At 43.5% G+C, this 243,793-nt stretch overlaps 2 protein-coding genes across 7 annotated transcripts; both read right to left on the bottom strand.

Moving 5' to 3' along the window:
• Positions 1-18,845: 18,845 nt before the first annotated feature.
• Positions 18,846-45,146, bottom strand: NOC4L (nucleolar complex associated 4 homolog). The gene is made up of 15 exons (XM_056533172.1): positions 44,959-45,146; positions 42,046-42,166; positions 39,921-40,027; positions 38,606-38,713; positions 38,383-38,529; positions 38,007-38,106; positions 37,175-37,209; positions 37,044-37,094; positions 36,409-36,520; positions 36,028-36,088; positions 29,151-29,261; positions 28,878-29,041; positions 21,748-21,830; positions 19,808-19,921; positions 18,846-19,047 (listed from the first exon to the last, which is right to left on the bottom strand). Exons 1-15 carry the CDS (start codon positions 45,103-45,105, stop codon positions 18,934-18,936), a joined length of 1,575 nt encoding a protein of 524 aa, XP_056389147.1. The 5' UTR covers positions 45,106-45,146; the 3' UTR covers positions 18,846-18,933.
• A 27,593-nt stretch (positions 45,147-72,739) lies between these two features.
• Positions 72,740-243,081, bottom strand: EP400 (E1A binding protein p400). Of its 6 annotated transcripts, none has more exons than XM_056533142.1 (53): positions 242,662-243,081; positions 225,268-226,628; positions 222,765-222,875; positions 192,296-192,383; positions 190,994-191,101; positions 190,500-190,888; positions 187,848-188,123; positions 186,786-186,971; positions 186,437-186,577; positions 184,842-184,920; positions 178,880-178,935; positions 177,658-177,712; positions 177,417-177,500; positions 174,367-174,572; positions 161,655-161,832; positions 160,891-161,027; positions 145,424-145,593; positions 144,346-144,520; positions 143,411-143,547; positions 134,204-134,390; positions 128,819-128,985; positions 128,196-128,356; positions 125,461-125,625; positions 125,045-125,206; positions 124,874-124,965; positions 124,042-124,331; positions 122,177-122,379; positions 121,715-121,884; positions 119,270-119,466; positions 119,073-119,184; positions 118,103-118,246; positions 117,865-118,014; positions 115,509-115,592; positions 107,423-107,554; positions 106,649-106,693; positions 105,991-106,144; positions 103,162-103,403; positions 101,866-102,039; positions 101,168-101,215; positions 92,756-92,892; positions 90,359-90,415; positions 87,842-87,920; positions 85,801-86,013; positions 85,228-85,273; positions 83,362-83,471; positions 82,153-82,351; positions 81,912-82,066; positions 81,590-81,832; positions 78,930-79,095; positions 78,372-78,493; positions 75,569-75,736; positions 73,586-73,663; positions 72,740-73,442 (listed from the first exon to the last, which is right to left on the bottom strand). In XM_056533142.1, the coding sequence occupies exons 2-53, from the start codon at positions 226,588-226,590 to the stop codon at positions 73,173-73,175; spliced, it is 9,021 nt and encodes a 3,006-aa protein (XP_056389117.1). In that variant the 5' UTR covers positions 226,591-226,628; positions 242,662-243,081; the 3' UTR covers positions 72,740-73,172. The 6 variants fall into 6 exon arrangements, with proteins under 6 accessions (XP_056389117.1, XP_056389107.1, XP_056389125.1 ...); XM_056533132.1 differs by having other exon boundaries at positions 75,569-75,739; XM_056533150.1 differs by lacking the exon at positions 90,359-90,415 and having other exon boundaries at positions 75,569-75,739.
• Positions 243,082-243,793: the final 712 nt, after the last annotated feature.

A 243,793-nucleotide genomic window follows, 5' to 3' on the forward strand; every position in this document is an offset into this window, starting at 1 on the left:
ATTAATACCACTCCGGGGTGTCTACCCAACCTGCAGGATGCGGCTGATCTGTACAGATTAGATTTATGCAGATTTCACAGTGGAAACGCTATCCTCGTATATCCTGCGGCCCAGGGAGAATCATCCGGCAGCGCAGGTTTATGTCTGTGATTCCTTTTTAATTCTTTCTGGGCTCAACATAGAATGGTTGGCCTATTATTCAGGGGAATGAGTAGAGATCTTTCTATCATGACTGAATAAGAAATCAATTGAGCCATGGAATATAAAAAAAGTTTTTTTATGGAAATGATATATATTGGAGATTTCATGTCACAAATACCAACCAAAAAATATACTGGCATTGCAAGCTATTAGTTACATAAATGGGCATAGGTGTCAGAACATGGCCCCACACCCAGAACACAATGTTTCCCAGTAGCCTTGTTAATGTAATCTTTTTATTACCTGAGCAGCCATATTACGTCTGCTGCTCATGAGCTTCGATCTCATTTTACTATAGCACCAGCTATTCCATTTTGTTAGTGGCAATAGTCTTCATCTTTTTATGAATAATGAAGTGCAGCCATTTATATTCTAGTAGGATACAGCAAATAAAGAACTTCAGAAGGGAATTCATAAAGACTGTATGCTACTTGCAAGTTTTTGCTATTTTTTTTTTACTTTTTGCCTTTGTTTACCCCTTTTAGAAAAAGTAGGCATGGCTAAGTAGAAGGGGGGGGTGTCCTCCTGCGGACTGGCAGACATGTTTTAGCTTGCAGTAGAAACTGGCATAAGTTATGTCAGAAATCTATACCAGCAACTTCGGGTGCATGGACTATGCATGAGATGCATCACAATTATTAAGGGGCTTGTGCCTGATAAAGAGTGCCTCTCTTTTCCCCAAGGCGGTAGGATCCAAGCTTCAAGGAGATCCGCCGTGTATAACACTTATCCCCTATTGGCAGGATAGGGGATAAGTGTCTGACTGCAGGGGGTCCGAATGCTGGGACTCCCCGCGATCTCCTGTACTGGGCCTTGGCTCTGCCGCGACTCTCCCGCTGCGGCCCACACGCAACCTCTATGTATCTCTATGGGAGAGGCAGTGACGCAGTGCATCCCCGCCTCTCCCATAGAGCTGTATGAGTGTGGGGGGGGTGTTGTCGACCTCATTGTGGTCAGAGCCGCAGCAATGCCTGGACCCCGTACAGGAGATCACAGGGGTCCCATCATTCGGACTCCCTCGCGATCAGACACTTATCCCTGCAGATAAGTGTTATACACCGCAGATCTCCTTTAAAACCCCATCAACTCCATTCTCAACCCCTAGTGTGAGTAGTATGTGTGTCAGGAACCAGACTGGTATGTGGAGAGGACACTGGTGGTGGATCATCTGTGTCAGTGAGGTGATGGCGTAGGCCGTACCAGGGGAACGGAATCTAAGGGGTTACTGGTTTTCACCAGAGCCCGCCGCAAAGCGGGATGGACTTGCAGTGGCAGGTAACCCCTAGGTCGTTCCACCCGATAGCGACTCAACCCCAGCTGACAGCTGAGACAGGCGCGGTACACAAGGACAAGGCAAGAGCAAGGTCGGACGTAGCAGAAGGTCTGGGCAAGCAGCAATGGTTCGTAGTCAGGGGCAACGGCAAGGGTCTGGATGCACAGGCTTGGGATACACAGAACGCTTTCTCAGGGCACTAGGGCTACAAGATCCGGCAAGGACAGGAAGGGGAAGTGGGTTTTTATATGTATTGAACTGATTGGGCCAAGCACCAATTAGTGGTGCACTGGCCCTTCAAATTTCATAGAGCCGGCCGCGGGGCCGCGCGCGCCGGGAGAGCAGTAAAGGAGGACGTGGTGGGTGAGAGACACGAGGCACGATCCTAGAGCGGGCACGTCTCGCACCTCGGATTGCGTCCCCTCCGGGAACATGGAAGCTGCGCTCGCGGTCAGCGGTGCGGACTAGAGCGCTGCATCCAAAAGCACGCCGCGAGCGCTCCGGGGAAGCAACGGGACCCGGAGCGCTCGGCGTGACAATGTGGAATGACCAGAAAATCTAATATACTTGCAGTGCAAGTTTATGGAACTTCTGGTAATTCCATATACTTTTCCCTTTGTGGAGAATAGAGTTTACAGGATTTTACACTTGGATCCAGCCACCTGGGTGAAAAGAAAGATACCCTCTAATAAATCTGGCCTTTAATGAGTTGTGTTAGTGAGATATAGAACAGCTAATAATAGTATTTCTAAGCCATAGTTACTGGAAACCACATTATAATTACAATGCTACATACAGGGTAAATCTGTGGTACATGAGCCTGAAAGAGGAGTGTCGGTATATGATGAACACAATACATGTGTAGGTAGAGTATATTAGCAGGCGCAGTGTTACTGGAATATACGCACTGTTTGCCTGCTTAGATTTGTGCAGAATATTACAGTACTACATGTTCTATATTGCTCTCTCCCTGATTCATGTACTGTACTGCTATCTACAAGTCCCATGTACTGCCCAGCACTCTAACCATACTTCATGTATTGTCCTGTCCTCCACCTGCAATACATCAGTGCTATATGTACTGTACTGTCCGTCTCTTAATATATGTACAGTACTGCTATCTACCTGTACTCCAGGTACTCTAATGCTCTCAATCCATACTACATATACTGTACTGCAGTCTGCATGGGTGTCAAACATGCAGCCCGCATGTGCGGCCCACAATGAATATTTTTGCTGCCCGAACAGAGCCGTGTTTGCCCTGCAGTGGCAGATGTTTTCAGGACACAGGGATACCCCCGTCAACTCTCAGCGCCGGGAGATAGCGCATGCTGGGACGTCCCTGACATCCCGTGCATGCGCCCATAGCAACGGAGGCGCAGAGGAGTGGAACATGGAGGTGGAAGATGCGCTCTGGCCAGCATGTTAAGTGAGCAGCGGCACGTCAGCTTTGATGCTCAGACCAAGGCTCTTCCGGTACCGGGACCTACTGCTATGGTCGAACCGGAGGAGTGGTGGTAAGAGCACTGAAGTGGGTCAGTACACAGGCATACAGCCTCCAGCCATACACTGTAAATGGATGGAGGCTGTATGTCTGTGGGGGAACATACTGCACCTAATGTGGGTGAACTGTACTGCACCTAATGTGGGGGAACTATACTGCACCTAATGTGGGGGAACTGTACTGCACCTAATGGGGGGGAACTGTACTGCCAACCTAATGTGGGGGGAACTGTACTGCCAACCTAATGTGGGGGGAACTGTACTACCAACCTAATGTGGAGGAACTGTATTGCCAACCTAATGTGGGGGAACTGTACTGCCAACCTAATGTGGGGAACTGTACTGCCAACCTAATGTGGGGAAACTGTACTACCAACCTAATGTGGGGGAACTATACTGCCAACCTAATGTGGGGAAACTATATTGCCAACCTAATGTGGGGGAACTATACTGCCCCTAATGTGGGGGAACTATACTGCCAACCTAAAGTGGGGGAACTATACTGCACCTAATGTGGGGGAACTATACTGCCAACCTAATGTGGGGAAACTGTACTGCATCTAATGTGGAGAACTGTACTGCACCTAATGGGGGGGGGGGGAACTGTACTGCCAACCTAATGTGGGGGGAACTGTACTGCCAACCTAATGTGGGGGGAACTGTACTGCCAACCTAATGTGGGGGAACTGTACTGCCAACCTAATGTGGGGAACTGTACTGCCAACCTAATGTGGGGAATCTGTACTACCAACCTAATGTGGGGGAACTATACTGCCAACCTAATGTGGGGGAACTATACTGCACCTAATGTGGGGGAACTATACTGCCAACCTAATGTGGGGGAACTATACTGCCAACCTAATGTGGGGAAACTATACTGCAACTAATGTGGGGGCCTCGTATTGACGTTCGTGCACGTCACGTCACGCTCCCAGGATTTAAGGGGCGGCGTTACTACGTCCTTTTTTGGATGCGGCCCACATAAACTTAAACTTTGTTTTTTTTGGCCCATGTTAGCCTTTGAGTTTGACATGCTGTACTGCATACCCACAATACTTGTATCCACTACTTGATTTGGGGAAAAAATAAGCCATTCATTAAATGATTCACTTTCACTCGCTTGAGGGATGTTTCTTGAATTTTTTGTATCTTACTGTATATGTGATTTGTCTATTTGCTTTTTTTTTTTTTCAATTCTATTTTTACATACGCCCCAGTTTAACATTTAAAGGGGGTTTTCAGGCTGAATTTATTGTTGAGGCTAAGTTTACACCACCATTCAGCACCATTCAGGGGAGCTCTATTAAAGGGTCTGCTCTGTGCCACAATACAAAGCCAAATGGGTCCTTTGTTCAACAGACACCAATGGGACCCAACAGATCCCATTGACTTGGAAGGGGTGTCCGTTGTTTTAGGGAAGTCTACCAAAGGAAAAAACGGACTTGCAGTATTTTTTCCTCCACTCACGTCCTGTGCTTTAAATGGACTGAGCGAGCAAAGCTTCTCTGGACAGAGCTGAACAGTGATGTAAACGTAGCCTATTCTATTTACAGTTTTGTGTAGTGGCTGTGCTGGGTTACTGCAGTTCAGCTCCTATTAGAATGAATGAATGAAAGCTAAGCTGGAGTAACCCAGCCCTGCCACTCCACAATGTATGACAGTAACAGCTGAATGGCGGGGCACTGGTATCGGCACACCACCAATTTTGTCTGAAAAAACCCTTTGATGCAAGTCACAAACTATGTAGGCTATGCTTTTCAGTCATACAAAAAAAAAAAGTAAAGACTGAATGTAGTCCCTAGTGGATGGGGTTTGGTTCAAGTGAATAAGTTCACCACAGTATGCAACTGTTTTGGCCCAGTACAAAATACTGTATCCTGCCCATCCTGTCAGGCAAAAGTTGCCTTCAGTGTCTGTCTTGGGCCCACTACTCAGTCCTCATTACTATATTGATATGCCTTTGTTGTTATTATAGAATTTTCCATGTTACTGTTTCTTTAAGTCAGAAGAAGGTGCAGAGTGAATCAGATGACCTGTCTGCCCCAATAGGAATCCTCCAAATTGCCCTGTATATAGGGGAGGAGCTGCCCCAGAGTAGTTTGGGTTTCTGCCGTGTGCAGAGCTCTCCTGAGGTACAGTGTGGAGAAGTCAAAGAGGAGTGTGAGGTGATCTGAGGAGGCCTCAAGCTAATCTGAAGTCTAAATCTGCAGCCATGCATATCCCCAGGAAAATTCCCTACACTCAGGTGAAAAGTCAAATCCTAGCAGTAAGCACAAAACTCTGGGGAAGAAAAGCAATAGTCATCAGTCAGTCAGTCTGCAGCATCAAAGTCAGCATGCACTGCCATTCATCACAAGTCAGTCATCATACAGCACAGCACAAGCAACTACAAGTCCCAGCATGGCAATAGGCTTCCAAGGTTTACTCTGCACTTCCCTTTGCACCAATTTATACTGTTAAGGAATCACCATTTATCCTGCCTCAGTAAAGACAGTTATCCATAACCTTGTATCGGAGTATTTATTACCCCATGCCTGGCCCAGGAGAAGGTGTCTCAACCACGGACAGTGTATAGGCTAATGGTGCCTTATTAATGACCCCGTAGACACCACACAACGGGATACCTTTTTGCCGGTATTGCAGCCATGTCAGGTATTGCTGTTAATCCAGCCTTAGACAAGTGTTAAAAGTGCCAGATAGGCAGTGTAGTAGTAGAGCGTTCATCTAGGAATACTTTGCTTCTTTTACTCCCTCTCTGTCACTCTGCAGTTTAGCTTTCAGTGGCTTGACGCATTTCCCCTGGAGTTTTGTTCATCGCCTGAAATATCTGTAGCAATAACCGTAAAAGAAAGTTCCCCACGGGCTTTTTCCAGAGGCTCCCATGTTGTGATCAGCTGAGATACTTGCTTACAAGCACAATATAAAATGACTTTGCATGCATGTGCCGCGCTTTCTCATAACACAGCGCCTTCTGATACACTGCGTGCCAGTGAATTTACTCCCTCAACCAATAATAATAGAGAAGCCCCGCTAGCAGCAAGTCACTCCAGATTCATTATTAAGGCCATTTTCCTCTGAAGTGGAAACCGCTCCCTGGCAAAATGTATGTGTCATTTTAAATCATGGCCAAAATTGCTTCTAAATGATGGTAATTTCACTTCTGGACTGTGGGAAATAATAGCAGCTTCAGAAATATACACAGAGAAGTTTAGACAACAGAACAGCTTATTTTTATAAAACACACAACAAAAGTTTGCTTTTCACACAAATTGCTTTCAAGTATATATCTATATATAACTCAATGTGTGTGTGTGTATGTGTGTGTATGTGTGTATGTATGTGTGTGTGTATGTGTGTGTGTATGTATGTGTGTATGTATGTGTATGTGTGTATATGTATATGTGTGTGTGTGTGTGTATATGTATGTGTGTGTATATGTATGTGTGTATGTATGTGTGTGTGTATGTGTGTGTATGTATATGTGTATGTGTGTGTGTATGTGTGTGTGAATGTATGTATGTATGTGTATGTATGTGTGTGTGTGTGTGTGTATGTATGTATGTGTGTGTATGTATGTATGTGTATATAAGTAGGGTATCATTTTAATCGTATGGACCTACAGAATAAATATCAGGTGTCATTTTTACCGAAAAATGTACTACGTAGAAACGGAAGCCCCCAAAAGTTACAAAACAGCGTTTTTTTTTTTCAATTTAGTCGCACAATGATTTTTTTCCCGTTTCACCGTAGATTTTTGGGCAAAATGACTGATGTCATTACACAGAAGAATTGGTGGCGCAAAAAATAAGCCATCATATGGATTTTTAGGTGCAAAATTGAAAGAGTTATGATTTTTTAAAGGCAAGGAGCAAAAAACGAAAATGCAAAAACGGAAAAAAACCCGCTCCTTAGGGGGTTATGGGGTTTTCAGTTTTTGCACTTTTGTTTTTCCCTCCTTTCCTTTGAAAAATCATAACCCTTTCAATTTTGCACCTAAAAATCCATATTATGGCTTATTTTTTGCATCACCAATTCTATTTTGCAGTGACATAAGTCATTTTACCCAAAAATCCACAGCAAAACGGAAAAAAAATTATTGTGCAACAAAATTTAAGAAAAAACGCCATTTTGTTAATTTTAGGGGCTTCTGTTTCTACGCAGTGCACTTTTCCGTAAAAATGACACCTTATCATTATTCTGTAGGTCCACATGGTTGAAATGATACCCTACTTATATAGGTTTGATTTTGTCGAACTACATGCAGGAAAATTTATACTTTTAAAAATGTCCTGTTCTGACCCCTATAACTTTTTTATTTTTCTGTATATGTTTATGTATGAGGGCTCATTTTTTGCACCGTGACCTGAAGTTTTTATCGGTACCATGTTTGTTTTGATCAGACTTTTTGATTGCTTTTATTCATTTTTTAATGGTATAAAAAGTGACCAAAAATATGCTATTTTGGACTTTGGAATTTTTTTTATGTATACGCCATTGACCGTGCAGTTTAATTAACGATATATTTTTATAGTTTGGACATTTACACACGTGGCAATACCACATATGTTTATATTTACATCGGTTTTTTAATGGGAAATGGGGGGGGGGTGATTCTGACTTTTATTAGGGAAGGGGTTAAATCACATTAATTAACACTTTCTTTTCGCAATGTTATAGCCCCCCATAGGGCTCCTGTCTGGATCTCAGGCACAGAGCAGTCATTCGGCAATCGGACACACAGGAGGCAGGTAGGGATCCTCCTGGTATCCTGCAAGCTTTTCAGGACACCGCTATTTAACCGCGGCGGTCCCGAACAGCCCTACTGAGCTGCCGGGATGCTTTCAGTTTCACTTCAGACATGGCGGTCAACTTTGGTCGCCGCATCTGAAGGGTTAATACTGGGGCATCACCGCATTCGGTGATGTCCAGTATTAGCCGCGGGTCCCAGCCATTGATGGCCACCAGGACCGACCCAATATGAAGCGGGGTCACCGTGTGACCCCACGTTATGTCGCGGGAGCAGGCGCAGGACGTAAATATACCTCCTGCGTCGTTAAGGACACTATGTAGATGTATTAAACAATATTTCCAAAAAGTGCAAAACTTAATATACCATGGCCCCTCAACTTACAATGGTCTCGGGTTACAATATTTTTAACTTACAATTGTCTTTTCTGGATCATCATAACGTGAAACCATACACAAGCTACGCACATCCCAGATCTGCGGAACGTGTCAATGGCAGGAAAAACTGGACCAATCAGAATAGATATTCACTGGTAAAATACCTGTATTACTGAAGCGTATGCACTGAATTCCTGTCTGGTAGCGCACCCCCCCCCCCCTACAGTACAGGGAGGTACATGTTCTGTAATACTCTTCCTGCGCCAGGGTTGGCTGCTCCTTTGAGCACCAGGAGGGTGCGACTCCATTTTACGTTTTTGGGACTTTTTCTTTTTTGCGTGTGTGTTCTGTACAGGGTCCTGAAGAAGCTCCTGTCCTCTACATAGACAGTGATTTACAGCTTCCAGCAGCTCTCTCCTATTTTTACATGTGAGGACTTGCTTCACCTACATTAGTTATCTACTTATTTTTCTTTACCCCTCACTTTTTCCAATTTTTGGATGACATTTTGGTGGCTTCAGAACCAATTACCTGGTTTCCATAGAGTTATGTTCTCAACATACAATGATTTCTTCAAACAATGGTCGTTCTGGAACCGATTAATATTGTAACTTGAGGGCTACTGTTCCTGATATTCAGTGTATGGGAGGGGATATGCAGTGGTTACAGCGTATATTATATGCAGTCTTGATGTCAGGTTAAATAGTTTGTTCACCTGATGGACCTCTAAAGAAGGAAATAATATTCCTTGTATTTTGAAATTACATTCTTATGAATTAACTAGTTTGCTCCACAGGGACCTGTATAAGATGTCATTTCTTCTACATCCTTGGCTGAGCGCCGGAGTAGTTTAGCCTCATTAATAGAATCTTTTCCTAAATGATTAATATATTTCAGCTTTGTAAAGGTGGTGAATGTGAATAGAACTTTACACAAGTGTTATTAGAAACAGTCCTGGTTTTGCATGTCAACTATAAATCAATGTCACAGCATGCGTGCAGCACTTGCAATTGGGTGGTGGACTGTGATAGGGTGGAATACGGCAACTTCATGTGGGGCTTCATGGCCATCCCATTTGCTTTACTGCGGAGGACTGTCATTTATCATTCGCATAACCTAATGCTGTCATGTAGGCACACTGTATATAAATCACTTCATTGGCAGGTCAGCGTGCATGCGGTAGCCAGACACCGTCAGGCATTTGCATACATGCAGCTATACAGCCAATGCCGGGAACAGCCTCTTCTACATAGGCAGAGTACACGTAGAGCCTTTGGACCGGATGGTCCTTCATGAAGCCAGCAAGTACAAAAACAGCATAATAAAGTCACAGTTAAAAGCCCCCATAAAAAATGTATAAACTTTCAGCTGTTTGCAAAAAAAAAAACAATCAAACAAGTAAATATGTAAATAGCTCAATTCATATAACAAGTGGTTCCTCCAATTTTAATACAAAATGCCACTTTTAATAACTACTGCAGGCTCTAAGTTATTTAACCCATTCAAGAAGACGACCTGTTTGATGTTATGATACTGCTCTCTAAACACTCATCCCTGGAAGCCATAAGCATATTCGTGACAGGGGGCGGGCCAGACAGAGAAAAAAATGTAGTCTTATATGTGTGGCCGTATATACAAAACATAATGTCTGAACAGGACCCAAAGCAGAAAAATGCAAAATACAGATAAACAGACATAACACATCACTTCCTATTCTTTTTTAACTGTGTATGCTGGCACAGAGTTCTAACAAACACATACCTCCAAAGTGTCCAAATTTAGGCAGGACAGTCCTGCTTTTAGGACCCCCGCCTGTTGTTCTGCTTTTGTGGCACCAACCTCCGACAGAGCAAAGAGCCATTGATTGGCTCTTCGCTGTGTTCATCTCTCCTGTGACTGCCGGATGAATTATCCTGCAGTCACAAGTGGCAGCTCTCCTCCTCTACACTCCTGCACACGTGTGATGTCACTGTGTGCAAGGGTCTGGATACACAGGCTAGGGAATCACACAAAACGCTTTCTCAGGGCACTAGGGCAACAAGATACGGCAAGGACAGGAAGGGGAAGAGGGTTTTTATTAGAAATGGGAGTGATTACACTGATTGGGCCAGGCACCAATTAGTGGTGCACTGGCCCTTTAAATTTCATAGAGCCGGCGAGCGCGTGCGCCGGGACGGAACTGAAGGAGGACGGGGCAGGTGAGATCATCGGGATGCGACCCGCGGGTGGACACGTCCCACCACGGGGATCGCATCCCTGCTGATGACACTAGAGCAGCGCTCCCGGTCAGCGTGTCTGACCAGGGCGCTGCACACAGAAGGACGCTGCGAGCGCTCCAAGGAGGAACAGGGATCCGGAGCGCTCGGCGTTACAAAAGTGTGGTATCGCCACGTGCGTAAATGTCTAAACTATTAAAATATAAGGTTAGTTAAACCGCATGGTGAATGGTGTACACGTAAAAAAAAAAATGAATTATTGCAAATTATTGGTCACTTCATATACCATAAAGAAATGTATAAAAAGCTATCGAAAGTCCTATCAAATAAAAATTGCACTGATAAAAAAAAACTACAGATCACGGTGCAAAAAAATGAGCCCTCATATAGCCCCATATACGGAAATATAAAAAAGTAATAGGGGTCAGAAGATGACAATTTTAAACATACAAATTTTGGTGCAGAAGATATCATCATGATGATCTGGGGGCTGGTTGATAAAAATAAAAATTAACTGAACAACTCCAATCAAAAAAGACATTATGTAGGATATATGTAGTATTGTCTTGGCGTTTTATGGTGGTGTTATATGAAATTATAATAAAAACTGTCCAAAATACGGCAAGCAGAAGGCTCTACATTGCTTGTTGCCAAGGGCCTTAATTTTCCAATCACTGGTCCAGAGAGAGAGATATCATTTCTAAACTTGAATATAAGTAATGTCTACATGTAGTACAGTAGATTTTACTGCTAAATTCTTTTCACTGTGAAGCATCATAGTGTCCTTTATCTTCTTATTTGCTCCGGGCTCCGGTGGCACCTCCTTTTCCTTGAATGGAGAGTGGAAATCTGATAACATTAAGTAAAGCAGAGTGATTTATGCTGCTGTTAGCACTAGCCTTTCCATCAGAACCTCCTTGTTAATATGCAGCATTATTAAAGCATCAATTATCTGAGGAGGCGTCAGACACTGCGAGAAGCGGCCTGCTGGCTTTGATAAGGGACCGGCTGTTTTTGTTCATTAAAGGCCTTGAATGACGCAGCTAACCAGCATCCTGCACAGAGCAGAGTCCCTACAAGGTTCACAAAAGGGGTTAATTAAGTAGGAAAATGTTACGCATGGACTGTGGGACACATTCTTTAGAATTCAATATCTTGTTTTGAGTATTCAGTAAGTTTAAAGTCTGGAAAACAAACATTTTAATCCTTGCTTGTTCATGTTACATTATATGAATATAGGATGGAGTTTTTTTTAGGAAATTCTCATTACTAAATTCATAAGGCCACTGCAGCATATATGGTCTAACAATGCTGATCGGCAGAAGTCCTGGAGGACAAACCTTCCCCGATCATGCATTAATATGTCAAATAAGCCCTGGTCCACTCCAGAACTTATTATGTATGACCTTCCCTGCCCCCCTGCTACCATAAGTCCTAGGTACACATTTACTTTCTTTAAGGGGAACTCCATTGGAAACAAGTGGAAAACAGGAGGGTGCAGCTGCCCCGAAACTAGTTGATTGGGGCAAAGTACTGATTTTAATTAGCACTACAGCTACCCAGTTTATGAAGGGGGACTGAAGACCCTGGTACATGTATATGAGTGGGTTTATCCCTAATTCATTCTGAATATCTGGGGATGTACTGCACAGTTTTTAAAATCACTGGTCACGTTCATTTTAAGAAGCAATTAAATAAAAGTTACATTTTAATAAGGGGGGGGGGGGGGGGTTCCTACAAGGGATTTTGTGCCCCGTGCTTAGTGTGATCCCTGGCCCCCACCAAGGGGTGAAAATCTTAATCCTTCCAGTACTTATCAGCTGCTGTATGCTACAAAGAAAATTGTGAAGTTCTTTCCAGTCTGACAACAGTGCTCTCTGCTGACACCTCTGTCTGGGTCAGGAACTATCCAAATTAGAACCCTATCCCCATAGAAAACCTCTCCTGCTCTGAACAGTTCCTGACATGGTCAGAGGTGTCAGCAGAGAGCACTGTGGTCAGACTGGAAAGAACTTTACAAATTTCTCTGTAGTATACAGCAGCTGATAAGTACTGGAAGGGTTACGATTTTTAAATAGAGGTAATTTACAATTTTTTTTCCACCAGAGTACCCCTTTAATGTTATGTTTAACCTGCACGTCAAAAACTCCTTTGGAACTCAAGCTCTCATCACTGTGGAAACCACCATTATTGATGCTCTGATTTATACCTGTCTTCTTTACGGTTACTTATTGGTAATAGTTCCTCCGCTGCTAAACTCTCCTCTCTCCATTCTATTATGAATGCATCAGCTCCGTAATACAGAGGCCTCTAAACTGTTCCAGTCACTGTATATTCCCCTTAAATTACAATTTAAACTCCTCACTCGCACCCACAGAGCTCTCCACAGTGCTGCACATCGCTCATCTTTGTCTACTACCCTACCTGTTCTCTATGTTCTGACAATGATCGTGGACTTTAGTCCACAAGTTTTTTGGAATGCTTTACCCCCAATCAGAATAATTCCCAACATCCACATGCAGAAATGTGCCTCAATAACACATAAGGGGAATTTATAAAGAACTGTGCCTGGCACAAATCAGCAAGAAGAACATATTTGTGCACAACCCCTCTGCCCTACTCACCAAATGGGGGGAGCTTGGGATCTGGGGGTAAACTATCACGCGAAGGGGAAGTGACCACCCCCACACCCTTTATAGCCAACCAGTGAGGCAGAAATGTATTCAGGACATCAATAGGGGCGAGACAGATTGTCATCAGGGAAAGTAAACAGAGGGTCTGTGGCAAAAAAAAAAAAAAAGTAGCTGATGTGGGTCACCATTCATTGGCAGTACCGGTGTCAAATGCCTGTAATAAGCCAGTTTCCTACTTTTATATCAGCTTAGACGCATAAATATTAAACAAACAGCATGTACGCATATTGACAGGGTCTAGTAAAGTGTCACCATATTTCTACAGGTGCAGTCATTTTTATTTCAGTGTCAAGGTCCCTGCACTAAAACATAAATTGAATCATGTTCTAAGCTTTTCCTCCAATCTTAAAATTTCAATGTTCTTGATCTTTCAATTTTATTCAGAGGACACATGAAATGTACACCATTGTAAGCTGATCTGCAGGCCTCTCTAGCGGGAGTTATTCTGCCCGTTCTCACTCTTAAGAAAAGACAGATAAAGGTTTTGGAGATTCTCTACATTTGTCCGGAAATTAAATTTACAAACAGAATAACATTTTCTAGCAAGCTATACTGTCAATGCACATTCACTTCCGCCATGTCATGTCTCAGAACCCTACATTGCTGAAGATTACATATTTTCGATTGCATTGCGCACCAGCCAGAAGAATTCTACAGAATAAAACGATTTACAGAAGATAAGAATAAGAAACGGTTTGCTTGTCTGAATATTAAAATCCTATATTAAAGCATAACATGGAACAAAGATGTGAAAAACAAAGCAGCAATGTATTTATTGAACCAACATAGCACATACAGTGCAATGCAAACAAACCTTATAATGTTCTCTGGACAAGGTTACAACAGTCTCTGGACAAAGTATGGATCCTCTTGGCTGCTGCCAGTCTGGCACTGGCTAGATACAGACGTGGAGTCTAAGAAAGGGTAATCCCAGATTGTGGTCACCAGAATAGCTACCAGTAGGGATGTCCCAATACCGATCCTAGTATCGGGGCTGATACCAGGTATCTGTATGGTATCGGGGACTCGTGTAATGTCCCCGATACAAAATCCGATACCTGGTATAGTGCTTTGCCGCCCATCCTACGGTTCGCATCACTGCTGCTGTCCCGTTCTGTTGCCTGCATTATGGTGTCTTATGGAGGAGCATGTGACATACACGTCATCCACTGCGCTCAGCGTAACGCTACAGAGGAAGCAGAGTGACGTGTATGCTCCTCCTTAAGACGCCATAATGCGGACGGCAGAACGGGGCAGCGGAGCGGCAATATTGGACAGTGAGCAACTACAAAGGGGGGCTGCTGTCTACAGGGGGGGTCCGACTGGCTACAAAGGGGGGCTGCTATCTACAGGGGGGTCCTGCTTGCTACAAAAGGGGGGCTGCTGTCTACAGGGGGGGTCCTGCTGGCTACAAAGGGGGGGCTGCTGTCTACTGGGAGGTCCTGCACGCTAAAAAGGGGGACTGCTTTCTACATGGGGGTCCTTCTGGCTACAAAGGGGGGCTTCTGTCTACAGGTGGGGGTCCTGCTGGCTACACGGGGGTCCTGTTGGCTACAAGGGAGGCCCTGCTGTCTAATATCTGCAGCTATCTATACTACCTACAAGGTGATACTACCTACTATTTAAGGCAATCTTAAAGCAGAGTCACCTGCACTAACTTGAATTTATAGGTAGATAGTGCAGGTGACCCGGTTTCTACCGCTGCTCACCATGTGAACATCAGCGCAATCACTCTGGAAACATTGGTCTCGCCGCCAATGCAAATTCCCTGTTCTGCCCAATGGAAGAGAGAGAAATCTTGGCTCATACTACAGCAGCCGCCTCCATTGTACACAACAAGGAACCCACATATCAGCATGGTAAGCAGCGCCAGAGACTGGGTCACTCTGGTGTCAGATTCCCTGAAAAATAAAAGTACTCGTACTTGGTATTGACGAGTACTAGAATTAAAGTATCGGTACTCGTACTCTGTCTTAAAAAAAATGGTATCGGGACATCCCTAGCTACCAGTAAGCAGTCGGACACAGGAGAGACACCAAGAACATGGACAATAGAACAGAACTGGAACATGGATCTTCAGAAATAGGACAGCATAAGAAGTGTCAGATGAGGACAGGAACATGGCCATGGGGCTGGCCGGCATGAACACAAGACTTTCAACATAGAACCAGACAAGGGCAGGAGGGGGGCACAAGATTTGCAGGAGGAGGGCCTGTCAGAAGCAGAGTGTTATTACAAGCTTTTCCTGTTGCCATGAAAGCACCACCTAGGAAAATTACCATTTTAGGGCGAGTCAACAGACTAAAGCACCTTACGGCCAAAGGAGAGAGAGGAAGAAACCCCAACATCCACCCTGTAGTGACGGCGATGATCAGGTGACTAGGGTTGCCACCTTTCTTGCCCAAAAAATACTGGCCATGCTAATTTGCATTATTTATTATATATGCGTGACATCAAAGGATACATATCTGCAGGGGGAATTTTGTCTTATTCTGACCCCTATAACTTTTTTATTTCTCCGTATACGGGCCTGTATGAAGGCTCATTTTTTTTGCACCCCGATCTGTAGATTTTAACAGTACCATTTTTGTTTTGATGTGACTTTTTGATCGCTTTTTTTTAATTAAATGCGGGAGTTGCAGTTAGTTACTAACTACAACTCCCAGCATGCCCTGATAGAGCCATGGCTCAGCAGTTGCCCCAAACGAAAACTACAACTCCCAGCATGTTGGACTATATAGTAGTATATAGACTAAGTCAGTGTTTTCCAACCAGGAGTGCCTCCAGCTGCTGCAGAACTACAACTCCCAGCATGTTGAACTATATAGTAGTATATACACTAAGTCAGTGTTTCCCAACGAGGGATGCCTCTAGCTGTTGCAAAACTACAACTCCCAGCATGCTGGGAGTTGTAGTTTTGCAACAGCTGCAGGTGCTCTGGTTGGGAAACACTGGTACAGGTTATGGTGCAACATTCCAGGAGTTGGAGGATTGATTGGATAAATACCAGCCATTGAATTGCCGGTATTTTTAATATAAAAATACCAGCAGGGTGGCCAAAATACCAGCTGTGCCAGTAAAATACCAGCCAGGTGGCAATCCTACAGGTGACCAATCTGCACTCTAGGAGGCACTCCTACTCTCAGCCCAACAATAGGTTCCTGCCCTGTTGGAGTGAGCTTAGACCAACAGATAAAGCAAAATATTGTATGACCCACCCGGCAATAGAATCCTTTCTTGCTCTAGCAACCCCCCCCCCCTCTGAGGAGGTGGATGGTCTCCTGAGGGATGACCTGCACTAAACTAAAGCATCCGCCAACTCCTGGACAATCTGTGGTACAACGTGGCGTTGGTGGATGGAGTGAGACATGATGTCAGGTCAGGCCAGTCCATTGCATTGCATCAATGTCTTCCTCTTGCAGAAACTGTTGACACACTCCAGCCACATGAGGTCTAGCTTTGTATTGCATTAGGAGAAACCCAGGGCCAACCGTACCAGCATATGGTCTCACAAGGGGTCTGAGGATCTCATCTCGGGACCTAATGGCAGTCAGGCTACCTCTGGCAAGCACATTGGAGGGTTGTGCAGCCCCTCAAAGAAATGCCACCCCACACCATTACTGACCCACCGCCAAACTAATCATGCTGGAGGATGTTGCAGGCAGCAGAACATTCTCCACAGCATCTCCAGACCCTGTCACGTGCTCAGTGGGAATCTGCTTTCATCAGTGAAGAGCACAGGGCGCCAGTGGCAAATTTGCCAATCTTGGTGTTCTCTGGCAAATGCCAAACGTCCTGCACGGTGTTGGGCTGTAAGCACAACCCCCACCTGTGGATGTCGGGCCCAGTGATGAAAGGAAGAGCCCTTACGGCACAAACCAGTACGATGAGGATGATTTTGTGGCAACAAAAAGTTTTGTCACCCGTGGCTCAAAATTATTTTGTCTAGACAATTACTAAAGAGCCGGACTCCTGAGAAAGGGAGTTCCGTGTGAGAGCACTTTGAAGCTACGTCCGCATTCTATGCCTTGAGCCACAAGGCCCGATGCAGAGCCTCCAGGTTGCTAGAAGCGAAGGCTGCACAACGGGCTAATTCCAAGGCTGCCAAGCAAAGGTGGTCACTGGCATTGGAGATTTGATGCGGCAGGTCAGCTAGGTCATCAGGCAAGGATCCAGAAAGTATACCCTGGCAAAGCTGGGAAGCCCAAGCCGAGAGAGCCTTGGACACCCAGGTAGAAGCAAACACCTGTAAAAGAGTAGAGCCAGCCGCCTCATAGGCAAACTTGGTGATTTCTATCCCTGTTCCTTCCCATATATCTTGTAGACCATAAATGCAAATGTGTCCAATCACTGCTTGATAATGAGTTTTCACGCAAATGCTTTGGCTAACATATGTGCATTTAAACAACCAAAGTGGACAAAAAAAAAAAAACTTTACTGCCTCTCGGATAACTGATAGTATAACAAATGTAAGAACCAATATTTCCACTATGAGCAGCTTCAATCTTTTCATCTAAAATTAGGGAGCTTCCCTGGATTCTTATTCGTGGTAAAGGAAGCAATCTGTCAGAGTACAGGGGAGTGCAATTTGTCATCTCCAGCTTTCATCTACAGTAATTGCATTTCCATTTAAAGGAGGTTGTCCAATTTTGTAGCGGTTCTCCTCCCTAATGTACAGGGAAGGCCCAAGGCCAGATTGAAAAGATCTATAAGCCCTAACAGGGGTTTTGTGAATTAGACTAACGTATAGCTTTTCCTTGTACTATGAATAACACTAGTCAGTTGCTGAAATCACAATGGGGGAGATTTATCAAAACCTGTGCAGAGGAAAACTTGACCAGTTGCCCATAGCAACCAATCAGATTGCTTCTTTCATTTTTCACAGGCCTTCATAAAAATGAAAGAAGCAAGCTGATTGGTTGCTATGGGCAACTGGGCAAGTTTTCCTCTGCACTGGTTTTGATAAATCTCCCCCAATATTATTTTAAAAAGGAAAAGATTTTATAGCCCAATGAAATTTAACCCCTTAAAATAACACCTACGGCACATTTTGCCACCCTCTTCTACCATTGGTATTCTGTTTCTACGGTCGGTGACAACAATTCCTTAATTTCTGTGATTGTTGTTGGGCAATAGTCTGTTTATCCCTTATTCCCTTTATTTTTGTTGATTTTGCCCCCACTCCAGAACTGTGCGAATCTTTAAAATGTTGTTGGTACACCTACAATATAGTTCCCCACTGACTTTTGTTTGGGAGAGGTTTGATTTATAATCTATGCCTATATATTGATACAGGGAGATGTTACTTCATTGCATGCCTTGTTTTGTCATTTTACTTGCCTTTCATAATTTCGGGCATGTGTCCTGTTGATTTTTTTTTTTTCCTCCTTTCATTCCGTTGTCTCCCTTTACCTCCCCAGCCTTTATTATTTTTGTATCCCTTCCCTTTATTATTTCTATAATGTAATACAACTTTGAATCTAAAAAAGAAAACAACACCTATCATAACATAAGGCTACTATCACTTATAATTTCCGTTCCTCATGGATCCCAATTTTGGCTTAAAACCGGCTGTGTGTGACAACAGACTAATCCTGTTTTTTCGCCCATGACAAATGTAAGCTATTTGAATATTTGGTTGCCTGTGGAAAGGGAAATAACCATAGCCCTGGAACTGAAAGCAGAAGGAAACTATGGTTGAAACAAAAGATTGAGATACTTTCTTGTCCCCTAAAGCATACATCAATAGTTGCTATGCAACAGACAAATGCCAGAAGCTGTCATATTAATCAAATAAAAAATAAAAAAAATAATCACAGTACAGCTTGTCATAAGTAAAAGAAATATATTACAGATAAAGAAAGATGTTCTGATGATGTATCAGTGAGTGGAATAGAGAAATCTTGCACAAAACAGTTTCATATTATAAAGAAAAGTGCTCTGCGGTGATATCCTGCTTCTTGCCAAGAAGACCTTGGACAGGTTCAAATTCCAAAGGTACAGAATGGAATTTCTTTTTCATCTCCTTCTCAAAAAGCTGTAACAGAAAAAAATATATATTCTTATCGTTACAGAACGACAGACATTGAAATGCAAAGCAGCTTTACTTGCTTACCCTGTAATAAACATTATGGATATAGCGGCTACATTGGAGTCCAGAGCTACTGCAGTCAGATCTACACCCAGTGCTCTCGGTACATCTCAATGTAAAACCTCAGCTGTGCACAAGGATGCTGGCTGGAACAAGACTGGCCTACCTCCTCATGATCTGCAGTAGAAGTTTAACCATTTGTATATTGCAAAGTGTGATAACTCAATGACTCTCTGCCTCGATTATATAACACTTATTTAGTATTACTATACAACCCTTTATTGGAAATCAGTATTCAACTAAAGAAATAAATGAATAGGCAGCAAAGAATGAGACCAGAGACAGATTAGGCTAAACGGCTAAGATCCTCTAGTTTAAACCATTTGGATCATGTTCTTTAAATTCTGTAAGCCTGCCAGGTGTGTATGCTAGATTATATTTACCTACATGTGCGGGGCCTGGTTACGTACCACAAAAACCTAGCCTGAGTTATGCATTGTGTGTATAATAGGTGAATCTAAATATTGTTATTCACGCCCGTCTCCCCTGTGGCTTAAACAGATTATTTCCTTCAGTCACTAGAGCCTCTTTGTATAAATACAGACATCATCAACCGATCAACTGGAATTAGTTACTAGGAAACGACAGCAAAGAGATTTCTTAATATGGTAATTCCCAGGACGTGCACATAAGCCAGTTTCCGTACCTCATTGGATGACAGCTCCAGGAGCTCAGAAATCTCACTTTCCTGTGTGGACAGGGCCCGGCTTATAACATTGGCAGCTCTCACAACATTGGGGTAGTAATGATTCTGCAAAGCCTGGTGGTAATAAAAGAAAGAAAAAGATCAAGGACTTCCAGGGCCCTGAAGAGAAATCGTGTAGTTCTGTTATATGGACACATGTTTATAATAAAGCCAGTGGCTTAATGTGAATTTGTATTTAGGTCCATAATTCCGAGCTGATGAATTTCCTAATGTATCCTAATAATTGTTACAGCTCTAAAATAGAACTTCTAGTTATCTGCATAGGCGACAAGTATGCAAGAAATAAACCTCAGGGGGCTTACTTCATTATGATTAGGTCCCTTACATAAGCCCCTACTAGTGGTGGCTACAGAAATGCCAGATTATTTTAGGTCAATGTATGGATTTGGGGCTCCAAGAAAATACTGAGAAATGAATCAGCCCAAATTTCTGAAACTAATTAACCCCTTGCAGAAGGACGCCATTTATAAACTGCGCTGTGGCACAGCAGGGTTATGAAGCGAGCTCACGAGCTGAGCTCGCATCATACCCGCACGATCCCGGGTGCTATCAGCAGCCAGGACCCGTGGCTAATGCCGGACATCGCCATTCAGGCAGATGTCCAGCATTAACTCTTTAGACACGGCGATCAAAGTTGATTGCCGCGTCTAAAGTGAAAGCTTCCAGGCAGCTCAGTCAGGCTGATCAGGACCACCGTGGTGAAACCACGGTGTCCCGATCAGCTAGGATGCGCGAGGAGGGTCCTCTTACCTGCCTCTTCTGCATCCGATTGCCGAATGACTGCTCCGTGCCTTAGATCCCCACCCAAAAAAAGTTATAAAAGTTTGAATCACCCCCCTTTTCCCATAAAAAAAAATAAATAAATAAAAACAGTAACTAAAAATAAAAACGTGGTATTGCCGCATGCATAAATAGCCAAACTATAAAAACATATATTGTTAATTAAACCCCACGGTCAATGGCGTACGAGCAAAAAACTTCCAAAGTTGCATATTTTTGTTCACTTTTTATACCATTAAAAAAATGAATAAAAAGTCTGATCAATAATATCAAAATAAAAAAGTTATAAGGGTCAGAAGATGACCATTTTAAACATATTAATTTTCGTGCATGTTATGATTTTTTTTCCCGAAGTATGACAAAATCAAAACTATATAAGTATGGTATCATTTCGATTGTATGGACCTACAGAATAAAGAGAAGGTGTCATTTTTACCAAAAAAATTTACTGCGTAGAAACGGAAGCCCCCAAATGTTACAAAATTGCTTTTTTTTTCAATTTTGTAGCACAATGATTTTTTTGTTTCGCCATCGATTTTTGGGTAAAATGACTGACGTCATTACAAAGTAGAATCGTTGGTGCAAAAAATAAGCCATCATTTGGATTTTTAGGTGCATAATTGAAAGGGTTATGATTTTTAAAAGGTAAGGAGGCAAAAACGAAAGTGCAAGAACGGAAAACGCTATTTTGATTACAGGTTAAAAGAGAACCTGTGATCAGAATACAAAAAAAAATAAAAATGTATCAAGTTTTTTATATCATTGTTCCCTTATGTGCCCTAATTCAAAGACAGTTTGTATTTTGTTGCTATGTGCCTCCATTCCCACAATAAAATACCACCTCATGAGACTCATATTCATTCCCCAAGTCTAGCATTCACACCCCTTTTTGAAAAGCTAAACTTAGGGAAAAGTGCATATAGTAATCCACATAATAAAATTCTGGAATCTCCAGAATGGAGAGGTGCAGTAACAAAATACAAACAGCATTGGAATGAGGGAGAAAAAATAAATAAAAATACTTGCATGTAGTGTGGGTCTTCAATATGAAAATTCTGTTTAAAATGTAACATGCTAGTTAGAGAGTTAATGGCTTTTACCTCTAGCTCCCAGAGAGAACTTTCCAAAGCTCGACTTTTAGCAGGATCTTGCTCTTCCATGACAAATGGATCTGATGCAAAGTCTAAAGCAATTGAAACAAGAATCCTTAATAAAATTATTTCTTCATATTGCTTATGCAAAAAAGTAATCTGCAGAATACAATTACAAAATTACAAGGGGGTAATGCTAGCATAGCAATGTCAGGCACCACAGCTAGCACAGCACACAGGTAATTGGCGTAACGGGGGTAATGTGGATCCTGATGGTCAGAACTACTGCAACTAATTACAACTAGGTTTAAAGGGGTACTCAGCCCACAGGGGATAACATATCTGATCGCGGGGGTCCCCGTGATCTCTGCTGCGGCACCCCAGACATCCGGTGCACGGAGAGAACTTTGCTCCATGCCGGAAGACTGGCGATGCGGGGCGGAGGTTCGTGATGTCACGGTCACGCCCCCTCAATGCATGTGTATGGGAGTGGGCGTTACGGTCGTCATGCCCCCTCCCATAGACATGCATTGAGGGGGCTTGGTCGTGACAAGCCTCTAGTGTTGCACCCGACGCTCTAAATGAACACCGGGTGCAGCAGGGATATCTGTAATTCTCTAATCAGCTTTCTAAAAGGGGCAACAGCACTTGTGAGCACTGCAGCCTCTATCATTTTATTTAGTTTATTTGGATTTGTCCTTGAAATCCCGATGCTTAAAAGGGGTGCTCCAGGGAACTAAACCATCCTTTCCCTCTCACCAACCTATGTATTTTTCTAAATATCATTCATTAGCTATATAGAGCAGTTTCCTTTTTTCTGCTTTCACATGCAGGGAGTGAGAAAGACGTCATAATCAGATCCTTCTCGTCTCTGTGCAAAGACCTCACTGAGACTAGCTCCCACCCTCCTGCAAGACAAACACCACGTGATTTCTGTCTAGGGTTCTGGCTTCAGTCACACCTTCCCCTCCCTGTGTGAGGATGTAGCTGGGAGAAAAACAGGCCAGTCTCCACAGCACATAATACTGCTCTTTGCCTGTTGTAGATCTAAATCACTGACTTATCCATGTGATTTTGCCAGCTCCTGTGGTCCCAGTTGTCTCCTGAATATTCTTTTTCCTTGCTTGCAGCCCAGACTACAACTCCCAGCAGTCAGTGCAGCTCTGTGTAATGGCGGCCAACCTATTGCTTTTACTATCTGAGTGCATGCGGTGTTGTTGTAAACAGACAGTCAGCAGCACACACTGTACAGGTCTTCTCTTTCAAACTATCCTCCTCCTCTGCAATAAATCATGCTATGCTCTGAATGGCAGCAGTCAGTGATTAGATCTACAGCAAGCAAAGAGCAGTGTTATGTGCTGAGGAGACTGGGCTGTTTTTCTCCCAGCAAGATCCTCACACAGGAAGGGGAGGGGTGACTGAAGCCAGAGCCCTAGACAGAAATCACGTGGCGTTTGTCTTGCATGAGGGTGGGAGCTAGTCTCAGTGAGGGCTTTGCACAGAGACAAGGAGGATCTGATTATGACCTCTTTTTCTCACTCCATGCATGTAAGTGACAGCTGAAAAAAGGAAACTGCTCTATATAGCTAATAAATGATATTTAGACAAATACACTGCTCAATAAAAAGGGAACACAATCACACTTCTGTGAAATCACTGTCCACTCATGAAGTAACACTGATTGACAATTTCACATGCTGTTGTGAAAATGGAACAGACACCAGGTGGAAATTATAGGCAATTAGCAATAAAGGAGTGGTTCTGCAGGTGGTGACCACAGACCACTTCTCAGTTCCTATGCTTCCTGGCTGATGTTTTGGTCACTTTTGAATGCTGGTGATGCTTTCACTCTAGTGGTAGCATGAGACGGTTCTACAACCCACACAAGTGGCTCAGGTAGTGCAGCTCATCCAGGATGGCACATCAATGCGAGCTGTGGCAAGAAGGTTTGCTAGATCTGTCAGCGTAGTGTCCAGAGCATGAAGGCGCTACCAGGAGACAAGCCAGTACATCAGAAGATGTGGAGGAGGCCGTAGGAGGGCAACAATTTAGCAGCAGGACCGCTACCTCCGCCTTTGTGAAAGGAGAAGCAGGTGGAGCACTGCCAGAGCCCTGCAAAATGACCTCCAGCAGGCCACAAACGTGCATGCGTCCACTCAAAAGGTCAGAAACAGACTCCATGAGGGTGGTATGAGGGCTCGACGTCCGCAGGTGGGGGTTGTACTTACAGCTCAACACCGTGCAGGATGTTTGGCATCTGCCAGAGAACACCAAGATTGGTACATTCACCATTGGCGCCCTGTGCTCTTGACAGATGAAAGCATGTTCACACTGAGCATACGTGACAGAGTCTTGAGACGCAGTGGAGAACGTTTTGCTGTCTGCAACATCCTCCAGCATGACCAGTTTGGTGGTGGGTCAGTTATGGTGTGGGGTGGCATTTCTTTGGGAGGGCCACACAACCTTCCATGTGCTTGCCAGAGGTAGCCTGACTGCCATTAGGTACCAAGATGAGATCCTCAGACGCCTTGTGAGACCATATGCTGGTGCGGTTGGCCCTGGGTTCCTCCTAATGCAAGACAATGCTAGACCTCATGTGGCTGGAGTGTGTCAGCAGTTCCTGCAAGAGGAAGGCATTGATGCCATGGACTGGCCCGCCCGTTCCCCAGACTTGAATCCGATTGAGCACATCTGGGATATCATGTCTCGCTCTATCCTCCAACGCCACGTTGCACCACAGACTGTCCAGGAGTTGGCGGATGTTTAGTCCCGGTCTGGGATGACATCCCTCAGGAGTTCGCCAACTCCTCATGAGTTTAGTTCCCTGGAGTACCACTTTAAGTATGGGAATTTCAAGGACAAATCCAAATAAACTAAATAAAGTGACAGACTGCAGTGCTCACAAAAGTGCCGTGGCCCCTTTAACCCCTTAAGGAGCAAGCCCATTTTCACCTTAAGGACCAGAGCATTTTTTGCACATCTGACCACTGTCACTTTAAGCATTAATGACTCTGGGATAATTTATCTTTTCAGTCTGATTCAGAGATTGTTTTTTCATGACATATTCTACGTTAGTGGTAAATTTCCGTCGATACTTGCATCATTTCTTGGTGAAAAATGTCAAAATTTGATGAAAAAAAATTGAAGATTTTGCATTTTTCTAACTTTGATGCTTTCTGCTTGTAAGGAAAATAGACATTCCAAATAAATTCTATATTGATTCACATATACAATATGTTTTACTTTTGGAAGACTTCAGAGGGCTTCAAAGTTCAGCAGCAATTTTCAAATTTTTCACAAAATTTTCAAAATCAGAATTTTTCAGGGACAAGTTCAGTTTTGAAGTGAATTTGAAGGGCCTACATATTAGAAATACCCCATAAATGACCCCATTATAAAAACTGCACCCCTAAAAAGTATTCAAAATGACATTCAGAAAGTTTGTTAACCCTTTAGGTGTTTCTCAGGAAAGTGAAGTAGAAAATTCAAAATCTTCATTTTTTTTTTACACTCGCATGTTCTTGTAGACCCAGTTTTTTTTAATCATTACGAGGGGTAATAGGTAATAGAAAAAGCCCCTCAAAATTTGTAAATCAATTTCTCTCAGAAGGGAAGGAGCGACAATGGGATTTTGAAGAGTGAAGTTTGCTGAAATGGTTTTTGGGGTGCATGTCACATTTAGGAAGCCCCTATAGAGCCAGAACAGAAAAAAAAAAAAAACACACACAAGGCCTACTATTTTGGAAACTACACCCCTCAATGAACGTAACAAGGGGTCCAGTGAGCCTTAACACCCCACAGGTGTTTGATGACTTTTTGTTAAAGTCGTATGTGTAAATAAAATTAAAAAATTCTCACTAAAATGCTGGTTTCCCCCCCCCCCCAATTTTACAAGGAGTAATAGGAGAAAATACCCCCCAAAATTTGTAACCCCATTTCTTCTGAGTATGGAAATACCCCATGTGTGGACGTCAATGTATATGTAGTGTAGTGTTTTTAGGGTACATTAGCACTGGCGGGGTTTACAGTGAGTTTCCCGCTAGGAGTTTGCGCGGCGGCAGAAAATTTGCCACAGCTGTTGCAAAACTACAACTCCCAGCATGCACTGACCAACCGTGCATGATGGGAGTTGTAGTTTTGCAACAGCTGGATGCACACTGGTTGGAAAAACCTTCAGTGTGGTTCTGTTACCTAACTCTGTATTTTCCAACCAGTGTGCCTCCAACTGTTGCAAAACTATAACTCCCAGCATGTACTGATCGCCAAAGGGCATGCTGGGAGATTTAGTTATGCAACAGCTGGAGGTACGCAACTACAACTCCCAGCATGCCGAGACAGGTGTTTGCTTTTTGGGCATGCTGGGATTTGCAGTTTTGCAAGATCTGAAGGGCCAGAGTTTAGAGACCACTGCACAGTGATCTCCAAACTGTAGCCCTCCATCTGTTGCAAAACTACAAATCCCAACATGCCCAAACAGCTGTCTGGGCATGCTGGGAGTTGTAGTTTTGAAACATCTGGAGGTCTACAGTTTAGAGACCACGGTAAAGTGGTCTCAAACTGTAGCTCTCCAGATGTTGCTAGGCAACTTACCAGCTTCCGTAGTCTGCACCAGGGAGCCAGCCCCAAGTCATCACCGCCCGCTGCCGCCTCCGTTGGTAAGTGACCTCCGGCGCCGGTCACCGACGGTTCCCCTGCTCTGCCCGGACAACAGTGGGTGGGCAGAGCGGGGGAAGTGAACCTTAAACCCCACCGCCCCCAGACTGTACATGCTGGGAGTTGTAGTATTGCAACAGCTGGAGGCACAATGGGTGCAAAACACTGAGTTAAGTAACAAACTGTGTTTCACAACCAGTGTGCCTACAGCTGTTGCATAACTACAACTCCCATCATGCACAGACAGCCATGGCTGCCGAGTTGTAGTTTTGCAACAGCTGGATGTTTGCCCCCCCCATATATGTGAATGTACAGGGTACATTCACACGGGCAGGGGTTGTTCCGGGGTTGTTGTGGCAAATGTTCCGCTGCAGCTCAAACTCCCAGCGGGAAACTCGCTGTAAACCCCCGCCGTGTAAATGTACCCTAAAAACACTACACAAAGTAAAAAGTAACACACTACATACACACAATCCCCTACACAGTTACTGTTTCCAAAACGGAACCTCCAGCTGTTGCAAAACAACAACTCCCAGTATTGCCGGACAGCCATCGACTGTCCAGGCATGCTAGGAGCTTTGCAACAGCTGGAGGCACCCAGCTTGGGGAACACTGCTGTAGGGTATTTTTTGGTATCGGAAGAAAGACCGGGTCCGTCCCTATGCAAATGCCTAATTTAGGCTTCAAATGCACATGGCGCCCTCTCATTTCGGAGCATTTCGTATTTCAAGGCAACAGTTTAGGGCCACATATGGGGTATTTCCGTACTCGGGAGAAATTGCCTAACACATTTGGGGAGGCTTTTACTCCTTTGACCCCTTATGAATGAAAAGGAAAAGTTGGGGTCTTCTACACCAGGATGTTAGTGTAATTTTTTTTTTCTTATTCTTTACACTAACATGCTGGTGTTGCAAAGATGTAGAAGGAGAAAAAGACCCCCACTAAAATGCTGGTGTTACCCTACATTTTTCATTTTCACAAGGTAAAATAGAAGAAATGGGGTTACAAATTTTTTTTCTCTTCCTATGGAAATACCCCATATGTGGATGTAAAGTGCTCTGCGGGCGAATTACAATGCTCAGAAGAAGGAGCTCCATTGGGCTTTTGGAGAGAGAAGGTGTCCGAAATTGAAGGCCATGTGCGTTTACAAAGCCCCCATGGTGCCAGAACAGTAGAACCCCCCACATGTGACACCATTTTGGAAACTACACCCATCAAGGGATTTAACAAGGGGTGCAGTGAGCATTTACACCCGACAGGTGTCTGACAGATTTTTGGAACAGTGGCCCGTAACAATGAAAAATGTAATTTTTCATTTGCAGAGCCCACTTTTCCAAAGATCTGTCAGACACCTGTTGGGTGTAAATGCTCACTGCACCCCTTGTTACATTCCATGAGGGGTGTAGTTTCCAAAATGGGGTCACATGTGGGGAGGGGTCCACTGTTCTGGCACCATGGGGGCTTTGTAAACGCACAAGGCCCCCGGCTTCCATTCCAAACAAATTCCCTCTCCAAAAGCCCAATGGCACTCCTTCTCTTCAGCATTGTAGTTCACCCGCATAGTACTTTACATCCACATATGAGGTATTTCCTTACTCGAGAAAAATTGGGTTACAAATTTTTGGGGGCTTTTCCTCCTTTTACCCTTTGTAAAATTTCAAAAACTGGGTCTACATGAACATGCGAGTATAAAAAAAAATTTTGGGATTATTCAACAAGAAAGGATGCAAGTATCGACAAAAATGTACCACTAAAAGTAGAATATATCACGAAAAAAATCTCTCTGAATCAGAATGAAAAGTAAAAGCATCCCAGAGTTATTAATGCTTAAAGTGACAGTGGACAGATGTGCAAAAAATGCTCTGGTCCTTAAAGGGGTACTCTGCCCCAGAAGATCTTATCCCCTCTCCAAAGGTTAGGGGATAAGATGTCAGATCGAGGGGGTCCCGCTGCTGGGGACCTCCGGGATCTCGGCTGCAGCACCCCGTTGTCATTACTGCACAAAGCAAACTCGCTCCGTGCGTAATGACGGGTGAAACAGCAGCATCGCAAAATCACGGATACGGCCCCTCGTGATGTCACAGCCCACCTCCTCAATACAAGTCTATGGGAGGGGGAGTGGTGGCCGTCATGCCCCCTCCCATAGACTTGCATTAAGGGGGTGTGGCCGTGACATCACGAGCCCTCGACACTGCACCCCATGCTCTAAATGAATGCTGGGTGCATCAGGGAGATTGGGGGGGCCCCAGCGACCCTTTGGATAGGAGATAAGATGTCTAGGGGCGGAGTACCCCTTTAAATAATAACAGATGTATGAAAAAAGTACCATGTGTCTCCTTGTCCTTCCAGCTAACAGTGTCAATAGTTTGAAACATGAATTGCAGCTGACAGATTTATTTTATTTTAATGCAGTTGTGTTAAAAAATAAATAAATAAAACTAAAAATTCAGGGTAGCCCAGGCCTAAAGTTTTTTCTATGCTCTAACCTCCTTCAGCTGAGGGTCGATGAATGAGGGGTCGACAAGCTGGATGTCTCCGGATGAGGTTACAAATAAATGGAATAATCATCATTAGGACTTGTGGGGGTGCTGTGAGAGACAGCCGTGAAAGGCGTTTGGCAAAGGCAGCAACAAGGTACACAGGTAAATGCCTGGAAGAACATACAAAAAAATGTAAATTGTTAGATGTTGCAGAGAAGAATTCCTGTGTAACTGCCAATTAGGAGAGTTCAGCCTTAAATAAGGTGTTGTAAATCTTACGTGGATGACAAGAACAAGTCGGCCAAATGAAAGAAGCGGGCTCGATATTTCACATGAAACACTGAAGGATCCAGCAGAGAGTAAAGCTTTTTATAGAAATCTGGGTATTCTCTGAAAGATCAAAAAAAGAAATAACACTTCAATGATTTGTGGCAGTGGCCACCTATGGCAAGCAGTAAAAAAAAAAAAAAAAAGACAATTGAAAGGATTTTCTGCCTGTGAAAAATGATGTACAAAAAGCTGTAACATTATCTGTAGCCGTAATGCCACTGTAATATAGCCTCACATGCAGTCATCTTCCTTATATTTGGTTCTTGTGTGCCTTCTATATACTAAACATTGGTTTATGTTACTGTCCCTGATGACCCAAACCTGATACATGACATACCTACTCCCTGGCTCTCCCTTCCCTGCCTTTCTTGGGCTAGATTGTGTTTCACATGCTGAGCAGTAGCTCTGGGTAATAGAATAGAAAAGAGAGGAATGAATACAGTGAAGAATTAACCCCTTCAGGACCAAGCCCATTTTGGCCTTAAGGACCGGAGCGTTTTTTGCACATCTGACCACTGTCACTTTAAACATTAAGAACTCTGGAATGCTTTTAGTTATCATTCTGATTCCGAGATTGTTTTTTCGTGACATATTCTACTTTAACATAGTGGTAAATTTTTGTCGATACTTGCATCCTTTCTTGGTGAAAAATCCGTAAATTTGATGAAAAATTTGAAAATTTATATTTATATAAAAATGGATATTACGAATACATTTTTTTTTGGTTCACATATACAATATGTCTACTTTATGTCTGCATCATAAAGTTGACGCGTTTTTACTTTTGGAAGACACCAGAGGGCTTCAACGGTCAGCAGCAATTTTCCGATTTTTCACAAAATTTTCAAACTCGGTATTTTTCAGGGACCAGTTCAGGTTTGAAGTGGATTTGAAGGGTCTTCATATTAGAAATACCCCATAAATGACCCCATTATAAAAACTACACCCCCCAAAGTATTCAAAATGACATTCAGTCAGCGTTTTAACCCTTTAGGTGTTTCACAGGAGTAGCAGCAAAGTGAAGGAGAAAATTCACAATCTTCATTTTTTACACTCACATGTTCTTGTAGACCCAATTTTTGAATTTTTGCAATGGGGAAAAAGGAGAAAATTTTTACTTGTATTTGAAACCCAATTTCTCTCGAGTAAGCACATACCTCATATGTCCATGTAAAGTGTTCGGCGGGCGCAGTAGAGGGCTCAGAAGGGAAGGAGTGACAAGGGGATTTTGGAGAGTACGTTTTTCTGAAACGGTTTTTGGGGGGCATGTTGCATTTAGGAAGCCCTTATGGTGCCAGAACAGCAAAAAAAAAAAAAAAAACACATGGCATACCATTTTGGAAACTAGACCCCTCGGGGAACGTAACAAGGGGTAAAGTGAGCCTTTATACCCCACAGGTGTTTCACGGCTTTTGCAAATGTAAAAAAAAATAATAATTTTTACCTAAAATGCTTGTTTTCCCAAAATTTTTTAAAAAGGGTAATAGCAGAAAATACCCCTAAAAATTTGAAGCCCAATTTCTCCCGATTCAGAAAACACCCCATATGGGGGTGAAAAGTGCTCTGCTGGCGCACTACAGGTCTCGGAAGAGAAGGAGTCACATTTGGCTTTTTGAAAGCAAATTTTGCTCTGGGGGCATGCCGCATTTAGGAAGCCCCTATGGTGCCAGGACAGCAACAAAAAAAACACATGGCATACTATTTTGGAAACTAGACCCCTCGGGGAACGTAACGAGGGGTTAAGTAAACCTTTATACCCCACAGGTGTTTCATGACTCTTGCATATGTAAAAAATTTTTACCTAAAATGCTTGTTTTCCCAAAAATTTTACAATTTTAAAAAGGGTAAAAGCAGAAAATACCCCCCAAAATTTGTAACACAATTTCTCCCGAGTATGGCGATACCCCATATGTGACCCTTAACTGTTGCCTTGAAATACGACAGGGCTCCAAAGTGAGAGCGCCATGCACATTTGAGGCCTAAATTAGGGATTGCATAGGGGTGGACATAGGGGTATTCTACGCCAATGATTCCCAAACAGGGTGCCTCCAGCTGTTGCAAAACTCCCAGCATGCCTGGACAGTCAACGGCTCTCCGACAATACTGGGAGTTGTTGTTTTGCCAAAGCTGGAGGCTCCGTTTTGGAAACAGTGGAGTACCAGACGTTTTTTCATTTTTATTGGGGAGGGGGGCTGTGTAGGGGTAAGTGTATATGTAGTGTTTTTTTTACTTTTTATTTTATTTTTTGTTAGTGTAGCGTTTTTAGGGTACAGTCGCCTGGGCGGGGGGTTCACAGTAGTTTCTCGCTGGCAGTTTGAGCTGCGACATAAAATTTGCCGCAGCTCAAACTTGCAGCCAGATACTTGCTGTAAACCTCCGCCCATGTGAGTGTACCCTGTACGTTCACATTGGGGGGGGGGACGGACATCCAGCTGTTGCAAAACTACAACTCCAGCATGCGCTGACAGACTATACATGCTGAGAGTTTTAGTTTTGCAACAGCTGTAGGCACACTGGTTATGTATCACTGAGTTTGTGACCTAACTCGGTGTTTCACAACCAGTGTGCCTCCAGCTGTTGCAAAACTACAACTCCCAGCATGTACGGTGCATGGTGTACATTGACTGCTGAGAGTTGGAGTTTGCAACAGCTGGAGGCACACCGGTTGTGAAACACTGAGTTAGGTAAAAAAAAGTTTCACAACCAGTGTGCCTTCAGCTGTTGCAAAACTACAACTCTCAGCAGTCACCGACAGCCAACTTGCATGCTGGGAGTTGTAGTTATGCAACCAGCAGATGCACCACTACAACTCCCAGCATGCACTTTAGCTGTTTGTGCAAGCTGGGAGTTGTAGTTATACAACAGCTGAAGGTACACTTTTCCATAGAAAAAATGTGCCTCCAGCTGTTGCAAAACCATAAGTCCCAGCATGCCCATAAGGGAATGCTGGGAGTTGTGGTGGTCTTCCTCCTGCTGTTGCATAACTACAGCTCCCAGCATGCCCTTTTTGCATGCTGGGAGCTGTTGCTAAGCAACAGCAGGAGGCTGTCACTCACCTCCAACGATCCACGTCGGAGAGTCAGTCCCTCGTCGTCGCCGCCGCCGCACCTGGGGCCACGATCCCAACAGGGGCGCCGGGGATCGGGGTCCCCAGCACCCGGGGTCGTCTTCCCGCACCCGCTCACGTCCTCCGGAAGAGGGGCGGAGCGGGTGCGGGAGTGACACCCGCAGCAGGTGCCCTGATTGGTCGGCCGGGAATCCGGCCGACGAATCAGGGCGATCGTGAGGTGGCACCAGTGCCACCTCACCCCTGCAGGCTCTGGCTGTTCGGGCCCGTCAGAGACGGCCCCAAACAGCCAGTAATTCCAGGTCACTGGAGACCCGATTGACCCTGAATCGCCGCAGATCGCTGGACTGAATTGTCCAGCGATCTGCGGCGATCGCCGACATGGGGGGACATAATGACCCCCCTGGGCGATATGCCGGGATGCCTGCTGAACGATTTCAGCAGGCATCCGGCTCCGGTCCCCAACCGGCTAGCGGTGGGGACCGGAATTCCCACGGGCGTATGGATACGCCCTCGGTCCTTAAGGACTCGGAATGCAGGGCGTATCCATACGCCCTATGTCCTGAAGAGGTTAAGGTCCATGCACACTACGGAATCTCCGCCAAGATAAACTTTGGGCAGAGACCCTGAGAGCGGCCACCGCTGGCTGAATAGTCCTGATGGCCCTAGGACCCTGCAGACATTGCCGGTCACCAAAGTATTCCGCCGTGTAAATTAACAGGTCGACAGCAATGGGATTCTGCTGCACTGGAATTTATTTATTTGGAAATTCTGTAGTGGGCATGACCCTTATAGCACTTTTCTCACACCTTGTTAATACTGTGACATGCAGACAGCTGTAAATAGAAGACATGTCTGTGAGCGGAAACATGGGAACATTTGTCCTTTATAAGGTCATCCCACCCATAACAAGCCCTAGCAGTATCAAAACAAAAATATGCTAAATAGTGCTGGTCAAGATCATTTAAACCTGCACTTTTTTTAGTCTAAGAAAACCCCATTATGGGTTGTCTATAGAAATACATACAATATGAAGAGGTTGTCAATCTTACTACCTTCAGACAGTACTTACTATACACTCACTGGTCACTTTATTGGGCATACCTTGCTAGTACTGTGTTGGTACCCCTTTTGCCTTCATTAGAACTTCATTCTTTGTGGCATACATTCCTCAGATTTGGTCCTACTGCAAAATTGTCTACCCCACATCCATAATGCAAATCTTCCATTGCACCATATCCCAAACGTGCTCTATTGGTTTGAGATTTGGCGAGTGTGGAGGCCATTGGAGTACTGTGAACTCATTGTCATGTTCAAGAAACCAGTTTGAGATAATGTGAGCTTTGTGACAAGGAGCATTATCCTCTGTGCCCGCAGAGCACTTTACATCCACATATGGTGTTTTTATATGGGGTGTTACCAATTTTGGGGGCTCCCTCTCCTATCACCCCTTGTAAAAATGAAAAATTTGGGGTAACAACATTTTAGTGAAAAAAAAAATATATATATTTTCACATCCAGCTTAGCGAAAATTTGTCAAACACCTATGGGGTGTTAAGGCTCGCTGTACTCCTTGATACGTTCCTTAAAAAGTAAAATGTCAGCTTTCTCCCCCCGCACTAACCAGCGGTACTGGCTGGATGTGCGGGAAACGCTGATCAGTTTGATGCTTACCGTGCCCGGATCTGCAGCGCCGTTCAGCCGTAATCTTCTATTTTCGGTAAATATGGTAATGAGGTGCTAACTGGCACCGGGCGGGCTAACCGGCACTTTGAAATCAGTGCCGCTGGCCGCAGCACCGCCCAGCATATCAATATTCCTCCCCTCTGTCTTCATTACAGAGCAGGGAGAAGAGGGAGAGGCGGAGGGAGGGGAGGAATATTGATGAGCTGGGCGGCGCTGCAGCAGTCAGCACTGACATCAGAGTGCCAGTTAGCACGGCCGGTGCCAGTTAGCACCTCATTAGCATATACCAAAAATAGAAGATTACATCCAAACGGCGGGGCGTATCCGGGCACAGTAAGCATCAAACTAATCAGCATCCCTCCCACTATCAGCCGGTACCACTGGTTAACCCCTTAACGACCACGGACGTAAATGTACGTCCTGGTTTGGCGGGACTTCCCGCACCAGGACGTACATTTATGTCCTGTGTATGACCGCGAGCATCGAAAGGGTGCTCGCGTCATACACGGCAGGTTCCGGCTGCTAGCAGCAGCCGGGGACCCGCCCGTAATGGCCGACATCCGCGATTGCGCTTCGCCGCCCCTCCATGCACCCTGAGCGCCGGTGTGAGGTGCAGACTTGAATTGGCTCCTGCGCCTCACACCGGCATTAAAGAAAAATAAGGGGGAAGTCTGTCTGTCCCTGCTTGCCTGATACAGGGCTAAATGTATAAAAAATTCACCTGCCCTGCGCCCGAAACTACGTGTCCCGCGCGTCGGGAGATGGTATTACCCCAGGGATGTGGAAATCCTAGCATTTTAGTTCTATAAAAAAAAAAAAAAAAAAAAAAAAAAATTTTCATTTTCACGTCAAACTTTAGCGAAAATTGTTACATTCCTTGAGGGGTGTAGTTTCCCAAATAGTGTGCTGTGTTTTTTTTTTTGGCTGTCCTGGCACAGGAACATTTAGTAAACATTGCTGCTATTCCTGTGAAACACCAAAAGGGTTAACAAATTTTCTAAATGTCATTTTGAATACTTTGAGGGATGCAGTTTTCATAATGGGGTTCATTATGTGGTATTTCTAACATAAAGACCCTCAAATTCACTTTGAAACTGAACTGGTCCCTGAAAAATTAAGATTTAGAAGTTTTCGTGAAAAATTGCTGCTAAACTTTGAAGCCCCCTAATGTCTTCAAAAAGTAAAAATATGTCAACTTTATGATCCAAATACAAAATAGACATATTGTATACGTGAATCAACATAATTTATTTGGCATGTCCACTTTCCTTACAAGCAGAGGGGTTAAAAGTTAGAAAAATGCTAAATTCTCTAATTTTGTATGTAATTTTGGAAATTTTCAACAAGAAATGATGCAAGCATCGAAGAAAATTTACCACTAATCTAAAGTAGAATATGTCACGTGAAAAAACAATCTCAATCAAATTCATAAGTTAAAGCATCCCTTAGTTATTAAAGGAGTTCTCTAAGCTAAAACATTTAACCCCCGCTGTTCCCGGGCTGTAAAACTATACAGAATAAACTTTCACTTACCTGCCTACGATCCCCCGTTGTTCCGATATCGCCGTCCCGTTCTCCGGTCCCGGTCTCTTCCTGCGGGTCGGTGACCTCACTCTGCGCTCAGCCTATCAATGGCCGCAGCAATGTCCCGTCGCAGCCGCTGATAGGCTGAACGCAGAGTGAAGTCACCGACCCACAGGAAGTGGAAGAGACCGGGACGGCGATATCGGAACAACGGAGGATCGTAGCCAGGTAAGTGAAAGTTTATTATGTATAGTTTTACAGCCCGGGCACAGCGGGAGAAAAAAAATTTCAGTTGGAGAACTCCTTTAATGCATAAAGTGACCTGTCGGATTTGCAAAAACGGCTGCGTTCTTAAGGTCAAAATGGGCTGCGTCCTTTAGAGGTTTAAATCTACAGTATACCACTCTCTATATTCATCTACAATTACAGGGAAATGCTTTTGCCCGATACAGACAATATGACGATAACTGATATTTGAGATAAATGTCCAATGAGGATGTATACAACTACAGAAGTATTTAGCATCATAGAAACAGAACTGTTACTTACAAGTTATGCTGATGAATCAGAACAAAAAGCCCATTTAGTGCAAGGAGGCTTATGGCTCCGCCTAAGCAAATATTAAAAAACAGAAAAGGATTTGTTAGAATTTACAAAAATATTTAACAGAACTGAGTGAATCTACAGTAAGATTTGCTGATCCCAAACCTAATGAATCAGCCGTCAATTAATTTAGTCACATGACATCCTTCTGTTTTTAAGTGTTCTGAGAGAAGTTTGGAATAACAGTCCAGTGTCTAATTGCTGACTCTGGATAACCAAACATTTGGAAATTGTAATGCCTTTTAGAAAACAAATAATACTACTGCACAGTTGCTGATATTTAGTTGTAAAGCAGCAAAGAAACCTGTGTATCTTATTTTTTCTTACCAACATCATAAGCCACTGTAAGGAAGTCTATCATCAAAGCAGGTTTACTCATGTGAGGCAATATGGACTCATGGAGGATTAGAAGAACCTTCTTGTACAGACTCACTGACAGCTGGAGGACAAGAGAACACATGAAAATAGAATGTGATATTCAATTGTAATGCTAATAATGGGGATTCAATTAAAGGGGTATTCCAGGAAAAATATAATATATAACAACTGGCTCCAGAAAGTTAAACAGATTTGTAAATTACTTCTATAAAAAAATTCTTAATACTTCCAATAATTATCAGCTGATGAAGTTGAGTTGTTCTTTTCTTTCTGGCAACAGTGCTCTCTGCTGACATCGCTGCTTGTCTCGAGAACTGCACAGCGTAGAAGAGGTTTGCTATGGGGATTTGCTTCTACTCTGGACAATTTCCGAGACACGTGTCATCAAAGAGCACTTAGACAGAAAAGAACTTAACTTCAGCAGCTCATAAGTACAGAAAGGATAAAAAAAAAAATTATAGAATTAATTCACAAATCTGTTTAACTTTCTGGAGCCAGTTGATATATAAAAAAAAATTTCCTGGATAACCCCTTTAAAGCAAATATGAATTCTAAGGAACAGAGAGAAGACACTGAAAACATACTTTGTGCTTCAGGAAGCTCATCCAGACTTTCTCAAAGGCCTTCTTATGGTCCTATAAAATAAACCATGGACTATGACTGTCAAGTAATTCAGAGATAATAATAATATAGACATAAACACTACTAGACATACCTTCAGCTTTGCTGGCTTCCAATCATCCACTTTTTCTGAAAACAAAAAAACAAACAAACAAAAAAAAAAGATATAAACACACCATTTAGTAAATGTATAAGAACAAACAAATGCACAAAAACTAAATATGCATTCCGCTAAGGAGATCTGAAGCTCCGAATACTATACAGCAATAATTCTGCACTGCAGTGTATTATATGCCTATCAGTGTTTTAAAGGAGTACTCTGGGATATAAAAACTTATCCTGTGTCCTAAGGATAGGGGATAGGTGTCAGATCGCATTGGATCCACTGGGACCCTTTGCGATCTCCTGTACGGGACCCCAACTCTCTTAAATGTAGCATGTTGACCACTGCACAAAGCAGCGGCCGACACATCCCTCCACACCGCCTCTATAGGAGAGCTGGAGATTCACAGCTGTCCCATAGCACTGCATGGAGGGGGAAGTGTCACCCACCAGTCCCTGCGGTGGTCAACACCCCTATTCAGGAGGAGAGTCGGGGTCCTGTACAGGAGATTGGGGGAGGTCCCAGCAGTCGGTCCCCTATAATCTCCTATTCTTAAGATAAGGGGATTTAATGGAAACCGGTTATCAATTTCATGATTTCCTGAACCTAAAGTCACCAGGGCAGTCCCTGGCAACTTCTCCCCATCCCACTGGTCTTGACTGATAGATCTCTCCCTGTTTAGGTATAGAAGGATATCTAGCAACCAAGGTCCACGGGACAGGCAGAAGACACTGGAGTCCACCCGGGTGACTTGTAATCGTCCACCTCTGAAACTGCAGCATAAGGTCAGAACAAAAAAGATAACTATTAGACAAATTCTCACCTTTTTGCTCTGTAAGAAAGTTTGATAAATCACTGTGAACTGGCATATTAATGGATGAAAGGAGACCAAAAACATTGTTCAGGAAAGCAGATGGTAAAGGCTGGAGGGGAAAAATAAATAAAAACACTTTACTGCTAAACACACAACAGGAGCAATAAGCATAATACAAAACATTACGTATTTCTTATATTCAGCAAATCTACTGCTTTTCCTAACAGCATGATGACTAGAGCGGTTACAGCCAGTATTCTACCATAGCCTCAGCATCTCCTCTCTTGTTCAGGGTCTTTATAGAATTTGCCCACCTCACACTTATACAGACTATACTTTGAATAACATCCAGTTTGGTATCAAGTCCAGTTTCCAACCAATTTACCTCTTTAGTTTTCTGGAATACTTGCGCAATCCTTTCAACGATCACTGACATGGTGTAATATCGGACGTCATCATATTCCAGATATTCTTGGAATCGAGTTATTAAAGGGGACAAATCCTTCTCTTGGAGTAAGCTACCTATAACAAGCTAGATGAGAAATCTATGTAAGCCCACAAATAGTATCAGGACTACATGGAATATGTTCATTTCAGTATTGGCTCACCTTCAATAAGTGATGTGGAAAGCGGTAACTGTCTTTCCAATTGGCACTTTCTAATGGAAACTTTCCTTCAAGCTGAACAAATTTCATAAGCATGCACAGGGCCAGTTCCTGCAGTGGAGGACAATTTAATAGAGTACATGTCAGCTGATCTCAACATAGACATGCCTGTTACCCTATCTTTATCACGCAGTAACTGGAAGCTTCATTTTGTGTGTATAAGATGAAAGTTAATGGTCCCATTTTTTTTAATTATAGCCAACGGCATCAGTTAGGCTCTGGTCACACTTGTATTGTGGCTTCACTTTGTAATAGAAACTACAGAGTACTGTTAGATCTATAACATGGTGGATACCACTAGCACTCTACAGACCAAAATCAGGTATAAAAGCATCTGCTGGGGTCTCAAATCTGATGGAATCTACAATAGATCCTGTAACAAGCAGAGTAGCTTTTATTAGCTTCTATATATAACATTTGCATTATATTGCACAATATAATATAACCAATGAAGTAATAGATCATAAGAAGGGACAACTTCTATATTTTTTTTTTAATGGACAAAAGCAGGCAGCAAAATGGTTATGTAAACCGTGTATTATATGGAAAAAATGTCAGGAAAAGTTTCTTGTACTGTTAATAGACATAGATACAGTGGTCCCTCAACATACGACGGTAATTGGTTTCAGGCGGACCATGGTTTGTGGAAACCATCGGCAAGAGAGGAGCGGCAAAATGACAGGCCGGATTGGCGGGGACATTTACGTATCATTCAGCAGGGCACATGGAGGACATTAAAGGAATACTCTGGTGCAGAGTACTCCTGCTCCGTCCTGCATCTTCTTCATACTTCCGTGTGAACAAAGCGTCACATGGCGCTCAGCCTATTATGGGCCGAGGCAGAACATCGTGGCGGCGGCGTCTGGCGATAGGCTGAGCGCCATGTGACGCTTCGTTACACCCAGAAGTATGAAGAGGATGGACAGGAGGACCGATCAGCTGTAGTGACGCTCCGCGGGAACCCGGGAAGGTGAGAGATGGTTTATTTTCATTTATTTTGCAGCCCAGGCAGGACAGAGCAGCAATACTCTGCACCAGAGTACTCCTTTAAATGGCTATCCAGTGGCAGCTGAAGCAGGCAGCGTTGCTGGATAGCCGCTTTTGCGATGGCCTGGACACACAGAAGCAACGTATTTTGCTGCTGCCTTCAACATACAATGGCATCTGAGAGGCCATCGTATGTTGAAATGATCGTATGTCGGGGACCACTGTATATATTGTGACCCTAACATAACAAGATCAGGATAGCCATACTGACCTGAACCTGGAAAGAAGTAGCATTCAGAAGCTCCACTAGATAGGAAACACAGCTGTTGTAACGGTGTCGGATCCACATTTTGTACTTCTCTTCTGCCCTCAGTGAATCTGTTCATATGAAAAATCACAAATTAATTTACGTGTATCACTATAAACCAAAGGATGGAAGCATGTGGAGCTTCAAGCTCAAGAGGATGGTAAGAGAGCTGAATGATCATGTACCTAACAGTGCCCCACAAATGTCATATCATATGTCATTTCTCAAACACAAGTAATGTCTGACCTAGACACACACTTATGTCAGGAGGAGATTGAATGAGCCAAGATCTAACCAGATAAAGCAGAGATTTCTCACCAGGAGATGTCAGGCTGTACTCTAAGGTGACCCCATCAGAAGGTACCCTAAATACTATGGTAGCTGTACATCTATATATCTCTATCTATCTATCTGCACACATCTCTATTGGGCTAGTGCTAAGCCTACAAAGCTATGGCATATAGGACCCAGCCATACTTCGCTTATAACCAACCTAGGGAGATGTTGGAGTGCACCCAGTAAGGCTCTAATCACAGGACAGAATTTACACACATCCATATTCATTTGTGGGGTTTTTGGCTTGTGCAGATTTTTTGCGGAATTGGTGCAGAACCCGCATGCTGAAATTCAGAAGTGTGAATGGGAGCATGGAATCCCATAGAAGTCTATTGGGCTTTAATTTGAGGTGGAATACACTTGCGGAATTCCCCATGCAAAAATTCTGCTGTGTGAATAGACTCTAAGGGTAGCAGTTATATAATTTTTTCTTAGTCCTTGAAGTGTCAAGCTGTAAACTTTTTTTCGTTTGGCATTTGCATTACAACGTTCACCTGGCCATGTATATCAGTTCTGAATGTGCCTGTCCACGGCAGGGGCCGGCTCAATAAGTTGGCGCTGGGACCACTCGGAAATGTGACATTTTCATAGATGTGACGTTTGAAATTTGAATTTCTGCCATCTGCACGGTGCAGCAGAACCCCATTGAAAACAATGGGAGACTGCTGCAAGAATTTTTGAGCTGAATTTTTCCATCGGAATCCGCTCAGAAAGTCCATATTGCCTCACATGAGTAAACCTGCTTTGATGATAGACTTCCTTACAGTGGCTTATGATGTTGGTAAGAAAAAATAAGATACACAGGTTTCTTTGCTGCTTTACAACTAAATATCAGCAACTGTGCAGTAGTATTATTTGTTTTCTAAAAGGCATTACAATTTCCAAATGTTTGGTTATCCAGAGTCAGCAATTAGACACTGGACTGTTATTCCAAACTTCTCTCAGAACACTTAAAAACAGAAGGATGTCATGTGACTAAATTAATTGACGGCTGATTCATTAGGTTTGGGATCAGCAAATCTTACTGTAGATTCACTCAGTTCTGTTAAATATTTTTGTAAATTCTAACAAATCCTTTTCTGTTTTTTAGATGTGACGTTTGAAATTTGAATTTCTGCCATCTGCACGGTGCAGCAGAACCCCATTGAAAACAATGGGAGACTGCTGCAAGAATTTTTGAGCTGAATTTTTCCATCGGAATCCGCTCAGAAATTCTGCAGTGTGAACGAGTGCCTAGAGTCAAAGGGAGTTATAGAAACCTATTCAGGGTATAGTGAACCTGCAGTCCTCTCCCAAAACAGACTGGGACAACTTTCCTACATCCAGTTGGATCCCAACCATTTCAGGCACCAAATATAAAGTTACTACAGCCATGTAAATTCAGCCTTAGGGTGCGTTCCCACAGGGCATATACGCAGCGTATTTGACACTGCGCAAAATTTATGGCAGCAGCGGGAAATACACTGCGTATTCCTTGCTCACTATACACACAGGGCTTTCCAGCGGCAGCCCTATGTGTGCAGTGAGTTTTGGAGGCGGGGCCGCGCGTCACAGACACGCCGGCACACGGCTCCGCCTCCAAAACTCACTACACACATAGGGCTGCCGCCAGAAAGCCCTGTGTGTGTATTTCCTGCTGCTGCCATAAATTTGGCGCTGCGTATACGCCCTTTGGGAACGCACCCTAAAAGTGAACATTTTTCAAACAATAAACATGGAGGTTTTAACCCAGTACTATGACTGTTCTGCTTACCTGGTAAGCACTCCTCTTCCTCCGGGAGGTCGCCAATATAAAGTTCTCCTTTCTGCAGTAGTGATTCAAAGAGTCTTGAGCAGGTCCGAATTGCAGCAAGAACATCATCTTCGTTTTCAGACTAAACAAGACATAGTACAAGCTGTTCAATAACACTGATGTGCACGATACATAGGGAAAGCTTGCTGCCCCAATATGTTCGGTAACTGTATAAAAGTTATTAGCAGAAGATCACACTTTAGAAATAGGCAGCCAGGGTGGTCTTAATGCAGGCCTCACAATATACAGATACATAAGATATTTGCCAGAGTTGGATTTTATTATAAACACGTTTATTAAAAAGTGGCATCTCGGTAGTCAATGAATGAAAAAGCCAATGGCGGGTCATAAGGTTTCCAAGGTTTTGTGGCATTTTCTTCTATTGGAGCAGGAGCTTGGTAGAAAGAAAGCACAGGGTAACCAGTCACGGTTACTTACACACAGGTTTGCATACAAGTTGCAGCCACAAAAAGGAAGGATAGTTTCACTCAAGACTATTTGCTCCTTTATTTCATTCAGAGAATATCTGCTGTTGGAAAATGGGGCACTATAGAGTTCAGGGCTCCCGATCTTACCCCCAAAATGTAGGCACTAGCTGCAAATGTAAATCCTACATGTGCTACCTGAATAAGTAAACACCATAATCCAAAATCACTATTCAAAGCTTTATTAAAGCAATATCAAAAACAGACATGAACGAACCCTGACCCTTAAAATTAGAGATGAGCGAACCTACAGTAAATTCGATTCGTCACGAACTTCTCAGCTCGGCAGTTGATGACTTATCCTGCATAAATGAGTTCAGCTTTCAGGTGCTCCCGTGGGCTGGAAGAGGTGGATACAGTCCTAGGAGACTCTTTCCTAGGAATGTACTCACCTTTTCCAGCCCACCGGAGCACCTGAAAGCCGAACTCAGTTATGCAGGATAAGTCATCAACTGCCGAGCCGAGAAGTTGGTGATGAATCGAATTTACTGTAAGTTCGCTCATCTCTAGTCATTATAAAAGGAATACATTTTTAACTCTTTGTGTAGTCTAGTTGCCCCGATTCCAATGCTTTATTGCCTTTTGATGACATGTGGATCTCACTATTCGGTTGATAGTTTACGCTGGCAGAATTTCAAACCCATGCTCTGGGGGTGTCTTTCTTTTTGACTCCTCACTGATTCAAAAGTGTCTTAACACTGGGAACCCCACTAGTCAACAAACAGGGGTCCCTGTCCTCTGGTTTAATGGCGCAGGAGTTGGGTATGTATGCAGCCCTTCCATTCAGACTGATGGAGCTGGAAGGCACTGTACATTGTCAATCCTACAGCAGTACCCTTATCTGAATGCCACTTGATCCCTGTTCTTGTAATTGGTGAGGTCCTAGTGGAATCGCGTATTCTGTGGTTCACATGGGAAAACCCTATAAATGTGCATTAAATGAGTAGTCCAGTCCTGAAAAACGTATCCCCTATCCTAAGGATAGGGGATAGGTTTCAGACAGGGGGGGTCCGACTGCTGGGACCCCCCGCGATCTCTTGTATGGGGCCCTCTGGGCCAATAGCGGCTGTCGACCACTGCACGAAAAGGCGGCCGACACACCTCCTCAATACTGCGCTATGGCAGACCAGAGATTGCCGAAGGCAGCGCTCTGGCTCTGCCATAGAGTTGTATTGAGGGGGCATGTCAGCCACCGCTTTGTGCAATGGTCGACAGGCCCCCTTCCTGCCGGTGCTCCACACGGGAGATTGCAGGGGGTGGGGGGACCCTGCGGTCGGTCACCCCCCCCCCCACTATCTGAAACTTATACCCTTTCCTGAAGATAGGGAATACGTTTTTCAGGACTGGACTACTCCTTTAAAATATACAGATTTTGTTGTGGGTGTCTCTGCATCTGATATCCTCCCCTCCGCTGGCATGTCATGTGACCACTGTAACAAGTGACGTGCCGACAGGGACTTGGTAAGGACAGTATAAGGGTTTGGTTACTTTTCTCTGAACTGGCAGATGTGGCTGTGGTTCAGCAATAACATGTCCTTGTAGATTTTGCATTGCCCATTGAACTCAAAGGGAAAACCTGCCATAAATCAGTGCCCGACCTGCAGATGATACTGTGGCCTAAGGCTACGCCGGCCGACGCCACTGTTATACCCTGCAATATCCATTAATGGCGATATCCAGTGGTGAAAACGTATCCCCTATCCTAAAGATAGGGGATAAGTTTCAGATCGCGGGGGTCCGACCGCTGGGGCCCACCGCGATCTCCTGTACGGGGCCCCGCCAGCCTGCGGGGAGGGGGTGTGTTGACCACCACACGAAGCAGCGGCTGACACACCCCCTCAATACATCTCTATGGCAGAGCCGAAGCGCTGCCTTTGGCAATCTCCGGCTCTGCCGTAGCGATGTATTGAGGGGGCGTGTCAGCTGTCGCTTTGTGCAGTGGTCAACACGCGCTATCTGGCCAGCGAGCCGGGGCCCAGCGGTCACCGCCCCCCTTCCCCCACAATCTGAAACGTATTCCCTATCCTTAGGATAGGGGATACGTTTTTCACCACTGGACTACCCCTTTAATTAAATTCAGTGTCCTTTACAGTCTAGATCAGTGATCTCCAAACTATAGATCATCAGCCGTTGGCTGTCCGGGCATGCTGGGAATTGTAGTTTTACAACAGCTGGAGGGCCACAGTTTGGGAATCACTAGTCTTGACCAGTGTTCCCCAACCAGGATGCCACCTGCTGGGTGTTGCAGTTTAGCAACAGCTGGAGGCACCCTGGTCTAGACTATACCCTTGATCTGAAGGACTGGTAGGTGTTCGGTTCCCAGGGTGCCATCTCCTGAATGTACCAAGCGCCGCTCAGGCGGTGTGCACCATCATATACGGTTCATTACCTGCAGATATTCCAGGATATCGAATACAGAGTTGGCATTTGCCCGGTTCTGCAGCACCTCCCTCAGCTTCGTGTCCAGCTCCTGCCTCACGGAGTCTCCGTCATTACCCCGAGCCCGGTTTACACGCTTTGCAATGCGCGCTGCCATGTTTGCTCACGTGTAGGAAGGAGACGGTGTTCTAGTGCGCATGCGCAGACGTAGTAGCTGGTGTGTGGGAGCGAAGCGCGCAGCTGCGTATTCCTGAGCCCTCCCCCCGCCATGACCGGTGGACGCTGGGTATAACGCACAGGGTTTCTTACATGTTTTGTGCCATTATAAAGAAGCCCTGATAATATGACATTATGACCAGGCTATACTCCCATAACATGTACACATTAATATATATACATAAGGTCAAGGTATTTACATCAGCTGTATGTAGACATAAAACTCAACTACATTTCTTCTATGACTCAAAAACTGTAGTGGCAGTCTTCCAAAGAAAACACTGCCTTGTGTGTACTCTACCCAAAAACATCTTATCCCCTATCTAAAGGATAAGATGTCTGATCACGGGGGGCCGCTGCTGGGGACCCCCTTGATCTCCGGGCCGGCAGAGGTGGCATCCGGAATATGGAAACTTGGAGCTTCTGTGTTCTTACGTCACGCCATGCCCCCTCACACCTCCTCCCATAGACATGAATGGAGGGGGTGTGGCATCTGTAGTCGCCAGTCATCCAGCAAAGAGCAAAGTTCATTCCGTGGACAGATGAGTGGGGTGCCGTGCCGGAGATCATGGGGGTCCCTAGCAGTGGGACCCCCACGATCAGAGATCTTTTTTCCTATCCTTTGGATAGGGGATAAGATGTTTTCTCGGTGGAGTACCCCTTTAACCTGTTTAGGGCGTACCTGTACTTAACAGGGGCGTACCCGGTGTTTAAAACGTTCAAAGTTGACCGCCGCGTCTGAAAGTGAGAGTAGACGCTTCCCGGCAGCTCAGTCGGGCTGATGGGGATATCGCGATAAAATCGCTAGGACGCGAGCGGAGACCCCCTTACCTTGCTCTGTCGCATCCAATCTGGGTTTGATTGCTCCAAGCCTGAGCTACAGGCTTGAGCAATCGAGCCCCTATCTCGCTGATCCGCGCAATGCGATGGCTTTGCAGGGATCAGCATAAGAGATCAGTGTGTGCAGTGTTATAGGTCCCTATGGGAGCTATAACACTGCAAAAAAAAGTGAAAAAAAAAGTTAACAAAGGTCATTTAACCCCTTCCCTAATAAAAGTTTGAATCACCTCCCTTTTCCCATAAAAAAAACTGTGTAAATAAAAATAAACATATGTGGTATCGCCGCGTGTGTAAATGTCCGAACTATAAAAATATATAGTTAATTAAACCGCACGGTCAATGGCGTACATGCAAAAAAATTCCAAAGTCCAAAATAGCGTATTTTTGGTCACATTTTATATCATGAAAATATGAATAAAAAGCAATCAAAAAGTCTGATCAATACAAAAATGGTACCGATAAAAACTTCAGAACACGGTGCAAAAAATGAGTCCTCAAACCGACCTGTATGTGGAAAAATAAAAAAGTTATAGGGGTCAGAAGATGAGAATTTTTTACATATAAATTTTCCTGCATGTAGTTATAATTTTTTTGCGAAGTACGACAATATCCAACCTATATAAGTAGGGTATCATTTTAATTGCATGGACCTACAGAATAAATATAAGGTGTTATTTTTATCGAAAAATGCACTGCATAGAAACGGAAGCCCCCCCAAAAAAATTCTTCAATTTTGTTGCACAATGAATTTTTTTTCCGTTTCGCCGTGGATTTTTGGTAAAATGACTAATGTCACTGCAAAGTAGAATTGGTGGCCAAAAAATAAGCCATAATATGGAAATTTTATGTGCAAAATTTAAAGCGTTATGATTTTTAGAAGGTGATGAAGAAAAAAGGAAAAAAAGGAAAAATCCAAAGTTTTGATAAATCTCCCCCTATATCCCTAGATAAAGTTCTACCTCTTACAAGATCTTACAAGAGTTCCAACTGCAGAGGCTGAATGATGTATTTGTTATAATGTCTAAGAAAACCACCATATTTGAGAAGACTCATTCATGGTGGAGGATCTGTCATGGTTAAAAGTCCCCAGAACTCCAGCTTCACTTACTGCAAGACACGGGGAGATTTATGAAATCATGTCCAGAGAAAAAGTTGCCCATAGCAACCAGATTTCTGCTTTCATTTTTAACAAGGCCTCTGCAAAATGAAAGAAACGATCTGATTGGTTTCCATGGTCAACTGGGCAATGTTTCCTCTGCACAGGTTTTGATAAATCTCCCCCATCATGTTCTCTATGTTGATAAATGTCATCCTATCAGCTGATTGGGTGTGAGATTATAGGGTAACTTTTCTTAGAACTTTGCATTTTGCTATTCTCCTGTTGTTCTTCCTGAAAAAGTATAACTAAATTTCCCTTTCAATTAGATCTGTCGGTGCTCACTGAGATGCTGTCCAGCCCATGCTGAGTAGGTATATACCCTATTAAAGGAGTACTCCGGCGCGCACTTTTTTCCTTTTATCCTGTCCAGGCTGCAAAATAAAAGAAAACACACTTTTTCTTACCTGCCAACGAGCCCCCGGAGCTCCGGTACACTCCGATACAGGTGTTCGGTCCCCGGGCTGTATTCTTCTTACTTCATGTTAGCTTGGCACGTCACACGGAGCTTCAGCCTATCAAGAATACAGCCCGGGGACCGAACACCTGTACTGGAGTGTACCGGAGCTACGGGGGCTCGTTGGCAGGTAAGAGAAAGTTTGTTTTCTTTTATTTTGCAGCCCGGACGGGATAAAAGGAAAAAAGTGTGCACCGGAGTACTTCTTTAATAAGTGAAGGATTAGGACCAGTTGCCAGTTTAGGCCCCTTCCACACTACAAAATTACTCAGTTTTAAAGATCCGTACGAAGTTCCGTCTGAAAATCGGCAGCTACTAAATCCTATACGACCGTTAGAAAATCTCATTATAGTCTATGGGATTTTTACATTATCCTTTTTAACCCGTTATAGCCTGTTATTAATAACGGCCATTATTTTGTGATGGAAGATAGTAATGGGAGAAATAATGCATGCACTATTTCTCCCATTACTATCTTCCGTCACAAAATAACGGCCGTTATTAATAACGGCTATAACAGGTTAAAACGGCTATTAGAAAAATCCCATAGACTATAATGGGATTTTCTAACGGCCGTATAGGATTTTGTAACTGCCATTTTACAGCTGATTTTCAGATGAAACTTCGTATGGATCTTTAGAACGGAGTCATTTTGTAGTGTGAAAGGGGTCTTCTACATTTCCAGCAGGAATTTATAAAAATGCAGAGCAAAGAAAATATATTCCAGAAGGATTTTATGGGGAATACGAGTATCTACGGCAAAAGACACGTTCTCTTTATGATATACCAAGAAAGAATGTAAGGTATCTATCACAATGTACTGTAAATGAATGTATTGTGTACCACTTCTCCAGGGAATATATTCTTTCCTATACACAACAAAAAGATTTGCAGGCTGAGATGGCCATACTCAGTACTTTCCAATTCTTTCATTTATAGTTCAGTGGTCTCTTCCCTGAGACCCCACTGCTCCTGCCATTTATCAAGTTACTTTTTCCTGGAACTTATAAAGATTATTGCCGCAACTACCACAAGGTTCTAATTCAAAGCAATGCAGTTACTGTGTCAGGCTTCTCTAGTTTACTATGAAGACAGAAACAGAACCAGACTATGCCACCTCCAGGGTCCTCTGAAGGGCATGACAGAAGCTTCATAATAAGAATGTATCCAGGAGGGCTTTGGGTTAGTTTCTTGATATGTTTGTGGGTGACAAGACGTCTTCTATCAGATAGTGTTGTACCAAGTCTCTGGAGAAATAATGGTTCACTCGTGTTGTACCTGGTATGCCATGGTTTCCTAGCGATATGTGATTATTTTGTTTTAGCAGCAGTCTAGGGATAAATCATAATATAAGAAAATATTCCCATTATTATGACAGAATAATAACCTATAACCTATGTGGCTGCATAGAGACAATCGAATACATGCATGTCCATCAAAAACAACTCAGCAGGATTTTGGAAGCGCTGCCAAGCATGCAAATTTTAATTATTAAATGCATGACATTTTTATGCACTGTGATAAATGGCATAAAATAGCAAAAGTTACCTTACCAATCTCCAGAACAGAGCCCTGGCTCTCCCTGCTGTTGGCACAGGCTATATGCATTGTCTATGGGAGCACTAGAGTATCTCCAGCTCTTCTGTACACCGCTCCATGCAGCAGGGAGAGCCAGGGCCCCGTTTTGGAGATCATAGGGGGTCCCAGTACTCAGACCCCCCCAAGATCAGACACTTATTGCCTGTTCTTTGAATAGTTAAAGGGGTATTCCAGGAAAAAACGTTGTTTTTATATATCAACTGGCTCCAGAAAGTTAAACAAATTTGTAAATTACTTCTATTAAAAAATCTTAATCCTTCCAATAATTATAAGCTGCTGAAGTTGTCTTGTTCTTTTCTGTCTGGCCATAGTGCTCTCTGCTGACATCTCTGCTTGTCTCGGGAACTGCACAGAGTAGAAGAGGTTTGCTATGGGATTTTCTTCTACTTTGGACAGTTCCCAAGACACATGTCATCAGAGAGCACTTAGACAGAAAAGAACAACTCAACTTCAGCAGCTAAAAAGTACTGAAAGGATGAAGATTTTTTAATAGAAGTAATTTACAAATCTGTTCAACTTATAAATAAATAAAAGTTTTTTCCTGGATAACCCCTTTAGTATTGTCAGGAATATTGTACGTATTGTTTTCAATGAAATGATCTGTACAAAATAGGAAGTCTCAGCTTAGTTTTAGGCCTAGTGGCCAGAATGGAAACTGCAATATTTTAAGAATTTGAATTATTTATAGTAAAATGGAAAATCAGAAAAAACATCAAAAATTCTTATAAAAATGGTTAACATAAAAACTTGATTAAACAATAGGTAATTTCCCGATGACTCATTACTTTTAACTTAAAAAAAAAGCTTAAAGGGAATTTTCTGGGTGTCCTTCTGCACCCTCCCCGGATGTGTAATCCGTGCTTTATGATATGGAACAATACATTTCAAGACTTTTGCCGCAGAGGGTATGAGCTGGTCTATTTTCTTTCTTTCTCTTGTTTTATTTATATTTTTTCTACATTGTAGATTTATATTGATAACGTGAGAATGAAGGGAACACATGGATTTATATAGTAAACAAAAAAAGTGTTAAACTAGAATACGTTTAATATTTTAGATTCTTTAACCCATTCAGCCATAACGTTTTTAATTTTCCATCTTCAGGCCATATGAATGCTTGTTTTATGTTGAACCATTGTATTTTGTAATGACATCACTCATTTTACCTCAAAAAGAAAAAGTGAAATTTAAAACAAAAAGCAATTTTGCAACCCTGGGGGAGGGGGGGGGGAGGCGTTGTTTTCAAGCAGTGCACCTTATGGTAAAAATGACATGTCATCTTTATTCTTTAGGCTTATCATTTGTCATGATACCCAATTTATACAAGTTTTGTTTTATTCTACTTGAGCTGTAGTTTTCATCACTACTATTTTAGTTTTAATAGGACTTTTCCATCACATATATATATATATATATATATATTTGTTTCGGATATATGATGTGTCCAAAATTATACAATTCTGGTATTTGGTATTTTAACTTTTTTACCATTTTCGCCATTCACTGTGCAGTTTCATTAAATCGTGTTTGTACATTTTTGCTTGTGGCGATACCAAATATGTTTGTTTCTTTTTATATACATTTTATTTTTTGAAAAATGTGAAAAAAGGGGTGATTTTCATTTTATTTATTTATTTAGTTTTAAACACTTTATTATTTATTTTATATGTGTTAAGTTCCCATTTTGGACTATTTTAAGCAATAATTCAATTGCATATGCTGTTCAATGCTGTGCAATTGCATAGCAGTGAAGAGTGCAATTGGGACTGATAGTACAGTCTAAAATACTCATAGAAAAGTCCCTGAAGGTTCCAGGGCAAATTAATCATAAACAACCTTTAACCACTTAAGGACTTAGGGCGTATGGATACGCTTTGACGTCCTGGTACTTAAGGACCCAGGGCGTATCCATACGCCCGTGGGAATTTCGGTCCCGTTTGCCCGCTGGGCGGGGACCGGACCGGGGTGACTGCTGATATCTATCAGCAGGCACCCCGCGCAAATGCCCAGGGTGGTCATCAGACCCCCCCCCGTGTCGGCGATCGGCGCAAATTGCAAGTGAATTCACACTTGCGATTTGTGCCGATTCCGGGTCATATGGGTCTATGGTGACCCGGAACATAAGGGGGATCACGGTTGTCTGAGACACCTACGATCCCCCTGAAGGGATAGGAGTGAGGTGGCAGGGGTGCCACCCCTCCTATCCCTGCTATTGGTCTGCTCTTGATCGTCAGAAGCGACGACCAATAGCAGATCGGGGGTGGGGGGGGGGGTTAACTTTCGTTTTCCCTGTCCTGCCCACCCACAATAGGCAGGGCAGAACGGGGAAACGAAGAGGACCGGGCGCCGGTCCGGAGGCAGCGGCGACGGTGATCGGCGGGCGGCGTGACGTGCATCAGAAGAGGACGGCTCCCGGGATCCTACGTTGATCTGGAGGGCTACAGTCTGAGACTGTGGTCTCTAAACTCTAGCCCTCCAGATGTTGAAAAACTACAACTCCCAGCATGCCCAGACAGCTGTTTGGGCATGCTGGAATATGTAGTTTTGCAACAGCTGGAGGGCTGCAGTTTGAGACCACTATACAGTGGTCTCTAAACTATATCCCTCCAGATGTTGCAAAACTACAACTCCTAGCATGCCCACATAGCTGCTTGCTGTCTGGGCATTCTGGGATTTGTAGTTTTGCAACATCTGGAGGTCCACAATTTGGAGATCACTGTGCAGCGGTCTATAATCTGTAGCCCTCCAGATGTTGCAAAACTGCAAATCCCAGCATGCCCAGACAGCAAAGATGCTGGGAGTTGTAGTTGGGTACCTCCAGCTGTTGCATAACTACATCTCCCAGCATGCCCTTCAGTGATTAGTACATGCTGGGAGTTGTAGTTTTGCAACAGCTGGAGGCACACTGGTTGGAAAATACTGAGTTAGGTAACAGAACCTAACTGAATGTTTTCCAAACAGTGTGCCTCCAGCTGTTGCAAAAGTACAACTCCCAGCATGCACGGTCTGTCAGTAATGCTGGGAGTTGTTGTTTTGAAACAGCTGGAGGTTTGCCCCCCCCCACGGACAGGTTTACAGTAAATCTCCTGCTTGAAGTTTGGGCTGCGGCAAATTTTTCGCGGCAGCGCAAACTCCTAGCGGGAAACTCACCGTAACACGCCAGTGCGAATGTACCCTAAAAACACTACACTACACTACACTAACACATAATAAAGAGTAAAACACTACATATACACCCCCTTACACTGTCCCCCACCCAATAAAAATTAAAAATGTCTTGTACGGCAGTGTTTCCAAAACGGAGCCCCCAGCTGTTGCAAAACAACAACTTCCAGCATTTCGGGACAGCCACTGACTGTCCAGGCATGCTGGGAGTTTAGCAACAGCTGGAGGCACCCTATTTGGGAATCACTGGTGTAGAATACCCCTATGTCCACCCCTATGCAATCCCTAATGTAGTCCTCAAATGCGCATGGCGCTCTCTCACTTCGGAGCCCTGTCGTATTTCAAGGAAACAGTTCAGGGACACACATGGGGTATTTCCGTACTCGGGAGAAATTGCACTACAAATTTTGGGGGGCTTTTGCTCCTTTTACCCCTTATGAAAAGGAAAAGTTGGGGACTACACCAGCCTGTTAGTGTAAAAAATAAATACATTTTACACTAACATGCTGGTGTTGCCCCATACTTTTTATTTTCACAATTTCTCCTGACTAAGGAAATACCCCATATGTGGGCGTAAAATGCTCTGCGGACGCACAACAAGGCTCAGGAGTGAGAGCCCACCATGTACATTTGAGGCCTAAATTGGTGATTTGCACAGGGGTGGCTGATTTTACAGCGGTTCTGACCTAATCGCAAAACAATAAATACCCAGATGTGACCCCATTTTGGAAACTACACCCCTCACGGAACATGACAAGGGGTATAGTGAGCCTTAACACCCCACAGGTGCTTGATGAATTTTCATTAAACTTGGATGGGAAAATGAAAAAAAAAATTTTTTCACTAAAATGCTGGTGTTACCCTAAATTTTTCATTTTCACAAAGGAAAATGGGATAAAAGCCCCCCAAAATTTGTAACCTCATCTCTTCTGAGTAAGAACTTACCCCATATGTGAATGTAAAAAGCTCTGCGGGTGTACTACAACGCTCAGAAGAGAAGAAGCACCATTGGGATTTTGGAGAGAAAATTTGTCCGGAATTAAAGGCCACGTGTGTTTACAAAGCCCCCATAGTGCCAGAACAATGGACCCCCGCCACATGTGACCCCATTTTGCAAACTACACCCCTCATGTAATGTAATAAGGGTACAGTGAGAATTTACGCCCCACAGGTGTCTGACAGATTTTTGGAACAGTGGTCCGTGAAAATGAAAAATTAAATTTTTCATTTGCACAGCCCACTGTTCCAAAGATCTGTCAAACGCCAATGGGGTGTAAATACTCACTGCACCCCTTCTTAAATTCTTTAAGGGGTGTAGTTTCCAAAATGGGGTCACATGTGGGGGGTCCACTGTTCTGGTACCACGGGGGGCTTTGTAAACGCACATGGTCCCTGACTACCATTCCAAACCTCTTCCTGCTCTTCTGAGCATTGTAGTTCGCCAGCAGAGCACTTGACGTCCACACATGGGGTATTTCCATACTCAGAAGAAATGGGGTTACAAATTTTGGGGGTCATTTTCTCCTATTACCCCTTGTAAAAATGTAAAATTTAGGGAAAAAACTGCATTTTAGTAAAAAAATATAATTTTTTTCATTTACATATCCAAATTTAACAAAAAGTCGTCAAACACTTGTGGGTAGTTAAGGCTCACTGTACCCCTTGTTACATTCCTTAAGGGGTGTAGTTTCCAAAATAGTATGCCATGTGGGTATTTTTTGCTGTTCTGGACAGGGGCTTCCTAAATGCGACATGCCCCCAAAAAACCATTTCAGCAAAAGTTGCTTTCAAAAAGACAAATGTGACTCCTTCTCTTCTGAGCATTGTAGTTCGCCAGCAGAGCATTTTACGTCCTAACATGGGGTATTTCCATACTTAGAAGAAATGGGGTTACAAATTTGGGGGGGCATTTTCTCCCATTACCCTTTGTAAAAATGGTAAATTTGGAGAAAGAACTGCACTTTAGTAAAAAAAAATTTTTCCATTTACACATCCGATTTTAACAAAAAGTTGTCAAACACCTGTGGGGTGTTAAGGCTAACTGGACCCCTTGTTACGTGCCTTGAGGGGTGTAGTTTCCAAAATGGTATTCCATGTGGGGTTTTCTGCTGTTCTGGCACCATAGGGGCTTTCTAAATGTGACATGCCCCCCAAAAACCATTTCAGAAAAATTCACTCTCCAAAATCCCATTGTGGCTCCTTCCCTTCTGAGCCCTCTACTGCGCCCGCCGAACACTTGGCATACACATATGAGGTATTTCCTTACTCGAGAGAAATTGGGTTACAAATTTTGGGGGCTTTTTCTCCTATTACCACTTGTAAAAATTCAAAAACTGGGTCTACAAGAACATGCGAGTGTAAAAAATGAAGATTTAGAATTTTCTCCTTCACTTTGCTGATATTCCTGTGAAACACCTAAAGGGTTAACACACTTACTGAATGTCATTTTGGATACTTTGAGGGGTGCAGTTTTTATAATTGGGTCATTTGTGGGGTATTTCAAATATGAAAGCCCTTCAAATCCACTTCAAAACTGAACTGATCCCAGAAAAATTCAGATTTTGAAAATTGTGTGAAAAATTGGAAAATTGCTGCCGAACTTTGAAGCCCTCTGATGTCTTCCAAAAGTAAAAACATGTAAACTTTATGATGCAATCATAAAGTAGACATATTGTATATGTGAATCAATGTATAATTTATTTGGAATATCCATTTTTCTTATAAGCAGAGAGTTTCAAAGTTAAAAATATGCAACATTTTCAAATTTTTCATAAAATTTGGGAATTTTTCACCAAGAAACGATATCGACAAAATTTTACCACTAACATAAAGTAGAATATGTCACGAAAAAACAATCTCGGAATCAGAATGAAAGGTAAAAGCATCCCAGAGTTATTAATGCTTGAAGTGACAGTGGTCAGATGTTCAAAAAATGGCCAGGTCCTTAAGGTATATTTGGGCTGGGTCCTTAACCCCTTAAGGACCAGGCCATTTTACACCTTAAGGACCAGAGTGTTTTTTGCAATTCTGACCACTGTCACTTTAAACATTAATAACTCTGGAATGCTTTTAGTTATCATTCTGATTCCGAGACTGTTTTTTCGTGACATATTCTACTTTAACTTAGTGGTAACATTTTATGGTAACTTCCATCCTTTCTTGGTGAAAAATCCCCAAATTTGATGAAAAAAATGAAAATTTTGCATTTTTCTAACTTTGAAGCTCTCTGCTTGTAAGGAAAATGGATATTCAAAATAATTTTTTTTTTGGTTCACATATACAATATGTCTACTTTATGTTTGCATCATAAAATTTATGAGTTTTTACTTTTGGAAGACACCAGAGGGCTTCAAAGTTCAACAGCAATTTTGAAATTTTTCACAAAATTTTCAAACTCGCTTTTTTTCAGGGACCAGTTCAGGTTTGAAGGGGATTTGAAGGGTCTTCATATTAGAAATACCCCATAAAAGACCCCATTATAAAAATTACACCCCCCCAAAGTATTCAAAATGACATTCAGTAAGTGTATTAACCCTTTAGGTGTTTCACAGGAATAGCAGCAAAGTGAAGGAGAAAATTCGCAATCTTCATTTTTTACACTCGCATGTTCTTGTAGACCCAATTTTTGAATTTTTGCAAGGGGTAAAAAGGAGAAAATTTTTACTTGTATTTGAAACCCAATTTCTCTCGAGTAAGCACATACCTCATATGTCTATGTTAATTGTTCGGCGGGCGCAGTAGAGGGCTCAGAAGGGAAGGAGCGTCAAATGGTTTTTGGGGGGCATGTCACCTTTAGGAAGCCCCTATGGTGCCAGGACAGAAAAAAAACACATGGCATACCATTTTGGAAACTAGACCCCTCGGGGAACGTAACAAGGGGTAAAGTGAACCTTAATACCCCACAGGTGATTCACGACTTTTGCATATGTAAAAAAATTTTTTTATTTTTTACCTAAAATGCTTGGTTTCCCAAAAAAATTACATTTTTAAAAAGGGTAATAGCAGAAAATACCCCCCCAAAATTTGAAGCCCAATTTCTCCCAATTCAGAAAACACCCCATATGGGGGTGAAAATTGCTCTGCTGGTGCACTACAGGTCTCAGAAGAGAAGGAGTCACATTTGGCTTTTTGAAAGCAAATTTTGCTCTGGGGGCATGCCGCATTTAGGAAGCCCCTATGGTGCCAGAACAGCAAAAAAAAAACACATGGCATACCATTTTGGAAACTATACCCCTCGGGGAACGTAACAAGGGGTAAAGTGAACCTTAATACCCTACAGGTGTTTCACGACTTTTGCATATGTAAAAATAAAATTAGTTTTTTACCTAAAATGCTTGGTTTCCCAAAATGTTTACATTTTTAAAAAGGGTAATAGCAGAAAATACCCCCCAAAATTTGAAGCCCAATTTCTCCCGATTCAGAAAACACCCCATATGGGGGTGAAAAGTGCTCTGCTGGCGCACTACAGGTCTCAGAAGAGAAGGAGTCACATTTGGCTTTTTGAAAGCAAATTTTGCTCTGGGGGCATGCCGCATTTAGGAAGCCCCTATGGTGCCAGGACAGCAAAAAAAAAAAAAAACACATGGCATACCATTTTGGAAACTAGACACCTCGGGGAACGTAACAAGGGGTAATGTGAACCTTAATACCCCACAGGTGATTCACGACTTTTGCATATGTAAAAAAAAAAATGTTTTTACCTAAAATGCTTGGTTTCCCCAAAATTTAACATTTTTAAAAAGGGTAAAAGCAGAAAATACCCCCCAAAATTTGTAACACAATTTCTCCCGAGTACGGCGATACCCCATATGTGGCCATAAACTGTTGCCTTGAAAGACGACAGGGCTCCAAAGTGAGAGCGCCATGCGCATTTGAGGCCTAAGTTAGGGACTTGCATAGGGGTGGACATAGGGGTATTCTACGCCAGTGATTCCCAAACAGGGTGCCTCCAGCTGTTGCAAAACTCCCAGCATGCCTGGACAGTCAACGGCTGTCCGGCAATACTGGGAGTAGTTGTTTTGCAACAGATGGAGGCTCCGTTTTGGAAACAGTGGCGTATCAGACATTTTTCATTTTTATTGGGGAGGGGGGCTGTGTAGGGGTATGTGTATATGTAGTGTTTTTACTTTTTATTTTATTTTTTGGTAGTGTAGTGTTTTTAGGGTACAGTCGCACTGGCGGGGGTTCACAGTAGTTTCTCGCTGGCAGTTTGAGCTGCGGCAGAAAATTTGCCGCAGCTCAAACTTGCAGCTGGATACTTACTGTAAACCTCCGCCCATGTGAGTGTACCCTGTATGTTCACATTTGGGAGGGGGGAACATCCAGCTGTTGCAAAACTACAATTCCCAGCATGTACGGTCTATCAGTGCATGCTGGGAGTTGTAGTTTTGCAACAGCTGGAGGCTCCGTTTTGGAAACAGTGGCGTACCAGACTTTTTCATTTTTATTGGGGAGGGGGGCTGTGTAGGGTTATGTGTATATGTAGTGTTTTTTACTTTTTATTTTATTTTGTGTTAGTGTAGTGTAGTGTAGTGTAGTGTACGGTCCATCAGTGCATGCTGGGAGTTGTAGTTTTGCAACAGCTGTAGGCACACTGGTTGTGAAACACCGAGTTTGGTAACAAACTCAGTGTTTTGCAACCAGTGTGCCTTCAGCTGTTGCAAAAGCTACAACCCCCAGCATGTACGGACAGCGGAAGGGCATGCTGGGTCTTGTAGTTATACAACAGCTGGAGGCATACTACTTTGGCTGGGGATGCTGGGGATTGTAGTTATGCAACAGCTGGAGACACACTGGTTTGCTACTTAACTCAGTGTGCCTTCAGCTGTCACCGACAGCCAACAGGCATGCTGGGAGTTGTAGTTATGCAACCAGCAGATGCACCACTACAACTCCCAGCATGCACTTTAGCTGATTGTGCAAGCTGGGAGTTGTAGTTATACAACAGCTGAAGGTACACTTTTCCATAGAAAAAATGTGCTTCCAGCTGTTGCAAAACTATAAGTCTATAGCCAAAAAACAAAGAGACCCACAATACTAATAATATTTCACAAAGTATGACAATCTTTATTAAACAAAATAAGACAAACAATTAAAATGGTTAAAAGGCAGAGGATAACCACACGCCCCCTGACGAAGCCCATACGCGAAACGTGCGTTGGGGTGTTGGTGCTTGGTGTTCCTGGCTTGTGGGTATATGACAGGTAGTTTCCTATTTTTGGCTTTCCATTTTGTCTGTAATACTGTATTGCTGCTCCCTATTTCATATTGATGTATGGTAGATGTTATATCTATATTGTATTATATTAGGAGTCTGCAGCTGTGTCAGTTTTATATTGTACATGCTCTCGACTGAATACCTACATCACCCATACCAGATTCACTGGCACTTGTTGTCTCCTGCCTAAGGTTATCCTCTGCCTTTTAACCATTTTAATTGTTTGTCTTATGTTGTTTAATAAAGATTTTCATACTTTGTGAAATATTATTAGTATTGTGGGTCTCTTTGTTTCTTGGCTATATATTGGTACCCCCGGGACATACATACGGCGCTTAAATGTTTGCAGTGTTGTTGTTTGGCTAAACCAAAACTATAAGTCCCAGCATGCCCATAAGGGAATGCTGGGAGTTGTGGTGGTCTGCCTCCTGCTGTTGCATAACTACAGCTCCCAGCATGCCCTTTTTGCATGCTGGGAGCTGTTGCTAAGCAACAGCAGGAGGCTGTCACTCACCTCCTGCTGCTGCTCCACGTCGCATCAGGTCAGTCCCTCGCCGCCGCCGCTCCTGGGGCCCCGATCCCAACATTAACGCCGTGGATCGGGGTCCCCAGCACCCGGGGTGCACGTCCCGCACCCGCTCACGTCCTCCGGAAGAGGGGCGGAGCGGGTTGCGGGAGTGACACCGGCAGCAGGTGCCCTGATTGGTCGGCCGGGAAACCGGCCGACGAATCAGGGCGATCGTGAGATGGCACCAGTGCCACCTCACCCCTGCTGGCTATGGCTGTTCGGGGCCGTCTCTGACGGCCCCGATCAGCCAGTAATTCCGGGTCACTGGGTCACTGGAGACCCGATTGACCCGGAATCGCCGCAGATCGATGGACTGAATTGTCCAGCGATCTGCGGCCATCGCCGACATGGGGGGGCATAATGACCCCCCTGGGCGATATGCCGCGATGCCTGCTGAACGATTTCAGCAGGCATCGGGCACCGGCTCCCCTCCGGCTAGCGGCGGGGGTCCGGGAATGGACAGGACGTACTCCTACGTCCTCGGTCCTTAAGGACTCGGAAACGGGGCATAGGAGTACGTCCATTGTCCTTAAGGGGTTAAGGAGTTAAGGGGTTGCCTCCTTGCGGGGAAAAACCCTTACTAGAAACCCTCCCTTAAAATTTGTCACTTTATTATATTTATAATTAAAATACAACCCCACACACGTTTTAAAATTATCAGCGGTTCAGTGGTGGTATATTACGGGAGAATTATATCTCCCTTTTTAATGATGGGTCACTAATATGCTCGGATATTTATATGTATTTGGTGTGCTTGTGCTTCCTGCATACCATTACTTCCAAGCTTGGACCCTATCTTTGTTTCCTGTGCCACTCTTAAACACGCTGCTTAAAACAAATAACTGGTAGCCTCCCCGACGTTTCGCTGACGAATCAGCTTTGTCAAGGGCTATGAGACTACTACCATATTAGCTGATGCCTCGGAACTGCCGCATCCGGCTGCTGAGGTCTCAAACGGACTCCCGAACCCATCAGCACTTGTCATTTTGCCTTTTAAATTCCGTGAGCAGCAATGATTACTGCATCTAAAAGGTTAAATTATGTACATCAGCGTGATTGCTGATTTCCACTATTAATGCTGATAGCAGCCGACAGTTACCAGCCATAAAGCCGAGAGGGCTTGACCGGACATGACGTAGGAGGTGTCAAACCGTCTCCTGTGCACTCCAAGCTCTGCTGCCGGATTGTGGATTTTGGTGCAGCCTTGATCTAGTCTGAGGTCCAGACTTCCCTGGGCTCTGTGTACTATTGTGCTGTGGTGACAGCCAGAGCCGAGACTGTTTAATCCCTTGAGGACTCAGCCCATTTGGGCCTTAAGGACTCAGACAATTTTATTTTTACATTTTTGTTTTTTCCTCCTCGCCTTCAAAAAATCGTAACTCTTTTATATTTTCATCCACAGACTAGTATGAGGGCTTGTTTTTTTGCGCGACCAGTTGTCCGTTGTAATGCCATCACTCACTTTACCATAAAATGTATGGCGCAACCAAAAAAATACTATTTGTGTGGGGAAATTAAAAAGAAAACCGCAATTTAGCAAATTTTGGAAGGTTTCGTTTTAACGCTGTACAATTTACGGTAAAAATGACGTGTTCTTTATTCTTTGGATCAATATGATTAAAATGATACCCATGATAACATACTTTTCTATTACTGTTGCACTTAAGAAAAATCACAAACTTTTTAACCAAATAAGTAAGTTTAAAATCCCCCTATTTTGAAGACCTATAACTTTTTCATTTTTCCGTATATGAGGCGGTATGAGGGCTCATTTTTTGCGCCGTGATCTGTACTTTTTATTGATACCATATTTGCTTATATAAAGCTTTTAATAAATTTGTAATCAATTTGTTTGGGAATAAAATATTATTTTAAAAAAGCAGCAATTTTGGATTTTTTTTTCCCGTTAACGCCGTTGTTCACCATACGGTATCATTAACATTATATTTTAATATTTTGGATATTTATGCACGCGGCGATACCAAATATGTTTCTAAAAAAAAAAAAATTGTTATACTTTTTGGGGGTGAAATAGGGAAAATGGGACAATTTCCGTTTTTATTAAGGGAGGGGTTTTTCAAATTTTTTTAAAACTTTTTTTACTTTTATTTTTACACTTTAATAGTCCCCATAGGGGACTATTTATAGCAATCATTCGATTGCTAATACTGTTAAGTGCTATGCATAGGACATAACACTGATCAGTGTTATCGGTCATCTTCTGCTCTGGTCTGCTCGATCTCAGATCAGAGCAGAAGACCCGTGGAAGGCAGTGGAGGCAGGTGAGGGGACCTCCGTTGCCGTTCTGGATGATCGGATCGCTGCGGGCGATCCGATCATCCATTTTAGTGACCGCAGCGCTGCAGATGCCGTGATCTGTATTGATACTACATCTGAGGGGTTAATGGCGAACATCCGCGCGATCGCGGATGTCAGCCATTACCGGCGGGTCCCTGGCTGCTATCAGCAGCCAGGACCTGCCGCGCATGACCCGAGCATCGCTCCAATGCCCGCAGTTATGTATAGGACGTAAATGTATGTCCTGGTGCGTTAAAGGGGTAGTCCAGTGGTGAAAAACTTATCCCCTATCCTAAGGATAGGGGATAAGTTTGAGATCGCGGGGGGTCCGACCGCTGGGGCCCCCTGCGATCTCTCTGTACGGGGCCCCGGCTCTCGGCCCAGATAGCGGGTGTCGACCCCCGCACGAGGCGGCAGCCGACACGCCGCCTCAATACATCTCAATGGCAGAGCCGGAGATTGCCGAAGGCAGCGCTTCGACTCTGCCATAGAGTTGTACTGAGGGGGCGTGTCGGCCGCTGCCTCGTGCGGAGGTCGACACGCCCCCTTCCCGCGGGCTGTCGGGGCTCCGTACAGGAGATCGCAGGGGGCCCCAGCGGTCGGACCCCCCACGATCTGCAACTTATCCCCTATCCTTAGGATAGGGGATAAGTTGCTCACCACTGAGTCACCACTGGATATCTCCTTTAAGTACCAGCTCACAAGGATGTACATTTACGTCCTGCGTCGTTAAGGGGTTGATACCTGGCTGGGTCCTTGGGCTCTTTCCTTTTACTGGGCAGTGATCTATGACAACTCCGGGACCTGAGCTGAGTGAGTCTCTGCAGTTGCCGCAGTGCCGCTGGGTGCTGCTATATCTGCGGTATCAGTGTGTGAATGCTAGATGCTGGTTGCTGCCCTTCCTGTAATCTCCTTTTTTTCCCTTAATGGCAATGGCTCCTAAGAAGAATAGGCAGCCACAATCTGCTCATGAGCCGGTGGATGCAGCTCTAGCTAAGGGTAGAGATGGTGCCAAAATGGAGAAGCGCATTCATTCTCTTAGAAGAGAGGATCTTACACAAAGACTGGAACGATTTGTATGGAACAACTCTGTAAAGGGACCACAGGAGGTCACAAAAGACTCAGCTGACTGTCAGAAATCTTGTAACCCCTATAGTAAAAAGAAAAGTATGGCACAGATGGTAAATCCAAGTGGAAGTCTGTTGAGCTAAAAACTGTGAGTCATACTAATAGAGAAGAGCCAGGGTTACCAGTAGATACTGAGAAAAAATGGCTTATATCAATGCTACAACATATAGTAATGAGCCTTCATTACACTTTCAGCAAGATATCTCTCTGTTATGCAATGATTTCCGTAAGATTACAACTTGGGTTATGGAAGCCGAGAATTGGATAAGGACAGTTGAAGATACTGTAGGGACAGCTGTTAAACAAATTGCAAAATCTACAAAAAATATTACTTTTCTAACATCTAAGTAGGATGAAATGAAGAACCGCCTAAGGCGCAATCATTTACAGTTCTTGGGTTTTCCTGAAAAAAGTGAAGGGATGAATGTTGGGGCGTTTATTGAAACCTGGCTCATAACACAATTTGGTAGAGAGGCCTTTACTAAGGTATTTGCAGTAGAACGAGCACACAGGATACCATCTAGGCCTCTACTTCCAGAGATGCTCCCCTCACCCAATAATAGCTAAGATTTTACATTACAATTTTACAGTAGGCACGTGAACATCCTGAGTTAAAATTTAGCGGATCAAGGGTATCTGTATTTGCTGATTACTCAACGATCACAGCAAAAATTCTCTGAAGTAAAGAAGAGACTTCGTATATTACATTTACCCTATGCAATGATGTATCCAGCCCAGTTAAGAATAGTGGTGGATGGCTCCACATTTTTTTTGACAATCTGAAAGATGCTGCAGACTACCTGGACTTGACTGAAAATCATAATACGGCTATGTCCTGTATGGATTAAGATGGGATTATTTATGAATTATATATATTTTTTTCCCCTTCTTTACGACAGGTTAATCTAAAACAGGAGCACAGGAGAGGAAGGGTTCTCTTATGTCAATGTTGGGTGTCAGGAGGTCTATAATGATGTCTTTTACTCTCCCGATGGGAGAGGAATGTATGGGGATTTGTCTTTTTGTTTCTTCTTTTTTGATCAGGTTTTGTTTGGGGTTTTTTTTTGGGGGGGGGGGGGGGAGGGAAGCCCTTCAATTGATTTTTTCTGTCTTTGAAAATCTGTATGTATTAGACCTAGGATGTGAGTCATATCCTTTATCTCAACTTTTTCCCTATATAGTTAGTCGGAATGTGAGGGGGTTACTTGATAATACTAAACAAAATGCTATATTCCATGAGTTACTTACATTTTAAGGCAAGACAAGATGCTCATATTATCCTTTTAACTTCTTTTACTGAACTCTGCAGCAAATAAGTACTGTATGTATTTAATATTTTTTTTTTACATATGAAGGTGTATACAAGCATGTAATCAGGGTTCAACCTAACATGCTGCAATATAACAGTCACCAATCAGATCATAGTATAGGTAATATAGGTAACTGCCGCACAGGTAACTTCCTTCTTCTTTGCTGCTCAGCAGTTGTGTTAGATAAGTATATTTTTGCTCCTCCAAATAAAATAAAAAAATTCTTTACAGTTTATTGATTTATACCTATCTATTTGTATTTATACCTATTATACCCCTTAAATTATTATTTACACCATATTCATGTCCGTTTATTATTAATATTTACTTTATATTCTTTTCTTTATATTTCCCATTTTTCCTAATATATTTCCATTTTATTTTCACTCTTATATTTATTCCCTTCCATTTTATGTAATTTCCCTTGTTTTTCCATTCATATATATGCTGATTTTCATCCTCATTTTCCCATTATATGAATTTCCTTTATCATTATTCCTTGTACTTTCATCCTTACCTTTTATCCATCTTAATATACTCACCTGGTTTATTCCCGCATCTCCGATCGCCACCAACATCTTCTTTTTTCTTCACTGTCACTTTGTTCTTCACCCGTCTTCTCCTTTAGTTTACTGCGTCACGCCACCATCTTCTTTCTCCGAACGCTTGTCCGTGCACTTGCGAGATTTCCCCTGTCAGTGAGATGATCTCCTGTCAGGCTTTGGTGGGCTTCTGGCATTCAGAAGCCACTGGACGTGTGACATAATATATGCTTTACATTTGCTACATAGCTTCTCCTTTTCAGCTGAAATTTTTATCATTTCTAATCCTATGCAGCCACCCTGTTGCTTTAGTAACAATTGTATTTCTATATAAAAAAAACTTTTTTTTTTACAAAAAATACTTTATTTAATATAATAATTAATTATTTATTTATTAATTAGTTATTAATCTAATTATATAATTAACTATTTATAAAACTATTCATTTAATTGATTTTATATATATTTACATATATCTATATATTTATTCACCTTATACATATACTCTAGACTTATTTAATTATACATATTTCTATTATTTACCTTAATCATTCTATACAGCATATATCTTTGCTTCCTAACGTCTAGCCTATTCTATATTCTACAACTACCATGTCTGAGGACAATAGAACAATTAAGGATCCTATTTCGCAGGACCATCTGCAATCTATGGTGGACGATTCTGTCTCCAGATCGGTCCACTCTGCAGTGCAATCTGCAGTTTCTGTCCTGCAGGAATCCATTACTAAGTCGGTCACTATGGCCTTATCTCGAACTAATCTTCAAGACGCTGGGACATTACATCCCTTTACCCGTTCAGACCAATTCTGGTCCCCTGAGGAATCATTTTCTAAACTTGCAAAAGGGCTTAAGGCCAAATCAAAAAAGCATCATACATCTGACTGCCGATACCAAAATGGATATTAATCCTAGTGGTTCTAATCCACCCTCAGCCCACGAGGAAGTGCAAACTATTAGGGCTCAGAAATCCGCCTTTAGGACGAAACCAGACTCCTTTAGAGACTTTTCTTCTGCTGAATCTTCTGATTCAGAGATTGAGGATGTTGATGATATACTTTATGTCTCTGAGGAAAGTGGCGACGACCATGATGACCCTGTTGAACAGGAAGACATGATTGTGGGTGAGTCAGGGGAACCATTTTTTGACCCCTCATTGATTTGCCATCCACGTTTTAGCGAATGGTTGCCAAACCAAAAAGTTGCTGACTACCTGTTTCTTTGGGTTAATAAACCTTTGGACAGATCTTCAAGAAATAAATTAAAGGCAGAGTGCCCTCGTCCTACACTCCCACATAACTCCTCTGCCACATGAGAGTCCCAGAATTGTGACACTCTTAAAGGGGTACTCCGGGGAACTAAACCCATAGCCCATCCTTTCCCTCTCACCAACCTATGTATTTGTCTAAATATCATTTATTAGCTATATGCAGCAGTTTTCTTCTTTCAGCTGTCACTTACATGCAGGAAATGAAAGAAAAATGTAATTCTCAAATCCATCCTGTCTTGGTGAAAACCCCTCACTGAGACTAGCCCCCACTCTTCAGGACAACACCACCTGATTTCTTTCTGATTTCTGTTTGGTCTAGATCCCTGGCTGTACAGCCACAGCACACCTCCCCTCCCCCTCCCCTCCCTGTGTGAGGAGCTTGTGAGCTGTGAGAAAAAAGCAGGGAAGATTCTTAGTCACAACTTAGCACATAGCTGCTGTTTTTCTGCTGTAAATCTAATCACTGACTGCTGCCATTCAGAGCACAGCATGATTTATTGCTGGGGGGAAGTATAGTCTGAAAGAAAAGACATGTACAATGTGTGTGAGCTGCAGTGTAAGCGTGTACACAGATAGTGAAAGCAGTTGGCTGGCAGCCATTACACAGAGTTGCACTGACTTCTGGGAGTTGTAGTCTGTGCTGCAAACAAGAAAAAGGTATTTAGGAGACATCAGGAGCCAAAGGAGCTGCAAAAACACATGAATAACTACAGGGGATACAGAACAGGTATTGTGGTGGCTTTGGGGCATTTTTATTAACTTCCCTGGAGTACCCCTTTAACACTTTTAATGAACTTTATAGAGTAGTCACTTGGAATGGTTTTCAGTTAACATGTATGCCTAGTCAAGAGTTAATTTGTGAAATGTATTCAATGAGTTGTGTTGTTGTTCTAATCCAGATTATGCCAAGAACCACTCAACTAGGTTAAGAGATACGACAGTCTATCATTAGTTAAAGACATGAAGGCCCTTTCATGATGTCACCATCATATGACTAGTTACATGTGTTGGAAGAGTCAGACACTGGACTGTGCAGTTTGGAGAGTCTGCTGTAGTCATACATAGGCAATAAGAATATATCTTAGATATCTACCTTAGATACAGACACATTTACCCTTTGTACACTGTAGGCTACACAAACTCCTTTACACTTTATGATACACATATGCACACACAGTTCTATACTGTATGATACACATGCCACATGGCTTGGCACTGTTTTTTACTCACACACTCTGAATGGTATGCTGCAAAACATGCGAACACATGGCTCTGCACTGTATACTTCACTTGTCTTCACACTGTATACCACATATGCATGGGGCTCTGCACTACATGCTAAACATACATATTTAGGGCTTTTCTCTGTATGCTACATGTGTACAAACTTTGCTTTTCACTGTATGGTATACAAGTGCACGCACATGGCTCTGTGCGCAATGCTGCACACACCTGCACATAGGGCTGTGCACCGTAGACACAAGCACACACATAAGCTCTGCACTGTATGCTACACATCCATTCACATGGGGCTCTGAACTGTATGCCACACACTTGTGCACGGCACTGCCCTCCATGCTACACATTCATGTGCACACAACTCTGCACAGTATGCTACACATGTGTACACACATGGCTCTGTAAAGAATGCTACACAGCCCTGCTACACACACACAGGGGGACATGTATCAAAGATTTTACCCCTGTTTTGTGTGTATTTTTTTGCGCAAAATTTTGCGCAAGCCCTTTTTTTTGCGCACGTTTTGGTAGAGCATGTCGTCCAGATGTGGCTGAATCAGGGTACCTTGGAGCTGCATATATAGTACACATGGATTTATTACCTGCGTTCTTTTTCTTTGCACCAAAAATTTTGACGCAAGTGCGTCTTTTTCCCCGCAAATATAAGCCAACTTTAACTGCACGTAGCAATCCTTTCTATTTCTGAAGGAAAGTTCTACTGAGGAACCACCAGAATGTTTTTACTTTCCTATCTCAATTCCTCATTTGGTTTGCTTTATATTGCTTTTTACTCCTTGGTTATTCCAAAGCACTTTTAAAATAATTTGCATATAGAATATTTGTTTACAGTTCACTTATTCATTAGATCACTTGTATATTGCTATTGTTATTTTATGATCCAACAATTTAATACATTTACATAGGAAATGTTTGATAGCTTATTTATCATTGAACAAGCTCCGTCACATTAAAATAGCTTTGTAATCCACTTAACACTGTAGATCATTCTCCTTTTATTTTTACAATTTACTGCTTTCCGTTATACTTTTCCCCAGCGCCCGGTAAGATGGTGGCTATCACTGATATCCAGCCATCTTACCATGTGACCACGGGGGGTTTCTTCCCCCCCCCCCCAGCCAGTCAAATCTGACTAGCTAATAGCAGCGTTTCGCTATGAGAATACTTAGCAGCGTGGTGTGTGAGTCTGGATCACGGGGATCGGGACACACACCGCTCTGCTAAGTGTCCCTTACCCGTCCCCCGGCATCACTTACCCGGCCATGCGGTGTCCCGAGCGGTCCCAGTGCGAGCGGCGTCCTCCAGGCGGTCCCGGGGGTGGTGCGTCCCCGCGGTGAGTTTGAAGCAGCAGGGCGGCATCTTCATTGGCAGCAGTAAAGCGATCTCACTGCTGCCTCTGGGAGTTTCAAAACTGCAACTCCCAGCATGCCCAGACAGCCTTTGGCTTTCTGGGCATGCTGGGAGTTGTAGTTTTGCAACATCTGGAGGGCCACAGTTTGGAGACCACTGTATAATGGTCTCCAATCTGTGCTCTTCCAGATGTTCCAAAATTACAAATCTCAGCATGCCCACTCTGTCGAGGCATGCTGGGAGTTGTAGTTCTGTAACATCTGGAAGACCACAGATTGGAGACCATTATACAGTGGTCTACAAACTGTGGACCTCCAGCTGTTGCAAAACTACAACTCCCAGCATGCCCAGACTGCCCAAGCATGCTGGGAGTTGTAGTTCGTCAACATCTGACCCTTCAGATATTGCCGAAATACAACTTCCAGCATGTATGGCCATGCTGGGAATTATAGTTTTGCAACAGCTGGAGGCACACTAGTTGGGAAACATTGTTCGTTTCCTAACTCTTTTTCCCAACCCGTGTGCCTCCAGCTGTGCCTCCAAACTATAACGCCCAGCATGCACTGACAGACCATGCATGCTGGGAATTGAAGTTGTGCAACAGCTGGAGGCACACTGGTTTGGAAACACTAAGTTAAGTAAAAAACTTTCAAGTGTTTTGCAACCAGTGTGCCTTCAGCTGTTGCATAACTACAACCCTCAGCATGCACGGACTGCCAAAGGGCATGCTGGGAGTTGTAGCAGTATGCCTCCAGCTGTTGCATAACTACAAGTTCCAGCATGTCCTTCTGCTGTCACTGCATGCTGAGATTTGAAGTTTTTGCAACTGCTGAAGGCACACTGGTTGCGAAACACTGAGTCTGTTTCCGTGTTTCGCAACCAGTGTGCCTCCAGCTGTTGCAAAACTACAACTCCCAGCATGCACGGACAGCCAAAAGGCATGCTCGGAGTTGTAGTTTTGCAACAGCTGGATGTTTCCCCCCCCCCCCCCCCCCAATGTGAATGGACAGGGTACACTCACATGGGCGGAGGTTTACTGGGAGTGCTGCAAGATTGAGATGCAGCAAACTCGCTGTGAACCCCCGCCAGTGTGACTGTACCCTAAAAACACTACACTACACTACACTTAAATAAAATAAGTAAAAAACACTATATATACACATACCGCTACACAGCCCCCCTCCCTTCCCCAATAAATATGAACAACGTCTGGTACGGCACTGTTTCCAAAATGGAGCCTCCAGCTTTTGCAAAACAACAACTCACAGTATTGCCGGACAGCCATTGACTGTCCAGGCATGTTGGGAGTTTTGCAACAGCTGGAGGCACCCTGTTTGGGAAACACTGGCATAGAATACCCCTATGTCCACCCCTATGCAAAACCCTAATTTAGGCCTCAAATGCGCATGGCACTCTCACTTTGGAGCCCTGTCGTATTTCAAGGCAACATTTTAGGGTCACATATGGGGTATCGCCGTACTCGGGAGAAATTGCCTTACAGATTTTGGGGGGCTTTTTCTCCTTTTACCCATTATGAAAAGGAACAGTTGGAGTCTACACCAGTATGTTAGTGTATAAAAATAAAATTATTTACACTGACATGCAGGTATTGCTGCATACTTTACATTTTCACAAGAGGTAAATGGGAAAAAAGATCCCCATTTTTTGGGACACAATTTAGTGTACGGAGTACGGAGATACCACATATGTGGGCGCAAAGTGCTCTGCGGGCGCACAACAAGGCCCATAAGGTAGAGTGCACCATGTACATTTGAGGTGATTTGCACAGGGGTGTCACAGATGTTAAATGAAGAATAAGGACATTGGTATAATTGATGTGTTATAATTGGGTGCAAAAAGTGGTATTATTGTGAGATTAAAACTCTACATAATGAAGAAAAAAATTCTAAAACTAATAACGAGGACACACTTACTGTTTAGGTGCAGATACGCTGCAGACAAAGCTCCTACTAAATAGAGCTGCGGTGTAAATTTATGCTCTGAGGAGAATTCTAAATTTAAATGCAATTCAAGAAAGTAGCTGCACAAGAATAATAAATTTAACGCAGCTGCGCCAAATTTAGACAACAGGCAGAGGGGTAAAAAACTTCTATTATACACTGGAAATGATACATGTCCCCCCCTGACTGCACAACTGTCTCACTTCTTGCACTTATATAATATATTTACTGTTTCTGAGCATTATGGTCCTACACAAAACAAATAAAATAAGGGATGCCGCCATGCAGCTGGAAGTTACAAACAGGCCATGACTGGTGCTGAGAAGGAAAGTTTCTCAACAGCATTCCCTTTATTCTATGCGGACCTTAGATGGGACGCTATTGGCCGCCTGACAGAGCCTCTTTGAACATATGCATTTAAACTATATGTTGTAAGAATAAAAAATACATTGTGACAAACAGAGAGGTTTATATAAAATGTACAGTTTATTACACTGGCAATGTGCTATGCATCACTCACTATGGATCTACAGCACGTACAAATGTATTTTCACTGTATATGTACATTTCGAACACAGTATGGTTCGAGGAAACCAAGCTGTTAACCATTTTACTGCCAAGGGACGTATAATTTAATGCAGACATATCCAGCAGTAAAAAGGTGGCCATGTTTTAAATTATCCACATATATATAGAGATATAAAACAAAAGAAACACATTTTAACTTTAAAAGAAAAGAAAAAGAAAAAAAACAGACAGGCATCACCAGATTACAGACACTCACATGCACATACAAATATAATGGTAGAAATGGGACATTAGGAGAACTCCCCTTCAGTCATACTCAATAGATTTCATTCAAGTCTCTTATCAGTTCTGCCTAAAGAACTGCATTTGTACTAATCTCTTTCATGTATTAAGAAATGCATCTGACTATAAAGTGGCACAGTAAACTCGGGAACTGCAAGTGCTTACAATGTGGTAAAATGAACACAAATCTATGTCAAAAGTGAATGCAACAATATGCTGTCTAAAATGATAGCATAACTACCCATTTACAACAAATGATACTACACTAAGCTAAACTATACATCCTAGTCAAAACTATCACATACAAACATCTACTTTCTACACAACACATTAAATATGTGCAAACATAAGATGCCAGGCTTAAATGTAAACCACAAACGGAATATCTGTGGGTTTAGAAACACAAGATGCTAAACATTACCTATACATTTAGCAAAATGCCTGAAGCTGCTTTTGGTACAGGAAACATACACCACTTAAGGCCTTATGGGTTTTGTTGAACAGCAGGAAGACAAAGGATGTGACATGCACAGCAACAAAGGTATGGATATGTTTCTGACAACAACAAAAAATTGCTGAACTATTAAAAATATATTGTACTGTTACACTTACTGTGAATGTTTACCTTTTATCACAGCCATAGTATTAACCGATAAAATATAAGCTGGTTAGAGATGCTATATCGGAGAGTTACAGAAGATACTGCATAAAGCTTTCCACTGGACATCATAATAAATCTGAACGTAGTAAAATGTAAAGCTCCCCCTAGTGGTGATTACATGCAGCCAAAATTTTGTTCTTTAACTCTATAGCTAAACAAGGTATTTATTCATCCCCAGTAAAGTTAAGCAGTACAGAAATTAGGACACAAAATGAAAACAATGGACATCACTGTAAAGGGAACTGTAGCAGCTTATAAAGCTGGCCATGCATGTCCGCACGTCTCTCTGGCAAAGGATGTCTGTAAAATATCTGCCGTGTTTAGAGCGCAGACTGCAAAACTGTATTATCTACCCACTACAAAACCCAAATATTGGAGCAACTGGATCGGACTGATATTTTAGGTCGTCTATGGCCTACTTTAGTTACATAAACCATTAAAGTCTATTGGCAAGATCAGATATTCCTAAAAAGTGCACAAGTTAATTTTTTAAAAAGAAAAAAAAAACACATGGAAATAGCAGTAACAAACACATAGACATAAAACTGAACTACATTGAGAATAAAAAGTGCAAAACAACAAAAAGTAACATTAGTATTTCTGCTGTAAATTGATTACAGAACTTTAGTGGGATTCCACACAATGTTTATCTTCATTCCGGAGCAGCTAATTCTCTGCACACTGTACTACAGTGTCTTTTACCAGGCAGAGATACTGGCAATGCAGCTGGATTCAGGTCCTTTTTAACTGCCTTCAGCGATGCCTCACATAGGGCCGGTCATGTACCCAAAGGTTTTTAGCATCTAGGAGCACTGAATACAGTATTTACTGTGTCTTCTTACAATACAGCACAATGCAAGCTACTGCTTAAAGCTTTACTACAATCCAACTGTCATGGATGTGGATAAGCATTCGGCAATAGCAAGGCTAAGTCTTTGTTTCATTACTTGTATCTTCCCTTTTTTACCTTTGAAAACTGAAATAAAACCTAAAAAGTCATATCTGAACACTGAGCTACCTTTAAAGTAAATACAAATTAACTGCAAACATGCTGGGTACTTCCTAAAATCCTTCCCAAATAAGAAGTTGGTTTTATGCAAAATGAACAGCTAAAATGAAAAAAAAAAAGCATTTAATTAAGTACCAAAAAAGCAAAAAAAAAGTTCCCTTACATTCCTTTTTGTCTGAGAACCATCTTGCCCACCCTGTAACATCTTCTGTGGGTAGAGCAAAGTTGGCATAGCTTTTTCTTCATTTCCCTTTTCTTCATTCACATTTTCTAAACTTCAACATATGAATGAAATATTTTTCCAGAGAAAAAAAAAACACAATACTAAAGGTGCTTAGAATGAGGGTTTCTATGATAAAAAATATTTGAAGGTGCAAAGTCCTGAAGTCTTCTCAGCTAGGTTTAGTGGGGGCTTTGATGCGGACAGTAGGTGTCCTAACTTGGAGCTTTGTTTGCGGATTTTGTGACTCTGCAGTTGCTGATGTTGGTGCTGGGCTCTGGTTAGATGCGGTCTGAAGCTGTGGTGATGCAGCGGCTACTGCCTGTTGCTGGAGGATCTTCTGCTGCACCACTTGAGCCGCTGTTGAAGCAGCTGGTAACACTTGAACTTGCTGCTGACCTGCTGCTGTTGCCTGGGTCAATGTAACAGTCTGTGACTGGACCTAAAAGAAAGATTATATTACTGCAATGAATATTGTATCATTTTTCGGAATCAGTAGGAATGCACAGACATATTCCAAATGGCATGAAGCATGACCCAAACTTTGGTGGGTAGAATGCGTTTATGATGGGAAAAAGCACTGACCTGCTGAGTGGCTGGCACTATCTGCTGAATATTAGCCACTGCTGCCTGTTGTTGGACCACCTGTGGAAGCTTTGCAACCTTGAGGAAATGAGCAGATGATGAAGCGGTGAAATGATATCTTTATGAACTTAAGAAAGGAAATACAAGGATATAATACGGCAATTCCAAAAGGATTGCCAGTAATGAAGTCTTATTTAGCTGGTTTATTGCTCTATCCAACAGATACATTCAAAGGGTTGTCTCATTCTATATATAAGCCAGAATTAACCCCCATAAGTCTGGCTTTGTCTAGACAGACATTTCCCTTGTAGCGAAAAGATGGGCTGGCATGGCCAATCTGATTCATAGTGGGAGATTTTGATGTGAAAATCCCCTCAGTGATGTCCATGTACTATATAATGGTATACAAAAGAGTTTGTCCTCATTGGGTCCCTTTAATGTAAAACTGATCTTGTTATTAAAGGGGTATTCCAGCACCCAATAACTTAAACCCTATCCACAAGCGGTGGGTCACTCCACTCAACCAGGAGTGTAAGGTGTCCCCCCCCACACACACATTTCAAAATTCATTCCCTATACTGTGTACTTGGGATATATTTTTGGCCACTGAAATACCCCTTTAAACCCTTCTAATTAAAAGTCTACATACTAGAGTTATTAAAGGGGTACTCCGGTGGAAAACTTTTTTTTTTTTTTAATGAACTAGTGCCAGAAAGTTAAACAGATTTGTAAATTACTTCTATTAAAAAAATCATAATCCTTTTGGTACTTTTTAGCAGCTGTATGCTACAGAGGAAATTCTTTACTTTTTGAATTTCTTCTTTGCGTTGTCCACAGGGCTCTCTGCTGACACCTCTGTCCGTGTCAGGAACTGTCCAGAGCAGCATAAGTTTGCTATGGGGATTTTCTCCTGCTCTGGACAGTTCCTGACAGTTCCATCAGGTGTCAGCAGAGAGCACTGTGGACAACACAAAAAATACATTCAAAAAGATTTTCATCTGTAGCAAACAGCTGCTAAAAAGTACTGAAAGGATTAATATTTTTTAATAGAAGTAATTTACAAATCTGTTTAACTTTCTGGCACCAGTTGATTTAAAAAAAAAAAAAAAAGTTTTCCACCGGAGTACCCCTTTAAATGAACATGAATCTATCCTTCTTAGCCCTTGTCTTCACAGAATTTATTTTTCAAAAATTTTCTATAGGATCTACTTTACTCTTTTCTCTTTACATCTTACTAGAATAGTTTTTTCCTTTGTCCTATTCTGTGTCTTTTTTCAGGGTTCATGGTTTACTAAGTTTAGTTTAAAATGGTTGGGGATCGCCCCACAAAACAGTGGATATATAATGATGGTTTACAATGATTTTTCTCTGCCGTGTTCTTCATATAGGTTGTATTGCTATCACATTATTACAGTAGTTTGGAGTAGCCATATTAGTCCAGTGATGCGGATGAAAAATCATAGAATGTTGAAGAATCTTGTAATAACTATTATTGGAGTAACAGTAATATGTAGAGACAAGCTTTCGGGCATCCTCCCTTTGGAAATGCTTTGGACTTGATAAAGGGAGGATTCCTGAAAGCTTGTCTACAAAATACTGAATAAAAAAGTTTTACAAGATATTGCAACATTCAATGATTTTTCATCCATATCACATTATTATAAATATTATATGAAATACTGAGGAATGTTCCCTAGGACTGCAATGCAATATACTCATTCACTTTATAATTGAGTCTTTAACATGATCAATCACAAAAATGATGGAAATTCTGTGACATGGGGATCAAAATGATTAATGGTTACTAGCAATGCTGAGTTTATTATCATGGGGAGGAGCACAACTATGTTATATAAATGGCTAAAAAGACTTCTGCAAGTATGGTTTTATGCACCCAAGTTATGAAATGAAAAAAAAAAATCATGAAATGAATGAGTAAGTTGCACTAATGTGTGTGTTTAGGTAAGCAGCAGTTACCTGTACCTGAATTTGAGCCTGCACTTGTTGGGCGCCAGGAGACTTCTGAGTCTGAGTGATAGGAGTTGTGAGGAACTGCGTTTTAATGGCAGGCTGAGAAGCATATGTCAACTTCTGCTGTTGAGACTGTTGCTGTTGTTGTTGCTGGGCCTGGACAGAGACCTGTTGACTTATCTGCTAAAAAGTACAAAAGACAAAGTTAGGGTGGGTTCACACTACGATTTGAAGATACAGGACCCGGACCCAGGAGATTCTCAAAGAATTTTGCGCCCAAAAAAAGCAATTTCACGCCAACATTTTGGAGCGAAAAGTATCGAACACATTTTCAAAGAGCTTTGTGCTGCGGTTTACACTGTTCACGTCAGTTTTGTAAAAGTGTCCACATATATTGTCTGCTTTACACGATAGTGTAGAAATCACAGAAATGGTTGTAGTTGTACTGTTCTTGGTTTTCTTTTCTAGTTTTTTGGGGGGAAAAGGTGTTATTTAAGTAATTATTTAAAAATAAATAATTATTATTGAAAAATGTTATTAAAAAAAAATATATATATATTTTTTTTTTTTTTCGCGCCAAAAAATATTTGGCGCGAAAAAAAATAAAAATAATGAATTTTCACATATTTTCAAAGCAGCAAAATAGAGCTTTGAAAATGTGAGGAGAAAAAAAAAAGGTGTGAATAATATCACTGGGACAGAAATGACAGTAGTTTTTGAGTGTCCCTGTAGAGTGGTGCTCCCATCCTCCGGCTGTGCACTGAGCTGCAGCATAGCCACGTTTACTTGACCAGTTAAGCATTCTGTTGCACAGTGGATGGCAGGGAAAGATTTAAAAAGGGACACTGCTTAAAAGGGTTGTCCCACCTTTAGAAATGTTTGTCTTTTCTCAGGATAGGGGAAAACTGTCTGACTACAGGGGTCCAACAGCAGGGACCTCCCATAATCTCGAGAACAGGGACCAGAGTCTTTTATCAAAATGTAGTGGCAGTTATTCATGTGCATCGCCGCTCGATTCATTCTCTATGGGAGCTTCCAGGGAGAGCCGAGTACAGCACTTGGCTATCTCAGGTGGCTCCTATCTATATATATATATATATATATATATATATATATATATATATATATAAAAAACTCAATGTGTGTGTGTGTGTGTATGTGTGTATGTATGTATGTGTGTATGTTCCAGCATCACGTCCAAACGGCTAAAGATATTAACATGAAACTTGGCACACATGTCACTTATATGTCAACAACAAACATAGGATAGGTGATTTAACCCTTACTCACCCCCATTTGCCAGGGGCAGGGTTTTTGTTTAAAGTCCAATACAAGTCTATGGGAAATATATGTTACTGCATAACTTCCAAACGGCTTGAGATATTTCGATAATACTTGGTCACATGTTACTTATATGTCCACTTAAAATATAGGATAGTTAATTTAACCCTTAACTACACCCATTTATGAGGGTCGGGGTTTTTGTTTAAAGTCCCATGCAAATCAATGGGAAATGTATGTTCCCATATAATTTCCGTACGGCTGGAGATATTTCAATACCTGGTACACATATTACGGGTTGGGATGGGAGGTCGAGATGGGAGGTCGGGATGGGAGGTCGAGATAGGAGGACGGGATATGACGACGGGATAGGAGGTCGAGATATTAGGACGGGAAAGGAGGACGGGATAGGAGGTTGGGATAGGAGGTGGGGATAGAAGGACAGGATAGGAGATCGGGATGGGAGGTTGGGATGGGAGGTCGCGATGGGAGGTCGGAATAGGAGGTCGAGATAGGAGGTCGGGATAGGAAATTGGGATAACAGGTCGGGATAGGAGGTCGGGATAGAAGGATGGGTAAGGAGGTCGGGATGGGATAGGAGGTCGGGATGGGAGGACGGGATGGGAGGTCGGGATAGGAGGACGGGATAGAAGGTCGGGATAGGAGGTTGGGATAGGAGGTCGAGATAGGAGGTCAAGATAGGAGGAAGGGATAGGAGGTCGGGATAGAAGGTCGGGATAGGAGGTTGGGATGGGAGGTCGGGATAGGAGGTCAAGATAGGAGGTCGGGATAGGAAATCGGGATAACAGGTCAGCATATGAGGTCAGGATAGAAGGATGGGATAGGAGGTCGGGATGGGATAGGAGGTCGGGATGGGAGGACGGGATGGGAGGTTGGGATGGGAGGACGGGATGGGAGGTTGGATGGGAGGTCGGGATAGGATGTCGAGATAGGAGGACGGGATAGAAGGTCGGGATAGGAGGACGGGATATGAGGACGGGATATGAGGACGGGATAGGAGGTCGGGATAGGAGGTCTGGATAGGAGGCCTGGATAGGAGGTCGGGATAGGAGGTCGAGATAGGAGGATGGGATAGGAGGTTGGGATAGGAGGTCGGGATAGGAGGTGAATATAGGAGGTCGGGATAGGAGGTTTGGATAGGAGAACGGGATAGGAGGTCGGGATAAGGGGTCAGGATAGGGGGTCAGGATAGGAGGTCAGGATATGGAAACAATATATGAGGATGGGATATGAAGTCAATAGCTTCCTCCTTTGTTTATTTTCCTCCCCAACAAGAATTAGGAAGGAAAAACCAGGCAACGCCGGGTACTCAGCTAATAGAAGATAAATGTTGCTCCATTCTGATGGGGTTCCCATTCTCAAAATTGTGATCACTATGCCTGAGAACGATGATAACTTCTAATGGTCAGATTCCCAGGATTAGTAAGTGATGGCATATGCTACAGATAAAAAATGGGCTTGTATTAGTTAATAGAGTGGTATCCAAATTATGTATAACAGAAAACGTTCTTACCTTCTGCTGCTGCACAGATGCCTGTCCTGGAGATGCCCCAGACTGCAAGGCTTTTTGTTGTTGCTGCTTTAGTTTTAGGAGCTGCTGTACATTTAAGGGCTGAGCAACTACAGTCTGCCCACCTAAAGGACAAATGTTGGAAGATCAGGACCTGTCAAATGTAAGCGTTAAAGCATAGCTCTAACTCTATGTGTCTACCTTGCTTAAATATGTTTTAAATATTTTATTATTTATTATTTTTCAACATATTAGGCGTTGTTGGATTACCATATTATACTATTTAATGTTAGATAAATAACATCTTCTAACAGTGGATAGACACCCGACAGGCCCCATGACAAAGCATTTATTATCATCTGTCTGAAAACGGTCCATTTAGAGCATAAACCATGGTGCTAGTGTGTTTACAGCCTTGCTCGATTTCATTCCCAGTACCCAGCTGTTATATTGGACCAATAGGAAGGACATCAAAAAGATAGTAACATTTTGAAAAATACAAATTAATTTGTACATTATTATTATGATCTGCTAAATATATGTAATAATTACATATCCTACCTGCAGCTTTCTGGGGTTGACCAATAGCAACACTGATTCCAGCTACCGTGACAGGTAGTGTGGTCACCCCTGTAGATGATACAACAGCAGACACAACTGGAGGCTTTGCTAGTGCCACTTGTGCAGTTTGTCCTGGTTGGGCCTGGATTTGACCTTGGGCCTGAAGCTGAAGAATTAAGTTAAGTTTCATTAGCCCTTTCTTAGAAATGTAAAATTTTTCATAAAGTGTAAACTGTAATACACAGTAGAAATAAAGAAAATACTTACATACTTAAAAAAAACCATACAAAATTAATGTAAAATATAAAAAACGTCCAAAAACAGAAACCCTGACACATGGCAGTTCATTCATATTAGTGCACACAACTGTTTCCACATTACCAGTGTAAGTATTGACCAACCAGCTATAAAACCAATGACAGGTGAAGTGAATAACATTGAGTGTCTTGTTACAATCACACTTGACAAGGGATGGAATATAGTAGGAAGGTACAGTCAGTCATTCAATTAAAGTGCTGGGAGCAGGAAAATTGAGCAAGCATAATGATCTGACTTTGACAAACATAGAAACATAGAATGTGTTGGCAGATAAGAACCATTAGGTCCATCTAGTCTGCCCAATATTCTGAATACTATGAATAGTCTCTGGCCCTATCTTATATGAAGGATAGCCTTATGCTTATCTCTATCTTATATGGAGGATAGCCTTATGCTTATCCCTATCTTATATGAAGGATAGCCTTATGCTTATCCCATGCATGTTTAAACTCCTTCACTGTATTTGCAGCGACCACTTCTGCAGGAAGGCTATTCCATGCATCCACTACTCTCAGTAAAGTAATACTTCCTGATATTACTTTTAAACCTTTGCCCCTCTAATTTAAAACTATGTCCTCCTGTGGTAGTTTTTCTTCTTTTAAATATTCTCTCCTCCTTTACCGTGTTGATTACCTCCTCCTTTACCGTGTTGGGACAACAAATTGTGATGGTGAACTAACCATAGGGTCATGGGCATCCAAAACTAACGATGCACAAAGGAATGAAGGCTAGTTGGTCTGGTTGAGTCTTACAGAAGAGCTACTGTACCAAAAACTGCGGAAAAAAGGTAATGCTGGATATAAAAGAAATGTGCACAGTACACAATGCATCGCAGCTTGCTGTCACAGACCAGTCAATTCCTAATGCTGACCCCTGTCTACCACCGAAAGTGCCTACAATGGGCATCTGAAAATCAGAAATGGACTACAGACAGAACAATGGAAGAAGGTGGCCTGGTCTCATGAATCACATTTCCTTTACATTATGCAGATGGCCAGAAGCATGTGCACTGGATGGCGAAGAGATGGCACCAAAATGCACTAGGGGAAGAAGTCAAGCTGGCAGACGCAGTGAGATGTGCAGTTGGGCATGTCCCTACACTGTTTGGCACTGTTAGCTTTGATTGGATAAATTCTAACAGTGCAGGGCCCCCCCCCCCCCCAACTGGTAAAACCCAGTTGGCTATATAGTCAGACATTTCACTATAAAAAAAAAGATGTTCCAGAATTGCTATTTTATGTAGAATAAAACTATCTGCAGCTAATACCTATAATACTACACAGCACAGTGTTGATCCAGAGAAAGGCATAAATTCCTATACAGTGTATGCCAATTTCCCTATTCCAAATATGATAAGTAGAATAAATCCGTGGATCAAAATACTATCTCCAGAAATCTAGTACCCATAACTTGTAATATTATTTTTTTCAAGAAACATCTAGTACTCATAACTTATATAAAGTAATATTTTATTTTTTCACAACATCATGTGCCACTGAGTTCCACAGTCTTACTACTTTAGCAGTATATAAGACAGAATCATGATTCAAGAAGTGTAACACAGGGGTCACAGGACCTCTATTCTACCAGGGCTCTATTTTATGGGTTTCCTAAGTGTCACTGAGAGTCAAGAGACAATGGCCGAGATTTATCAAATGGCCTGAAACCAGAAGAGTCTGATTTTGCCTATGCCAACCAATCACAGATCAGCTTTCATTTTACCAAAGCTCGTTAAGAGATAAAAGCTGAGCTGTGATTAATTGATATGGGCAAAATCAGACAGTTTTGCTTTCAGCTAGATTAATAATTATGGGGCACTGTTCCTGCTTATATTTTCCTCCATACTGCCTGCCTGTTTTCTGTCTTTTAATCATCTATAGACAGTTATGTACAGTGGAATAATTCTCATTGCCGCTTTTCTTTTATTTTAATGCTACCTTATTGTTTCTATGGTAAAACTATTTTATTTCTTTGTTGTTGTAAAACTATAAAATCCAATAAAAAAAATGATTTGATAAAAAAAAAAAAAAAAAGAAGTGTTGTAATCATAAAAAAAAAACTTTTGACACGTCATAGAGACATATGAAAAGCTACAACGAGCAAGGAGAAGCGCTTAGATGAGTGCTTCTCCCTTTGTCTCTCTTTTTGGTGCGGGACAGATTCAGCTATAGCCCTGCAGTGAGGAGGGAGAGAGATGGAAATAGAAGGGCACAGGTCAGCACTTTTAACGGCTCATTCTAGTCATCGGTGAGGGTCTCAGCACTCAGGCCCCACATCAGTGTTGTATAAAAGCATAGAAAAATGACCACTGGAGTTATTATTCACTGAAGGTTAAAACCTACCAGGCGAGCCACATGCAGATTAGTAACAGCTCCTGCGAGGACGGCTCCAGCTCTTGGGGCAGTGACTGCTGTCAGCTGCTGAGCCTGTTGCTGTGGTGGTGTTGGCTGTGGTTGCTGCTGCCCCTGTGTTGGTGCAGGCTGTGGAGTACCTTGAGGAGGTGGTTGCTGTTGTTGTTGAGCTACTGCCTGAGTTGCCTGTTGAGGAATCTGCATTTTCTGCTTTTGCAATTTGAGTAGTTGCTCCTTGTTTTAATAAAATAATATATAATAAATAACCAATGACGACTTACTGGAAATAAAACAATTATGTTAGCCAACCCACCTGCGATAATTTGCCTACAGCTTTTATTTGCCCTGGGGACTGTGTCTGAGCCTGGATCTGGGGCACTTGTACTTGGGCAGCTTGTTGTTGTCGAAGAAGCTGGAACTGGGCTGGAGTGATGGTTTTACTAGCAAGCTGAACCCCAGCAGTTGTAGCTGGAAAGTAAATGGACACAAAAATAAGGCAAAAAAACACAAAGACCATTTTTAAAAGCAAAAAACTAAGAAATATGGTTCAATACCTGTTGTCACTTGAGTAACAATGGACCTGGCCTGTGTCTGGACAGGAGTGATACTGCTGCACACCACAGTTCCACCAGTCACTGGGGTTACTGCTCGCACACCCTGATTTGTTGCTATAGTCACCATTTCTGCAGGTGTGGCTGAAGTGGCTACTGCTCTTTGCTGAGCATGAACAACCTGTGCTGCCCCACCAGGAGCCTAAGAGAAAATTAGTTAAAATTAAGCTTAAATGAACATAGTGACAAAAAATACCCCATATGTTTGGTATATCATAAAGTTTTAATCGGTTGGGTCTGAGTGTTCAAACCCCCGTTGATCGGAAGAGCATGTTCTCTCCCTGCTCTGTGTCACGTCACTGAGATGGTGGCATAATGTCATTTTAAGGGATTGTCTCTGTCACACAGACGCAGAGTGGGGAGAGAAGCACACAGAAGTATACTTCTTTATCCACTCATTCTAATGATAGGTCGGGGTCAGAGCAGAGAAAGGTACACTAAGGAACCTAAAACTGCTAGGCAGTAACCACATTTCACAATGTATATTTAAAGCAATGCTAACTATTATAATAACATTTTTAAGCTTTTGAAGAAAGAAAACTGTCTTAGAGCTGTTCCTTGGTTTTGTATTCTTTTTCTTTGTTTTATATACGGTAATCAAAAAGCCTTTGCATATAAAAAAAAAAAAAGTGTACTTTAGGTTAAATTCCATATCAATGTTATAAAAGAAACTTAAAGGGAAAACTTTTTTTTTTTTTTTAATCAACTGGTGACAGAAAGTTAAACAGATTTGTAAATTACTTCTATTAAAAAATCTTAATCCTTCCAGTACTTATTAGCTGCTGAGTACTACAGAGGAAATCCTTTTCTTTTTTGGAACACAGAGCTCTCTGCTGACATCACGAGCACAGTGCACTCTGCTGACATTGCTGTCCATTTTAAGAACTGTCCAGAGTAGAAGAAAACCCCATAGAAAACATATGCTGCTCTGGACAGTTCCTAAAATGGACAGTGATGTCAGCAGAGAGCACTGTGCTCGTGATTCAGCAGAAAGCACTGTGTTCCAAAAAGAAAAGAATTTCCTCTGTAGTATTCAGCAGCTAATAAGTACTAGAAGGATTACGATTTAGAAGTATTAGAAGTAATTTACAAATCTGTTTAGCAGTCTATTTTTCTCCAATGTATATTCCGGAAGTATTACTATTTACTTACAGTAAGTGTGCCTGGTATAACAGGAGATGCCAACCTTTTATTAATAGGTTGGAAGGTAGCAGAAGGGACACCTGCCACTGTATTGACAATGACATTTCCACTAACAGCAGCTGTCAATAAAGAGGAGATACACATTAGATTATCATATTTAGGCAGCAGAGGTATGATGATTGATATTCCATAACAGTGTGGTAGAACTTAAAGTGGTACTCCGCTGCTCAGCATTTGGAACAAACTATTCCGAACACTGGAGCCGGCGCCGGGAGCTTGTGACATATAGCCCCCTCATGTGATATAGCCCCGCCCCCTCATGACGTCACGCCCCGCTCCCTCAATGCAAGTCTATGGGAGGGGGCATGACAGCGGAGTATCCCTTTAAGTCCCTTTTTCTTACACCGGGGAAAGAAGCCACTCATTGTGCAGGAAATTGCTACACAGCTATATTGAAGTGAATGGAGCCACGTAGCAGTTTCTACCTAGAGGGTGGCTTGGAAACACTGTGAAGCAGCTGCTATTTTTGTAGGGGTTCGGGCAGTTGGACAACCACAATTAGTAAGTAATGCATATCCTAGTAAAATTGCCTCACTGACCATAGTGAAAACACCCTTTTAAAGGGGTTCTCCGGTGCTTAGACATCTTATCCCCTATCCAAAGGATAGGAGATAAGATACCTGATCGCGGGAGTCCCGCCACTGGGGACCCCCGTAATCTTGCACCCCGTTTGTAATCAGTACGGGAGGGGGCATGATAGCTGTCACGCCCCCTCCCATAGGCTTGCATTGAGGGGCGGAGCGTGATGTCACACAGGGGCGGAGGCATGAAGTCACAAGCCGCCGGCCCTGTGGTCGCCGGTAATCAGACACAGACGGGGTGCTGTGTGCAAGATCACGGAGGTCCCCAGCGGCGGGACTCCCGCGATCAGGCATCTTATCCCCTATCCTTTGGATAGGGGATAAGATGTCTAAGCACCGGAGAACCCCTTTAATGGAGAGTTTAACATCAATATTATATGCTACTGTAAAAATCAGGCAAAATGTCTCAGCCAGCTAGCTAAACATTGCATAGTGACCTAGAGGTTATTTATTTAATTATTGTATAGCTCATATAGGGTTGAAACGTTTAGTATGTTAAAGTGGGAACATAAGATAATAATCAATAATCCCTTGTCAAGTAGGATTGTACATACATCAGCAATACCCATGCATCATGCCCACAGTGCCTACAGCAGTGCAAAAGCATTAAAGGGTTCTCTGCTCTGGACAATCCCTACTTATCGGAAGCATTGATTTAAAATAAGCTGATCACAAATTCACCTGATTAGTTGGCATCTGTGGGGAACCTGGCTGTATGTGTTTAATTTCAATGCAGCTCCACCACAAGTAAAGTTAAGCATTACACCAGGTCCATTCAGGACACTATGTAGCTTCTGTCCAGAGATAAGGATCCAGAACAAGGGACTTCTTTCTACTAACTTTTCTATTTTATAAAATGTTCTTTTATATGGAAATGGGTATTCTAAACTGGACAACACTTGTAAAAGCTAATTTATTATAAACAGGCTTACATGATACATGTACAACATATAAATCTATTTGTCAAAATTGTATAGGTCTCCTTCTATACATATCCTTCCCACAATGATCGCTAAGCTGGGAGGGCAATGTTAGGATGGGAGAGGGGGTGGATGGTGTTAGGGTTCTGATTGAAAAATAAAATAAAAGCTTGGAGGGGACAGCGGTAAAGCTATAGGATTATCACTAAACCGGTAGGGAGACTGGTGGAGATAAGAGGAGGAGCATATGCACAGTCACAGCTTTGTAAAAAAGCAAAATGTGTTGAAAATTGTTACATAATGTGGTAGCTTACCAGCTTGTATACTTGCTCCTGTTACTGCCGTCTTAATGGTTCCAGCCTGTACAAAGACAAGTATTGAATCTGTATTTGGTAAATTCTTGACAAAAGTATCAAATCAACTGCAAAACATTTCCTCTTTCAAACAGATTTTCTACTTATGTCACAAAGTGAATGTATTTCCTAGATTTATTTTACTGATTAAAGCCAGCTACTGAAATATGTTGTGTTCTTTTTTCTAACCTACCAGTATTTAACCTAAGTGATATGGTTTACAGCAAGACCCATAAACATGGACACAATAGACTGGAATGTTTTCTAGGCATGCCTTGTGACCTGTGCAGAGGTCATACCACAAGAAAGGGGAGGCTGAATTTTGACCTCCAGCTATTATGAATGGTGGATCCAAGGTTCTCTATATGCTGGTTTCACCTCTAAATGCAATCCTGTCAAAAGGAGATCTCTACAGAACAGGAAGTTTCAGCTTAATATAAGGTCTAGAGGCCAGAATAAAAATTGCAAGATTTATTTTATAAAGTCAAACCTGAAAATAATAGGAACTAATAAGTGGCTATGGTTACAACTTACCAAAACTGCAGTGGTTGGTACATTGGTAACAGTTGGACTGGCAATTACTGCTTGTGGCTGCTGCACGACCTGTTGTTGCACCACTTGTTGCTGAGCCTGAGCCTGGACAGGCTGAACTGTTGGGGTTGATGGTTGTTGCCCATTTTGTAGAGGCTGTTGTGGAGCCTGAGGACCAGCCTGTTGTTGGGCCCTATGATGCTGTTCTACTAATGCCTGCACAAAATTTACATTATACAATGAATAATAAAAAAATAAAGAGGTGGAAGAGGTACATAAACTTCTCTCCGTAATCTGATGCGGTGCTTGCTGGTTACCGAGTGCATTCTCAGTACGGTAGGTTCTTAGATAATACATGTATGCGTATAACAGGTGCAAGACTATATTGGATTTCATCTGAGATTCTCTGGTTAAGACTAATTTTGGGGGCTGTGAATTGAACTCATGGGAGTGAGGGCGATGAAGACTATTATTTATTATTAGTGGATATTATCCAAGGGCTAAATACACAATTTAGTAGTATTGCTCTGTAAGCTAAACATAATAACAAATCCAAATATAACTGTATACAACAAAATACACTTGGTATTCACATGGATAATTTGTTTCCAACTTTCTAATAAAGAATAACCCAGAAAATATTTAAAAAAAAATTGCCAACAGCAACCAATAACAGCTCAGCCTTTATGTTACTAGAGCAATTTTAGAAATAAAAGCTAAGCTAGGGCTGCTTGTTTTGGGCAAATCATTTTTTGATCTATTGTGTTTTCACGGTACAGTACAGACACAGAAAGCCAAGAGAGAGAGAGAGAGAGAGCCAATGTGCAGTTTATTGTTCTCCTGATCTTAAAAATCTTATCACAAAGCACCTCTTATGTTTCCCCAACAATCCACAAATCATTTTGTGCTATGATATGTCCGCCTATGTCAGTAGATTTATTCTGACTGAAATAGGGGCAGCATGGAATCTCGACAGGCACCTAAACACTATGGCCTTGATTTAATAAGAGTTGAGTGCAGTTTTCTTTGTAGATTTTAATTCCCTACAATTTTGTTTCCATGGTATTTACTAAGGTTTCCCTACATTTTGCTTTTTTTACACCTGCTCTTAACTGTAGAGCTCAAATCCACATTTTATGTGTTAAACTAAAAAAGAGAAAAAGAAACACAGCTGCACATCCACAAATTTAGTAAATATGTTGTTTTTTTGTGAAAATATCATGGGACATGCCTCATTTTTTATAGCCACGCTCCCTTTCTGGCGGCCACACCCTTACGGGTTTTCTCAGTAAAATGGAGAGTTGGTCAGGTTTTTTTCAAATCTGGCACAAATTCTGACACACAACCCATCAAAACACAACCCATCAATAGTAAATCAGGGCCTATGGTTTAGAGAAAAGATTGTTTGAAATTGAGCAATGGCACCAGGGGAAGTGTCTGCGGGTGGTCTTTCTGGCTTTTCCCCTCGGGGCTCAGCTTCATTGGGAGTTTTCACCCTAAACAAGTACAGACACTGATGCTGAGCTGGCAGGGCAGAGGCTTGAAAGACCATACTCCCAGACACTTCCCCTGGTGGCTTGGCTTTATACAATTTTTTTCTGAAAAGTGGCAGCTTTTCAGAGTAAAACATATTTGGAATTTAAAAAGAAACTGACAGAATGATCACCCGCACTAATATACAGGCTTACAGTGTGACCAATGACCTTCTTTCTAATCTTTACCTAACCAAAATTCGTCCAGCCATTCACGAGTTATGCTGTGGCTGCTACACAAGCGAAAACACAGCTCTGGACTCTACTCGTCATACAGCAGCAGGAGGAGGTGAACACTGATGAAGGGGCGGGTTGGAGGGGAGGGAGAGTGCATTATTATTGTTAAAACAGCAATGATACCTCCCCCAAGTTAGTGCAGGTGATCCTCCTGTAAGGCACATAACCCTTTATTGCTGCCAATTTTTCAGGCAGCATGAATCTCAGGAAAGAGGTGTTGTCTGTTTTAAGAACTAGTTTAATGCATTCTTTAAAAGAACTGGAAGTGAAAGTACCTTTTTTTCCTTGGCTATTCGCTCAGCACGAAGAGAGGCCACTTGAATAGGTGGTAGAGGTTTATCATAGTTTATTCCACTGGAAGTAAAAGGAAAAAAGTGGACTAAATTAATTCTGGTATGACTAGAAGAATCCCAACAGATGCTACATCAATGGCGTATGTTACTGACTAACCAGGACCAACAGCAAAACTCCTATATGTACTTTCTCAGCAAAAATATGAAAATATATTTTTTAATATATTTTAGCCAAATACGTTTTTTAACTTTTTACCGCACAGATTGGGTTTTAATATAGTACAAAACCCAACCAGTAATCTGTGTGCGAAGATATGTAAAAAAAATATTAAATAAAGAAAAAATATTTTTCATTTTATAATTTAAAATAATGACTTTAACAAAAATGCGTTGCAGCACATAATAATCCTCTCCCCTATACAACAATACCAGTTATATGTACTTCCCTATCCAGCACACACTGTTTTTGTAATTCTAGTGTATCTGCCACCTTTAACTAGTACACAGGATTTGTAAATGAACATACTGTGTGCAAAAATATTATTGTAGGTGTAAAAGCAGATAGGGATGTGCTGGAGAAACAAAATAGCCTTGTGGGCTTCGAAAAGTTTAGATCACAAGATACATTTAATATCAGTATTTCTCTAGATGCAGATGATGCATAATATTGATTTAATGCCTGACGACCATTAGATTGCTATAAGAAGGATCTCACAAAAATAAAGGGAACACTAAGAAAACACATCCTAGATCTGAATGAATGAACTAATTGTATGAAATACTTTCGTCTTTACATAGTTGAATGTGCTGACAACAAAATCACAAAAAAATTATCAATGGAAATCAAATTTATCAACCCATCTGGATATGGAGTCACACTCAAAATCAAAGTGGAAAACCACATTACAGGATGATCCAACTTTATGTAATGTCCTTAAAACAAGTCAGAATGAGGCTCAGTAGTGTGTGTGGCCTCCACGTGCCCGTATGACCTCCCTACAACGCCTGGGCATGCTCCTGATGAGGTGGTGGATGGTCTCTTGAGGGATGTCCTCCCCGACCTAGACTAAAGCATCCGCCAACTCCTGGACAGTCTGTTGGTGGATGGAGTGAGACATGATGTCCCAGATGTGCTCAATCGGATTCAGGTCTGGGGAACGGGCGGGCTAGTCCATAGCATCAATGCCTTCCTCTTGCAGGAACTGCTGACACACTCCAGCCACATGAGGTCTAGCATTGTCTTGCATTAGGAGGAACCCAGGGCCAACCGCACCAGCATATGGTCTCACAAGGAGTCTGAGCATTTCATCTCGGTACCTCATGGCAGTCAGGCTACCTCTGGCAAGCACATGGAGGGCTGTGCGGCCCCCCCCAAAGAAATGCCACCCCACACCATTAGTGACCCACCGCCAAACCGGTCATGCTGGAGGATTTTGCAGGCAGCAGAACGTTCTCCATGGCGTCTCCAGACTCTGTCACATATGCTCAGTGTGAACCTGCTTTCATCTGTGAAGAGCACAGGGCACCAGTGGCAAATTTGCCAATCTTGATGTTCTCTGGCAAATGCCAAACGTCCTGCACGGTGTTGGGCTGTAAGCACAACCCCCAACTGTGGACGTCGGGCCCTCATACCACCCTCATGGAGTCTGTTTCTGACCGTTTGAGTCGACACATGCACATTTGTGGCCTGCTGGAGGTCATTTTGCAGGGCTCTGGCAGTGCTCCTCCTTACACAAAGGCAGAGGTAGCGGTCCTGCTGCTGGGTTGTTGCCCTCCTACGGCATCCTCCACATCTCCTGATGTACTGGCCTGTCTCCTGGTAGCGCCTCCATGCTCTGGACACTATGCTGACAGATTCAGCAAACCTTCATACCACAGCTCACATTGATGTGCCATCCTGGATGAGCTGCACTACCTGAGCCACTTGTGTGGGTTGTAGACTCCGTCTCATGCTACCACTAGAGTGAAAGCACCGCCACCATTCAAAAGTGACCAAAACATCAGCCTGGAAGCATAGGAACTGAGAAGTGGTCTGTGGTTACCACCTGCAGATCCACTCCTTTATTCGGGGTGTCTTGCTAATTGCCTATAATTTCCACCTGTTGTCTGTTCCATTTGCACAACAGCATGTGAAATTGATTGTCAATCAGTGTTGCTCCCTGAGTGGACAGTGTGATTTCACAGAAGTGTGATTGACTTGGAGTTACAGTGTGTTGTTTAAGTGTTCCCTTTATTTTTTTGAGCAGTGTATATAGAGAAATGCTGAAGTTACACAAAGCATGTTCTGCCAGCATCCTCCTCTTACCCATATTATAGTCTAAGGCCTATGGACATTGCAACATCACATTTTTCAAGGCAATGTGCTTAGGTGCTAGTTGTTTTACACATATTACAATGAGTACTGTCCTAGTGATGAATAATAATGGACATGTCATATGAAATAATGGTGCATTAGCATCAATCTACAAATTAGGCAGAGGATGTCTTTGAGATAGTTACCTTTCGGCAAGTACAGAGGCATGCTTTGGATTTTTCTGAAATGGGTTCATTCCCAAGCTAAAACATGTAAAATATGAAGAAATATTAAACTAAAATATATTAAATGTAAATATTAAAGGGGTACTCCAGCCCTAATACATCTTATCCCCTATCCAAAGGATAGGGGATAAGATGTATGATTGCGGGGTCCCGCACGCAATCTGTTATTCTGCACCCACCTTTGTGAGCTCTCTGCAGACAGACAGATTGCAGGGGTCCCCAGCAGCGGGACCCCCGCAATCATACATCTTATCCTCTATCCTTTGCATAGGGGATAAGATGTATTAGGGTCGGAGTACCCCTTTAAATGACTTATGCAGAGTTATCTCTGACACCTTTCAAAGCTCGTTCTTAAAAATGTATTTTTTCAGGAGCTTATGAAAAAAGATTCCTGTACTTTTTGTACCTTTTAAAGCTACTAAGCTAAGTTATAAAATTACCTGTCTTCACATGGCACCTTAAGTAGATTGAAAAACTTTTTGAAGGTTGAGTTCACTGGGAGCTTTATAAATCTTTATGCAGCAAGCTCCACCTAGTGGTGACTACAGGTGATCAAAAGTTTATTATTTAAAGTGCAACTGTCAGGCAGGATAGACTTGTTAAAGAGGCATTTTAAGTAAAAGCATTTTAAGTACTTAACTCACAGACAGTAATGGACATGCTTAGGAAGGATCTATGCTTGTCTTGGGGCTAAATGGCTGTGTTGTGAGTCCAACATAACACTGCTGATTCTTTTTGTGGAATAGCTATATCCTGTTGGAGTTCCCTCCCTCCAATTACAAGTCCCAGGATCCCTTGTTTGTAAGTGGGAGGTCACTTTTCTTCCCCCCACACATCAGCCACCCCACCCATTGCAGCACACCTGAGCTGCCTTCCAAGCGTGCTTAAGAACTACAATTTCTTGCAGCCCTGTGGAGAATAAGCTCCTTCCCACCCAGCGGTTCTCTTTCAACAACTGACTAGTGATGTAATGTCTTGGGCTGCACTGCAACTTGGGAAAAGCTGAGACAAAACTAATTTTGTATGCTGATAAAAATGAACATCGAGGCAAAGATCACATAAGAATTGTGAGATCATCCATCTAACATAGGTACAGACACTATATTACTTACTCTACAGCCCCTGGTAGCACAGTCAAATAAAAAACAAAATCCTAGAATACCCCTTTAAGCTGCACACACAGTGTATTAGGGTTTAACAAGTCTAATCCAGCCATACGTCCTTTGTCTACATAGTAGCATTCCATATGTCCATAAAAACAGGAATCATCCAAACAGGGATCCACTATGCTACGGGGCCTCTCTCTGCTTACACCACGCTGATGATTGACATACAGGCCCCACCCGCAGCAGCCCTGTGTAGTTTTTTTTCATACACTGTCAATTAACAGCATGATGTAAGCGGAGGAAGGGTGTGTACGGCCCCGGAGCATAGTGAAACGACTTATGGCCAGGATACAAAAGCTGTTTTTATGGACATAAGGAACACTACTAGTATAGCTGGATTAGACTAAACAAGTCTATCCTACCTGACAGATGCACTTTAAAGGGGTATTCCAGGAACTCTTTTTATTTGTCTATGCTACAGGGGCTGTAAAGTTAGTGTAGTTCATAATATAGTGTCGGTACCTGTGTGACGGCTTTCTCACAATTCTTCTGTGATCTTCACTCCAATATTTATTTTTAACAGCATACAAAATGACTGTTGTCTCAGATTTTTCCCAGATTGCAATGCGGCCGAGACCTGACTCACTAGTCAACTGATGACAGGGAGCCTGTCTGATTCAATGGGTGGAGCGATTGCTTGGTGGGAGAGGGATCAATATGCAACAGCTGTAGGCACCCTGATTGAAAACCACACTGATTTGAAAGGATGCAGCTCATTTATGTTTCAATGGGTGGGTTGGCTGATGTGTGGGAGGGAGGAATATTGAATTGTGGGATTTGTAGTCAAAAAAAGAAAAGTCAAACAGGAAATACCAGTTCACAAAAAGCTAGCCACAGTATTATTGTAATCTCACACCATTTAGCCCCAAGACAAGAGTAGATCCTTCCTAATCATGTCCATTACTGTCTGCCAGGTACGTACTAAAATCACCTTATGGGGGATAACCCCTTTAATGTTATGACTCGGAACACTTTAATGTTATTACATAGAACACTATATCAGTAAAACTATTAAAAGTTATTTGCCTTAGGTATAATTTACAATCACTAAGCACAGTATTTTTATTCTTAATGAGTGTAAGACACGGTCAATGATTTTCCACAGCAAACTTTATAAATAACCAGTACTATATAGATTTTGGGATCTAAGTGACTAATAAGCTGTACTTGCACTCATAAAATAAGTCCTTACAGCGGCTTGATAGGTGGGCTCCTCTTCCCTGCCGTCATTTTCATCAGCTCAAAGCGGTTTGTGTATAGCTGTGTGTGTGTCACACCTTCATCCTGGGCATAGATTTGACTAGTCCGGAGAGGGCGACTGTTCTTAGTCTGAAGATAAAAAGCTGCATTAGTGACCTAAGCCATCTTGTGGAGGCCACTGTGACTGATATAATGTTGTCTACAACCATTTTTGCAGCAAGAATAAAGAGGACATCCACAGGAAAACAATAAATCAACAGTAACAATATATAATATGTAAGCTCTTGAATTGTTTTTTGAGTCATGATTTTTTTAACTTATGTTCAGTCATTTTTTCACATTTTAACTGTTTGTTCTAAGGCTCTGCTCACACTGCCATCATGGCTTTTGTTATGATGGAAATCATAGTAGCAGTTTTCTAGGCATGCTTTGTGATGTGTGCAGAGGTTATTGTGCAGGAAGGGGAGCTGTGACCATCACCTATTATGAATAGTGGATCCTGTGTTATCTATCTACTGGTATCATCTTCATTATCCTGTCTGTGATTATAAGGAAGATACTGCTGAAAAGTTTTCTCTACAGAACAGGAAGTGTCAACTCAATATTGGGCTCAGCCGCCAGTGTAAACTGCAAGATTTCAGGATTATTTTATAATATAGACAAAATTAGAAACATCACCAGAATATACATTGATTAAAAAACTTCATTTAAACAATAGGTCATTATCTGAAGACACATTCCCTTTAAAAAACCAACAACCTTTATAGGAGCAACAGTAGCTGTCATTTGTTACTTTGGGAAGACAAAGGAGAAAGAAGCAGATACAATTACCTGAATGAAATAAAATAAAGAAAAAAAAAACGAAACAAAACAATAACAAATAAACAAACCTAAGGGTATAAAATAACATGAGGATCTATCTAGCTCCGATCTATCTATATATACCTGGCTATCATAATGATTATTTTTTATAAAAAATTCCCACACACATCCTCTGCTCAATAGTTTTAGGCATTTTTATGTAAAAAGACTATAGTACTTTTACCATGCACCCATTTTCGCCACTGCAAATACAGTCATGGCCATAAATGTTGGCACCCCTGAATTTTTCAAGAAAATTAAGTATTTCTCAGAGAAGAGGATTGCAGTAACACACGTTTTGCTATATGCATGTTTATTCCCTTTATGTGTATTGGAACTTAACCAAAAGAGGGAGGAAAAAAAGCAAATTGGACATAATATCACACCAAACTCCAAAAATGGGCAGGACAAAATTATTGGCACCCTTTCAAAATTGTGGAAAAATAAGATTGTTTCAAGCATGTCATGCTCCTTTAAACTCACCTGGGGCAAGTAACAGGTGTGGGCAATATAAAAATCACACCTGAAAGCAGATAAAAAGGAGAGAAGTTCACTTAGTCTTTGCATTGTGTCTGTGTGTGCCACACTAAGCATGGACAACAGAAAGAGGAGTAGAGAACTGCCTGAGGACTTGAGAACCAAAATTGTGGAAAAATATCAACAATCTCAAGGTTACAAGTCCATCTCCAGAGATCTAGATTTGCCTTTGTCCACAGTGCGCAATATTATCAAGAAGTTTGCAACCCATGGCACTGTGGCTAATCTCCCTGGGTGTGGACGGAAGAGAAAAATTGATGAAAGGTGTCAACGAAAGATAGTCCAGATGGTGGATAAGCAGCCCCAAACAAGTTCCGAAGATATTTAAGCTGTCCTGCAGGCTCAGGGAGCATCAGTGTCAGCTCAAACTATCCGTTGACATTTAAATGAAATGAAACGCTATGGCAGAAGACCCAGGAGGACCCCACTGCTGACACAGAGACATAAAAAAGCAAGACTACATTTTGCCAAAATGAACTTAAGTAAGCCAAAATCCTTCAGTGAAAACGTCTTGTAGACAAATGTGGCCAAGATAGAGCTTTTTGGTAAAGCACATCATTCTACTGTTTACCAAAAACAGAATGAGGCCTACAAAGAAAAGAACACAGTACCTACAGTGAAACATGGTGGAGGTTCAATGATGTTTTTGGGTTCATTTGCTGCCTCTGGCACTGGGTGCCTTGAATGTGTGCAAGGCATCATGAAATCTGGTGGTTACCCATGGATTTTGGGTCGCACTATACAGCCCAGTGTCAGAAAGCTGGGTTTGCGTCCGAGATCTTGGGTTTCCAGCAGGACAATGACCCCAAACATATATCAAAAAGCCCCCAGAAATGGATGACAACAAAGCGCTGTAGAGTTCAGAAGTGGCCAGCAATGAGTCCAGATCTAAATCCCATTGAACACCAGTGGAGAGATCTTAAAAATGCTGTTGGGAAAAGGCGCCCTTACAATAAGAGAGATCTGGAGCAATTTGCAAAAGGAAGAGGGCTCCAACATTCCGGCTGAGAGGTGTATGAAGCTTATTGAACGTTATAGGAAGCCAATGATTTCAGTTATTTATTCCAAAGGGTTTGCAACCAAATATTGAGTTAAGGGTGTCAATAATTTTGTCCAGCCCATTTTTGGAGTTAGTTTTTTTGGTTTAGTTCCAATACGCACAAAGGGAATAAACATGTGTATAGCAAAACATGTGTGACTGCAATCCTTTTCTTGGAGAAATACTTAATTTTGTTGAAAAATTTCAGTGGTGCCAACATTTACGGCCATGACTGTAACTGTGCCTTAAATGGGCACTGTCACTATAAATGATTTTTAATATTTGATTCCAAATAAATAACTTTTGTAATTGGCTTGCATTTAAAAATAAAAAAAGTTTTATGTTAGTTTTTCTGCTGTATACTTGTGGCCACCAGGGGCTCCCTTCTTGGCCAGAACACAATCCGTCTGGTCAAAATCTCAGATTTTGGTCTCCTGCTTGTAATGGCAAATGTCCAAACTCAGGAGGTGTTTCTCTGCACTGAGCTTGATTGACAGCTGCCAAGAGCCTCTCAGACAGCTACACAGACTGAAAGCTGAACAGACTGAAAGCTGAACAGTCTGAAAGATGAACAGAACCTCACTTAATGAAGCACAGACTAAAAGCTGCTGCACAGAGCTTGAGGTCTTCTATTCATCACAGCGCTGCAATGATGTGAGGGCGGAAGTGGTCCCCCAGCAGGCTTCAGTGATGTCATGCCTGCTAGGAAACGCCCACTTTCTTCTGCTGGGAAATTTCACTATGTGAGCAAGAAGAAAGGTATGATACACAGCTTTTTAAAGCTCTGAATTTTTTTCTAAGTGCCTAGAACTGTATAGGTACACTTTAACAGATGTGGGTCATGTCACTAGGGTTCTTGCCGTTGAAGCACAAAAATACACTTTAAATTTCTGGAGGTTTTCCTTTAATACATAAGGCTAAAGAATTTTTTTTCCAGTTTTCAATTCCATTTCGGGGTTATTGTCTAATCCTTCATTTACTATAGCAATCTTGTCATTAATAAGATGGTTGTTATATAATAATAGGGAAATAACATACCCAACTGCTGTAAAATATAAGGCAGCTAGAAGCAACTGAATGTTCCTATCACGCTTTCCTTTAATTGCACATCTGTTATTACAGAATTTTCAGTGAGCCGGTAATTGAGAATTAGTGGTTTACACTGCCTGTCTTACATTATTGTAATGTTTTGCATGATGTGATTGAATACCTTGAGCCTTTTTTATATTAAATTGTGTAACTGGAAAATAATATATTTATATTGTATTTCCAAAATCTGTTAAAAGATTAAAAATCATAAAGAAAATACAGTGGACATAGTGTAGTGTATCATTTATAAAACAGAAATAATGGTCTGCCACCATGTTAATCAATTAAGCCCTTAAGGACATAGGAATTTTCCGTTCTTGCACTTTCAGTTTTTCCTCTTTACTTTAAAAAAAATCATAACCCTTTCAATTTTGCACCTAAAAATCCATTAGATGGCTTATCTTTTGCACCACCAATTCTAATTTATGGCATCAGTAATTTTACCCAAAAATCTATGGCGAAACCAAAAAAAAAATCATTGTACGACAAAATGTAAGAAAAAACGCCATTTTGTAAATTTGGGGGCTTCCGTTTCTACGCAGTAAATTTTTCAGTAAAAATGACACCTTATCTTTATTCTGTAGGTCCATACGATTAAAATGATAGGTTTGATTTTGTCGTACTTCTGTAAAAAATCTTAACTACATGCACGAAAATGAATATGTTTAAAACTGTCATCTTCTGACCCCTATAACTTTTTTATTTTTCCATGTACGGGGCGTCGTGATCTGAAGTTTTTATTAGTACCATTTTTGTTTTGATCAGACTTATTGATCGCTTTTTATAAAAATTTTTATGGTATAAAAAGTAACCCAAAATCTTTTATTTTGGAATTTGCTATTTTTTTGCGTGTACGCCATTGACCGTGCGATTTAATTAATGATATATTTTTATAGTTCAGACATTTACGCACGCGGCAATACCATATATGTTTATTTTTATTTACACAGGTTTTTTTTATGGGAAAAGGGGGGTGATTCAAACTTTTATTAGGGGAGGGGTTAAATCATATTTATTGACTTTTTTTTCCCCACTTTTTTTCTGCAATCTTATGCCATAGCATAGCAGTGATCAGTGTTATCGCCGCTTTACTGCTACTGCCTGGATCTCAGGCACGGAGCAATTATTCGGCGATCGGACACGGAGGAGGCAGGCTAGAGTGCATCCTATCTGATTGGGACACCGTGGTGGTCCTGATCAGCCCGACTGAGCTGTCGGGAAGCTTTCACTTTCACTTTAGAGAGTTAATGCCGGACATCTGCCTGAATGGCTGTGCGGATATGATGCAAGCTCCTGAGCTCGCTTCATAACCCTGCCATGCCGCAGCGACGTTTATAAACAGTGTTTTGTGGCAAGGGGTTAAATGGAACCTGTTATTAGTAATAAAAATGTATATGTTATAAATAAGCCTATTTGAAGTACTTTTCAAATATACTTCTTAATAAAAAATTTGGTAACTTTATGTGTTAAATAAACCCCCTAAAAGTTTGACCACCAGGGATCATCCTTTTTGTCCTGCCTGCAGTCCTCCTTGTAGATTGTCTCCTGCAGCATCATGGAAGAGACAATAGTCAGGAAATGCAGGTGTGCCCTCAGCTCCCTTTTCCTTTGAGCTGAGCTTACCTGTAGAGTCATGATGCCTTCAGTGCATAGTGCTGAATATTGTGTTAAATATTTCAGCTCCCATTCTGCTGGACAGAGCTGGCACACTGTAGAGTTTATTACTGTGAGCTGGGGGAAGGGGGTGCTATCTTAGCCAATCACAGCTTGTCTCACACAGTACTGCTCTCAACTGTGTAGCAGAGTGAGGGAGGATGTTCTCCCAGCAGGGCTTCAGATGATGTAACGTCTACCAGAGAACGCCCCTTCCCAGTCTGTGCATCTCACTGAGACTAAGCAGAACAATATCTAGGTAGAAAATTAGCTGGCTTATCATGTTGGGGGGAGTGAGCATGAGGCAACTGTACCACGTTCAGTGAAGTTCTGTGCCATAGAAAAGAGCTTGTGCACGGAACTCTGCTGAGCATGGCACAGTTGCTGTACCGCATAGCTTGGCCTGCATCTCCCCATGCTGGAACTGAAGATTGTGCCGGCTCACAACCTTGGACACTTTAAAAAAAAAAAAAAACAACAAAAATACTAACTGTCTCTAACTGGCTACCCTATTTTTTTGACTACATTTGTCTCAAAAATTGTCACACCAGTTTCTGACCGATTTTTCAGCGATTTTTGATTTGAAGCATTTTAGAACCATAACCACATTGTGGACTGCTTTAGAAGAGTTTTTGCAGTGGTAAGAGATTTATCAAGTGCGACTTATTGCAAAAAAGTCGCAAATTTGTCGCACATGGCCTCTTTTACACAGACTCATCTCCCATCAAAAAATGCAAATGTGTGTGCAGCTCACAAACCAAAAATCCGAGGATATGATTCGTTATATGCTGAAATCCAATGGCCAGAAGTAAAATATTAAAGAAAAATTTTATAACCAATCCTTGAAGGATTTTACCCTGAAAAAGGTACACAATGATAATCAAATCAATATTATAGGAATGCTTCAGTTAATAATTAATTGTTTTTATTAAACATTTATAAAACAGTATAATAAAATAACAATAGCTATGGTCCAATTCACACTGGGCCATAGCATTTTTGTAACCTAATTCACATATACATTCAAATTCAGACTTTTGTACCAGCTACATTGAAAAGGACTGTTACATTTCTTTCCAGACCGGAACATTTAGCAATCTTTACCATATACTATATGGCTGCCAGAGTCTAAAAGTTTTATGGTGATCAATACCACTAGGGCCCAGTGGATTTTCACCTTATTATATATCTGTGCCAGGATTATATAATTTTTATTATACTGTTTTATAAATGTTTAATAAAAACAATTAATTATTAACTGAAGCATTCCTATAATATTGATTTGATTATCATTGTTTACCTTTTTCAGGGTAAAATCCTTGAAGGATTGGTTATAAAATTTCCTTTCATCTCCCATCAACCCTAAAAAAGCATCTAAACTGTCAGCATGATTTGGCTGTGTGACAAATTTATCAAGTGCCGTGTGACATTTGATGAATTTATCCAACAAACGTCAAAATCACTCCAACATAAGTAGACCAAAGTAGACCATAAATGATTAATTCCACCATTGTTCTTAAAGGGGTATTCCAGGCAAAAACTTTTTTTTATATATCAACTGGCTCCGGAAAGTTAAACAGATTTGTAAATTACTTCTATTAAAAAATCTTAATCCTTTCAATAGTTATTAGCTTCTGAAGTTGAGTTGCTGTTTTCTGTCTAACTGCTTTCTGATGACTCACGTCCCGGGAGCTGTGCAGTTCCTATGGGGATATTCTCCCATCATGCAAGGGATATTCTCCCATCATGCACAGCTCCTGTGACGTGATCATTGAGCAGTTAGACAGAAAACTTCAAAAGCTAATAACTATTGGAAGGATTAAGATTTTTTAATAGAAGTAATTTACAAATCTATAAAGCAAAGAGGTGATATTCGGCACTGCTATTTTTAGGCTCTAGCGGGGAGTCGTGTATGACGCTTGTACGGAGAAATATAATTAGAGATGTGGTGGTGCTCTGATACTTGGCAAAAAGTTCATATCTTCAAAAGGCAATGAAGGAATGGAATGAATCGGCAACTCACCAGTCTTCTCTTCTGAAAAAATTCCTTTATTTCAAAACATACTCACAGCATGAAATGCAAATAGGGAGAGGGATCGGTGCAGGGGGGGTAAAATGTAGTAGGCGACAGATTCTGTTTCACTCGTTATACGAGCTTCATCCGGATGAGAAGACTGGTGAGTTGCCGATTCATTCCATTCCTTCATTGCCTTTTAATTTACAAATCTGTTTAACTTTCCGGAGCCAGTTGATATATAAAAAAAAGTTTTTGCCTGGAATACCCCTTTAATATATGACCTAACATCATTGCTATTATTCATACATTCAAATAATACTGTAGTTGGCATTTGTACATATAGGGGGAGATTTATCCAAACCTGTGGAGAGGCAAAGTTGCCCAGTTGCCCATAGCAACCAATCAAATCGCTTCTTTCATTTTTCACAGGCCTTGTTTAGAATGAAAGAAGCTATTTTATTGGTTGCTATGGGCAACTGGGCAACTTTGCCTCTCCACAGGTTTTGATAAATCTCCCCCATAATGTATACCATAGCACTTTTACTTTAAATACTGTCTGCAGCAAAGTAGTCCCCCTGCCCCCCACACAATAGCAGCTGTAGTTACATAAACTTATTTTTAGTGTAATGATATTAGGCTCTGCCATGGTATTAAAACAAAACCAGCTGCAAGATTTTCTATCAATAATTCATATCATACTCATATAATTGAACAAAATTCATTCTCTGAAATATGTACAAAAGCCAATATTATTTCCCCCCATAAATTAAATTTATGTAGAACTTAGCGATATTACTAATTTAATCCTTGACAACGGTGGGCAAGATGTAATTGGAAAATGATTGGAATTTATCACCACTCAATGAGGAGAGGAACCTTGTGTATTTGCAAGTAATCTGCTTCCAGCACAATTATTATGCTGTGTCGAGAGGCTTGGAAAGGGTTTAAACATGTCTGACGCTCATCTGACATCCCCTGAATTACAATTACTACATGCTTCTTTTAAGAAAAAAGGCCGCACTTACTGGTTACTGGTAGAAGGGCAAGCTAGCCTGTTCTTGTACCAGCAACCAGTAAGTGTGGCCTTTTTTCTGTGTTTTTTTGAGTGATTTTTGTTCAATTTTTCTGTAATTTTTTTTTTTTTTTAAATAAAACAGGTAGGAGTAATGACATTGTAAAATGTGTATACAACTAAACTATACACAAACCTTGTATATGCTCTTTGTTTTCTTTTTAGGGTTAGCTTCAAACATGAGCTATGGAAAAAAGAAACACCGGTTACACATAATTCATACCTAAAAGTATTTAAAACAATATCAATTTCTATAAAAATAAATCCGAAACTCCATATTTCCAATCTGTATTTATGGTATATCCAGACCGGTCCAAGTAAAACAGTCTAAACCATAGCACCATGAAAATGTTCAATTAATAGTTTTCGCTCTACACAATGAGGGGAGTTGACGGACAAATGAGGGTTCCCACCTAAGCACATGCACATAACATAAGTAAGTAGGTAGGTAGGTAACTATGAATTTATTTGAAGGATTCCATCTTAAAACTTTTTTTTTTACTACAGATGAATAAATGTAATTTTTATCTAATCTTCTATTACTGGGCATACTCTGTGACCTTGGTAAAGGTTATTCCACAGGGAGAGGGAGGCTGAGCTGCGAGCATCATTTATTGCCTTCTCAGAACAGGAATTTTCAGTTTATTTTATTAACATAAAACTTGATTTAAATAGGTAATTTTTTGCTTACACATTCCCTCTAAAGGAGTCCAGCTTTTACCTGCAGGTATGTTATCTCCAACAAGTGGCACCAGACAGCAAGCTCTCTTTCTTTTTCCATATATTGAAAGGATAATTTAATCCTGTAGTACTAGAAAATTAGACGTTTCTCACCTTCCCTTCTTCTCTTGGGATGATGACATTTTCATACCGACTACGGCACTGTTTAGAGGATCGATAAATTCTGCTGCATGAGTTCACCACATCGCTGACTAGATCCCAGTTTGGGGTGTGAGCTGGTGATACCACTGTTAGATTCAGGGGTAGTTCCAAGAGATGCTTAACAGCCTAAAAAGCAAGTGGCAAAATAAAGTAACGTCAGTTTCCATGACATACATTTATCTAGTTGTTTTTATTTAAAAAAAAATTAATACATAGTATCAGTAAAGTGTCATCTTATTGTATCTAATGTTATAGGAACAGAAATCAACATGAGTTCTATGCCCAACTATTTGCAAACATGCATGTAGGTACAGAGGGCAACAATGGGATGAAGGAACCCAAATAGGAACCATTGTAGATACCACAGTGATCAGTGAGGTTTCACCCATCAGCAGCCACATTTAAATGAAAGGGTGTAAGCTGCAGTTCTAAGTGTGGCCACATATATGGACCATTGTTACTGTCTGAGGCCTACAAAAAATAGGCCATAATGTTATCCCCTGAACAAGTGTTTTTACCTAACAAAATGAAAGTAATGTGGTTCATGGTTGCACACAGATGTGTGCACTTCTATGCTATAGTATGATAGGTCTATAAATTAAAAACTTTTTAGATAAAACTACCAATTGTTCAGGTTACAGACATAGCCTAACTGGATGTTTTATTGGCTGTCCACGTTTATTTCTTTCAGCTTGGCCAAAGTATACAACCTGGTCTCCATTGCATGCCACATGGGAAGGTAATATCTTCTTAAAAAAGAAAATGGTCTTCTAAAAATGTTTTCATACTAATAAAGTATTAATACATCAGTGTGGAAGTGTTTAAAGGGGTTATCCAGGAAAAAACTTTTTTTATATATCAACTGGCTCCAGAAAGTTAAACAGATTTGTAAATTACTTCTATTAAAAAATCTTAATTCTTTAAGTACTTATGAGCTTCTGAAGTCAATGTTGTTCTTTTCTGTCTAAGTGCTCAGTTTAGAAGAGGTTTGCTATGGGGATTTGCTTCTAAACTGGGCGTTTCCCGAGACACGTATCATCAGAGAGCACTTAGACAGAAAAGAACAACCTTAACTTCAGAAGCTCGTAAGTACTGAAAGGATTAAGATTTTTTTATAGAAGTAATTTACAAATCTGTTTTACTTTCTGGAGCCAGTTGATATCTAAAATAAAGTTTTTTTTCCTGGATAACCCCTTTAAAGGAGACAACACTAAAATCTATTCTCCCGATAAGCTAGTGTTCATGCACCTGCAGCAAGGCCCAGTCTTCACTGATCAGCCACTCAGGATTGTCAGGTCCTGTTTCAGTCGCTGGTTTAACTAGGGTCGGCAGTGGTTTGGCAAACTGGGTTTGCTGTTTGAGTAGGATGTTCTTCTTTTGCTCTTTGCCTTCTCTCTTCACTTTCAGCATACCAGGGGTCGCTCTATCAAACAGGGAACGAGGAGGAACCACCGATTCTCCATGCCTCTGTTTCTTCTTTCGGCCTGCAGCTTTACATATAAGGAGCACGTAAAAAATAGTAACATTTGTAATGAATTTATATATATATATATATATATATATATATATATATATAGGCCCCCCCCCAAAAAAAATTAATTTTAAATCAACCTCCTTTCCAATTTTACAAAAAAATTAACAAATATATTTGATATTGTCGTATATATAATGTAAATAATCCAATGCAGTAAAAAAGTGAATAAAAAATAAAAGTGATCAAAAAGTCATATATGCAAATGTGGTAGCAATAAAAATTACAGATCACGCCACATAACATGAGCCTTTATAAAACCCTGTATATGGCAAAATAAGAGTGGTCAGAATAGGGCAGTTTTAAACATACTTATTTTGTTAATAAAGTTTGACAATAGTAGAAAAGCCTATAAACATCGGTATCCTTTTATTCATATTGGCCCACAGAATAAAGAGAGCTTGTCAGTTTCACCATAAAATGGGCTGCATAAAAATTAAACCCCCCAAAATTTTTAAAATTGCTATTTTTTTCCCCCACAAAATATTTTTTTGGGTTGTGCCGTGCATTTTATGGTAAAAAAAAAGCCCTCAGGTGGGTCCTAATATGGAAAAATAAGAGTAACATCTCTTAAGGCGAGAAGGAAAAAAGTAAAAACACAAAACTTAACCCCTTAACTACCAAGGACGTAAATGTACATCCTGATGTGGTGGTACTTCGCGTACATAACCACAAGCATCGGAGCGATGCTCGGGTCATGCGCGGCAGGTACCGGTTGCTGATAGCAGCCAGGGACTCGCCGATAATGGCCGACATCCACGATCGCGTGGATGTCTGCCATTAACCCCTCAATACAGATCACGGCATCTGCGGCAGTGCGGCTACATCTGCTACATCTGCGGCTGTGCCGCGGGGACCAGATCAGCTAACATGGCGGACTGAGGTCCCCTCACCGCACTTTGCTGCCTTCCCGGCTTCTTCTGCTCTGATCTGCCTTTCAGCAGACCAGAGCAGAAGATAGCTAATAACACTGATCAGTGTTATGCCCTTTGCATAGCACTGAACAGTATTAGCAATTAAGTTATTGCTATAAATAGTCCCCTATGGGGACATAAAAAGTGTGAAAAAAATTGAAAAATCCCCCTCCACCAATAAAAATTTAAAATGTCCCTTTTTCCCATTTTACCCCCAAAAAGTATTAAAAAAATTACATTTTTAAACATATTTGGTATCGCCGGGTGTGTAAATGTCCGAACTATTAAAATAAAATGTTAACGATCCCGTATGGTGCACAGGGTGAACGTAAAAAAAAAGTACAAACATGCTTCTTTTTTTCACATTTTATATAAAAAAAAAATAATTATAAAAAAATGTATAAAAGTTTTATATAAACAAATGTGATATCAATAAAAAGTACAGTGAACGGCGCAAAAGAATTAACCCTCATACCGCCGCTTATACAGAAAAATGAAAAAGTTATAGGTCGTCAAAATAGAGGGATTTTAAACATACTAATTTGGTTACAAAGTTTGCGATTTGTTTTAATAAGCGGTACAATAATAGAAAAGTATGTAATCCTGGGTATCATTTTAATCACATTGACCAACAGAATAAAGAACACATGTCTATTTTACCGTAAATTGTACGGCGTGAAAACTAAACCTTCCAAAATTTCCAAAATTGCGGTTTTCTTTTAAATTTCCCCACACAAATAGTATTTTTTTGGTTGCGCCATACATTTTATGGTAAAGTGATGTCATTACAAAGGACAACTGGTCGCGCAAAAAACAAGCCCACATACTAGTCTGTGGATGAAAATATAAAAGAGTTACAATTTTTAGAAAGCGAGGAGGAAAAAACGAAAATGCAAAAATAAAATTGCCCTGGTCCTTAAAGGGGTACTCCGCCCCTAGACATCTTATCCCCTATTCAAAGGATAGGGGATAAGATGTCAGATCACCGCGGTCCCGCTGCTGGTGACCCCCGGGAACACCGCTGCGGCACTCCGCTGTCATTACTGCACAGAGCGAGTTCGCTTTGCACGTAATGACGGGCAATACAGGGGCCAGAGCATCATTACGTCATGGCTCCGCCTCTTGTGACATCACGGCCCGCCTCCTCAATACGAGTCTATGAGAGGGGGCGTGGTGGTCATCACGCCCCTGCCATAGACTTGCATTAAGGGGGCGGGCCGTGATGTCACGAGGGGCAGAGCCGTGACATCACGCTGCTCCGTCCCCTGTATCGCCCATCATTACGCACAGAGCGAACTCGCTCTGTGCAGCAATGATAGCGCGGTGCGGCAGCGACAATCCCGGGGGTCCCCAGCAGCGGGACCACGGCGATCTGACATCTTATCCCCTATCCTTTGGAAGTCATGTCCTCCAGGTTAAATGGGCTGTGTCCTTAAAGGGTTTTTCCGATGATTAAACCTATTTTCAACTGTCTAATAAAACAACATATATTGGTAATAAATTTCCTTGAAGAGTGCATGGGACTGCATCAATGAACTAACACTTTCAGACATTTCAATTTAAATACTTGGCTATATGCTCACATAACTGTACAATAAAGTATATTAGATTATACAATTATAATTAACCAACCTGCAGGATCAGCTTTGTGTCTCTTGCGTTCCTTCCTCACATAAACCGGGGGCAGCTTAGATTCTGGGATAGGGTTGGTATCATACATTAGGCACATAACAGAGTCAATATAAATGTCATTCTCATCTTGAGGAGGAGTGGGTGGTGTCCAGATCTGATCAGGGAATAGCACATAACATTACATATTACTAACCATATCTTATGAGATATGACTTAAAGGAAAACTGTCATCAGTGTCACTGCATTAACCTATTGGTACAGGCTGGTAATGCGGGTGACACTGATGATAATCATACTTACTTGTCCTTGATCCATGGTCTCATTCTCCCGTTATCTTCCTCCATTACTGCCGGTTGGCAGCAGGCTTTGGGCACAGACAGAGCTTCTTGACATCAGTGCGGCTGCTTCTCTCCTGAGCCCTGTTTCGATCAAGCTTGGGGAAACAGCAGTGGTGATGTCAGGAAGCTCCATCTATTCTCCAAGCCTACTGCCCAAATGGAACAAACAGAGGAAGATAACTGGAGAATGGGACCATGGATTGGGGACAGGTAAGTATGTTATCACCAGTGTCACCCACACTTCCACCCTGTACCAACAAGTTAGTGCAGTGAAACTGATGACAGTTTTCCTTTAACACTTCACAGTGTATGGCACTTACTGGCATCACTTCGGTTTGACCCTCTGGATTGTCATAGATGAATTCCTGGTAGAAACAGAAAGCTTATTAATGATCTGATTGACCTTGTTTGTTGTACGTCTTCTCTTTTATCTTTTCTATTATATACAGTGGGACAGATTTACTATTGAAAAATCGTACCAAAACATGGTGTGCACTATGGTACCAGATAAAGGAGTATGGCTAGAAATGTGTGCCTCTTCTCCAACATTACACAAGAATCCTGGCACAAATTAGTTCAACTAAGGCTACTTTCACACTGCCGTTGCGCCCTGTCCAGAACAACTGTTAAGCTCTCTTTTTTTGTGTGTGCCTTTAACGGCTGTTATCTGGACAGGGCACAATGGGCAATAACAGGTCCCGATGTATCCCATTATAGTCAAAGGTGTCCGTCGGGTGGCGGTTGTTTTGTAGCGGGAGTAGCATAAGAAAAAGAAGGCACAAGCAGTATTTTTTCTCCTGCTATTCTGCCCGGCTCCCCCGATGGGCATCACACTGCCGTGTCGTAACGGCAGTGTAAAAGAAGCCTAATAGGTGTAAACTATACTATGCACAAACTTTATCAAACCCACTGAGCCACTGTAATAATCTGGTGCATTTTTACAATGTCTAGTCTGAGCCTTGTCTAAGAACTAATAACATTTTAACAAATCTGCCCTAATGTGTAGTAGTAACTTCTTAGTGAAATTATAAAGAGCAGCAAGATGCTCACAAAAACAAATATACTGTGGCAAAAAACATATGTTGTGACTCTACCTTGTTGTATGCATCTTCTCTAGTGTAGGTCAGAAGTTCTTCATCAGCTTCCTCCCAAGCCATCTGCTCTTTCCATTCCTTGTCCTCTTTTAACTTCTGCACTTCCCATTTTTTCTTTGTCACATTTAGATCCTTTCGGTAGAAAAGTGTTACATAAGACAGTAAGCATTCATTTTTTTTCACTACTGGGAGACAGCTTTGTAAAATAACTTTCATGTGATACTATTGCCTTTTGGTTAATTATTATGTTTTGTTATACAAATTCTAACAGTACTGGAAATCCTTTTTTTCAGTTCTGGAAGTAAAAAAAAGCTTGTGGGGCATTCCAATATAGGCATGCTCCCCTCCCCTGCAATGTACAATGTATTTTTACTTTTATTTTTAATTTCCCCGTCGGGAGCCCTGAATGGCCAGTACGGAAGAGCCATTCAGGGCTCCCGGTGGTTTTTTTAAACTTACAGTGTGCCTAATTACTGTATAATCACATTCCCCCAAGAAATATGCATCAAAATATTATATATTAAAGATGGACTAGAAAGGGGACATTGGGCACAGGGTAACCTGCAAGAGCTGCCCATAGGGGACAGACAGTAAGCCCCAGGAGGAGCGGCAGCGCATAGCAGTGCGCGAGCCGGAGGGGAGGAGCTCTGATCTCCTGGCTCGCACGCTGAATAAGGGAAAGAAGAGGGGTGGAGCTATACAGCCCTAGTAGCTGGGACAGGTAAATAAGAGAGGCAGCCATGCGCCGCCAGGACCCTGGACTCCCGGTGGCTGAAATACTACATATGCCGCCGGCACAAAGTACTACATATGCCGCCGGCGGCCTTTGCCCCATAGAAACAACCGGCGAGAGGGAACAGCAAGGCTGTTCAGAAGTGAGCCGGCAAAAGCTCCTGTGGAGGGAGCCGCTGCGAAATGTCAGCTGCTGTCCTCCACAGGGCGCAAATGCATAAAACAGCCCCCCAGGGGACCTGAGGGAGCCCCAATATAAACCCAATAAAGGACAGAGTCCCACAGGGAGAGGGGGCAGGGGGGTGGAAGGGGGATACATACTTACCTGTCTTCTTATACTCACCTCAAGATGATGTCAACCAGCTTTTTAGTCACCTGCATCACGTCATGCAGCAACAGACTGGACGTGCAGGGAAATAGGGGGACTCGGACTCTAGGTACAACCCCAGGCGTTGGCCGTTGGCGGGAAGGGGTTAACGGTTCATTTTTTATTATGTCCCGTGCCCCTTAGCCACATATGGGGGAACAGGTAGCACCATGCTCCTGAACCCCCCAACTGAAAAAAAAGGGAAACAAAAGGGAGTAAAAAAATCTAACTAAACAGCCCTTACTAGAAAATAATAAAAAAAAAAGGCCAGGTCTGGGGAGCACCCAGACCTGTGTCTTGCCTCCTTGCTGACACTAGCTAAAACTGATTACCTCACTTCCAGTGGGCGGGTATATCCTGCCAGGGAGGAGACGACTTTTTTTCCTAGTGTCAGCGCTTCCTAGTGGCAAGAGCATATACCCGTAAGGTGTCCCCCAATGAAGAGCGACCGAGAAAGATAGGATCTTCTGTTTTTTTCAGCCTGGGACTTCATGCGGGAGGAGGCGACAGCTAAAGAGTGCTGGGTTTCCTGCCAAATGGATTGAAAGTCCTGAATCAAGTAATCAGCTGCTGGTATTCCAGAAGAAGTGGGCAAAGGTAGAAAAGGACGAAGGTGATTACCTGTAGAATCAGAGTCACGATGATTATTGGAGAAGTCAGCCCAGGGCAATAGATCAGACCAGTAATCCTGCTGGACTGAAACAAAATGGAGAAGATACTCTCCAAGGACTTGGTTCACCCGCTCCACCTGGCCGTTGGTTTGCGGATGGTAAGCAGAAGAAAAGTCCAATTCGACTTTAAGGCAAGAGCAGAGGACCCGACAAAACTTGAAAACAAATTGAACCCCTCTATTGGACATGATGTGAAGCGGAATACAATGCAGGCAGAAAATGTGTTGGAAAAATAGATCTGCCAACTGAGGAGCAGAAGACCAGGCAGGGATACAAAATGAGCCATCTTGGAGAAACGATCAATGACCACCCAAATGACTGTGCAACTGGAGGAGGACGGCAGATCAGTAATGAAATCCATGGCAATATGGGTCCAAGGAGACTCTGGGATGGGAAGAGGCTGTAAGAGACCAGCTGGTTTGCTACAAGGTATCTTGTCACAAGCACAGGAATGGACATAGTCAGCAACATCGTGCTCCAGGTTCAGCCACCAGTAATGACGGATGATGAGCAGTGTAGCTTTCCGTATTCCTGGGTGACCGACCAATAAGGAAGAATGTCCCCCAGTTTAGCACTTTAGTCCTTAGGCGAGTTGGTACAAAAGTCTTTCCCGAAGGAACTTGCTGAAGGTTGGCTGATGCTGCCGTAACCAAACCATCTGGAGGCACAATATGGCGAGGTAAATGTTCCTGAACCACTACATCGGAAGCACGAGAGAGGGCATCAGCTCTGATGTTCTTGTGTGCTGGTCGAAAATGAATGAGAAATTAAACTGGGAAAAGAAAAGAGACCACATTGCCAGCGAGGGGTTCAGACGTTGTGCTGACTGTAAATAAAGAAGATTTTTATGGTCCGTATAGATATTGATAGGATGAGTAGTCCCCTCTAAGAAGTGACGCCATTCTTCCAGAGCGAGCTTAATGGCCAAGAGTTCCCGGTCACCGATGGTGTAATTCCTCTCTGCAGGAGAAAAAGTTTTAGAGAAGAAGCCGCATGTCACCATCTTGCCCTTAGAGGACTTTTGATTCAAAACTTCTCCGGCTCCTACAGAAGAGGCATCACCTTCGTAGTAGAATGGCTTGTCCAGGTTAGGTCTCGTCAGAACAGGTGCGGAGGCAAATGCTGACTTCAAGCGAGAAAAGGCTTCCTCCGCTGTAGTTGGCCATGACTTGGGATTGGCTCCTTTTTTATTAAGAGCCACAATCGGAGCTACCAGGGCAGAGAAATTCTGGATGAACTGCCCATAATTGGCAAAACTGAGACCAGAAGGTTGAGGCCAGGTTAGGACCGAAAACAGCTTATCAGGATCCATCCGAAGACTTTGGCTAGAGACAATATAGCCGAGGAACAGCAGAGACGACTTCTCAAAGAGACATTTCTCGAGCTTGACGTAGAGAAGGTTGCTCAGAAGGCATCTCAGGACCTGACGTACTTGAGTGCGATGGACTTCCAAGTTGGGCAAGAAGATCAAGATGTAATCCAGATACACCACAACACAAGTGTAAAGGAAATCAAGTAGAGAAAACAGACATGGTCGCACATCTACATTATGTATTTTGATCTACTTACTTCTCAGCATAAATTCAAAACTAACATTTTGATCAAAAGGTACAAGCCCACTCGCCACGTCAAGGGCACCTATTTAGAGTGGGTCCCTAACTTCCCTAGCATAAAATGGCGTAGCACTGGGCGGCGACCACCACCACCACAACACCAGTGCCCACAGGGGGTATGACCCACTGGCAGAGCGGCCCCAATGCCACTCAAACCAGTCCCTGGGCCTCAGCTCCCCACAGACACTGCATCACAGCAGCAATGGACGCCGCACAGCACCACACCAGTGTGAACAAGGTGTAAAAGCTCACTTACCATGTGCTCCCAGTCATACTGGGAGGCTACCAGAAATGAAGGGGCCCTGTGTAGCTACCTGCTACTTAATATAGGGTTGGGCTGAGTGGGTGGAGCAGAGTGCAGACCAAGTGAAAACAACAAAAATTGTGAATTCAAGTAGAGAAAACAGACATGGTTGCACATCTACATTTTGTGTTTCGATCTACTTGCTTCTCAGCATAAATTCAAAAACTAACAGGTTGTTAACAAACATTTTGATAATTTTGAGCAGTGCTACCCCATTTTATGCTAGGGACTTTAGGGACCCACTCTAAATAGGTGGCCTTGACGTGGCGAGTAGGCTTGTACCTTTTGATCAAAATGTATACTAACAACCTGTTAGCTTTTGAATTTATGCTGAGAAGCAAGTAGATCAAAATACATAATGTACATGTGCAACCATGTCTGTTTTCTCTACTTGAATTCACATTGTGTTTTCTATCCCCTCCTTTTTCTGTTGTTTTCACTTGGTCTGCACTCTGCTCCACCCCCTCAGCCCAACCCTATATAAAGTAGCAGGTAGCTAAACAGGGCCCTTTAATTTCTGGCAGCCTCCCAGTATGACTGGGAGCACATGGTAAGTGAGCTTTGACACCTTGTTCACACTGGTGTGGTGCTGTGCGGTGTCCATTGCTGTCGTGGCGCCGTGTCTGTGGGGAGGTGCAGCTCAGGGATTGGTTTGAGTGGCATTGGGCCCTCTCTGCCAGTGGGTCATTCCCCCTGTGGGCACTGGTGTTGCGGCGGTGGTGGTCGCCACCCAGTCCTACGCCATTTTACGCTAGGGATGTTAGGGACCCATTCTAAATAGGTGGCCTTGACGTGGCGAGTGGGCTTGTACCTTTTGATCAAAATGTATACTAACAACCTCTTAGTTTTTGAATTTACGCTGAGAAGCAAGTAGATCAAAATACATAATGTAGATGTGCGACCATGTCTGTTTTCTCTACTTGAATTCACAAGTGTAAAGGAGATCTCGAAAAATGTCATTGACAAATTCCTGAAAAAACGTCCAGGCCGTTGCAGAGACCAAATGGCATCACAAGGTACTCATAATGTCCATCATGGGTGTTAAAAGCCGTCTTCCACTCGTCTCCTTCCAGGATTCTAATGAGATTATACGCCCCTTGCAAGTCCAACTTGGTGAAAATCTTAGCTTCCCGTAGGCGATCAAATAGTTCAAAGATCAGAGGATGAGGGTACCGATTCTTGATGGTGATCTTATTAAGTCCCCGGTAATCAAAGCAGGGACGAAGAGAACAGTGTTTTTTTTCCACAAAGAAGAAACCGGCTACAGCCGTAGAGGTAGACTTCCGAATGAAGCCCTTCTGTAGGTTATCGCAGATGTATTCAGACACGGCCTGCGTCTCGGGCCGACAAAGGATAGATTCTTCCCCGAGGGGGCGAAGAACCAGGCAGAAGGTCAATAGGGCAATCATAGGGTCTATGAGGAAGACTCTCTGCTTGCTTCTCGCAAAATACGTCTGCAAAGTCTTGGTAAGGGGTAGGCAGACCCGGCAGGGGGGGGACAAGGAATAGGATACCACAAAAGCAGAAATGGTGAACGAGGAACCAGAGAAAGAGAAGAGCCGGACAGGCATGTATAAGCGAGGAGAGGAAGTATTCACACCTAGAGCCACCTCTCCCACGTGCCCTAGGTGCGTGCGTTTCCCGGTACCTGTAGCCGAAGAGGGCAGTTCATGCGAAAAATGCTCTGGGCTGGCACAGTATAGGCACAGATTCTCCTCCCGACGGCGTGACCTCTCTTGTGGAGACAGGTGTGCACGATCCGCCTGCATGGGCTCTTCAGAAGATGGCAAAGACGTAGGAAGAGGAGGTCGCTGAAACATCGGAGCCAAGCGGGGAAGGCGTCGAGAACGGGAAGGTTCACATTCTTGATGGAGCTCCTCTTGCCTCTCAGGAAAACGCACATCAATGTGGGTCGCCAGCAGAATGAGTTCACTCAGGGTAGAATGAGGATCCCATGTGGCCAAAGCATCCTTGACCCTGCTGGAAAGTCCTTTCTTTAAGGTGGCACAAAGGGCTGCATTATCCCAGTCAACACACACCAACTAAGAAAATTTAGTCATTTAAAGAGGATTATTCCAATAAGTGTAAACCTTTATTCATAATATCATTAAAAAAACACAGGAAGTATTCCACCCAGGAGGGGGAAGATATGCAGGGTGTTACTCGGCTGCCATAATACACATAATCATAGCTTACATATAAATAATGAAATGCCATACATGCTATAAGTAATGTCAAGGTTACACAGAAAGATCACAGATGTGGCTAATATATAATATGTAACAAAAACCATTACCAAAGATCACAAGGCAGGCACCGGAGCAACATCACCCCAATGATAAGTAGTCATGTGGGTGGTCCTTCTCAGTGACTGACAGTTATCTGCATATAAGTGTGCATATAGAGAGCAGTCAATCACTGAGTTGAACTGCTCACATGACTACCAAGCCCAGAATGAGTAGATATTTACATGAATTAATGACAAGTTATGACGGAAATTTTCCAACTAAACTAAGAATCTCCTCAGCTCCTCCTTCTCTATAACATGCTTCCTGCAGATTGAACTACATTCTCTATGCAACAGGTTTCCTTTTAACCCCTTAACGACGAAGGACGTAAATGTACGTCCTGGTGATGCGGTACTTAACGCACCAGGACGTACATTTACATCCTAAGCATAACCGCGGGCATCGGAGTGATGCCCGGATCTTGCGCAGCAGGTCCCGGCTGTTGATCGCAGCCAGGGACCCGTCGGTAATGGCAGACATCCGCGATCCCACGGATGTCCGCCATTAACCCCTCAGATGCCGTGATCAATACCAATCACGGCATCTGCAGCATCGCGGTCACTTATTTGGATGATCGGATCACCCGCAGCGCTGCCGCGGCGATCCGATCATCCAGCACGGCAGCCGAAGGTCACCTCACCTGCCTCCGCTGTCTTCCGGGAGTCTTCTACTCTGATCTGCCTTCCCGCAGACCAGAGCAGAAGATGACCGATAACCCTGATCAGTGCTATGTCCTATACATAGCACTGAACAGGATTAGCAATCGAGTGATTGCTTTAAATAGTCCCCTATAGGGACTATTAAAGTGTAAATATAAAAGTAAAAAAAGTTAAAAAATAAAGTAAAAAAATGTGAAAAACCCCCTCCCCAATAAAAACGTAAATTGCCCCATTTTCCCTATTTCACCCCCCAAAAGTGTTAAAAAAATATATTTTATATACATATTTGGTATTGCCGCGTGCGTAAATATCTGAACTATTAAAATAAAATGTTAATGATACCGTAAGGTGAACGGCGTGAACGTAAAAAATAAAAAGTCCAAAATAGCTGCTTTTTTTATAACATTTTATTCCAAAAAAAATCAATAAAAAATGTATTAAAAGCTTTATATAAGCAAATATGGTATCAATAAAAAGTACAGATCACGGCGCAAAAAATGAGCCCTTATACCGCCGCTTATACGGAAAAATGAAAAGTTATAGGTCTTCAAATTAGGGGGATCTTAAACGTACTAATTTGGTTAAAAAGTTTGTGATTTTTTTAAGAGCAACAGTAATAGAAAGTATGTTATCATGGGTATCATTTTAATCGTATTGACCCAAAGAATAAAGAACAAATGTCATTTTTACCATAAATTGTATGGCGTGAAAATGAAACCTTCCAAAATTAGCAAAATTGCTGTTTTCTTTTTAACTTCCCCACACAGATAGTATTTTTTTGGTTGTGCCATACATTTTATGGTAAAGTGAGTGATTGCATTACAACGGACAACTGGTCGCGCAAAAAACAAGCCCTCATACTAGTCTGTGGATAAAAATATGAATCTCACTTGTTAGCAGAAAACGCTATTCACCTTATTATTGCAAATGGGGTCATGGAATAGTTACTGTTAAAAAAACAACAATGGCCCTCATTTACTATCCTAAACCCGACTTGTTTTGTCGGGTTTTTTTGGCACATCTTTGTCTGAGACATGTCGCAGACATCGTGCCCAGTCTGCGACTCGATGCGACATTTTTTCCCGACGGACCCGATGTGGATTCTCCTAAACCCGAAAAAGGGGCATAACCCGACATTTCTGAGCTTTCCCACGTATTTATAAAGGTTTCCAACCCAAATTTGTTGAATTGTTGTGGATTTTTTCCCGACGACTCAGAGGAGTTGGAAACCAAAACCAACAAAACCCACGTGCGACAAACAGGATGCAACATAATAATGAATATCAGGGGAAAAAAGCAGTCGGGTAAGAAAGCCAGACAGACTTACAACGCGATTTTCTAAGTAAATGAGGGCCATTATCTATATATGTTTATCAACAAACAAGCCGTGACAGATGCTATCAGTCCTTCCTCTTTAAAGCTATCAAGTAACAGGGGACAGCATAAACTAACCTCTGCTTTCTCTGGCTTTTCTGTAGCACTTGATGTATAAAATTCCTCCAGGTAGTTCAAGGCATACTTCTCAATGGGGGTGAGCTGAAAGACACAGCAGGGGCCGCGTTTAATGATATCTGCACTTCATAAAAAAGGTATGAGACACATGTTCACAAAACATCTTATTTCAGCAGCTCCATTTCTGAACAAAGCATATATATTGTATATAATATATAAACTTACATAGACTTTCAGGTAATTTATTTAGAAAAACTGCATATTCTTTTATAATCACACTGAAAACGTACATAGTTGATGTCTCTTACTATCTATTTGTAGTCTTATATCAAGTCTTTTTATACACTAAAAATATATACCATAGTATTTTAAACCTATGGTCATGGTGTCCATCAAGAATAAGCCCTGCCTTAATAAGCAGAACATGCAAGAATAAATGTATAAAAACAACATCAGATGAGAATAAAGAAATGATGGTATAAAAGAGCCTAAGTCTATGTTCACCTCACTAGCAGACTACGTTTGGTCAACTAAACTCAATGGGTACACCGTGTTATATATGATGTATACCACATATTCTACTTAAAAATTATAACATTCACCAAAACAGACAATTTTCACAAATCTTAAAAAAACAAAAATGAGGGTAGTCAAGTGATCATGTGTTTGTGATAAGAAAATAGGAATAAGGTAAATTTGGCAGTAGATGATCTCCTATGAAAAAATTAGACCAGGCAAGTTTTTCAATATACTTCATCTCTCCTTCCCCCAAAATCTGATGTTTGATAGAGATGAGAAACCCCTATAAACAATAGTTGGCTAGATCCGCCAAAATCTGCAGATTGGCCGGCTTACAACTAATGTGTATGGTCACCTTGGGGGGGGGGGGGGATTTATTATTTATATACTCTGTGTATTTTGCTTTCAACTGTCGCACAATTTTAAGCAGCCCACAAACTATGCAAAAATAAGTGATTTTTCGGAAATGGATGCGACTCACACAGACTTTTATATAACAAGCTTTTGACAGAGTCTGTATTAGGTTCTAAATTTATTAAATGCGACTTTTCAACTTTTACCACAAAAAGGTTTCAGTGGTGGTTTAATTTCAAGATGAAATCAAGGGGCAGCGTATTATATGGTTTATGCATCAGTGCACAATCCATGAAATAGAGAAGTTATCTAACTAATGATAAAACACAATGGTGGGCATTTATCATTCTGTTTACCCTTTTTTTCATCTATATTTGGCGCTATTTTGGCACAAGTGACCTTTTTTTGTGCCTTTTGGTTTAAACATTTCTGCTGATTTTGAGTTGTAATCCACTGATTTTGGCAATACACATGATATGGAAGGGATTTGTGACTGCACCTTTTTGTGAAAAGGTGTAAAAATGGCGCAAAATTACCGAAAAGTCTCTACACTAGACCAGCCCAGACTTAGCTTAGCTATTTGGTGTATGTGAAGAGTGAAATTTAAGAAAATGTTTACCTGCACAAAATGTATCAAATGCTCTGTGACCATTTAATAAATCTGGTGCTCCTACACATTACCAGTACATAAAAAAAAAGTGTAGAAAAATGCTTCACTTCCACCTACAATGATAAATGCCCCCACTAGCTGTAGCAACATATGTGTAGCACAGGCAAATAATAAATTCCACTCCTCACAGGATACTTCTGCTGGTGGCAACTTCTACATCATGTTCTTGTCATGTGCTATCATAAGGTCTTCCAAAACATTCTGTGTTTGAGATATGCCACTGGAAGGCATTTTTGTGCCTTAAAGGAGAACTCCAGAATACAAAAATTGTTCCCCATACTGCCGGCAGTAAAAAATAAATAGATACATACCTTCCTTCGTTGCCCCAGTGCCTTCGGTAACCCACTCTGGTCTCCGCCGCTATCCTCTTCCTGGTTGCCGGTGGTCGACGAGTCATACTGCACTCGCAGCGAAGTCCCGACTCGGCTGGCGATAGGCTGAGCGGCAGTGTGAGAACGCTTCAAGACACACAATTCTTCACTACACCGGCACCTGCTGCCGGGGGCCGAAAACGTCACACTGCCGCTCAGCCTATCGCCGACCAAGTCGGGACTTTGCTGCGTCCAGTGTTTGGCTGAGTGCAGTATGACTCACCGACCACCGGCAACCAGGAAGAGGATCACGGCCGAGACCGGAGCCGGTTACTGGAGGCACCGGGGGAGTGAAGGAAGGTATGCATCTATTTATTTTTTTACTGCCGGCAGTATGGGGAACAATTTTAATATTCTGGAGTTCTCCTTTAATACTCAATTTTCATACACTGGCAAATTGGTTTTGTACCAATATAGGATAACTGTGAATCATGTATCTTACCTGCTCCACCACTGCAGCCAACTCCATCAGATCTGAGGTCTCCTCTGAACTGCTTCCTGTTTCTTCCACCTTAATATCTTGCTTGTCTTTTGTTCCAGGTACAGATATCTCCATATCTATTTCAGCTCCATGTTCAATGCTCTTCAAAGCCTTTATAACAACAAATTGTTATATTTTTTTTATTTGTACAATAACACATCTTATGGGTAATTCAGATAGGGCTGCAATTTCTTCTTACCTCTATAAATGGTTTGGCAAATTTTGTAGCTATTGTCTCTGCTGGAGGGGGTTCTTGAGAGAGCATTACAAATTCTTCAGCCTTTTCTCCAAATCCTGAGTCTTCCAATGGTGAATAAAGCTCAAATAACTCATGAATGGTTTGCTGGAAGAAAAACAAAAACATTTAAGTTATCTTTGTCTTATAGAGCAACAGTTTTGGTGACATTTAGGGTTTGTACATCACTCGCGCCAAGAAGTGCATGAAGGAGGGATAAAGGAAGCCAATCAGGACTCCTTGCATGGAGGGGGCATGCCTGGGGCCAACTTGCAACAGACACTTGTGTCTCCAGACTGGCTTATATATTTGTATTGGGTGCAAGGGAAGTCACAGAGCTTCTTAGTACATCCACCGAAAGTGGGTGTACCAAAGTGCTGCAGTTAGTAAATGTCCCCCTAAGAAATATGGCTCATATGTCAGTGAATTTCTCTTTTTACAAAAGGTTAGTACTTTAATAAATCAATAGATTATTTTTTTAGATTTTAAGGTAACACTAGAGGTGAACAAAATAAAGGGAATCTGTCATCAGTGCCACCCGCACTAACCTGTTGGTACAAGCTGGTAGAGTGGCTGACACTGATATTAATGATACTAACCTACCCCTGATCAGCCCCCCCCCATCTCATAGAGATACATGGAGGGGGCGTGTCTGCCATGGCATCCTTGGGGGGTCTGCATGGCGCTTCCTGCGGACTGCCGCGGCCTCATACAGAAGATCGCAGAGGGTCCCAGCAGTCGGACCCCCCACGATCTATAACTTATCCCCTATCCTTCGGATGGAGGATGAGTTATATTCCACTACAGTATTCCTTGAATATAGAGGGGTTAAGGGGAACCTGACAGCAATATAAAAGGGTATGGCCAGCTTTAGTCAAAATGAAGAAACTCACAACATATCTATTTGCATCTCGTTTAATGTTTAAAAATGTACCTGAGTCAGAAAAGCCATAGAAAAGTCATTTCCCTGAGCGGCAACTTCACGAATCAAATCCTTAGTGCCATTCTTCAGCAGCTTCTCTTCAACTGAATTTCCACTTATGAGCCTATGTTTAGAAAGATTAAGTTTGACATAGACAAATGCGGATGCTATTTTCAATTTCATATAGTTATCAAAACACATGCTGTTACCTGTATATGTGAATATCTTTTGTCCTGCCAATCTGATCACACCAAGCTTGAGCTCTAGAGTCCATTACTGGATTTAAATCACTGTCATAAAAGATTGCTGTGTCTGCTTCCACATAGGGAACACCAAGAGATCGGCATTGAGATGATATTAAAATGCAGAAGATTCGGGGATCCTGGTTAAAGCTTCTCATCAGATCCTGTGTAAAAATGTTATTAAAAGTTCAGGGTGCAGAATTTTTCATAAACATCGCTTAGTCTCCACATATTCTTAATAAATGTTATGTAAGAGAAACTTCTGCTGTGACAGCCAATAAAGTTTGGAAATACTTTGGAACATAACAAAGGGAGACAATAAATCAAGGGAAGCTATTATGCATCGGAACGGTCCATGGCAGCTTCTCCTTGTCAGCCTAAATTGATAGATCTCTCCCTATACGCAAATATAACATATTATACACTGCTCAAAAAAATTAAGGGAACACTTAAACAACACAATGTAACTCCGGGTCAATCACACTTCTGTGAAATCACACTGTCCACTAAGGAAGAAACACTGAATGACAATCATTTTCACATGATGTTGTGCAAATGGAACAGACAACAGGTGGAAATTATAGGCAATTAGTAAGACACCCCCAATAAAGGAGTGGTTTTGCAGGTGGTGACCACAGACCACTTCTCAGTACCTATGCTTCCTGGCTGGCAGTGCTTTCACTCATGTGGTAGCATGAGACGGAGTCTACAACCCACACAAGTGGCTCAGGTAGTGCAGCTCATCCAGGATGGCACATCAATGCGAGCTGTGGCAAAAAGGTTTGCTGCATCTGTCAGCGTAGTGTCCAGAGCATGGAGGCGCTACCAGGAGACAGGCCAGTACATCAAGAGATGTGGAGGAGGCCGTAGGGAGGGCAACAACGCAGCAGCAGGACCGCTACCTCCGCCTTTGTGCAAGGAGGAGCACAGGCAGAACCCTGCAAAATGTCCTCCAGCAGGCCACAAATGTGCATGTGTCCATTCAAACGGTCAGAAACAGACTCCATGAGGGTGGTATGAGTGGCCGGCGTCCACAGGTGGGGGTTGTGCTTACAGCCCAACACCGTGCAGGATGTTTGGCATTTGCCAGAGAACACCAAGATTGGCAAATTCCCCACTGGCGCCCTGTGCTCTTCACAGATGAAAGCAGGTTCACACTGCGCACATGTGACAGACGTGACAGAATCTCTAGACGCCATGGAGAACGTTCTGCTGCCTGCAACATCCTCCAGCATGACCGGTTTGGCGGTGGGTCAGTAATGGTGTGGGGTGACATTTCTTTGGGGGGCCGCATAGCCCTCCCTCTGCTTGCCAGAGGTAGCCTGACTGCCATTAGGTACCGGGATGAGATCCTCAGACCCCTTGTGAGACCATATGCTGGTGCTGTTGGCCCTGGGTTCCTCCTAATGCAAGACAATGCTAGACCTCATGTGGCTGGAGTGTGTCAGGAGGTCCTGCAAGAGGAAGGCATTGATGCTATGGACTGGCACGCCCTTTCCCCAGACCTGTCTCGCTCCATCCACCAAAGCCACGCTGCACCACAGACTGTCCAGGAGTTGGCGGATGCTTTAGTCCAGGTCTGGGAGGACATCCCTCAGGAGACCATCTACCCCCTCATCAGGAGCATGCTCAGGCGTTGTAGGGAGGTCATACGAGCATGTGGAGGCCACACACACTACTGAGCCTCATTTTGACTTGTTTTAAGGACATTACATCAAAGTTGGATCAGCCTGTAATGTGATTTTCCACTTTGATTTTGAGTGTGACTCCATATCCAGACCTCCATGGGTTGATAAATTTGATTTCCCTGATAATTTTTGTGTGATTTTGTTGTCAGTACATTCAACTATGTAAAGACGAAAGTATTTCATACGATTAGTTCATTCATTCATTCACATCTAGTGTTCCCTTTATTTTTTTGAGCAGTGTATTACCAAATCCGGTCAGCGGGACAAGGAGAAGTCATCAGGGATGGCTCAGATGGTTAAAGCCCTGTTCACTGCTGGCTTTTTTAACTATCATTCCTCTGAAATGTAGCAGTATTTTACAGTGAATCAAATACTACTATAATAAGGTAATAATGAAACATGTCAGTGTTTCATGTTGACCATAGTTTGGGAAGAATTAAACTGATGACAGGTTTCTTTTAGAATGCTGTTGGTTAAAAGCTCAGTATAGTATGAAAGGATCAGGCATGTTCAAATCATGTCAATCCTTAATTCCTTTGATATTTACCACTGGGGCAGAGTGAGGTGACTTCAATAGATAGTATTTTGATCCTGAAAACATCTGCCGGTCCAATTGGTATTTAGACAATATAAATATGGCCACCTAAAATTCCATACTAAAATCTCAACATGAAAATAAAATAAATTGTATGTCCAACTTTTATACTATATGCAAGATACACACGTGACACTGTTCATAGTTTGCAAACTCATCGATCCTCAGGAAAGTGAAGGAGTTGAGATCCAAGAAGGTCTCCAATATGTCTAGCATGAGCAGCATCTGAGAGAAGATCAAAACACGTCGACCCTCTGACCTCAGCTTCCAAAGAAGTATGGACAATGCTTCAAGCTTTCCTGTATGCAAAAGATAAACAGTGGAGGATATATTATTTGATTTCTTAAAGTCTTCAGAAAAGAAACATCTAAAAGGTGACGTCCTAACAAAACTAAAATCAGAAAGAAAGGTGTGTGTGCAAAAACAAAATGTTTCTGCCTGGTAATCCAGACCATATAGGCTCACCACAAGAATTATTAACGTCTTAATTTGTGATATAAGTATTTTCTGTGCATTTATGCCACAAAGCTTGGAGGCATTATGGCATCTTTGGTCTGGGTATACTTCGACCGTTCACAGCATGAAACCAACCTGAATCACACTGGATAAGCTGTGGGTCAGGGGTCTGCACACAATTAGGAGATGTTTGTTCTCGCAAGCTCTGCAAGTATGGTGCTGCTTTCTTCTTTAAACCATGCCTTAGCATCTTCATTTTATGCGTATATAAGGGTGGTGGATGTGGCACAGTCAAAATTGGAGGAGTAGCAACAACGGCAGGCACCACACACAATGTACTGTAAAACAAAAATATGTGCAAAAGTGAAAGCTTTAACATTTTAAATCTGTCACACTCTACTAGAATAACCACAGTGCATATACACCGACCAGTCTCATTAAAATATCAGTGGATAATGACAATGATCACTTTGAGATAAAAGCATCTGCCAAGGGGTGGGATACCATAGGAATCTAGTGAACAGTAAGTTCTTCAATTAAAGCAGGAAAAATTGGCAAGTGTAAGGATCTGTGCCAAATTGTGATGGCTAGATGACTGGGTTTAGAGCATCTCCAAAAGGGTGTTCCCAAAATGCAGTGGTTAGTATTTTGACAACAGTTTAATGAGCAACAAGGTCATTGGAGCCCTAGGTTCATTGTTGTGCAAGAAGTAGTGAAAATTTGTCAGTCTGGTCCAAATCTACAAAAATGCTACTGTAGCTTACATTGCTGATAAAGTTGACACTGTTGCCAGAACAGTGTATGGAGCTGCCTAGCTGCAGATTACTCACAAAGCCTATGATGATCCCTATCCACTACTGAAGGCACCTACAATGGGCTCAGAACTGGATGATGGAACAGTGGAAGAAGGTGGCATGGTCTGATGAATTAGAGTTTCTTTCAGATCATATGGATGGCCAATTGCATGTAAAGTCCTTACCTTGAAAATAGATGGCACCACGGTAATCTATGGGAAAACAGTACGTCGGCGGACACAGTGTGATGCTTTTGGTAATATTCTGCTGGAAAACTCTGGACCTTGGCATTTACTTGTATATTACTTTGAGACAAACCACCTACCTAAATATTGTTGCAGACAAAATAGCTCCTTTATGAAAAAAATATTTCCTAATGGCAGGGACCGCTTTCAGTTTGTGAAACATGAAAAAGAGATCAAGTTTCCGACCTGGCCTCCAAATTCCCCAGATCTCAATCTAGTCGAGCATCTGAAGTAAGTACTACAAAAATCTAAATCCATAAGATCTAACAAAGCCCTACCTTGCTATTTACAGAGCTTAAAGGATATGTTGTTAACCTCTTGGTGCAAGATACCACAAAACACCTTCAGAAGTCTTTTGGATTCGATCCTTTGAAGTGTCACAGATGTTGTGGGGGACACAGGGGGGGTGGGCTATACAATATTTCATATGCTATTTCAATGTTATGACTGATCAGTGTATTAAAGGGTACCTCTCATCAAAAAAACTTTTGATATATTATAGATTAATGTATGCAGAATAACTTCACAATTGCATGTTATTAAAAAAATATGCTTCTTTCTATTTAATTTTCCACTTTGAAGAAATGACCACTAGGGGTCTCCCTACCAGTCCTGGCAGCAAGCATTTCAGACTCATGCTGGAGTCCTAAACACTACAAGCTGCCAGTCTGCTTTGTTCACAAAGGAGAACACTCAGAGCTGTCAGCCTGCTTTGTTCACAGCCTGTTTGGCTGTGAACAAAGCAGGCTGGCAGCTCTGAGTGTTTAGGACTCCAGCATGAGTCAGAAATGCTTGCTGACAGGACTGATCGGGAAAAATACAATAGAAAGAAGCATATTTTTCATTAACATGCTATTGGAAAGTTATTCAACATTCATTAATCTAAAATATATCAAAAGTTTATTTGATGAGAGGTACCCTTTAACAAGAAAGAGGTTGTGTATCCTTAAGCTATAAATACCTTCTTGCAAAGGGTTCCAGTATTGACTTCTGATGCTCCGTGGATAGAATAAGTTGCCCCAAAGGGTCATTGATGTCTTTTGACGATTGAGAAGATAGCAAACAGTTCACAGATCCCACCCATCCCCAATTTGTTTCTTTCACAGGTTGATGAAATTTAGAGGCAGACATTTGAAAAAGTGATAACAGGTCTTTCCCGTAAATGGGAGCCTGTGCACAGCGCCGTTCATTACAGGTAAACAGTCGATCCAGGCGATCTCTTAATATACGCTGCTTTTCTTCCGCTAAATCCTGCATGAAACAAAAATAATGCATTCCCGGTAAATCACAATGTAGCCATTTATAAAACATAGACATTACAGTTTAAAAACCTATGAAATAATTTAAGTGGTTAAGTCACCAAGAGAAAACTCTTTATACTTTAGGTTATCCCTTGGCACCCTGTTGCACCCTAACCAAGTCGGCGCAAGACAAGCTCCCAAACTGAAGTATCATGCATTCCTTTCAGCTTTCAAAAATGGACTTGCAATTGACTGGATGCTTTCTCTACTATGTTAGTGTTTTTAGAGACTAACTTAGTTGCCGGTGCCTCTCGATATTAGATATTACTCTCTAGTCTTCCCAAACTGGCATGCACATACAATATAGTTAGTGCACAACATATTAATCTACAACAAAGCTATCTACTATGCTAGGAATCTGGAAATGTGAGCACTTGTTGACTTTCTTTCCACACTTTTAGCTTTGGCCACACACATCTTGCTCATATTTGCATGGAAATTACTTTGAGAGTTATGTTTAAATATGTACTGATGAATATAGGGATGGGATACCTGTGCTGGGGTAGATGAACTCTGCGAGGTTTTGAGAGACGATGCAGGATCGCCACCACCCGGGTAAGGCACAATGCTTCTACTTTGAATTCCTTTAACATATAAACCAATAGAGTTTAGAAAGCCTACTCTTATACCTATACTTATATAGTATTAAACAATTTCCCATACCTGTTTGAGAAGTCAAAGATTGTATGTTGGAAGGATGCTGGTTTCCCAAAGCATTTATTGCATTTTGAAGGGAGGTTCCTTGAGTCACTGTCTGCATTACAACAGGCCCAGGAGGCCGAAGATATTGCTGTCCAGGAGCCGAAACAATCTGAAGAACGCTCCCTGTAAATGTATATACAGACATATGAGACCTTTTAATCTCATATCCTTAGCAACAGCAAAGATTCTGCTTCTATATCAAGTTTTCCTTCTAGGAAATTGATGATCCTCAAGATTCAAACATGCACCTCCCTATTACGCACATAATATAATAAAAGACCCTCCTTTTCATTTATCTTAGCTGTGTAGTACAGATTTTAATAATTTTGAAACATCAAAGCTGAACTGTTGTTTCAGCCTCTACACTACATAGTTACCTTGCAGTTGGAGTGGTTGCCCAGCAGTTAGCTGGCGCAGTTGGCTCTGGGACAGTGTGAATGTGTTTCCTTGGAACTGCAGAGTTACTGGGGTTTTGGGCTGTGCTATTCTGCCCTGAGCTGCACCAGAAGTAGCCAGTTGAGCGATTTTAACCACCTCACCACCTGCAGAAGCAAAAAACTAAATAGCTATCTAAGGCTAGGTTCACACTGCATTTTGTATCTCAGTTTCACTGTTTCATTACGTTAGATTTTGCTGCATACAAAAAGGTAGTTGACAGCTTTATTGCATACAGAAAAATGTATATATAAAGTCATGGCCTTAATGTTGCCCCCCTGACATTTTTCAAGAAAATTAAGTATTTCTCACAGAAAAGGATTGCAGTAACACATGTTTTGCTATACATATGTTTATTCCCTTTGCGTGTATTGGAACTAAACCAAAAAAGGGAGGGGAAAAAAAGCAAATTGGACATAATGTCCCACCAAACTCCAAAAATGGGCTGAACAAAATTATTGGCACCCTTAACTTAATATCTGGTTGCACATCCTTTGGAAAAAATAACTGAAATCAGTCGCTTACTATAACCATCAATAAGCTTCTTACACCTCTCAGCCGGAATGTTGGACCACTCTTCCTTTGCAAACTGCTCCAGGTCTCTCTTATAGGAAGGGTGCCTTTTCCCAACAGCAATTTTAAGATCTCTCCACAAGTGTTCAATGGAATTTAGATCTGGACTCATTGCTGGCCACTTCAGAACTCTCCAGCGCTTTGTTGCCATCCATTTCTGGGTGGTTTTTGACGTATGTTTGGGGTCATTGTCCTGCTGGAAGACCCAAGATCTCAGATGCAAACCCAGCTTTCTGACACTGGGCTGTACAGTGCAACCCAAAATCCGTTGGTAATCCTCAGATTTCATGATGCCTTGCACACATTCAAGGCACCCAGTGCCAGAGGCAGCAAAACAACCCCAAAACATCATTGAACCTCCACCATATTTCATTATAGGTACTGCGTTCTTTTCTTTGTAGGCCTCATTCCATTTTCGGTAAACAGTAGAATGATGTGCTTTACCAATAATTTCTATCTTGGTCTCATCTGTCCACAAGACCTTTTCCCAGAAGGATTTTGGCCTACTCAAGTTCATTATGGCAAAATATAGTATTGCTTTTCTATGTCTCTGTGTCAGCAGTGGGGTCCTCCTGGGTCTCCTGCCATAGCGTTTCATTTCATCTAAATGTCGATGGATATATCGCGCTGACACTGATGCTCCCTGAGCCTGCAGGACAGCTTGAATATCTTTGGAACTTGTTTGGGGTTGCTTATCCAACATCCGGGCTATCCTGCTTTGACACTTGACTATTTTCTCTTCCGTCCATGCCCAGAGAGATTAGCTACAGTGCCATGGGTTGCAAACTTCTTGATAATGTTGCGCACTGTGGACAAAGGCAAATTTAGATCTCTGGAGATGAACCTTGAGATTGTTGATATTTTTCCACAATTTTGGTTCTCAAGTCCTTAGACAGTTCTCTTCTCCTCTTTCTATTGTCCATGCTTAATGTGGCACACACAGACACACAATGCAAAGACTAAGTGAACTTCTCTCCTTTTTTATCTGCTTTCAGGTGCGATTTTTATATTGCCCACACCTGTTACTTGCCCCAGGTGAGTTTAAAGGAGCATCACATGCTTGAAACAATCTTATTTTTCCACAATTTTGAAAGGGAGACAATAATTTTGTCCAGACCATTTTTGGAGTTTGGTGTGACATTATGTCCAATTTCCTTTTTTTCCTCCTTTTTTGTTTAGTTCTAATACACACAAAGGGAATAAACATGTGTATAGAAAAACATGTATTACTGCAATCCTTTTCTGTGAGAAATACTTTCTTTTCTTGAAACATTTCAGGGGTGCCAACATTTACGGCCATGACTGTATATTATTTTTTATTAATAATGTCAATGGGAAATGGATACTGCTGTATGGCATCCTTTAACATATACATTTTAATCCCTTTAAGGAGAACAAAATGTATATATTAAACACAAACACAGTGTGAATCCAACCTATGGTGAATGACCAAAATAAAAAAAACACAAAGTAAGGGCATTTTAACACAGCAATATTTGTATCAGTATTTTATTTAAATGGAGACTGTCAGATTCAAAAACTTTTTATATGTTGTTACTGATAAAAAATTAAAGACCTTTTGTTATATGGTTGTTTAAAATGTTTTGAATATTTAATAAAGAAAACCGCTACTGAAAATACCACCACTAGGGGTCCCCATACCTACAGGGACACTATCCAGTCCTGCAGTAGCATCAGGCTGGTCCATGAGTCATGGACAAGAGATGACTCAGGGACAAGGCAGCATGAACAGGTACACCAATCACCTCCCACCACCACAAGGGAGGTACACGCCCCCTTTCCCTGAGAAGATTTTTAACACTGTGATCTTATGAAAATAGGTATTTTAATAATAAATATAGGTGTTAAGAGTCAGAAAATTAGATGTACATAGTCAGGATTAGGTACTAAGTAACCTTTACAGAGATGACTATGATATGAAGATTTGCACCTCTTCAATGAGACCTAGTTCTGGTGTTGGCTTACAAATATTGATGCAAAATACTGACCCAAATACTGGCATGTGAAAATGACATTAGAACCCTTGGAATACACAGGGATTATTTACAGGTGCTCTTGCATTTTATACCATTGGTTTTAATACCTTGATTTGCAGAGGCCGTTGTGATTGGGGATCGTCCTCGTGCCTGGCCCTGCTGAGTTACTGTCGCAGTAGTTGTAGTAACTAGTCGAGATGCTGGAGTATAGGAGAAAGCCACAGTTCTCCCTTCTGGCTTTTGACCATATGGAACTGGTTGAAACAGCCTGAATGGTAGAAGGTGCAACATTTAAATGTTACTGAGTTTGAGAAATACAAGGGGAGATAGATAAAAAAAATTATTCTTAGACAGTCAAAAAAAAATGTGGCAGATTTATCACAATGACGTAGGCTTTTTAAAATCTTTTGCATCGTCCACTATATAGTCTAAGTTTACAACATTTTTAGTTGCCTTACTATTACACCGAAAATGTGCACCAATATTTGGTGAATTTTTTAAACACTGTGGTACATTTAGGCCACAGCCTTTTTCATCAAGGTCATGTCTCTTTTAACAAAGTCGTGACCTTTTAATACATCTTGTACCCTCCCCTACACACTGTTAAGCTTACTTTTATGTAGGGCATTCTTTGCTTTAACATCATTTTCAATACCATTTAAAGATTGCCTGAAAAACTAAATAGTCCTGTTTTAACCATAGAAGAAAGATTGAAGATTTGGCAATATACCTGTTTGGTTTCATTCTCACTGGGTTGAGTGGAGGTGTAGCATCAGGAGAGTTGTATATTTCCTCCATTAGTCTTCTAGTCACCTTTAGGACAGGCAGCACCTGGGCCTCATACTGTGTCATTTTAGTTTCTAGTCCCAGAAGATCAAAGAGAGACAGATCTGGATTCTGTATAATAAAAACATGGGCCGATCAACACAAGAATAATACAGGCCACAAGTCTTGGTTTGACTGTGGGTCTAGGGATCTGAACTACCAGACCTGTCGGAAACAAAGAACAGACACCGCTCCCTCTCCTGCTGAACACCTGTACACGGGCTACTGGGCTGCATCTGCGCCAGACAATCAAGTCCACAAGAAAATGAAGAAAGACCCGGCATCCACGGCTGCAGTGAAAACAGGAACTTCTTTATTTGCCCAATGTAAAGGCAGAACACTTAACACCAACGCGTTTCAGGTAGTTAACCCTTAATCATGCCTAAAAAACTTGACACAAACAGACTTTAAAAACATTACAATTGGTCACATGACATGCTCTTGTAACTCCTACAAGGAACAAGGAAGTACAAGTACCTTGTAAGTACAGCTTGGTTCTGCTGTTTGCAATATTCCGGTTGTTTGGATCCAATCCAGATTTTATGTCTGTTTTTAATAGGAGTTACTAAGAGCATGTCATGTGACCAATTGTAATGTATTTAAAGTCTGTTTGTGTAAATTCTTTTTTAGCCATGATTAAGGGTTAACTACCTAAAACGCATTGGCGTTAAGTGTTCTGCCTTTACATTGTGCAAATAAAGAACTTCCTGTTTTCACTGCAGCCGTGGATGCCGGGTCTTTCTTCATTTTCTTGTGGACTTGATGCTGTCAGTTCAGTTCATGTAGCCAGGCCAGGACTTGCAGAGATAATATGCCCAGTAATGCACTTGTATTATGCTTCTGTGAATCCAGCCTATAAGAATAAACTTGAATACAATAGCAGATGGATGTGAGAATGAAAATAATGGAGGGATTTTTAATGAGCCGCTTTAATCCCTTTCCAAGTAACCCTTCCAAAAAAGATACATAAAGTTGAACCTGTACCATATTGCACAGTAGGTTGCAGATGTTTATTACAACTATTTTAGAGTTATTGCTATATTACAGCAGAGGTATGTCAGATCCCAGATATTAAATCCCTTAGATACCGCAGTCAACAATGCCCCCACCATGTCAGCAATTAGACAGGGGATGGAATTGTGGGTGATTGAGGACTTGTCATAGCGGCCTAGGGCTTCATATGCTGACAGGCACAATACACTGAAATGCAGAAATATTGCAGTGTATTATACAAGAGAAAATGTGATTGCATGGTAAAGTCATTGGTGTTTCCCCATGTGTAAAAGTCTGAATGATTAAATTCCATGTTATTCCGTGAATGTTGTTGCAAGAGCTATCTTCCAAAAAATTTAATAAAAAATTATGGAAAAGTTGTATCAACTTTAGGGCGCTGGCGGTGGGGGGGAGAAAAAATCTGAATCCCCAGCTACTGGAAGGGGATCCAGATCACTTCTGTCACCCCCCCCCCCACCCCAAGAAGTTAAAAAGAGTAGCAATGCGTACCATGGAGCAGAGGCGGACTGACACACCGGGCACTGTTCGAGGGCGCCTTTTCTTTTTCGGGAGGGGGCCCGGTAATGTCCGGTATTAGCCGTAGATGCTGCGGAAATGTCTATAATATTTATATATAATGGTAATGGAACCGCTTGGTGACTGGTGTAATTGAAAAAAATACCAAAATACAGAATTGTAGATTTGTTTACTTCATATACCAGAAAATAAAAATGAATAAAAAGTGATCAAAAAGTCTCATCAACACAAAAATGGTACCAAGGAAAACTACAGATGAAAAAATTATCCTCATACAGCCCCATATCCAGAAAAAAAATTAAAATGTTATAGGGATCAGGTTAATACTTTTAAGCAAATTAAAAGTAGTAACATAAACGTAAATGTAAATTGGGTATCGGTGTAATCATATGGACCTTCAGAACCAATATAACATGTCATTTTAACTGTAAAGTGGACTGTGTAGAAGCAAAATCTTCCAAAAATTGTGGGGGTTCTTTGTTTGTTTATTTTTTTTCAATTTCACCACACAAATAATTTAGTTTTTTGCTTTTGTGATAAAATGAGTGGTAAAATTACAAAGTACAATTGGTGACACAGAAAACAAGCCTCATATGGGTCTGTAGATACAAAACAGAAAAACGTATGGCTATTTAAAGGGTACTACTGCGTTAAACTATATAGATGTGGCTTACGCATGGATGAGCGCACAGGGTCCCCATGATCCTCTGTTGCCCAGGAGCCCCATAAGTTTTCAATCCACCCCTGAGCAGGGAACATGAGTCCCTGCTCCAGTACTGAACATGGAGGGCACTATTCTTACCTTGCACACCATACATGATGACGTCACCTCATCACGAACGCATCATGCAGGAGAAGTCCTGCTCCCCTCCAGGGGCTAAGACCGGAAGAGAATGGCCCAGCACGGGAACAGAGGAAAGGTGAGTGGATTTTTATTTTGGTAGTGGAGGGGGATGAGATGAGAGGATTCCCTAATTACCAGGGGCCATCCTACCTGCCAGGGGACACTCTACCAATTTATCAGGGAGCAAACTACCTATCAAGAGGCACTCTACCTACCAGGGGTCACACTACCTGCCTACCAGTGGGCACTCTACCTGCCTACCAGGTGGCACTCTACCTACCTACCAGGGGGCACTTTACCTACCATGAGGCCCACTACCTACCAGAGGAAATTCTACCTACCAGGGGTCACACTACCTGCCCACCAGGGGGCACTCTACCTGCCTACCAGGGGGCACACTTCCTGCCTACCAGGGGGCACTCTTCCTGCCAGGGGGAACAATACCTACCCAGGGGCGCAATGCCTATGTACCAGAGGGCAGTCTACCTACCTACCTATCTACCAGGGGGCACTCTACCTACCAGGGGCACTCCATCTACCTAACAGGAGGCCCGCTATCTACCTACAAGGGGCACACTACCTACCTACTAACAGGGGGCAGTCTACCTACCTGCCAGTAGGCACACTACCTACCGGAGGGCACTTTACCTACCTTCCAGGGGCCACACTATCACTATGTTCCTACCAGGGGCCATTACCTATCTACCTAACAGGGGGGCATTACCTATCCACCAGGGGGATTAAATATTTCCCTATCTACCACTGGAATTATCTACCTACCTCCTCCCCTCCAACATGTGTACACATACTATTCAGGGAACCAAGAGAGGCATTATTTTGGGCACTGAAGGTAGTGAAACATCAGGAAATATGCAGAACTTAACATGTTTTTCTGGAAGATTCTGCAGTGACAAGTCACGGTAGGAAGAAGACTTCATGACGGTCTGAGTCAGATAGAGAAGAAAGGGAAAGAGAACGACTAGACAAAGATGAAGAGGCCCCCATGTAAGTCATCATACCTAACACTTAACTGCACTGTAATCTGTTATACGTTCACCATACCTAATGCCTAACTGCACTGTAATCTGTTATATGGTCTGCAGTGCACGTGTAGAACCAGGGTCATTACAAAATGAATATTAGTGAATAATGAATATTAGTCTGCGTACAGTAATTTTATTCCCATAATCAGTATGGTAGTAGTATCCACTCACTAGATGCTAGTAATGTAAGTGGTCATGGTGTGATGCATTAATTTATCCCTTGTATAGTGATGTTATTGGTGATGCTGATCTGTGTATAATGGTTTTAGTATGATGGCAATATCCCATTACTACATGATGGTTATGTTAGTAGTCATGGTGTGGTACAATTATTTGTCCCTTGCAAAGTGATGTTATATGGAGCACTGGTTTGTGAATAATGGTTTTATTCAATATCAGTAATGTAGTATTATCCTGTCACTATATGGGGAGCATTATTAGTCTGCGGACAGTGGTTTTATTCAGTATCAGAATGGTAGTATTATCCAGTCACTGCAATTGTTTATTCCTTGTATAGTGTTGTTATTGGTCTTTTTTGGTCTCTGTATATTGTTTTTTATTTCCTAACAGTATGGTAGTAATTTAGTCATTGCAGTCATACTATGTTGTCCTGGTGTGGATGTATTATTTTAAACCTGAACTCATGAGAGAACCCTTTGGGGGTCCCCTGGTGAGCTGCTATGTATATACTGTATACAATGCCATTCTTTTACATCCACAGGTCAGGAGGATGCATAATAGTCTGCCTTGGTCCGGGTGCTTTCAACCCACACTATGATGTAACCTCTCATCAGTGATTTTCTGGTCAGAGCTATGTTTTTAGAAAAACAGAGCTCTGACCACTGATGTATAATGTAATTATTCTGCATAGAATGCTGGAACTCTGAATGAAATTAGGCTAAGAGGTAGAAATGCAAATTCAAGATAACTTTGGTGAATGTACTATTAATGCAAGCTATAGGTAGGCATATAGTATTTATATATATATATATATATATATATATATATATATATATATATATATATACTTTTGTCGACTTTATAGACAAATTCATTATTATAAAGATGCATTATATATGCAATGTGACATAATCTCTTTCCACCTGAGGCATTTTAGTATGGCATAGTGAGTGGGTTATTGCCATGTGCTGCTGTACTATTATGGGTCAGACACAGGCGCATCACTTGTGGGTGCCCACTGTGTTCTACAACCAATAGGCCACTCTATTAGCAAAGATAACTAGGATCCTAGATGTTTAAACTCAAGACTGTAGACAATTGAATGGAATCCCCATGATCCAATTTGTAGTTGTGATGGGTTGCCATGGTAGCCTAAGGCAGGTCCCAATAGGATGCTTATAGATGGAATACTGACAGGCACAATACATAAGTTTTGCAGTGTATTATAGAAAGAAATAGAGGATGGCATGTTCAAGACCCCAAGTGAGTAAAAAAAAGTAAAAAAAAGAATCCAGCGCTTATGTCCCACAGCAGCATAACACACAGGGAATCTCTGCCCTGCTGGCTGTTAGGACTAGTAAACATTTTGAATGATGTCAAATCACAAGTCCATATACCACTTGGCTCAGAGATGATCAGAAACCATAAGGCAACTGCAACCTCCTGCTTCTGTTTTGGGGCATATTAGAATACGCACCCTCTCATTGATGAATACGTTTTAAATGTCACTATGGTATGTCAAAAGGTTTAAAAATGATTAATACTCTTTAAGGGGTTAACGCATCGGAATAAAATGACATGACAACCAATCATTTTAAAATAGACTTTCAGGAAAACGACTGCAACAACCTTATTGGCTGCTCTACTTTCCTTACTGCGGTGGTGAGCATGCATAAAAAGAAATGATTCTCACCTTCCAGGGATGATGTTCTAAGGCCTGTAATACAAGTGATGAAGTCTCATATTTCAGAGGGTCAAATGCAAAGGAGGAATGTCCAGACCGAGGATCCACCAAATCTGGATGGTTACAAATCCTTTGTAACTGCATCAAGACATGAAGTACGCTGACAAAATGTCCTCCCTTCAGGGAATCCTGAGTTCTGTCCAAACCAAGAAATTGTCATTGATCAGAATGTTACTATAAACTTCACACATAGGACAATCCTTCACATAAACAGTAATGAATATGTACATGAAACTTGAGGATCTGCACACAAAATAAAGCTGTATACCGTAATTCACAATAAAATTCTACAATGATTTTTATTAAACTCATCACCTAAATCATCTTTTTTCATTTTATATCATTGTTTTTTTTTTTTTTTTGATATATAGTGACCCTGATTTTTGCGATTTTTGTGGCATAGAAACGCCAGAAAAAAACACCAGAAAAACTGCCACAGTTTTGGCGTTTTTTCTGGCGTTTTTACCTTTGTGTGGAATTTGCAGTTTTTGGTCCCTTTGGGTACCAAAAAAAAAAAAAGAAGGATGCAGTAGGGATGTAAAAATGTATTTAACAAAATGTTTATTTTTTTATAACAAAATTTTAATACATTTTTTTATAAAGTGTGTGTTTAACTTTTTTTTTTCTCTTTTTTTTTCAAATTTTTTTTATGTAGTACTTCTACTCCCAGCATGGAACAAGACTGTTCCATGCTGGGAGTAGTAGTACCTGTACTATAGACATATCGCCCCGGGTGTCAGTCTGACACCCGATGTGATTGTCCATAATATAGCAGTGATGTGGCTCTATACAGCGCTCACATCTCTGCTCTATTCACATCATTGGCCATTCATATTTCCCACTCAGAGCTGTGATTGGCCGGATGGTTGCAGCCAATCACAGCTCTGAGGAAAACATCAATGAATGAGCGGCCGGCCCAGAGTACAGTGCAGAGCAGGGATGCGAGCGATGTATATAGTCGCTCTGCATCTCTGCTATAGACAGGACGATCACAGCGGGTGTCAGTAGTGATACCCGCTGTGATGTGTCCTTTAGCAGGCACTACTACTCCCAACATGGAGCACACTCTGCTCCATTCCATACTGGGAGCTGTAGTACCTGCATTAATAGACAGCTCGCAGCGAGTGTAACTTCTGACACCCACTGCGATCTGTTTATTAATGCAGGTACTACAGCTGCCAGCATGGGGCAGAGTGTAAAGATCACTGCGGATATCACTCCTGACACCCGCTGTGATACTCCTGTATAATGTATAGATGCAGCGGCCACTCTCCTATGGTCCCCTGCACGCCGTATATATACACATTCTGATTTCTCACAGAGAGCTGTGATTGGCTGGAACCATCTGACCAATCACAGCTCTCTGCGGGAAATATGAATATGTGTATATATATATACGTGAGTGCAGGGGACCATAGAAGAGCTGCCGCTGCATCTATACATTATAGAGGTGGATCGCAACAGGCGATCTGTCAATAAGTACTGGTAACTATTACTCCCATCATGGAACAGTGTGTGTTCTAAAAAATTTAAATAAAAAAAAAAGGGAAAAACACGCACACACTACATTTTTATTACTGTCGGCTACATTTCTAGCACTTTACCCGCTCACATAAATTGATCCCTGTTTAAAAATTAATAAACATTTCGTAATAAAAAAGATTTCGTTAGATACAAATTTTTCCATCACTACTGTATCTTTTTTATTACATTTTTTTATGGTACCCTACGAAATTTTAATAAAAAAGGTATCTCCATAATTTTTTTGGATCGCTAAAGTCCAAAAAAGAATAAAAAAACGCCTGCAAAAATGCAAAATTTTAAACCAACATGGCGTTTTTCTTGGCGTTTTTGCTCTCCCATAGACTTCTATGGGAGGAAAACGCCACAATTTCAGGGCAAAAAACGCCAAACTAGGTTTTGGCAGGCATTTTGAAAATCCAGCCTCTAAGTCAGAAATAGCTGAAAAACGGCAAAAGGATAAAAAAAATGCCAAACTGAAAAACGCCAAGTGAATCTGGCATTTTGCAGTTTACCATTGACTTGCAGCTAACATCTGGACGCCGCGTTTTTTCACTGAAAAAATGCTGTGCAGGAAAATTGGCGTTTTTGACCGCATTTTTGCAAAAAAAAACTCAGTGGAGTTCCAGCCTGACTCTAGAATATTATGAGTATCTCTCTAATATGGCTTATTGATAAGATATTTACGCACTATTTGTTCTTGTGCTGAATGACTTAATAAAGATTGTTTCTTTGTTCCTAGCCTGGGTTTCTACTTTCACATCTCCCACCGGTAACATTTCTTCTTCTTATTGTCTTACTTAGTAGCCCAGATTTACTACCCTCATCACAAAAGTTCAGTGTCGGATTTTGCAACACAATTTTGGCACACAATTTTAGCAAACTGTGACACTTTACAAGAAGAAATCTGAGCAACCCCACAAGTTATGTATTTAAGCAGTGGATCCAAATTTTTTCCTCAAAACTCTACAGATTTATTAATAAAACTTAGTCAAAAATGCAGTTTATTTCACACATCTTAAAATGGTCAGAAAAATTCAGAATGGAATTGAGTAGGTAGAAACAATTACTGTTGGTTGTTGTTGTCTTTTTTTCTTTTAATGGTTTGTTTATACCCAATTGGAGTGCAATGCGCAATTTATTGGTGTGCCACAATTTTCTCATGATGTGTGCCAAATGAGTAAATCTGGTTAAGAAATGATACTGAGTCGTATAATATCTCAATAGTAAAAAAGATACATCAATCCAGTCCGCAGTCTTATTGTCTATGTTTTCCTGTGATAGTTTTGAGCTGGAATCAGGCCAGTTAACTTTATAAAACATAGATCATAGCTTTGGTTTTCTCTTTCATTTCAACGTCTGGCAAAAGGTGAAACAAATCTTTCCAGTTCATTTCACTACAGTTTCTCCCTGTGGAATAACTTGCGCCTTTCACAGTTAGAATCTTTTAAAGATTTAACCTTTTGCCACTAAAAAAAGATCTGTTATATGCGTCTGAAATTTCTATAAAGGGGATTGTACAATCCCCACTGAGTGTTATGCTGGGTTCAAACTGTGCCTTTTTACATGCATTTTGATCTGTAAAAATTCTCATTTATTAATGTGTGTTCACCAATCAAAACAAAAAAACATAAGTTGAAGAAAAAAGTATAAACCCAGCCATATACTGTATACACTTTCTATTGTTTGTGATTTTCCTGGTAAAACATGGTAAAAGGTCCTGCAATCTATTCAAGATTCATCATCTACATTTGGTCATAAAATGTACGCAATTTGTTAAAAAACTATTTACATTATCCACTTTCCTTTTTATATATAAGGTAACTGCCAGCCCTTCAGCCGACAGTTATTTTACCCTTCCTTTCTATACACATGACTTGCACAGTTGAATGTTCATGTTTCCCCCATTGGGAGGGGAGAGGTAAACTGCGCAGAATACTGTACGTGTTAATAGACCATTACCGTACCGGAAAATAAGAGTTGGGCCTGAAAATGTATCACATCCAACCCTTCACTTCACTGACTTCATTTATCAGTGAAAAGTCAGGAGGCCACCATATGCTGGCACAGGATAGTGGAGAAGTGTCCAGAGGAGGAATCCCCTACAATATCGAGAACAGGGCCCGAAATCGTTGGGCTGTAATTCTCTATAGGAGTGCTGGAGATACACGAGAACTGTACTGTGTGGTATTTCTAACATTTCTAAAGAGGAAACACAGAGTACGTATCAACCCCGCTCTCCATGCAGCAGGGAAATTTGGGCCCTGTTCCAGATATTGTGCGGTTCCTACCTGTGGATAGGGGATATGTTTTTTAAATGCTGGATTATCCCTTTAAAGGGGTACTCCGCCCCTAGACATCTTATCCCACTATCCAAAAGATAGTACAAAGTAGCAAATGATACCCACAAGTCCAATAATGAACAGTACAATGCAGGGGCCGGGATGATGCTACTCCAATACGCGTTTCGGCACTCTGACCTTCGTCCGGGAGGACCTCCCAGACGAAGGTCAGTGTGGCGAAACGCGCGTTGGAGTGGTGACATCCTGGCCCCCACATTGTACTGTTCAGTATTGGACTTGTGGGTATCATTTGCTACTTTGTACTTTCCTGTCACTATTTGTTATAATTAGCACTCGGCACTTTACTTGTCTTGCACCTTTATGGACTTATGCACATTACATGCCATTGTCTGCATTCATTTAGCTTTGTATACTCAGCATGAGTCATGTCTCCTGATTACCATCCTACCTCATGCAGGTTGTCCGGTAATGCTGCATTTTTTGATGTTTTTTCCTCCTCTTATATATGTTTGGTTTTAATGTATATCAATAAAATTTGCTTTGTTTTTATTATCATTAAGTGACTCCACTGTAGCTTTTTTCGTTTTTTAATGTACTGGGGTGCAGCAGGAGAGATCGTGGGGGTCCCCAGCGGGGCTGAGTACCCCTTTAATCTGTAATATATCTGTACTTAATCTGTAGTTGTGAATCTTTGCCAATTTACGGTAACTAATTTAAAAAAAACATAAAAAAAAAGCTGACACAGACTCCTATTTTACATTTATGCATGTGTTTGACCTGTAGTTATGCACTACAAAAGCAAAAAAAATTATAAATGATGAGAACACTTAAATGGTTATTAACCCCTTAAGGACACAGCCCATTTTGACCTTAAGGACACAGCCAATTTTATTTTTGCGTTTTCGTTTTTTCCTCCTCGCCTTCTAAAATTCATAACTCTTTTATATTTCCATTCCCAGACCCATATAGGGCTTGTTTTTGCGTGACCAGATGTACTTTGTAATGACACTCATTTTCCCCTAAAATGTATGGTAAACCCCAAAAAACTATTTTTTGTGCAAGGAAATTTAAACTAAAATCATAATTTTCCAAATTTGGGGGGGGGGTTCGTTTTTGCGCTGTACACTTTGCGGTAAAAATTACATGTTTTCTTTATTCTCTGGGTCAATGCGATTAAAATGATACCCATGGTTACATACATTTCTATTATTGTACTGCTGTTAAAAAATCTCAAACTTTTTTTTACAAAATCAGTATGTTTAAAATTGCCCTATTTTGACCACCTCTAACTTTCTTATTTTTCCGTACTCAGGGATGTGTGAGGGCTCATTATTTGCGCCATGATCTGTAGTTTGATTTGGTACTACATTTGCGTATATGTTACTTTTTGATTGCTTTTTATTAAAAAAAAATTTGCAGTTTGATGTGACAAAAAAGCTGAAATTTTTTACTTTAATTTTTTTTTTACGTTAACGCCATTCGCCGTACGGGATCATTAACATTATATATTCATAGATCGGACATTTTTACACGCGGCGATACCAAATATGTTTATTATTTATATTTTTTATGCTTCTTTGTATTAATATGTGGAAAAGGGGTGATTTAAAACTTTATTGGGGGAGGGGCTTTAAAAAAAAAAAAATTCACCTTTTTTTTCCACCTTTTTTTTCCACCTTTTTTTTACATTTATTGTACACTTTTTTAGTCCCCATAGGGGACTATTTATAGCAATCATTAGATTGCTAATACTGTTCAGTGCTATGCATAGGTGTTACGCCGAGCGCTCCGGGTCCCCGTTCCTCCCCGGAGCGCTCGCCTCATCTTCGTTGTTGCAGCGCCCCGGTCAGATCCACTGACCGGGTGCGCTGCGGTCCCGCCTTCAGCCGGGGTGCGATTCGCGATGCGGGTAGCGCCCGCTCGCGATGCGCACCCCGGTCCCCGTACCTGCCTCGCTCTCCCTCGGTCCTGTCCCGGCGCGCGCGGCCCCGCTCCCTAGGGCGCGCGCGCGCCGGGTCTCTGCGATTTAAAGGGCCAGTGCACCAATGATGGTGCCTGGCCCAATCTTCCCAATTTGCTTAATTGGTAATCACCTGTGCACTTCCCTATATTACCTCACTTCCCTTGCACTCCCTCGCCGGATCTTGTTGCCTTAGTGCCTAGTGAAAGCATTCCCTAGTCTGTTCCTAGTCCGTGTTCCTGACCTCCTGCCGTTGCCCCTGACTACGATCCTTGCCGCCTGCCCCCGACCTTCTGCTACGTCCGACCTTGCTTCTGCCTACTCCATTGTACCGCGCCTATCTTCAGCATCTTCAGCAGCCAGAGAGGTAAGCCGTTGCTAGTGGATACGACCTGGTCACTACCGCCGCAGCAAGACCATCCCGCTTTGCGGCGGGCTCTGGTGAAAACCAGTAGTGTCTTAGAACCGGTCCACTAGCACGGTCCTCGCCATCCCTCTCTGGCACAGAGGATCCACCTCCTGCCAGCCGGCATCGTGACAGTAGATCCGGCCATGGATCCCGCTGAGGTTCCCCTGCCAGTTGTCTCTGATATCGCCCGACAGATCGCCCATCTAACCCACCAGCTGTCGGAAGTGTCCACCATTTTGCACCAACATCCCCTGCCAGTTGCCTCTGATATCGCCCGACAGGTCGCCCTTCTAACCCACCAGCTGTCGGAAGTGCGCCAACATTCGCAACTTCTTCAGCAATCATCTCCTCCGCCAGCTCCTGCACCCCTTCCGCAGCGAGTGGCCACTCCTAGCCTCCGCCTGTCCTTGCCGGACAAATTTAATGGGGACTCTAAGTATTGCCATGGCTTTCTTTCGCAATGTTCCCAGCACTTGGAGATGATGTCGGACCAGTTTCCTACTGAAAGGTCTAAGGTGGCTTTCGTGTTCTGCCTTCTGTCTGGAAAAGCCCTGTCATGGGCCGCACCGCTCTGGGACCGCAATGACCCCGTCACTGCCTCTGTACACTCCTTCTTCTCGGAAATTCGAAGTGTCTTTGAGGAACCTGCCCGAGCTTCTTCAGCCGAGATTGCCCTGCTGAACCTGGCCCAGGGTGTTTCTTCCGTTGGCGAGTACGCCATTCAGTTCCGTGCTCTTGCTTACGAGTTGTCCTGGAATAGTGAGACTCTCTGCGCGACCTTTAAAAAAGGCCTATCCAGCAACATTAAAGATGTTCTGGCCGCACGAGAGACTCCTGCTGACCTACATGAACTCATTCATCTAGCCACTCGCATTGACATGCGTTCTTCCGGATGGCGTCTGGAGCTCCGCCTGGATATGGACTTTGTTCGCACGAAGCGTTTTTTCTCTCCGGCTCCTCTCTCCTCTGGTCCTCTGCAATCTGTTCCTGTGCTTCCCGCCGCGGAGGCTATGCATGTTGACCGGTCTTGCTTGACACCTCAAGAGAGGACACGACGCCGCATGGAGAATCTTTGCCTGTACTATGCCGGTACCGAACACTTCCTGAAGGATTGTCCTATCCGTCCTCCCTGCCTGGAAAGACGTACGCTGACTCCGCACAAAGGTGACACAGTTCTTGATGTCAACTCTGCTTCTCCACGCCTTACTGTGCCTGTGCGGATATCTGCCTCTACCTTCTCCTTTTCTACTATGCTCTTCTTGGATTCCGGATCTGCAGGAAAATTTTTTCTGGCCTCTCTCATCAACAGGTTCTACGTTCCTGTGACCAGTCTCGCCAGACCCCTCTACATCTATTGTTTTTACAATAAAAGATTGGACTGTCTTGTACGTTTCCACACAGAACCCCTCCTAATTTGCATCGGACCTCTTCTTGGAAAAATTGAGTTTTTTTTTCTCAGGTTCTTTGGCCCCAAGAAGAGGGGGAGACCCAAGGGGGGGGGTACTGTTACGCCGAGCGCTCCGGGTCCCCGTTCCTCCCCGGAGCGCTCGCCTCATCTTCGTTGTTGCAGCGCCCCGGTCAGATCCACTGACCGGGTGCGCTGCGGTCCCGCCTTCAGCCGGGGTGCGATTCGCGATGCGGGTAGCGCCCGCTCGCGATGCGCACCCCGGTCCCCGTACCTGCCTCGCTCTCCCTCGGTCCTGTCCCGGCGCGCGCGGCCCCGCTCCCTAGGGCGCGCGCGCGCCGGGTCTCTGCGATTTAAAGGGCCAGTGCACCAATGATGGTGCCTGGCCCAATCTTCCCAATTTGCTTAATTGGTAATCACCTGTGCACTTCCCTATATTACCTCACTTCCCTTGCACTCCCTCGCCGGATCTTGTTGCCTTAGTGCCTAGTGAAAGCATTCCCTAGTCTGTTCCTAGTCCGTGTTCCTGACCTCCTGCCGTTGCCCCTGACTACGATCCTTGCCGCCTGCCCCCGACCTTCTGCTACGTCCGACCTTGCTTCTGCCTACTCCATTGTACCGCGCCTATCTTCAGCATCTTCAGCAGCCAGAGAGGTAAGCCGTTGCTAGTGGATACGACCTGGTCACTACCGCCGCAGCAAGACCATCCCGCTTTGCGGCGGGCTCTGGTGAAAACCAGTAGTGTCTTAGAACCGGTCCACTAGCACGGTCCTCGCCATCCCTCTCTGGCACAGAGGATCCACCTCCTGCCAGCCGGCATCGTGACAATAGGGAATAGCACTGATCAGTATTATCGGCGATCTTCTGCCATGGTCTGCTGAAAGGCAGATTAGTGCAGAAGACCCCAGTAGACTGACAGAGGCAGGGGACCTCCGTCCGCCATCGTGGCTGATCTGATCCCCACGGCAGTGCCGCGGGCGATCAGATCAGTCATTATAAGTGCCGCAGATGCCGTGATCTGTATTTGAGGGGTTAATGGCAGCGCGATTGCTGATATCCACCATTACCAGCGGGTCCCTGGCTGTTGATAGATGCCGGAACCCACCGGGAATGAAGCAAGCGCATCTCCTGTTCTCGCGTCACAGCCGCGCCGTAAATGTATGGCGCTGTGCGCTAAGTGACACTATGCAGCGCCGTACACGGCACATGTCCTTAAGGGGTTAAAATAAAGAACACAATAATATGTTTTTGAATACAATAAATGTGCATAAAGTCAGCTATATTGTGTTAATACCTAGCTATATTTTATCACTGGTATATGCATAAAGTGGTAATGAAAAATAAAGTCAATAAGACAGTGTTTTAATAAAAAGCAAATATGAATGGGCATTACACACAGGCCAAATAAATACATTTTTGTTAATAGTCTGTCATAGGTCAATACATTTCTGTATTTACTTAAATAAATAAAAAATGTAAATGAAAGCAGAGTGAAAACTACTTAGACATTTTTTTGAGGGAGGGGTACAATACTTAAAAAGGCAAAAAATTGTCATACCCTGGCTGCAGAATGACATCCTCATATAATGCTCTCTGGCGATTGGAAAGACGACATTTTAGAACATGCTCATATTTTTTCGTTAGTTGCTTCTCAACATCTTTTTTTGATCTTCGCAATATAAAAGGTCGAACAGTCTATATTTAGTAACACAAAAATAAAATAGATCATAAAGCATATAGATTTCAACTTTATCGTTATTTTAGATTACTTCATCATTGTTCAGTGTCTGACATTTGGGACCCCTATTGATCCTGATAAATGAAGGGGATGCAGCACTGGTGTAAAGCAGTTTCCTATTCACAGTTTTTTCCTGTGCAATGGCTGTTTCTCAGTTTTTCCCTGGCCACCCACTGTGAAATGAAGTAAATGGCACTTCCCTGCATAGCTAGGTGCCCAGGTTACCGCTGTGAAGAACAAACTTGGTAACATTAGTGCTGCAGACCTAACATTCTCCTGATAAGTGATGGTTGTATACAAGTATAAAAAACAAATAGATTTTTGCATGGACCTTTATAGACACATTTTAGATAAATAACAGTTCTGCTGTTCTGTCTGTCCTACATTAAAATGGATATTATTCAATAAGAGTGTGTAAGAACCACACCAACTAATATGGCCATTAGCATTTCACTAGAGAATGCTGGTGACTGTAATACAAACTTATGAAGAGACAGTGTAACAAAAGAACCAGCCTAGTGGCCTAGCACTGACATCTACTGGTTTCCACACTAATGATGTACTGCAGATTATGTTCTACTGTTCTCGACCACTGCTCCTCAGTATCCAGTTGATACTGTCTAAAGATGACAGAATAATTGTAGTACTCCATCATATGCAGAAACTAAACATGATCTGTCAACAGAACAGATCAAAATCTTCTATAAAATAAATTCTCCAAATTAATAGTCACAGAAATCTGCAAAACAACCAACCCTGTGCAACATGATGAAAAGCTTGTGGCAATTTTCCTGGCTTTCTTCTCCACTGGTTTTCAGTGGGAAATCCAGGTAAGGCTTGGATATTCCAGGGATTAAAAAATGCACCATGGTCCAGTGATCTTTCCAAGTATTTTGCAGTGGTGTATCCCTTAGAAGCAGTCGGTTCTGGCTATGGAAAAAAACACAATATATATTTTAAGAAAGAGCGAAAAATCAATTAGTTATTAATATATACATACACATTTTTGCTAAAGTCAGCCAAACCTGCCACATGAGGTAAGTTTGGCCAACTATCCAAGGTATAAAGTGGTCTCCTGACTCTTCACCAACAGATGATGTTAGTGGTGAGAAGTGTCACGTGCTGGATTTTTGACACCGTTTTGAGGGAGACAAGCACTAGAGTTGCTGTCTAGCTGTGGCTTACCCCTCCTCCTAGGCAAAACATGAATGTTCAGCCTTGCCAAACATTCATGTGTATGGGGAGGATGAAAGAGATAACAGTTACTGATAGTGTATGATTGCCTTTACATTTTATATGTTGCTCCTGTTCCCTGTATGTAATTTGAGACCTCCAGAAAATGAAATACAGGCCTTGGAAAGCTATAAGTGTGAGGAAGACAATTCAGGGATCACACATGTACACCCCTGATTGTAAAAATGTACAAAGCACTTGTGGTCTACAGCTCAAACTCAATTATTACAACTATAATAGCTATTTCTAACTATAGAGTGGAAACCTATTCATGCTTTTGTGAGTGAATAAGTTGTGAAGAGCTGCAGAATAAGTTGGCACAGTACAAATACATTTATTATTATTATTATTGTTATTGTTATACAATACTACTTGACTTGATTTATTATTAAGTCTAAGATTTGAGCAGAACTTGAGCTATCAATCTTATTCCATAACTATGTCAGTTAATAGTACTTTGTTTTTTTGTTTTTCTTTTCCTGAAAAAACAAAACAAAACCCAATTCCATCTTCTAGAAAGTATTATTATTATAATCATAATCTTATTACTGTAACATATTCAAATCCTGTAATTTAGTTCAAGAAACTTGGCAGCTCAACCTTGGCAGATTGAAGATGGCTTCCCAATGCTTCTCATTCATATTGCGGATCTGATGGACTTCATCCAAGACAAGGTACTTCCACCTCATCTTCATGAATGCTTGAAGTCCCTTGAACAGCTGCTTGTAAGATGTAATACAGACATGGAAATTGTTGGGCTCCTCCCATCTCTAGAAAACAAAGAGGTATAAAAAAAAAAACTAGTTTTCAATAGTCAGTGCCTCCCTTAACTAAAGGCAGTGGGGTACAAAGTGTGCCATCTCAACCATTCTGCTGTTCTGAGAGAGATGATACGAGAGAGAAGGGACATAGAATTCTCTTAGGCTTCTTGGAATACACAAGATGCATTATCTCATTCCACTAGTTAGTTCATTTAGTACAAATATAGAAAAATAATAATAACAGTTAAAACCCAATGAGTTAAGAAATGCAAACCCTGAAAATGGGGGTAAGAAAAGTACTTTTGTGAAGGCTAACATACTGAAATGCACTCAAAGTGATTAAAAAGATTAGATTTACCATATGCATAGCTACTAACCAACCAAATGTATATATACATGGATCATAAAACAATAATCTCTGCAGGCTTGAATAGCTCACAAGAAGGCACAGCTTACAGCTATACATCTATGTTAAAGTGCAACTGTCAGAAGGAAACACAGAAGACCATGGTTAAAGGCTAATGACCGAAGTAGTGAAAGGATGCCCTCGATAGATTTGCTTAAAGGGATTTATTTGCAGATAGCATACAAACGTATAGCGGGTAGAAACAGAGGAGCAGCCTAACAGCGACAGACTGTTTCCCGCGCCAATGCGCACTTCCTCGGGCTGCCCATCTGCGCCACCGCTCACAGGTGAGTATTAAATAGACAATCATAGGGTTGCTATGGAGATATCTAAACAAATACAAGCAACGGTGCAAAACTAAGTAAAACCAATTATAAAAATGAACTGAGGTCATTGCGGTCATTAAGACCCGTTGGGTGAACAGGCTCCTAATGGTTTTACCCACATATATGAATTGACACGGGCAAAATAGGATGTAAACCATGTAATTGGTTCTGCAGGTTATGAACTGATTAACTACATGGAACAACCCTCCAACCTTAATCTCTCTAGTATCTAGATTAAACCCACAGAATGAACAGTGCTTACAAGCAAAGTTGCCTTTGGGTACACTTTCACTAAGCCAGCGGCTCTTCTTGTTTTTCTTAGAAGTCGCATTACGTCTCTCATTTTAATGTTCCGTGTAGTTAATCAGTTCATAATCTGCAGAACCAATTACGTGGTTTACATCCTATTTTGCCCGTGTCAATTCATATATGTGGGTAAAACCATTTCCCTATAGGGTACCAATATTATGCCCTTCACCTTCTATACCTACCACACAGGCAAAGTGTTGGTTTTCTCACAGGCCCCTTCCTGACTACATCTTAGTTTTTTTTTCCTACGATTCCAACTACCCCTGACTATGGTGAAGATTTATCAAGGCATTTAGAGCTCTTTTTATGCTTACAAAAGTTGCACAAAAAGTTGCATCTGCGCCTAAGCAATTTTTTGTGTGACTTTTGGCTGTAAGCGTAAATCTACAAAAGAGCTTACCAAGGCAGATTTCAGTTTTCACCTTGCAGTAGTCAGGGATTTATCAAGTGCGACAGTCACACAAAAGTCGCAACCACCTCCAAAGCTGCGTAAATGTAAGCCAGCCCGGACCTGGCTTACCAAGCTTGCTTTAGAGAGCGGAATTTCATATTTCCTGCCAGGAGCCGAGACCACAGCTCCTGCAGGAAATATTAAATCATGCCCCCCGCTCTCCTCCTGTGTGTCACGTCCCCCACATCGCCGCCTATCTTTGCCTCCTCCTGTGTGTCACATCCCCCACACCGCCGCCTATCTTTGCTTCACCGCCGCTCACAGCAGCCTCCACTCCACATATCCCACCCGCCGACTAGCCGCAACAGGACTACAACTCTCAGCATGCCCCAACCTGTGAGGACATGCTGAGAGTTGTAGTTGCAATGGCTGGTAGTTGAGGGCGGATGGCCGGCGAGCATCAACACCCTCCCTGTCAACTGCCAACACCCCCCCCCCCATAACAATTGCCAATACCCCCACCCCGGCCGCTCTCCTCCCGTGTGTGTAACAACTCCCAGCATGCCCTGTCAGTGAGGACATGCTGGAAGTTGTAGTTGCAACAGCTGGTAGTTGTGGGCGGGTGGCCAGGGAGCGGAACTGTCTGGCTGCAAGGAATATGAAACTACACTGTAACTTCATATTTCCCGGCATGAGCTGTAATTGGCTGGTCGGTCTCAGCCGATTACAGCTCAGGCCGGGAAATATGAAGTTACAGTGTAGTTTCATATTCCTTGCAGCCGGCCAGCTCTGCTCCCTGGCCACCCGTCTGCAACTACCAGCTGTTGCAACTACAACTACCAGCATGTCCTCACTGTTAGGGAATGCTGGGAGTTGTAGTCGTGCAACAGCTAGAGGGCGTGTGATGGGAGTTGTACTTTAGGAATGGGGTGCCTCCAGCTGTTGCTAAACCACAACTTTCCTGACGGGAGTTGTAGTTTAGAAATGGGGTGCCTCCAGCTGTTGCTAAACTACAAATTTCATGATGTGTGTTGCAGTTTAGAAATGGGGTGCCTCCAGCTGTTGCTAAACTACAACTTCCATGACGGGAGTTGTAGTTTAGGAATGGGGTGTCTCCAGCTGTTGTTAAGTTACAACTTATATCTTTCCTAGACAACCAAAGGCTGTCTGGAGATGATGGGGTTGTAGTTTAGCAACAGCTGGAGGGTCCCTGTTAGGAGACACTGGCTTATGGGCGTTTTCTTTAAGGGAGGGCACTATAAATGTACTAACCTATTTTTCATGTTTTTTTCTTATCATTTCAGATCCATGTATGCAGAGGACTTCTTCAGATTCGGTGGACTACGTCATTAACCAGTGTTTTTTTTTCTGTATTTAATATTAATAAAATGGCTAACGAGGGCTTGTGGGGGAGTGTTTTTTGGAATAAAATTTCTTTAAAAGTGTTTTGGGATTTTTTTGTTTAAATTTACTTTACAGGCTTAGTAGTGGAAGTTGCTTTACAAACGGAATCCATTACTAAGCTAGGGCTTAGCGCTAGACACAAAAACAGCTAACGCTAACCCCCAATTATTACCCTAGTAACCAGCACTTACCAACAGGCCCGGCACGTCAAAAATGGCACTCCTCGGCCTAGGCAGTAACAGGCTGGCATTATTTAGGCTGGGGAGGGCCAGTAACAATGGTCCTTGCCCACCCTGGTAACGTCAGGCTGTTGCTGTTTAGTTGGTATCTGGCTGAGAATGAAAATAGGGGGAACCCCACACTTTTAAATTTTTTTTATTTGTTTAATTATTTATGCAAAAAACATGTGGGGGTTATTCGTATTTTCATTCTCAGCCAGATACCAACCAAGCAACAACAGCCTGATGTTACCAGGGTGGGTGAGGACCATTGTTACTGGCCCTCCCCAGCCTAAATAATGCCAGCCAGATACTGCCTAGGCCCAGGAGTGCCATTTTTTTTACCCTCCAGGCCTGTTGGTACCGGGCACCTCTGTGGCGGTGGGTACCGGGGTAATAATTGGCGGTTAGTGCTAAGACACGGTTTAGTAATGGATTCCGTCTATAAGACGGCTTCCACAACGAAGCCTGTAAAGGAAAAAAAAAAAACAACACTTTTTAAAAACTTTTATTCCAAAAAACACTCCCTCACAAGCCCTCCTTAAACATTTTATTAATATTAAACAAATATAACCCTGGGCATCGACGTAGTCCACCGAATCCGAAGAAGTCCTCTGCATAAACGGATCTGAAATAATAAGAAAAAACACAGAAAATTGGTTAGCACATTTATAGTGCCGTCCCTTAGGGAAAAAGCCCATAAACCATCTTTTCCTAACAGGGAGCCTCCACCTGTTGCTAAGCTACAATCCCAGCCTTTGGCTGTCTAGGAATGATATAAGTTGTAATTTTGCAACAGCTGGAATCAAAAAATGAATCCTCATACATCCCCATATACGGAAAAATAAATAAGTTAGAGGGGACAGAAGAGGACCATTTTAAACATGCTAATTTTCATATAAATAGTTATAATTTTTTGAAAAAAACTAAATCAAAGCTACAGTCATGGCCGTAAATGTTGGCACCCCTGAAAATTTTCTAGCAAATGAAGTATTTCTCACAGAAAAGAATGTTTATTCCCCTTCTGTGTATTGGAACTAAATAGAAAAAGGGAGGAAAAAAAAGCTCATTGGACATAATGTCACACCAAACTCCAAAAATGGGCTGGACAAAATTATTGTCACCCTTAACTTAATATTTGTTTGCACACCCTTTGGAAAAAATAACTGAAATCAGTCGCTTCCTATAACCATCAATAAGCTTCTTACACCTCTCAGCCGGAATGTTGGACCACTCTTCCTTTGCAAACTGTTCCAGGTCTCTCTTATTGGAAGGGCACCTTTTCCCAACAGCAATTTTAGGATCCCTCCACAGGTGTTCAATGGGATTTAGATCTGGACTCATTGCTGCCACTTCAGAACTCTCCAGCGCTTTGTTGCCATCCATTTCTGGGTGCATTTTGACGTATGTTTGGGGTCATTGTCCTACTGGAAGACCCAAGATCTTGGATGCAAACCCAGCTTTCTGACACTGGGCTGTACAGTGCGACTCAAAATCCATTGGTAATCCTCAGATTTCATGATGCCTTGCACAAATTCAAGGCACCCAGTGCCAGAGGCAGCAAAACAACCCAAAACATAATTGAACCTCCACCATATTTTACTGTAGGTACTGTGTTCTTTTCTTTGTAGGCATCATTCTGATTTTGGCAAACAGTAGAATGATGAATTTTTACATTTTTTTAGGTAGTACTACTACTCCCAGCATGAAACACACAGTTTCCTGATGGGAGTAGTAGTACCTGTACTAATTGACAGATCGCCCCGGGTCTGTTGCGATCCTTCTGTATAATTTATAGATGCTGTCGGCCGCTCTTCTATGGTACCCTGCACTGCTGTATATATACACCTATTCATATTTCCTGCAGAGAGCTGTGATTAGCCAGATGGTTCAAGCCAATCACAACTCTCTGTAGGAAATATGAATAGGTGTATATATACGTCAGTGCAGGGGACCCTATAAGAGCGTCGGGCCGCATCTATACATTATACAGGAGGATCACAGTGGGTGTCAGGAGTGACATCCGCTGTGATCTTTCATTAACTGCAGGTACTACTACTCCCAACATAGAGCGCACTCTACTCCATGCTCGGAGCTGTAGTACCTGCATTATTAGACAGATCGCAACAGGTGTCAGAAGTGACACTCGCTGCGATCTGTCTATTAATGCAGGTACTACAGCTCCCAGCATGGAGCAGAGTGTCCGGCCGGCCAGTGATATGAATAGAACATAACTCAACCATCCAACCAATCCCCACTCTGGGTGGAAAATATGAATGAGTGATGTTCTATTCACATCACTGGCCGGCCGGAGTACAGAGCAGAGATGCGAGCGCAGGAGAAAGCCGCTCCACATCTCTGCAATAGATAGGACGATCGCATCGGGCGTCAGGAGTGACACCCGCTGTGATCTGTCCTTAACTGCAGGTAGTACTACCTAAAAAATAAAAAATAAAGAAAAAAAAGTGAAACACACACACACTTTATTAAAAATTAATTAAAATTTTGTTTAAAAAAAATAACAATTTCGTTAAATAAATTTTTTCACATCCCTACGGCATCCTTTTTTTTTTTTTTTGGTACTCAACAAATTTTGGAAAAAAAACGCCAAAGGGGGCAAAAAATGCAATTTCCACTGAAATGCAAAAACGCCAGAAAAATGCCAGAAAAAAAATACAGATGCAGGAAATTGCAATGGCGATTTTTCTGGAGTTTTTTTCTGTGAAAAAACGCAGGAAGAAAAAAAACAAGTTGAATCCTAGCCTAAAGGCTGTTTTCATTCTCTGCCCTCCTGGTAGTTCAGTTAGCTAGCAGTTCATCAGACAGCCACATCTCCCTTCTCTCTGGTCAGAGGGTGCATTTACCTTGATTGTTACATGCATGGGTTGTTATAGCATGCGGTTTCTTGTAGGTCTCATCCCCTTTTTCTGTATCCTCTTCTACTCAGTTTGCTTTTCTTTCTGGTCTAGCGCCTTTGCTAGACTTAGTGGCCCTGTGTCTGACCTAGTCTCATTACTGGCAGGCTCCTTTTAACACTGTCAAGACATTTAGTGGTTCTCTCTGCTCACAATGTTACTTTTTCCTCCAACTTCAGGCACCTCATCCCAGTATTTTTCCCCTCTGGGCACTTGTCTCTGTGGTCTTAGCTACACAAGTTTCCCTCTACCCTTTCCCATGTGAGGCGCTCTCCCCTAGGCAGAGAGTACAACTTTGTTTTCTTATAAATTCCTGCCATTATGTGTTTGAACAGTTTGAACACTCTCTGGGAGAAATAGCTTTTGGGGTATACTTCACTACATTTCCCTCAATTAGATCCTCTCTAAGGGCTGAGTACTTTGGGACTATTGTCCAGTTCCTTTCCTGAGCTCTCCTAACCAGGCTTCCTCTTCTCATTCCTCCCTAGGTTCTCTCCTAGTCATTACTCGTCTCCACTCATAGGGGAAGATTTATTATTAAATTAAATGGGGAAAGTCTCAGGTGCTCAGCGCTGTATGCTGGGTGGCTGTAACAGTAGCGCAGCCTGGGACCACAATTGTGAATATAAAGTTCCAAGTTCAGAGTTCTAAAAGTTTGCCGCAATGTTCACGAAGTAATATTCACGGCTCGGCGACCGCAATATAAAATGAAAGCGCTGGTACTATGTACCACTTACCCGTCCTGGCAAAGGTCTCAGGTGGATGTCCTGCGATATTCTGATGATCGCCGGCTATGTCCTGATGCGGGTGACAGAGTCTGCCTGCCGACAGACAGGTCACCTTAGTTGGAGATGTCGGTTTTCAGATTGGTTTTCAGAAAGATGTCCACAGGTCCTTGTGGGAGTGCGCGATCAGATGATGGAAGCGGCTTCTTTTGATGACAGTGTATCTTGTCAGTATTGAGGTCGTAGTTCCGTGCAGCTGCACAGTGGTTATGTAGTGGTCTTAGGGTATGGATGATCTGGATCAGACGTGTTTTGGACCCTCTAGGTCCTGTCAAGTCCCCAGTCCCAGAAACCCGGAGGTTTCCGAAACTGGAGACGCAGCTCCCGCATAGAATGCGGGTGCTGCAGGGAGATCGCGGGGGAGATCGTGGGAGGTCATTTTATTTTTTATATTTTACATATTTCATTTTTTTTATATTTATTTTTATCTTTATTATTATTATTTTTATTTTTTTTAGTATTTTTTATTTTTATCTTAATTTTTTAAAATTTTATTTGTACATTATATATATTTATACATCGTATATCTCGTTGCATTTTAATATAAAGACGTATTGTATGTGAGCAGCACACTGCTTATCCCTTTCATAGGTATATAACACGTTTCCAACATGATATATTTTATGCACATCTTCCTTTTTTGTCTACCCCATTATTCTATACTATACACATGTCTATTATGTTCTTCAGTTGATTTATATCCCACACATTCTATTAAATTTTGTATTTAGACAAAAATCCATTCTGGGTTTTCAAGTTCACATGAGTTTACCACCCATGTCTAGGGTACATCAGGTTTTTCGAAACATCATTATATCACCCTATATTAAGCACAGTCAATTGTAAGTCACCCATCACTGATGAAGGACCTAGAGGGTCTAAAATGCGTCTCTTGCAGATTATCCATAAGCTAAGAGCACTACATAACCACTGTGCAGCCGCACAGAACTATGACCTCAATACTGACAAGATACACTGTCATCAAAAGAAGCAGCTTCCATCGGGGGGAGCGCGCACTCCCACGAGGACCTGCGGACATCTTTCTGAAAACCAATCTGAAAACCGGCATCTCCAACTAAGGTGACCTGTCTGTCGGCAGGCACACTCCGTCACCCGCATCAGGACATAGCCGGCGATCATCAGAATATTGCAGGACATGCACCCGAGACCTTTGCCAGGACGGGTAAGTGGTACATAGTACCAGAACTTTCATTTTATATTGTGGCCGCCGAGCCGTGAATATTACTTCGTGAAAATTGTGGCGAACTTTTAGAACTCTGAACTTGGAACTTTATATTCACAATTGCGGTCCCAGGCTGCGCTACTGTTACAGCCACCCAGCATACAGTGCTGAGCACCTGAGACTTGTAGTCATTTACTGTACCGACACAGTGGGCTGAAAATTGGGACTGCAGCGCTTGAGAACCAGCAGCGCTACATTTCCTCTACCCCAAGTTGATTTCAATTTTAAGTCAGTAGTTACTTAGTGGTATAAGAACTGCTTTATCTTTACTAGTACTTTTTATGTATCTGTTTTATCCATCTTTGTATTAGTACACCAATCAGGGAGGTATGCAAGGATCCTGCATTCTCTCTGGTTATGCATGTATTATTTTATTGTATTTGACCATTTAGAATAAAGTGTATTTGTACCTTGGACATATAGTAATTTTCAATTCATGCATTCATTCATTTTTAAGTTGCTGAGTTGCCCATAGCAACCAATCAGAAAATGTCTTTCTTTTTTCAGAGGTCTTTTCAAAAATTAAAGAAGCGATCTGATTGGTTGCTATGGGCAACTCAGCAGCTTTTCCTCTGCACAGGTTTTGATAAATCTCCCACAACTGTCACCTAGAGTCCCCCAGGCGATATTACAACAGTGGTATACCTCCTTCCCCATGGTTGTTTTCTCGGCATATTCCCTGAACAGAGCTCAATGTTCTAGTGCAAGAGGTGAAGATCCCCGGGGCTCCGGTTCACGTGTAAAAGAGGTGTGTTCGAGCGCTCACTCCTGTAGAATAGCTTGGCTGGGATCGTGGCAGTAAGAAGTAGCCGGACACGGTTAAAGATATAATAACCGGATTTTATTTGTATAGATCACAGATAACGCGTTTCGAGGGGTGGGACCCCCTCTTCGTCAGATCAATGATGTGGCAGATGTGGGAGGCCACTAATTTATGCAAAAAAAGTCCGCGAAATTTAACAGCAATTACAGGGTACACATTCAAATACAAATATGCATCTGTGCAATACAATTTCCACAGTGTTGAAGATGTCTCAAATCCAAAGCAAAACATAAATTTAAATTAAAATTTAACACATATTACAATTAACATGAATGGTGCTTGGATGGCAGATCAAATAAGGTATTACTGCTATTAGCCTGGCCTTCCGTTCGGGGAGCTGAGCAAGTAGAAAAATCAAAGCGCCGCTCTCCATGTTGCGGCGTCATCTCAAAGATAGAGGCACAACTGGACCCTGGTCTTCCCCTGTATGGGAGACCCCTCATCCAGGTGCTCGGGAGGAAATGTCCCAAATTACAAAAAAGTTCATAGTAGGAGCACATATCCTGCGCTGGACCGATTTAACAAACACAGGCATCGGCATTGCAATAAAGCATATTCTATGCAGTAGTGCCGTAGTGTATATTGATGTCATTGATACAAACGTATATATATATATATATACACATGCGCAGTTGTACACACATCCTCCCATGTATTCTTCTTTGGTTGATTGCTGGGCTGGTGGGGGTCATCTTAATTGGTAAGAGGGCAGGATGACACATTAAGTGAATGAGCTCTGTAGCCTCATTCAGCCCATGGGGTTGGAGCGATTCTAGTCTGTAAATCCAATACATCTCTTTCTTTCCCAGAGCTTCCAGGCGATTGGTAACATGTGCTGGGATGTAGTCAATGGGCAGGATGGATGAAATTCCTGTGGCCCCATTGTGTTTGGTCGTGACGTGTCGTGACAAACCTTGGAGCATAAATCCCTTTTTTATATTGCATCTGATGCAATATAAAAAAGGGATTTATGCTCCAAGGTTTGTCACGACACGTCACGACCAAACACAATGGGGCCACAGGAATTTCATCCATCCTGCCCATTGACTACATCCCAGCACATGTTACCAATCGCCTGGAAGCTCTGGAAAAGAAAGAGATGTATTGGATTTACAGACTAGAATCGCTCCAACCCCATGGGCTGAATGAGGCTACAGAGCTCATTCACTGAATGTGTCATCCTGCCCTCTTACCAATAAAGATGACCCCCACCAGCCCAGCAATCAACCAAAGAAGAATACATGGGAGGATGTGTGTACAACTGCGCATGTGTATATATATATATATATATATATATATAAATGTTTGTATCAATGACATCAATATACACTACGGCATAGAATATGCTTTATTGCAATGCCGATGCCTGTGTTTGTTAAATCGGTCCAGCGCAGGATATGCGCTCCTACTATGAACTTTTTTGTAATTTGGGACATTTCCTCCCGAGCACCTGGATGAGGGGTCTCCCATACAGGGGAAGACCAGGGTCCAGTTGTGCCTCTATCTTTGAGATGACGCCGCAACATGGAGAGCGGCGCTTTGATTTTTCTACTTGCTCAGCTCCCCGAACGGAAGGCCAGGCTAATAGCAGTAATACCTTATTTGATCTGCCATCCAAGCACCATTCATGTTAATTGTAATATGTGTTAAATTTAAATTTAAATTTATGTTTTGCTTTGGATTTGAGACATCTTCAACACTGTGGAAATTGTATTGCACAGATGCATATTTGTATTTTAATGTGTACCCTGTAATTGCTGTTAAATTTTGCGGGCTTTTTTTGCATAAATTAGTGGCCTCCCACATCTGCCACATCATTGATCTGACGAAGAGGGGGTCCCACCCCTCGAAACGCGTTATCTGTGAGCTATACAAATAAAATCCGGTTATTATATCTTTAACCGTGTCCGGCTACTTCTTACTGCCACGATCCCAGCCAAGCTATTCTACAGGAGTGAGCGCTCGAACACACCTCTTTTACACGTGAACCGGAGCCCCGGGGATCTTCACCTCTTGCATTCTCCAGACGTCCAGGAATTCCAGGACGCCACGGTGTGAGCTGCACCCCCTGATTTCACTATTCCCGCCCAAGGAATCACTAGGGCATCCACGTCCAAAGCCTGAGGGTCCCGGACTTGGACACAAACGGAAGAATTTTCCGATTGTGCCGAAACGCGAAGAGATCCACGTCCGGAATGCCCCAGAGGCCGCAGAGCTGCGTGAAGACCTTCGGATGAAGAGACCACTCGCCGGGGCGGGCGAGGACCGATTGAGGAAGTCCGCTACTCAGTTGAGCACTCCCGGAATGTGAATTGCCGAAAGGGCCGGAACCTTGTTCTCCGCCCAAGTGAGAATCTTGGTCACCTCGGCCATAGCTGCCGAGCTGCGAGTGCCGTCCTATCGATTTATGTACGCCACGGCCGTGGCGTTGTCCAACTGAACGCGGACAGGACTGAAAAAGACAAAGAAGAATCGCCCGTAATTCCAATATGTTTACCGGAAGAAGGGTCTCCGGAGGAGACCAGAGTCCCTGAACCGTCCAATCCCTGAACACGCCACCCCAGCCCGACAGGCTGGCATCCGCTGTAACAACCTGCCAGTGAAGGGTAAGAAAGGAGCGAAGCCACCAGAGCAGAGACTGACAGACCCTGAGAGGGAGAACAATCTGACATTCGAGGGACAGAGGAGACCTGTTCCATCGAGAGAGAATCGCCAGTTGAAGGGGGCGGTAATGAAAACGGCAAAGGGTACGGCCTCCATAGTTGCCACCATCCGACCCAGGACTTCCATACAAGTGCGGATGAAGACTGATACCTGGGTCCGAAGGCAGCGAACCCCCACCCGAAGCACCAGACGTTTGTCCGGCGGAAGGCAAATTCGGGCAGAGGCCGGGTCGAATCGAAATCCCAGAACGGTTAGAGACTGGGTAGGACGGAGGACTGACTTGTTCCGGTTGACCATCCCCCCGAGTGTGGAGAGTGACGTCCAGATTCTGGGCTCTGGTGGAGCCTTGATGAGAAGGTCGCCCAGATAGGGCATCACTGAGATACCCCTCGACCGTAACAAGCCCATCACTGGCGCAAGGATCTGTAAAGACCCGAGGAGCCGTGGCTAAACCAAAGGGGAGGGCTATGAATTGAAAATGCCCCTCCGAACAGCAAGCAGAGGTACCGATGATGGCCCAGAAATATTGGCACATGGAGGTAGGCATCCCTGATGTTCACCGATGAAGGAACTCCCCTTGTTCCAGGGACGCCACCACCGAGCGGAGGGATTCCATTCAGACGTGGAGGATGAGAAGGAGGCGGTTGAGACGCCAGAGGTCTAGGATTGGTCGCACAGAACCGTCCTTCTTGGGAACCACAAAAAGATTTGAATAGAAACCCCGAAAACGTTCCCCCGGAGGGGCGGAACGATAACCCCCTGGAGAAGCAGAGACTGGGGAGCCGCCCGAATTGCTTCGCCAGAGGAGGAGACAGGGGGGCCCGGGATCGAAAAAAGCGATCCCTCGGAAGGGAGGCGAATTCGATCCGGTAACCGTTGGACACCACGTCCCTGACCCAAGGGTCCTGAATGTGTGAGGTCCAGATGTCTCGGAAAAAACAAGAGACGACCTCCCACCTGAAAAGAAACCGTGGGTGGGGGCCTCACTTCATGCAGAAGAGGGTTTGCGGTTGCCCGGTTTGGGCGGTTGGAGTCCGACTTCCAAGACGGGCGTGCCCGGAACGAGGGAGCCTTCTTGTCCCGCGAGGGCGCCTGCCCGGACCCTTTACTGGGGCCAGAGGTCCGAAATGGACCGAAAGGAAAAGGACTTCCTTTGGGAAGTAGGGCGAGCCTTAGTTTGAGGTAACAAGGAACTCTTACCTCCCATTGCCTCAGAGGTAATCTCATCAAGGCGTTTGCCAAAAAGAAGGCCGCCCGTAAGGGGAAGCTCAGTGAGAGACCCTTTTGGAAGTGGCATCCGCATTCCAAGCTTTAAGCCACATAGAGTGGCGGAGGGCCGCTAGGTGACCCACAGCAAAGGCAGAACAACGGGCTGACTACATGGAAGCTGCGCACAGAAAGTCCCTAGCTTTAGCGCATGGGAGAGCCAGAGCAGAAAGATCCTCTGGGGGGGGGGGGGGGGATCCCGCTAAGATATCCTGATGGAGCTTTTGGCACCACTCCGACAGGGCCTTGGACACCCATGTCGAGGCGAAGATGGGAATAAGAGAAGAGCCAGCTACTTCAGAAGCGAACTTCGCTAAAGATTCTACCTTCTTGTCCGCGGTATCCATGAAGGCAGTGGCATCTGCCAGAGGCAGTGTAGTTGCCTTAGAGATATGGGAGATTGGTGGATCCAAAGAGGAGGGGAAGCCACCTTAGCGACAAGGTCCTTGTCAAATGGATAACGTTCTTGAATTGTCTTGATTCCCGGGAATCTCTTGTCTGGATGTTTCCATGCGGATTCCAGAATGTCATCAAAGTCAGCGAGAGAGCTGAACCTTTTAGGTGCTGGCTTAGTACGATGAAAAGATACTTCTGGATTGACATCTGAAGATCCTGCGTCCTCCAAGGGAAAGGTGTCTCTTATGGCTGTCGCCAATGAGTTCACCATAGCAATTGAGTCCGAGCGGTCCTCTGGGTCAGATGCCGGTTCGGAAGCCTCTTCCACTAGTTCACCAGGGGAATGTGAATGAGTAGAGGCAGTCTTGTAGGGGGGAGATCCAGACCGGGTACGCGGCTCTGGCGTGGCAGAGCGGCGACTCCGAGAATGTCCTCTAGAGGAACGACGTTTATGCCCAGATGATAGGGAGGGGCGGGACCCGCGATTGGAACTCCCACGTCTATCCGAAGACTCAATGGCAGAGTCAGACGAGGCACCCCTAGCACGCTTGTGAGAGCATGAGGTACGAGGGGACGAAGAGCGGGCCCTCTCAGAGGTCCTGCGCCGGGATGACCCCTGCAAAACGGACACCATTTCGCGGGAGGCCTCAGCCACCGAACGGGAGACTTGGGACAAGTCAGCCATACACTGGGTCAGGGAAGAAACCCAGGCTGGAGGAGCGGCTGAACCCACCGGGACCGTAGGGGCATCAGGGGGCACCAGGGGGTCTGGGGGAGCAGGCAGAGCAAGCGGGCTCAGCGGAGCCAGGCATCTTGGTATTACAGTGCTTACAGGTATAGTAAGTCACTAAATTCCCAGGTTTCTGTTTAGAGGGATGAACAGCCCTGGGTACGGACGTAATGGGGTAAAAAAAGGAGAAGACAGGCACATTCTCACCCAGATCTGTGTCCCCTGTCAGCTGCAGTGAGGGGAAATTGCTCCGTGCAGCTAGCTAGACTTCTAAGGCCAGCCAATAGGGAGGGAGGGGCGTGCCTGGAGCAAGGCACGAAGTAACTGACCCCTTAACACTGAAAATCGCGCCCATGGCGCTGATTGGGCGCTGCTTTGCGCCTCTGAGAGCTCCCCCCCAGTCAGTGGGCGGAGCTACAAGCATCGAGGAAGAAGTGTCATGGCGTCCGCTCCTTGTCCCGAGCGCCCATCTGACTGTATATGCGCTCGGGGGAACGAAATTAAAGTAAAACTGAGCCGGCGCTGATGCGCCCGGCTTATAACAGTGCCGCAGCTGCAGCCGCGTATAAGGCGCTGTGAAGGGAGATATAAGCCGGCGCTGAGAGCGCTCGAGCTGAAAAGCATATGAGGCGCTAAGTAGTGTCTAAAAAACACACACCACACACACACAATAAAGGAATTTTTTGTAATATATGCCAGCTTAGTGTAACTGCTCCTCCAGCAAATGCAGCCCCTGTTAAAAAAGCCCCAAAAACTGAGGTGGGCCAAAACAGGGAGTCTCCAGAGGTTGCGAGGCTGTACCTGTGGAAAAAGGTACTTACCTCAGTCAGAAGAACTTACCTAATGGAGTCTTCAGTGAAGTCTTCAGCCAGCTTATGGTCCCTGCATCACGCCTGGCTGCTATGCGCGAGCGAGGTGAGCAGAGACATAGGGGGACCCGGACCCATGAGGTACCACCCAGGCGCTGACTGTTGGCGAGGGGGGGTTAACAGCGCATATACGCAATGTCTGTGCCCCCTTACTCGCAATGTGGAAACAGGGAACCACAGTCCCTGAGTCCCCACCTGAAAACAGAAAGAAAAAGGAATAAAAAACTAACACGTCCCTATACTAGGAAAACAAAAGACCTGGTCTGGATAGCCCAGACCAGTGCACCTCCTTCAGACACTAAGCTTAAACTGATTACCTCAGAGCCTGAAGGCGGGAATATCCTGCTGGGAGGAGCTGACTTTTTTTTATTACCATAGTGTCACACCTCCTAGAGACAGCAAGATACACCCACTGTCTGTGTCCCCAAATGGAGCCGATAGAGAAATGTTATATGTTTAGCCTCCATCGGGTTTGCTGCATGTGTTGGGAGATTTCCTGTCCCATATGGCAAAGATCCTAACAGCAAAGAAAATATCCAATGCACCCATGAACAGCTTTACCTGTCTCTTTTTCCTTAGCTCTTTCTGTTTGCCGAAGTATAAAAGGAGTTTTAAACCTGGACACCATCTTTTAAACTCTAACTCCCACTTCAGAATTTTACAGCTTCTCACCACGATCAGATGTGGACCCCAGTTTCCTGAAAAATAACACCAAACATAATCACAAAAAGTTACACATACAATTCTGTGCTATTATAACAGATAATTAAATATAGGAATGGCTCAGCCGGGGACCTAAAATGTCTGCACAGTGAGAAGCCTCAAAACCTTAAATGGGCACTGTCACCAACTTTATTTTTTGATATGTTGTAGTACTTATGTACTACAACATATCTCTAATATACTTTTATTATTATTATTATTTTTTCATTAAAAAGGTTTAATTTACATTTAAAAACCGGCTACTGAAAAAGGACTGATTTTGGAGTGGCAATCAGTCCTTTTTCAGTTAGGCTGCACTCGCTCCCTGCCTGTCAATCAGACAGGCGGGAGCGAGCGCATTGGCTCCCCGGCCACTGGCTGGGAGGCCACTCCTCCCGCACATCGCCGCCGCCTCGTTGCCGTCGCTGCCGCACTCTCCAATAACTGCAAGTGTAATGAGGGAACGGGGTTTGCGGGGCGGGGGGGGGAGGAGGGAACGGGCTAGTGCCGTAGCGGGGGGGGGGGGGGGGGGGGGAACGGGCTAGCAAAAAAAAAAATAGGATGGTGGGAGCTACCCTTTAAAACTAATATAAATTGTATTTCCTATTTCAATTATTTCTTACCTTCATTACTGGCTAGGTGCGCCATGAGGGCTATCACCTGAACATTTTTCCCTAGACCTGATTCATCTGCCAGAATACCATTGAGATTTTTCTTGTACTGTTTTTCCATCCAGTCTAGTCCAGCCTGTTGGTATTCCCGCAGAGTACCATGTAGCAGATGAGAAGGTCGTGGCTTCACCTGGAAAGTTAACATTGCAAATCCTTATTCAAGTTAAAAAAAGACATGCACATAACACCTTACATCTGTAATACCACCTTAACCCCTTAAGGACGGAGGGTTTTTCCATTTTTGCATTTTCGTTTTTCCCTCCTTGCCTTTAAAAAATCATAACTCTTTAAATTTTGCACCTAAAAATCCATATGAAGGCTTATTGTTTGCGCCACCAATTCTACTTTGTAATGACATCAGTAATTTTACCCAAAAATCTACGGCGAAACGGAAAAAAAAAATCATTGAGAGACAAAATTGAAAAAAAAATGCTGTTTTGTAAATTTTGGGGGCTTCCGTTTCTACGTAGTACATTTGTCGGTAAAAATGACACCTGATATTTATTCTGTAGGTCCATACGATTAAAATGATATCCTACTGATATATGTTTGATTTTGTCGGACTTCTGGAAAAAATCATAACTACATGCAGGAAAATTAATACGTTTAAAATTGTCATCTTCTGACCCCTATAACTGTTTTATTTTCCCGCGCATGGGGCGGTATGAGGACTCATTTTTTGCACCGTGATCTGAAGTTTTTAGCAGTACCATTTCTGCATTGACAGAACTTATTGATTAAGTGACCAAAAATGCACTATTTTGGACTTTTGAATTTTTTTGCGCGTACGCCATTGACCGTGCGGTTTAATTAACCATATATTTTTATATTTCGGACATTTCCGCATGCGGCGATACCATATATGTTTATTTTTATTTACACTGTGTTTTTTTTTTTTATGGGAAAAGGGGGGTGATTCAAACTTTTATTAGGGCAGGGGTTAAATGATCTTTAGTCACTTTTTTTTTTGCAATGTTATAGCTCCCATAGGGACCTATAACACTGCACACACTGATCTATTACATTGATCACTGGTTTCTCATAGGAAACCAGTGATCGATGATTTTGCCGCTTGACTGCTCATGCCTGGATCTCAGGCACTGAGCAGTCATTCGGCGATCGGACAGCAAGGAGGCAGGTAGGGACCCTCCTGCTGTCCTGTAAGCTGTTCGGGATGCCGCGATTTCGCCGCGGCTATCCCGAAGAGCCCACTGAGCTAACCGGCATACTTTCACTTTAGATGCGGCGTTCAACTTTGAACGCCGCATCTAAAGGGTTAATAGCGCGCGGCACCGCGATCAATGCCGCGCGCCATTAGCCACAGGTTAGAGGCCGGGCCCGACCCGCTATGACGCGGGGACACGCCGTGGCCCCGCGTTATAGATTGGGAGCGGACACATGACGTTCCTGTACGTCATGTGTTCTTAAGGAGTTAATGGGGTACTTCGGTGGAAAAACTATTTTTTTCAAGTCAACTGGTTCCAGAAAGTTAAACAGATTTGTAAATTACTTCTATTAAAAAATCTTAATCCTTTCAGTACTTATCAGCTGCTGTATACTAAAGAGGAAGTTGAGTTGTTCTTTTCAGTCTGATCACAGTGCTCTCTGCTGACACCTCTGTCCATGTCAGGAACTGTCCACAGTAGGAGCAAATCCCTATAGCACACCTCTCATGCTCTGGACAGTTCCTAAAATGGACAGAGGTGTCAGCAGAGAGCACTGTGGTCAGACTGGGAAGAACAACTCAATTTCCTCTGTAGTATACAGCAGCTGATAAGTACTGGAAGGATTAAGATTTTTATATAGAAGTAATTTACCAATTATGCAACAAGAAAGTACTTTTTCGGACGTTATTATTTTGTCACCTCTCACTTTAAATTCTTCTCATATTGCAGTATTAGCGAACTTGGTTTTTCCCCTACTACTCACTTAATGCCTGCATTACTATTTTGGACGTTAATAAATTTATCAGGACTTTGACACTGAAAAAACATTTTGATTCAATAGATATTCATTCTTGTAATTAGATCTTAAAATGTGAAACGAATGCAACTACCACTGTGCCATTAACTAATTTTTCTTCTTTTCAGTAACAAAATGCTTTATGTGCTCTTATGTCTCTTGACGTTGAAACACGGCGACAGGGCCAACTTGTGTTCAAATCTCCCTCTTTCAAAACCAAAAATCAGGATTTTTAACCAATTAACTCTAGGAGTTCTGTTATGGACACTTTTCAGGATTTAGTTATGAAAGAGTTGAAACAGAATTACCGTATATACTCGAGTATAAGCCGAGTTTTTCAGCACGATTTTTCGTGCTGAAAACACCCCCCTCGGCTTATACTCGAGTGAACTCTCCACCCGCAGTGGTCTTCAACCTGCAGACCTCCAGAGGTTTCAAAACTACAACTCCCAGCAAGCCCGGGCAGCCATCGGCTGTCCGGGCTTGCTGGGAGTTGTAGTTTTGAAACCTCCGGAGGTCCGCAGGTTGAAGACCACTGCGGCCTTCGACATCATCCAGCCCCCTCTCACCCCCTTTAGTTCTGTACAGTACTCACCTCCTCTCGGCGCTGGTCCGGTGCTGCAGGACTGTCCGGTGAGGAGGTCGTCCGGTGGGATAGTGGTTCCGGGCTGCTATCTTCACCGGGGAGGCCTCTTCTAAGCACTTCGGGCCCGGCCCCAGAATAGTCACGTTGCCTTGACAACGACGCAGAGGTACGTTCATTGCCAACGTACTTCTGCGTCATCGTCCAGGCAACGCCTCTATTCTGAGCCCGCAGCACGGAGAAGAGGCGCCCCCAGTGAAGATAGCAGCCCGGAACCACTATCCCACCGGACGACCTCCTCACCGGACAGCCCTGCAGCACCGGACCAGCGCCGAGCGGAGGTGAGTACTGTACAGAACTAAAGGGGGGCGAGAGGGGGCTGGATGATGTCGAAGGCCGCAGTGGTCTTCAACCTGCGGACCTCCGGAGGTTTCAAAACTACAACTCCCAGCAAGCCCGGACAGCCGATGGCTGCCCGGGCTTGCTGGGAGATGTAGTTTTGAAACCTCTGGAGGTCCGCAGGTTGAAGACCACTGCGGGCGGATGATGACAAGAGGATGATGAAGGGGGGGGGGTGGGATGATGAAGGGGGGGTGTGGGATGATGAAGGGGGGTGTGTGGGATGATGACAAGGGGATGATGAAGGGGGGGGTGGGATGATTACAAGGGGATGATGAAGGGGGTGGGGATGATGACAAGGGGATGATGAATGGGGGTGGGGATGATGAAGGGGGGTGTGTGGGATGATGATGAAGGGGGGTGGGGATGATGACAAGGGGATGATGAAGGGGGGTGGGGATGATGACAAGGGGATGATGACAAGGGGATGATGACAGGTGATGATGATGAGGGTCTGGATGATGACAGGCGGTGATGATGATGAGGATGTTAATGACGGGGGTCTGGATGATGACAGGGGGGGATGATGTATTTCCCACCCTAGGCTTATACTCGAGTCAATAACTTTTCCTGGGATTTTGGGTTGAAATTAGGGGTCTCGGTTTATACTCGGGTCGGCTTATACTCGAGTATATACGGTATGTTAGTTCTAAAGGTGACAATTTAACAAAATCTGAAAGAATTGCTCTCAAGGTACTTAGGGATAACGATAATTGGACTATATGTGCTGCAGAGAAGGGGGGGGGGGTTATCTGTATGGCTACAGAATTATATTGTACACTTAATAAAGCCATTTTGAGTTACAGTAAAATGTATACACCCATTGCTTATAATCCCACAGTTTGGTTCAGCAAAAAACTGGAATTACTCCTGTACTTTGTAGTTTTGTTTTAAGTCTTTTTTGCGCTAAATAGCGCTGTTGATAGTACCAGGATCTCCCTCCGCCATGCCCTGCCCAGTGTGTAATAACACTGTACTGGGCAGATCTGGCGTTGTAGGGGTTAACCCGTTTGTTGCGATACAATGCTGCTGCCATACAAGAATGGTGGTTATTTGCTGAACCATTGTGAGCCTTGCTGTTCAAACTCTAATCCCTAACAGTTTGGTCTGATTGTATTTGAGTGTTAACACTGAATTTGCTCTTTAACACTTGCCCTTACCATGCCCTAAACCAAGATGGCCACAATGCTTGTACTCAATAGCACACCCACTTCCGCCCAGCACATCCCTGCATTTGAGCGCCGATATGTGAGCGCTCTGTGACAGCGGTCCTGCCCCCTCCTCTGACGTCGGGATGTGAGCGGACTGGAAGCTGATATAATGCAGAAGCGAGGTTGTGTGCATTAGGTGCCGGCTTCACCACGAGTCCCACCAGCATGGCAGGAGATCCTCCCGCTCCCCTGCCACTGCAGGATCGTTTGTTCAATTACTGCTCGGCGCAAGTTGTGAGTATGAGATCCGAGCAGTTATATTACTGTCATGTAGGTTACAATAGTTTTAATGACCTTTCCCCTCTCTCAAAGGGTTTCTCCACGTAACTGCTGTGAGTATGAATACCTTATATCTGTTATAATGAGAGAAAAAGCTACTGGATGGGGTAAGGTCATTTACTATTTCGTCCTACTATCTTATCTTTTTGCAGGGGCTGATTGTCTAACTGGTCTGCATGGAACTGTTACGCCGAGCGCTCCGGGTCCCTGCTCCTCCCCAGAGCACTCGCGGCGTTCTTCTGCGTGCAGCGCGCCGGTCAGACCCGCTGTCCGGGAGCGCTATTCTGCTATCACCGGCGGGGATGCGATCCGTGTGGCGGGACGCGCCCGCCCGCGGGTCGCATCCCAATCCTCTCACCTGCCCCGTCCTCCTGCTGTCCTGTCCTGGCACGCGCGGCCCCGCTCTCTAGGGCGCGCGCGTGCCGGCTCTCTGAAATTTAAAGGGCCAGTGCACCACTAATTGGTGCCTGGCCCAATCAGTGCTAATCACTTCCTACACTATAAAAACCCATTTCCCCTTCCTGTCCTTGCCGGATCTTGTTGCCCTAGTGCCCTGAGAAAGCGTTTTGTGTGTATTCCTAGCCTGTGTATCCAGACCCTTTGCTGTTGCCCCTGACTACGAACCTTGCCGCCTGCCTTGACCTTTTGCTACGTCCGACCTTGCCTTCGCCTTGTCCTTATGTACCACGCCTGTCTCAGCTGTCAGTGAGGTCGAGTCGCTATCAGGGGACAGGGGATAGGGGATCAGGGGCCAGGGGAGACCTGGGAGTTACCGCTGCAGCAAGTCCATCCCGCTTTGCGTCGGGCTCTGGTGAAAACCAGTAACTTCTTAGAACCGGTCCCCTGGTACAGCCCACGTCATCGTCTCACTGACACAGAGGATCCACTACCTGCATCCTAACCGCTTACCAGTCCGGTTCCTGACAGTAGTTCCGGGCATGGATCCCGCTGAGGTGCCGCTGCCTAGCCTCGCTGACCTCACCACCGTGGTTGCCCAGCAGTCTCAACTGATCGCCCAACAAGGACAACAGCTGTCGCAGTTGACCGCCATGATCCAGCAGCTTCTGCCTCCACAGCGTCAGTCATCTCCTCCGCCACCTCCAGCTTCCCCTCCTCTGCGAGCTGCCGCATCTACCTCTCAAATCCGCCTGTCTCTTTCTGAGAAATTTGATGGGGACTCCAAGATGTGCCGCGGGTTTCTGTCTCAATGTTCTCTGCACCTCGAGATGATGTCGGACCAGTTCCCCACTGAACGGTCTAAGGTGGCTTTTGTGGTCAGTTTGTTGTCTGGAAAGGCCTTGTCATGGGCCTCACCGCTTTGGGACCGCAACGATCCTGCCACTGCTTCCATCCAGTCCTTCTTCTCCGAAGTACGCAGTGTCTTTGAGGAGCCAGTCCGGGCTTCCTCAGCCGAGACGGCTCTTCTGAATCTCGTCCAAGGGAACTATTCAGTGGGCGAATATGCCATTCAGTTCCGTACCCTTGCCTCTGAACTCGCCTTGAACAATGAGGCCTCTGCGCAACCTTGAAGAAAGGTTTATCCAGCCACATCAAAGATGTTCTGGCCGCACGAGAAATTCCTGCTAACCTGCCTGAATTAATCCAGTTGGCCACCCGCATTGATATGCGTTTCTCTGAAAGATGCCAGGAGCTCCGCCAAGAAAATTATCTTGTTCGCACCAGGCGGTTTCCCCGCTTGGCACCTCTCTTCCAGAGTCCACTGCAACCTACTCATGTGCCTCCCGCTGAGGAGGCTATGCAAGTGGATCGGTCTTGCCTGACCCAAGAAGAAAGGACTTGCCGCAGAAATGGAAATTTGTGCATGTACTGTGCCAGTATCAAACATTTCCTAAGAGCCCTATTCGTCCTCAGCGTCAGGGAAACGCGTGCACCTAGTTAACGTGGGAGAGGCGTTTCTAGGTGTGAATTCATCCTCTCCACGACTGACTATACCTGTGCGGATTTCTCTACCTGCAAGTACTAATACTTCTTTCTCCACTGTGGCTTTCCTGGACTCTGGTTCAGCAGGAAATTTCATTGAAGCCTCACTCATCAATAGATTCAATATTCCTGTTACCCGTCTCGTCAAACCTCTCTTCATTTCCTCAGTGAATGGAGAAAGACTGGTCTGCACCGTCCGTTATCGCACCGAACCCTTGCTCATGAACATAGGAGTTCATCATCATGAAAATATTGAATTTTTTGTATTGCCCAACTGTACCTCAGAAATTCTTCTTGGCTTGCCCTAGCTCCAGCGTCACACACCTATCCTCGACTGGGCCACTGGGGACGTTAAGAGTTGGGGACCTTCCTGCCACAAACGATGTCTCAAGTCGGTTCCTACAAGTCAATTCTCCATCGCTACACCTATGCCAGGCCTTCCTAAGGCCTATCCGGACTACTTAGACGTCTTTTGTAAAAAGCAAGCAGAGGTCTTACCACCACATAGACCCCACGACTGCCCTATCGACTTGCTCCCTGGTACCACACCGCCCCGTGGTAGGATTTACCCACTCTCCGCTCCAGAAATGCAAGCCATGATGGAATATATTCAGGAAAACCTTAAAAGAGGTTTTATCTGGAAATCTTCTGCTGGATTTTTCTTTGTTGCCAAAAAAGACGGATCTCTACGTCCCTGTATTGACTACCGCGGTCTTAATAAAATTACAGTGAAAAATCGCTATCCTCTGCCCCTCATCTCCGAACTCTTTGACCAACTGCGTGGAGCAAAAATTTTCACCAAACTTGATCTGAGGGGCGCATATAACCTCATCCGTATTCGAGAAGGTGATGAATGGAAAACCACCTTCAATACTAGAGATGGTCACTTTGAATACCTTGTCATGCCCTTTGGACTTTGCAACGCCCCTGCAGTCTATCAGGACTTTGTTAATGAGATCTTTCTGGACATGCTGTATTCCTGTGTGGTAGTCTATCTTGATGACATCCTCATTTTTTCCTCCAACCTAGAGGAACATCGCCTCCATATCCGTCAAGTGCTTCAGCGCCTACACCAAAATCATCTTTACGCCAAAATTGAGAAATGTCTACCGCAGCAGTCTACCCTTCCTGGGATACATTGTGTCCGGTCAAGGCCTTCAAATGGACCCTAATAAGCTATCTGCGGTAATAGATTGGCCACATCCCACTGGCCTGCGAGCTATCCAAAGATTTCTCGGATTTGCAAATTATTACCGTCAATTCATTCCCCACTTCTCCACCATCGTTGCTCCTATTGTAGCACTGACCAAGAAAAATGCTAATCCGAGATCCTGGCCACCACAGGCGGATGAAGCCTTTAACCACCTCAAAGCCGCCTTCTCCTCTGCTCCAGTCTTGTCCAAACCAGATCCTCTGAAGCCCTTCTTCCTCGAGGTTGACGCCTCCTCAGTTGGAGCTGGAGCTGTTCTTCTACAAAAAAGCGCTAAGGGAAAAAATATCACTTGTGGATTTTTCTCCAAAACCTTTTCTCCTCCTGAAAAAAACTATTCCGTAGGAGACCATGAACTATTGGCTATTAAGTTGGCAGTTGAGGAGTGGAGACATCTTCTGGAAGGATCCCTTCATTACATCACCATCTACACAGATCACAAAAATTTGTCTTCTCTTCAATCCGCCCAGCGGTTAAATCCTCACCAGGCTAGATGGTCATTGTTTTTTGCCCGTTTCAACTTTCAAATCCATTTTCGTCCTGCAGACAAGAATGTCAGGGCTGATGCTCTATCACGTTCCACCGATGCCTCAGAAGCCGAGACCCTTCCTCAGCACATCATACCTCCTGAGTGTCTGATCTCTTCTGCTCCTGCTTCTCTGGTGCCAATTCCTCCAGGAAAAACGTATGTTCCTCCACGTCTTCGCCTCCGGATCCTCAAATGGGGCCATTCCTCCCATCTGGCTGGTCTCGCTGGAATCAAAAAATCTATACAGTTGATTGCCAGACACTATTGGTGGTCCTCCCTGGAAAAAGATGTGACCGATTTTGTACGAGCCTATACAGTGTGTGCACGTGACAAGACCCCACGCCAGAAGCCTGCAGGTCTTCTCCTTCCTCTGCCGTTGCCTGAACAGCCTTGGTCCCACATAGCCATGGACTTCATCACTGACTTTCCTTTATCTCATGGCAACACTGTCATCTGGGTGGTCGTTGATCGTTTTTCCAAAATGGCTCATTTTGTCCCGCTTCCTGGCCTTCCTTCTGCGCCACAGTTGGCGAAGCATTTTTTTCTGCAGATTTTTCGTCTTCACGGGCTTCCCACGCATATCATCTTGGATAGAGGCGTTCAATTTGTGTCAACATTTTGGAGAGCTGTCTGCAATCAATTAAAGATCTAATTAAATTTCTCTTCCTCCTATCACCCCCAATCCAATGGACAAGTGGAAAGAGTGAACCAGATTCTTGGTGACTACTTGCGACATTTTGTCTCCTCCCGTCAAGATGATTTGGTCGACCTTCTGCCCTGGGCTGAATTCACGTACTCTCTGAAATTTAAAGGGCCAGTGCACCACTAATTGGTGCCTGGCCCAATCAGTGCTAATCACTTCCTACACTATAAAAACCCACTTCTCCTTCCTGTCCTTGCCGGACCTTGTTGCCCTAGTGCCCTGAGAAAGCGTTTTGTGTGTATCCCTAGCCTGTGTATCCAGACCCTTTGCCGTTGTCCCTGACTACGAACCTTGCCGCCTGCCTTGACCTTTTGCTACGTCCGACCTTGCCTTCGCCTTGTCCTTGTGTACCACGTGTCTCAGCTGTCAGTGAGGTTGAGTCGCTATCAGGGGATACGACTTGGGAGTTACCGCCGCAGCAAGTCCATCCGGCTTTGCGGCTGGCTCTGGTGAAAACCAGTAACTTCTTAGAACCGGTCCCCTGGTACGGCCAACGTCATCGCCTCACTGACACAGAGGATCCACTACCTGCATCCTAACCGCTTACCAGTCCGGTTCCTGACAGGAACATTCACAACTGCATAGGACTATTGTTACGCCGAGCGCTCCGGGTCCCCGCTCCTCCCCGGAGCGCTCGCAGCATCCTCTCATTCGCAGCGCCCCGGTCAGACCTGCTGACCGGGTGCGCTGCAATATCACTCCCAGCCGGGATGCGATTGGCGACGCAGGAGGCGCCGGCTCGCGATGCGCATCCCGGCTCCCGTACCTGACCCGTTCCCCGTCTGTCTTGTCCCGGCGCGCGCGGCCCCGCTCCTTAGGGCGCGCGCGCGCCGGGTCTCTGGAATTTAAAGGGCCACTGCGCCACTGATTGGCGCAGCAGGCCTAATCAGTGTTATCACCTGTGCACTCCCTACTTATACCTCACTTCCCCTGCACTCCCTTGCCGGATCTTGTTGCCATTGTGCCAGTGAAAGTGTTCCCTTGTGTGTTCCTAGCCTGTGTTCCAGACCTCCTGCCGTTGCCCCTGACTACGATCCTTGCTGCCTGCCCTGACCTTCTGCTACGTCCGACCTTGCTCTTGTCTACTCCCTTGTACCGCGCTTATCTTCAGCAGTCAGAGAGGTTGAGCCGTTGCTGGTGGATACGACCTGGTTGCTACCGCCGCTGCAAGACCATCCCGCAATACCAGTAGCAACTTAGAACCGGTCCACCAACACGGTCCACGCCAATCCCTCTCTGGCACAGAGGATCCACCTCCAGCCAGCCGAATCGTGACAACTGTCTAGCCAATCTATAGGAATTACCTTACTTTCTAATCTAAAGCTAATATTTATAATATAAAGGTTCTGCATATCTATCAGGAGTGTATATACTTGTATGGTTCTACAGGTGGACGGCTCGTAGCCTAAAATCTGGTGGCCAGCTGTTTCTCCTCTGCTGGTTGCCAGTATTATTGTTTACTACACACCTTTTTGGGATGCACTATTTCCTATCTGGTGGTTTTTATTTGATGAAATAAATATTGTCTTTTAGCGACACCCCTTTCTTTCTATTAGTTTTCCAGATTTCTAGTCTGTGGGGTTCTCATCATAGGTTTACGTGGGCCTTTTTACTAATTACTACACACTCATTATCTGTTGCTATTTAACAATGTATTAATTGTCAGTCTATATATGTTGTACATAGGATTTGCTGTAGGACTTGCAACATCTCGTATATTGGTAGTACTAAAAGACCTTTGAAGAAAAGGATTCAAGAACATTTGAGAGATGTGAATGGTACAGCATATGTAAATGCTTCAAATGTTTTGAGACATTTTAAAACTGTACACTCAGGTGATGTGTCTGATTTCCAGTTCTATGGTATCGAAGTTGTCCAACCACCAGAAAGGGGTGGTGATCGTATAAACACTCTGCACAATAGAGAAGTTTTTTGGATCTACTCGCTACACACCTTCAAGTCATATGGTCTAAACTTAAGGTCTGATGTCATCTTGCATTATTAGATGTTTTTTGTATGTATATAATGTCATTATGTTGGTTTCACTATAAAATTTCTGATGTTTGGTTCCGCTAAGGAACCTTTTGCCATGATTGCTCTCATGATTTGTAGTGGAGAGGTGTCTAGGCTTTGGAACTTATGGGGTTAAACCCTGAATTGCTGATAGCACACCTGTTCCATTTGGTCCTTTATAATCATCCACCTTCCCACTACCCATCATGCATCTGATGAAATGTCATATGACCTGAAACACGTCCTGCTGAACGTTTCCTGAGTTTTATTCCATTGTCACTGAATTTGAGACGGATCCATGTCGATGTTTTAACTTGGACGAAATAAAGGTGAAGTTACTTTTACCGCTGGCTTCTGCATTCTTGTAATTTACAAATCTGTTTAACTTCCTGGCACCAGTTGATTTGAAAATGTTTTTTCCACCGGAGTACCCCTTTAACTGGACTGCCTTCCAAACACAACAATTTCTTGTTCATAAAGTCATTATCATTGACTTGCAACACTAAGATACACTTTTGACTATGGCAACAACTGCAAAAAAATGGTCCCTACTGTAAGTGACAGTCCCCTACGGGGGGGGGGGGGGGGGGGTTGGCACAAAAAATTTAAGTGGTCATACACATTTAATAGCTGCTGGTCAAACATTTTTTTTAATATGCCTGATCCTAATATGTTGGGATATGTCCTTCTCTGACCTCATATGTCGGGATATGTCCTTCTCTGACCTCATATGTCGGGATATGCCCTTCTCTGACCTCATATGTCGGGAGTCAAGAGGCCCCTGTAACACTTTAGACACTTTATAAAATTAGTGTGCTCAGCTGACTTTTCTTTAATATGTATGGGAGCCTTTAATGTGGGTCAGCACAATGCAGTGTATATTGGTGCTGAATTGTTTTGGGTGATTTATCTGGTTTCTGTCATCACAATAGTGTAGTGGATAGGTTGGCGCACAGACATCAGTCTACAGATATGTACTTATGAACATACTGAATTGATCTTGAAAGAGAGAGTGTAAGGCTCATTCAGTTAGTCAATTAGTGACTATTTTTGAGCCTTCTCCCTAATTTTCACACTTATTTAACAGGACTCAAAAGAATGGTCTGCTGCATTAAACGTATACATGTGGGAAATGGCTCGAATGTGACCCAAGTTGACTATGTTTGGACTGTTAAAATGAATATGGCTGCTGACAATATGCTATGATATACATCGGCATTCTTTTTGACAGGATGTGGACATATAACTACACCATTGTGAACCTAGTCTTAAAGAGTTACATTTGTTTTTGGCATTAAAATGTATAAACCTGGCCCCAGACATGATATTGCAACAGGCTGAGAGACAGACAAATAATTTATCTCATGTATACGGCCAGCTTTAGTGCACCTCAAACATGATACAAAATAATATAGGTAATGTAGTCTTTTTATAGTTGCATTTTAAAAACATAATTCTATACTTGTCATCACAACTGCAAGACATTATGAATGGAACAATCACAGAGTTCTTTGGTCAGAATTGAATATATGACATTTTCTTATAAAAGATCTATATGAAGTGTTCTATTAAACATAGATTCCTATACATCTATTCTTATGGTTCTGAAGATCAGTCTAAGGGCCCGTTTACACATGCATATTTTGCTGCAGTGGTATTTGCCACCCATTAACGTCATTGGGTAGCAAAATCCACATGTGAACGTACCCTAAATATATACCATGAAGCTTTTCTCATGTTTGTTTTTTTGAACAGAGAATTATAGTTCTGCGATTATACAGCAGTTACAAGTCTATTTAAGGATGTAGCAGGAACACATGCACTGAATGCTTACTGAACACGTAATCCGTGCACTTCCACTTGGGAGAAGTAACTCTGCTGCCCTGGCCACATCTCCAATATCTCTGGTGTGCTTCCTGGAGCTCAAATGTGCAGGACTTGTCCAGTCAGCCGTTCTAAACTGGTCTGTGTCAAGTAAAGAGTCAATAAGGATAGTATGCTTCTGTGGCACATCTGAATCTCCACTTAGGTCTTTCACATCTGCAAAAAAAATAAAAAATAAAGACTTATTAATTATATCAATACATAATTGTGGCCATAGGTCAGGTCCATGCACAGCGGATTTGCTGTGTGAATTCTCCACTATAAACCTGTGGGAATCTAGATGACATTTTTTTTTTAAATAAAATCAGCATGTACCAGAAAGCCAAAGCATGCTGCAGATTTTCACTGATTTACATTGCAAAATTTTCCCCCTCAGAATTGAGGTGTTAAATCAGCAATATCCTGATGCTGGGGAATCGCTGCAGTTACACCATGGACTTGCATCCATTGTGGACTTATTCTGCATTCTCAATGCAAAATGAAATGCAGTATAGTATATTATGTTTATTTATATGGAATTGAAGAAGGTTTTAGGTTTCCTTTTATCAAGTGTCCTCCACTTCAGCCCACATAATGCTACTCCTTCACCCCAGCAACTTTTCTTACCTTTCAACCACACTTACCTAACTTGCTGTGGATTTCACTCACACAAATCTGCAGGTAATCTCATACGGGGAGATTTATCAAAACCTGTGCAGAGGCAAAGTTGCCCAGTTGCCCATAGCAACCAATCAGCTTGCTTCTTACATTCTTAAGAAGGCCTATGAAAAATTAAAGAAGCGATCTGATTGGTTGCTATGGGCAACTTTGCCTCTGGACAGGTTTTGATAAATCTCCCCTATAGTTTGCAACCATCGAGTTTTCTGTGTGAAATCCACATTCATAAACTGCCTCAAAGGGGTTCTCCTGGAAGAGAAAAGCAGAGCTAATTTGTTCCAAAAATAGCATCACACACGTCCTCAGGTTGCGTGTGATTTTACAACTTGGCTCCATTCACTTCAATGGACCTGAGCTGTTATACCATACACAAATTGAGAAAAAAATCTGCTCTGTTTTTCTAATCCTGGATAACTCCTTTAAAATGTACCTGTCATCAAATAAACTTTTCTAAACTAACTCAGGCTATATTCCCTAACTACTACTAACACTCCTCCTATCCTTTAAAAAATTCATAGCTTTAAAAAACTCTATATCATACCTTTATTCTTGCTCACATAGTGCAATCTCCCAGCAGGAGAAAGTGGGCATTTCCCAGCAGGCATGACATCACTAAAGCCTGCTGGGGGACCAATTCCACTCTCACATCTTTCAGTGAGGCTCTGTGCAGCTGTCAATCAAGCTCAGTGCAGAGAAACACTTCTTGAGTTTGGTCTCCTGCCAGGCCGGGAGGAGACCAAACTCATTGTATTAATTGTGGCAGGGAACAAAACAGTGCCACCTAGTGGCATTTATGTTGATAACTTTAAAAGCAAGTAAAAGTGTCTAATTACTGTGCTAATTACACAAGGAACACTATATTAAAAGTTTTAATTGGTGATAGGTACTCTTTATGGGTAGTGTCACATGTGCCATATTTTGCTGCTGCATATTTTCCTACCCGCTGAAGTCAATGGGAACCAAAATACGCAGCTGGCTTTCCTACCCATTGACTTCAATGGGTAGGAAAATACACAGCAAAATACGTTACGTATGACCCTACCCTAAGTGCGGATTATACACACTTGCTGAATACATGCTATGAGAGTACCTGCAGAGTTTTGTGTGTGAAATCCAAAGCAAATAAGGTATGAGTAAACATATTCTTGGAGCCAAGTATTCACTAAATCATATAGCTCAGCTATGGGTTCAATGTAAAGAAGACTTCTACAATAATAATATATTTATACTTGTGTATATTATATTAGTAATAAATAATAAAAAGTAAAGGAGCTGCCCAAAGTAGTCAGTCAGGCTGTGTCTTTAATTTTTTAAACTATATTAAAGCAAAGCAAGAATCTCCTAATTTTTGACTAGATTTCATGCACTCCTACAGTTAGACTGACTGAGCTATATCACCAAGACAAAATCATTCAGTCTTAGAGTGGGTAATAATTTTCACTGTTCACTCATAAGAGAAGAACAATAAAAATAACATCATGACTGGATACCTTAAAAACCTTACATGCTGTTACGCCGAGCGCTCCGGGTCCCTGCTCCTCCCCGGAGCGCTCGCGGCGTTCGTCTCCGTGCAGCGCCCCGGTCAGACCCCCTGACCGGGAGCGCTGCACTAGTGTCACCGGCGGGGATGCGATCCGCGTAGCGGGACGCGCCCGCCCGCGGGTCGTATCCCAATCTCCTCACCTGCCCCGTCCTCTGTCTGCTCAGTCCCGGCGCGCGCGGCCTCGCTCTCTAGGGCGCGCGCGCCAGCTGGCTGAGATTTAAAGGGCCAGTGCGCCATTGATTGGTGCCTGGCCCAATCAGTACCTGCACCTGTGCCTTGCTTATAAAAACCCACTTCCCCTTCCTGCCCTTGCCATATCTTGTTGCCTTGTGCCCTGTGAAAGCATTTAGTGTGTTCCCAAGCCTGTGTACTCAAACCTTCTGCTGTTGCCCCTGACTACGACTCTTGCTGCCTGCCCTGACCTTCTGCTACGTCCGACCTTGTTCTTGCTTTGTCCCTCTGTACCGCGCCTGTCTCAGCTGTTAGTGGGGTTGAGTCGCTATCGGGTCGAACGACCTGGGGGTTTCCTGCCGCTGCAAGTCCATCCCGCTTTGCGGCGGGCTCTTGTGAAAACCAGTAACCCCTTAGACTCCGTTCCCCTGGTACGGCCCACGTCATTACCCCACTGACACAGAGGATCCACCACCAGTGTCCTCACTGCATACCAGTCCGGATCCTGACACATGCATTTAGAAGAATCTAAATGCAATCTATCTGCAAGAATCTGAAGGGGGCTCCTAACCGAACCTCTGATGCGGATATAAACACAAAGTCTTATACAAAGAGAGAAATCCTGTTACCTTCTCGTAGTAATTCCGAGAGTTCAGCCTGGTGGTCAACATTGCCTTCTTTGGTTTCCAGCTCTGCAATAGTCATTTCTTCACCTAGTGATTAAAAAAAGGGTAAAAAAAACATAAACTCTTATTTCTTATACCCCATGCCAACCATGTTAATGATAAAAGATCTTCAGAAACATAATCTATTAAACTTAAAACACAGCAAACAACTCCTTTCTCCTTTATTGAATAAATGTCAACAAACCTTCCCCATCACTCCAAGAGGCACTTGCTTTTCGTTTTCTCCAAGTTGGTGAAATCTATAAAAAACACAAAAATATTATTCCAGGATACTTATTTGAGCCTCATTCACTTTGGATATTGGAAGTATTCTGGGCTTCGTGGCCTCTATATTGTGTTTACATCCATTCTTCTAAATCACTGTTTACCAACCAGGGTGCTTCCAGCTGTGGCCAAACTACAACTCCCAGCATGCCTGGACAGTCAAAGGCTGTCCGGGCATGCTGGGAGTTGTAGTTTGGCCAAAGCTGGAGGCACCCTGGTTGGGAAACACTGTTGTACATATACAGAAGCCCCCTAAGTTTAAAATATTAAGTGGTTAAAGGAGGACCATTGTAAGTTTACACCATTCTATGTTGAGACCAGAACTTTATGGAAAACTGGTAATTGGTTCTGAAGCCACCAAAATGTCATCCAAAAATAGGAAAAAGTGAGGATTAAAGAAAAACAAGTAAATAACTATTACAGATAAAGCAAGTCCTTACATATTAAAGAAAGAAAGAGCTGCTGGAAGCTGTAAATCACTGTCTATGTAGAGGACAGGAGCTTCTTCAGGGTCCGGTACAGTACACACAATGTCCTAATAAAGTAAAATGGAGCCGCCCTCACCTATTGTCCAAAGGAGCAGCCAACCCTGGCACAGGTAAAGTGTATTATAGAACATGTAGTACATCCCTGTACTTTAGGGAGGCGCTACCAGACACCAGTCAGTGCATTCACTTCAGTAATACAAGAGTTGTATTAGTAAAATGCCCATTCTGATTGGCCATTCTGATTGGCCTCCAGCCTTTGACACGTTTCACAGATCTGGACTGTCTATAGCATTGTATGTTGGGAATGGTTTTTAGTTACAAGTTACAATGGTCCAGAAAAGACCACTGTATGTTGAAAATATTGCATGTTGAGGCCATTGTAAGCTATTAGAAGGGATCACTGTATATTATCTATCCATTATACATGAGCCTATGTTATGTTCATTGTGCTGATTGGCAGGATATGAAGCTCCCACTGATCAAACATTAATGAGCTATCCCAAGAAAAGGCCATTAATGTGTAAGTCTAGAGAGAGATCTTTAACACATACAATTTGATCATGCAGACAATAAAAAAATTGATTTAATAAAAAAAAACTTTATGCATAACATACAATGTATTACACAGAGATACGACAATATTCAGTCACTTACTTTATTATTTCCATGTTTGTGTTTCATACAAGCCTCTTCAATTGCTTTAAGTGGGCCTGCAAGTCAAGATTTATAATAATCTTATTTACTGTAACAATAAAAGCTGTTGTCTTGTGAAGAAAACCCCCATCCATATGCCCTATTATCGTATATGGACTTCAGAGAAAGTCCTCACTCCAGATCCCCTCAATGCGCCAGAGCTTTAAATTGAATTAAATTAAGGAAATTATAGCAGACTCAACAGTCAAAGGTGGACTCTCTGGATTATATACCTCTTCTTTGTAGAAAAAGGACTCTATAAAGTACTCTGGATTATATAACTGTACCTGCATTTTCTATACTTTCAAGGAGGAGAACTTTGTAGATGGAGGACTCTCTGGATTTTAAACCTCTACCTCGTAAAGAGGGGCTTTAACTTTATCTTAAAGGGGTAATCCGCTGCTCAGCGTTTGGAACAAACATGACCAGAATGCTGCCATTTAAAAAAAACAACGAAAAAACTAAGACAAACGGAGTTACCTCCTGCTGCTCCCCTGATGCCTCCGGTATTCTACTCTCGTCCTTTGATGGGATCCTCTTCCTGTTTCTTGTGGCCGATGTGTCACACTGTAGCTCAGGTAATCGCCAGACACATAGATGTCCCGCCTCAGCCTGTGATGTATTGAGCCCTTGTACCCTTTTCTACCTGGTGCTCAATATATCACACCAGATGGGACAAGACAGTTTACAGTGTTTAGCTGAGCCACAGTTTGACGCAACAACCACAAGAAGCAAAAAGAAGATGCCAGCAGAGGGCGGGAGCAAGATACCCGGGGCCTTTGGGAAGTGGTGGGAGGGAAGTCTGGTTTCTCTTTTAAAAGAGGTTATCCAGAGGGAGGGAGGGGGAGGGGGGGGTAGAAGAATGCCCACTTAACAGTATATAAAATAAAGCTTTACTTACCACCTGCACTCTAGCTGTGCCTCCAGTGCTCTGGTCCCTGACCAAGATTCTTTTTCTGTCAGAAGTCGTGATGCTTGGGGAGGGAGTGACATCGGGCCCCAGAGTGTCACACTGCCTCTCAGCGAATTACTGCCCACAGTGATGTCCCATTTCAGCCAGTGATTGGCTCCGAGCCCCGAAGTCACTCCAGGCCCAAGCGTCACGATTTCTGACAGGACAGCTGACAGGACAGGAAGAGGATCACGGCCAGGGACTAAAGCAGGACACCAGAGGCAGCATTAAATGGCAGCATTTTTGGAAATTTTTCAATACAAATGTTCAATCTCAGACTACCCCTTATTCACATCTGTGTCATGGTTTCCATTATGACTCCCAATGCAGTCTGCTAGGGTTTCACTTTAAAAACAGACTAGATTAAAGGGGTATTCCAGGCCAAAACTTTTTTTTATATATCAACTGGCTCCGGAAAGTTAAACAGATTTGTAAATTACTTCTATTAAAAAATCTTAATCCTACCAATAGTTATTAGCTTCTGAAGTTGAGTTGTTGTTTTCTGTCCAACTGCTCTCTGATGACTCACGTCCCGGGAGCTGTGCAGTTCCTATGGGGATATTCTCCCATCATGCACAGCTCCCGTGACGTGACATCATCATTGAGCAGTTAGACAGAAAACTTCAGAAGCTAATAACTATTGGAAGGATTAAGATTTTTTGATAGAATTAATTTACAAATATGTTTAACTTTCCGGAGCCAGGTTTTGCCTGGGATGCCCCTTTAATTGTAAGGTCTTTTTTTGCCATCAATCTTTTATGTTTCTACTAGCGCTGCAGACAACTCTATTTTTTATGTCAAAATAAACAGAACTGAGAACCCAGATGCAGATGTGAATACAGCATTACATTCTCATTCATTCCTCTATGGTTTGCTATTTTTTAGCTAGAAAAACTGTATTCACCTAATAAAAATGGTACAAAGAAAGAAGCAATTCAGCTCACACCTGTATGTCTTGCTGTCACTCAGGCAGCGTGGACCACACTGCAATGCAAAAAGTTCAAGGAAAGGATTTTCCAGCACAGCAGCTCTTCAGGAAGATGCAAAATGTATTAGAATAAGACTCCAGTCGACATAGGGCAAAGAGAAAAGTGACCTGTTTCGATTTTCCAAGCAATCTTACTCGTACAAAGAGTATAAGTAAGATTGCTTGGACAATCGAAACGTGTCACTTTTCTAGCTATGTGAATTGGTGTCTGAAGAGGTGCTGTGCTGGACAATCCTTTCCTTGTTATTTTTCTCTTAAACAGGGTATGCAGATGTCATCTCTTTAAGAATCTAGTACTTGCTAATATGTAAATAATGCCAGTATATATATGTTCTTTAGGAAGATTTTTTTAATGTATGCAATAAGAGTAATACAGGATAAAAAGGCCACACCATTCATGCTAAGGCCCTCCTACTTTTTTGGAAAAGGTCTGTTGGCATAGAAAGGCAAAAAGGTGAACATTTTTGTATAAAACAGCAGCTTGTGCAAAAATCTGTGACTTGTGTATGCAGGAAAACTGGCGTACAGCCTTGGTACATTCCCCCTATGTGTTTTTGGAAAGTAGGCGAACAACATTTGCTAGCTCTGGACACTTACAGGTATCATTGTCTTAAAATTAAAACCAGGGATGCATTTGGCATTTGGTTTCTGGCCATTAATGTGGATTGCAAATGGCAGACAGCCCACCAACTATGGCAAATATGCGACAGATTCTTTATCTCCTTGGGGACGGAGCCCATTATAACCCTAAGGACGGGAGCATTTTTTGCAATTCTGACCACTGTCACTTTAAGCATTAATAACTCTGGGATGCTTTTACTTTTCATTCTAATTCCGAGATTGTTTTTTCGTGACATATTCTACTTTATGTTAGTGGTAAATTTTTGTCGATACTTGCATCATTTCTTGGTGAAAAATTCCAAAATTTGATGAAAAAATTGAAAATGTTGCATTTTTCTAACTTTGAAGCTGTCTGCTTGTAAGGAGAATATACATTCCAAATAAATGATATATTGATTCACATATACAATATGTCTACTTTATGTTTCCATCATAAAGTTGACAAGTTTTTACTTTTGGAAGACATCAGAGGGCTTAAAAGTTCAGAAGCAATTTTCCAATTTTTCACAAAATTTTCAAAATCGGAATTTTTCAGGGGCCAGTTCAGTTTTGAAGTGGATTTGAAGGGTCTTCATATTAGAAATACCCCATAAATTACCCCATTATAAAAACTGCACCCCTCAAAGTATTCAAAATGACATTCAGTAAGTTTGTTAACCCCTTAGGTGTTTCACAGGAATAGCAGCAAAGTGAGGGAGAAAATTCAAAATCTTCATTTTTTACACTCGCATGTTCTTGTAGACCCAGTTTTTGAAATTTTATAAGGGGTAATAGGAGAAAAAGCCCCCCAAAATTTGTAACCCAATTTCTCTTGAGTAAGGAAATATCTCATATGTGTATGTAAAGTGTTCGGCGGGCGCAGTAGAGGGCTCAGAAGGGAAGGAGCAACAATGGGATTTTGGAGAGTGAATTTTGCTGAAATGGTTTTTTGGGCATGTCACATTTAGGAAGCCCCTATGGTGCCAGAACAGCAAAAAAAAACAAAAAACACATGGCATACTATTTTGGAAACTACACCCCTCAAGGAACGTAACAAGGGGTCTGGTGAGCCTTAACACCCCACAGGTGTTTGATGACTTTTCGTTAAATTCGGATGTGTAAATGAAAAAAAAAAATTTCACTAAAGTGCAGTTTTTCCCCCAAAATTTACAATTTCTACAAAGGGTAATGGGAGAAAAATCCCCCCAAAATTTGTAACGCAATTTCTCCCAAGTACGGAAATACCCGATATGTGGCCCTAAACTGTTGGCTTCAAATACGACAGGGCTCTGAAGTGAGAGAGCGCCATGCGCATTTGAGGCCTGAATAAGGAATTTGCAGTAGGGGTGGACCCGGTTACAAGGATGGGGCTTGTCTCCACCAAAACCCTACAGCAGTGTCTCCCAACGGGTGCCTCCAGCTGTTGCAAGACTCCCAGCCTGCCAGGACAGTCTATGGCTGTCCGGCAACACTGTTGTGGTTTTGCAACAGTTGGAGGCGCTGTTTAGGAAACACTGCCGTATGAGACGTTTTTCATTTTTATTGGGGGGGGGGGGGGGGGAGACGTGTAAGGGGGTGTATGTGTAGTGTTTTACTTTTTATTATTTGTTAGTGTAGTGTAGTGTTTTTAGGGTACATTCACACAGGCAGGGGTTCACAGTAAGTTTCCTTGAAGGAAACCCACCCGTGTGAATGTACCCTGTACATTCACATGGAGGTGGGGGAGGGGGGCGCCCCAAACCTTCAGCTGTGGCAAAATGAAAACTCCCAGAATTCACTGACAGACCGTACATGTTGGGAGTTGTAGTTTTACAACAGCTGTAGGCACACTGGTGGGGAACCACTGAGTTAGAAAACAGACTCTAGCTCAGTGATTCCAACCCATGTGCCTCCAGCTGTTGCAAGACTACAACTCCCAGCATGTACGGTCTGTCAGTGCACTCTTGGAGTTGTAGTTTTGCAACAGCTGGAGGCACACGGGTTGGAATCACTGAGTTAGGAAACAGACTCTAGCTTAGTGTTTCCCAACCAGTGAGCCTACAGCTGTTGCAAAACTACAATTCCCAGCACGGCCAGACAGTCAGGGATGCTGGGCATGTAGTTCTGCAATATCTGGCCCTTCAGATGTTGCAGAACTACAACTCCCAGTATGCCTGGACAGTCTGGGCATGCTAGGAGTTGTAGTTATGCAACAACTGGGGAAGAACAGTTTGGAGACCGCTAAGTAGTGGCTTCCAAACTGTAGCCCTTCAGATGTTACAAAACTACAACTCCAAGCATGCCCAGGCTGTCCAGGCATGCTGGGAGTTGTAGTTCTGCAACATCTGAAGGGCCAGATATTGCAGAACTACACGCCCACCATCCCTGACTGTCTGGGCATGCTGGGAATTGCAGTTTTGCAACATCTGGAGGGCTAAAGTTTGGAGACCACCATATAGTGGTCTCCAAACTGTGCCACTTCAGATGTTGCAAAACTACAACTCTCAGCATGCCCAGACAGTCAGTGCATGCTGAAAGTTGTAGTTTTGCAACATCTGGAGGACCACAGTTTAGAGACCACTACACAGTGGTCTCCAAACTGTGACCCTCCCGATGTTGCAAAACTACAACTCCCAGCATGCCCAGACAGCCTTTGGCTGTGTGGGTATGCTGGAAGTTATAGTTTTGCAGCTTTTAGAAGGCAACAGTGAACATCACTTATCGCAATCTTCACTGCAGCCTTCTCCACCGCACTTTCCGGCCGCCGCTCTTCCTGATTCCGCCGCTGGTCCGTGGATGCCGCCGATGCCGCCTCCGAAGGTCCGGGTAAGCCGGGCCATGTTCCCCCCTCCCTGCCCGTGTTCCCCCCTCTCCGCCCGTTTTCCCCCACTCTGTACCGACTTCCGATCGGTGGCCAGAGCGGGGGAAATGAAATCTAACTCCCCCGCCCCCCTCCTGCCATTGGTGGTCAGCCTGACCGACCAATGGCAGGGGATAGGAGGGGGTGGCAACACTGCCACCTCGCTCCTATCCTTTAGGCTGGTCGGAGCTGGCTCTGACAGCTCCGATCAGTCTTATTTTTCCGGGCGATCGGGTCACCAGTGACCCGATTTTGCCCGGATCGCGGCAAATCGCAGGTCTGAATTGACCTGCGATTTTCTGCGATCGCCGACATGGGGGGGTCTCAAGACCCCCCTAGGCATTGCCACGGGATGCCTGCTGATAGATATCAGCAGTCATCCCGGTCCGATCACCGCCCGGCGAGCGGCAGTGATCGGAGATGCCGAGGCCGTATGGATATGCCCTCCGTCCCTAAGTGACAGGACGCGAGGGCGTATGCATACGCCCTTCGTCCCCAAGGAGTTAAACATGTTGACAAAACATTACATTAAGGTATCACTTACCTTTCATTGAGTCCATACTTAGGTTAAGCGATTTTCTTCTTTTTTCTTGAAACTCCATTTGTAATTTAATTTCCACAACCTAAAAAATATATATATAAATTTTCTCATAATGCCATATTATGATTTCTAATAGCCATATATTACTAGCCATCACTGTAGAGTGAAGGATACCTAAAATTGCATTGAAAATGGTCTGCTACAGAGGAGGTCTTCTATAAGAAGAAGGCTGTGTACAAAAATGAATACTGTAAAATCCATCCAATCAAAATATGTAGGTGGTCTTCTAAAACATTTGGTCTGCTTGAGAGGCAAAGCATTAGACAGATTGGACAAGATTACTGATGCAGAATTACAGCACTTAAAGACTACCTGTCACCAAATAAACTTTTCTAAACTAACTCAGGCTATGTTCCCTAACTACTCCTAACACTCCTCCCACCCTTAAACAAATTTTCAGAGCTTTAAAAAGATCTGTATCTTACCATTCTTCTTGCTCACATAGTGCAATCTCCCAGCAGGAGAAAGTGGGCGTTTCCCAGCAGGCATGACATCACTGAAGCCTGCTGGAGTACCACTTCTGCCCTCACATGCTTGCAGAACTGTCAGCAAGGCTATGCAGCTTTCAGTAAGACTCTGTGCAGCTTTCAGTGAGGCTCTGTGCAGCTTTCAGTGAGGCTCTGTGCAGCTGTCAATCAAGCTCAGTGCAGGAAGTAGAACTTCCTGAGTTTGGTCTGCTGCCAGGCCAGGAGGAGACCAAATTCATTGTATTAATTACAGCAGGGGCCAGAAAAGCACCACCTAGTGGCTGATTTTTCTATTACAATTTAAACATATTTATGTTGATAATTTTAAAAGCAAGTGAATGGGAAAGTGTATGCTAATTACACAAACAACAATACATTAAAAGTTTTATTTGGAGACAGGTACTCTTTAAAGGAGAGAAATTATCAAGTGGCCCTGTTGTAACCAATAGGCATTTTACTACAGCTAAGCTGGAGACAATGAAGCAAAGTAACAAGTAGCTCAGTAAACTATAAAGATTCTTTTAGAGCAGCTAATTTCTCTTCTCCTGAACTATACCATGCAAAGGGGCTAAATAATATTATTTTTCTATCATACACTGTAATTTTCTGTTGAACTACAGGGCTCTAGTCCTTGGTTGTGTTCAAACTAGCCTTATACAAACATATATTTATGTCTGTATTATAGCCACAAATCCTGGCCTAACCATGGGTCTTATGACCCAAACTGACAGCTTTTGGGAAATGCGACTGTTATACGTATGTATAAGTATGTCCACATTAGGCTACTTGCAGCAAGGAAGAAAATCCTTGCACTACATAACAGTAAGAAAAGTGCTTTTAATTCTAGCATCAATACATGGACATGTTGCCACTACAGCATGAGCCTTTATTCACAGCTTATATCAATACTACTGTAAACTCAGCCCTTGAGTAACCACCAAGAACCACCAAGACTAAAGAGAACAAAAACAGGTGGTAACTTTAGCAACCTATGGGAAAACATAATAAATGATTTGTCTAAATGTTCATTGGACTGAAAACATGGTATTCAAAGTAATAATGTAAACTCACTTGTTCAATATTGGACCAGAAAAACTCAATCTCTCTAGCAATTGTAGCAGCAATCCGCTTTAGTTTGTTCTCCTCTTCTTTCCGCGCTCGTTCATTGTTCACTCTCTTTTCTTCATGATAGCGGGCAGCAGTTCTCACCAACTATAGCCAGAAAACAGAAACAGGTAATGATTCAAAAAACATCACTATCTGCAATAAAAAACTAAATCTTTAAACACAGGGTGCATTCTTTATATGTATTACACCAATATATATATATATATATATATATATACGGTATATATATACAGACTAATAAAAAAGATGTGTATAATGGTCCAATGGATAAAATGTGTTTATTCTAGTTTACCTTCTTTGCACAAGCCATCTTCCACATCCTTTCTTGAGCAAAGTCTGCAGCCATCCACTGCATCTCTTCCAACAAGTAATCCCAGTGTGATTTGGGCCTTGAGGGCTCTTGTAGCTTTGGAAGTCTCCTCAAAGACCATAAACCTTCCTTACGAAGCTCTGCAATGCGCTGATGGACAAGGTTTTCCTAAGTAGTAAGTACAGATTATTACAATGCCGAGTACAACAGTCAGGGAATTTAGTCCTGGCCAGCGTTTGGAACTTAATGTTCTGACCACTGTTTTCGCGCTGCGGAGGTCGGCCACGCCCCCTCAATGTAAGTCATGGCAGGGGTTGTCACACCCCCTCCCATAGACTTGCATTGAAGGGGCGTGGGCGTGATGTCACTAGGGGCATGGCCACCCCCCGCAGCACGAAGACAGCGGTCAGAACATTAAGTTCCAAACGCTGGCCAGTGGAGTACCCCTTTAAAGGGGAAATACATTAATAGGATCACCACTTGGCCAACAAGAAAGAGAACAAAAAGAGCTGGACATTCACTACTCCTCAGTCCTGGTCGAAAGACTTTTTTTTTTGTGCATGCAATATTTCACCCAGTTATGCATTTTCGACATCAAATGTATTACTTATTATTTAACTCAAGAAAATGTGACCTGTAAAACATTGCATAATATTGTATAATACATAGAGACAATAATGTTAACTTTGATCGGATAATGCACATGCACGCTATATTTGTTTATAGGAAACCTTTAAAGTGTACCTGTCACTTAAAAAAAAACTGTTGTAATGTTGTAAAGACATGTCAAAAGGAGTGTTCAGACCCTGACCAAATGTTAGAATGAATGGGAAGAAAAGCATGGCTTACCAAGATGATCCCATAGACTTACATTGTAGGTTTGTCTCACTTAGGGCGATATTCTCCCAGCTAGTTCTAGCTATTGGTTGCAGTCTGAACACTCAGATCCCAACCAATCAAAAGTTTTGACATGTCTCTAAAACATATCAAAAGTGTTTTAAACTGACAATTTATTACTTATCAGTCTCACAATATCAGTCTCACCTGTTCCATCAGTTTGTCCTGTGAACTTTCTGGAGTTGCCGTGCTGTGTACAGTAGTCTGGATTTTAATGCCAATTGTTCCAGTAGAGGCTTTGGTAACTGTGGCGGACAGAGCTTTATTTGCAGTTTGGTTGGTTCTGTTTGTTGGCAGTGAGAAGGATGCAACAGGGTTATTGGTAGAGATGGCAGCAGGAGCCACAAATGAATTTGGCTGTACACTGCTGTTGGTGAGACGTTGTTGGGGAGACTCTGCAGCCGGCCTCATCAGGGTGACAGTCTATGAGAGACAATACAATCAAAACAATACAGTCTTAGAAAATATATGCATTGTCTTCTTAATATTGTAAAGAATAGTATCATCTAAAGCAAAGATGCCAACAAAGGCAGCAACATAGCTGGCGAAAAACTTAAAGATCCTGTCTTCCACCTACACTTTAATGGGAATGTGTCAGCTAAGCTCTCAAAACTGTTGACAGCCCTAAAAAGAGGTTGGGGAGGGAGTGGAATGACATCTGATTTTGGTAATGCAACTTTACTTTACTTGCACAGATCTTTCTGCATGGAGAGCTTTCTCAGCCCACCTCTAGGCTCTGAGTGACATACCTAGCATCCAATCAGGAAACTGAAAGGAGGGGCCAGGGAAGATCTGGGAATCAAATGAGAAGAGCCCACCTTCTAGACATTTTCTGTTGTGGCAATTGGCACAACAAATAACATTTTTATTGGTCATGTGAGGTGTCATTACACTACCCTCCCCCTCCTCTGTATAAATATATACATACACAACATACAACATATAAGCCACAAAGGAATGGCAAGAAAAAAATGGGTTATATTAAGATCAATTTCAGTTGTTTTTTTGCAGTAAAAAGATCTACATAGAGGCTTATAAAAAAAAAATTTTACAAAAAATTATATTATACATACATATTTACACAATTGGGTTCACAAGTGTGCACACCCTTGGAGAACTGGTAATATTTGCACCATTTTTAAAGAAAACATAAGTTAATAGGCAAAACACAGTTCTTTCACTTTTTATGGAAGTCATATTCAACTGTATGTTATAAAAGAATGGTACAATCATAAAACAAAACATGGCAACAAATAAAAAATGAAATGACCCCTGTTCAAAAATCCGAACCCTAAGTTCTTAATGCTGTGTAGTGCCCCTTTTAGCATCAATGACAGTGTGAAGTCTTTTGTGCTATAGCTTTCCATTTGTCTTGGCAAAATGCCTCCAGTTCATGCAAAGTCTTTGGTCATCTTGCAGGAAATATATATTTAAGATCTCCCCACAGTGGTTCAATGGGTACTCTGGAGGAATAAAATATTTTCAAACTAACTGGTGCCTGAAAATTTTATAGATTTGTAATTTATGTCTATTTAAAAATCTTGATCCTTCCAGTACTTATCAGCTGCTGTATGCTCAAGAGGAAGTTGTATAGTTCTGGAGCATACAGCATATGAGAAGTAATAAAAGGCTTAAGATTTTTATATAGAAGTCATTTACAAATACTATCATACTTTTCTGGCAACACTAGATTTGAATGCATTGTTTTCCCTCCGGAGTACCCCTTTAAGGACAGGACTGTGATGGTCACTTTTGGGCAGAAGAATGCAAATTGTCTGCCAGTATTTTCTGATAACATTTTGAATTCATCTTCATTCATTTTCACAAGATTCTCTTTTATGAGCTCACACACCCCAAAACATCAGTGACCACCACCATGCTTCGCAGTAGGGATGGTATTCCTTTCACTACAGGCCTTGTTGACCCTCCTTTAAACATAGCACTTATGGTTGCGACTATAAAGCTCTATTTTGGTCTTGTCACTCCAGGTTACAGTGTTTCAGAAGCTGTGAGGCATGTCAAGGTGTTTTCAAGCATATTATAACTAAAATGTTTTTGTGGCATTGGCACAATGAAGGTTTTCTTTTTGGCAAATCAAACAAGCAGCTCATATTTGTTTAAGAATCGTCACATTGTGCTCCTTAAAACAACCACATCATCTTCTTCTAGCACAGCCTGTATTACCTTGGGCTTTTCTTTGTATCCTGAACAATTTTTCGGGAAGTGGTGGATGAAATCTTTCATGATCTACTTTATCTTGGCTTGGTAATAAGTGATTGAACAATACTGACTGACATTTTCAAGGCTTTTGATATCTCTTTATATCCTTTTCAATATTTATAAAGCCCTGTTATGCAGGTCTTTCGACAGTTCTTTTATGCTCCCCATGGCTTAGTATCTTGCCTGCTCAGTGCATCCATGTGAGAGCTAACAAACTTATTGACTATTTATACACAGGAACTACTTGCAATTAAAAAATCCACAATTTAATAGCTTTTTTTTTTTAACTTGGGTCTGTCATCCTGTGTGTCTGTAAAAAATCCAAAGATTTAAGGGTATGTAAACTTTTTGATCAGAGACATTTGGGGCGATTTTTGGTATCATAATGATTTAAAAAGGAACCAAACAACTATATAACAATATGTGGCTTTATATGATCACTATCCTTAAATAAACTACAGAGTTTTTATATGACTAGTCACACACACACACAGACAAATGCAGATTTGGTATGAGGAAAACAGATAAACATAAATCTTGCTGTATAGATGAATGCTGCAAAATGAAAACTTTTCATACCTGTTGCTGAACTGTGCCTTGTGTTTGTGATACAGTTATTGGTAACTGAGCATGAAATGCTGGCTGCAGGGACTGGGAGATCTGTGATGGCAGCTGATTCTGAGGAGATGCCTGGATTGGCATCCCCGAGGTCTGGGTTTTAATTTGTACCTGGATCTGAGGCTGAATTTGACCATCTGTGATTTGTTGCTGCTGTTGTGCCAGGTGCAGTGCAGCAGGAAGGGTAGATATTGGAATGTTGGGAGTCTGCACCCTGCCAGGCAACTGGGGTGGAGGGGTGTGCAGGCTGGCAGCATTCTGCACAGGTGGTCCCTTGGAGGGATCATATTGTTGTTGGTTCTGCTTCTGCCCTGTCAGCTGTACCGTCTGTGGAGTAGGGGGCATTCCCCCTGGACAGAAAAGACAAGAAAACAGTAAGTACATATCTGAAAGAAAATGCAGGACAAAAATATTACAACATGTCATCCATGTGCAGAACAAAAAGATGGTAATACCTTGTGCAGTAGGCATTAGCTGCTGTAGGGGTACCCCAGATGCCACCCCTGGGTGCTGGTAAACCATTCCATGGCGTGTTACATCAAGGCGTGCTCTCTTGCTAGGGTCTGCAGTGATCACAAAGACTTCTCTTATAATAAGCAGGAATCATTACATAAGAACTGTTTCACTGTCGTTGGAGACAACAACTGAGCAAGACAGACAAATCGTAAGGGGTAACCGTTACTTTCAAAAACTTCTGAAATGGTGGACCCATGGCGATGGGTCATAAGTTTTGATCAGTGTGTCTCCAGGAGCTGAGACCCCCACAAGTTACTAAAATAAATAGGAAGAAGTTCCTATTCATTTCTACTTGGCACAGCTTGACTCTCTTGGGAAGCTGAGTGTGCCATGTACAGATTCAGGCACAACTAATGTTCAAGCACAATTTTTTCTTCCATTGAATTCTAACATATTTAATGCAAAAAAGTCCCTTAGTTCTCACACAGTTTAATTCTACTACCATAATAAATCAAGTACCAGGACCTTATTATCAGCCAATTAAGCATCAAAACACATCTGTATATTGGCACACATCTTAGCAGGTTTAGGGGAAAATGACTTATTTACAAAGAGCTTTTTGCTGTAGCCCCCCCCCCCCCAAAAAAAAACTGCTGAAAAACTGACCAAAAACATCAAATAAAATGGCCCAAATGCAAAACATAGGTCTAAAAGTTTCAAATGATGTTTTTGTGGCTCAAATTGAATGAACATAGAGGGATATTTATCATTCAATATAGACGTTATTTTCCGTCTATAATTGGCGATGTGATGGCGCAGTCATGTAATATTAGCGACATTTGTGCGACTTTTGTAGTAGACGTTTCCTACTTTTAAAAATTGCACAAACCCCGATTTCCAGGCGGTAAAGTACGCCGACCAAAAGTACACTTACAAAACCACGTAAGCTAGAGATTTTCCCGCCCTTGCAAAGCGGTGGAGAATTCATCATCTACAGTACACACTTATGATAAATTACACGCCGCAACGGAAAAAGTTAGACAGAAAAAACGGCGGTCAAAAAACAGTAGAGTACAATTTGAATGATAAATCTCCCCCATAGTATCATAAAAAGTCTCATAAACTGTCTATTAATCCATACAGCACTCTCCGAGGAGAGCCAAGCAGAAACAAACAGGCACAATGTTTAGCTGAGAGCTTCTGTTTTAGCGATCGGTGGCCATCAAAACTTCGAAACATGCCACTAAATGGCAGATGTTAGTCTGAGATCACAGTGACAATACACCTTGCTGTGGACATACCTGCTTGTGTAAGGGCTTGTTGTCTTTTAAAGGCCTCGATATCTATTGCATTTGCTGCTCCTACTGCTCCGCTCCCTGTTAGAGATTGCTATTTGTGATAAAACACAACATATACAAGAGAAGTTAAACAGAATATTTATTTACAAAAAAATGTTAATTCTAAGGCTGCGTTCACACTATAAAAATGCACCCGTTATGAACGCCCGTTATAAAAAGAGGGGAAATCGGCATTTATACGGCCGGTACAAAATCACTAACGGCTATTAGAAAAATCCCATAGACTATAATGGGATTTTCTAATAGCCGTTAGTGATTTTGTACTGGCCGTATAAATGCCGATTTCCCCTCTTTTTATAATGGGCGTTCATAACGGGTGCATTATTATAGTGTGAATGCACCCTAACATACTTTGTAAAATAGGGGTACTTTGTAAAAGAAAGTGAGTTTTACCATACTGCGCAGTACATCTGGAGAAGTCCCGGGAATATAATTATCAGTATTCATTATAATATATATTATATCTACAAAGGTAAAATTTAGCTTTAGGTTCTTATTGTCTGTTCAATGTTTTTTCAACTACTAAACCATATAGTGAAACATCATAATATATATTTATTGCTCGAGACCAAAAATGTGATATAGGCTCAAAACACCATTATGCCATTTTTTTTTATTTTAACATTGTTGATCTCTAAGTGACAATAAGGCTACATAATCCTAATAATAATATAATCCTAATAATCCTTTTTAAATATATTTTTTTAAATCCTACAAATACATTTATCTAAGCATATACTTTTTTTTTATTAATTACTGTCATATTAGGGTATAAAGGTGTATGTCATCATTTAATAAAGCTAATCTGTGCCCTGGATTCCTGAATTGACATGTCCATAAATCCATACCATATAAACTACGGCACAGAATTCTATAAAAAAAAACAATGGGATGGGATTTGTGGGTAGATTTCACGTGGAATTTTGCAGATTATACAGATATGGTAATTTCCATGCTGAAATCTTTCATATAAACATGCCCTAACCCTGGCAATGTATCTATATCTATATCTATCTATCTATCTATATATTTGTGTCTGCGCCAGAATTTGCACCAGAATTGAAAAAACCCTGACTAACTCTCCATTTTAGGAAGAAAACCCAATAAAGGGGCGTGGCCACTGATAAAGGGGGATTAGTCTCCGAAAAGGGGCATGTTCCCGACATTTTCACAAAAACTAACATATTTACTAAGGTTTCCACATAAAATGTGGTGGATTTCAGCTGAGGAAAACCCTACAGATCAGAGCATGTGTAAAAAAAAGCAAAGTACTGGTAAGTCAAAAATGTAGGAAAACCTTAGTAAATACAGTGGAAAATAAATTGTAGGGAATTAAAACCCACAAATAAACCTACACTCCACTCTTAGTAAATGAGGTTCAATGTGTGTGTGTGTATGTATGTGTGTATGTATGTGTGTATATGAGTGTATGTTTCAGCATCACGTCCAAACGGCTAAAGATAGTAACATGAAACTTGGCACACATTACTTATATGTCAACAAACATAGGATAGGTGATTTAACCCTTACTCGACTCTTTGCCAGGGTCGGGGTTTTTGTTTGAAATCCAATACAAGTCTATGGGAAATATATGTTACTGCATAACTTCCAAATGGCTGGAGATATTTCGATAATACTTGGTCACATGTTACTTATATGTCCACTTAAAATATAGGATAGTTAATTTAACCCTTAACTACCCCCATCTGTGAGGGTTTTTGTTTAAAGTCCCATGCAAATCTACAGGAAATGTATGTAGAGGACAGGATATGAGGATGGGACATAAGGACGGGATATGAGGACAGCATATGAGCATGGGATATGAGGTCGAGATAGATGGACGGGATAGGAGGTTGTGATATGAGGACGAGATAGGAATTCAAGATAGGAGGTCGGGATAGGAGGACGGGATATGAGGTCGAGATAGAAGGATGGGATAGGAGGTCATGATAGGAGGACGTTCAATCGGTCTGGCTTCGAGGAGAAAGCCGACTCCACGTGGCACAGGATACAAAAGCAATGGAGATCAGAAAAAAACTAGGTAGTTTATTTCCCAAGATGCAACACATTTCGCTGTGGGAAAGCAGCTTCATCAGGCATGGGGATAGGAGGTCGGGATAGGAGGACGGGATAGGAGGTCAAGATAGGAGAACGAGATAGGACGGGATATGAGGTTGGGATATGAGGTTGGGATATGGGGATGGGATATGGGCTCGGGATATAAGGACGGGATATGAGGACGGGATATGAGGTCAAGATAGGAGGACGGGATATGAGGACGGGAAAGGAGGTCGTGATAGGAGTACGGGATAGGAGTCCGGGATAGGAGGTCGAGATAGGAGGATGGGATATGAGGACAGGATATGAATTTGAGATATGAGGACGGGATATGGGGTTGGGATATGACAACAATATATGAGGATGGAATATGAAGTCAAAAGCTTCCTCCTATGTTGATTTTCCTCCCCAAAAAGGATTAGAAAGGAAAAACCGGACAACACCGGGTACTCAGCTAGTGTCATTATTAATGAGGCACAACTTATAATTCATGTCAGATAATTTTAACGAGTGGTGTACAGTGGGGATTAAAAGTTTGAGCACCACAGGTAAAAATTTGTATTAATGTGCATAAAAAAGCATAGGAAAGATGGAAAAATCTCCAAAAGGTATCAAATTACAGATTAGATATTCTTATAATATGTCAAGAAAAGTTAGATTTTATTTCCATCATTTACACTTTCAAAATAACAGTAAACATAAAAATGGCATCTGCAAAAGTTTGGGCACCCTGCAGAGTTAATATTTTGTACTGCCCCCTTTGGCAAGTATCACAGCTTCTAAATGCTTTTTGTAGCCAGCCAAGAGTCTTTCATTTCTTGTTTGAGGTATCTTTGCCCATTCTTCCTTACAAAAGTCTTCCAGTTCTTTGAGATTTCTTGGCTGTCTGTCACGCACTGCTCTTTTAAGGTCTATCCATAGATTTTCAATTATTTTAAGATCAGGAGATTGTGAAGGCCAAGGAAAAACCTTCAGTTTACGCCTCTTGATGTAATCGCCCGTGGATTTCGAGGTGTGTTTAGGATCATTATCCATTTGTAGAAGCCATCCTCTCTTTAACTTCAGCTTTTTCAAAGATGGCATCAAGTTAGCATCCAAAATTTGCTGAAATTTTATTGAATCCATTTTTCCTTCTATTTGTGAGATGTTCCCTGTGCCACTGGCTGCAATTCAACCCCAAAGCATGATTGATCCACCCCTATGTTTAACAGTTGGACAGAGGTTCTTTTCATTAAATTCTGTTCCCCTTCTTCTCCAAATGTACCTTTGCTCATTCCGGCCAAAGAGTTAAATTTTAACCTCATCAGTCCACAGAACTTGTTCCCAAAATGCATCAGGCTTGTCTATATGTTCATTTGCAAAGTTCAAACGCTGATTTTTGTGGTGAGGACCTAGAAGAGGTTTTCTTCTGATGACTCTTCCATGAAGACCATATCTGTACAAGTATCTCTTTATAGTGGAATAGTGTACCACAACTCCAGTGTCTGTCAGATCTTTCTGGAAGGATTGTGCAGTCAAACAGGGGTTTTGATTTGTTTTTCTCACAATCCTGCGAGCTGTTCTGATATTTTTCTTGGTCTTCCAGATCTTGCTTTAACTTCCACTGTTCCTGATGACTGCCATTTCCTAATTACATTCCGAACAGAGGATATTGACATCTGAAAACGTTTTGCTATCTTCTTATAGCCTTCTCCAGCTTTGTGAGTGTCAACTATTTTCAGTTTCAGATTTCTAGATGATGGTTAAGAACAATCCATGACATTGGCAGGTCTCAGCTTTGCAAAGGGGGCAGTGCATGCTATAAATTCTGCAGGGTGCCCAAACTTTTGCAGATGCCATTTTTTTGTTTTCTGTTATTTTGAAAGTGTAAATGATGGAAACAAAATCTTACTTTAGTTGACATATTATAAGAATGTCTAATCTGTAATTTGATGCCTTTTGGAGATTTTTCCATCTTTCCTTGGCTTCTTTATGCACATTAATAAAACTTTTTACCTGGGGTGCTCAAACTTTTGATCCCCGCTGAACATACACATGGTGTACTTCTTAATGCATTTAGTGTTATTTTGTCCATGCAGCTATTGCCTGTATGTCTCTGTGACAGGAAGTGGGGGTGGACAAGCAGGGCTCTGTGCACTGAGGACAAGCAGGGCTCTGTACACTGAGAACAATCAGGGCTATGTACACTGAGGACAAGCAGTGCTCTGAACACTGAGGACAAGCAGGGCTCTGTACACTGAGGACAAGCAGGGCTCTGTGATCTGAGGACAAACAGGGCTCTGTACACTGAGAACAAGCAGGGCTCTGTACACTGAGAACAAGCAGTGCTCTGTACACTGAGGACAAGCAGTGCTCTGAACACTGAGGACAAGCCAGGTTCTGTACACTGAGGACAAGCAGGGCTCTGTACACTGAGGACAAGTAGGGCTCTGTACACTGAGGACAAGCAGGGCTCTGTGCACTGAGGACAAGCAGGGCTCTGCACAGTGAGGACAAGCAGGGCTCTGTACACTGAGGACAAGCAGTGTTCTGTGCACTGGGGACAAGAATGGCTCTGTACACTGAGGACAAGCATGGCTCTGTACACTGAGGACAAGCAGGGCTCTATACACTGAGGACAAGCAGGGCTCTGTACACTGAGGACAAGCAGTGTCTCTTGCACTGAGGACAAGCAGGGCTCTGTACACTGAGGACAAGCAGGGCTCTTGGTACTGAGGACAAGCAGGGCTCTCGGCACTGAGGACAAGCAGGGCTCTGTGCACTGAGGACAAGCAGGGCTCTGTGCACTGTGGACAAGCAGTGTCCCGTGCACTGAGGACAAGCAGGGCTCTGTACACTGAGGACAAGCAGGGCTCTCTGCACTGAGGACAAGCAGGGCTCTGTGCACTGAGGACAAGCAGGGTTCTGTGCACTGTGGACAAGCAGGGCTCTGTACACTGAGGATAAGCAGGGATCTGTACACTGAGGACAGGCAGGGCTCTGTACACTGAAGACAAGCAGGGCTCTGTACACTGAGGACAAGCAGGGCTCTGTACACTGAGGACAAGCAGGGCTCTGTACACTGAGGACAAGCAGGGCTCTATACACTGAGGACAAGCAGTGCTCTGAACACTGAGGACAAGCCAGGTTCTGTACACTGAGGACAAGCAGGGCTCTGTACACTGAAGACAAGCAGGGCTCTGTACACTAAGAACAAGCAGGGCTCTGTACACTGAGAATAAGCCGGGCTCTGTACACTGAGGACAAGCAGGGCTCTGTGCACTGAGGACAAGCAGGGCTCTGTGCACTGAGGACAAGCAGGGCTCTGTGCACTGAGGACAAGCAGGGCTCTGTGCACTGAGGACAAGCAGGGCTCTGTACACTGAGGACAAGCAGGGCTCTGTACACTGAGGACAAGCAGGGCTCTGTACACTGAGGACAAGCAGGGCTCTGTGCACTGATGACAAGCAGGGCTCTGTACACTGAGGACAAGCAGTGTCCCGTGCACTGAGGACAAGCAGGGTTCTGTACACTGAGGACAAGCAGGGCTCTGTACACTGAGGACAAGCAGGGCTCTGTACACTGAGGATAAGCAGGGATCTGTACACTGAGGACAGGCAGGGCTCTGTACACTGAAGACAAGCAGGGCTCTGTACACTGAGGACAAGCAGGGCTCTGTACACTGAGGACAAGCAGGGCTCTGTACACTGAGGACAAGCAGGGCTCTTGGTACTAAGGACAAGCAGGGCTCTCGGCACTGAGGACAAGCAGGGCTCTGTGCACTGAGGACAAGCAGGGCTCTGTGCACTGTGGACAAGCAGTGTCCCGTGCACTGAGGACAAGCAGGGCTCTGTACACTGAGGACAAGCAGGGCTCTATACACTGAGGACAAGCAGGGCTCTGTACACTGAGGACAAGAAGGGCTCTGTGCACTGTGGACAAGCAGTGTCCCGTGCACTGAGGACAAGCAGGGCTCTGTGCACTGAGGACAAGCAGGGGCTCTGTACACTGAGGACAAGCAGGGCTCTGTACACTAAGGACAAGCAGGGCTCTGTGCACTGAGGACAAGCAGTGTCCCGTGCACTGAGGACAAGCAGGGTTCTGTACACTGAGGACAAGCAGGGCTCTTTACACTGAGGACAAGCAGGGCTCTGTACACTGAGGATAAGCAGGGATCTGTACACTGAGGACAGGCAGGGCTCTGTACACTGAAGACAAGCAGGGCTCTGTACACTGAGGACAAGCAGGGCTCTGTACACTGAGGACAAGCAGGGCTCTGTACACTGAGGACAAGCAGGGCTCTTGGTACTGAGGACAAGCAGGGCTCTCGGCACTGAGGACAAGCAGGGCTCTGTGCACTGAGGACAAGCAGGGCTCTGTGCACTGTGGACAAGCAGTGTCCCGTGCACTGAGGACAAGCAGGGCTCTGTACACTGAGGACAAGCAGGGCTCTCTGCACTGAGGACAAGCAGGGCTCTGTGCACTGAGGACAAGCAGGGTTCTGTGCACTGTGGACAAGCAGGGCTCTGTACACTGAGGATAAGCAGGGATCTGTACACTGAGGACAGGCAGGGCTCTGTACACTGAAGACAAGCAGGGCTCTGCACACTGAGGACAAGCAGGGCTCTGTACACTGAGGACAAGCAGGGCTCTGTACACTGAGGACAAGCAGGGCTCTATACACTGAGGACAAGCAGTGCTCTGAACACTGAGGACAAGCCAGGTTCTGTACACTGAGGACAAGCAGGGCTCTGTACACTGAAGACAAGCAGGGCTCTGTACACTAAGAACAAGCAGGGCTCTGTGCACTGAGGACAAGCATGGCTCTGTACACTGAGAACAAGCAGGGCTCTGTACACTGAGAATAAGCCGGGCTCTGTACACTGAGGACAAGCAGGGCTCTGTGCACTGAGGACAAGCAGGGCTCTGTGCACTTAGGACAAGCAGGGCTCTGTGCACTGAGGACAAGCAGGGCTCTGTGCACTGAGGACAAGCAGGGCTCTGTACACTGAGGATAAGCAGGGCTCTGTACACTGAGGACAAGCAGGGCTCTGTGCACTGATGACAAGCAGGGCTCCGTACACTGAGGACAAGCAGTGTTCCGTGCACTGAGGGTAAGCATGGCTCTGTACACTGAGGACAAGCATGGCTCTGTACACTGAGGACAAGCAGGGCTCTGTACACTGAGGACAAGCAGGGCTCTGTACACTGAGGACAAGCAGGGCTCTGTGCACTGAGGACAAGCAGGGCTCTGTGCACTGAGGAGAAGCAGGGCTCTGTACACTGAGGACAAGCAGGGCTCTGTACACTGAGGACAAGCAGGGCTCTGTGCAGTGATGACAAGCAGGGCACTGTGCACTGAGGACAAGTAGGGCTGTGTGCACTGAGGACAAGCAGGGCTGTGCGCACTGAGGACAAGCAGGGCTGTGCGCACTGAGGACAAGCAGGGCTCTGTGTACTGAGGACAAGCAGGGCTCTGTACAGTGAGGACAAGCAAGGCTCTGTGCACTGAGGACAAGCAGGGCTCTGTGCATTGAGGACAAGCAAGGCTCTGTACACTAAGAACAAGCAGGGCTCTGTACACTGAGAACATGCAGGGCTCTGTGTACTGAGGACAAGCAGAGCTCTGTACACTGAGGACAAGTAGGGCTCTGTGCACTGAGGACAAACAGGGCTCTGTAAACTGAGGACAAGCAGGGCTCTGTAAACTGAGGACAAGCAGGGCTCTGTATAGTGAGGACAAGCAAGGCTCTGCACTGAGGACAAGCAGGGCTCTGTAAACTGAGGACAAGTGGGGCTTTGTGCACTGAGGACAAGCAGGGCTCTGTGCACTGAGGCTCTGTGACATGCTCCTGGCTCACACATCATGATGACTGACAAGCCAGGAGCCTGTACAGAGCCCTGCTTGTCCTGCCCTCACTTCCTGTATTTGGTCTCTTCATAGAGACACACAGGCAATAGCTACAGGGACAGCATTTTTTCACCCAAAAATATACACATTTTTAACCAATTTAGATTACAAATAAACATATAATGGTATTAGCTACATTAAAGAAAAAGTTTTTACTAATGACAAGTACAAGATATGGTGCCTCTTATAGTTTCTAGATACGTCCTTCTGTTTCTGAGCAATGTGGGTTTATAGTTTGTCTGAAAATTCAGATAGCTGTGAAGGGGTTTTCCAGAAATAGAAAAACCAAAGCTAATTTCTTCCAAAAATAACACCACACCTGTCCTCAGGTTGTGTGTGGTATTACAACTTGGTTTCATTCACTTCAATGTAACTGAGCTGCAATACAACACACAACCTGAGAACAGGGATGGAAGACAGGTATGGCTCTGTTTTTGGAATCCTGGATAACCCCTTTAAGGGTCTATTCACACGTACAGTATTCTGCACAGATTTGATGCACAGGATATCAAGCTGTGTTCAGATTACATTGAAATCTACAGAAGAAAATCCTGCGCATCAAATCTGCGCAGAATACTGTATGTGTGAATAGACCCTAAAAGGTACCTGTCATGACAATCCAATGACAGGATATGCATAGACTTTGATCACGTCATGTCGGGACAAGTCTTGGCATATGAGAATGCTTGCCGGTTTATACATATTATGCCGACAGATTGTCTTGACAGGTACCATTTATGTTTAATAATGAGAGTGAATATCATGTGACGGATAGGATTATAAAGTCAGCGGGTGTGAATGTTGCACATTAAGAGGGGATATATGCCTAATACACATCCCCTGACTTTATAATCCCGCCCAATACCTGATATACTACCACTATCTAAATGAAGTTCACGCCCATTTGATTCTATGAAGTGTCAGATAAACTATAAACCCTTATATCTCTGGAACAAAGGGGTGTATCAGGAAGCTGTGAAAAGGTGATTGATCAGGGCAATTTTTTTGGATGGCCAAAGGCCCTCTTTAAAGTATTACTATAATAAAATAAAATAAACTTTTGACATGTCATAGAACTAAGTCAAAAGTTTTGATCGGTTGGTGTCTGGGTGCTGATTGCTAAAACAAGCGGGGAGAAAGAAGAGTGTGGCTAAGAAGGTCTCTATCCTAGCTGCAGGACACAGATTTAGTAGAAAGTCAATGGAGCTTGTCTCTTGCAGTGAGAGAGAGGGGAAGAAGCACTTAACTAAGTGCTTTTTCCTGTTCGTTCTAGCAATCAGTGGGGGTCTCAGCATCCAGACCCCAGTACCTCTCAGAACTTTTTACATGTCTCTATGCACTTACCTGCCGCTGATTTACCTGCACTTCCTCTACTCCATCCTGGAAGTGCCTGCTCAGCCAATCACTGGCCATAGTTGTGACTTGTCTCATTTAGTAACTGACTGAGCAGGTATTTCTTACATTGAGGAATCAGTGGCAGGTGAGTACAGAGAATGTATTGTCAAAAAATGACAGTACTTTACATAAAACCATGCCATCAATAAATACAACTTGAGTTATTGCTTTAAAGACTGGGGGAATAAAAAGTAAATGCCAAAACTAGCTGCAGTGCCAAGTACTTAAAGTACTTAACAGCAGTAAGATAGCCGATCCCCATAACTACACACACAAAAAAAAAAATTTACGATCACAAACGTGACAGTATTTGGTTGTAAACTCATTGACAAAAATTTTTAACCAGATAGAAATAGCTGCAATACTCGGCATATAGCTATGTCTCAGACAAATAAATGATTAGATATGATTAGACACTGTGTCTTGCCAGACGAGGGCATGAAAGTACTTCCATTGTTGCCCTGTAAACAAACCCCCTCAGAGGCTACTTTGGGGTAGTGTACCTCTTGTTGACAGATTCTTGACTGGTAGACATGTCCCTATGACGCACTTCAAAATATTTTGCCCTGTTGCCAAACTCTAAGAAGGGGCACATCATTCGACTAAGAGAAGCAGGATAGTCATTTCAAACACCAACCCATATTATCTTTAGTGTGTAATCAGGGCTTTGTGTGGTATCCAATAGAGATGAGCAAAGTTACAGTGATTCGATACATCACGATCTTCTCGGCTCGACAGTTGCTGACTTTAGCCTGCATAAATTAGTTCAGCTTTCAGGTGCTCCAGTGGGCTGGAAATGGTGGATAAAGTCCTAGGAGAGAGTCTCCAGCCCATTAGAGCACCTGAAAGCTGAACTAATTTACGCACGATAAAGTCAGCAACTGCCGAGCCGAGAAGTTTGTGATGAATCGAATCACTGTAACTTTGCTCATCTCTAGTATCCAACAACAGTCAGGTTTGAGTATGGAGGCCTTGTGGTTAGTGCATCAATCCTGCCTTTGCTGTGGAGCCATGCTCTGCCCCAACTGCTGGTGTAGTGTTCTGGAAAGCAATCATAAACGACAGAATGTCACACCTAATAGTGATACAAGGGACCCTAACAGCAGTGTTACATGTGCAGGACATCCTGCGGCTACATGTGTTACCTCTGGCTGGGTCTCTAACTGGCATCTTTCAGAGGAATAATGCTTGTCCACGCACAGCAAGGGTTTCCCAGGAATGTAACAATAGCGTGGAAGAAAATGAATGACGGCACTCACCGGTAAAACTTTCTTTATTTCTCCATAAAATCACAGGAACATAAACAGGTCAGGGGGTGCTGGAGAGGCGGTAGGTGTGTGGGAAGTGACGTTTCGTGCGTGAACACGCACTTCCTCTCCAGAGAAAGTGCGTGTTCACGCTCGAAATGTCACGTCCCGCACACCTACCGCCTCTCCAGCACCCCCTGACCTGTTTATGTTCCTGTGATTTTATGGAGAAATAAAGAAAGTTTTACCGGTGAGTGCCGTCATTCATTTTCTTCCACGCTATTGTTGCATCTTCTACATGGACTGAGCACCACCTGCATACTTGTGGCTTAAGTTGTCTGGGTCATCTGGATATATTCCAGTCTGTCCCGCAGTATTAACCGAGGTTTGAGCAGTGCCGGCTCACCTGTTACTCGTTTCCCAGGAATGTCTCAACCAGATTGCAACACTTCCTTGGCCTGTCTTTTTTTAAACCAGTTTCATTGCCAATTGAGCATTTGTGGTGGCCTAGTTTTGAAAACCTATGAGTTTGCAGGATCTACAAGCCCAGTGTCCTCATCTTTTCCTGATCCAACTTTTTGTTCACATATTGTCATCACTTAGATATATCATCATCACACATATCATTAAAGTTTAATTTGAACAACTCTTTTGTTGGTGCCTTATGAGTGTATTAAATGGGTACTCCGGTGAAAAACTTTTTTTTTTCTTAAATCAACTGGTGCCAGAAAGTTAAACAGATTTGTAAATTTTTGTCTTTACAAATCTGTTTAACTTTCTGACACCAGTTGATTTAAAAAAAAAAAGTTTTCCACCAGAGAACCCCTTTAAGTAGACAAAAATCTAGATGATATAGTCCCTACAGTCCTTAGATATACATATTTTTGGTAACGGGGATAACTATCATGACCCCCATTATATGTCCTGCAGGGTCTATTAACCAGTCTACACAAATTATGGCAAATATGATGACACATATGGTAAATGTAAGCATGCATGGGATAGGCATAAGGTTATCCTTCATATAAGACAGAGATAAAGATAAAGGTAGAGTCAGGGACTATTGGGCAAACTAGATGGGCCGAATAGTTGTCATTTGCCGACACATTCTACGTTTCTATAATAAATCACCAATTCTACATTGTTGTTTAGGAAATACTTGACACTCATGGTTTAGCAAAAGCTTAGTCAAGCCATATGGAAGCTACTCTACTTGTCTATGGGACCCCACTCACTCTAAAAACGAAGCTTTGCCCACCATTGTCTCTCTCTGGCCATCTGACTGTGCAAGAAACTGCAGCTGGCCCCATTCACGTGAATGGGGCTGTTCAGCAATTCCTCTGCACCAGGGGTGTAGCTATATGGTAGCTATAGAGGTAGCAGTTGCACCGGGGCCCTGGTGCCTAAGGGGGCCCGGAAAGCAAATCTTCCCCATAGGAGCACTGAATCTATTTATGTGACTGTTCAATGTCTTGAGCAAAGTTTTCAATTGGCCCATGAAGGAATCCCCACATTAATACAACCCTGTTAACTGGTTCTGCTATTTCTACAAAGTATAGAAAGCATGCAGTCTCCATAGATAAAACATCAGCAGCAGAAAAGCTCAGTGGCTGACCCCATATAACCAACATAGCATAGCAACTTTCCAAATAGTCTGTTTGCCAAACTTCTGCTTTGCTAGAGAAGTAAAGGTACTCTGACCAACTATACACACACTGTAAATGTAAAGCAGAAAAGTCAGGCAGCAATAAAACCGTCAATCACACCAGATCACATGACAGGACAGCCGATTCTTAAAGTGTGCAGAGAGTAAACATAGTCTGTCCTCTGTTAACACTCACTACCAAGCTTCACAGGGAATCCAGGCATGTCTTCTGGGAAGAGAAGACTGGATGAGAAATGCTGGATTCTTTCTTCAGTCCCAGCATGTTATGAGTCTGGAACTCTGATGGGACGCTGGGACTTCACAACTGCTGGGCAACGCCAACTTACAGACACAGGTCTTAGAGAACCGTGTCCTTCCAAGGGGAAAACCAATAGGTTGTAAAATGTCCTTTCCTGCTTTAGCACAGCAGAAAGTCAGAAAGTTAAAGGAGAACTACGGGATTGAAAAATGTATCCCCTATCTTAAGGATAGGGGATAAGTTTCAGATCGTGGGGGGTCCGACCGCTGGGGCCCCCCGCGATCTCCCGTACGGGGCCCCGGCTCTCTGCATAGAGAGGGCGTGTTGACCACCGCACGAAGCAGCGGCCGACACGGCCACTCCATACACTGCTATGGGAGAGCCGGAAATTGCCGAAGGCAGCGCTTCGGCTCTCCCATAGCAGTAAATGGAGGGTGCGTGTCAGCTGCCGCCTCATGTGGTGGTCGACACGCGCTCTCTATGCAGAGAGCCGGGGCCCCGTACGGGAGATCGTGGGGGGCCCCAGCGGTCGGACCCCCCCGCGATCTGAAACTTATCCCCTATCCTTAGGATAGGGGATAAAATGTTCAATCCCGTAGTTCTCCTTTAAACAGATTTGTAAATTATAATACAAGTGCAAGAAGATATTCACCGGAGCACTCGCCTCAGACACCAGGTATGTAGTGCAGCAAAAACTTTTTATTTCTTTTTGCCAAGTTGGATACAGCAGCAGGGAGGAGGAGATGTAAATTTGCGGGTGAGCTACACCGATGGGCGACGGGCCGTTATCGCGCCTTAGTGCTTATTTTTTTATATATTTTTTTTCTTTTTTTTTTTATATAAATAAAAATAATAATAGTAATAATAATAATCAAAATAATCATATCACACATACATTCCCTTACAAAACGACCAAATTAACTGAATCCTCTATCCGGGGCTAAAGAAAATACCAAAGAAAACATAACACAGACCAAATAACTGAAATAAACGGAAAAAAAAAAACACATATCAACACAACAACTGGTCCGGCTACCATAACGCTATAACATGAAACAATATGAAACAATATAGATATAACACAATATAGGTACAAAATCACTAAATATACTATATAAATAAAATATAATATAAACAAAATATGTGAACTACAGAAAACACCTACAAAATCAATAGAAAACCCTAGGAAAAACCCTAAACTAAAACTGCACCCTCACCCATACCACCACTCCTGTACATGGGTCAGAGTCCATACCGTTCTTACAGTTCACAAAGTCCAGTCCTTAACTGACCCATGTCTGGTCCCCCAAAGATGAACACTACCACCCACAAGCACAACCTCCCCACCTAGCAGTCCTCCCAACCAACTTATACACAAATTTATACACACTGAACCACAACCCACTTTAGGCCCAAGTTTGGTCGCCTGTAAGCCCTTCATACCATATCAGCTTAAAAACAAAACAAATAGCTAGCGAGCACATGCATTAGCCCACCACCAGGAAGAAGGATGGCAGACTTGATAGATTCAAAATAATTTTACACTCTTTCCCTAACTTCCCCTACAATTCTCCCTAATCCTATCCCTCCATTCAAACTAACCCTGTTCTCATCCTATCTCTATCCCTACAACACTGTCCCTAACCAAAGTAAAGGTACTCTACCCAAAAGTTCTAGTACCTAGGGCACATCAAAAGAAAACCCTCTCCATAGGAGAGAAGTCCTACTGTTACCAAGACTGCCATACTCCAAAGACCTGATCTTCCCGAGGTCACCGGTGATATTCCTACAGACCTCCACCTCTGAGAGGATTTTCTGTTGGGTCGACACTAAACACCGTGCATTTAACATGTAGTACCTAGCCACTAAACTAACTAAGAGTAAAGTGCCCCGGTCTCGGCCACTCAGGGTCCTGAATGCCCCATAAGCCCACTCCGGATAGGTAAGGCCAGCAAGTTGACTCCAGCCGATGGAAGCACCCACCCTGTTGTAAACCCCTATATTAAAGGGACAATGAAATAGGAAATGGTCCATGCTTTCCAGTGTGTCCCCGCACTCTTCTCTGGGACATCCCCGGTCATCAGAGTTCCTACACTTCAAATTGTCCCTCACATATAGCTTCCCCTGAAAGCAGCGCCAGGCCAAGTCCCAAAATTTCTGGGGGATCCTTTTCATGTTTCAAAGGTACAACCCCACCCTCAGATCCCGACCTGGGCAGTCCCTGAGTGCCAGAGGCTTCTGGAAGTGGGTCAACAGAACCCGTTTGTCAAGGAACTGCCTTGACTGGGTCCTGATCTCCCACACTCCCAGACCCTACCGACGTATCGCTTTCAGAGTCAGGGTAGCGTAAGCCGGAAGATATCCTTGGGGCGTACGGAGGTCCTTCCCTTGCCCTCCTGTCTCCCATTCCTGGAAGAAAGGCCGAAACCATTCCCTGCAGGAGTACCCACGGAGAAGCCCTCTCTGACCAGAGGTTTGAGATGTTAGCTTTCAAGAAGGTGATCGTTAAGAACACCACAGGGTTTGCCATAGATAAACCCCGTAGTCTCCTCGTGCGGTACGTAACCTCCCTCTTGACTAGGTTCATCCTGTTTCCCCATAACAGTTGAAAAACAGGCTGTAGATCCTAGAATAGTAAGCCTCTGGCAAGATACATACAGTGCCCAGATAGATAAACAAGGGGAGCAGGTACAATTTGATCAGGTGTACCCTTTCCCTGAGGGTCATAGACCAACCCTTCCACTGGTCCACCTTCTGAGCGGCATCCTGGAGCTTACCATCCCAGTTTTTGGTGGGATAATCATCCTGGCCGAATGTGATGCCCAAAACTTTTGCTGACTTTTGGGGCCCTGGAAGGGTGTCCGGGAGATCAAACATGGGATCTCCCCCTCCCAGCCAGAGACTCTCACACTTATCCCGGTTGATCTTAGACCCGGATGCCTCCGAGTAGTGGTCCACTTCCGACATCACCACATCGACCTCCTCTCGCGAGGACACGAAAATGAAGACATCGTCAGCGTACGCCACCACTCTCTGGGTGACATCCAGCTCCGCCAGACTCATCCCGACTCCCGCCAACGGCCCTCAATCTACCCTCTGGACAAAGGGATCGATCGCAAAGCGGGCTCAAAGGACATCCCTGACGGACTCCGGACCCCCCCACAAAAGAGCGGCCAGACCAACCATTCACCAGCGGGAAACTCTCTGCCCCTGTATACAAGATCATAAGCCAATTAACAAAAGTAGTCAGTAAGCCATATCTCAAAAGGACGGACCAGAGGTACTCGTGGTTCACCTGATCAAACACTTTGGCCTGATCCAGGCACAGCAAGTACCCCTTCCAGAAACCCGCACTACTCCACTCCACTGCCTCCCTGACACTAAGGACCGCACTTAAGGTGCTTCGGCATGGAACAGAGCAGTGCTGAGCCCCGAAAGGTGCCGGGGTGCAAACTTCACCAGCCGATTAAACAGTATCTTAGCCAGAAGCTTCCTGTCCGTATTGAGAAGAGCTATGGGCCTCCAATTCTCAATACGGCTGGGATCTTTACCCTTTGACAGAAGAATCAGGGCTGACCTCCTCATTGACTTTGGCAGAGTGCCCGAGGGGAGACACTCATTGAATACCTCAGTCAAGAGGGGAGCTAAAGACTCCTTAAAGGTCCTGTACCACTCGGTTGTTAAGCCATCCGGACCTGGCGACTTCTTAGGAGCAAGCCCCTCGATTGCCAGTCTCACTTTCTCTTCCCTGATTTCTTCTGCCAAAATATCAAGAGAGGGGTCAGCCAGGAAAGCCGACATCTTGTCTCGATCTAGATCCTTCCTCCCCAAGAGGTGTGAGTAGAAGGATCTGACGACCTCCAAGATCCCTGATCTGGACGGATTCAGAGATCCTGTACTATCAATCAGTCCTGAAATGACTTTACTACTCACTGACATCTTACAGTTTCTGTAAGGGCCGGGCGAGGGGTACTTCCCGAAATCCCTCTCAAAAACCAAAGATGCGTGCCTATCGTACTGACACCCCATCAGCAAGGATTTCACTCTGGAGATATCCTCACGGCTACCTCCACTCGAGACGAGAAGCTCGAGTTTCCTCCTCAGACCCTGATACAAGCGGTACCTGTCCAGGGACCTGAGGCTCGAGAGCTGGCAGAAGAACCCCGCAACCCGCTTCTTGAATATCTCCCACCACTCTGACTTACTACTACATAGGCCCAGTAAAGGTACCTGACTCTGAAGAAAATCCTCAAAGGACTGTCTTATCTCCGCTTCCTCCAGGACGGACGAATTCAGCTTCCAATAACCTTTTCCCATCCGGGGGGTCTCTGAAACATTCAGGGAAAACAAAATCATACAGTGATCGGAGAACTCCACCTCAACCACGGACACTGCGGAAGAGACGGCTTCCTCCTTTAAATAAAATCTATCCTAGACCTGCGACTCCCTTAATGATAGGTGAAACCCGCGTGGCCTGAGGGGCTCCGGATGTGGGCATCCTCTAGGCGAGCTTCTCTAGCTATGCTAATTGGTGCCACACTATCGCAAGTCAGCGGACCATTGGAGCCTCTCCTATCTTGGGACCTCGTGACATTATTGAAGTCCCCTCCAAAGATCACTTGCCGACTGGTAAAAAGAAAGGGCTTAATCCTCATAAAGAGATCTTTACGGCCCCACTTAGTTTGCGGGGCGTAGATGTTAATGAGCCGGAGCTCTTGTCCCTTCATGAAGACATCTAAGATCAAGCACCTCCCCATTTCTAACTCAATAACCCGTCTGCATTCAACAGGAGCGGTAAAAAGGACCGCCACCCCACTATACGGCTCAGCCGCAAGAGACCAGTGGGAGGGGCCGCGCCTCCACTCGCTTCTGGCTTTTACCAGGGAGGCTAGATCTGACAACCTGGTCTCTTGTTAAAAGAAAATGTCGGCTTCAACACGGCCGAGAAAATCAAAGGCTGCGAATCTAGCCGTATCTGATTTCATGCTGGCACAGTTAATGGATGCCAACGTCAGTGGGGTGAGTGCCGCCATCCTGGGTGATTGAGTTAGATGGCCTCACCCCTTAAACCTTCTTCCTCTCCTTCCCTCCACCCCCATCTGAATGAGGAAGACCATTTGCCTCTTTTTAAACTCAGGGATATATCAATCCCAGGATCTTTACCTCTGGCATCTGGTGTTACCTTCGCCCCTGAGGAAACTGCCCCAGAGGAAGGAGGCTCGATAGTATCCCCAAGGGCCTCATATCGATTTGAAAGGACGATCAGAGGGTCAGAGACTGAGTTGTTCCTTCTATGGTCTGAAGCTACAACTGAAGAGGAGGATGGCGCCACCTTACTCTTACCCTTCTTCCTCCTCTTCTTCTTTTTCTGGCCACCATTTACTGTCTGCCCCTCCTTCTCCTCCTCATCCACAGTTTCGGATTCAGAGGCATGACTGGAGGAAGGAGCATCTTGACCTTCTTGCCTACGCAGTCTCCCTATCTCCTCATCCAGTTCGGCCCCACCCAAAGCCTCAGAGTTATTCTGACCTCCTTCTGAGCCAGTGTCTGGAGTGGGACCCCGAGCCACCCCTGGCACCTGGGCATTTTCGAGGGCCCTCTCCAACCTGCGCTTCTCCTCTCACCTCCGCATAGAGGGGGTCTTATGTTTTTCCTTCACTGGCTTTGGTGCCCCCTCTCCTCCACTAGTCCCCTCCCCAGCCGGGGCGGTCACAGTGTTAGAGAACGAGCATGGACACCGGCTGAACGGGTGACCTAAGTCACCACACAAGTTACACCGAATCTGCCCACAGGTGACCGACAGGTGACCCCCCCCCCCCACAGCAGAGGGCGCATATCTGCTGAGTGCAGTTGGCACTAAAGTGGTTTGGGTCACCACACCTGTGACACAGCTTCGGCTGCCCCTGGTAGAAGATCTGAATCCTGTCGCGTCCCAGGAAGGCGGCCGAAGGGATGTGGGTGACCGTGTTCCCTGAACGCCTGAGACGAACGGAAAACGTCCAGGCCCCAGAACATATATTGTGCTCGTCAAAGTTCTTCCGGGGGATGTCAGTCACCTCCCCATACCTGCCCAGCCAGGTCATAATGTCATAACAAGAAAGTGACTTGTAACAGGTCAAAACGGTCACTTTCTTTACCATACTCCGGAGAGATACCACTTTTACAGCAAAATCTCGCCATCCGGGCTCGTTTTTCATCAGCTCATAATTAGACCAAAAGAGATCTAGTCCCTCCTGCCTAACAAAGCTGACGTCAAACTCGGAGGAGCCGAAGGGGTGAATCAGGGCAAAGATGTCCCCAGCCCTGAAACCCATCTGGAAAAGAAGCTCCACCACCTTGCCCCTTTGGGGGCACGCATCTTTGCCTTTCCAGACTAAACGGGCCACATTTCTGCAACCTACCTCCCGCCCAGGTGTCTGGAAGGACCATACGGTCTCCCCATTCCTCTCTCGGAACGCTTCCAGACCATGTCTCTCCACCCAAAAAGACAGGTCCATCTCCTTTCCACCTGAAGCATCATTTCTCCTTTCCACTTGGAGCGTCATTTCTACTCTCTTTAGTGCCTCCAGGAGGCGCCGTTGCAACTGACCGTCACCAGATGCAGGAGGTAAAGATCCTACTGAACCCCCAGCCGTCACACTTGCATAACTCTTGGCGACCAGGGGGGCAGCCGGACCAGACACCGTCCTTACATCCCCGCCTAGGCCACCTGAACTGCCACAAAAGCCACTCTTATTCCTACCATCCACACCACTACTACTACTCTCATTCATACCGCTACTCCTCCCATCTGCACCACTACCACTCCTCTCATTCACACCACTACCACCCCTCCTATTCACTCCACTATCACCACTCTTATTCACTTCACTGCCACTCCTCCCGATCACTCCACTACCACTCCTCCCATCTACACCACTACCACTCCTCCTATCTGCACCACTACCACTCCTCTCATTCACTCCACTATCACCCCTTTCATTCACACCACTACCACTCCTCCCATCTACACCACTACCACTGCCACATACACCCCTCTCATCCACAGCACTACCACTCTTATCTTTCACACACCTTGTAATAACATTGCTTTTATTGACAGTATTTTTGGGATCAGCAGCTGCTTCACCCACTACCTCTGGGTTGGCCTGGACATGCTTTAGCTTGGCCTTCTTGTACATTCTCAGGTCACCGGCGGCTGCCATTGTTGACGATGCTGACTCCTCCTTCATTCAAGATGTCACCGCCGACATCACCTCCCGAAGCTGAGGTTGCCCCTCCGGGTGCACCTTCACCCCTCCTCCTGCCACTGATGTGCAGGGACTCCCCTCTCTCAAAGGGGAGATCCCTGCAGTGCCCGCGCCACACACTGCACCCAACTACATGGGCTCAGCAGCAGGCTTTGATACCTGGACGCTCCCCCCCTCACAGGGGAGTGCCCCGCAGCACCGACACTACTAGCAGTGCCCAGGGGACTGCCCCCTGAGCAGAAGATCTCACCACACACCTCAGGCGCCCGGACACTCCCCCCCCCCCTCTCAGGGAAGTGCCCCGCAGGGCTAGTAACATTGCCCACAATACTCGGGAAACCGCTCCCCTTGCACACTGCCGCATAACTATTGCCCACCATTCGCCCGTCCTGCTCTTCCCTACCAGCAGGACGGGTGACTGTAGCACCCGTGGCCATGTTGGATGCAGAACTGTACCCCCCCCCCCCCCCCGTGCTGGTCCCGTTCCACAGCAGAAGCGGGATCTGGCAGGGTGGGGGGCCCAGCAGCCTGAACCAACTTTTCAGGTGGCCCAGACTGCTGGATAGGAGAGAAAACAAACTTTATCTGCTCCTCAGCCTTTTTCTTCTTCTTTTTCTTTCTCTTACTCTGCTCAGGGCCCAGGTCCTGGCCAAAACTGAAATTTTCCAGCCCGGTGGGTAACTCCTGCATCACTATGGCCCACAGGAGCCCCCCACCGACCGGGCCACTGTCACCGCCATCACTACTGTCACTTTCCTCAGAGGTGGCTGGTAAGGCGACTTGGGCAGGGTTGATGTAATCCGCACTCGGGGTGAAAGAGGTCTTAGGGGTACACGGGGTATCACACACATCCCCCTCACTCTCATCACCCTCACTGCCGCCATCTCCCTCACCACCTTCCTCCATCTTCTCCTCCGTGACACACAAGCACTCTTCCTCCCCCTGACTATCCTCTTCCTCCTTCACAGGGGTCCGCATGGTTTTATAGCGGTCTTCATTCTTAAATTTTTCTTTAAACATGCCCGCTCCCTCTATGATCAGAATTCGGGCTCTCACCACCTCCTGCTCCTCTGCCTTCAGCTCACACACCCTGGCAGCGAACCTTGCCCTCATGATTTTCAGCTTTTTTCCCAGCTGCTCATATTCTACTAGCTTTGCCTGCATGCGGGAACCGAAAGTAGCTAGCGACTCCCTGTCCCTTCACCCCCCATTGCTGGGGTTCCATAATATCAGACACAGTCCCCGAAGACATAACCGTAAGCTTCTTACCGGACGACTTGCGGTTTCCAGTGACGGACGGGTGAGTGGGCTCCACATTACTGCGGAGCCTGCTGGATCTTCTTACCCGGTTGTGGGAATCGGCCATAGCTCTCTCACTCCCACCCCCCGCCGGCCTAGTTCGAGGGCCACCCTCCTGGGGAAAAGGCTGTAGGGAACACTGCTTCAATCCTCTCTCTCTGGAAAACTCCGGAAGTCAGACACACCCAACAGCTGCTGTGTTTCACAGGAAGTGCTCTCTGCTGACACCTCTGTCCATGTCAGAAACTGTCCAGAGGAGGTACAAATCCCCATAGCAAACCCCTCCTGCTCTGGACAGTTCCTGAGATGGACAGAGGTGTCAGCAGAGAGCACTGTTGTTACGCCGAGCGCTCCGGGTCCCCGCTCCTCCCCGGAGCGCTCGCTACACTCTCCTCACTGCAGCGCTCCGGTCAGATCCACTGACCCGGGGCGCTGCGATACCGCCTCCAGCCGGGATGCGATTCGCGATGCGGGTAGCGCCCGCTCGCGATGCGCACCCCGGCTCCCGTACCTGACTCGCTCTCCGTCAGTCCTGTCCCGGCGCGCGCGGCCCCGCTCCCTAGGGCGCGCGCGCGCCGGGTCTTTGCGATTTAAAGGGCCACTGCGCCGCTGATTGGCGCAGTGGTTCCAATTAGTGTTATCACCTGTGCACTTCCCTATATCACCTCACTTCCCCTGCACTCCCTTGCCGGATCTTGTTGCCATCGTGCCAGTGAAAGCGTTTCCTTGTGTGTTCCTAGCCTGTGTTCCAGACCTCCTGCCGTTGCCCCTGACTACGATCCTTGCTGCCTGCCCCGACCTTCTGCTACGTCCGACCTTGCTTCTGTCTACTCCCTTGTACCGCGCCTATCTTCAGCAGCCAGAGAGGTTGAGCCGTTGCTAGTGGATACGACCTGGTCACTACCGCCGCAGCAAGACCATCCCGCTTTGCGGCGGGCTCTGGTGAAAACCAGTAGTGACTTAGAACCGATCCACTAGCACGGTCCACGCCAATCCCTCTCTGGCACAGAGGATCCACTACCCGCCAGCCGGCATCGTGACAGTAGATCCGGCCATGGATCCCGCTGAAGTTCCTCTGCCAGTTGTCGCTGACCTCACCACGGTGGTCGCCCAGCAGTCACAACAGATAGCGCAACAAGGCCATCAGCTGTCTCAACTGACCGTTATGCTACAGCAGTTACTACCACAGCTTCAGCAATCATCTCCTCCGCCAGCTCCTGCACCTCCTCCGCAGCGAGTGGCCGCTTCTGGACTACGACTATCCTTGCCGGATAAATTTGATGGGGACTCTAAGTTTTGCCGTGGCTTTCTTTCCCAATGTTCATTGCACTTGGAGATGATCATCGGACCAGTTTCCCACTGAAAGGTCTAAGGTGGCTTTCGTAGTCAGCCTTCTGTCTGGAAAAGCCCTGTCTTGGGCCACACCGCTCTGGGACCGCAATGACCCCGTCACTGCCTCTGTACACTCCTTCTTCTCGGAAATTCGAAGTGTCTTTGAGGAACCTGCCCGAGCCTCTTCTGCTGAGACTGCCCTGTTGAACCTGGTCCAGGGTAATTCTTCCGTTGGCGAGTATGCCGTACAATTCCGTACTCTTGCTTCAGAATTATCCTGGAATAATGAGGCCCTCTGCGCGACCTTTAAAAAAGGCCTATCCAGCAACATTAAAGATGTTCTGGCCGCACGAGAAATCCCTGCTAATCTACATGAACTCATTCACCTAGCCACTCGCATTGACATGCGTTTTTCCGAAAGGCGTCAGGAGCTCCGCCAGGATATGGACTCTGTTCGCACGAGGCGTTTCTTCTCCCCGGCTCCTCTCTCCTCTGGTCCCCTGCAATCTGTTCCTGTGCCTCCCGCCGTGGAGGCTATGCAGGTCGACCGGTCTCGCCTGACACCTCAAGAGAGGACATGACGCCGCATGGAGAATCTCTGTCTGTACTGTGCTAGTACCGAACACTTCCTGAAGGATTGTCCTATCCGTCCTCCCCGCCTGGAAAGACGTACGCTGACTCCGCACAAAGGTGAGACAGTCCTTGATGTCTACTCTGCTTCTCCACGTCTTACTGTGCCTGTGCGGATATCTGCCTCTGCCTTCTCCTTCTCTACTGTGGCCTTCTTGGACTCCAGATCTGCAGGAAATTTTATTTTGGCCTCTCTCGTCAACAGGTTCAACATCCCGGTGACCAGTCTCGCCAGACCCCTCTACATCAATTGTGTAAACAATGAAAGATTGGACTGTACCATACGTTTCCGCACGGAGCCCCTTCTAATGTGCATCGGATCTCATCACGAGAGGATTGAACTTTTGGTCCTCCCCAATTGCACTTCTGAAATTCTCCTTGGACTTCCCTGGCTTCAACTTCATTCCCCAACCCTGGATTGGTCCACTGGGGAGATCAAGAGTTGGGGGCCCTCTTGTTCCAAGGACTGCCTAAAACCGGTTTCCAGTAACCCTTGCCGTGACTCTGTGGTTCCTCCTGTAACCGGTCTCCCTAAGGCCTATATGGACTTTGCGGATGTTTTTTGCAAAAAACAAGCTGAGACTCTACCTCCTCACAGGCCTTATGATTGTCCTATCGACCTCCTCCCGGGCACTACTCCACCCCGGGGCAGAATCTATCCTCTGTCCGTCCCAGAGACTCTTGCCATGTCTGAATACGTCCAGGAAAATTTAAAAAAGGGCTTTATCCGTAAATCCTCCTCTCCTGCCGGAGCCGGATTTTTCTTTGTGTCCAAAAAAGATGGCTCTCTACGTCCTTGCATTGACTACCGCGGTCTTAATAAAATCACGGTTAAGAACCGCTACCCCCTACCCCTCATCTCTGAACTCTTTGATCGCCTCCAAGGTGCCCACATTTTTACCAAACTGGACTTAAGAGGTGCTTATAATCTCATCCGCATCAGAGAGGGGGATGAATGGAAAACGGCATTTAACACCAGAGATGGACACTTTGAGTATCTGGTCATGCCCTTTGGCCTGTGCAACGCCCCTGCCGTCTTCCAAGACTTTGTTAATGAAATTTTTCGTGATCTCCTATACTCCTGTGTTGTTGTATATCTGGACGATATCCTGATTTTTTCTGCCAATCTAGAAGAACACCGCCAGCATGTCCGTATGGTTCTTCAGAGACTTCGTGACAATCAACTCTATGCCAAAATAGAGAAATGTCTGTTTGAATGCCAATCTCTTCCTTTCCTAGGATACTTGGTCTCTGGCCAGGGACTACAAATGGATCCAGACAAACTCTCTGCTGTCCTAGATTGGCCATGCCCCTCCGGACTCCGTGCCATCCAACGTTTTTTGGGGTTCGCCAATTATTACAGGCAATTTATTCCACATTTTTCTACCGTTGTGGCTCCTATCGTGGCTTTAACCAAAAAAAATGCCGATCCCAAGTCTTGGCCTCCTCAAGCGGAAGACGCCTTTAAACGGCTCAAGTCTGCCTTTTCTTCGGCTCCCGTGCTCTCCAGACCTGACCCATCTAAACCCTTCCTTTTGGAGGTTGATGCCTCCTCAGTGGGAGCTGGAGCTGTCCTTCTACAAAAAAATTCTTCCGGGCATGCTGTTACTTGTGGGTTTTTTTCTAGGACCTTCTCTCCAGCGGAGAGGAACTACTCCATCGGGGATCGAGAGCTTCTAGCCATTAAATTAGCACTTGAGGAATGGAGGCATCTGCTGGAGGGATCAAGATTTCCAGTTATTATTTACACCGATCACAAGAACCTCTCCTACCTCCAGTCTGCCCAACGGCTGAATCCTCGCCAGGCCAGGTGGTCTCTGTTCTTTGCCCGATTTAATTTTGAAATTCACTTTCGGCCTGCCGACAAGAACATTAGGGCCGATGCTCTCTCTCGTTCCTCGGATGCCTCGGAAGTAGAGCTCTCTCCACAACACATCATTCCTCCTGACTGCCTGATTTCCACTTCTCCAGCCTCCATCAGGCAAACTCCTCCAGGAAAGACCTTTGTTTCTCCACGCCAACGCCTCGGAATCCTCAAATGGGGTCACTCCTCCCATCTCGCAGGTCATGCGGGCATCAAAAAATCTGTGCAACTCATCTCTCGCTTCTATTGGTGGCCAACCCTAGAGACAGATGTGGTGGACTTTGTGCGAGCCTGCACTATCTGTGCCCGGGATAAGACTCCTCGCCAGAAGCCCGCTGGTTTTCTTCATCCTCTGCCTGTCCCCGAACAGCCTTGGTCTCTGATTGGTATGGATTTTATTACTGACTTACCCCCATCCCGTGGCAACACTGTTGTTTGGGTGGTCGTTGATCGATTCTCCAAAATGGCACATTTCATCCCTCTTCCTGGTCTTCCTTCAGCGCCTCAGTTGGCTAAACAATTTTTTGTACACATTTTTCGTCTTCACGGGTTGCCTACGCAGATCGTCTCGGATAGAGGCGTCCAATTTGTGTCTAAATTCTGGAGGGCTCTCTGTAAACAACTCAAGATTAAATTAAATTTTTCTTCTGCATATCATCCTCAATCCAATGGACAAGTAGAAAGAATTAACCAGGTCTTGGGTGATTATTTACGACATTTTGTTTCCTCCCGCCAGGATGACTGGGCAGATCTTCTACCTTGGGCCGAATTCTCGTATAATTTCAGAGTCTCTGAATCTTCCTCCAAATCCCCATTTTTCGTGGTGTACGGCCGTCACCCTCTTCCCCCCCTCCCTACCCCCTTGCCCTCTGGTCTGCCCGCTGTGGATGAAATTTCTCGTGATCTCTCCATCATATGGAGAGAGACCCAAAATTCTCTCTTACAGGCTTCATCACGCATGAAGAAATTCGCGGATAAGAAAAGAAGAGCCCCTCCCATTTTTTCCCCTGGAGACAAGGTATGGCTCTCCGCTAAATATGTCCGCTTCCGTGTCCCTAGCTATAAGTTGGGACCACACTACCTTGGTCCTTTCAAAATTTTATGCCAGATTAATCCTGTCTCTTACAAACTTCTTCTTCCTCCTTCTCTTCGTATTCCTAATGCCTTTCACGTTTCTCTCCTTAAACCACTTGTCATTAACCGTTTCTCTCCCAAATCTGTTCCTCCCACTCCTGTTTCCGGCTCCTCGGACATCTTCTCCGTCAAAGAGATTTTAGCATCCAAAAAGGTCAGAGGGAAAACCTTTTTTTTGGTGGATTGGGAGGGTTGTGGCCCAGAAGAGAGATCCTGGGAACCTGAGGACAACATCCTAGACAAAAGTCTGCTCCTCAGGTTCTCAGGCTGTAAGAAGAGGGGGAGACCCAAGGGGGGGGGGTACTGTTACGCCGAGCGCTCCGGGTCCCCGCTCCTCCCCGGAGCGCTCGCTACACTCTCCTCACTGCAGCGCTCCGGTCAGATCCACTGACCCGGGGCGCTGCGATACCGCCTCCAGCCGGGATGCGATTCGCGATGCGGGTAGCGCCCGCTCGCGATGCGCACCCCGGCTCCCGTACCTGACTCGCTCTCCGTCAGTCCTGTCCCGGCGCGCGCGGCCCCGCTCCCTAGGGCGCGCGCGCGCCGGGTCTTTGCGATTTAAAGGGCCACTGCGCCGCTGATTGGCGCAGTGGTTCCAATTAGTGTTATCACCTGTGCACTTCCCTATATCACCTCACTTCCCCTGCACTCCCTTGCCGGATCTTGTTGCCATCGTGCCAGTGAAAGCGTTTCCTTGTGTGTTCCTAGCCTGTGTTCCAGACCTCCTGCCGTTGCCCCTGACTACGATCCTTGCTGCCTGCCCCGACCTTCTGCTACGTCCGACCTTGCTTCTGTCTACTCCCTTGTACCGCGCCTATCTTCAGCAGCCAGAGAGGTTGAGCCATTGCTAGTGGATACGACCTGGTCACTACCGCCGCAGCAAGACCATCCCGCTTTGCGGCGGGCTCTGGTGAAAACCAGTAGTGACTTAGAACCGATCCACTAGCACGGTCCACGCCAATCCCTCTCTGGCACAGAGGATCCACTACCCGCCAGCCGGCATCGTGACAACTGTGTTCAGACTGGAAGGAACTACACAACTTTCTCTGTAGTATACAGCATCTGATAAGTACTAGAAGGATTATGATTTTTATACAGAAGTCATTTACAATCTGTTTCACTTTCTGCCATCAGTTGATATGAATTATCAGGATTTTACAGGCAAACGTAACTGATTGCCTATCCTTAGGAAACAATAGCTGATCAGTGGGGGGCTAATATCCAGCACTCACATCAATCATCTGGTACGATGAGCCACAAAACCTGATTATACACAGTGTATGGAGCCAGAAGCCTCATATTTGTACATTGTGCAGTGGAGTTGGCAGGTGCAACCTAGCCTAAAGGGATCTGGACAGAACTGAGACTTGATAAGCCTTCAAAACTACTAGCTGCCATCTAGGGTCTGCTGTTCTCTTGCTGGCAGTGGTTGACGGCCATCCATGGTTCCACAAGATATTTTTCCACTCATGTGACTTCACTATGAAAATATTGAATCAATAGTCAAATATATGTGCCTTTATATAAGCAATATATTCTTTTTCCAGATTTTCTAGAATATGGAAGATACATGCTTGATGATAAGACTCAACCAGGTTTAGATGGTAGTAAACAAGAATAAAAGGCAGCCTATCAGACAGAGAAAATATTAGTACAATCATATTTTTATAGTATACAGTACATGATATAATGCATTGATCTTTTCTGTTCTGATTTCTGCATAGCTGAACATTTTACCTGTTCATGTCATTAAACTTAAAGCTTTACGATTCTTTTCTGAATGAAAGCAACAATTATATCTATGAGTACTTGTAATATCTACTTATTTATACCAAGAAAGTAGAGATGTAGAGTAGAAAACAGAGAGAAGGGATTGGCAGATAATCATGAGAAGAAAGCCAACAAAGACAATTCATGTGGCAAAGCCAAATAACAGCACGAGCCAATGGTAGTTGAGAAGCAGGGGTATGCAGCTTACATACGTAGCAACTTGTAGCTTTTAGATGTATACCAAGGGACAATAGCAACAAGCTTAAAGTTCCACTAAACTTATAATTCAATTTACAAAATGAAAAGATATAGTTGATCATAGCATACTGATGGATTATGGGGCGTACATACCATAGAGGCAGACCCTTTAAGAGAGGAAGCCCTGCTTAGGTTTCTCCAGGCCTGCAGTTAGTGTGGAGGCCCGGCTGCCACTCTGACAGCCAAGCTCCCACGACCCTAGCATTGGTGGCCTGTGCCAGTGGTTAGGCTGCCACCATTAAAAAGTGTCAACCTAGCCCCAAGCTCCTTAGGGACTGTTGTAAAAAACACATTTAAGCGGTCACTAAGGGCTTAATAGGTGGCATGAACCTGTGCCGGGATCCCATCTCCATTGGTACTACTATGAACAATGGTGTTGGGAGCTATCTCAAGGATCACAGAAAGGAGATGGGCAAACAATCTACAAGTTCTCCTGTACCAGTGATTATAGGACCCGCTCACCTCTATGTACGCCCCTAGGTGACAGTGGCTGGTTTATTTCCAGTTATTTTAGTAAATGTGTCATTCTGTAAAATCTTATTTGCATAGTGACCACTACAGGAGCACATCAACACCACTCTGCCAGCAACCTAACCTTTTTTTTTGCCTACATATTGTTAAAGCTTTCATAAAAACTTTACTATGAGTTTAGTGGACATTTAAGTAATGGGGGCAGAAAGCGCAGCAGCATTAATAGGTGAAAACTGTCAATGGAAAATTCACCAATGTGATTCTACCCAAATGGGAACACAAACATGGGTGACAGTTTTTCAAATGTCTTATTCCTGTGCCAAGTTATGGTTTATGAGGGGCCCAAAAGTCTTGTCATAACACTGACTTGGCATAGCACGTAAGTGTCGTCATGTGGACTCTTTCCATGAAAGGCCAAAACAATGTTACAGGAATAAGGCTTTAAAAATTGTCTTTACATTTTTAAAACACACTTATAGGACTTTACTCTTCTTGAAGTTCTCCTTTATTATATGCAAAAATACATAATACTGGGGGGGGGGGAGGGGGATATATCATTGTGGTACCCCAATTTTCTGGTAAACAAAAAAAACAAAATAAACTTTTCTTATTCTCTATTTGCGCCACTGAAACCACTTTATTTGAAAAATAAATAATTGACAGGGCTTACCAGGACTTCCCATACTGGAATATTTATTGGAATTTATTACAGAAAATTGCTGTAAATTATAGCAAAATCTACCTCATCTCTTTGTAGCTATAGATGTCAGTGCATGGCGCATGGACAGTGAAAGGTGGGTTAAATTTATTAAAGGGATATTCCAGTGGAAAATCTGTATAGGTAATTGTGCTGAGACTGCTGTCAAATAGAAGAAAAGCATATACTTACCTTCCTTGCTCCCCTGCAGCCACCATTTTGAGCAAGTCTACTACCGCTGTGCAGCACTTCTGTGAATGAGGTCAGCACATGAAATAGCCAATCAGAGGCTGAGGTGAGAAACCACTGCAGCCACTGACTGGCTAAGCAGGCAATTCCACATGCCAACCTGATCTGGAATATGCTAAACAGTGGGAACCAGCTCATTCTAAATGGCGGCGGTGGGAGAATGAGGAAATGAAGTATTATATGTTTGTTTTTTTCTAGTTAACAGCAGCCTCGGCACAATTACCTATAACATTCTCCTTGAAGATTATTACTGCTGGCATATTGTTGTCTATTCTTGTATGGCTGCTGATATATTATGAACTAGAATAGTCATGAAAATGCAGACCAGATGCAGCTGTCTGTTACATAGGAGCCATGAATTCTGCATATCAATCTTGATATTTGCAAGTTTACACTTTAAGGTAAAGTCACCTGGTTGTTGAGAGTGTGCAAGGAATCCTAATAAATGAAAAGTTCAGATCAATGTCTTGTGCTTTTGAACCTACATATTTTGCTGTTCATAATGGATAGAAATAAAAATAAATGTTTCACGAGAAAAATGAAGAACAAAAAAAATTAAAACCAAAAATAGACAAATGCAAGAATCACACATGTTGGTACGTGTGCGTAGATCACAAAAATGTTGCTCATGCATTTCAATGGGTTGAAGACTTGTCATCGGGCCCTTTCACCCCTGAGTTTGGTGGCAGCGATGGGATGTTTTTTTTTTTTTTTTTTTTGTTTTTTTTTTATAGTTGGCAGATGACGTAGGCTGTCAACACATCTGCCAGCGTCACCCCCCTATATCACCAGGAATTGGTGCAGGAAAGGAATGATTCTCTCGGGGTGAAGGAGTTAAATGAGAAAATGATGGCCTTTAATATATGGATATTGATATATCTGCTTAGAAAAAAAACTGGAATGGATGTAAAAAAAAAAGGAAATCTGAGATGAGGCCACATTGTAGAACCATCAAAAAAGGTACCTGAAATGGCTGCTGCTGGGATGAAAAAGCAGCAGAAACATTGGGAGGAAGCTGGGTTGCTATAGCAACAGGTGTACCAGTCTGCCCATCTTTTCCTGTCACAATCTTTACCTGAGAGGAAATATTTCAAGAAGAGGAAAAATCATTTTGTTTCGATCTTTTTCCTCAACCATATAAATATGGATTCCAATATTCAGACATACAATATTGCCTTTTAATGCAATGTCAGGGTTAGAAATGACTTTGGAATTCATTTTGTTATTCTAAATGGTCAGTGTCAGTACATGAGCAACAATCGGCACCAGGTTGTTTGCTCCCATGAACATCTAAAGGAAGGCAAAGTGGCATGACGGACAGGTGTCACACAAAGGCGCCCCCAACACTGAGAAAGCAATGGATGCTGGAGCATATAGTTGACCACACAACCCTTGGAAAAGGGAAGACTTCCAGGGGAGGGTTGAAGAGCGCTGCAATAGCAAGAAGTGGGTAAACAAGAAGAACAAAGAAGGGAAGAGAGAAAGAAAGTCAAGAAAGAAATACAAGTATAACAAGAATGTATTCGCCTCTATGGCTGACTGCACTCTATATGCTGGAACTCTGCTTAATGTAAGGGTAGCCTGACCAATGCCTGCTCCCTGTATACACTGAATACAAAACCATATGCTGCATATCATCTAGGCAACATGCCAAATACACATTGTATACTGTATACCTGTAAATAAAGGGGTACTCCGCCCACAGACATCTTATCCCCTAGCCAAAGGATAGGGGATAAGATGTCTGACCACAGGGGTCCCGCCGTGTGTGTCTGCTCATAGAAGAATACGTAGCGGATTTCCCGCTGTGCAGCCGATTTTGTGCAGTAAAGACAATTGTATATTGAAAATATTGTAACCTTAGAGGCTATAGTATCTTGAGGGACCACTGTATGTACCATGCCCAATATCAATGCATGGAATAGAAGTTACGTTTTAATCATTTTTCTTGATTTTTTTTTAAGTTTATACTAAATACAGTAAAATTCCGTTAATCCAGTACGTAATGATCCAGAAAGTCTTAAAATACTGCCATATAATACCAGGTTAAAGGAATTTCATTTTGCCTATTTTTAATACGTTCTGAAAAAAAAAAAAAGTAAAGATAACAACCAAGCAATTGACATGCTGAATTTCTATAAGGAAACCTTTTCTATTGCCACATGGTGTGCAAAAGAAAGAGGCTTCCATTACAGGCCTTTCATGGGGACAATACTAAGAAGCACTAATGGATGTCCTACCCATTATACAATGTTATAAATAAACATTTTATCAACTTTAATAAGTGGTCATTTTTCCAGAATGGCAGGACCTACTGTTAATCCCAACAAATTCTTTAACGTTTCTTTATCCATTCATGCAGTGGTCGACAGTAATCCGTGCATAGAACGGAGGTCGCTTTGTGCATGAGGAGAGCTGGGGTAAGGCAGGAGATCACATGGAGTCCCAGCGGTTGGATCCCCCATGATAAGGCACTTATCCCCTATCCACAGGATAGGGGATAAGAACATATGTTCCAGAGTTCCCCCTTAATGTTTAACAAAAGATCATATTAAGGGCTTCTTCAGGTTGAAAACCCATTTTCTTAAACCTATTGTGAAGTCATTTCAAGTAGGGGGGGGGGTCCTCTGATCGTCATCTCTTGGTCAAATTGGAGAGTGGTTATGAAGAGTACCTGTTACTCTGGAGAAAGTGCCCTGTCCTCCATTACACAGACAACTCAATGATATAAATGGGCACAGTGTAATGATTCATTTCCCCTGTGGTGGTGCTGCAGAGAAACCAAACACTTAGGCCCTATTGCACGGCTGATGCGCAGTTGATGCGAGCGCCAATTTTGAAGATCAGCACTTGTTTAGGGAGTCTATTGCCTCTTCATTTATCAGCCACACATTCTGAATTACACAGGGGGATGTGTGGCCAGTAAGACTCTTATTGATGAGTTTCCATGTAGATTATAGCTGATTGCTGAAGGTCCAACAGAAAAAAGGGTAATAAGCTGATCAGTAGAGGCCTAACTGCTGGGACACGCACAGATCCAGAGAATGGAGGAAAATTGTCCCTCAAATGAATGGAGTACACGTGCATGCACAGCCAGTGCCTAAGGCACTGGCTGTGCATGCACGTGTACTCCATTCATTTGAGGGACAATCTTCCTCCATTCTCTGGATCTGTGGGGGTCTCAGAGGTTGGACCTCCACTGATCAACTTGTTTTGGAGTTAGGAATACCCCTTTTACTTCTAGATTTTGCCATCTGAAAGACAAATCCTAAAAGGGTGTCATGTGAATTACAAGTAACAACAACCTAGGTACTGTATAACATTCGTGGAAGACATGCATTAAGATAAAGCATAAAATGTTTATTTTAATATAAGAAAGATGGCAAGAAATGAAGAACATAATGACTATAGAATGCCAATATATATATCCCCTTTAGCATATCACAATGGAACAAGTCAGATCTTACCTCATCATTGATAACCTCGGATTGTTCTTCCTCTTCTTCCTCTTCTAGGTCTAAGTCATTTTGTCTAAGGTAACCCTGGAGACCCATTGATGGTTTCTTTTTGAAAGCCAAAAAATCCATCATGTTCCCTTGAAAGTGCTGAAGGAAAAACAGCTCAATAAGGAAATCCTTAAAGTTTTCCTTCAGCGTTTTCATACTTTTTTGATGATGCTCCAAGCACTGTTTCCTCATCTGGGCATCCTCAGCAGTCGCTGGTGGGATTTCCTCAAGTTTTTTACTTTGTTTCTTCACAGTGTTCACCGATGGAGTAAGTGGAAGACTAGAGAGTCCCTGGGGTCCAGAAATTCGTGATGGACTTGTTGGGGTTGGCGGTGTTGTTATGCCAAAAGATGTAGCACCTGTCACTCCTGCTATCATTCCTCCAGCTGTTCTATCAAAACTAATGGTTCTACCCAGCTGCTGACCATGGAGAACCTGTTGTTGCTGAATGAGTTGCCCTTGTATAATACTGCTTATCTGTGGTGGTAAATTGGTCGTGGTTATGTGGCTTGGTGTGGTCAATGTCTGCATATTTGCTCCACTTGCCACAGGACTTTGGGGTCCAAGGTGATGGATAGTTCCTCCAGTTTGAGAATGAGGTTGTGACAGTCTACGTTCCCTCATGCTGGCCTGTGCCGCCCCAGATGGAAGTTGCACCTGTGCTGTGGCTCCCTGTGCTATCTGTGCAAGACCAGATCCCTCTTGAAACACAAAGTGACTACCATTTGAAGGGCTCAAGCTGATCTGTCTTACAAGCACACTGGCATCCACAAAGCCACGTGTGGGACTCTGGCTACACATTCCCAAACTGGCTCCAGCAGTTGCTGCTCTGACACCTTGTAATGCTTGGATTGGCACAGCATTGGGTTGTGTTGGACTTTGAGTTTGTACCTGTTGTGACATTGGGGACGTAACCTGAATGTAGGATGGAGACCCATGCTCAAATCTCCTTGGCTGGGAACTAAACTGGAACCCAGGAGAGGCAGGATTTGGAATAGGCAGTGGAGTCAGTGTTATCTGTTGGTTTCCTGCTACCACTTGCCCTACATTCTGTAGGGTAATGTTCACATTCTGACCAGCCACTGGATTCCGGCTCATTATGAGTTGCTGTATTTGATAACTAGGGGACTGGGGTCCAGGAGAACTGACTGGTGGTGCAAAGGATGGAGCAGGTGATTGGGGCAAATTTGTTTGCATTGAAGATTCTTCTCCTTCATTGCCAGTAAAAGATCTGGACCGCTGAAGCTGCCGTGTAGTGTTGGGGGGCCCGTTACCATGATGCATTTTTGTCCTGTCTCACCTTTACAGATATCAAAGGCTTCCTGAAACAGAAACAGGTAAATTAAAGGTTAAAATGTTTCTAAGATAGTAAAACAATGGTAAAAGTCCTTTATGTGCACAGGTTCCACAAGATACTACTGGTAACGGGTTCTTGGTAAGGGTAAAGCTCTGTTCACATTGATTAAACAAAATACCTAAAGCTAGCCATACATATCAGACACATGTTGGCCAATTCCATTGATTTCTGCAGAACCAGGTAACCATCTAATGTGTATAGTGGCAGATAACAGGTGCCCATGGCAGATAACGGGAGCCTAAATTAAAGAGATGCTGCAGCAAAAAGTAACTTATCCCCTATCCACAGGATAGGGGATAAGTGACAGATCAAGGTGGCGCCTGATCGCTGGGAGCCCCCATGATCAAGCCCCGGTGCATTGCTGTAGAATGAGATTTGCCATAGAATGAGATGGTCCGCCTCCATCACATCCTATTGGCTCACACTTGTCACGTGACATATTTAAACATCACGCATCGATGCGCACAGTAGTGTCAGTTTGGCTATCACAGGGAGAGGATCTCCTCTCCCTGTGATAGCTGAAGCTGCACGGAGCTCTCATGGCCTCTGTGGCCGACAGAAGTTCACACATGTACGCAGCTCATACGGCTGCCTCATATACACTTACTCTATTATTACATGTACTGTTGATCCACAGCGCTATCGGGATCCCTATGCCCGATGGCGCTGTCATCAGTGTGCATCCCCGCGAGCGCCCCACGCCCGCAGCTCTACTCCCCGTCCCCCGCCCCTCGCATCTCTACTCCCCGTCCCCCGCAGCTGTACTCCCCGTATCTCTACTCCCCGTCCCCCGCAGCTGTACTCCCCGTCCCCCGCATCTCTACTCCCCGTCCCCCGCATCTCTACTCCCCGTCCCCCGCATCTCTACTCCCCTTCCCACGCATCTCTACTCCCCGTCCCCCGCAGCTGTACTCCTCGTCCCCCGCAGCTCTTCTCCCCGTCCCCCACAGCTGTACTCCCCGTCCCCCGCAGCTATTCTCCCCGTCCCATGTGAACGCTCAGGGAGCGATCCACAGCGCTATGGGGATTCCTACGCCCGATGGCGCTGTCATCAGTGTGCGTCCCCGCGAGCGCCCCACGTCCGCAGCTGTACTCCCCGTCCCCCGAAGCTCTACTCCCCGTCCCGTTAACGCTCAGGGAGCGGGGAACAGAAAGTAGAGCATCGGGCGCAGGTAAACTAGTACTGCGCATGCGCAGCACTACCCAAATAACTTTACCTGCGCCCGATGCTCTACTTTCTGTTCCCCGCTCCCTGAGCGTTAACGGGACGGGGAGTAGAGCTGCGGGGGACGGGGAGTACAGCTGCGGGCATGGGGCGCTCGCGGGGACGCACACTGATGACAGCGCCATCGGGCATCGGGATCCCGATAGCGCTGTGGATCAACAGTAAATGTATATGAGCCAGCGTATGAGCTGCGTACATGTGTGAACTTCTGTCGGGCCACAGAGGCCATGAGAGCTCCGTGCAGCTTCAGCTATCACAGGGTGAGGAGATCCTCTCCCTGTGATAGCCAAACTGACACTACTGTGCGTATCGATGCGTGACGTTTAAATATGTCACGTGACAAGAGAGAGCCAATAGGATGTGATGGAGGCGGACCATCTCATTCTATGGCAAATCTCATTCTACGGCAATGCACCGGCTCTCTGAGAGGAGCGCATGCTGGGGTCGGCATTCGCTCCATTAATTTCTATGGGAGTGCTGAAGATGCCCGAGTACAGCACTCAGGTCTCTTCGGCGCTCCCATAGAGAATGAACGGAGAGCGTGCCGACCCCAGCATGCCCTCCTCTCCCGGGGCCCTTTCAAGAGATCGTGGTAGGTCCCAGCGGTTTGACACATATCCCCTATACTGTGGATAGGGAATAAGTTACTTTTCAATGCAGTGCCGACTTTAAGACGGAATAAAACCAGACACATGCAAATTCTGTCATAGAGATTTGTATGATTTACGATATATGTGGTGAAACACAGACACATTATCTAAGGAATTTTACATTAGTATTTTGCTACAAAATGGTGAACAGTGTTAATAAATGTTAACCTTTTTTTTGCCTTCTCTTAGCTACAACAAGAGCAATTTGTCCCAAACTTTCAAGTAATGCTCACAACTGTACTTCAGTTTACCATAGAAACATCTGACATATCGAAAAACACTGAAGCAGCAAACTTTGTGAAAACCTAAATTTGTGTCAGTCTTAAAACTTTAGGCCATGACTGTACATTCTTAGTGGGGCTATTGCTGTACTAGGACACACTTATCGGTTGCTACAGTAGATCATGGCTTTATCCCCACTATTGTTTGTCTCCCCTAAAGGAATTCATTGATCAATTATTCAACAAAAGAGAAGTGTAGGGAGAAGTAGGGGCAGGGAGGGACAGGTCCCAGTGTGTGGCAGCACTTTTCAGGAAGGGCATAATTGGGGTGATGTCTTAGGGGCAGACTATATTGCTGTATGATCCCATTAAGCACAGTGAGACTCCATTGGGAGCATTAATGAATAGTGGTACATTTAGTCTTGCTTGTTTTTCTTTTTGGAACAAATATCTTATTCATTTGATTTTTTCAAGTAATATTTTACCACTGATTTTCCTCATTTATGTAGAAAACATATACAAAAAAAAAGTGTAGCAGGGGTCTCCAAATGGGTCATTACAGTGTATGTATACATAATAGGGCCCCCTAGCATGACCACATTCAACACTTTAGAATGTGATAAGACTGTGATTATTGTGAAACCCGTCAAACAGATCACCTCTTTAAAAAGACCACCCCTTTATTCAGCCCAGAGTGTGATTTTTTGTTCCACCATACATAATGCATTCTCAAAAAGGTTTCAGGGACAATAGACAAACAGGATAATTGACACAGTGATGTCACAGTACAGGGATAATGGACACAGTGATGTCACCGTACAGGGATAATGGACACAGTGATGTCACAAGTACAGGATAATGGACACAGTGATGTCACAGTACAGTGATAATCGACACAGTGATGTCACAGTACAGGGATAATGGACACAGTGATGTCACAGTACAGGGATAATGGACACAGTGATGTTACAACACATGGATAATGGACACAGTGATGTTAGAACACATTGATAATGGACACAGTGATGTTACAACACATGGATAATGGACACAGTGATGTTAGAACACATGGATAATGGACACAGTGATGTTAGAACACATGGATAATGGACACAGTGATGTTAGAACACATTGATAATGGACACAGTGATGTTAGAACACATGGATAATGGACACAGTGATGTTAGAACACATTGATAATGGACACAGTGATGTTACAACACATGGATAATGGACACAGTGATGTTAGAACACATGGATAATGGACACAGTGATGTTACAACACATGGATAATGGACACAGTGATGTTACAACACATGGATAATGGACACAGTGATGTTACAACACATTGATAATGGACACAGTGATGTTAGAACACATGGATAATGTACACAGTGATGTTACAACACATTGATAATGGACACAGTGCTGTTAGAACACATGGATAATGTACACAGTGATGTTACAACACATTGATAATGGACACAGTGCTGTTAGAACAAATGGATAATGGACACAGTGATGTTAGAACACATGGATAATGGACACAGTGATGTTAGAACACATGGATAATGGACACAGTGATGTTACAACACATTGATAATGGACACAGTGATGTTAGAACACATGGATAATGGACACAGTGATGTTAGAACACATGGATAATGGACACAGTGATGTTAGAACACATGGATAATGGACACAGTGATGTTAGAACACATGGATAATGGACACAGTGATGTTAGAACACATTGATAATGGACACAGTGATGTTACAACACATGGATAATGGACACAGTGATGTTAGAACACATGGATAATGGACACAGTGATGTTACAACACATTGATAATGGACACAGTGATGTTAGAACACATGGATAATGGACACAGTGATGTTAGAACACATGGATAATGTACACAGTGATGTTACAACACATTGATAATGGACACAGTGCTGTTAGAACACATGGATAATGGACACAGTGATGTTAGAACACATGGATAATGTACACAGTGCTGTTACAACACATTGATAATGGACACAGTGATGTTAGAACACATGGATAATGGACACAGTGATGTTAGAACACATGGATAATGTACACAGTGATGTTAGAACACATGGATAATGTACACAGTGATGTTACAACACATTGATAATGGACACAGTGCTGTTAGAACACATGGATAATGGACACAGTGATGTTAGAACACATGGATAATGGACACAGTGATGTTAGAACACATGGATAATGGACACAGTGATGTTACAACACATGGATAATGGACACAGTGATGTTAGAACACATGGATAATGGACACAGTGATGTTACAACACATGGATAATGGACACAGTGATGTTAGAACACATGGATAATGGACACAGTGATGTTACAACACATTGATAATGGACACAGTGATGTTAGAACACATTGATAATGGACACAGTGATGTTAGAACACATGGATAATGGACACAGTGATGTTACAACACATTGATAATGGACACAGTGATGTTACAACACATGGATAATGGACACAGTGATGTTAGAACACATGGATAATGGACACAGTGATGTTACAACACATTGATAATGGACACAGTGATGTTAGAACACATTGATAATGGACACAGTGATGTTAGAACACATGGATAATGTACACAGTGATGTTAGAACACATGGATAATGGACACAGTGATGTTAGAACACATGGATAATGGACACAGTGATGTTACAACACATTGATAATGGACACAGTGATGTTAGAACACATGGATAATGTACACAGTGCTGTTACAACACATTGATAATGTACACAGTGATGTTAGAACACATTGATAATGGACACAGTGATGTTAGAACACATGGATAATGGACACAGTGATGTTACAACACATTGATAATGGACACAGTGATGTTACAACACATGGATAATGGACACAGTGATGTTAGAACACATGGATAATGGAAACAGTGATGTTAGAACACATGGATAATGTACACAGTGATGTTACAACACATGGATAATGTACACAGTGATTTTAGAACACATGAATAATTGACATAGTGATGTCACAGTACAGGGATAGTGGACACAGTGATGTCACAGTACAGGGATAACTGACACAGTGATGTTACAACACATGGATAATGTACACAGTGCTGTTACAACACATTGATAATGGACACAGTGATGTTACAACACATTGATAATGGACACAGTGATGTTAGAACACATGGATAATGGACACAGTGATGTTACAACACATGGATAATGGACACAGTGATGTTAGAACACATGGATAATGGACACAGTGATGTTAGAACACATGGATAATGTACACAGTGATGTTACAACACATGGATAATGGACACAGTGATGTTAGAACACATGGATAATGTACACAGTGCTGTTACAACACATTGATAATGGACACAGTGATGTTAGAACACATGGATAATGTACACAGTGATGTTAGAACACATGGATAATGGACACAGTGATGTTAGAACACATGGATAATGGACACAGTGATGTTACAACACATTGATAATGGACACAGTGATGTTAGAACACATGGATAATGTACACAGTGCTGTTACAACACATTGATAATGGACACAGTGATGTTAGAACACATTGATAATGGACACAGTGATGTTAGAACACATGGATAATGGACACAGTGATGTTACAACACATTGATAATGGACACAGTGATGTTACAACACATGGATAATGGACACAGTGATGTTAGAACACATGGATAATGTACACAGTGATGTTACAACACATGGATAATGTACACAGTGATTTTAGAACACATGGATAATTGACATAGTGATGTCACAGTACAGGGATAGTGGACGCAGTGATGTCACAGTACAGGGATAACTGACACAGTGATGTTACAACACATGGATAATGTACACAGTGATTTTAGAACACATGGATAATTGACATAGTGATGTCACAGTACAGGGATAATGGACGCAGTGATGTCACAGTACAGGGCTTAGTGAAGAATTTACTTAGTCACATTACAGCACAGGAATTATAACAACAGTGATGTAACAGTAAAGGGATAATGCACACAGGGATATCACAGTACAGGGAAAATGCACACAGTGGTGTCACAGCGCATGTATAATGGGCACACTCATGTCACAGTACAGGGACAATGAACACAGTGATGTCACAGTACAGGGATAATGGACACTGGGATATCACAGTACAGGGAAAATGCACACAGTGGTGTCACAGCGCATGTAAAATGGACACACTGATGTCACAGCACAGGGATAATGGACAAAGTGATGTCACAGTACATGGATAATGGAAACAGTGATGTCACAGTACAGGGATAATGGACACAGTGATGTCACAGTACAGGGATAATGGACAAAGTGAGGTCACAGTACAGGGATAATGGACACAGTGATGTCACAGTACAGGGTTTAGTGGACACAGTGATATGTTTACTTAGTCACATCAAAGCACAGGAATAATAACACCAGTGATGTAACAGTAAAGGGATAATGCACACAGGGATATCATAGTGGAGGGAAAATGCACACAGCGGTGTCACAGCACATGTATAATGGACAGAGTGATGTCACAGCACAAGGATAATTTACACAGCGATGTCACAGTACAGGGATAATGGACACAGTGATGTCACAGTACAGGGATAATGGACACAGTGATGTCACAGTACAGGGATAATGGACACAGTGATGTCACAGTACAGGGATAATGGACAAAGTGATGCCACAGTACAGGGATAATGGACACAGTGATGTCACAGTACAGGGTTTAGTGGACACAGTGATATATTTACTTAGTCACATTAAAGCACAGGAATAATAACACCAGTGATGTACCAGTAAAGGGATAATGCACACAGGGATATTACAGTGCAAGGAAAATGCACACAGCGGTGTCACAGTACATGTATAATGGACAGAGTGATGTCACAGCACAGGGATAATGGACAAAGTGATGTCACAGTACATGGATAATGCACACAGGGATATGACAGTACAGGGATAATGCACACAGTAATGCCACAGCACATGTATAATGGACACGTGATGTCACAGTACAGGGATAATACACAGTGATGTCACAGTACAGGGATAATGCCCACAGTAATGTTACAGCACATGTATAATGCACACAGTGATGTCACAGAACTTAGATAATGGACAGTGATGTCACAGCACAGGGATAATTTACACAGTGATGTCACAGTACAGGGATAATGCACACAGTGATGTCACAGCACTTAGATAATGGACAGTGATGTCACAGCACAAGGATAATTTACACAGCGATGTCACAGTACAGGGATAATGCACACAGTGATGTCACAGTACTGGGATAATGCACAAAGTGATGTCACAGCACTTAGATAATGGACAGTGATGTTACAGTACAGTGACAATGCACACAGTGATATCACAGCACAGGGATAATTTACACAGCGATGTCACAGTACAGAGATAATGCACACAGTGATGTCACAGTACAGGGATAATTTACACAGCGATGTCACAGTACAGGGATAATGCACACAGTGATGTCACAGCACTTAGATAATGGACAGTGATGTCACAGCACAGGGATAATTTACACAGCGATGCCACAGTACAGAGATAATGCACACAGTGATGTCACAGTACAGGGATAATTTACACAGCGATGTCACAGTACAGGGATAATGCACACAGTGATGTCACGGCACTTAGATATGGACAATGATGTCACAGCACAGGGATAATTTACACAGCGATGTCACAGTACAGGGATAATGCACACAGTGATGTCACAGTACAGGGATAATACACAAAGTGATGTCACAGCACTTAGATAATGGACAGTGATTTTACAGTACAGGGATAATACACACAGTGATGTCACAGCACAGGGATAATTTACACAGCGATGCCACAGTACAGGGATAATGAACACAGTGATTTCACAGTACAGGGTTAATACACACAGTGATGTCAGAGCACGTAGATAATGGACAGTGATGTCACAGTACAGGGATAATGCACACAGTGATGTTACAGCACATTTATAATGCACACAGTGATGTCACAGCACTTAGATAATGAACAGTGATGTCACAGCACAGGGATAATTTACACAGCGTTGTCACAGTACAGGGATAATGCACACAGTGATGTCACAGCACTTAGATAATGGACAGTGATGTCACAGCACAGGGACAATGCACACAGTGATATCACAGTATAGGGATAATTTACACAGCGATGTCACAGTACAGGGTTAATACACACAGTGATGTCAGAGCACGTAGATAATGGACAGTGATGTCACAGTACAGGGATAATGCACACAGTGATGTTACAGCACATTTATAATGCACACAGTGATGTCACAGCACTTAGATAATGAACAGTGATGTCACAGCACAGGGATAATTTACACAGCGTTGTCACAGTACAGGGATAATGCACACAGTGATGTCACAGCACTTAGATAATGGACAGTGATGTCACAGCACAGGGACAATGCACACAGTGATATCACAGTATAGGGATAATTTACACAGCGTTGTCACAGTACAGAGATAATGCACACAGTGATGTCACAGTATAGGGATAATTTACACAGCGATGTCACAGTACAGGGATAATGCACACAGTGATGTCACAGCACTTAGATAATGGACAGTGATGTCACAGCACAGAGATAATTTACACAGCGATGTCACAGTACAGGGATAATGCACACAGTGATGTCACAGTACTGGGATAATGCACAAAGTGATGTCACAGCACTTAGATAATGGACAGTGATGTTACAGTACAGTGACAATGCACACAGTGATATCACAGCACAGGGATAATTTACACAGCGATGTCACAGTACAGAGATAATGCACACAGTGATGTCACAGTACAGGGATAATTTACACAGCGATGTCACAGTACAGGGATAATGCACACAGTGATGTCACAGCACTTAGATAATGGACAGTGATGTCACAGCACAGGGATAATTTACACAGCGATGCCACAGTACAGAGATAATGCACACAGTGATGTCACAGTACAGGGATAATTTACACAGCGATGTCACAGTACAGGGATAATGCACACAGTGATGTCACAGCACTTAGATAATGGACAGTGATGTTACAGTACAGGGATAATGCACACAGTGATTTCACAGTACAGGGATAATACACACAGTGATGTCACAGCACAGGGATAATTTACACAGTGATGTCACAGTACAGGGATAATGCACACAGTGATTTCGCAGTACAGGGATAATACACACAGTGATGTCCGAGCACTTAGATAATGGACAGTGATGTCACAGTACAGGGATAATGCACACAGTGATGTTACAGCACATTTATAATGCACACAGTGATGTCACAGCACTTAGATAATGAACAGTGATGTCACAGCACAGGGATAATTTACACAGCGATGTCACAGTACAGAGATAATGCACACAGTGATGTCACAGCACTCAGATAATGGACAGTGATGTCACAGCACAGGGAAAATTTACACAGCGATGTCACAGTACAGGGATAATGCACACAGTGATGTCACAGCACTTAGATAATAGACAGTGATGTCACAGTACAGGGATAATGCACACAGTGATGTCACAGCACTAAGATAATGGACAGGGATGTCACAGCACTTAGATAATGGACAGTGATATTACAGCACAGGGATAATGCACACAGTGAGGCAGCTTAAATATAGATTAGTTTTACGTTTGGAGTTGTGAGCATCACAAAACTGCTTTCTTCTTTTTTTGCTTATAAGATTGTGAACAGACTATAAACTTTAGAAGAGCATAACAATTATACTCCATATAGCTGTGCCTTATATCAGGAATTACTCTGTTCTACTCGTCTGTACTGCCAACTAGTGTTTCCTTAGGACTGTGGCACTATATTACTGTAGCACTGGAATATTCACATCTATCTTGTAACATATCAGTATAAAAAAAACGTAATCTCACATACAGACAAAGTCACAGCACAGGAATAACGTAAAAGTGATGCTACAAAGAAGGGATGATGCACACAGCAGGGTTAACTATATTGTTAGCTGAATTCAATATACATATATATATTTTGCTAGAAAACTCCTTTAATCCTTTTTTTGTACTGAAACGTATAGGTGGCCATACACATAAGAGAACAACCATTGAAAAATGATCAGAGCACTGGGGGTGATATATAAAATGTTGGTAAAACAGATGTTGGGAGGGCACGTATCAAAGGTAAGAGAAAAATGGGGGGGACGTTAAACCTGATGAATTTTGTTATGTATATTTTTCCACATGGAAACTGTAAATGTTTCCATATAAAAATAGGAGTTTCATTAATATAAAAAAGCTGCATAAAGATGGAAGACAACAGATGATGGGAAATGATGATGAAATCCTCATATACAACAACTGAGAGGAGGGCTAAGGTGACATCACATATAAGGAGGCTGGGGGTGGCACAAAAGAGATAAAGGGTGACTATGACATTTCATTTGGTGAAGCTGGCGCTGGGAGGCAAAAGATAAGAGGTGATTATGACATCACATATAAGAAGGCTAGGAATGAGGACTGTGACATCACATATAGTGAGGCTGGTGGACTGTGACATCACATATAGTAAGGCTTGGAAACTGTGACATCATCACATATAGTGAGGCTGAGGGACTATGATATCACATGCAGTTAGCCTAGAGGACTGTGTCATTACATGCAGTGAGGCTGGAGGACTGTGACATCACATGCAGTGAGGCTGGAGGACTGTGACATCACATGCAGTGAGGCTGGAGGACTGTGACATCCCATACAGTGAGGCTGGAGGACTGTGACATCACATGCAGTGAGGCTGGAGGACTGTGACATCACATGCAGTTAGCCTGGAGGACTGTCACATCACATGCAGTGAGGCTGGAGGACTGTGGCATCAGATGCAGTGAAGCTGGAGGACTGTGACATCACATACAGTAAGGCTGGAGGACTGTGACATCACATGCAGTGAAGCTGGAGGACTGTGACATAACATGCAGTTAGCCTGGAGGACTGTGACATCACATGCAGTGAGGCTGGAGTACTGTGACATCACATGCAGTGAGGCTGGAGTACTGTGACATCACATGCAGTGAGGCTGGAGGACTGTGTCATCACATGCAGTTAGCCTGGAGGACTGTGACATCACATGCAGTAAGGCTGGGGGACTGTGACATCGCATATAGTAAGGCTGGGAGATTATGACACCACATGCAGTGAGGCTGAGGGACTGTGACATCACATATAGTAAGGCTGGGGAATTATGACATCACATGAAGTGAGGCTGAGGGACTGTGACATCACATGCAGTGAGGTTGGAGGACTGTGACATCACATGAAGTGAGGCTGGGGGACTGTGACATCACATATAGTGAGGCTGAAGGACTGTGACATCGTATATAGTGAAGCTGGGGCTGTGACATTATATATGGTGAGGCTGGAGGACTGTGACATCCTATAAAGTGTGGCAGGAGGACTGTGACATTATATATATATAGTGAAGCTGGAGGACTGTGACATTGTATATAGTGAGGCTGGAGGACTGTGACATCGTATATAGTGAGGCTGGGGCTGTGACATTATATATAGTGAGGCTGTAGGACTGTGACATCATATATAGTGAGGCTGGAGGACTGTCACATCTTATAAAGTGAGGCTGGAGGACTGTGACATCCTATATAGTGAGGCTGGAGGACTGTGACATCCTACATAGTGAGGCTGGAGGACTGTGATATCCCATATAGTGAGGCTGGAGGACTGTGACATCGTATATAGTGAATCTGGGGCTGTGACATCATATATAGTGAGGCTGGTGGACTGTGACATCGTATATAGTGAGGCTGGAGGACTGTGACATCCTATATAGTGAGGCTGGAGGACTGTGACATCCTATATAGTGAGGCTGGAGGACTGTGACATCCTATATAGTGAGGCTGGAGGACTGTGACATCCTATATAGTGAGGCTGGAGGTCTGTGACATCCTATATAGTGAGGCTGTAGGACTGTGACATCGTATATAGTGAGGCTGGAGGACTGTGACATCGTATATAGTGAGGCTGGAGGACTGTGACATCCTATATAGTGAGGCTGTAGGACTGTGACATCATATATAGTGAGGCTGGAGGACTGTGACATCCTATATAGTGAGGCTGGAGGACTGTGACATCACATGCAGTAAGACTGGAGGACTGTGACATCACATGCAGTAAGGCTGGAGGATGACATATGCAATTAGGCTGAAAGACTGTGACATCATATATAGTGAGGCTGTGACATCACATACAGGGATGCTGTGACATTATATATAGTGAGGCTGTGACATCACATACAGGGATGCTGTGACATCATATATAGTGAGGCTGTGACATCACATACAGGGATGCTGTGACATCATATATAGTGAGGCTGTGACATCACATACAGTGAGGCTGTGACATCACATACAGGGATGCTGTGACATCACATACAGGGATGCTGTGACATCATATATAGTGAGGTTGTGACATCACATACAGGGATGCTGTGACATCATATATAGTGAGGCTGTGACATCACATACAGGGATGCTGTGACATCATATATAGTGAGGCTGTGACATCACATACAGGGATGCTGTGACATCATATATAGTGAGGCTGTGACATCACATACAGGGATGCTGTGACATCATATATAGGGAGGCTGTGACATCACATACAGGGATGCTGTGACATCATATAGTGAGGCTGTGACATCACATACAGGGATGCTGTGACATCATATATAGTGAGGCTGTGACATCACATACAGGGATGCTGTGACATCATATAGTGAGGCTGTGACATCACATACAGGGATGCTGTGACATCACATACAGGGATGCTGTGGCTGTGACATCACATACAGGGATGCTGTGGCTCTGACATCACATACAGGGATGCTGTGACATCACATACAGGGATGCTGTGGCTGTGACATCACATACAGGGATGCTGTGGCTGTGACATCACATACAGGGATGCTGTGGCTGTGACATCACATACAGGGATGCTGTGACATCACATACAGGGATGCTGTGACATCACATACAGGGATGCTGTGGCTGTGACATCACATACAGGGATGCTGTGGCTGTGACATCACATACAGGGATGCTGTGAGGCTGTGACATCACATACAGGGATGCTGTGACATCACATACAGGGATGCTGTGAGGCTGTGACATCACATACAGGGATGCTGTGACATCACATACAGGGATGCTGTGAGGCTGTGACATCACATACAGGGATGCTGTGACATCACATACAGGGATGCTGTGACATCACATACAGGGATGCTGTGGCTGTGACATCACATACAGGGATGCTGTGACATCATATACAGGGATGCTGTGAGGCTGTGACATCACATACAGGGATGCTGTGATTGTGACATCACATACAGGGATGCTGTGACATCACATACAGGGATGCTGTGACATCACATACAGGGATGCTGTGACATCACATACAGGGATGCTGTGGCTGTGACATCACATACAGGGATGCTGTGACATATACAGGGATGCTGTGAGGCTGTGACATCACATATAGGGATGCTGTGATTGTGACATCACATACAGGGATGCTGTGACTGTGACATCACATACAGGGATGCTGTGAGGCTGTGACATCATATATAGTGAGGCTGTGACATCACATACAGGGATGCTGTGACTGTGACATCACATACAGGGATGTTGTGACTGTGACATCACATACAGGGATGCTGTGAGGCTGTGACATCACATATAGGGATGCTGTGATTGTGACATCACATACAGGGATGCTGTGACTGTGACATCACATACAGGGATGCTGTGAGGCTGTGACATCATATATAGTGAGGCTGTGACATCACATACAGGGATGCTGTGACTGTGACATCACATACAGGGATGTTGTGACTGTGACATCACATACAGGGATGCTGTGAGGCTGTGACATCATATATAGTGAGGCTGTGACATCACATACAGGGATGCTGTGACTGTGACATCACATACAGGGATGTTGTGACTGTGACATCACATACAGGGATGCTGTGAGGCTGTGACATCATATATAGTGAGGCTGTGACATCACATACAGGGATGCTGTGACATCACATACAGGGATGCTGTGAGGCTGTGACATCACATACAGGGATGCTGTGACTGTGACATCACATACAGGGATGCTGTGACATCACATACAGGGATGCTGTGAGGCTGTGACATCACATACAGGGATGCTGTGACTGTGACATCACATACAGGGATGCTGTGACATCACATACAGGGATGCTGTGAGGCTGTGACATCACATACAGGGATGCTGTGAGGCTGTGACATCACATACAGGGATGCTGTGAGGCTGTGACATCACATACAGGGATGCTGTGACATCACATACAGGGATGCTGTGAGGCTGTGACATCACATACAGGGATGCTGTGACATCACATACAGGGATGCTGTGACATCACATACAGGGATGCTGTGACATCACATACAGGGATGCTGTGAGGCTGTGACATCACATACAGGGATGCTGTGACATCACATACAGGGATGCTGTGAGGCTGTGACATCACATACAGGGATGCTGTGACATCACATACAGGGATGCTGTGACATCACATACAGGGATGCTGTGGCTGTGACATCACATACAGGGATGTTGTGACATCATATACAGGGATGCTGTGAGGCTGTGACATCACATACAGGGATGCTGTGATTGTGACATCACATACAGGGATGCTGTGACATCACATACAGGGATGCTGTGACATCACATACAGGGATGCTGTGACATCACATACAGGGATGCTGTGACATCACATACAGGGATGCTGTGGCTGTGACATCACATACAGGGATGCTGTGACATATACAGGGATGCTGTGAGGCTGTGACATCACATATAGGGATGCTGTGATTGTGACATCACATACAGGGATGCTGTGACTGTGACATCACATACAGGGATGCTGTGAGGCTGTGACATCATATATAGTGAGGCTGTGACATCACATACAGGGATGCTGTGACTGTGACATCACATACAGGGATGTTGTGACTGTGACATCACATACAGGGATGCTGTGAGGCTGTGACATCATATATAGTGAGGCTGTGACATCACATACAGGGATGCTGTGACTGTGACATCACATACAGGGATGTTGTGACTGTGACATCACATACAGGGATGCTGTGAGGCTGTGACATCACATACAGGGATGCTGTGACTGTGACATCACATACAGGGATGCTGTGACTGTGACATCACATACAGGGATGCTGTGAGGCTGTGACATCACATACAGGGATGCTGTGACATCACATACAGGGATGCTGTGACTGTGACATCACATACAGGGATGCTGTGAGGCTGTGACATCACATACAGGGATGCTGTGACATCACATACAGGGATGCTGTGACTGTGACATCACATACAGGGATGCTGTGACATCACATACAGAGATGCTGTGGATGTTCTCGTCACAGACCCCAGGCACCATCAGCCTAGTATATGAGTGACAGCTCCCGGGGTAGATATCAGTAACGGACCGGTCGGGTGACGCCATATAACGGGCAGTGTAGCATCCTCCTATCCACGCAGGTGACAGCTAGGCTCCGGGCTGACAGCAGGAGTTGGGCCGGGAGGGGGCGGTGCAGGCCCGGAGCTACGTGAGTGGGCAGGCCTGCTTCCACTGATAGGCCCAGCACCAGGGACAGCGGCCACGACCGGAAATTCCATTGCCTCTTCTGGCTCAGAAAGGCCGTTTTCTCCTCAGATAAATAAACTCACCTGTCTCCCCCATCAGTATGTACACCAGGCGCCGCTTTCTCCTGACAACAGAGCGCTCTACGGAGGCCTGGAAGAGGACAGACGAGCCGGACCCTTCACGCATGCGCAGGACATCCCTAAGCAGACAAAGGCATCAGCTGAGCTGTGACAAGTACAGATATCGGCCAGTGGGCTAGAGCAGGCGGCCAGCAGCGCGCATCCGAACAGCTGACAGGAGCGGGGGCGAGCGGGACGTACACGGCGCGGTACCGCCTCAGCATGGAGCAACATTTCATATCGTGACAAATAATCTTCCCAACGGTGAACCAGGGTGCCTCCAGCTGGTGCAAAACTACAACTCCCAGCAAGCCCGTACAGCCGAATGCACCCTGGATGGGAAACACTGGGTCAGGGTAACTGCAAACAAACCCGAGTCTAATTCTGCCGATATATGAAGGAAAAGAGTGGTGGAGCGGCCCATAGCAACCAGATTGCGTCTTTCATTCCCCCCCTTTCTGGGGGCCTTCTGATTCTACACAGTGGTAAAATTGGCACTAGAGATGAGTGAAGTTACAGTGATTCAATTCGTCACGAACTTCTCGGCTCAGCAGTTGCTGACTTTATCCTCATAAATGAGTTCAGCCTTCAGGTGCTCCAGTGGGCTGATAAAGGTGGATACAGTGCTAAGAAAGAGTCACCAGCCACCGGAGCACCTGAAGGCTGAACTCATTTATGAGGATAAAGTCAGCAACTGCCAAGCAGAGAAGTTTGTGACGAATCAAATCACTGTAACTCTAATTGACACCTATATATTCTGTAGGTCCATACGATTAAAATGATACCCTACTTATATAGGTTTCATTTTGTTTTACTTATTTTAAAAATTTAACTTTTGTACAAAAATTAGCATGTTCATAAATGTCATCTTTTGCCCCTATAACTATTTTTCCATATACAGTGGACCCCCCCCCCCCGACCTATGATAAAATCAACATACGATGGCCTCTCAGAGGCCATCACATGTCAATGTCAGCTTCGACATACGATGCTTTTTTTTATGTCGGGGCCATCGCATTAACTGCTATCCGACAGCGCAAAATGCTTAAGCTGCTGTCGGATAGAAGCTTAATGTTCCCCGTGTGGTAAGTATTAC

This window comes from Hyla sarda, chromosome 1 (genome assembly GCF_029499605.1).
Source record: "Hyla sarda isolate aHylSar1 chromosome 1, aHylSar1.hap1, whole genome shotgun sequence".
NCBI lineage: Eukaryota > Metazoa > Chordata > Amphibia > Anura > Hylidae > Hyla > Hyla sarda.

What these genes read in the sequence shown, in the direction of transcription:
- NOC4L (XM_056533172.1), bottom strand. Translation starts at nt 45,105, where the DNA reads ATGGCAGCGCGCATTGCAAAGCGTGTAAACCGGGCTCGGGGTAATGAC. An exon ending in ATATCCTGGAATATCTGCAG is followed by an intron (nt 42,167 to 44,958) that starts GTAATGAACCGT and finishes TGTCTTGTTTAG; the next exon opens with TCTGAAAACGAAGATGATGT. An exon ending in TGGAGCTGTCATCCAATGAG is followed by an intron (nt 19,048 to 19,807) that starts GTACGGAAACTG and finishes TTTCTGTTACAG; the next exon opens with CTTTTTGAGAAGGAGATGAA.
- EP400 (XM_056533132.1), bottom strand. Translation starts at nt 226,590, where the DNA reads ATGCATCATGGTAACGGGCCCCCCAACACTACACGGCAGCTTCAGCGG. An exon ending in AACGGCCTCTGCAAATCAAG is followed by an intron (nt 125,626 to 128,195) that starts GTATTAAAACCA and finishes TTGCTTCTGCAG; the next exon opens with GTGGTGAGGTGGTTAAAATC. An exon ending in AAACAAAGAGCATATACAAG is followed by an intron (nt 92,893 to 101,167) that starts GTTTGTGTATAG and finishes TTTTATCTTCAG; the next exon opens with ACTAAGAACAGTCGCCCTCT.